Genomic DNA, 286,322 nt, shown 5'->3' with positions numbered 1-286,322 from the left:
TCCACTTAGCACCGAAGTGACCTTAGGCATCTTTTTAATTTCTCTGTCTCAGTTTCCACATCTGTAAAATGGGACTCATCATAGTACCCTTCTCATGCGGTTACTGTGAAGATTAAATGAAGCAACATATAAAGGGCTTAGAACAGTGACTGGCACAGAGTGAGCACACAATACACATTAGCTGTTATTATTTGCCATGTCTATTCTTATCAGCGGTACTTTGCTAGCATAAGAGAACTAGGTGGCTGGGCATAGTGACTCACACCTGTAATCCCAGCACTTTGGGAGACCAAGGTGGGCAGATCACCTAAGGTCAGGAGTTTGAGACCAGCCTGGCCAACATGGTGAAACGCCGTCTCTACTAAAAATACAAAAATTAGCCAGGCATGGTGGTGTGTGCCTATAATCCCAGCTACTCAGGAGGCTAAGGCAGGAGAATCACTTGAGCCTGGGAGGCGGAGATTGTGGTGGGCCAAGATCGCACCACTGCACTCCAGCCTGGGCGATGGAGTGAGACTCTGTCTCAAAAAAAAAAAAAAGAGAGAACCAGGAAGTCAGAGGGGTCTGTGCTCCCCCAGCTGCTCCACTTCCTGACTGACACTACCCAATGCCAGAGTAGCAGGCTTCTCTTCACTGAGAACTGAAGCCACGAGAAATTACCAAATGAATTCTGAGGCATTCAGATTTTTCTTGCTCTATTGCCCAGGCTGGAATGCAATGATGTGATCTCGGCTCACTGCAGCCCTGACCTCCCAGGCTCAAGCAACCCTCCCACCTCACCCCACTAAATAGCTGGGATAACAGGCACACACCACCACACCCAGCTAATTTTTGTGTACTTTGTAGAGACAAGATTTCACCATGTTGCCCAAGCTGGACTCAAACTCCTGAGCTTAAGAGATCCACCCACCTCGGGCTCCCAAAGTGCAGGGATTACAGGCGTGAGCCACTGTGCCTGGCCTATTCACCATCCATTGGTCTTCCTGAGATGTCCTATCCAAAATCTCTGGCCAGGCACAATAGCTCATGCCTGTAATTCCAGCACTTTGGGAGGCCGAGGAAGGAGGATCGCTTGAGCACAAGAGTTTGAGACTAGCCTGGGCAACATAGGGAGATCTCATCTCCACAAAACATTAAAAAAATTAGATGGGCATGGTGGTGCATGCCTGTAGTCCCAGTTACTTAGGAGGCTGAGGTGGGAGAATCACCTGAGCCTGGGAGATCGAGACTGTGGTGAGCTGTGATCATGCCACTACATTCCAGCCTGGGCGACAGAGCAAGACTCTGTCTCAAAAAAAAAAAAAAAAAAAAAAAAAAGAATTCAACTCAGCAAAAAGCCCAAAGTTGAAAAAATATTTCAGACAAATACAAATAAATAGAAAGCTACAGTTGGAGTAATAAAATCAGACAAAGCTGAAAAAAAAGGTAAAAAAAAAAAAAAATTATAAAATCTGGCCAGGTGTGGTGGCTCATGCCTGTAATCCTAGCACTCTGGGAGGCTGAGGTGAAAGGATCACTTGAGGCCAGGAGATGGAGACCAACCTGGGCTAAAGTGAGACCCTATCTCTAATTTAGAAAAAAAAAAAATCCCTCTGCAGAAATGCCTTGCCTGGTTTCTATTTTCCTGACCAAACCCTGACCAATACAGCACTCAATAAATACTTGTTGGGCCGGGTGCAGTGGCTCATGCTTGTAATCCCAGCACTTTGGGAGGCCGAGGCAGGCAGATCACCTGAGGCCAGGAGTTCGAGACCAGCCTGGCCATCATGGTGAAACCCATTTCTACTAAAAATACAAAAAAAATTAGCTGGGCATGGTAGCTCACACCTGTAATACCAGCTACTTGGGAGGCTGAGGCACAAGAATCGCTTGAACCTGAGAGGTGGAGGTTGCAGTGAGCCAAGATCACACCACTGCACTCCAGCCTGGGCGACAGAGTGAGACTCTGTCTCAAATAAATAAATAAATACTTGTCACGTGAATAAATTCAGCCATCACTCAAGGCATTACTGAGTAATTAATGTGACTGCCACTAGCATAGGCTCTTATTATCCTCAACAGCTTTTCAGAAGAGTTCCCATTTTAGAGGAGCGCAGACTGAGGTCACACAGTCCAATGTAAGATATCTACTCTAGGAGTGCTCTGCTAGGTGCTAACGATGCAAAGTCTAATAAGACTCAGACCCTGCCCTCAAATACCCTCATCTACATGGAAAATCAACAGCAGCAGCTCCTTCTTGCTGGTCCTCTCTGGGCTGGTCCCCTCTGACTACCACAAGCCACCAGCATTATCTCAGCATCCCACTAACTTAACTTTTTCTCAATGCAATAAATTCCCTAGAGAAGCTTGTTCTATCCTCCCAGGCTAGGGCAAATCCCCTCGCAGCCCCTCAGAACATCACGTGCATGCCTTGTGGTGGGATCTTCCCACTGGTCTGGACTCTCTTTACATAAAGAGACTACCTGACAGGGGATGTCTGTGGCTGGATTCTATGGTGAGTCTGAGTTAGTGTGATTTCTAGTGCAGGTAGGTTGTTTCTGTCATAACCATATCCTCTAGCACTGGTGTCTTGGAAGGTTCTATGAACTCAGTGCATTTCAAGTAGATGGCCTATAAGTTAGAGCTCATTGGCAGGGAATTAGTATGGTACATTGATTGTATTATGGCACCAATGCTTTGCCCCTCCCTGTACCCATGCCTTTGCAGTGTGACTTTGCAGTGTGACCTCCCATCAAGAGGTGGCATCTATTTCCCTACCTGCGCTATCTAAGCTGGACTTGTGATCTGCTTTGGCCAGTAGAAGTGATTCTGTGTTACTTACAAGCCTAAACCTCAAAAGGCCTTGGGCATTTCTGTCTGCATTTTTGCACCTCCACCATGGCCATGAGAACCTAGTGGAGGATGAGAGTCATGCAGAACAGAGCTGAGTCATGCCACTTGTCCCAGCCCAGGCCATCCTAGAGCAGCTGACAGCCAGCCAACGTTCAGACATGTGAGTGAGCCCAGCCAAGACCCGCAGTTGTCTAGCTGACCGCTGTAAACACGTGAACAATAAACACTTTTGCTATATGCCACTGATGCCTGATGGATATTTCTTACCCAGCAATAGCTAACTGATACACCTAGCTTATTAAAAACTTTAAGAGACCTCATGCAGATAATTTTTTTGAATCTTTTTTCTTTTTTTTGCCCGAAAAGGTAGGCATTCTCTGACTGTTCTGAGCATCACCTGCAGGCAGCTTATATTTCTGCTACAACCTGTACTGCATTCCACCTTCTCATGGCTTGCATCTTACATCTGTGGGTGTGATGCTTTGATTAAAGTCCGTCTCCCCCGTGATGTGGTATACCCCATGAAGGCCAGGACCGGGTCTGGTTTTCATGGTATCCCCAGCACAGTGCCTGGCACACAGCTGGTGCTCAGGATGGGTCCGGGTTGGCCATGATGTCCATAACCAGTGTCCTCTTCCACCCTGCCCCCTCTGCTCACCTCCAGGGGTGGGTAGGGCTGCATCCCCAGCGCCTGGATCTCCACCGTTCCACTCCCAGCCAGGGGCGCGGCAGCACTGTACACCTCCACCACGCCATTCCCACCAGGGTTGGGACGCCCAGGGGGGCCCAGGCTCTGGGATGGAGGTGGTGGGGGCTGAGGTGGTGGTGGTGGGGGCAGTGGTGGAGGAGGTGGAGGAGGGGGTGGAGGCTGGGTGAGGTAGCTGGGCACAGAATGCATGTTCAGGCTGCTCTGAAATCAGAAAAGAAAAAGTGTTACAGCCTCCTGATACCAGTTGTCTTATTTATCGGGAAGGAAGGACATTTGATTTAGCCAGCCAGGTGGAAAGAACAGCTACTTACCAGGCAGCTCAGGAGAGGGGCTAAGAGAGGTTGGAGAAACAAAGTCATGGGAGAATTCGAAGGAAGCCTCAGCTTGGTGCTGCTATCCCTTTTCCCTATGAAAGTAGGCAAAAATGGCCGGGCGCAGTGGCTCACGCCTGTAATCTCAGCACTTTGGGAGGCTGAGGCGGGCGGATCATGAGGTCAGGAGATCGAGACCATCTCGGCTAACGGTGAAACCCCGTCTCTACTAAAAATACAAAAAATTAGCCGGGCGTGGTGGCGGGCGCCTGTAGTCCCAGCTACTCGGGAGGCTGAGGCAGGAGAATGGTGTGAACCTGGGAGACAGAGCTGGCAGTGAGTGGAGATCGCACCACTGCACTTTAGCCTGGGCGACAGAGCAAGACTCCATCTCAAAAAAAAAAAAAAAAAAAAAGTAGGCAAAAATCACCTCATTCATGCAGAAAAGAGTTAATACAGCAGCCTGTTGCTATCTTAAGAAGGGCTTCCCTTTCCAACTTGGACCCAGCAGAATGGCTCCCACAAAGAAGGGCGGCGAGAAGAAAAAGAGTCTTTCTGCCATCAACAAAGTGGTGACCCGAGAATACACCATCAACATTCACTAGTGCATCCATGGAGTGGGCTCCAAGAAGCGTGCTCCTCAGGCACTCGGAAACTTGCCATGAAGGAGATGGGAACTCCAGATGAGTGCATTGATACCAGGCTCAACAAAGCTGTATGAGCCAAAGGAATAAAGAATGTCCCATACTGCATCCGTGTGTGGTTGTCCAGAAAACGTAATGAGGATGAAGATTCACCAAATAAGCTCTATACTTTGGTTACCTATGTACCTGTTACCACTTTCAAAAATCTACAGACAGTCAATGTGGATGAGAACTAATTGCTGATCATCAAATACCTCAAATAAAGTTATAAAATTGAAAAAAAAAAAAAGGCGGGGGAGCTTGCTTGCAGCACTAGCTCGTGACTGGGATCTGAGAACCTGGTTTCTGGGACATCTCCTTTGTTGATAAGGCTTGTTTTGCCCACCTGGGGCACTGTTCTATTGCACCAGCTTACATAGACTGTTTGGACAAAATATGTGATTCATGGTGAACACTTCCTTCTCTTCTGGGACTCTGGAATTTTGGTCATGGTGGCTGGTCACCTACATGACCAATCCCTAACAGAAATCCTGGCCTTGGGCTTGGCGCAGTGGCTAATGCCTGTAATCTCAGCACTTTGGGAGGCTGAGGCAGGTGGAGTCCAGGAGTTCGAGACCAGCCTGGGCAACATGGCGAAACCCCATCTCTACTAAACATACAAAAACATTAGCCAGGCATAGTGGTGCATACCTGTAGTCCCAGCTACTTGGGAGGCTGAGGTGGGAGAATCACCTGAGCCCAGGGAGGTGGAGGTTGCAGTGAGCTGAAATTGTACCACTGCACTCCAGCCAGGGCAGTTGAAGTGAGACCCTGTCTCAGAAAAAAAAAAACAAAAACCCTGGCTTTGGAGTCTGAAGTGTGTTTCCCTGGGTAGAAACATGGCACACATGTTGCTAGACTTCACTGCTGCAGGAAGAAGTGTGTTTTGTGCAACCTCTTCCCTCCTCCCCAAGACAGAGAACTCTGGATTCCTCCAGATTCCACCTGATGTGTCTTTTTCCCTTGCTGATCTTGCTGTGTGTTCCTTTGCTGTAATAAATCACAGCCATGAGTACAACCACCTCTGAGTCCCGTGAGTCTTTCGAGAGAATCATGAATGTGTGGGTAGTCGTGAAATACAGCCAGTAACTTCTAGAAATTTATGCTACAAAAAAAATCAAGCAGGTGGGCAAAGACGTCTGTATATGGATGGTGACTCCAGCCATTTTCATAACAGCAAAAAACAGCAATGACCTACATGTCTATACATAGAAACTTGGCTAAACAGAAGATGGCCTATCCATATGGTGGAATCCTTTGCAGTTGTTAAAATGATGGTACTGCTGGGTGCAGTGGCTCACACCTGTAATTCCAGCACTTTGGGAGGCAGAGGGAGGAGGATCGCTTGAGCCCAGGAGTTCAAGACCAGCCTGGGTAACATAGCGAGACTCTGTCTCTAAAAAAAAATATTTTTAGGCCAGGCACAGGGGCTCACTCCTGTAATCCCAGCATTTTGGGAGGCCAAGGTGGGCAGATCACCTGAGGTCAGGAGTTCAAGACCAACCTGGCCAACATGGCAAAACCTCGTCTCTACTAAAAGTACAAAAAATTAGCCAGACATGGTGGCGGGCGCCTGTAATCCCAGCTACTCAGGAGGCTGAGACAGGAGAATCGCTTGAACCCAGGATGCAGAGGTTGCAGTGAGCCAAGATGGTGCCACTGTACTCCAGCCTAGGCGACAAGAACGAGACTCCACCTCAAAAAAGAAAAAATTTTTTTTTTAAATTAGCCAAGTTATGTTGGCACCATGTATGTAGTCCCAGCTCCTCAGGAGGCTGAGCAGGGAGGATTGCTTGAGCCCTGGAGTTTGAGGTTACAGTGAGCTATGATCCTACCACTGTACTCCAGCCTGAGTGACCTGAGCGAGACACTGTCTCAAAAATAAAAACATGATACTGATCAGCATTTCATAAAGGACACGGGGTCCTCTTCTTCATTGTATTCCTTGGGTTCCACAGTAAAATGTGTTTGTGAAAAAAAAAGTCTCGGTTGAGAAAATCAAAAGGATTTCTACATGGCAGGAAGAATCCAGGGACACAGCAAGGAGAAGTAAAACACCTCCACCTCAGGCTCCTTTGGCCACAGATCCTTTTTGTATTGAAAAATCCTGGCCAGGTGCAGTAGCTCATATCTATAATCCCAGCACTTTGGGAGGCCAACACTGGAGGATCCCTTGAGCCAAGGAGTTCAAGATCAGCCTGGACAACAAAGGGAGATCGTCATCTCTACAAATTTTTTTTTTTAAATCCCAGGGAGCTACTGTGCATTTTCCATTTTTCTAATGGACATGGGACACTTGTTAAGAATAAAAACAAGGCCAGGTGCGGTGGCTCACACCTGTAATCCCAGCACTTTGGGCCAAGGAAGGTGGATCACCTGAGGTCATGAGTTTGAGACCAGCCTGACCAACACAGTGAAACCCCATCTCTACTAAAAATACAAAAATCAGCTGGGCGTGGTGGTGCACACCTGTAATCCCAGCTACTCAGGAGGTTGAGGCAGGAGAATTGCTTGAACCTGGGAGGTGGAAGTTGCAGGGAGCCAAGATCGTACCACTGTACTTCAGCCTGGGCAACAGAGCAAGACTCTGTCTCAAAAAAAAAAAAAAAAAAAAAGAACAAAAACAAAAGTCAGGCTGGGTGCAGTGGCTCATGCCTTTAATCCTGTAATCCCAGCACTTTGGGAGGCCAAGGTGGGAGGATCACCTGAGGTCAGGAGTTTGAGACCAGCCTGGCCAACATGGTGAAACCCCGTCTCCAATAAAAATACAAAAATTGGCTGGGCACAGTGGCTCACGCCTGTAATCCTAGCACTTTGGGAGGCCGAGGTGGGGGGCTCACCTGAGGTCAGGAGTTCGTGATCAGCCTGACCAACACGGAGAAAACCTTTCTCTACTAAAAATACAAAAAAAAATTCGCTGGCTGTGGTGCCACATGCCTGTAATCCCAGCTACTCAGGAGGCTGAGGCAGAAGAATCACTTGAACCCAGGAGGCAGAGGTTGCAGTGAGCCAAGATCGTGCCACTGCACTCCAGCCTGGGCAACAAAGTGAGACTCCATCTCAAAAAAAAAAGTCAAAATAGCTGCACTGTACTGACAAAGCCCCACATGTTCTGGGTCCCCATCTAGACATAGCAGCTTCCCCATCTATAGCAGAGCTGGACAAGGGAAAGCTGATAGCCTCCCTCAGCATCAGGGAGAGCTGGGGCCAGGCCCCCTTTATTCTACAAGATTCTGAATCTGCAAGAGTTAATGTATAGGTCTGGAATCAAGACCCTGTGAGAAGCCCACACCTTCTTACCTGCACAGGTGGGGGGCCCTGGGGCATGGGCTGGTCCAGGGATGTGAAGGCTGACATGGCAGACATGAGCACATCATCGCTCACCAAGATGTTCCCCTGCACCAGGGTCTGGATCAGTGGGGACGGGGGCACTGTGATGTATGTGGAGATCTGGACAGTGGGAGAGAGAGAATGAGTGAGAGAGAGAGAGGGAGAGACAGAGTGTGTGTGTGCGCATGTGTACGTGTGTGCATGTGTGGACATGTCAGGCTCTGTAAGTAAGCCGAGGGCATGGCACAAAAGACCCAGGTTCTGGAATCCCACAGACCTGGATTCCATTTCTACCTCTGCTGCTCCCTGCTGTGTGACCCTGGGCAAGTCACTCTACCTCTCTGTGCCTCCATTTAATCATCTACCGAATGAGGAGGATAAGACTGGGCACAGTGGCTCACAACTGTAATCCCAGCATTTTGGGAGGCTGAGGCAGGTGAATCACTTGAACCCAGGAGTTCAAGACCAGCCTGGGCAACATGGTGAAACCCTGTCTCTACAAGAAAAATACAAAAATTAGGTGTGGTTTTGCATGCAGCTGGTGTGGTTTTAGAGACTCTGTCTCTAAAAACAAACAAACAAAAACGGGAAAGAAAGAAAAAACAAATGAGGAGAATAACTCATATCTCTCTGCAAAGTACATACCCTATGACTCAGTAATAATACTTCCTTGTATCAGCCAGGCATGGTGGCTCACGCCTGTAATCCCAGCACTTTGGGAGGCTGAGGCAGGCAGATCACGAGGTCAAGAGATCGAGACCATCCTGGCCAACATGGTGAAACCCCATCTCTACTAAAAATACAAAAAGTAGCTAGGCGTGATGGTGCGCACCTGTAGTCCCAGCTACTCAGGAGGCTGAGGCAGGAGAACCGCTTGAACCTGGGAGATGGAGGTTGCAGTGAGCTGAGATTGCGCCACTGCACTCCAGCCTGGCAACAGAGTGAGACTCCATCTCAAGAGAAAAAAAAAACTTCCTTGTATCTATGCTAGAGAAACACTGAACACATGCCCACATGAAGTCCACAAGTATCTTAGGTCAAGAAGAATATCTGGTGTGGCACAGTGGCTCGTGCCTGTAATTCCAGCACTTTGGGAGGCCAAGGCAGGCGGATCACTTGAGGTCAGGAGTTCGAGACCAGCCTAGCCAACACAGTGAAACCCCATCTCCACTAAAAATACAAAAATTAGCCGGGCGTGGTGGCGGGTGTCTGTAGTCCCAACTACTCGGGAGGCTGAGGCAGAAGAATCACTTGAACCTGGCAGATGGAGGTTGCAGTGAGCTGAGACCAGCCTGAGTGACAGAGTAAGACTTTGTCTCAAAAAAAAAAAAAAAAAAAAAAGGTAAGAGGGGGTGAGGGGAATATTTTCTACTAGCAAAACTCACAGTCAAGCAGTGAGAAAAATGACTATGTTTTATGCCAGAAGATGCCTGTTTCAGTCTATATGTCCTATGGGTCTGGGGTGAATGCTTTCATTGTGATGGCAGAAATGATACCTATACAATGAATGAAGATAATGTTCTAAAGGGATAAGGAAAGAAAAGGAAGCCAGTTGAAAATCTGACCCCTTGACCTGGCATCCTGAGATATGCCCAGCCTCCTTTATGAGGGATCCTTTAGTCTCTCTATGAGCTCCCTATCCAGGGTGTCTTTGCTCCAGAACCATGTTTTCGGCTGAGGACTCTGGAAGCTTCCTCAGATGCCTCCAGCCTGGTCCTCTGCTCTGGCCTCTAGACTTCAAAATCTACATTGTCTACTTCGTCACTGCCTCCGTTTAAAGGTTGGCAGGCATCTCAACTTCAACGTGCCCAGTTGAACTCCTGACATCTCCCCAAAACCTTCTCCTCACAGCCTCCTCCCTTCAGTTAGTGGCAACTCTAAATCAGGAGTCCCCCGTGACCCTTCTTGATCTCACACTCCTCACCCAATCAATTCACAAGTTCTATCAGCAACATCTTCAAAGTATTTCTAAAATCTCACACTTTCTCACCACCTCCACTGCCAACATGTTGGTCAAGCTACCCACATCCACTGCCTGGATTTGCACCACAGCCCCTCAGTGGGTCTCCTGGCCTTCTCTCTCGCCCTCCCTCAAAACCTATTCTCTGTCCAGCAGCCAGAGTGACCTGATTAAAGTCACTATGTCCCTCCTTTGCTTGACAGCCTCCAATGGCTCTCATCTCATTCTCAGTAAAAGCCCCAGTGGCCGGGTGCGGTGGCTCACACCTGTTATCCCGGCACTTTGGGAGGCCGAGGCAGGGAGATCACAAGGTCAGGAGATCAAGAATATCTTGGCCAACATGGTGAAACCCCATCTCTACTAAAAATACAAAAATCAGCCAGGCGTGGTGGTGCACGCCTGTAGTCCCAGCTACTCTGGAGGCTGAGGCAGGAGAATCGCTTGAACCCAGGAGGCGGAGGTTGCAGTGAGCCGAGATCGTGCCACTGCACTGCATCCTGGGCAACAAGAGTGAAACTCCGTCTCAAAAAAAAAAAAAAAAAAAAAAAAAAAAAAAAAAAAAAGGCTGGGCACAGTGGCTCACGCCTGTAATCCCAGCACTTTGGGAGGTCGAGGCAGGCGGATCACAAGATCAGGAGATTGAGACCATCCTGGCTAACATGATGAAACCCCGTCTCTATTAAAAATACAAAAATTAGCCTGGTGTGGTGGTGGGCGCCTGTAGCCCAAGCTACTTGGGAGGCTGAGGCAGGAGAATGGTGTGAACCTGGGAGGCGGAGCTTGCGGTGAGCCGAGATGGCGCCACTGCACTCCAGCCTGGGTGACAGAGCAAGACTCCGTCTCAAAAAAAAAAAAAAAAAAGCCCCAGACCCTACACGATCTGCCAAGACCCTCCTGCTGCCTCTCCTAGCACCTCCCACCTTCCTACTTACTCACTCAATCCCAGCCACTCTCACCTCCTTGTAGTTCCTGGAACAAACCCAGCACACTCCTGCCTCAAGGCCTCTGCATCTGCTCATCCCTGCACCTGGCTCCCGCTTCCTTCCCCAAACCAGCCGCATAACTCATTCCCACACCTCCTTAGGTCTATCTGGTATGTTCTTCCTATTTATTTAAGTAACTGCAGAAATTATATACTGCTATTGTTTTAGATTTTAAAAATAATAATATATTATCTACTTACTATTCTACAATTTAATTTTTCATACAAAACTTTTTACCTGCTATATAGTATTCTTCCTGGTCACCTCTTCACAGAGCCCTTCCCCAGGCACCATAGACAATATGGCAAAACCTCCCATCCCCGTCTGGCATCCCCTATCTCTCGGCATTTAACATGCTGAAAACAGTACATGTGCACCATGCATTTTACCCTACTCCACAAGGGCAGGGACTTGGTCTGTCTTATCCACTGCTATAGCCCCAGTGCCCAGCACAGCACCTGAGAATGATAGGCCCTCAAAAAAGACATGTTGAATGAATGAATGAACAAATACCTGGCGATTGGCAGGAGTTGGGGCCTGCTGGACTGCTGTGGGTGCTGCCGAAGGTGTGTAGATGCTGTTGGTGGCCAGTGAGACTGTGGCCAGGGCAGGGGCATTCCCCTGGCACTGTTCCCGCTTGTGGGTCATAAACGCTGGCAGCGAGTTGAATTGCTTCTTACACTTCCCGCAGAGAAATACATCCTCGTCATCTGGGGTCATACCCGCAGGGTAGTGGGAAGAGGCCACAGACGAAGGTAAAGTAATGAAAAAAAAGCAAGACTATGTCAAGGGGCATCACAGTATGAGACAGGAGAACTGCGGCTGACCACAAGCAGCAATCTGGGAGGCATGCCGCGAATTGACATGCAGGTGTCAGCCATCAACTGTGTGCTTCCTGGGAGTTTTCGAAACCACACAGGTAGCCAGGCACAGTGGCTCATGCCTGTAATCCCAGCACTTTGCGAGGTCTTGGAGGGTGGATCACCTGAGGTCAGGAGTTCAAGACCAGCCTGGACAACATGGCGAAACCCCATCTCCACTAAAAATACAAAACTTAGCTGGGCGTGGTGGCGGGCGCCTGTAGTCCCAGCTACTCGGGAGGCTGAGGCAGGAGAATTGCTTGAACCCGGGAGGCAGAGGTTGCAGTGAGCCCAGATCGTGCCACTGCACTCCAGCCTAGGCAACAGAGAGAGACTCCATCTCAAAAAAAAGAAAAAAAAACACACAGGTTCCTGCAGGGATAGCCATATGCAGCCAGGTACCAATTAATTAGAAATCAAAAAACAGTAAAGTATGTTCACTACAAAGTTGAGAACTCCAGAATGTTTATCCTGTCTGAATTTATTCATCAGTCCCCAAATGAGCCACCTGATCATACTCCATGTCTTTGCATCCACTGTTCGCCCTGCCAGGCTGCCTCTCTGAGGACAACTTGTTCTGCAAGGCTCAGCTTGACTGTCACCTCTTCTGAGAAGTCTTTTATTCTTTTTCTTTCCTTTTCTTTTTTTCTTTTTTTTTTTTTTTTGAGAGAGAGTTTCACTCTTGTTGCCCAGGCTGGGGTGCAGTGGCGCAATCTCAGCTCTCTGCAACCTCCGCCTCCCATATTCATGCAATTCTCCTGCCTCAGCCACCTCAGTAGCTGGGATTACAGGCATGCGCCACCACGCCCGGCTAATTTTTGTATTTTTAGTAGAGACAGGGTTTCACCACGTTGGCCAGGCTGGTCTCGAACTTCCTGACCTCAAGTGATCCACTCATCTCAGCCTCCCAAAGTGCTGAGATTACAGGCATGAGCCACTGCACCGACCTCTCCAGGAAGTCTTTCTAAAGCCAGCGGCTATAGTTCCTTCCTCTGGCACACCCTGTCATATAACAGTTTTTCTTATCAACACCAGACTGTGAGTTCCCTAAGGGAAGGACATGTGTCTTATTTATCACCATAACTACAATATCTCCTGGACACAGAGGAGGCTCTCAATGGATGTTTGTTGAATGAATGAAAAACTAAATGAATGATTAACTACAGTGAACACCATCCATTGCTGAGGGCCTACCACAGCTATGCACTCACTGTGTCAAGCACCCAACATGTGGTAGCAGAAATGTCTAATTGTTATTCAATTCTAATTGTATCCTTTTTTATTTATTTATTTTTTTAAGAGATGGGTTGCCAGGCGAGGTGGCTCACACCTGTAATCCTAGCACTTTGGGAAGCCAAGGTGAGTGGATCACTTGAGATCAGGAATTCATGACCAGCCTGGCCAATATGGTGAAACCCCAGCTCTACTAAAAATACAAAATTAGCTGGGCATGGTGGCGCATGCCTGTAATCTCAGCTACTCAGGAGGCTAAGGCAGGAGAATCGCTTAAACCCAGGAGGTGGAGGTTGCAGTGAGCCAAGATCACGCCACTGCACTCCAGCCTGGGCAACAGAGCAAGACTCTGTCTCAAAAAAAAAAAAAAAAAAAAAATTGGGCAGGGCGCGGTGGCTCACGCCTGTAATCCCAGCACTTTGTGAGGCCAAGGCAGGCAGATCACCTCAGGTCACGAATCCGAGACCAGCCTGGCCAACATGGCGAAACCCCGTCTCTACCAAAAATACAAAAATTAGCCGGGTGTGGTGGCAGGTGCCTGTAGTCCCAGCTACTCAGGAGGCTGAAGCAGGAGAATCATTTGAACCCAGGAGACGGAGGTAGCAGTAAGCCAAGATCACACCATTGCACTCCAGCCTGGGCAACATGAGCAAAACTCCGTCTCAAAAAAAAAAAAAAAAAAAAAAGAGAGACAGGGTCCTGTTGCGTTGCCCAGGCTGCAGCACAGTGGCTATTCACAGGCATGATCACAGTGCACACCACTCTCAACTTGTATCCTTCTTATACAATAATACAAATTTCAGTGGTAAACATGGCTTCATAGTTAAATAATATATTTCCCAGGCTTCTCTGCAGCTAGGAATGTCATGTGACAGAATTCTCACCAATGGGACAACAATAGAACTGTACCGTATCTGCAACTTCCCCATAAAAGGAAAAGGAAAGGGCATGGACAGGGCACTGTGGCTCATGCCTGCAATCCCAGCACATTGGGAGGCTGAGGCGGGAGGATCACTTGAGCTCAGGAGTTCAAGACCAGCCTGGGCAGCACAGAGAGACCCTGTCTCTATTTTTTTTTTTTTTTAATTAAAGAGAAGTTTTTTGGCCAGGTATGGCAGTTCACACCTGTAATCTCTGCACTTTGGGAGGCTGAAGTGGGTGGATCACCTGAGGTCAGGAGTTCGAGACCAGCCGGGCCAACGTGATGAAATCCTGTCTGTACTTTGCCAGGCGGGGTGGCTCACGCCTGCAATCCCAGCACTTTGGGAGGCCGAGGTGGGTGATCACGAGGTCAGGGGGTTTGAGACCAGCCTGACCAACGTGGTGAAGCCCCATCTCTACTAAAAATACAAAAATTAGCTGGGCGTGGTGGCAGGCACCTGTAATCCCAGCTACTCAGGAGGCTGAGGCAGGAGGATTGCTTGAACCTGGGAGGCGGAGGTTGCAGTGAGCCGAGATCGTGCCACTGCACTCCAGCCTGGGTGACAGAGCGAGACTCCATCTCAAAAACAAAACAAAACAAAAGGAAGGGGTATGACTTCCACTTCCCTCTTTCTTCCCTTCATGTTGGCTGGAATGTGCCAATCAAAGTGGAAGCTAGAGCAGCCATCCTGGGCTGCAGCTTGAGGGCAGTAGAGCCACAGGAAAGAAGAAGTCTGAGTCTCACCATGCCCACCCCAAATGCCCAAATGCCCACCAGGACTTTGCGTAACACAGAAACAAACTTTAATCTTGTAGAAACCATGGTAAACTTCAACAGCTAGAACCAAATCCCAAGAACGCTCATAAGATTCCTATGAGGCAGAACAATTGTCCCCATTTTACAGGTGTAGGAATTGAACCACAGAGAAATTAACTCACTTGCCCAGGGTCACAGAGCTAAGAACTATAAGAACAATAATTCAAACCCAGCTATTTATCTCCCTGTCCCTAGTGTGAGTCCCAAGTACGCAAAAATGTTTGTGGAATGAATAAATGAACACAGTCTCACATAGAAACTTCCAAAAGAAGGTCCTTACAGGCCAGGTGCGGTGGCTCATGCAGGTAATCCCAGTACTTTAGGAGGCGGAGGTGAGCAGATCACCTTAGGTCAGGTGTTGAGATCAGCCTGGCCAACATGGTGAAACCCCATCTCTATTAAAAATACAAAAAATTAGCCAGGTGTGGTGGCGCACGCCTGTAATCCCAGCTACGCGGGAGGCTGAGGTATGAGAATTGCTTGAACCTAGGAGGTGGAGGTTGCAGTGAGCCAAGATCGTGCCCTGCACTCCAGCCTGGAGGACAGAGTAACACTCCATCTCAAAAAGAAAAAAAAAAAAAGAAGACCCTTACAGTCCTGGCCAGTAAACAGAAGCAATTCATGCTCAGCCTATTCTTTCCACAGAAGGGAGGCTGAATAATCACTTCCAGGGCAAAGGCACAGGCATTGTTGTCAGGCATTGGGGCCCTTAGCCATTCCCTGCATCATGATCCCATCTCCCCACATTTACTAAGCAATTGAGTGTAGTGTCCTCAGAGCTATGCAGAGAAAGCCATGAGCCCAAAGATCCAGGCTGGGAGGTGGGGGAGAGGGTTCAGACACCAGAGCATGTCCTGGGGACCACAGCAAGCATTTCACTCCCACAGCCCAGCACGAGCTCCACCTACTCTTTGCGGGGAGCCATTCACTCTCCCACCGGTGAACCTGAGCAGATACTCACCCAACGGCTGGATAGCAGGGGGCGCGTTGACACTCTGGCCTGTCGGATCAGGGACTGCTCCTTGGCCATCCAATAATGACTGGACAGCCAGAACGGTCTGATTGTCCATTCCTGAAAAAAGAAATGCAGCCTCTTTGGAAGGCAGGCCCAGCATCATGCTCTGACATCACCCTTACAAGCCAAACCCACGGCAAAACCCCTGTGGCGGCTGGGTACGGTGGCTCACACCTGTAATCCCAGCACCATGGGAGGCTAAGGCGGGAGGTCGCTTGAGTCCAGGAGTTTAAGACCATTCCAGGCAGTAACATAGTGAGACTCCACCTCTACAAAAAAATACAAAATTTAGGTAGGCTTGGTGGTGCATGCCTGTGGTCCCAGCTATTAGGGAGGCTGAGGCGAGAGGACTGCTTGAGCCTGGATGGTCAAGGGTACAGTGAGCCATGATCATGTCACCTCACTCCACTGTACTTGCTCTTGACAGAGCAAGACCCTGTCTCAAGCAAGACAAAACCCCATGGCAAGGATGGCCGGCTATGCCGCAATATACATTCTCTTCTATTTCCATTGTGAGAGAGCCCAAGATTTTGGGCTGGAAAGATGGCCCCCAAATAAAGGTTACACTTCCCAGGCTCTCTTACAGTTAGGGAATGGCTAAGTTCTGGCCAAAGGAATGTAAATGTGCTATGTGGCAGCTTCTGGAAAGTTTTCTTAAAACTGCCTGATATGTGACCCTCTTCTTTGTCCCATCCTCCTTTCCACTTTCCAGAATAAGAATATGGTGGTAGCAACTCAATCCACCATCCTGGATCATAAGGATAACCTTAGGATCGTAGGTTAAAAAGCTGGATGGAGCCAGGCGCGGTGGCTCACGCCTGTAATCCCAACACTCTGGGAGGCCAAGGCAGGCAGATCACCTGAGGTCAGGAGTTTGAGACCATCCTGGCCAACATGGTGAGACCCTGTCTCTACTAAAAATACAAAATTAGCTGGGCGTGGTGGTGTGTGCCTGTAATCCCAACTACTTGGGAGACTGAGGCAGGAGAATCGCTTGGACCCAGGAGGCAGAGGTTGCAGTGAGCCGAGATCGTGCCACTGCACTCCAGCCTGGGCAACAAGAGCGAAACTCTGTCTCAAAAAACAAAAGCTGGATAAATCCTGGGCCTCTGAGAACCTTGTAGAACACAGCCATCCTCCTATTCTAGACTGCCTTCCTCTGGACTTTCATGTGAAAGAAATAACCTTCCAGCCTGTTGAAGCCGCTGCGACGTGGGGCCTGTCTTACTCATGGCTGACTCTAATCCTAAGTGACAAAGTCCCTCCAGAAATCACGTTAGCCAGTCTTCCTCATGCACACCCCGCAAACCCCACAAATCTGTGTGCATGCAGGTGTCCTTGCCTTCCTTATTTCTCAATGTGTATCTGTCTTTTTTGTTCTGCAATAAACAATAGACTCTGAATTGGTGGCTGGGGGATCAAGAAACTGACTTCTTCCATGTTTTCCAATCAGTTATCACAGTTGAAGTTCACAGTAGTACACTGTCTGGCCATGTCACTAGCCAGATGACAGGCCTCCTCACATCTCAGTGGCCACCAAGGCACAATGCGCCGCTCCCAAAAGACCCAGATGGTGCCTCCTCTCTATGACCCCACAGCCGATGCTCTGCCTCCAACCTCTCAGCTCTTACCAGGATGTCTGCCCCAGCTTCTAACTGCAATGCAAATTGAAACCATCAGACCAGCTATCTCTGGCTGGGCCTGGTGGCTCATGCCTGTAATTCCAGCACTTTGGGAGGCAGGGGCGGGTGAATCACGACCTTAGGAATTCAAGACTAGCCTGGCCAAGATGGTGAAACCCCATTTCTACTAAAAATACAAAAATTAGCTGGGCATGGTGGTGGGTGCCCGTAATCCCAGCTACTAGGGAGGCTGAGGCAGAGAACTGCTTGAACCCGGGAGGCGGAGGCTGCAGTGAGCTGAGATAGCACCACTGCACTTCAGCTGGGTGACAGAGTGAGACTCCGTCTCAAAAACAAATAAAATAAAATAAAAAATTGAAACCATCAGCTCCTGCAGCCAAACTGAATCCATGCTTTCCCTTGTCACAATGCAGGCTGTGTCCCTCCTAACGCCGCCAGCGCAGCCCTCCCCTCCATCTCCTCCATCTCCTCCTGTTCTTCAGAAGCCACTCTCCACCAACTCTCACCACACTGTGCCTGGGAGCCATCCACAGCTATACATGATCAGTCTCTCCAGAGTGCCCTCCTGCAAACTCATGTTTCCATCTCTCCTCCCTTCAACAGCAAGTATCCCATGAGGGTCACCTACACCCTCTATCTCTTCTACCACCTTCCAGTTCTCCTCCCCAACTCTAGTGGGACTTAAGCCCTCCACCACCTGGAACCACCTTCGAAAAAGTTGCAAAGTGAGAAAATCATGACAGTGAAAGACACCTGACCTAACGAACCCCCATCTTGCCTTTAACCTCCAAACTGCCCTTAGTAATCCCTGGGCTTGGGCCAAGATAACTATGGGAGAAATTTAGTTTACAGTTTAAATGATAATAGCCCTTCCCCAAAACTAACCCTCTTTTGTAAAGCTAATGAAAGACCATGAGGTTAGGAGGATAAGAGGAGCCTAAATTCTGGTAAGGTGTAGACATAAATATTACCAGCCATTATTCCAGAGATCACAAGATTTGCAACTTCCCCAATTACTCCTGCAGATAATATTATTATCATTATTATTATTTTGAGATAGGATCTCCCTATGTTGCCCAGGACGGTCTCAAACTCTTGCGCTCAAGGGATCCTCCCACCTTGGCCTCCCAAAGTGCTGGGAATACAGGCATGAGCCACCATGCCTGGCCAACTTTTTTTTTTTTTTTTTTTGTGACGGAGTTTCACTCTTGTTGCCTAGGCTGGAATGCAATGGCGCAATCGTGGCTCACTGCAACCTGTCTCCCGGGTTCAAGCGACTCTCCTGCCTCAGCCTCCCGAGTAGCTGGGATTACAGGCATACGCCCCCATGCCTGGCTAATTTTGTATTTTTAGTAATGACAGGGTTTCTCCATGTTGGTCAGGCTGGTCTCGAACTCCTGACCTCAAGTGATCCACCTGCCTTGGCCTCCCAAAGTGCTGGGATTATAGGCGTGAGCCACCTCGCCTGGCCCCAACATCATTATTATAGAACCTAAGATTGGCCTTTTGAGATATCTTTTCACATTTTTGCATTTCTGACAACCAATGGCTCCACCCAGACCCACCAATGAGTCCTGCAGCCCCACCCAGAAGCAGACTCTGCATGTAGGAGGACCATTTTCCATAACCCTATGATTGCACTCCCAACCAATCAGCGGCACCCATTCCCTTGTCCCCCAAACTATCCTTGAAAAAACCTAGTGTCTGGCCAGGCATGGTGGCTCACGCCTGTAATCCCAGCATTTTGGGAGGCTGAGGTGGGCAGATCATGAGGTGAGGAGATCGAGACCATCCTGGCTAACATGGTGAAACCCCATCTCTACTAAAAATATAAAAAATTAGCTGGGCATGGTGGCAGGTCCCTGTAGTCCCAGCTACTCAGAAGGCTGAGGCAGGAGAATGGCGTGAACCCAGGAGGCGGAGGTTGCAGTGAGCTGCGATTGCGCCATTGCACTCCAGCCTGGGCAACAGAGCAAGACTACATCTCAAAAAATAAAAATAATAATAATAATAATAATAATAAACCTAGTCTCTGAATTTTCTAGGAGGCTGATTTGAGTAATAACACAATTCCAGTCTCCTGTTCAGCTGGCTCTGTGTGAATTTAACTTTTTCTCTATCGCATTTCCCCTGTCTTGATAAATTGGCTGTATCTGGGCAGCAGGCAAAATGAACCCATTGGATGGTTACAGTTCCACCAAAACACTTTCCCCATCATCACCAAAGACCATCTGGCAGCACCTGCCACTCCCTGAAACACTCTGTTCTTGGCTCCAGGGCACAGCCTCCCTGGGTCTTCTCTACCTTTCTGTGCCTCCTTTACTCTCTTCTCCTGGCCACCCCCTAAGTGTTTCCATTTTGAGGAAACACTTTGTCCTTTGTTCCTTTGTCTGGACTCTGTCTCCTCTGCCTCTCATGCTGTCCCTGGGCAGTCTCACTCACTCCAGTCTACTTCCTTCCAATATCTGGAGTTTCAAGCCTGGGGTTCAAGCTCTCCTGAACAAGCTTCAGTGAATCTTCTACCATTTTATGCAAAATTGTGAGTGTTTTAGCATTTGTGTGCAAATCTGTATACAAATGTTCATAGCACTTTTAGGTATAATAGTAAAAAATTTAGCCTGGGCAACATGGTGAAACCCCGTCCCTACTAAAAATAGAAAAAATTAGCCAGGTGTGGAGGCATGCACCTGTAGTCCCAGCTACTCGGGAGGCTGAGGCAGGAGAATTGCTTGAACTTTGGATGTGGAGGTTGCAGTGAGCCAAGATCATGCCACTGCACTCCAGCCTGGGCAACAGTGAACACTTTGAGATGGAATCTCCCCATGTTGCCCAGGTGAAAACCTGGTGGTCTTTCAACAGCTTTACAAAGGCAGTTTAGTTTTGGGGAAGGGCTATTATCATTTAAACTGTAAATTAAATTTCTGCCGAAGTTAGCTTGGCCCAAGCCCAGGGATGACTAAGGGCAGTTTGGAGGTTAAAGGCAAGGTGGGGATTGGTTAGGTCAGGCATCTTTCTCTGTCATCATTTTCTCACTGTTACAATTTTTGCAGAGGCAGTTTCAGAATGGTGGGGGGCTTAAGCCCCACTAGAGTGGGGGAGGAAGGCCAGAAGGTAGTAGAGGGTGTAGGAAATGGTTCAGAAGAACATCTGAACTGTTTCCAGTTTTTACTTTTTTTTTTGAGACACGGTCTAAAAAAAAATAGTAAAAACTGGAAACAGTTCATATGTTCTTCAGTGAGTGAATGGTTAAATGGTGGAATAGCCATACTATGGAATACTACTAAGCAATAAAAAGGAACAAACTATTGCTATACACAACAACTTGGATGAATCGCTAGGGAATTATGATGGGTGAAAAAAGCCCATCTCAATGGTATACACTTTATGATTTCATTTATATAGCATTCTTGAAATCACAAAATTTTACAAATGGAGACAGATCAGTGGTTGCCAGGCATCAAGGATGGTGGGAGAAGGGGAGGATTTAGGGTGTGGCTATAAAAGGGCAACTCCTTGGAGTGATGCCCCTGTTCTGTATGTTGACTGGTGGTAACACACTGTAGTTTTGCAAAATGTTACACCAGGGGAAATGGGGTCAAGGACACGTGGGATCTCTCTTTATTATTTCCCACAACTGCATGTGAATCTACAGAAAAAGTGATTTCAAAATAAAAAAATGTAAACAAATGCAGGGTGGGTACATCCTAACACTTTGGGAAGTCAAAGCAGGAGGATTGCTTGATGCTAGGAGTTCAAGGTCAACCTGGGCAACATAGCAAGACCTCATCTCTAGAAAATTTAAAAAACTGGCTGGGTGTCCTGGCATGCACCTATAGCTACCTGGGAGGCTGAGGTGGGAGGATCACTTGAGCCCAGGAGTTTGAGGCTGCAGTGAGCTATGAATGCACTACTGCACTCCACCTTTGGAGATAGAGTGAGATCCTGTCTCTACAAATAAAAATAAAAAAGGCTGGCTGGACACAGTGCCTCATGCCTGTAATCCCATCACTTTGGAGGCTGAGGCGGGTGGATCACTTGAGGTCAAGAGTTCGAGAGCAGCCTGGCCAACATGGTGAAACCCCGTCTCTACTAAAAATACAAAATTAGTCAGGCATGGTGGTAAGTGCCTGTAATCCCAGCTACTCGAGAGGCTGAGGCAGGAGAATCGCTTGAACCCGGGAGGCAGAGGTCGCAGTGAGCCAAGATCGCACCACTCCAGTCCAGCTTGGGTGACAGAGTGAGACTGTCACAAAAAAATAAAAAATTAAGTTAAATTAAATTAAAAAGGCAGCCTGGGCCAGGCTCAGTGGCTCATGCCTGTAATCCCAGCACTTTGGGAGGCAGAGATGGGTGGATCACTTGAGGTCAGGAGTTTGAGACCAGCCTGGCCAAACTGGTGAAACCCCCTTCTCTATTAAAAATACAAAAATTAGCCAGACGTGGTGGCATGCGCCTGTAGTCTCAGCTATTTGGGAGGCTGAGGTACAAGAATCACTTGAACCCAGGAGGTGGAGGCTGCATTGAGCCAAGATTGCACTGCTGCACTTCAGCCTGGGAGACAGTGTGAGACCCTGTCTCAAAAACAAAAAAAGGCAGCCTGTGTAAAACTGAACTCGAATTAAATGTCATTCTCCACCCCAAAGTTTGTTCTTCCAGTAATCCTCATCAAGAACAGGGCACCAAGGCACCCTCTGGGGCGGCACCCCTTGGGTCTTCCCTCAACCCACTGCTCCCCCTCCCCACTCCCCATTTCTGGTTCTTCAGCAAGTCTAGCCTATTCTGCCTCCCCAATACATCTCAAATAAACTTTCTTTCCATCCCCACAGTTGTTTCCCAGCCCAGTTCTCTGCTGTACAACCTCAGCAGCCTCCACCCCGAGCCCCTACTGCCACTCTGGCCCCCTCCAGTCTGTTCCAGAGCAGCTAGGGTGAACTTTATAAAACATACATCACATTGTGCTGCTCCCCTGCTGAAAACCTTTTGTTAGCTCCACACTGATCCCAAGATAAAGTTCAGCTGCTCCATCAAACCCCATCTCTAGCAGCTCACCCACACCGAGCTTCTGTGAATCCCAGGAGACCTTTCTCCCCAGGGCTTTGAAAATGCAGTTCCCGCTGCCTGGGCCATTCTCATGCTCTCCTCCCCTAGATCTCCAAAGTCCTGCTGCCTTTCTTCACCCAACATGCATCCCACTGTCCTAGGAACTGATTTCTCTTTAACTGTCTTCATTACTCAATACACAAACACATTCTTGCAGTAAAAATTCAAACAATGAGGAAGTCCAAACAGCCTAAAGAGAAAGTAAGCCTCACCCCATTCTACTGGCCTCTGGGAGGGAACTACCACTGACCTTGGCCTTCCTGATCCACCACCTCCTGCTTATGTTATTCACAGTAGGAATGGCCAGCTGAGGTCATCTTATTCTACATGACCTTTTCCATAATTCTATAATTTCTATAATTGCTTGTTTTATAATTTCTCTCCTCCACCAGACTGCAGGGCAGAGACTACAGGGAGGGTCTGGCTCAGTCAGTCTTCTGAATCGGAACCCCACTAGATGGAGACAGGGCTACCCCGTCCCCCATTTCCTGGTGCGAATTGTGATCCTTCAAGAAGTGAAGGGAGTCCTGGAGCAGTCGCTCACGCCTGTAATCCCAGCACTTTGGGAGGCTGAGGTGGGCATATCACTTGAGGCCAGGAGTTCAAGACCAATCTGGCCAACATGGTGAAACTCCGTCTCTATTAAAAATACAAAAAAAATGGCCAGGTGCGGTGGCTCACGCCTGTAATCCCAGCACTTTGGGAGGCCGAGGCGGGCGGATCACGAGGTCACGAGATCGAGACCATCCTCACTAACACGGCGAAACCCCGTCTCTACTAAAAATACAAAAAAAAATTAGCCGGGCGTGGTGGCGGATGCCTGTAGTCCCAGCTGCTCGCGAGGCTGAGGCAGAAGAATGGCGTTAACCCCGGGAGGCGGAGGTTGCAGTGAGCCGAGATCGCTCCGCTGCACTCCAGCCTGGGCAACAGAGCAAGACTCTGTCTCAAAAAAAAAAAAAAAGGGAAATTAGCCGGGTGTGGTGGTGCACGCCTGTAGTCCCAGCTACTCAGGAGGCGGAAGCACGAGAATCGCTCAAACCTGGGAGGGGGAGGTTGCAGTGAGCCGAGATCGCGCCACTGCACTCCAGCCTGGGCGACAGAGTGAGACTCCGTCTAAAAAAGTGCAGGGAGTGGCTGAGATCTCCTAGGAAGCTGCAGGACTCAAAGCTTCAGCTTCATCCCGCCAGTCCAGTACTTCGAGTTTGCACCCTATCTGTATACTCATCTCATCCCACTCCTCCAAGACCATTCTTGGTCTGTATTTCCCACAATATCTATTTTGCGCCATGGCCCGGAGTCGCTAAGGCTGCCCTTCCTCCCCGACGCCCAGCAGATGCACACATGGAGGTGCTCAGTGTTTGCTGTCTCCAGAGCCCACAGTTTTGAGCCTGAGCACCAACCCCATCCCAGGTTCTTGCAGAGCACGGAACAGTCCGTCGGCACCCAGCGTTTGCTGGCCTGGGTCTGGGAGCACCGCGTCCCGGCCGGGCACACCGCGCCAGCACCCACGGTGTCAGTTTAATTCGTAAAACTGCACTGGCCACGGTGCACACTACAGACGCCAGGTGTTTGCTGGCTTGGGTCCCTAAGCTCTGAGTACAGGCTGTGCACACAGGTGGCGCCTCTGCTGCTGTGGTCTGATTTTGAGACTACGTCCTAGCACGAGGCATACAGTCCGCTCCGCAGAAGTTCTTCGTGGTCAGGCCGCCGAGGCCCTCCTGCCCGCAGCTGCGACCGCACCCCCGTCCCGGTCCCCGCGCGCCGCCGAGCCGCCTCCCTGGCCGCGGCTGTTCCAGACCGCCCCGCCGTCGCCTCCCGCGCGGTTCCCCGCAGGGAGCCCCTCCCGCGCCCGCCCGAGGCCGCACAGGCTGGCGCTGTTCCGTGCCCGAGCCCCCTCCCCGCCGGCCCGGCTCTCGCCGGCTGTTCCGGCCCCGGAGCTCCCCCGCCGGGCCTCGGATCCCGCGCTGTTCCCGCCCGCGCCCCCCCGCCCCGCGGCTGTTCCGGCCCCGGCGCCCTCCGCCCCGCGGCCGCCGCGCGCCCTAGGCCGGGCGCTGCGAGGGCGCGGCGGGAGGGGGCGCAGCGCGGAACAGCCGCCTCCCCCGGCCCCGCCGCCGCTCACCCTCCAGGGCCTCAAAGATCGCCTGCGCCATCTTGGAGCCGCCGCCGTCGCCGCCACGGGAGCCGAAGCCCGGCTACGCGAGCATTGTGGGAGCCGCGGCGGCTGAGTTGGGGCCGCCAGGGGGCGCCCAGGAGCCGCCGCCGAGCCCCCAGCCCTGGAAACCCAACCTAGGCTCGCGGGACCCCAGCATCCCTGGGCTGCCCTGGCTCCACTCGATAACCCAGTCACCGGGCCACCGAGTGTGGACCCCGCCTCACTTGAACGTCCAAGTCTACACCGACCTTATATCCGCCGCACACGCGGAACTTCCCACCCCTATTATCTAAATCCACATCCCCATCTCGCCGGACCGTACCCCCCAACTCTGACACGGAATCCCCCATTCCCACAGCACGTGAGTCCTCCAGGTCTGCAGCACGAACCCCATTTCCGCTGAGCACAGTATACCCCGACTCTGCAACAAACCATGACCCCTATCCCACCTCACCCAGACCACCCAACTGTCACAGGGATCTCCAAACTGTGCAACATAGATTCCCATCCCTCATCCCCTATTAGAGACTTCCCGCCCCTACTACCCCGCTCAACTCTGCCTGTTGGGAGCCTGCCTCAGCCTCCAGAGTAGCGGGGACTACCGGCACACGCCACCATGTCCTGCTAATTTTTATTTTTATTTTTTGTAGAGATCAGGGTCTCACTATTTTGTCCAGGCTGGTGTCAACTTCTGGCCTCCAGCGATCCTCACGTCTCGGCCTCCCAAAGCACTGGGATTACAGGCGTGGGTCTCCGTGCTGGGGATCCCATTATCTCTTAAGTAACTCCATCTCTTCACCCTCCATCCCTGCTTGTCCAGACCCCATTTCTGTCACATAAACCCCCAACACCCACCCCAGCCACTCCTAGCCCAGCCTCCGAGGGGTCCTATCCAGGTCGCACAGAATGAGAGGTGCTCCTCACTGGGACTTCTCCCCGACATACAGACCCCTCTCATCTTCATTCATCCTCCATCAACTGCTTAGTAACGGCCTTATATGCACCAAGTCCCGTAATAGCTCTAGAGACACGGTGGTCCTTTCCCATGGAGTTAGAGGTGGGAAAAAAGACCAACATCAGGCCGGGCGCGGTGGCTCACGCCTGTAATCCCAGCACTTTGGGAGGCCGAGGCAGGTGGATCACGAGGTCAGGAGTTCAAGACCATCCTGGCCAAACTAGTGAAACCCCGTCTCTACTAAAATTATAAAAATTATCTGGGCATGGTGGCACGTGCCTGTAATCCCAGCTACTTGGGAGGCTGAGGCAGGAGAATTGCTTGAACCAGGGAGTCAGAGGTTGCAGTGAGCCGAGATCGTACCACAGACTCCAGCCTGGCAACACAGCAAGAGTCTGTCTCAAAAAAAAAAAAAAAGACCGACATTAAATCTTAAAGGCTATTTAATTACAATGTGTATGCCGGCCACAGTGGTTCACACCTGTAATCCCAGCACTTTGGAAGGCTGAGGCTGGAGGATCACTTGCATCCAGGAGTTTGAGACCTGTCTGGGCAACATAGTGAGACCCCGTCTCAACAACAACAACAAAAGTCGCTGGGCATGGTGGTTTGCACTTGAGTACCAGCTACTCAGGAGGCTGAGGCAGGAGAATTGCTTAAGCCTAGGAAGTAGAGGCTGCAGTGGGCTATGATCCCACCACTGCACTCAAGCCTAGGCAACAGAGTGAGACCCTTTCTCAATAATCATAATGTGTGATAGTGGTTTCAGAGTACCCTTGGGCAACAAGCAAGAGTTTAGGGAGTGTATAGAGGGGAGGGGGAAACCAAGGAAGGGGCTATCGTTAAAGAAAAAATTAGGCCGGGCACAGTGGCTCACGCCTGTAATCCCAGCACTTTGGGAGGCCAAGGCGGGCAGATCACCTGAAATCAGGAGTTCGAGACCAGCCTGACCAACCCCGTCTCTACTTAAAAAAAAAAAATACAAACTTAGGTGGGCATGATGGCACATGCCTGTAATCCCAGCTACTCAGGAGGCTGAGGCAGGAGAATCGCTTGAACCCGGGAGGCGAAGGTTGCGGTGAGCCGAGATCACGCCACTGCACTCCAGCCTGGGCAACAAGAGCAAAACTCCATCTCAAATTTAAAAAAAAAAAAAAAGAAAAAAGTATTTACCTGGGTGTGGTGGCTCCTCAGTAATCCCACCACTTTGGGAGGCTGAGGTGGCAGGAGGATCGCTTGAGCCCAGAAGTTGGAGACCAGCCCAGGTAACATAGTCAGACCCGCATCTCCACAAATGATTTTTAAAAATATTAGCCAGGTGTGTGGCACGTGCCTATAATCCCAGCTACTAGGGATGCTGAGGTGAGAGGATTTCTTGAGCCTGGGAAGTCAAAGCTGCAGTGAGCCGTGATCATGTCACTGCATGCCAGCCCGGGTGACAGAATGAGACCCTGTCTCAAAAAAAAAAAAGAAAAAAAATTGTTCAATGATCTTTGCTAAAACACAAACACAATAAGGAAGACTTTATTCAGAACTACTGTGATAGGTACCACTACAAAGGGGCCTTGCAGTGGGGGAGAGAGACTGGGCTCAACTCTAAATACAGCATAGGGGAATTTATAGCCGAGGAACATCATGGAGGCTGGGGGTAGGGAGGTCAGTTGATAGAAAATTACCAAGAGGAAACATCGGGGGTAAGGGGAATTCTGGCTAAACCGACCTAACAGGATTCTCGCTGAAGATGGACGAGGGTAATCAACATCACCTAGGAGATGGTGACAGATGAGGAACCTGATCAGATATCTAGGATGATTAGATATTAAGGATGGGGGTTCCTGCTAAACTGACTTAAAGCATTCTTTGTGAAAACTAGATTTTACAAGGAAGTGCACACGTGGGCCTAGCAGAAGATTCCAAAGTCTGACCAAGCAGTTAGAGCAAGCAAAGAATCTTTGTCACCATCAATCATGAATCTCTCCCATGATCATGGCCACATCCTCATACAACGGGACCACCATGGATTGGACTCTAAATGTTCTCATTGGTTTTACTAAAATATCTATTTTAGCCTCAGCTAAATAAATAACAAACATCATAATTTTCATTTTCTTGTATTCACTATGTAGCTCCTACAATTAAAAGTTATTTGTTTGCAGCTGGGCATGGTGGCTCACTGCTCTAAGCCTAGCACTTTGAGAGGCCAAGGCAGGAGGACTGCATGAGCCCAGGAGTTTGAGACCTCTGAACTACAATTTTTTAAAATTGTTTTTTCAAAGTTCCTCTCCCCTTGGGGAACCCTGCTAGCCACTGTTCCTGACAAGTTGTCTCTGTGGAGACAAAAGTGATTCCATCTTGGATGCTAATCCCCCCATGTTGACTTCTTATTAACCCCAGTCCCGTGAATGCCTCCTGATTCCTACTTTATTTACTGTCGCTAGTCAGCCTGATGTTATTGCACAAATTATAAGCTATATGCCGCCCTGATGTTATTGCATAAATTATAAGCTATGAAACATACAGCATTCTTGTCTGCTCTGGAAGTTTCCTTTAATTGTCTTGCAGAGAGCACTTAAAACTCTTTCCCTGTGAAATATAAGCCCTAAGTCTGGGGGTAACAGAGGGAGAGATCTCTCTGTCTTGCTGCCGCCCAAGCCCATGCTGCTTTTAAGGTCCCCCATTAAAACACCCTTTACTGACAAACTGAATTTGTCTGCCTCATTCCTTGGTTTTTTGGCTCCATTGGCATTTGGGGACCACTTTGTATATATGGCCCTTTCACAGAATAGCCTCACAGACTCTCTGCCTATTCACCCCCTCAAGGCCCATTTCTGCCAGTGAACTCCCTGTACTTCGCTGAACACTACCCCTGTGCACACCACTGCTACCCCGTTACCTCCATTTCCCTTCCCATTCCTTCCTGCACAGTGAGCCCTGAGCAAATGTTCCCCACAGAAAACCCACCCTGCCAGGGGCAGTGGCTCAAGCCTGTCATCCCAGCATTTAGGGAGGCAGAGGCTGGAGGATCGCTTGAGCCTAGGAGTTCAAGACCAGCTGGGGCAACATAGTGAGACCCCATTCTCCACAAAAAGGAGAAAAAAAAAAAGAGAAAATCCACTCTTCTCCAAGACACCACACCCTACCTCCCTTCCTGGGAATCTTGAAGGGCACACCCCAAGCTGTAAGTGCCCCCTTCCATTGCCTCGCTGGCAGGGTAAAGTCAGGGTTCCTTCCTCCCTGTCTCTAACATGCTCACTGATCCAATGGCCTCAGATTCTCCCCTCTCCCCTGCAAGTTTCTCAGTATAACTATTCTTTGTTTGTCTGCATCACCAAAGCCTGCAAAGTATACCTATTGTTTTTGTTTTATTTATTTATTTATTTATTTATTATTTTTTGTTTTTTGAGACAGAGTCATGTTGTGCTGCCCAGGCTGGAATGCAGTGGCCAATCTCTGCTCATTGCAACCTCCACCTCCCGGGTTCAAGAGATTCTCATGCCTCAGCCTCTTGAGTAGCTTGGACTACAGGCACCTGCCACCATGCCCGGCTAATTTTTGTATTTTTTGCAGGCACAGTGTTTCACCATGTTGGCCAGGCTGGCCTCAAACTCCTGAGCTCAGGCAATTGCCCGCTTCAGCTTCCCAAAGTGCTGGGATTACAGGCGTGAGCCACCATGCCTGGCCTGTTTTAGTTTTATTATTCAAATAAGAAATGAATACGTTCACATTTATTTGATTACTTTCAAAATATTTGTTGAGCACCTACTGTGTGCTAGACACAGTTCTAGATGCTGGGGATGCAGGCATGAACCAAAAGACAAAAATCCTTGCCTTCATGGAGTCTTAGTCTAGCTAGGTGAGATGGGCTGTAAACAAGGGGAAAAAAAAGAGAGAGAAAGAGAGAAATTTTCTATGACTTTAAATACTTTTTTTCTGGAAGGAGGGGAAGCTACTTTTAGACAGAATGGTCAGGGGGAGTCTGTCTGAGGAAGTAGACCTGAGAAATGAGCTGGAGTCAGCAGTGTGAAAAAACAGAAAGGCAGAGAGACCAACAAGTGCAAAGGCCCTGAGGCCAAAATGAAAAGAGGCCAAGAACTGAAAAGGGGCAGCCAAGGGTAATAAGCGATGTATGGGTAGAGGGAGATGAGGATGGAGAGATGGACTGGGCCACAGGAGGGTGGAGGTTTTATTCTGAGGGTGATGAGAGGCACTGGACAGTAAAAGATTCACCAACACAAGCCTTGGCAGCTTCCCATATATTTCCTTTTTTTTTTTTTTTTTTTTTGAGACGGAGTCTTGCTCTGTTGCCCAGGCTGGAGTGCAGTGGCACGATCTCGGGTCACTGCAAGCTCCGCCTCTCGGGTTCACACCATTCTCCTCCCTCAGCCTCCCAAGTAGCTGGGACTATAGGCACCCGCCACCATGCCTGGCTAATTTTTTATATTTTTAGTGGAGACAGGGTTTCACTATGTGAGTCAGGATGGTCTCAATCTCCTGACCTTGTGATCCACCCACTTCGGCCTCCCAAAGTGCTGGGATTACAGGTGTGAGCCACTGCACCCGGCCAGCTTCCCATATATTTCCATACCACCAGGTGCATATGCAGAGTAGATTTTCATCTATGCTGTTGCATAGATGCATATTGCATATGCTGTTCTTTCCTGGTGAAACGCCTAGAACAATAGGAGCTTGGCCAGGCGCCGTGGCTCACACCTGTAATCCCAGCACTTTGGGAGGCCCAGGTGGGCAGATCACCTGAGGTCAGGAGTTCAAGACCAGACAAGACTCTTGTCTCAAACCATGTCTCTACTAAAAATACAAAAATTAGCCAGCCATGATGGCGCATGCCTGTAATCCCAGTTACTTGGGAGGCTGGGGCAGGAGAATCACTTGAACCCAAGAGGCAGAGGTTGCAGCAAGCTGAGATATGAGCTACATATGCCTGTAGTATACCTGTTGTCTCAGCTACTTGTAGCCGAGATCTGGGCTACAGAGCAAGACTTCATCTCAAAAAAGAACCCTCCCACCACCCCCACACACACAAATTGGACCCCAGGGCTTGGCACAGAGGCAACTTGGGAAATGCTTGACTGAAGGCTTCACCGATGGAACAACTGAATGAGTTTCAGGGAGGTAAAGCCCCGCCTCTGGCAGCCTCCCCAGTCAGGCTGCCCCCGCTCCAAACTTTCCATCCCTTACTGGCATCTCTTCATCCACCAAACACTTATCAGTCACATGTCCAGTTCCCTTGGGGCTACCTGGTTGGCACCGAACAGAATCCAATCACAGCTTAGAGGCTCCTGGGGTAGGTAATGTAATAATTCCAGGCAAGGGGTCAAGCAGGGAGGAGGGAGAGTGGGAAATGTCCAGTGTCCCACTTCACAGTGAGTGCTCCAGCCACCCCAGAAAAATTAACTTCTGTATGGGGAGGGAAGAATCTCATGCTTAAATCAGACTCCCAGCTACAATGGGAAGAATGTGCCGACACACAAGGCAATGCTTGGTCCTGACATCTTGTTAGGTTGGTTGGTGTTGGTGGTAAGCAGCAAAGCATGTGGCTGTTATGGATTGAATTGTGTCTTCCCCACAAAATTCATATGTTGATGTGCTGGCCCCTAGTACCTCAGAATGTAACTGTAACCTGAGTCTTTAAAGAGCTAATTAAGGGGCCGGGTGCGATGGCTCACGCTTGTAATCCCAGCACTTTGGGAGGCTGAGGTGGGCCTTGGAGTTTGGCAAGGTCAGGAGTTCGAGACCAGCCAGGACAACACAGTGAAACCCCATCTCTACTAAAAATACAAAAAAAAAAAAAATTAGCTGGGCATGGTGGCGGGCACCTGTAATCCCAGCTACTAGGGAGGCTGAGGCAGGAGAATCACTTGAACCTGGGAGGCGGAGGTTGCAGTGAGCTGAGATTGCACCACTGCACTCCCGCCTGGGCGACAGAGCAAGACTCTTGTCTCAAAAAAAAAAAAAAAAAAAGGTTAGGGCCAGGCACGGTGGCTTTAAGAGGTCCAGGTGGGAGGATCGCTTGAGGTCAGGAGTTCAAGACCAGCCTGATCAACATGGTGAAACCTCATTTCTACTAAAAATACAAAAATTAGCTGGGCTTGGTGGTGGGTGCCTGTAATCCCAGCTACTCAGGAGGCTAAGGCAGCAGAATGGCATGAACCTGGGAGGCGGAGGTTGCAGTGAGCCAAGATCACGTCACACTGCACTCCAGCCTGCGTGACAGAGCAAGATTCTGTCACACAAAAAAAAAAAAAAAGAAAGAAAAAAGAAAGAAAAGAAAGCTCTCAGGACACAATCCCTGGCACATAGGCAGTACTCAGTACCATACTCTCTGTAAGTGCTTACTGGGCAAAGGTGAACAAACAGGCCCTACCCTGAGGAACTCAGAGTTATGTAAAATTAAAAAGGTCACCAGATAATAAGCGTCCCCATTATTGCAACTCTTTATCCTTAGCACCCTGCAGGGCCCCTTGAGGGCAGAAACTTATTCATCTATGTGAGAAAGGACTTAGCAAAAGAGAGCACCCAGGAAGAACTTGCCAAACCAAATAGTTTCAAAACACCTTCTGATGCCGGGCCATGTGTCAGGACTTAGTGACTGACTCCTCATGGGAGCAGTAGAAGTAGATTTCTAGAAGTTCTGTCTGGTTCCTTTTCAAATCTGCCATGAAATAAATAGTTTTTTGCTCCCAATATTGATTTTTTTAAGTTTTAAATTTTGTGAGCACAATTTTTTTTTTTTTGAGGTGGAGTCTTGCTCTGTCGCCCAGGCTGGAGTGCGGTGGTGCAATCTTGGCTCACTGCAACCTCCGTCTCCTGAGTTCAAGTGATTCTCATGCCTCAGCCTCCCGAGTAGCTGGGACTACAGGTGCCCGCCACCATGCCGGGCTAATTTTTGCTTTTTCTTTTTTTTCTTTTTGAGACGGAGTCTTGCTCTGTTGGCAGGCTGGAGTGCAGTGGCATGATCTCGGCTCACTGCAACCTCTGCCTCCCAGGTTCAAGCGATTCTCCTGCCTCAGCCTCCTGTGTAGCTGGGACTACAGGCGCGCGCCACCATGCCCAGCTAATTTTTGTATTTTTAGTAGAGACGAGGTTTCACCATGTTGGCCACGCTGGTCTTGAACTCCCGACCTCAGGTGATCCACCTGCCTCAGCCTCCCAAAGTGCTGGGATTACAGGCGCGAGCCACTGCGCCCGGCCTGTATTTCCTTTTTGCCAAGGGTTTGGAGAGCCCATCTACTCGGTTATCATCTCAAACCAGGTTCCCAGTTCATAGCTTGAGCTTTCTTGATCTATTATATCAGGCTCTACTCCCTGGGTTACAAAAAAACTCATCAATGATCACAACTTCCTAAGGAAGAGCTTTAAAAAAAAGTTCCTCTTTCCTTCTCCTTCAGCTGTTCTGCTTAGCACCAAGGCAGCCTTTTCTGTAGTTCCTTGGGGCTGGTGGTGTGGGTTGTGCAGCGGATTCATTTCACGTTAGACTTGAGGGCGACACCCTTTGGGGCTCAGCTTAATGTGAGGAGATCTGCTATATGGCTCCCCACCTGGGGAGGCCCTGGATTTTCACTTGTGCCCCTCTTGCCCTGTGTGGTTGACAAGCTGAAACTTGCAGGTTTAATACTGGTAAACGCCCTCATGTCATAAGTAGCCTTGGTGCTCCAATATCCCAATCTTCCTGTTAAGCATCTGGTTACCAGCTTTCACTCCATAATTGGCCTGAGCATTCCTCATACTTTTTTTTTTTTTTTAAAGATGGACTTTCGGGCCGGGCGTGGTGGCTCACGCCTATAATCCCAGCACTTTGGGAGGCCGAAGCGGGCGGATCACGAGGTCAGGAGATCGAGATCATCCTGGCTAACATGGTGAAACCCCGTCTCTACTAAAAATACAAAAAATTAGCCCGGCGTGGTGGTGGGCGCCTGTAGTCCCAGCTACTCGGGAGGCTGAGGCAGGAGAATGGCGTGAACCCGGGAGGTGGATCTTGCAGTGAGCCGAGATCGCACCACTGCATTCCAGCCTGGGCGACAGAGCAAGACTCCGTCTCAAAAAAAAAAAAAGATGGACTTTCGCTCTGGTTGCCCAGGCTGGAGTGCAGTGGCGCGATCTCGGCTTATTGCAACCTCTGCTTCCCGGGTTCAAGCGATTCTCCTGCCTCAGCCTCCTGAGTAGCTGGGATTACAGGCACATGCCACCACGCCCGGCTAATTTTGTATTTTTGGTAGAGACAGGATTTCTCTGTGTTGGTCAGGCTGGTCTCGAACTCCGACCCCAGGTGACCCACCCGCCTCACCCTCCCAAAGTGCTGGGATTAAAAGCATGAGCCACCGTGCCCGGCCACATTCCTCATACTTTTAAGCACTTCAGTTTGATACAGGGTCTCAGTCACCCAGGCTGGAGTGCAGTGGAGTGATCACCACTCACTGCAGCGTTGACCTCCGCAGGCTCAGGTGATCCTCCCATACCTGTAGTTGGGACTACAGGTGTGTGCCACCAGGCCTGGCTAATTTTTTTATTTTTAGTAGAGATAGGTTTTCGCCATGTTGCCCAGGCTTGTCTCGAACTCCTGGGCTCAAGAGATCCACCCACCTTGGCTTCCCAAAGTGCCGGGATTACAGGCGTGAGCTACCTACCGCACCTGGCAGAGCTTCAGTGTATTTTTGTTTTTGTTTTTGTTTGTTTTTTAACTTTTTAGAGACGGGGTTTCACCATATTGGTCAGGGGTGGTCTCGAACTCCTGGCTTCAAGTGATCCACCCGCCTTAGCCTCCCAAAGTGCTGGCATTACAGGCATGAGCCACTACGCCCAGCCAAGGAACTTCAGTGTTTTTAAGAGGATATTTTAATATATTATCTAACACAGTCATTATCTTCAGAGGAAGGATGAACTGAATAAAGTAGCCTACCATCACAAAAGAAAAATCCCAGAAAACCCAGTTTCAGTGACAAAATAGGCCCAGCACAACTCCCTCCTTCATTGACCTCTGAAATTGTCCCCTGACACCGAGCAAATAACATCACCGGTAAATACCATATGGCCCAAGTAACAGGGGACACCCTCACAAGTCACAGCCACCACTCAATGTGTAGCTGTTATTCAGTGACGACTCCACATAGTGACATCATATGTTAATGACACCCATCAATGCTCTGGGAGATGACAACCCAAAACTATGTGTTGCTTCAACAAGCAAGTGTTGAGTACCCACCATGTGCCCAGTATTGGGGTTACAGGAGAAAACAAGACAAATAAGATTTCTTCTTTCATAGAATTTACAGTTTGGTAAGGGCAATGGACAATGAACACATAGTAAACAAGTCTAAAGTGTCAAAAGTTCTATGAAAAAAAAGAAAAAACACATAAGAACCAGGGTGGCCGGGCACGATGGCTCACATCTGTAATTCCAGCACTTTGGGAGGCCAAGGCGGGTGGATCACAAGGTCGGGAGTTTGGACTAGCCTGGCCAATATGGTGAAACCCCGTCTTTACTAAAAATACAAAAATTAGCTGGCCGTGGTGGCATGCACCTGTAGTCCTAGCTCCTCAGGAGGCTGAGGCAGAAGAATCCCTTGAACCTGGGAGGCAGAAGTTGATGTGAGCTGAGATCACACTACTGCGCTCCAGCCTGGGCGATAGATCCAAGACTCAGTCTAAAAAAAAAAAAAAAAAAAAAGAGCCAGGGTAATGAGTCAGAGTGGACAGTGCTACTTCAAATTGGATGTCTCAGAAAGTCTCTCTGATGAGGTGGCATTTGAGCTGAAACCTGAAGGATGAGAAGAAGCCGGTCATGGGAAGAGCCCAGGATGGCGAATACCAAGCAGGGAACCAGCAAGTGCAAAGTCCCTGAGGTAGAAGGGTTCTTGGCCCAAGGAACATAAAGGAGGCCATTTGGCTGGGAAGCAGTGAGGTGGCAAGTGCTGGAACGTGGGGTCAGAGGGAGAGGCAGGGACCAGATCACAGGAGGTCTTCTCTCCTGGGCCTTGGGGAGGAGTTTGGATTCTAAGAATAAGTGGACGCCGGCTAGGTTCACGCTTGTAATCCCAGCACTTTGGAAGGCCGAGGCAGGTGGATCACCTGAGGTCAGGAAAGCAGCCTGGCCAACATGGTGAGACCCCGTCTCTACTAAAAATACAAAAAATTAGCCGGGCATGGTGGCAGGTGCCTGTAGTCCCAGCTACTCAGGAGGCTGAGGCAGAAGAACTGCTTGAACCCTGGGGGGTGGAGGTTGCAGTGAGCCGAGATCGCGCCACTGCACTCCAGCCTGGGTGACAGAGCGAGGCTGTATCTCAAAACATACATACATACATGGAAGCCATTGAGGGGCCATGTGACTGACACTCTGAGAAGATCGCTATGGTAAAGGATATCCCAGTCACAACTGTCTCGCGTAAAGATGGGGCCCTGCTCCTCCCTGAATCATCACCTGTCGCCCATCCCATCTCTAAGCAGGGCCACTCCTCATTCCGGAGCCCTCCTTCCAAGTACACGCCTCCTTCCAAACCCACTCGTGAACCCAACATGGCCCAAGGGAAAGTGCCTTCTGATTGGACAAATCGAGTGTGTGACCTTGGGCGGAGCCCACTGTGATTGGCTACAAGCTTTCCTTTCTCTTCCAGTCAGACAACTATTTCGATGAGTGCTATTGTCCCATGAGACAAGTACGCTCTCTGATTGGTCTTCCTCGCATGAGTGACGCAGAAACAGCGTATAGACGCCACGAGTCGGCGGCGCTACCGAGGGGCTGTGGGCGCGCAGCTGGAACCCCCGGCTGTTAGTGCGCTTCCAGCTCCTCACCCCGACCCTGCGCGCAGCCTGCACTATGGCAGCCCCGCCGCAGCTGAGGGCTCTGCTGGTAGTCGTCAACGCACTGCTGCGCAAGCGCCGCTACCACGCTGCGTTGGCCGTGCTTAAGGGCTTCCGGAACGGGGCTGTGTGAGTGGGGCTGTCGGGTCGGGCTGGGGCTGATGGATGTCCTGGCTGGGGTCAGAGGCGCGAGTTCGAAGTCCGATGCCGCGGTGCTGTTTGCCCTGGAGCAGTCCTCGTGTGTCTCTAAGTCTCGGAGGTCACCGTCTGTGCAGTGGGAGCTGGATTTTGGGTTGCGCGCCTTCCCAATTCTGAACTGGGGCTCCCACTGCACATTTTCTGGGTCTTCCAACCTTTGCAGCCTGGCCCTCTTGCTTTGACTCCTCCCATGCCAGCTCCTGTATCCCCTCATTTGGGTGCAGTTCACGTCGCCTCTCTGTGTGCCTTTGGGCCTGACTGGCCTCAACGGCCCCATCTGCACAATGGGGAACTGGACTCTGGCCTCTAGCTGGCAGGCGGATGCCTCCTGTCTATTCTGTCCCCATGAAGCTTGCCCATGGGCTTGCATCCTGCTTCTCACTCCTCACCTGTAGGACTCCAGCGCTAAGTCCCATTTGGCTCAGGGGGCTCCTGGGACGTGACAATGAATGTAAAAGAAGCTGCAACTATCCTGGCATCTTACCTGCAAGAGAGGTCTTGGGGTCATTGCCCTGGCTGGTGCCTAGAGGGGAGCTCAGTCTCCTTTAAACCTAGTGCATAACAGCCACCCTTTATTGAGGGCCTATAGTGCCAGAACCGGGGACAAAGCAGAGAACAAACCAGAGAAAGTGGTTTGTGTCCCCCAGAATTAGCATCCTAGTGGCAACGTGGATGGTGGGAAGGATGTGGATGCCTTGGCTTGAACCCTGGCCCCACCTACCCGTGTGATCTAGAGGAAGTCATTTAGCCTCTCTAAGCCTCAATATCTGTAAAATGGGTATGGTACTAGTACTTATACTATCAGGATTGAGTCAATATGTGTGAAATGCTTAGCACAGGCTGGCCACGGTGGCTCACATCTGTAATCCTAGCACTTTGGGAGGCCGAGGCGGGCGGATTATCTGAGGTCAGGAGTTCAAGACTAGCCTGGCCAACATGGCAAAACCCCATTTCTACCAAAAATACAAAAATTAGCCGGGTGTAGTGTCACGTGCTTGTAGTCCCAGCTACACGGGAGGCTGAGGCAGGAGAACTGCTTGAACCCAGGAGGTGGAGGTTGCAGTGAGCTGAGATTGCGCCACTGCACTCCAGCCTGGGTGACAGAGTGAAACTCCATCTCAAAAGGAAAAAAAAAAAAAAAAAGTAAGTTTCATGAGGCCATAACTTTATCTATTTTGTTCCTTGGTATATATTACTAGCACCTGGCATTTAGTAGTTTCTGAAATATTTATTGAATGAATGAATAAGTGTACAAGATCAGAATTGCCATCGTCCCCATTTTCCAGATGAAAAGGCTGTAGCTCAGAGGTAGACCCATTTCTCATGGCCACAGCACTTGGTCACGGTTGGAGCCAGGATTCAAACCCAAGGATGCCTGGCACCAGTGCCAGGCTCTTGGCTCCCATGGACACTCAAGAGTCAGGTAGAACTGGTTCCCACTGGGTCTGGCCAGGTTATATCAGCTATTCCTTGATGTGCCCTGAGATAACATCAGTAACCCTTTTGCCAAGTTTTTTTTTATTTGTTTTGAGATGGAGTGTCGCTCTGTCGCCCAGGCTGGAGTGCAGTGGCGGAATCTTGGCTCACTGCAAGCTCCACCTCCCAGGTTCACACCATTCTCCTGCCTCAGCCTCCCGAGTAGCTGGGACTACAGGCGCCCGCCACCATGCCTGGCTAATTTTTTTGTATTTTTAGTAGAGACAGGGTTTCACCGTGTTAGCCAGGATGGTCTCGATCTCCTGACCTCGTGATCCACCTGTCTCGGCCTCCCAGTGTGCTGGGATTACAGGCGTGAGCCACCGTGCCCGGCCCTTTTTTTATTTCTTTTTTTTTTTTTGAGACGGAGTCTTGCTCTGTTGCCCAGGCTGGAGTGCAGTGGCATGATCTCGGCTCACTGCAAGCTCCACCTTTCGGGTTCAAGCCATTCTCCTGCCTCAACCTCCCGAGTAGCTGGGACTACAGGTGCCCGCCACCACACCCGGCTAATTTTTTTTTTGTATTTTTTAGTAGAGACGGGGTTTCACCGTGTTAGCCAGGATGGTCTCGATCTCCTGACCTCATGATCCACTTGTCCAGGCTGGAGTGCAGTGGTGTGACCTCGGCTCACTGTGACCTCTGCCTCCCGGGTTCAAGCAATGCTCCTGCTTCAGCCTCCCAAGTAGCTGAGACTACAGGTACATGCCATCATGCCCGGCTAATTTTTTGTATTTTTAGTAAAGACGGGTTTCACCATGCTGGCCAGACTGGTCTCGAATTCCTGATCTCATGACCACCTCCCTGGGCCTTCCAAAATTCTGGGATTACAGGTGTAAGCCACCAGGCCCCGTGCCCCCACACATCTTTTTAAAAAGTTTTATGTTGAAATAATTTTAGATTTATAATTTCCTCATTTTACACAATTATTGCTGTGCTGCACACACATCTGTACACCTTGCCCTAATAAATTGTACCTCCATATCAGTGTGCATAAAGCTGCCTCATTCTATTTTTTTTTTTTTTTTTGAGATGGAGTCTTGCTCTGTTGCCCAGGCTGGAGTGCAGTGGCACTATCTCGGCTCACTGCAACCTCCGCCTCCTGGATTCAAGTGATTCTCCTGCTTCAGCCTCCCGAGTAGCTGGGATTACAGGCATGCGCCACCACGTCCAGCTAATTTTTGTATTTTTAGTAGAGACGGGGTTTTGCTATATTGGCCAGGCTGGTCTTGAACTCCCGACCTCAGGTGATCCACCCGCCCCGGCCTCCCAAAGTGCTGGGATTACAGGCGTGAAGCACCACACCTGGCCTTTTTTTTTTATTTTTTAAAATTTAAAGATAGGGTCTTGCTCCGTCGCCCAGGCTGGAGTGCAGTGGTGTGATCATAGCTCACTGTAGCCTTGAACTCCTGGGTTCCAGGAATCCTCACACCTCAGCCTCCCGAGTAGCTAGGACTACAGGTGCACAACACCATACCCAGCTAATTTTTCATACTTTTTGTAAAGACGGGGTATCACTACATTGCCCAGGCTGGTCTCAAGCTCCTGGGCTCAAGCGATCCACCCGCCTCAGCCTCCCAAAGTGCTGGGATTACAGGCGTGAGTCACTGCACTTGGCCAAATTTTTTATTTTTTGTAGAGATTTTTTTATTTTTTGTAGAGATGGGGTCTCACCATGTTGCCCAGGCTGGTCTTGAACTCCTGGCCTTAAGCAGTCCTCTTACCTTGGCCTCCCAGAGTGCTAGGATTACAGGCATGAGCCACCGCACCCAGCCTTGGACACAGGTTTGATTCCAGTCTTTTGTTTTTTCAAACAAGCCTGCAGTGAACATTCATGTATATTTGGGGAGACAATAGTATGTGGCTCATGATTGTCTCAAGGAGGCTGTCAGGATTTTTAGACCTTGTAGCCTGGTAAGACCAGGGTCGGGTACCTGGAGAACTTAGTCAGGGATAGGGATAGGGGTGGAGGTGTCCAATAAAGAAAAATAAGAAAAGAAGAGACACTAATATTGATTGAGCTAGGAACTTTTACATGTGCGTAACTGCCAAAAGGCATTCTGTAAAATGGAGAATACCTTTTGTTGATGGGAAAAGGGAGGTTCAGAGAGGTTAACTGATTTATCCAAGTTCACACAGCAAAACATGGCAGGGCTTTGGCACCAAATACCACTGTCTTTCTACTATTCATCTGAGTATAGTTAATATACTAACATCATTCCTAGATCCCTAAATGAGGAGGGGAAAGGAGGGGTGGGGGAAGAGTTTTGAATCTTAAAAAGAGGCAATTATGTGGGGGGAGGGGGGAGGAATAGCATTAGGAGATATACCTAATGCTAAATGACGAGTTAATGGGTGCAGCACACCAGCATGGCACATGTATACGTATGTAACTAACCTGCACATTGTGCACATGTACTCTAAAACTTAAAGTATAATAAAAAAGAAGGCAATTATGTAACAATTATGTAACATTTAAAATATTTAATAATTTTAAAAGCAATACTTAATCATAGATAATTCTGGAAGTCTAGGAAAGTTTAAAAAGCAAGCAAAAATAAATTATATATATTATATAGTCCTCCAGTGAAGTGGGCATTGCTAATAACAGTGGCATATTTCCTTCCAGTTTTTATTTTATTTTATTTTTGTTTTTGAGACAGAGTCTTAGTCTGCTGCCCAGGCAGGAGTACAATGGCGTGATCTTAACTCGCTGCAGCCTCTGCCTCCCGGGTTCAAGAGATTCTCCTGCCTCAGCCTCCCGAGTAGCTGGGATTACAGGTGCCTGCCACCACACCCAGCTAATTTTTGTAGTATTTTTAGTAGAGACAGGGTTTCACCAGGTTGGTCTCAAACTTCTGACCTCAAATGATCTGCCCACTTCAGCCTCCCAAAGTGCCAGCCTTTTTATAAATGCATTTTTACAAAGTTGAGGTCCTTCTTTGTATAATAGTTAGAAAGAGGCACATTTTGAATAGGTACAGTGTTACCTAACAGCTGTTTTAGGGAATTTGTTAACTTTAAGTTGAGCTAAGCTGAAGATAGAACCTTCTAGAAATGACATTGTCATGGGTAAGGGCTGTTCTGGCATCGGTCAGTCAACAGTTATTTATCAAGCACATGTTATATGTCAGGTACCATGTGGGGTGCTAGGGACTATGCAGATGACAAGCCAGACACATTCCCTGTCTTCACAGAGCCCACAGTCTAGCACAGGAAAGAGATCATTATAATAGAATAAATACTTAATAACCGAGTCATTAAATTGGGAAGATGAAGTGCTGGAGAGAAGTTTTGGGATCTGTGGCAATGAAAAATTGCTCAAACCTAGGCTGGAGCATCAGGAGGCCTTTGCAGAGGGCCCAGCTGAGACCGGAAGGCTGAGGGAAGGTGGCTGGGGAGGAGCACGCCAGGTAGTAGGAACCCCCAGGCCAAAGCCAGGAGCAGAGAAGAACCTGATGTGTCAGATGCAGTCCAGGAAGGACAGTGTGGCTGGAGCAGCAGAGGAGGGCCCTGGGGTGAGGTAGGAGCAGTGAGCAGGGGCCAAGGCTGTAGCACTTTCAAGGCTGCAGGGAAGAGCTTGGAATTTGTTCTGTGAGTAGTGGAAAGATGTTAGAGGATTTTAAGCTGGGAGTGATGTGATGAGATTGATGTTTTTAAAAGATGAGACTGGCTAGGACGGGCAGGATGGCTCACGCCTGTAATCCCAGCACTTTGGGAGGCCAAGGCGGGCGGATCACTTGAGGTCAGGAGTTCGAGACCAGCCTGACCAACAGGGAGAAACCCCGTCTCTACTAAAAATACAAAGTTAGCCAGGCATGGTGGCACATGCCTGTAATTCCAGCTACTCGGGAGGCTGAGGCAGGAGAATCGCTTGAACCCGGGAGGCGGAGGTTGCAGTGAGCCGAGATCATGCCATTGCACTCCAGGCTGGGCAACAAGAACAAAACTTTGTCTCAAAAAAAAAAAAAAAGAGAGACTGGCTGCAGTGAGAACGTCAGGATGGAGCAGAGGGAGCAATTCCACAAAGCCAGTTGAGCAAGGATGGTGGACCTTTTACATGTGCCATCTCCTTCCATCAAAATTATGGGGCCCGGCACAGTAGCTCACGCTTGTAATCCCAGTACTTTGGGAGGCCAAGGCGGGCAGATCACCTGAGCTCAGGAGTTTGAGACCAGCCTGGCCAACATGGAGAAACCTTGTCTCATACTAAAAATACAAAAATTAGCCAGGCGTGGTGGCACGTGCCTATAATCCCAGCTACTTGGGAGGCTGAAGCAGGAGAATTGCTTGAACCCGGGAGGTGGAGGTTGCAGTAAGCCAAGATCATACCACTGCACTCCAAGCCTGAGCTACAGAGAGAGACTCTGTCTCAGAAAAGAAAAAAATTACAACTAGCCTTCTGAGGTTTAACATCCCTTTTTGAGGTGGGTGGATCACCTGAGATCAGGAGTTCCAGACCAGCCTGGGCAACATGGTGAAACTCCATCTCTACTAAAAATACAAAAATTAGCCTGGCATGGTGGCTGGCGCCTGTAATCCCAGCTACTTGGGAGGCTGAGACAGGAGAATTGCTTGAACCCGGGAGGCCAAGGCTGCAGTGAACCAAGATTGCGCCACTGTACTCCAGCCTGGGCGACGGAGTGAGACTCCATCTCAAAAAACAAACAAAAAACATCCCTTTTTATGCTGAGCGTGATGGCACACACCTGTAGTCTCAGCTACTCAGGGAGCTGAGGCTGGAGAATCGCTGGAGCCCTGGAGTTCAGGGCTGCAGTGAGCTATGATCGTACCACTGCACACCAGCCTGGGAGACAAAGTGAGGCTCTGTCGCTAAATAATTAAAAATAAACATCCCTTTTTATGGTGTGGAAACTGAGGCTGAGAGAAGTTAAAGGACATGCCTGAGACCATACTACCAGGAAGTATCAGAGCCCGGATTTGCATCCAGCATGATTTCCCCTCCCAAAGCGGTGTTAGAATTTGGGATGGGGGGAGAGAACAAGGGGTCAAAAGGACAGCCCAAAAAGAAAGTGCAACACAGTGACATTATAGTAACTGTTTTCTTCTGTTTCTACAGCTATGGAGCCAAAATCCGGGCCCCTCACGCGCTGGTCATGACTTTTCTCTTCCGGAATGGCAGGTACACATCCCTCAGACTGGGAGAGAATGTGGTCAGCCCTCAGTGCCAGGACAGTCGTAATAGCTTCCTAGCTGGGTCTACCCTGTCCCCCCATCACGCCTCCTAAAGTCCAACTCCTTTTTTGTTGTGTTTTGTTGTTGTTGTTGTTGTTGAGATGGAGTCTCTCTCTGTTGCCCAGGTCAGAGTGCAGTGATGATCTTGGTTCACTGCAACCTCCGCCTCTGGGGTTCAAGCGATTCTCCTGCTTCAGTCTCCTGAGTAGCTGAGACTATAGGCACCCGCCACCACACCTGGCTAATTTTTGTATTTTTAGTAGAGATGGAGTTTCACTATATTGGCCAGGCTGGTCTTGAACTCCTAACTTCAGGTGATCAGCCGCCTGGGCCTCCCACAGTGCTGGGATTACAGGTGTGAGTCACCGTGCCTGGCCCTAAAGTCCAACTGTGATCCCATTATCCCTGCTTGAAAACTCCCTGTGCCCTCCAAGGAAGCCCAGGTTCCAGGCCTGGCCTTCAGGGCCTTCTGCAGTCTGGCCTCAGCTGACCCCCCGTTGTGTCCACCCTGGGGTGCCTTTGGCACACAGAACTCGCTGCCATTCTGTACACATGCCATATGTAGCTCCACCTGCACACATCTGCTCACGCAGCACTCCCGCCAGGAGTGCCTTTGGCTCGCACTCCACCTTTACTTCCCTCCTGGCAATCCAGACCAGTTCTCTGAGGATCACTTCCTCCTCAAAGCTCCCTGATCTCTCGTCTCTTGCTGAAGCATCTTCACCTTCCTCTCATCTCCCGCAGCTCTTCCCTCAAGGCACTTCTCAGAAAACGGGTTGCGGTCTAGTGTTTAATGCATATAGGCTCATGTGGAACATACAGGAATCATGCACTGGCAGCCTCCAGGCCAAATCCAACTTGCAAGATGTGCTCATTTTGTATTTTTATCTTATTTTTTTTTTCTGTTTATTTTGTTTTTGTTGTCCTCCAAGTCATTTTTTGAAAAACTGAACTTGTGTTCATTCAGCAGATATTTATTGAGCATCTGCTATGTGCCAGACACTGTTCTAGGTACTGGGGATACAGCAGTGAACAAAATGGACAGTGACTCCTGCTGATATTCTAGCAGGGGGGTGGCAGAAAATAAACATAGTAAGGAGAGTCTGTGGTATGTTAGAAGGTGCTATGGTTATGGAAAAGTGCAATTAGAGCAGGGAAAAAGGGAAAGGGCATCAGAAGTGCTGAGGGGACAGGTTGCAGAATTAAATAAGGAAGGCCTCTATGAGAAAGTGACATTGGAGTAAAGACTTGAAGGAGACAGAGTTATCCAGGTGGATATGAAGGGAAAGAGTGAGTGTTCCAGGCCACGGGCATAGCCAGTGCAAAGACCTTGAGATAGGATCCTGCTTGATAAGTGTGAGGAGGCTGGAGCAGAGGGGCTGAAGGGGAGAGAGGACAGAGAGGCGGGTCACAGCTTGACCTGGGTTGGTCCTCTCCAGCTTTGGGTCATAGAAAGGAATTTGGCTTTTCCTTTAAGTGCAATGGGAAATTGTTGTAAGATTTTGAGCAGGGCTGCACCATTATTTGACTTATGTGTTAACAGCATGAGAGTTAAGAATTTGCTGCTAGGCCAGGCGCAGTGGCTCACGCCTATAATCCCAACATTTTGGGAGGCCGAGGTGGTACACTTGAGGTCAGGAGTTCGAGACTGGCCTGGCCAACATGGCAAAACCCTGTCTCTACTAAAAAATACAAAGATTAGGTTGGGCACAGCGGCTCATGCCTGTAATCCCAGCACTTTGGGAAGCCAAGGCAGGCAGATCACGAGGTCAGGAGATCAAGACCATCCTGGCCAACATGGTGAAACCCCATCTCTACTAAAAATACAAAAATTAACTGGGCGTGGCGGCGCACACCTGTGGTCCCAGCTACTCGGGAGGCCGAGGCAGGAGAATTGCTCGAACCTGAGAGGCAGAGATTGCAGTGAGCCGAGATCACGCTACTGCGCTCTAGCCTGGGCCACACAGAGCGAGACTCCGTCTCAAAATAAATAAATAAATGAACAAACAAAGATAAGTCGGATGTGATGTTGCACACCTGTAGTCCCAGCTACTCGGGGGGCTGAGGCAGGAGAATCGCTCAAACCCAGGAGGAAGAGTTTGCAGTGAGCCCAGATCATGCCACTGGACTCCAGCCTGGGCAACAGAGCTAGACTCCATCTCAGAGAAAAAAAAAAAATTGCTGCCAGGTTAAGAACAGATTGGTGTGGGGGGAGGGGAGCAGGGCCACCCAAGGGCAGAAGCAGGTTCCCTCCAGGAGGCTGTGGCAGTGATGCAAGTGAGCGAATGTTGGGTTTGGACCTCAGTGGTGCTGGTGCAGGTGAGAAGAGTGGTCAGTCTCTAGACACATTTTGAAGGCAGGGTTAGTGCCAACACTTAAAAACTGGTAGATTCCACATGGAAATCCAGGTTTCCTGCCTTAGAACTGGCAACACTGGGGCCTGTGTTTGCGTGGGGTGAGAGACAGCTGCTCCCGGCTGTCCCCAGTCACCTGGAAGATTTCCCCGTGGACCCTCTCACTCATTCAGGGTCTTCGTCTAGCCTTAAGAGCACCTGAGTTTGCCATTCCTGAATTGGGAGGAGTATACTCTGTTCCTTCTCTGTGTTATCCTTCCTGCCCCCTAGTGATTTTTTTTTTTTTTTTTTTTTTTAATATTTAGAGACAGGGTCTCTGTCACCCAGACTGGAGTGCTGTGGCACAATCACAGTTCACTGCAGACTCAAGCAAACTTCCTTCTTCAGCCTCCCGAGTAGCAGGAACCACATGCGTGTGCCACCACACCTGGCTCATTTTTTCTATTTTTTATAGAAACGAGGTCTCATTATGTTGCCCAGGCTGGTCTGGAACTCCTGGGCTCAAGGGATCTGCCCGTGTTGATCTCTCGAAGTGCTGGGATGACAGGTGTGAACCACTGTGTCTGGCCTCCTAGTAATTTTTTCTTTGTTTAAGGTAGAGTCTCTCCCTGCCGTCCAGGCTGGAATGCAGTGGCGCCATCTCAGCTCAGCCTCCCAAAGTGTTGGGGTTATAGGCGTGAGCCACTGCACCTGGCCTCCAGTGATTTTTAAGAGAAAAAGAATAGCCTCCTCTATTTAAATGTTCACTTCTCAGGATAAAGACCAAACTCAGCATGGCCCCACTGTCTCTGCCCTGCACCCTCCCCACAAACTCTCTGGTTCTCTGCTCATGGCCACGGCGGCTTCTCTCTGCTCCTTTCCTCATACTCCCTGACCCTCCTCCGGGCCTGGCACGTGCTGAGCCCTCTGCCTGGGATGCAGCTCCCCTCCCCTCTTGACCTTCTCATCAGGAAGATCCCAGCGCCATCTCTTGTCAAGGTCAAAGTTCTTTTTGTGATTATTTATTTAACATTTTCCTCTCCCAGTAGATCATAAGCCCCTGAGGGCAGCGAGCAGATCTGTTTCTTCTCAGAATCGTATCCCCAGATCCAGCACATGGCAGACACTCACTCCTTCACATGTTTACTCAAAAAAACATTTATTAAGCACCTACTATGTGCCAGGCCCTGCACATGAACAAGCCAGATCCAGACACCACCCTCCTATAGCTGCTACTGTGGTGGGGGAAGATAATAAACAAGCACATAAATGTCGGTTGGTGACCATAGCTAGGAAGGAAAAGAAAATTAGGGTCAGGACAGGATGTGGTGGGTATTCTGTTCTGTAGGGTGATCAGGGAGGGTCTCCTTGGGGAGGTGGCACTGAGTCAAGGCCTGAATCAAGGGAGAGAACATGAAGGGTAGAGGCCGGTGACTGAGCATTACTCCGAGCTCCTTGGCTGGTTGTTAGGCATGCCCAGTGCGTAAAGGCCCTTGGGGCTGCTGAGCCTGCACTCATGGCAGGGGCACCTGTGTTTGTGCAGCCTCCAGGAGAAGCTGTGGGCCATACTGCAGGCCACGTATATCCACTCCTGGAACCTGGCACGGTTTGTGTTCACCTACAAGGGTCTCCGTGCCCTGCAGTCCTGCATACAAGGCAAGACCTACCCAGCACACGCATTCCTGGCGGCCTTCCTCGGGGGTATCCTGGTGTTTGGAGAAAACAATAACATCAACAGCCAGGTAAAGATCCTTCCGAGATGGGGGTAGTGAGGGGGGCGTGGTTCAGCACAGAGGTGGGGGTGACAGAAGGGGGCGTGGTTCAGTACAGAGGTGGGGGTGATGGAAGGGGGCGTGGTTCAGTACAGAGATGGGGTGACGGAAGGGGGCGTGGTTCAGTGTAGAGGTGCGGGTGGGAGAAGAGGGCTTGTTTCAGTATAGAGGTAGGAGGGGGGGAAGAGGCATGATTCAGTGTAGAGGTAGGAGTGGGGGAAGAGGTGTGGTTCTGTATAGAGGTAGGAGTGGGGGAAGGGGCGTAGTTCAGGGTAGGGGTGGGGGAAGGGGCATGGTTCAGTGTCGAGGTAGGGGTGGGGGAACGGGCGTGGTTCAGTGTAGAGGTAGGAGCGGGAGAAGGGGTGTAGTTCAGTGTAGAGTTATGAGTGGGGGGAAGGAACGTGGTTTAGTGTAGAGGTGGGGGTGGGGGAAGGGGCGTGGTTCAGTGTCGAGGTAGGGGTGGGGGAAGGGGCGTGGTTCAGTGTAGAGGTGGGGGTGGGAGAAGGGGTGTAGTTCAGTGTAGAGTTATGAGTGGGGGGAAGGAACGTGGTTTAGTGTAGAGGTGGGGGTGGGGAAGGGGCGTGGTTCAGTGTCGAGGTAGGGGTGGGGGAAGGGGCGTGGTTCAGTGTAGAGGTGGGGGTGGGAGAAGGGGTGTAGTTCAGTGTAGAGTTATGAGTGGGGGGAAGGAACGTGGTTTAGTGTAGAGGTGGGGGTGGGGAAGGGGCGTGGTTCAGTGTCGAGGTAGGGGTGGGGGAAGGGGCGTGGTTCAGTGTAGAGGTGGGGGTGGGAGAAGGGGTGTAGTTCAGTGTAGAGTTATGAGTGGGGGGAAGGAACGTGGTTTAGTGTAGAGGTGGGGGTGGGGGAAGGGGCGTGGTTCAGTGTCGAGGTAGGGGTGGGGGAAGGGGCGTGGTTCAGTGTAGAGTTATGAGTGGGGGAAAGGGCGTGGTTCAATGTAGAGGTAGGAGTGGGGGAAAGGGCGTGGTTCTGGATAGAGGTGGGAGTGGGAGAAAGGGCGTGGTTCATTGTAGAGGTGGGGGTGGGGGAAGGGGCGTGGTTCTGTATAGAGATAGCGGTAGGGGAAGGGGCGTGGTTCAGTATGGAGGTAGAGGTGGGGGAATGGGCGTGGTTCTATATAGAGGTAGGAGTCGGGGAAGGGGCATGGTTCAGTGTAGAGGTGGGAGTGAGGGAAGGGGTGTAGTTCTGTATAGGGGTAGGAGTGGGGAAAGGGCGTGGTTCTGGATAGAGGTGGGAGTGGGGGAAGGGCGTGGTTCTGGATAGAGGTGGGAGTGGGGGAAAGGGCGTGGTTCTGGATAGAGGTGGGAGTGGGGGAAGGGCGTGGGTCTGTATAGGGGTAGGAGTGGGGAAAGGGCGTGGTTCTGTATAGGGGTCAGGAGTGGGGAAAGGGCGTGGTTCTGGATAGAGGTGGGAGTGGGGGAAAGGGCGTGGTTCTGGATAGAGGTGGGAGTGGGAGAAGGGCGTGGTTCTGTATAGGGGTAGGAGTGGGGAAAGGGCGTGGTTCTGTATAGGGGTCAGGAGTGGGGAAAGGGCGTGGTTCTGGATAGAGGTGGGAGTGGGGGAAAGGGCGTGGTTCTGGATAGAGGTGGGAGTGGGGGAAGGGGTGTGGTTCAGTGTAGAGTTATGAGTGGGGAGAGGGGTGTGGTTCATTGTAGAGTTATGAGTGGGAAGAAGGGCATGGTTCAGTGTAGAGGTAGGGGTGGGGGAAGGGGCGTGGTTCAGCGTAGAGTTATGAGTGGGAGAAGGGCGTGGTTCTGTATAGAGGTAGGAGTGGGAGAAAGGGCGTGGTTCAGTGTAGAGTTAGGAGTGGGGGAAAGAGCGTGGTTCAGTGTGGAGGTGGGAGTTGGGGAAGGGGCCTGGTTCCGTGTAGAGGTGGGGGTGGGGGAAGGGGACGTGGTTCAGTGTAAAGGTATGGGTGGGTGAAGGGGCGTGGTTCAGTGTAGAGGTGGGGGCGGGAGAAGGCGTGGTTTAGTGTAGAGGTGGGGGTAGGGAGGGGGCGTGGTTTATTGTTGAGGTAGAGGTGGGGGAGGGGCGTGGTTCTGTATAGAGGTGGGGCTAGGGGAGGGGGCCCTGGTTCTGTATAGAGGTTGGGGTGGAGATGATGAAGATGATAAGCTGTTGGCTCTTTTGCATGTCTGAGTTCTGTGACTCACCAGTCCCTCTGTGACCTTGGGAAGGTCACTTTCCTCTCAGTTTTTCCATCTGTAATTTCATGGTTCCCAAAAATCAATGCATGTACTGCTCTCTGGGGCAAAGATTGTTTTTAAAAACCACTCTGTAGTGAAATGAGGGGAAAAAATGACCCTGAAGTAAGGTTTTCATAAAACTTAATACACTCTAAAAACTCTCTCATTCTGTGACTTGTCCTTTTTCTTGGTTAAAATTCGCTTTTGTTATGAAATGATGAATAAGAGACTAAAAGCTAGTCGTTGGGTTTTTGTTCTGTTTTGTTTTGTTTTTGTTGAGACAGAGTCTTGCTCTGTTGCCCAGGCTGGAGTGCAGTGGCACGATCTAGGTTCATTGCAACAACCTCCACTTCCCAGGTTCACGCATTTCTCCTATCTCAGCCTCCCGAGTAGCTGGGACTACAAGCGCCTGCCACCATACCAGTAATTTTTGTATTTTTAGTAGAGATGGGGTTTCACCATATTAGTCAGGCTGGGTCTGAAACTCCTGACCTCAGATGATGCACCCCCGACCTTGGTCTCCCAAAGTGCAGCGTGAGCCACTGCACCTGGCGGAATGCTAGTTGTTTTTTAATGTTCTTTGGCAACCTGAAAAGTTGGCAGCCTCTCTCTACTTGCCTCCCTCAAATTTCTTAAATATTTTTAAATTGTAAAAATAATTTTTAGGCCAGGCATGGTGGCTCATGCCAGTAATCCCATCTCCATTAAAAATGCAAAAAAATTAGGCATGGTGGCGCACACCTGTAGTCTCAGCTGCTTGGGAGGCTGAGGCAGGAGAATCGCTTGAACCAGGGAGGCAGAGGTTGCAGTGAGCCAAGATCGTGCCACTGCACTCCAGCCAGGGTGACAGAGCAAGACTCTGTCTCAAAAAAAAAAGAAAAAAAAAAATTTACCATTTTTTAGCCATAATTTTTATTGGCTGTCACATATAATCCCAGCACTTTGGTAGGCTGAGGAGGATTGCTTGAGGCCAGGAGTTTGAGACAGCCGGGGCAACAGACCAAGACCCTATCTCTAAAAATTTTCTTTTTTTTTTCAAACTACATCCAAAGTAAACTGAAGACAAGAAGCAATAAAAATAAGTGCAGAAATCGGGCCAGCGCTGTGGCTCCCACAGCCTCAAGCAATCCTCCTCAGCCTACCAAAGTGCTGGGATTATATGTGACAGCCAATAAAAATTATGGCTAAAAAATGGTAAAATTTTTTTTTTCTTTTTTTTTGAGACAGAGTCTTGCTCTGTCACCCCGGCTGGAGTGCAGTGGCACGATCTTGGCTCACTGCAACCTCTGCCTCCCTGGTTCAAGCGATTCTCCTGCCTCAGCCTCCCAAGCAGCTGAGACTACAGACAAAGTGCTGTAATCCTAGCACTTTGGGAGGCCAAGGTGGGCAGATCATCTGAGGTCAGGAGTTCAGGACCATCCTGGCCAACACGGTGAAACCCTGTCTCTACTAAAAATATAAAAATTAGCTGGGCGTGGTGGGCACCACCTGTAATCCCAGCTACTCCGGAGGCTGAGGCAGGAGAATCGCTTGAACCCAGGAGGTGGAGGTTGCAGTGAGCCGAGATCCAGTAAGCCCACTCTAGCCTGGGCGACAGAGCCAGATTCTGTCTCAGAGAAAAAAGAAAAAATTAGTACAGAAATCAATGAAATTGCAAACAGGAAATCAATAGAGAAAAGGACCTAAACCAAAAGTTGATTCTTTGAAGAGATAATTAAAATAAATAAACCCCTAGCCAGGCTCTCTAAGGAAAAAAGAGAAATGAAACAAATTATTAATATCAAAAACAAAACAGGGACATCACTATTGATCACCAGTAATTCCCATCATTCCCTCTTTGCAGATCAACATGTACCTGTTGTCACGCGTCCTGTTTGCCCTGAGCCGCCTGGCTGTAGAGAAGGGCTACATCCCTGAACCCAGGTGGGACCCGTTCCCGCTGCTCACTGCGGTGGTGTGGGGGCTGGTGCTGTGGCTCTTTGAGTATCACCGATCCACCCTGCAGCCCTCGCTGCAGTCCTCCATGACCTACCTCTATGAGGACAGCAATGTATGGCACGACATCTCAGACTTCCTCATCTATAACAAGAGCCGCCCCTCCAATTAATGCAGCCCTGAGGTGTCTGGCTGTGGCTCAAGATTTGGCCCCGTGCAGACCCTCCCAAAGGATACTGCCTTCTCAAGATCATAGGCCTCAGACTCCAGCTGGTGTTATCCCAGAGTTCCGTTTGCTGAAGTAAAAACACTGATTTTAAAATCCCAGTGGGTACCTTTGTATGGTGGCACAAGTGGCCGAATCAGGCTGAGGAATCTAGGGCTTGGTTCCAGCTGTGCAGCTGACTTCTGTGAGACTGGGGCCAGCCACACCACTCTCTAGGCCTCAGGGGTCATGGAGCTCAGAGGAGGGCCCTGAAGTCTCTTTCCTGCGGGTATGTTCATTCTTCAACTGTTCCTATGTCACAGAGGGCTCCTTTCTGGTGGGCAGTGGGTTGTAAATACTTTTTAAAAAACACTAAGTTCCTCATCTCAGATGCTGTTCTATTGGAGAAGTTCTAGAGTCCCACTGTCCAATAGAAACATGTGAGCCATGTATGTAATTAAAATATTTCTAGTAGCCACATTACAAAAAAGAAGGCTGGGCACTGTGGCTCACTCCTGTAATCTCAGAACTTTGGGAGGCTGAGGCAAGTGGATCACTTGAGCTCAGGAGCTTGAGACCAGCCTGGGCAACATGCTGAAACCCAGTTTCTACAAAAAATACAAAAAATTAGCCAGGTTCCATCACCTGTGGTTCCAGCTGAGGTGGGAGGATCACTTGAGCTTGTGAGGTCATGGCTACAGTGAGCAAAGATCACGCCACTGCACTCCAGCCTAGGCAACAGTGAGACCCTATCTCACAAAAAAAAAAAAAAAAGGTGAGATTAATCTTAACTATATATTTTAACACAAATTTGTAAAAGTTATTTCAGCATATAATTAACATCATTAGATATTTTGTACTCTTTTTTTGTATTAAGTATTCAAAATTGGGTGTATATTTTGCCACCCACATTTTTAGGACCCAGTAGCCACATGTGGCTAGTGGCTGCTGTGACGGGCAACACAGATATAGAACACTTGTATCCTCACAGAAGATTCTAGTGGACAGTGCAGATCTAGAGCTAGAGGGGACATGGGTTTGAGTCCCCACTCCCGCACTGTGTAACCTTGGGGAAGGTTCTGGACCTCTCAGAGCCTCAATTTATCATAAAATGAGGATAATCATAATGCCCTGGTCCTCACTGGACTTAATCAACTACCACTGATGCGCTACTAATTACTTTCATTTAGTGCATTCATACTCCCACTTGGGTGTTTTCCACATATTATTATTATTTTTTTTTTTTTAAGTAGCGACAGAGTCTCGCTCTGTCACTAGGGCTAGTCTCGACCTCCTAGCCTCAAGCAGTCTTCCTGCCTCCGTCTCCCAAAGTGCTATGATTACAAGCATGATCCACTGCCCCTAGCCCGCACATATTATTTTTAAACCATACAGTGGCCTTGCAAATGTGTGTTTTGGTCCCCATTTTACAGATGTAGAAACTGAGGGTCAGGCCAGGTGCGGTGGCTCACGCCTGTAATCCCAGCACTTTGGGAGGCTGAGGCAGGCAGATCACCTGAGATCAGGAGTTCTTGACCAGCCTGGCCAACATGGTGAAACCCCATCTCTACTAAAAATACAAAAATTAGCCAGGCATGGTGGCACGTCCCTGTAATCCCAGCTACTCGGGAGGCTGAGGCAGGAGAATCGCTTGAACCTGGGAGGCAGAGGCTGCAGTGAGCTGAGATCGCACCACTGCACTCCAGCCTGGGCCACAGAGCGAGACTGTGTCTAAAAAAAAAAATAAAAAAAGAAAGAAAAGGAAAGAAACTGAGAATCAGAGAGGAGAGTAACTTGCCCAAGGTAATACAACTAGTATAACAGCCAAATCAAGATTTGAACTCAGATTCGTCTGATTTCAAAGCCCACGTTTTTTCCAGTGCCTTGTTTCAAATTTAGAAACCTAAGCCATGCTATGCAAATGTTAGCTAGCTCATTATAGGATATGGGCCAGAAAGGGGTACAAATTCAAATGCCCACAGGGGCCTACAATGACATAGTACTATGCGATGAGGGGTGATGGGGACATGGGGAACTGGAGACTTGTGTGCCAGTCTGATTTTTTCTTTTTTTTTTTTTTTGAGACGGAGTCTTGCTCTGTCTCCCAGGCTGGAGTGCAGTGGCACGATCTTGGCTCACTGCAAGCTCTGCCTCCCAAGTTTACTTACGCCATTCTCCTGCCTCAGCCTCCGGAGTAGCTGGGCCTACAGGTGCCTGCCACCACACCTGGCTAATTTTTTGTATTTTTAGTAGAGACGGGTTTTCACCGTGTTAGCCAGGATGGTCTCAATCTCCTGACCTCGTGATCCACCCACCTTGGCCTCCCAAAATGCTGGGATTGCAGGTGTGAGCCACCATGCCTGGCCAAGTCTGATTTCTTCAAAACCACGATCCTGGACCAGGCACGGTGTCTCGCACCTGTAATCCCAGCACTTTGGGAGGCCGAGGCGGGTGGATCACCTGAGGTCAGGAGTTCGAGACCAGCCTGGCCAACATGGCGAAATCCTGTCTCTACTAAAAATACAAAAATTAGCTGGACATGATGGCGGGCACCTGTAATCCCAGCTACTCGGGAGGCTGAGGTGGGAGAATCTCTTGAACCTGGGGGGCTACTGTGAGCCAAGATCGTTCCATTGCACTTCAGCCTGGGTGACAGAGTAAGACTCTGTCTCAAAAAAAAAAAAAAAACAACACAATCCTGAACAAATCAAACAAGTCTCCAGGAAAATTTAGTCCGTGGGCTACCGATTTGAGACCATTGGTCTGGTAGATATACTTTCATTAATATACTTACTCCATCAGTCTCTTTCTATATTTTAGAAGTTACTAGTAGAAATGTACACAGGAGTCACTGGAGACCTTATTAAAATGCAGCTTCTGATTCAGTGAGCTGGGGTGGGGCCTGAGAGTCTGCATTTCTCCCAGGCTCCCCGGTGCTGCCAGTGATGCTGCTCTGAGTAACAAGGGGGTGGGGAATGATATGGAGCCGTCCATTATTATCCCATCTGACAAATGAGTCACAGAGCCCTTAGGTAATTGGGATCAGTGGGATCAGTCTGATTCTGTAAGCTGTGTTTTCAGCCACAACATTTACTGCAAACTTGGAGTAGGTAATTATGAAGCTCCTTTACCTTGTTGTGGAGGTTGAATGAGCTCTAGAGCAAGGGGTCCGCAACCCCAGTACCAGTCCATGGCCTGTTCGGAACCGGGCCTCACAGCAGGAGTTGAAAGGTGGGCGAGCTAGCGAAGCTTCATCTGTATTTACAGCCACTCCCCACTGCTCACATTACCACCTGAGCTCTGCCTTCTGTCAGATCAGTGGTGGCATTATCTAAAGGGTTTGCTCATAGGAATGCAAACCCTTTTGTGAACTGCGCACATGAGGGATCTAGGTTGCATGCTCCTTATGAGAATCTAATGCCTGATGATCTGTCACTGTCTCCTGTCACTCCTGGATGGGACTATCTAGTTGCTGGAAAACAAACTCAGGGCTCCCACTGATTCTACATTATGGTGAGTTGTATAATTATTTCATTATATATTACAAGGTAATAATAATAGAAATAAAATCCACAGTAAATGCAATGCGCTTGAATCATCCTGAAACCATGTCCCTTCCCCAGCAGTCCATGGAAAAATTGTCTTCCCCCAAACTGGTCCCTGGTGCCAAAAAGGTTGGAGACTGCTGCTCTAGGGGTTGGGGAGGGCAGAGGGCTTGGGCCATCACCAGGCAGGTTTTATAGCAGATGGTGGGGGTGCCCTGCCTATAGCTCCTCTAACTGACGACCCTCGTGCACACTAGCCAGCTTTGCCAGTGGCCGCCCCTCTGTCTTTCTGCCCGAGGACTCTAGCTTGTCACTGGTGCCTCCTTTGCCAGCCTCTCGCAGGCCTGAAGGGCTGGGGAATGAACACATCCTTGGAGCAACCTTCAACCAATGACTGATAAATACCCCCACTCCCACAGCCCGCATCCCTCACCCCTCGGGTGGGATAACTCAGAGGTGCGTGCTCCACACTGACTCCCAGGGCCACTCAGCAGGGCTGAGCCTCAAACACCCTCCCCGTCTCCCTTCCTCATGCCCCTATCAGTGCTTCCTGGGACCACTTCCCATATGAACCACTTGCACTCAAATACTTGTCTTAGAGTCTGCTATTGGGGGAACCCAAACTAAAATTGGCCTCTGTACAGCAGGTTGAGAGGCAATATAGCATGGTGGTCAGGGACATAGGCTTTGGAGCCAGAGTGCCTGGGCTCAAGTCCTGGCCCCACAGTTTCCTTGGGCAAGTGACTGAGCCATTCTGTGCCTCTATTTCCTCATTGATAAAGTAGGCATTGTCATAGCACACACCTCATCGAGTGGTGTGGAGGGTTAAAGAATATGACACAGTTAAAGTGAGTCCTCAATAAATGCTGTTATTTCTAAGAGCATCCAAATGTAGAGGAAGTGTGCCCCTGAGGACTGAGCACACCCTGCTTTTAGCCTGTCCTTCCCCCAGCTGAAGGTGAAACCTTGGCCACCTGCCCTCCTGAAGTCCCCCCACTGCTGCTGGGGGTTGGCCAGCTCCGCTACCGACTGTCTCTGCTCTCTAAGAATAGGTTTCCCTCACAGATGGCATCTCTCTGGATGCTGCTAGAGCATCTGGTGCCTCCAACTGCACACTCCAGGGAGGAAGGCGGTGTGGTCTGTGCCGGGAAGCAGGGCTCTGCCTTCCAGCAGATCTGAGAGGAGTCCCATTTGGCTCCTTCCTAGCTGCCCTCCATTCTCTAAGACCTGTAAAACAGGGATGGCCAGAGGGCTCTTGTTGCATAGTAAGTGCTATGCTTCCTAAATGCTAGTTCCTGAAATAGAATGGTTTAACCTCTACTTACTAAACACCTGCTACAATCCTGTTAATTCTTTGACATGTAAGACTAAAATAAATAAATATATATATATGTATATATATATATTTTGAGACGGAGTCTCACACTGTCGCCCAGGCTGGAGTGCAGTGGCGCGATCTCGGCTTATGGCAAGCTCCTCCTCCCAGGTTCACACCATTCTCCTGCCTTAGCCTCCCGAGTAGCTGGGACTACAGGCGCCTGCCACCATGCTCGGCTAATTTTTTGTGTTTTTTTTAGTAGCGATGGGGTTTCACCATGGTAGCCAGGATGGTCTCGAACTCCTGACCTCATGATCCGCCCACCTCGGCCTCCCAAAGTGCTGGGATTACAGGCGTGAGCCACCATGCCCGGCCTAAAAAAATATTTTTAAATCAATACTACACATAGTACAAAACTCAAAGTTATAAAAAGTCGATAACCAGCATAGTGGCTCACGCTATAATCCTAACACTTTGGGACCCTGAAGCAGGCTCATTGCTAGAGCCCAGGAGTTCAAGACCAGCCTGGGAAACATAGGGAGACCCTGTCTCTATAGAAATTACAGTTAGCCTGGTGTGGTGGCATGTACACCGTGCACACCATGGGGAGGCTGAGGTGGGAGGATCACCTGAACCCGGGAGGTGAGCTGTGATCATGCCACTGCACTCCAGTCTGGGTGACAGAGTGAGACCCTTTCCCCGCCCCCTGCAAAAAAAGGGCTGGGCACGGTGGCTCTCACCTGTAATCCCAGCACTTTGGGAGGCCAAGGCAGGCGGATCACTTGAGGTCAGGAGTTCAAGACCAGCCTGGCCAACATGGTGAAACCCTGTCTCTACTAAAAATACAAAGATTAGCTAGGTATGGTGGTACGCGCCTGTAATCCCAGCTACTTGGGAGGCTGAGGTGGGAGGATCGCTTGAACCTAGGAGGCGGAGGTTGCAGTGAGCCAAGACCACACCCCTGCACTCCAGCCTGGGTGACAGAGCGAGACTTTGTCTGAAAAAAAAAAAAAAAAGTGTGTAACAGGGAAAAGTCAGGTTCCTTCCTACACCTGTGCTGCATCCCTAGGCCCTTCCTTTGCTGGGGCACCCACTGTTAGTACTTTCTCATACAGCCTTCCTGGAATATTCTATGCACAGCCACCTATTTTTGTCTTAAAAGAAACCTTTACGTTGCAATGTCATCTCAACTCTTTGGCATTTCTTCCTTGTCCTCTGTGTGTTTGGAGATCTCTTTGATCAATAATCCGATATAAAAGTGAGTCCTTTCTTTGAGCCTGTTTTCCCCCTACACCCCTGACAGCTTCCCCTCCCAAATATCTTGGGCAGATCCTTGCCGTGATCAGTGTGAAGATGATGGCCCCAGGTGTCCTGAGCCTTACAGTAGATGACGCCAAGCATTCAGGCCCACGGAACTCCAAGTAAAAGGGGAAGGACAAAACTCAAGTTAATTTGGGCCTCTTCTGCTGCTCTGCTCCCAAATTAGAGATGCTAAGTGAACCCATGTGAGCGCGGTGACTCACAGGCCCAGACGCCAAGAAGCTGCCTTGTTTGATGCTCGCCACTGCAGCCTTCCATACTGAGGCTCCAGAAGGGATTCTAGTGACAGTGTTTCCTTCCACATTGTTCACTTTTACCTCCCCATGAGTGCATTTGGGGTGTATAAGAATCAGACTTTGAACCTGGCTCTCTCCTAAACCAGAACACCATGCTGTACTCAACCTCTCAAAACGAAGCCCACGTCACCACAATTTGTGACTTCAGATGGGTTGCTTTCTATGACAAATTTGAGGATCTTTATAAAAAGAAATTTTTTTCCTCCGCTTGTCTCATTCCGGATTCACAGGGGGAGAGTTTGTCTTAGTTCACCTTTAAGGGCATTTGGGGTGAGCAAGTTTTGATTTTCAGCAGAGGGTGTCCTGTAGAGTGGGACCCACTCTCGTGCCGCCCAGATAGAAGACAGAGGGAGATGATGATCATGTAATCCTTCAGATAAAAAATAAAAATGAAATTAATTAAAAAATAAAGAAGACAGAGGGAGAGCTGAGCTCTCTTCTGAGTGTTGTTCTGAGAAAGGGCTTCTGAACGGAGGGGCCCTGTTTTCTGTGCTGGGACTCTGTGCTCAAAGCTGCTGCAGATGTCATAATTTAATAAACAAGACAGAAGCCAGGTGGAATGGAAGTGTGGGTCCTAGTGTCTGCGACAGAAACCTCATTCTCATTGCTTTTCTGGCCTCTCCCTCCAGCTTCTCCTCATGGGCTGGATGTCAGCTGGGAGAAGGATCAGGGCCAGACCACATCAGCTCCTTTAGAACACTCCTTTTTATTTTTATTTATTTATTTATTTTTGAGATGGAGTCTTACTCTGTTGCCAGGCTGGAGTGGAGTGGTGCGATTGAGGCTCACTGCAACCTTCGCCTCCCGGGTTCAAGCGATTCTCCTGCCTCAGCCTCCCAACTAGCTGGGACTACAGGCGTGTGCCACCACGCCCAGCTAATTTTTGTATTTTTGGTAGAGACAGGGTTTCACCATGTTGGCCAGGCTGGTCTTGATTTATTGACCTCTTGATTCGCTGCCTCAGCCTCCCAAAGTGCTGGGATTACAGGCATGAGCCACCGTGCCCAGCCATGTTCTTTCTTTAACACATTAAATAACAAGATCTGGCCAGGCACAGTAGCTCACGCCTGTAATCCCAGCACTTTGGGAGGCTGAGGCAGGTAGATCACCTGAGGTCAGGAGTTCGAGACCAGACTGGCCAACATAGTGAAACCCCATCTCTACTAAAAATACAAAAATTAGCTGGGCGTGGTGGCACATGCCTGTAGTCTCAGCTACTTGGGAGGCTGAGGCAGGAGAATTGCTTGAATCTGGGAGGTGGAGGTTGCAGTGAGACAAGATCGCGAAATTGCACTCCAGCCTGGGGACAAGAGCGAGACTTCGTCTCAAAATAAATAAATAAATAAAATAAAAAGATCTAGCATCAGGTTCAAAATGGCCATGATTTCAAAGGTAGGATAAGCACGAGCATATCTCAGGGTACCCGCAGCACTGGGAGGGGAGATGGAAACAGCTGTGATTTCTATTGGGGACAAAGTCCCATGTGCTGCCAACAGTCCTCTGGTTTGTTGCCTACATTCAAAATGGAACAAAATGTTCCATTTCAGTTAGAGGCTAGTGAAAATAAAAATGTAAATTTTTTTTCTAAGTTCAGGGAACTTGGGGTCCATGGGTCCCAGATTCTGACTCCCTGCGCAAGAGTAGCCTTCCCCAGCCGGGCGCGGTGGCTCACGCCTGTAATCCCAGCACTTTGGGAGGCCGAGGCGGGCGGATCACCTGAGGTTGGGAGTTCGAGATCAGCCTGACCAACATGGAGAAACCCCATCTCTACTAAAAATACAAAATTAGCCCGGTGTGGTGGCACATGCCTGTAATCGCAGCTACTAGGGAGGCTGAGGCAGGAGAATCGTTTGAACTTGGGAGGCGGAGGTTGCGGTGAGCTGAGATCGCACCACTGTACTCCAGCCTGGGCAACAAGAGCGAAACTCTGTCTCAAAAAAAAAAAAGAGTAGCCTTCCCCACCTGACCACATAGCAACTGGCATTGTGTCTTTTTTTTTTTGGTTTTTTTTTTTTTTTTTTTTTTTTTTTGAGGAATCTCATTCTCTTTCCCAGGCTGGAGTGCAGTGGTGTGATCTCAGCTCAGTGCAAACTTTGTCTCCCACATTCAAGTGATCCTCCTGCCTCAGCCTCCTGTGTAGCTGGGATTACAGGCAAGTGCCACCATGCTCAGCTAATTTTTGTATTTGTAGTACAGATGGGTTTTCACCATGTTGGCCAGACTGGTCTTGAACTCCCGGCCTCAAGTGATCCACCCGCCTCGGCCTCCCAAAGTGCTGGGATTACAGACATGAGCCACCGCGCCCAGCCGCAGCTGGCATGGTTTACCAAGCCCTGAGCACAGGAATCATACAAATACTAGCTAATGTTGGCTGAGTTCTTAGAAAGTGCCAGGTGATGGTGGAGGCCAGGATTCAGTGACAAAAGAAGGCAGTTCCCATGTGGGGCTCATAGCCTAAGGAGGGAAGACTGACCAATGATGACCACATTCCAGAACTTTGGAGGGTGGGGGGTGCCATGAAGTCATACAGGGCAGTGTGACAGAGGGGGCTTGGGAGGAGAGAATGGGAGGCTGTTTTCTGGGGAAGGCCTCTCTGAGGAGGTGATGTTTGCTCTGAGCCCTGAATACCAAGGAGGGAGCTCTGCAAGGCTGGAGGAAGAGCGTTCCAATCAAGAGTTCTGCAAGTGCACAGGCTCTGAGGAGGGAGCAGCCCAAGGCATTCCAAGGCTGGGAAGGGGCCAGCCTGGCTGACTGAGTGCAGGGGTGGGGCTCACTGGAGATGAAGCCAAGAGGCCAGCTGGATCCACCAGGCAGGCTTCATGGGCCAGGGCAAGGGGTCTGGGTTTTCTTCTAAGTGTGGCGGGCAGCCTGTGGCAGGTATAGACTGGGGAGTGACGTGATGTGGGTTATGTTGGGGGAAGATCCTTCTAGTTCATATATAGAACAGAGTGTGGGGGCCAGGCCGGCGTCATACATCCCAGTGAGGAAGCCACGTGGTGGTCCTGGAGGGAGACCAGGGTGGGCGACGACAGAGGTAGAGAAGAGTGGGCACATCTGGGGTGCACTTTGGAGAGAGACACAGTGGCCCAGGGCTTTGGAGGGGGTGAGGGAGGGGGTGTAGTGAAGGACGCCCATGTTTCCCCTCCTAGGCCTTGCCTCCCAGCTAAGAAACAGACCCTGACCTTCCTTCCCCCGCACCCCACCTCCTCAGCCCCCGCGGTGCCCTCCATGGCCCCTCGGGGGCCTACCTCCTGCCCACTGGCCCCTGGCATCCCCGGCTTCCCAGCTGGCCCAATTGTTGTTACTCCCCAGGGAGTCATGGGAACACACTCCCCCTGCCCCCACCACCCTCCTCTTCCCAGCCAGGGCAAGGCCCTAACAATGTCCCTCAGCCAGCCAGTGGCCTGGACACAATACCCCTGTTTCGGTTCGCTGCCAGCTCCAGGAGGCCTGCTGGGTTTCCTGGCCTGTGTGGCATATATATAACTCTGGCTTCCAGCGGGGAGTTTTTTGCTTGTTTGTTTGTTTTTTAAAAAAAGAATCTCTGGCTCCTCCTCTTTGAATATCTTAATATATTATAAAAAGTCTTTCTCTTCCCATCCTGAGCCCTCCCCATACGCCTCCCTGACTGCATTTGCCATGTGCCTGTCAAGCCGGGGACCAAAGGCGGGTCAGCAGGTGTCAGTGAGAAAATGACAAAAAGAAAGAAAAGCTGATCACTCCACCATGACCAGCCTCGAATGTGCTGGGGATGCTGAAGGTCATGAGGGCAACCTGAGGGCCTGTGACGTGGCGGGCCCTGAGCCTGGCACTTTTTGTACACCACAGCTTGTCACTTCTAAGATGCCATCCAATATGAGATAGCCATTTTGAGCCCCTAAGAAAAATAGTTACTGACTACAAATGGATAGTCCACTGATCCTAGGATGCACCTCAATTTCAGAGAGGTTAAAATATGAAAGAAAAGGTGTCAGAATCAATGGAATATGGTATTATTTCATTTTACACGCTTCGTTGCCCTCCAAACGTTTTTTTTTTTTTCTTCCTTGTGGCTAATAGAATGTGGGAGGCAGTGCAGGAATTGCTTCATGAAAATTCTGCTATTCTGCAGCCTAACAAGTTTTTCATTTTTTTCTTTTTTTTTTTTTTTTTGAGACAGTCTCGTTCTGTCACCCAGGCTGGAGTGCGGTGGCGCGATCTCAGCTCACTGCAACCTCCACTTCCTGGGTTCAAGCAACTCTCCTGCTTCAGCCTCCCAAGTAGCTGGGATTACAAGTGTGTGCCACCACACCCAGCTACTTATTTTATTGTTTTGTTTTTTTATGAGACGGAGTTTTGCTCTGTTGCCCAGGCTGGAGTGCAATTGGCGTGATCTTGGCTCACTGCAACTTCCTCTTCCCAGGCTCAAGCGATTCTCCTGCCTCAGCCTCCTGAGTAGCTGGGATTACAGGCGTCTGCCACCACGCCCGGCTAATTTTTGTACTTTTAGTAGAGACGGGGTTTCGCCATGTTGGCCAGGCTAGTCTCGAACTCCTGACCTCAGGTGATCTGCCCGCCTTGGCCTCCCAAAGTGCTGGGATTACAGGCGTGAGCCATTGCGCCCAGCAAGAAGCATTTCTTCAGAGGAAAAATCGAGAGGGGAATGTAGGCAAGCCGCTTCAGGGAGTCATTCTGCACTCTTCACAACAGCCGACATTCATTGAACTCTCCCTATGTGCCAGGCATGTTAATAACTCAATGTCCCAACAACTCCATCAGGTAAACACTATGATTATTATCATCACCATTTTACAGATGAAAAAACTGAGCCCCTTGACTGTAAAGGCCTCCTGCTCCCTCCTTCACTGTGGCCCTGGTCAGGGGAGGCACAGTCATATGTCCGGTTTCACCCCACTCCTTGGAAAAGCATGACCCCTCCTGAGAGGCTTGGGTGACGCAGAGAAAGGAAGTTGCCGTGGGTGAGGCTTGGAAAGAAGGGAGGTCCCCAGAGCGTGCACTCAGGGAGTGACCAGGGCTGGGGGGAGACTTGAGAATCGACTGAGACCTATGCAGTTACCTTGGACCTCAGACCCTCTGGCCCGAACCCACAGAACTTATGGGCCGACTGATGGTGAAGGACTTGGCCAAGGCCACACAGCCAGGCTGTTGGCTGGCACCAAACCCCCTGTCTGCTGTTTGATCACAAATATCTGCCTTTTTTTTTTTTTTTTTTGAGATGGAGTCTCACTCTGTCACCCAGGCTGGAGTGCAATGGCTTGATCTTGGCTCACTACAACCTCCACTTCCCCGGTTTAAGTGATTCTCCTGCCTCAGCCTCCCAAGTTGCTGGGATTACAGTCACCTGCCACCACACCCAGCTAATTTTTGTATTTTTAATAGAAATGGGGTTTCACCATGTTGGTCAGGCTGCTTTCGAACTCCTGACCTCAGGTGATCCACCCACCTCGGCTTCCCAAAGTGCTGGAATTACAGGCGTGAGCCACCACGCCCAGCCACAAATATCCACTTTTCCCTCTCTTCTATGTCCATGTTTTTGTTGTTGTTGTTTGTTTGTTTGTTTGTTTTTAGATGGAGTTTCACTCTTGTCGCCCAGACTGGAGTGCAATGGTATAGTCTTGGCTCACTGCAACCTCTGCCTCCCAGGTTCAAGCAATTCTCCTGCCTCAGCCTCCTGTGTAGCTGGGATTACAGGTGTCCGCCATCATGCCTGGCTAATTTTTGTATTTTTAGTAGAGACAGGGTTTCACCATGTTGGCCAGGCTGGTCTCGAACTCCTGACCTCAGATGATCCACCTGCCTTGGCCTCCCAAAGTACTGGAATTACAGGCATGGGCCACCACACCTGGCCTGTCCATATGTTATCTTTGGTTACTTGCAAGGCAGAGAAGCTGTGCTGGTACCAGTCAGTTCCTTGGCGGTAATAAGACTAACAGTAGCTCACATTTTTTGGGTGCTCACTCTGTGCCAGGCACTGTACATGGGGGGTGGCTGTTCATCCCTGGAATGGCAGGGCAAGAACTGAGTGAGGCATGCCAGGGAAGGACTCTGGTAGCCTGGAGGGTAAGGCCCTAGCTAGCTGGGGGACAACAACTGTTTAGCACCGTGATGGCCTGGCCAGTATAGCCAGATACTGCTGTTTGAAAAGAAAGCCAGAGGCCGAGCGCAGTGGCTCACGCCTGTAATCCCAGCACTTTGGGAGGCCGAGGTGGGTGGATCATCTGAGGTCAGGAGTTCCAGACCAGCCTGGCCAACATGGTGAAACCCCGTCTCTACTAAAAATACAAAAATTAGCCTGGTGTGGTGGCACACGCCTGTAATCCCAGCTACTTGGGAGGCTGAAGCAGGAGAATTGCCAGAACCTGGGAGACGGAGGTTGCAGTGAGCTGAGATCACGCCACGGCACTTCAGCCTGGGTGACAGAGAGACTCCCATTTCAAAAGAAAACAAAAAAGAGGCCAGGCACGGTGGCTCACACCTATAATCCCAGCACTTTGGGAGCCCGAGGCGGGCGGATGACCTGAGGTCAGGAGTTCGAGAGCAGGCTGACCAACATGGAGAAACCCCGTCTTTACTAAAAATACAAAATTAGCCAGGCTTGGTGGCATGCGCCTATAATCCCAGCTACTGGGGAGGCTGAGGCAGGAGAATTGCTTGAACCCGGGAGGCGGAGGTTGTGGTGAGCCGAGATCACACCACTGCACTCCAGCCTGGGCAACAATAGCGAAACTCCGTCTCAAAAAAAAAAAAAAAAAGAAAAGAGAAAAGCCAGACATTTTTATTTTTATGTGGTATTTTCCAATTTCCTCAAATCTTAAAACAAATTCATAATTTAAGAAAAATCTTCTATGGGCAAATTGAGTTATATCTGGGGGCCAGTTTGCAAACTCTGCTTGTTTTGTTTTCTTAAACTTTGACACGCATCCTGTAAAGAAGCTGTTATCTGTTATTCTGCAGATGAGGCAAGCGAAGCTCTTCAAGAGGGTGAATCACTTCTCCAAGATCACAGAGGCAGGAAGCCACAGGGTTGGGGGCCACCTGACTCCAAAGGCTTGTTTCTATGTTAGACCGCCTTTTGGATGGGCAAGAGGTCTGTTCAGATACAGCCAGAACTGGCACAGTGACAGAATATCTCCAGGGACAGTAAACTGTCAGTCAGGGTAGCATCGAGGGATTGTTGCAGATGCAAAACCCCCCACCTCCCTCTGCCAGAACTCAACAATGGACATCTCTGTGCCCTTCATAAAATTCAGTCATCACAGAATCTTTTCTCCCAATTATGCATTCCTTGTCATGATTGGATATTCATGTTTGGTGACTTTTTGTTTTTTTGTAAGCTAAGAATGTATGCTTAGGGGAGGTGCTGTTTGTGGAATAAATAGGTTTAAATTATTTGTGTCACTTGTCAAACTTCTTAATAAGCATACTGTGCAGTGACAGAGAAATAATTCCTAACTTTCCCACTGGACTGTGAGTTCCAGGGGTCTGTTTTACTTATAACTGTGTCCCCAGCACCTAGCACAATGTCTGACACATAATAGGTGCTCAGTAAATATCTGTGGATTGAATAAAGTGAATTGACTTGTCCAAGGTCATGTTGATCAAGATTTCTGATTACACCCACCTGATTTAGAAGCCCATGCTGTCACCTCTACACCACTCTACTTCTTGGAAAGAACCAAGGGAAAGAGGTCTCCAGGCACAGGATTGTGGACCCAAGAAACTGCATCCCCTCGAACTCCTCTAGTTTGGTTGGTGAAGGTGGTGATGGAAATAAGCACCTATGAACCAAGCCACTATCCATCATAATACCCTTTGGAAACTACACGTTATAATCTTGACAGCGCTGAGCCTGGCTTTTGGGGTATTTACAGAGGGTGGCAAGGGCAGGTCCTGGGTTTTGCAGTGGGACAAGTGAAGTTCTCATCTCAGTTCTGCTGTGTGACCTTGAGCTATGAGTGCCACTCTCTGAGCCTCCTCCTTCCTGCACCATGTGGATAAACAAGCTTACTTACGGGATTATGGGGTTGAAAGGAGATCATCAATGGAAGTGGCTGCCCAGTGACTGTGGATTTTTTGGAAACTGTTTTTTGAAAACTGTTGACATTGAGAACAGCCTTATCGGGAGCTGCCAGGCTTAGGGCCAAGGGGCCTCATCTATCAGGCTTTTCTGCTTTCAAGTAGGTATTAATAGGTACAGAAGGCCCTTATCTCTTCCTCGGTTTCATGCTAGGAATGCTGGTCTTCACTCCTTTCTACTTCAGCAGGACCTGAGGGATTGTGGGAAGGAGGGCGCCTACTTCTACCTGGATGTGTACTTGAATACTCTGGGGCGGGCAGGACTTTGGAAAACCCCCAACCTCAGCCTCACCAAGCCTGAAAAATAAGCTTTTCATTTACTTGGTAAACTCAGGCCCTTTGGGCCTCAAATTTCCTCATCATAAAATGGAGCAATAATAATAGACATCTCTCCTTGCCAGCCATCACAGTTAAACCAGCACAATGCTTGGTATATAACAGGTGCTTAATAAGTGTTTGTTGAATGACTTGGGTTTGAGAGGGCTTTACACAAATGAATGTTAGTGTTACTGGGACCCTGTGGGAAGGTGCAGGGAAAGGACACTCTTTCCATCTGGAATGGGAATGTGCTGGTTTCTCTTGCCCTCTGCCAGCGCCTGGGTTGGTTGTTTAGAATGGGACCTACCCCTCAGCTTCTTTATGGAGAGAGGATGGGGAAGGGGCACAGGCAGACCTCAGGGCTGGGAATGCAGTGTAGGCCGAATTTGGTCACTGGTTGGCTTCACAGTTACTTTCTCCTGAAAGGGCCTCAGTTTTCCTATCCACACAGCAAGAGGCTTATGTGGTCTCTGTGGTCCCTTCTAGCTATGATACATTCTAGGATTTGCAATGAGTAATTTCAGAAATTACTCATTGGAGGGGAAAACAACTCCTGATTTCCTAAACCACCTCATAGTTTGTAAAACACTTTCCAATTCCTTATGCTTTTCATTCTCCTGGCAACCCTGGAAGGGGCCAGGGCAAGGTCTGTGTGCCTACTTGAAACTAAGGGTGAGAAGCATCCTCAGGAGCTGTGATTTGAGGCTGCACCACTCATTTTGATTATACTGGTACACCAGTTTGCTTTCAAATGTGAGTATGCATAAAAATAACCTGGAAGCTTCGTGAGGTGGCAGACACCTGGAGTACCAGCTATGCTGGAGGCTGAGGTGGGAGGATCTCTTAAGCCCAGGGGTTTGAGACTACCCTGGGCAACATAGTGAGACCTCGTCTATATAAAATAAATAGGAAAAAAAATAAGATACTGGCTTTTCTAATTCCCTAAGTGTCAAAAAAAAAAAAAAAAAAAAAGGAAAGAAAAAAGAAAAAGAATAACAAATATCACCTGGAAAGGGGACATGTCATTGTTAAAATGCAGATTCCTGGGCACCTAGAGATTTTAACTTGGCAGGGCCAGGGTGGGCCCAAAATTAGCAAGTGACCACGTGGCTCTGAAGCCAGTGGCCTAAGGACCACTCTTGGAGAACCGTGGTCTCCTTGTCACAGTCTAGGCAGCCTCTGGCTTAGCCTCTGTTTCTTTCATAACCTTTCTCAGCGCCTGCTCTGGGCCAGACCAGTGTTGGGAGGAGTCGCTGCTGAGCTCCTAGATTGGCAGGGGAGGCAGATGGAGAAAAGGAGTGTGTGTGGTCAGCATTGGAATAGAGGCAGCAGTGGGCAATAGAGGAAGTGAGTAAATCCTGGGGAGGGCTCCCTAGAAGTGATGTGTTTTCTTTTTTTGTTTTAGAGACAGGATCTCGCTCTGTCGCCCAGGCTAGTGTGCAGTGGCATGATCATAGCTTACTGCAGCCTCGACTTCTCAGGCTCAAGCAATCCTCCCACCTCAGCCTCCCAAGTAGCTGGGACTACGGGCACACGCCACCATGCCTGGCTAATTTTTGTATTTTTTGTAGAGACGGGTCTTCACCATGTTGATCAGGCTGGTCTCAAACTCCTGGGCTCATGCGATCCACCCCGCCAGCTGATTACAGGGATTCCAGGGGTGAGCCAGCGCGCCCAGACGCCGCTTCATCGTATTATAAACGTCTGTTACCTTTCTGTTCCCCTGTCTACTGGACTGTGAGCTCCTTAGGGCCACGAATTAAGGATGGGGCACAGAGCAAGCTCTCCAAACGTTTGTTGAATGAGTGAGGGAATGAATGAGTTCAAGCAGATGCTATACGTTGGCTGTTGGAGATTTTGGCTAAAATGGGACTTGCAGGAAAGCCCGACGTCCCCCTCGCCATTTCCAGGCACCGCTCTTCAGCTTGGGCTCTGGGTGAGCGGGATAGGGCTGGGTGCAGGATTAGGATAATGTCATGGGTGAGGCAAGTTGAGGATGGAAGAGGTGGCTGATGGCTGGGCTGTGGAACTGATGATCCCGAAAAGAAGAGGGCACAGTCTCTGGAAATCTGAGGCTGTTGGGGGCTACAGGTTGAGGGTCACGTGCAGAAGAGAGGCTCTGTTCTGAACCTGCACTATAGAAAGGTCAGTGGGATGCGGGAGCGTCGGGGCGGGGCGGGGCGGGGCCTGTGTTCCCGTGTCCCCACGCCTCCAGCAGGGGACGCCCGGACTGGGGGCGGGGAGTCAGACCGCGCCTGGCACCATCCGGACAAAGCCTGCGCGCGCCCCGCCCCGCCATTGGCCGCACCGCCCCGCGCCGCCGCCCCATCCCGCCCCTCGCCGCTGGGTCCGGCGCGTTAAAGCCAATAGGAACCGCCGCCGTTGTTCCCGTCACGGCCCGGGCAGCCAATTGTGGCGGCGCTCGGCGGCTCGTGGCTCTTTCGCGGCAAAAAGGATTTGGCGCGTAAAAGTGGCCGGGACTTTGCAGGCAGCGGCGGCCGGGGGCGGAGCGGGATCGAGCCCTCGCCGGGGCCTGCCGCCATGGGCCCGCGCCGCCGCCGCCGCTTGTCACCCGGGCCGCGCGGGCCGTGAGCGTCATGGCCTTGGCCGGGGCCCCTGCGGGCGGCCCATGCGCGCCGGCGCTGGAGGCCCTGCTCGGGGCCGGCGCGCTGCGGCTGCTCGACTCCTCGCAGATCGTCATCATCTCCGCCGCGCAGGACGCCAGCGCCCCGCCGGCTCCCACCGGCCCCGCGGCGCCCGCCGCCGGCCCCTGCGACCCTGACCTGCTGCTCTTCGCCACACCGCAGGCGCCCCGGCCCACACCCAGTGCGCCGCGCCCCGCGCTCGGCCGCCCGCCGGTACGGACCCCAGGGACGCCGCGCCGACAGCGCCGCCAATGCCCCCCGCGCAGACCCGGGAGGGCGCCGTGTTTAGCCTGGAGGCGGCAGGGGGCGGGGGAGGGGTTGACTGAGGCTCCCAGGCTGGGCGGTGCAGAGCCGGGGTTGGGCCTCCGGGCCCCGCCCTGGGGTGCGGGGTGACCTCGGGCCGGTCCCTGTTTGCTCCTCTGTGCTCTGGGCCTCAGCTTCCTCACCGGAGCCTCCCCAGCGTCGGACTCAGTGATAATAGTAGCCCACGTGTATTCAACTGGCGTTTACTGCATGCCAGGCCTTTGGGCGACTTCAAGCTAGCTAAACTCACAACCCCGCTGTGAGCTGTGTTGTCACTGTGCCCATCTGACGGAGGAGGAACTGAGGCCCAGAGAGGGAAAGTGACTTGCCCCTGGTCACACGGTTGCAGGTGGTGGGGCTGGGATTTGAACTGAGGCCTGCTGGCTTCAGCTCAGAATTTGCATCTCGGTAGTGAGCACAGCTGCTAGGGGAAGTGAAGGCGGGGCGGAGGAAAGTCCTGGGGCCTAACCGTTGGTGAGCCATTGAGGAGACCCTCCTTCCTGCCTCGATGCTGACTGCCAGGTGCAGGCCTAGCCGGCCAGGCCTCTGGGGACAGCCCTCCTGGCTGGGAGGCCTTCTCTGCAGGGGCGGGGCAGCTGGACCAGCTGCTGATCCCCTCCCTCTGCCTGTCCTTCCATCTGCCACCCTCCACCCTCCCAGGCCCTGGTTGCCATGGAACCTCATTAATCAGGCAGGCCGACCCCTGAGTCTCTGTAGAAGGACTAGGTGGGCTGGGCCTCTGGGAGCTGGAGAGGAGGCCCCCAGTGCCAGGAGAGAAAATCTCAGGGAGATCCTTTAATAAAGCCCTCCCTGATCGCTGAGCTCAAGACGAATTCAGACTGGGGGGCCCAGAAGAGGCGGCTGAATTCCAGTGGGAGAAGGGATTGGAGGCGTAGAAGCCTGGAGCTGGGACCTGTGGGGCGCAGGGCAGGGTGTGGAGACCAGTTTGACTGGTGCAGCCTATGGGTGAAGGTGGGGTCTGGCCAGGCAGGTTAGGGTCTCAGCAGGGAGCTTGGAGCAAGTGGGAGGGGTGAGGCAGGACTCAGGACAAGGACGTAGAAGCTGCCTAACTGCTGATGGGGGTGTGGGTGGCAGCTGGTCCCTGAGGCATCCTGAAGAGGCTCCCCAACCCTCTTGGCCCCTTGCCCAGTGCTGCTTTCCGGAATCACCACAATACTAATAATAATAACAATAGCAGCCACCATTGTTTTGAGGATGTCTTGTGTGCCAGGCTCTGTGCCAAGCGCTTTACCTAATTAACTCATTTAACCCCATCAGCAGCAGTCCCTTTTTACAGATTGGGAAGCTGAGGCCTAGAGATGTTAGAATCTTCCCATGTCATTCTGCTCTTGAATGGGGAGACCAGTCTGCGTTTCCTCTGATGTTGACCTCTGGGATGCCTTGCTTCCTGGGGATGCTGATACAAGTTGAAGAAAGGGCAGGAATGGCTTTTAGGGGCCGTTGCTCTTAATGAGTGGGTGGGAGGGGGTTGTACCAGGGGTGGGCCAGGTGGCCTGTCTCCTGTACTCCAGGGGCCTGTTCCTGTGGGTACCACGTGGGACCTGGGCAAGCATCTTCCATTCAGCTGTGTGACAAACATTATAGAAGGCTCAGGTCTGCAGAAACCTAACAGAACCTGAGGGTCTTGTCCTCAAAGAACTGAACAGGATTATGGGTTGGTTCTAGGATCAAAGGGAGGGACAGGGGCAAAGAAAAATGCCCTCCACTCCACCTGTCAGGGGCAGGCTCATTGGCCTGGGCATTCCATTCATTCAACAGTTGTTGAGTTAGTGAATGCCCAGGAGGCACTAGGCCCAGAGACAAGGAGCCCCAGCCCCCAGTGTACTTAAGGGCCAGGAGGCTGGCACCATTCTGGAACTGAAGTCCAGAAAGTCCACAGGTTCGGCTTTTGGCCTCTCTGCACTGGCATTTGTCTGGCACAGTCCTTGAAATAAGCTACAGGCTTAGCTTCTATACCAGCAGGCATTCTGCATACAAGGCTCTGTGCAATTCAGCCATTCCTCTTGGCCCTGCCTGTCCACTTCCACAAACTCAAGTATTATAACTATAATACATGTTTACTGTAGAAAACTTTTTTTTTTTTTTTTTGGAGACAGGGTCTCATTCTGTTACCCAGGCTGGAGTGCAGTGGCGTGATTGCGGCTCACTGCAACCTCTGCCTCCCAGGTTCAAGCTATTCTGTGCCTCAGCCTCCCGAGTAGCTGGGATTACAGGCGTGTACCACCATGCCCAGCCAATTTTTGTATTTTTAGTAGAGAGAGGGTCTTGCCATGTTGCCCAGGCTGGTCTTGAACTCCTGAGTTCAGGCAATCTGACTGTCTCAGCCTCTCAAAGTGCTGGGATTACAGGTGTGAGTCACCATGCCCAGCTGAAAACTTAACTCTTTTTTTTTTTTTTTGGAGATGAAGTCTCGCACTGTCACCTAGGCTGGAGTGCAGTGGCGCCATCTCGGCTCCCCGCAACCTCCGCCTCCTGGGTTGAAGCGATTCTAATGCCTCAGCCTCCCGAGTAGCTGGGACTACAGGCGTGCATCACCATACCCGGCTAATTTTTGTATTTTTGGTAGAGATGGGGTTTCACCATATTGGTCAGGCTGGTCTTGAACTCTTGACCTCAAGTGATCTGCCCGCCTCGGCCTTCCAAAGTGCCAGGATTACAGGCGTGAGCCACTGCGCCTGGCCAAAAACTTAACTCTTAAGAAACTAGAAAGTTGATGGCAGGATCCCAGCCCTATTCATTTTTTCCTTTTTTTCCCTAAGGCTATTTTTGTTTGTGGTGGTTGTGACAGTTTTTGTTTTTTAAAGTTTTAAAAATTGTAGTTTTTCCTGTATCATTCACACTGTTCAGATATGGCACTGGTCTCCCACAGTCCTCCCAGAGGCTGCCCCGAAATGTATTCTACAATAATAGAAACTGAACCAGAGAAAAGTTTCATGAGCTTTTTAATCCAAAAGGGATCATATAAATATATCGCCCCGTGACAGTGTTTTGCTTGTCTGTATGTGTGAGGAGATTCTTGTCAACCTGCCTCGGTCCTTGATAGCTGCGTGGTGTTCAAGGGGCTAAACAAACCACAGCTTTCATGACCCGCTTCATGGATGGGTGTTCGAGTCATCCAGATTTTTTCAGCAGTGAATGTCTTCACCCCTGCGTTTCGGGGCCCCTCTGCCAGTGTTTATCTAGGGAGAAGTGGTTTATCTAGGGAGAAGTGGCATCCACTCAAGCCTTTGTTTTAGGGCGTGGCACTGACCTGCCTCCAGGGGTGGACAAGGGCGGGGATCCCAGGGAGAAGGCAAGGGGTGCAGATGGCAGGAGCATGCTAGGGTTTGGGCCCCGGGGCGAGTATGGAGGGGGATACATTCTGGCTGGGCTCTGGGCAGGTGGGGCATGTGGTGGGTATGAGTGTAGGCTCTGTACCAGCCCGCTAGAGTGCAAGTCCTGGGTCCACCTCTCACTGTGTGGCCTCTCTCAGGTGGAGGCCATCATAGCACCTGCCAAAAGGTGGCCGGAGGGTTGCAGGGGAAGCAGTTGAGTACGCAGTGCTTAGAGCACAGTAGCTTTTCTTTCCCCTGGGTGCCTTCAAAAGTCAGTGAATGTGCACAAGAGGGAGTGGTTCATCAGCATGCAGGGGTTCATTCAGCAAACATTTGTTGATGCCAGGCTCCATGGCAGGCACTATGGATTCTCAGGTGATTCAGACACCTCTGAGGGTGAGACAGATAAATCTGCAGAAATGTGTAGGGAGAGACAGAATGTGGCAAAAGGTCGGGTTTGAGGCAGTTCAGAGGGAGAAGAGGTGACATCTCCTAGCTGATGGTGAAGGTTTCTGCCCACAGAGGTAGAGGGAGCAGGCGCGAAGTGGGGAGGGTGGGAGGGATGCAAGGGCAGTCTAGATTTCTGGGAAAACGTGACTCGGGTTCCTCTAGAGAAGCAGTGGCAGATGAGAGTACGAAGGCAATGGGGAGCTGGAGGAAGGCCTTAAGCAGGGGCGGCAGCATGGTAAGGTTTGTAGGAGGATTGGCTGCAGCAGAGGCAGGGAGACCAGTGTGGAGTCTGCTCAGCAGCCCATGGGGGAGGTGGTGATCACCGTGGTGATGAGGAGTTCTTGGCAGCTGCATGTGAGGAGGGTGACAGGTGGGTCTGAATACAACTCTAGCTCAGGAAACCCTGTGGATGGTAGAGGGGAAGATCAGTCTGGTTTTGGTCCGGGTGCTTTTGAGCAGCCTGTGAGACCTACAGGACAGTCCCGATCCTGGAGTGTCTGAACTAAGCCAGAGTGCTTAGAGCTTGGGTTCTTCCTCAGACCGTCTTGGGTACAAATCCTGACTCTACCACTTCCTGGGCCTCCCTGGGCTTCAGTTGCCTTATCTGGAAAATGGGGCCATTTTTATATAGCCAGTCCATTGAATGGAATGAACTAATGGATGCAAGGAACTTGATGAGCACCAGCTGCTACCATGCGTATAGATTAGTCAAAAACCAGAGAGAAGGTGATTTAGCCAAGGGACCTATGTAATCAGTGGCTTAGCTGGGCATGGTGGCTGACTAGTCCCAGCACGACTACAGTGAAGGCTGAGGTGGGAGAATTGCTTGAGCCCAGGAGTTTGAGACCAGTCTGGGCAACATAGGGAGACCCCATCTCTACGAGAAATAGAAAAGTTAGCTGGTCTTGGCGGCGTGCTCCTGTGGTCCCAGCTGTTTGGAAGGCTGAGGTGGGAGGATTGCTTGAGCCCAGGAAGTCTAGGCTGCAGAGAGTTGTGATCATACCACTGCACTCCAGCATAGGCAACAGAGCGATACCCTGTCTAAAAAAGAAAAAAAAATAGTGCCTTAAAACAACAAACATTTATTATATAGTTTTTGTGGGTCAGGAATTCAGGGAAGACTTATCCAGCTCTGGCTTGGGGTCTCTGGAGATTCAGCCAGTGTTTGGGTTCTGGCTGCTAACAGAAGTTGTGACTAAGTGTTGCTGTTGGGAGGAGGCCATGGTTTCTTGCCCATCATTTAGGGCTACTTGAGTGCCCATATGACATGGCAGAGTAAGTGGCCCAATACAGAGCAAGGAGGAAGCTCCAGCGCCTCTGACCCAGTCTCAAAAGTGACAGGCCATCCCTTCCACCACATTCCATTCATTCATCCCCAGAAGCAAGTTACCAGATCTGGCTCATAAGGGGAGGAGAATTAGGCTTCATCTTTTGAAGGAGAAGGATCAAAAAGTTAGCGGATGTGTTTTAAATCCACCGCTAGACCCCAGAGAAGTGGTGAAAATTGAATGTCCTGTGTGGTAGGACTGTGACTCTCAGGCTGTGTCCCCTCTGATCTCCCTCAGTCACACACTCAGGCATCCTGCTAGAGAAACTGAGGCGAGGGTAGCCCAGAGGCACCCAGCCTTAAGCCAGGTCTCTTCTGGCCTCACTCCTGGTTACTGGGCATCCTCCCGTTTTCGCCACAGGTGAAGCGGAGGCTGGACCTGGAAACTGACCATCAGTACCTGGCCGAGAGCAGTGGGCCGGCTCGGGGCAGAGGCCGCCATCCAGGAAAAGGTACCTATGGAGCTTGGGCTGGGCAGGCCCCCTGTGACCAGGCCCAGGTTAGGGGTCTGAACAGACAAACATGCTTGCAAGCTAACGTCTGGCTTGTCAGGCTTGAGCCAGGCCTCTGAGGACCCTGATGGGCAGTTGGAGTGGCCACCTGGCTTGGTTTCTCCAGGCCCTGAGGGGTGAGGAGTTCCCCAGCCAGAAGAAGAATGCTGTGGTTGGCCTCGCCAAGGGGAAGGAGCTGGCTGTCCCCCAGCCCCCATCATCCTGCTGCCCTGCACTGCCAGAGTGGCAGGCCTGGCTGGAGGTGGGGGTGGATGCTGAAGGGCCCTGTCTTACCTGACCACACCCCCGCAGGTGTGAAATCCCCGGGGGAGAAGTCACGCTATGAGACCTCACTGAATCTGACCACCAAGCGCTTCCTGGAGCTGCTGAGCCGCTCGGCTGACGGTGTCGTCGACCTGAACTGGGCTGCCGAGGTGCTGAAAGTGCAGAAGCGGCGCATCTATGACATCACCAACGTCCTCGAGGGCATCCAGCTCATTGCCAAGAAGTCCAAGAACCACATCCAGTGGCTGTAGGTACCGGCCACACAGGAGGGCAGGCACACCTGCCCATGCCAGCCTGGAGGAGCTGGTAGTAATACCCACTGTGGCTGCCTGCATCCCCATCTTATAGCTGGGGAAACAGGCTCAGAGAGGAGAGGTAGCTTCCCTGAGATGATAGATGGTAAAAAGCACACAAATCTTACATATCCACCTCAGTTGCAGCTTTCCTTTTTTCTTTTTTAGATGGAGTTTCACTCTGTCACCCAGGCTGGAGTGCAGTGGTGCGATCTCAGCTCACTGCAACTTCCACCTCCCAGGTTCAGGTGCTTCTCCTGCCTCAGCCTCCTGAATAGCTGGGGATACAGGCACCTGCCACCATGCCCAGCTACTTTTTGTATTTGTAGTAGAAACGGGGTTTCACCATGTTGGCCAGTCTGGTCTCGAACTCCTGATCTCAGGTGATCTGCCTGCCTCAGCCTCCCAAAGTGCTGGGATTACAGGCGTGAGCCACTGCGCCCAGCGCAGCTTTAAATATTTATTCATCTGGGTTGCCACCATTCAGATCAAGATAAGAGCATTTTCAACACCCCAGAGGGTTCTCTTGTGCCCCTTTCCAGTCATTGCCAACCCCTCACACCGCCAGGTCACCACTATCCTGACTTCTCATGCCCTCGGTGAGATCTGTCTGGCATAGATATATTATTCTTGTTTTATTTTCCCCCTCTCGCCTTCGCCCCAGTCATCCTGCTACTACCCTTTCTTTGATACACCTGCCGTTTCATTTTTTGGTAGATCGTTCGATTCTGCATCTTTTGTGGTTTTTTGGGTGGAGGGGGGTGGTTTGAGACAGGGTGTTGCTCTGTCGCCTAGGCTGGAGTATAGAGGCACAAATACAGCTCACTGCAGCCTCAACCTCCTGGGCTCAAGCGCCGTACCTGTAGCTAGGACTACAAGTACATGCCACCATGTCTGGCTAATTTCTTTGATTTTGTGTAGAGGTGGGGTCTCACTGTGTTGCCCAGGCTGGTCTCAAACTCCTGAGGCTCAAGCAATCCTCTGGCCTCAGCCTCCCAAAGTGCTGGGATTATAGGTATAAGCCACCAAGCCCAGCCTTTCTTTTCTTTTTTTTTTTTTTTTTCATTTGACAGCATGTCTTGGAAGTGTGTGTGTGTGTGTAATATTTCGTGGCATGTCAGTCCCATCATTTGTTTATCCCGCCCTGGTTAAGGGACATGTAGGTGTTTATATTTGGGCCAGACTTCAAGCCCATGACACTCTGATTTGGAGCCCAGCTGAGGAGCCAGACCCAGAGAGAAGCAAGGGCTCGCCTGGGCCTCACAGAACAGAGGCAACAGCAGACTCTGTCCTGAGGCCCAGGGCTCCTGGCCAGAAGGGCCAATCACTGTTAACCCTACCCTCCCTGGTGCCTCCCCACAGGGGCAGCCACACCACAGTGGGCGTTGGCGGGCGGCTTGAGGGGTTGACCCAGGACCTCCGGCAGCTGCAGGAGAGCGAGCAGCAGCTGGACCACCTGATGAATATCTGTACTACACAGCTGCGCCTGCTCTCCGAGGACACTGACAGCCAGCGATATCCTTGCATTGGCCATAGGGTGTGGAAGGCAGGCTTAGCAGGCAGGGGCTCCACCCAAGTGGGGCTAGAGAGGCTTGGATTTAGGAAAGGGCTCTGATTTTGGTTGCAAATCCTGGCTCAGCATTTTCTCACTGTTGTGACACTGGATAAATTGCTTAACCTCTCGGCCTCAGTTTTATCTATAAAAGGGGAATAATAATATCCAATTCTGAAATTGTACAGATTAAAAAAGAAAAGTGGCTAGGTGTGGTGGCTCACGCCTGTAATCCTAGTGCTTCAAGAGGCTGAGGTGGGAGGATCACTTGAGCCCAGGAGTTTGAGGCTGCAGTGAGCTCTGATTGAGCCACATCACTCCAGCCTGGGTGACATAGCGAGACCCTGCCTCTAAAAAATAAATAAATTCCCAGCACCAGGCCTGGAGTTGTGTTGAACATTTTACGTGGAATCGTTCCCGGTAGCCATTATCATTACCTTGGGATTCAATGGGTAGAGTGATTCCATTATACAGATGTGGAACTTGAAACTCAGGAGTGAGGTAGGTTTTAAGAGGGTAGGAGGTTGGAGGACAGGAGTGACTAGGCAGGTGTGAGCCCTGCCTTGTGAGCTGTTGGAGTGAGTGACCCCCTAGAAGTCAAAGGTCATGTGGTCCTTGACTCTGCCAACCCTGGCCTACGTGACGTGTCAGGACCTTCGTAGCATTGCAGACCCTGCAGAGCAGATGGTTATGGTGATCAAAGCCCCTCCTGAGACCCAGCTCCAAGCCGTGGACTCTTCGGAGGTGAGATCTGGGAACTCTGGGCCCAACTGGGCTGGGCTGAGCTGTGCTGGTGGTCACCTGGGCCTCAGTTTACCCTGCCTGCTGCTTCCACCCAGACCTTTCAGATCTCCCTTAAGAGCAAACAAGGCCCCATCGATGTTTTCCTGTGCCCTGAGGAGACCGTAGGTGGGATCAGCCCTGGGAAGACCCCGTCCCAGGAGGCCACTTCTGAGGAGGAGAACAGGGCCACTGACTCTGCCACCATAGTGTCACCACCACCATCATCTCCCCCCTCATCCCTCACCACAGATCCCAGCCAGTCTCTACTCAGCCTGGAGCAAGGTGGGTGAAGGGTAGGTGGGTGGGGTGGGGCAGGGCCCCTCTTCTGGGGGGTGGGCAGGCACGACAGCCCCTGCCTTCCTCCCTGCTGGGGCATCCCCGGCCTGTGATGTTCCCCGTCTCCCCAGAACCGCTGTTGTCCCGGATGGGCAGCCTGCGGGCTCCCGTGGACGAGGACCGCCTGTCCCCGCTGGTGGCGGCCGACTCGCTCCTGGAGCATGTGCGGGAGGACTTCTCCGGCCTCCTCCCTGAGGAGTTCATCAGCCTTTCCCCACCCCACGAGGCCCTCGACTACCACTTCGGCCTCGAGGAGGGCGAGGGCATCAGAGACCTCTTCGACTGTGACTTTGGGGACCTCACCCCCCTGGATTTCTGACAGGGCTTGGAGGGACCAGGGTTTCCAGAGATGCTCACCTTGTCTCTGCAGCCCTGGAGCCCCCTGTCCCTGGCCGTCCTCCCAGCCTGTTTGGAAACATTTAATTTATACCCCTCTCTCCTGTCTCCAGAAGCTTCTAGCTCTGGGGTCTGGCTACCGCTAGGAGGCTGAGCAAGCCAGGAAGGGAAGGAGTCTGTGTGGTGTGTATGTGCATGCAGCCTACACCCACACGTGTGTACCGGGGGTGAATGTGTGTGAGCATGTGTGTGTGCATGTACCGGGGAATGAAGGTGAACATACACCTCTGTGTGTGCACTGCAGACACGCCCCAGTGTGTCCACATGTGTGTGCATGAGTCCATGTGTGCGCGTGGGGGGCTCTAACTGCACTTTCGGCCCTTTTGCTCTGGGGGTCCCACAAGGCCCAGGGCAGTGCCTGCTCCCAGAATCTGGTGCTCTGACTAGGCCAGGTGGGGAGGCTTTGGCTGGCTGGGCGTGTAGGACGGTGAGAGCACTTCTGTCTTAAAGGTTTTTTCTGATTGAAGCTTTAATGGAGCGTTATTTATTTATCGAGGCCTCTTTGGCGAGCCTGGGGAATCAGCAAAGGGGAGGAGGGGTGTGGGGTTGATACCCCAACTCCCTCTACCCTTGAGCAAGGGCAGGGGTCCCTGAGCTGTTCTTCTGCCCCATACTGAAGGAACTGAGGCCTGGGTGATTTATTTATTGGGAAAGTGAGGGAGGGAGACAGACTGACTGACAGCCATGGGTGGTCGGATGGTGGGGTGGGCCCTCTCCAGGGGGCCAGTTCAGGGCCCCAGCTGCCCCCCAGGATGGATATGAGATGGGAGAGGTGAGTGGGGGACCTTTACCGATGTGGGCAGGAGGGGTGGTGAAGGCCTCCCCCAGCCCAGACCCTGTGGTCCCTCCTGCAGTGTCTGAAGCGCTTGCCTCCCCACTGCTCTGCCCCACCCTCCAATCTGCACTTTGATTTGCTTCCTAACAGCTCTGTTCCCTCCTGCTTTGGTTTTAATAAATATTTTGATGACGTTTGGGCCGGGTTTTGGGACTCTGTTGGGAACATTTCGGGGCGGGAGAGGCCAAGGTTGCTGGGGAAATGCCCATTCTCCACTTCCCTTCTCCCTGTCTGTGCCTGATTTGATTTGAGCCTCATAACTCGAAGAAAGGTCAGCTTCATCGCTATTTTGGTCCTAACTCAAAAGCAGATCCAGTAAAGGTTTTTGTTGTAGAAAGCCAAGAATGCTATTCAGTGCGCCCAAAGTGCAGAGTAATGAGTGGCCTCTCCTTTCCCCAGCCCTAGAGGCCACTCTGCTCAGTTTGCTGTCTTCCTTCCAGACGTTTCTGGACATTAGTAAACATGTAACAAATACAGTGGACTGGTTCTGTGTCAAGTATTTAACAGTTCTGGGGACACGGGTGTTACCTGCCTTCATGGTGCTCTCAGGGTCTGAAAGAGGAGATCTGCATAAATGAGAAAATCAGGAAAGGCTTTCTGGAATGGGTGGTGCTTAAGCTGAGCGCTGTAAAATAAGTAGGAGTTAATCAGAGGAAGAAAACACCAAGCAGCGGACACGATGGGCAAAGGCCTTGGGCAGGAGGGAGCGGGACAGAGGACCGGAGAGAAAGCAGTGTGGCTGCGGTCCTGAGGTGAGGGTCAAGAGTGGTGCTTCTGGAGTGGGGCGTTCAGTCTTAAGCTTTATTCAGGGGCGAAGGAGTCACTGGAGACCGAAGTGACACCTCTTTCGCATCTTAAAAGCTCCCCCTGGCTGCTGTGTGGAGAACGGGTTGAAGGGAGGGCACTCTGCGCTGAGTGCCAGAGAGGGCGGGCGTCGGGATGCCTGGGAGTCGGCCACACGGATCTGTGGGCTTCCTCTGCGCTAGCCCCCGTTGCAAGCACTTGACATTGAATGAGTCCCAACGATCCCATAGGGTGTCTACCAGTACCATTTTTGCAGATGAGGATACAGACGCCCCAAAAGGTGAAGTCCTGGTGGGTTTTACCCACTCGTGTCACCCTGACTTTTCGGCACTGGTTTGGTCATCCTGTCCCTCTGGGTAGGCGCGCAGCCCTAGGTTCTGCTCCCGACAGGCCGTCGCGGGATCGGAGCCCTCGGGCGCCTCCCCCTCCGCTGTGGCTGCGGAAGCGCGGAAGCCCGCGGCGCTGGAGTTGGACCTTGAGGCGAGGGAACCCGGCGTCCGCGGGGGCGGGGAGGGGGCGGGGCCTGAGCCCGCGCGTCGGCGCCGGCGCCAAGGGGCGGCCTCTAGCCACACCGAGTCAGCGGCGGCGTCCAGGGTCGGCAGCTACCGCAGCAGAGCCCCAGCGAGCGGGCGGCGGCGCCATGGCGTGCGCGGGGCTGCTCACCGTGTGCCTGCTCCGGCCGCCCGCGCCCCAGCCCCAGCCCCAGACCCCGCGGCACCCCCAGCTCGCGCCGGACCCGGGGCCCGCCGGACACACGCTCTTCCAGGACGTAAGTGGGCGCGAGCTCTGGTCGCGGTGTCTCCCTGCCCGAGTCTCTGTTAGTCTCACCCTCCGGGGTTGTTCGGGCCCCGCCGCTGTTTCTGGGTCTCTGCCCCTCTCTCTGGCCCTGCTGTCTGTTTCCTCTTGACCTTTCTGCCTTTGTGTCACCTGTTCTGTCTCTCCATGTCTCCAGTGTCACTGCCCCTGCTGCCTCCCACCCCTCAGCCCACCCCATTTGTGTGTCTGGTGTTGGCGGGGGGCTGTCGACAATCACAGCAGCGGTCACCCCACTCTGTGGCAGCTCCAGGCTGGGCTGACTGGGGAAGGGGAGCCTGGAAGCACAAGGGCCTCTCACTCCTGACTCTTAGTGCCGCCCCTAGAGTCCTTCAGGCCCCAACTCCAGGGCAGCAGAGTCCTACAGTTGGTAAGGGCTGCTCAGAGTCACCCTCCCATGGGACCACGGGTGGCCCTGCGGCCCCCATGGGCACCAGCCACGGCCCTGAGCCCTTTCTCCACCGTTCACCGCTGTGCTTGGCTCTGTCCTGGCCCCCTCATGCCCCAACTCCAGAGGGAGGCAAAGCTGTCTCCCGCCCCCTCCCCACTGCCCCTAGTGACTCAGCACCTTGACCACAGCCCTGGCTGGAAGGGACCTGACCTTCCCTCTTCCCAAGTAGGAAAACCAAGGCCTGAGGGGATATGTCTCAGGTTAGTCATGGAGGCAGGGATACAATAGGGTGACCCCAGGTGTCCCCATTCCCAGCTTAGCACCCCTGCCCACTCCCAAGATCTCCATCTACCCCACCTGGGCCTCCCTGGCTTGCTGTGTGCCCCTCAGCCAGTGGCAGACCTTCTCTGAGTTAGTCTAGAGGTTAGAGTCTTTCCTGAGCCCCGCTGACCCTGAGAAAACAGGACCCTGGAGGGGGTTGGCGTTCAGGACCTGGAGTTCATGGGGGCTCTCGGCCCAGGCTTGGCCCACCCCTGCTTGCCAGGCCTGCCAGTCTCCCCTTTGCTGGGCTGCTTTGGGTGACCTGGGAGCAGGTCACTGAGAGAGACGGGGACCTGTCTTGACTCTGCTCCTCTCTGCCTCTGTTGCTCTTCATCTCCACTTCATAAATGAAATCTGCCGAACTTGCCTTCTGCCACCCCCACTCCCCCTTGGACGTGTGTGTGTACACACACGCCTGCCGAAGTTCCTCACATTCAGCCCCATAGGAAGCCCCAGTCCGGAAAGAGTTAACCCCAGCTGCTCCTGATCTATTTGCTAGTGGGTAACTCAGGCACCTGCAGAGACAGAGTAACCACTGCCTGCTGTTGGTCTTCAACAGCACGCAAGGAAACAGCTCAGAGAGGGCAGCTGGGGTAGACCATGGCCACACAGCAGAGCTCGGGGCTCAGGTCTAGGACGGCTGTGCAAGATTCCTGGGCTGCAACCCGGCCCATCTCCTCAACCTTTCTCAAGCTGGAACTGTGCCAGGGGCTGATGTATCAGATAGAACTTGGGCTGCACTCTGGGTGTGGGAGGTGGGGACGCAGGGAACTGGTCAGGAGCACCCCCCACGAGGCCAGGCCCTGCAGGAGAAGTGAGTGGAGGTGGCACCCGCTGCGTGCTCTTCCTGTGCCCCGCTTGCAGGAAAAGCTCCTGCAGGGCTGAGCTGGGCAGGTGGTTTGGGACCAGGCTGGGCAGGAGGAAAGGCGAGGCAGGGGGTAGGCCGGCCAGCTGGGACCCTGTCGGGTTGAGTGGGGGCCTCTGGCTTCCCGGGTGGCACTCACAGTTCTATGTCCCTTTGTCCTCTAGGTTTTCCACAGAGCAGACAAGAATGGTGAGTGTAGCTTCCCCTGGGTCCCACGGTGGGGCAGAGTGGGAGGCATCCAGGAGACCCAGGGAGAGTTGGGAGGTTGGGTGGGAAGTCAAGAGTTGAGACAAATCTTAGGGGCCCAAAACAGGAGAATCAATCAAGGCACTTCCTAGAGGAAGTGCTGTTCTCAGCCAAGTTTGGCAGGATGGAGAGTGGAGAGAATGTGGTTTGGCCACGGACTGGAGATAGGGGCTGATTTTCACACAGCATCCTGGCATGGTGATGGGCACTTCCTGTACGTGGCCCTCTGTTGTCCTCACAGCCACCAGCTAGATTGGAATTCACCCTATTTCATAAAGGAGCAGAGGCCCAGAGAGGTGAAGCAAGTTGCCTAAGGTCACACAGCCTTTAATTGATAGGCTCGAACTTGGGTCTTTGCAGCATTTAGTCCCAGGCTCCTTGTGTGAGGCACTTGGAAGAGTGAGGTAATGGAGATGAGGCCTTTTTGGAGATTTTACTCAGGTTTTTAGAGGGCTCAGTAACTTGTCATGTGACCAACCATCTGGACCAGGGAGGTCTTGGAGGACACAACTGAACCCACGCCTTGGGCAAGGATAAAGCTGGGTCCAGTGTCAAAGGAGTCGGCTCCTCCTGCCTTGGGTCCTGGGCAGTCTCAGACCCTGTTCTGGGAGAACCTTGGAAGCTAAAGCAGGAGCCCTAGGGGACCCATCCAGCAACAGGCTGCTCCCCCTAGGTGACTTGGAGCGGCCCACTGTGCCCTGTGTGGCTGGTGGAGGGTCTGAGCTTCGCAGTCAGTCTGGGGCTCCTTTCATCTGGGTCTTCACGCCCTCTTGTGTTTCATCCTCCTAGAGACGGGGTCCTGTCCCCATTCTTTGCCCCTTCTCCTCGGGTCTCTTCAAATTGACGGGGATTGTTTGTCCCAACCCATTGATCAGGACACATGCTCTCACTTGGATCAGGGAGTTCTGTCTGGGGAGGTTCAGATCCTCCCCCGGGTCAGCTCCCCGCACCCATCTGCTCATAGACTTCACACATCATTCAGGCCAAATCCCATGTCTTTGTCCCACATAAGTGCTCCCAGCCTCTGCTCACATGCCCCTGTGATGGGGAGCTCATTCCCTTCTGAGCCAGCCTGCTGCTGCCTACAGAGGCTCCAACTAGTAGGAGGATTCCATCTGCCTCCCCGTGGCTTCTTTGTGAAGGTCCTGGGTCCAGAGAATGGAGGTTCCTTGTGTCCTGCAGCGAGGCTGGTCCCCAAGTCCTTCCAGGTGACGTCTAGGCCCTGCCACACTGTGGCTGTGTCCCAGCCTGTTGCTTGTTTTTTCACTTGGCGAACATTTACTGAGTTCTTACCCAATGCTATGTACACACTGCCCTGTCCCTTTGGTGCCTGCAAAGTAGGTTTTGTTGCCTTCATTGGACACCTTTGAGGACCCCAGTCCTTTTGTCCCCAACAGTCAGGCCCCCCACTGAGCTCAGAATCCCATCTCACCTGGCTAGATGGTTGTCAGATGCTATGAGGCCTTTGGGACCCTGGACCTGGTGGCAGGGGTGCAGTCAGGGTCAGGGATACCTCCTCTGCTCCCTGTCCTCCCCCTGCCACCAGATGATGGGAAGCTCTCATTTGAGGAATTCCAGAATTACTTTGCCGATGGGGTTCTCAGCCCGGGGGAGCTGCAGGAACTGTTCAGCGGCATTGATGGGCATCTCACCGAGTGAGTATGACAGGGGACCGTGGGTAGATGCGAGGCCAGGTTGTCTTTACCCCACTGTGTCCCCTGCTGCCTTGGTTCCTTTTGTAGGATGAGAAAGAGGGGGCAGGGAGAAAGGTACCAGGGCTCAGTTCCAACTTTACCCGCCTGCCTACCCCCTCTCCAGCTACAGCTTTGCCCACTACACTGCTTCCAGCTGGGACCCCAAAATAGCCAAGTCTGAGTCACCACCCATGGCTCAGCTCCCCATTCCCGCTTCCCACAGGGACCAGAGGATGCCTGGGGACAGCTGGGCCCCGCCTGCTTCCACCCGAGAATGCAGTGCACGAACACGCAACTATCTACCCCTTGTGTGCTCCCACATCTACGCGTCTTGGCAGGAGTTGCACGCTCCTTCCCGTGCCTGCTCCCAGGGGTGCAAACGCACGAACCGCTGTTACTCCCTCTACTTCCCTTCTCCCTCTTCCTGAGGGTCAGTCTCAGGCTCCTGAGACTTGGGCTGGAACCTTCGTCTGCAGTGCTCCCCCTCCCCTCCTGGCCAGACTCCCTAGCCAGTTCCTTGTCCTTCAGGGCCTCACTTAGGCAGCTCTTCCTCTAGGAAACCCTCCCTAACCTACCAACTAAATACCCCATGCCGCCCCTGGACTTCCCTGCACCTGGCTTCCCCTTCGCAGCTCTGACCACTTCTCACTGGCCTGTGTCCACATCCATCTTCCCCTGGCCTGAGATCCTCTTGGCAGCCAAGAATGGGTCTGAATCTTTGCCCTTAGAGTGATTGGTGGGGGCAGTAGAACCCATTCTCTAACCCTGCAAGGATTCTGTCCACAGGAGCAACTTAATCTGGGGTGGAGCAGAAGTGGCCTTGTTAGGCTGAGCTGGGAGTTGGTGGGGTGGGATGTGGGGCATTGGCCCCATTAGTCCCAGTTTACCAGGCCCAGGTCTGAAGGGCGCCTTCTCTTTTCCCTGCAGCAATTTAGAAACGGAAAAACTGTGTGGTGAGTAGGCCCATGGGAGCTCTTGTCTCCTGGGGCCGCTGGGCCCCAGAGTAGGTATGGCAAGGGACTGTTGCTGGTCTCCTGATGGGACAGGTTGGGCTGGGCTCAAGATGTAAGGCCTGCTTGGCTGCTGAGGAATTCCAGGGGGCCAGAATCCTAGGGTGGGTAGATGGGTGGGGGTCCAGGAACCCTTGAGCACCTCTTCTGCCTGCAGACTACTTCTCAGAGCACCTGGGTGTCTACCGGCCGGTACTGGCTGCATTGGAATCGCTGAACCGTGCAGTGCTCGCTGCCATGGATGCCACCAAGCTGGTGAGTAGAGTGGCGGATGGTGGGGGATCCACTGTGAGGCACGGGCATCTGCTGTGCTGTGGGATCCTCCGCAGTCTTGACTCAGGGTTATAGAGCTAGGGGCTTGGGTTCAAATCCTGGCTCCCACTTTGTAGCTGTGCCCCTTGACCTCTCTGGGCCTGTTTCCTCATCTGTAAACCATCATAACAATAGAGCCGCCCTTCATACATCACTGTGACGAGTGAGAACGAAGGCAGGGATTTTTGTCTGTTTTGTTCTGTTTCCAGCACCCAGAATAATGTCTGGCACACACTAGGTGCTTCATACTAGGGGCTGCTGTTGCTTTAGTTGCGGGCCTGTCGCAACTGTGGTGGGATATCATTCAGTGCTGGGCTAGGCATGGAAGGCTGTGCTCACAGGTTCACAGGGCAGGGCCTGGCCCGAGGACATATGTGAGTAGGCAGGCACGTGAACACCCATGCATTTGTGTGCATATGTGGACACGTGTATGCACAAGCTCGAACAGAGCTGATAGCCAGGGCTTGAGGCCCTTGAGTGGTGACTTTCAAAAAATAAGCCGCCCTTCCCTTTGTGTGTTCAAGAAATATCTCCACCTCCCTTTGCTCCATAGCTCTTGTAAGGGGAGGGAGCAGTGAGCAGCCCCGGGATTGTGCCTGGCCCCACTTTTTACAGAAGGGGAAACTGAGGCACTCATCGTCAACAATGACCTGAGCACACGGCTAGGCACAGGGCTTCTCTTCCTGGTGACTTTCACATGAGATTTAGTAGCTTTTCAAGGGATCGCCCCTTGGGGCCTGGCATCGGATGTGTGTCCAAATGGTACATGACGAGGGTTTGGAGGAACTCCCATATCTGTGGCACGGACACAAGTGGGGCATCACCTTTATTGCTATAAAGTAAGAGCCCTGGGGGTAGGCAGCTGGACTGGCATTCTCTGAACTGGCAGTGGTTGGGGAGATTCAAACTGCAGTTCAAAATGAGGGTCCCATGGGTCCCAAATACCTCCTCCTGGCCCAGAAAGGGTATGGGGGTGACCCATCCAGTCAGCTCCAACCTCCAGAAGGACCCTGCCAGCTCCAAACACTTGACTCTTTAGATAGAGAGCTGTCCCCCACCGCAGTGCCACCCCCCAAGTCCAGCCTGACTCAGTTGAACACATCGTACAGCAGCCTGGAGCCACACTCCTGGTACATGGCCCGAGTTATCCAGCGGCGCTGGAAGGAGTGCAGGGAGGCCACCATAGAGCCGCCGGTCCACACAGCCATGCCACGCCCATGCTTGGCCACCAGGTGGGGCCGCAGGGCCGCGTAGCCGTGCCGCCTGCACTGCGCCTCCAGCTCCTTGTCCAGGCGCTCGGCGAAGCCAGGAAACAGCGTGGAGCCGCCGGCTAGCACCACGGTGTCTGCCAGCCGTGTCCGCAGCGTTTTGGGCATCTTCTGCAGCGCCCGGAAGGCCAGCGCGGGCAGCCCCTGCTCAGCCTGGCCCAGCAGGCCCGGCTGGAAGATGGGTTCGGGGCAGCGGAAGCGCTCACTGCTGAGGCAGACGCAGCACCCGTTACCCATGCTGAAACTGGCCGGATGGTGGCGGGCGGGGTTGCGGAGGTCGCCCTCGAAGTCCAGGGACACGTAGCAGCTGCGCTTCTTAAGATGTGTGATGGACTTGCGGGGCAGGGCCTGCTGCAAGAGGTCAGGGTTCGCCGCCATCAGCAGATCCCGCAGGTAGCGCGACAGGGTGCTGCCTGCCACGTTCAGCCGGAAGGTGGCCTGGTGCCACGAGTGACCCGCGTAGATGGGCGTGGCGTGGCACACGCCCGCGCCCGCCTCCACGGCGAGCCCGCTGAACGCGCCGGTGGAGCAGAGCGCCAGCAACGCGGTGCTAGCCATGTGGCACGCGGGCACTGCCAGGGTCTCGAACAGCAGCTCCGCCACCCTCTCGCGGCCCGCGGGCGGCGCCGACGGCGAGTCGCTCACCAGCACGGGCCACTGCTCTGGGCACACCCGCAGGCCGCCCACCAGCAGGCGCTCCCACAGCCCTTCCAGCGCCTCCCAGTCCGCCACCACGCCGTGCTTGATGGGGTGCGCCCGCGCCACGCCGCCCGCCAGCTCGCAGCCCGGCGCGCCGGGCAGCACCGGCCGGTCCCAGCTGGGCACCAGGCTAGAGCTCTTCAGCACTATGCGCGGCTGGTTCTCGCCCGCGAAGCCCGCCTTGGTGAAGCCCGAGCCCTGGTCCACCACCACCGCGATGCGGCCCAGGGAGGGCGGCCGGTGCACGCGGCGGCTCCCCGACGCCGACGCCACCTTCGGGCTCGGCCCAGCCGCGGGGCTGAAGGCTCCGCTCCTCCGCGCCACTCGGCTTAGTCGGCCCGAGACCTCCCGGCCTCTGTCCTAGGGAGTAGTCCCCTTCAGCCCTTGGCTCTGCCTCCGGGGCCTAAGTTCTTCCTCTTCTGGACCACATCACCACCCTTCTCAGCTCTTGGCTCCGCCTTCTTGTCTGAAAGCCCCGCCTCTTCTGTCCGGGCCGTCCGCCTCCTTTTCAGCTCTTGGCTAGTTCCTAGGCCTGAGGCCCGGCCCCTAGTTCAGGCTTCAGTCTCCGCTCTGGCTGGATTCTAGCCGCATCTCACCCTCTTGGTCTCCCTCCGGCACCGGGCTTCAGGCTCCACGCTCTCAGGACTCGCCTCTGCTTTGCTGTTCTGCCCTGTCAGCCCTTGCTGAGATGGCTGATGAGATGGCTAGGACTGATCCTTTTAGATCCTAAGAAGCCCCCAGGAGGAGCAGAACTTTGAGGGCGAAGGGGCCTTGTGGTAAGGCCATTTGGACATATATCCCCCTTGAGGACCCAGGCAGCCTCCTGGCACCTCTCACCTGGGCTTGACGGAAGTTCCTGGTTGAGGGGGGAGGGGCTGGTCAGAAGGCAGAAAACTTGGATTGGGGTCATTGTGACCTCACTCCCCAGCAGCTGCACTTCGCAGCCCCCTACCTTGTGACAACTCCCTGGACCCATCCTCTCTCCTGGACAGAGCCAAGGGCAGTGATTTTGGCATCCAGGGGTCTGGCTTCAGCAGCCCAGCACAGTCTGATTCCTTTCCCAAACCACTTAGAATTATCTGATGTACTCTGGCCAGATGTGTGGCCCCCTACCCTCCCAGTGCTGAAGAAAAAGCTTTTTAATCACAGATCTACAGCTTCCCTGGAGCCCCCGAGAGGCTCTGGCCCTACCTTTATGGGCTTCCACGGATGGATTCACGTGGGCCTGAGTTTGAGACTCAGTTCTTTTTATTATTATTATTATTATTGAGACGGAGTCTCGGTCACCCAGGCTGGGAGTGCAGCGTTGCAATCTCAGCTCAGTGCAACCTCTGCCTTCCGAGTTCAAGTGATTCTCCTGCCTCAGCCTCCTGAGTAGCTGGGACTACAGGCGTGTACCACCATACCCGGCTAATTTTTGTATTTTTAGTAGAGACAGGGTTTCGCCACGTTGGCCAGGCTGGTCTTGAACTCCTGACCTCAGGTGATCCACCCGCCTCGGACTCCCAAAGTGCTAGGATTACAGGTGTGAGCCACCGCACCCAGCAAGACTCAGTTCTGAAACTGACTCACTGTGCAGTCCTAAGCAAGTCTTGATCTTTCTCTGGGTTCGGTTTTCTCCTCCAAAAGGTAGTAATAATCCCCCCACACGGGAAAGAGGCCACTTCTTGTCTCTGCAAAGCCTCATCTTCAGGACCAGTTTGGTTGCAGGTGGAAGACTCAGGTGAATGTAGGCCAAAATAAGGACTTTATTACAAGGATCTTACATGTTATGGGTATCAAGAGCAAGGGTGAAATCAGGTTTCAGGAACAGAATCTGACTGCGGGGCTGTGGGGAACCCAGGATGTGCACTGCATTGTGTTGTTTTGTTTGTTTTTTGAGATGGAGTCTCGCTCTGTTGCCGAGGCTGGAGTGCAGTGGCGCGATCTCAGCTCACTGCAACCTCTGCCTCCTGGGTTCAATTCTCCTGCCTTAGTCTCCCGAGTAGCTAGGACTACAGGCGCCCGCCACCATGCCTGGCTAGTTTTTTGTATTTTTAGTAGAGACGGGGTTTCACCGTGTTAGCCAGGATGGTCTCGATCTCCTGACCTCGTGATCCGCCTGCCTCAGCCTCCCAAAGTGCTGGGTTTACAGGCGTGAGCCACTGCACTTGGCCTGCATTGTGTTTTTATTCTGAAGGTTGGCTTAGCCTGTGCATGTTCAAGTAGAGAACATGGTCCCTTACAGCTCCTGAATCACAATCCTAGGGGGAGGGGCTGACAGGACCAGCTTGGGCCAATCACTGTATGGGCAGGAGGTGCAGCCCCATGGAAGAACATGGTTACCCTGATTGTAACCATGTGGACGGTAGGGAAGAGTCAGTTCTCACAATTAGCAGGAGTGATGTTATAGGTCTTGCAGCCTCCAGCCTGGTGCAGGCAAGGTGGAGGAGATGTTCATCCTGGTGACAGTGACAAAAGTGCATCTTCAGCAGAAGCTGGGCTGGTGGCTCTAGTGAGCTGGGACTTCAGTCCTGCTGCATCTGCCCCCAAAAGAAGGCATCCTGAGGTTGGTCACCAGTGTGGCAGGAAGGCGGGCTGCAGGTTCGGCAGGCCAGGGGTGGCATTGGGTGTGGAGCTGGATTTGGGACCCGGGAGAGTGAGGAGAAGCAGCAGCAGGATCCCGCCCTCAGAAAGTGTGGCAGGGCTTCTTCTAAGTGATTTGGGGAGTGAGACTGAGGCTGTGGGCTTTTTCCCTGTTGGTAATGGAGACCTATTGAAAGCTTATGAGCAGGGGAGTGAGCTGTTCTAGACAGGTAAGTGGTTTGGAAGAAGTCTTTGTCACGTGGGGAAGGAGATGGGATAGGGTAGGTTGGGAGACAGAGGTGCCTTGGGGAAGACTGGGGGGCCTGAGTGCTTTGGGGTTACCAAGCACAATGTGTAGGAGTGAGGGGCCAGAGGCCCAGGGCTTCCAGCTTCTCCTGGGTGCGTCCACAGGCAGAATCCACGTCTCAGGCCTTGCCCCAGCTGACTGCCGTCCTGGCTGTTCTTACCCAGGATGGTGCCTGTTGGCCTGGAACCCTCCCTCATGCCTAAGAGGGATTTCTGGATGCCGGGGGGATGTCAGGCTTTGCCGGAAGCAGGTCCCTCTCACTAGCATGGCCAAGCCTGGGTTTGCCCAAGCCCACCTCCCTTGAGCCTGCAGACTGGGCAGGAGGTGACCTGGGTTTGGAGTGTTGGGGGAAGGAGACTGCCTCCCGCCACTGTAGCAAGGTTTGGGGTTCTGTTCTGACCCTTGGCACAAGGAAGGAGAAAGCAAAAGACAGCCCTGGCTCCAGACCGTGGCGATGGCTCTGCCTTCATTACGCCCCGTTCACCCCTGTGCGGCTCCTAGGCTGAGCTTTGCCCACCCCGACTCCGCGACCAGACGCCTCCAACAGGGCTCGCAGGCGCCAGGGTTGCCACGCACTCTTTATTGGGCGGGGTCCGGGCCAAGCGTTTAAAGCCGCGGGCGAGGGCAGCGGCGCCGTTTGCGCGGCTGCTCTTCGGCCGGGCCGGCTTCGCGGGGATCTTTCCCCGGGGACCGGAAGCGCGAGAGCAGCCGCGGCCAGCTCAGCACTGCCCTGGCCCCGCCCCTTACACCGGCCCCGCCCTCTTCCGGCCGCCTCGCCTCTCGCCGCAGTAGCAGCAGCAGTACCGGCATCTTCGGCTCGCGCTCGCTACCTTCGCCCGCTCCGCGCAACGTGGGTGCCGCCGGGGAGCCCAGCCCGGCGCCCGACGCGTAGTCAATCCGTCGCCCAGCATTGGCCTGCGGCTGCCGCTCGTCCAGGGAGAGAATCAGCACGATCCTGGTCTGGGGGGTGGAATAGGGGCGTGAGGCGGGAGAGCGCGCTAGGGCCGAGCCCACGACCCGGGGCCGCCCCGCGCTCCTCTTGGGACCCTCGTCCACCCGGGTCCTGTCATCCTCCCATGCACAGGGCTAGAGGGGACCCCTGTCCAATTCAGGCCGCGGGGAAGCCCGACCTTCCCTGCGTGGCGCCCCGGACTCCGCCTCCCTTCTGGAAACCCTCATCCATCCCAAGCTGACTTCCTGAGACCAGTTCCGTCTAAGTTTATGAGATCCCTTCCAGGCCCTATGTCAGGGGCTCTCAGCACCTTCCACCCCCGCCTGGTCCAGGGCCTCTGCTTGTTTGAGAGGGAGACAGGGAAGTTCTGAGCCTAGGAGCTGAAGAGAGGGCACTAGGGAATTCCCCGTCTCTAGCTCCAGTAGTACCAACTAGAACTGATTCTCCGTGTTGGGATCTCCACCCATTCGTCCAGGGTTGGGAGAGAATTCCACTCATGCTCACCCCCCTGGGCTCTCAAGTCTCATCCACTTTCTGGTTCTGGAATCTCTGCCCTCCCTTCTGGGCTTTTTTTTTTTTTTAAGACTGAGTCAAACAGGGTCTTGCTGTGTCCCACAGGCTGGGGTGCAGTGGTCCTGTCAACGGCTCACTGCATCCTTGACCTCCTGGGCTCACGTAGTCCACCTCAGTCTTCTGAGTAGCGGGGACTGCGGGCATTCACCACCACAACCAGCTAATTTTTTATTTTTGTAGAGATGGGGCCTCCCTATGTTGCCCAGGCTGATCTCAAACTCTTGGGCTAAAGTGATCCACGCACCTTGGCCTCCCAACGTGTTGGGATTACAGGCGTGAGCCACCTTGAAAGGACCCCCATCCACACCCATATGGGCTCCTGGGATCCTCATCCTTGGGAGAGATTTTCAAATTCCTCCCTCACCCCCTAGGACTGCTGCACACAAGGCCTAGACTCCCAGCATCCCTTCCCACCCACGTGTCCAGCTTTCTCTGACCCCCATCTGCCTCCCCAGCTCTGCTCCCCATCCCCCGTACTCACAGCTGGCTTCTTCCGAGTGAGGTGGTTGAGGAACGGTTTCCACCAGGCCTTGTCCATGTCAGCCGGCCTCTCCTTGCGGGCCTGCTCGGGTGCTTTGGTCCTTTTGTGGGAACTATAGTTTCCCATGGCAGGGCTGGTCACCACTGGGGACGATGGCCCACACTCCGTCTGCTCTGCCCTCTGGGCCCTGGCAACATTGTGACCTCACGGGCTGACCTCACCAATTGCAGTCTCTGAGCACTGCCTTCCAGGGCCCACAGGTGAATCTGGGCTCCACTCAGTCACTTCTAGCCTTGGTTTCTCAGCTGTAAAACTGGGCTAATGATCATAAATGAGGCAATGCATGTAAGGTGCTTAGTGGCGAATAGAGGGAGATTTCTGTGGTTTGGGTATGAATTTTGGCCCTGCCACTAACTTGCTATGTGACCTAAGCTCAGGTTATCAACCTCTCTGGACCTGTTTTCTCATTTGCAAAATGGGGTCAATTATGGTTCCTGTAAATTGTTACAAAGGTTAAATGAGGCCTGGCACGGTGGCTAATGCCTGTAGTCTCAATACTTTGGGAGGCCGAGGCGGGTGGATCACCTGAGGTCAGGAATTCGAGTCCAGCCTGGGCAACATAGTGAAACCCCATCTCTACTAAAAATACAAACATTAGCCAGGTGTGGTGGCACAGGCCTGTAAACCTAGCTACTCAAGAGGCTGAGGCAGAATTGCTTGAAGCTGGGAGGCAGAGGTTGCAGTGAGCCAAGATCATGCCGCTTCACTCCAACCTGGGTGATACAGTGAGACTCTGTCTCAGAAAAACAAAAGACTAAATGAAATTCTTCTTGCAGTAGTGCCTGGCTCTGAGTGGGTGCTTCTGTCTGTTCTCTGGTTGAAAGCAACAGAAACTAATCATCTCAAATACCCAAAAAGGAATTTTTTGGAAAGATTTCATGGAGATAGAAACCCTGGCCTGTCTGAGAATGAAAAGACCCAGCTTCTTCTCTGTCCCTGTCTCCTAGCTCATAAGCCTGGCCCAGGAGGTCCCATCTGATGGCTGAGCTGAGGCAGGTCATGGCAGGAGATGAAGTCTCTGATGGATGAGGCTTCTGGAGTCTCCTCGGAGAGGGCAGGCATCTGGACTACAGCTCCCCAGGACTCCCACGCTGGCACGTGTGTGTGGTAGGAAAGGCAATTCTCAGGACATCTGTGACTCCTGGGTGTACAAGTGGGCAGGCCCTTTATTGTATTACACTTGACGATAGATGGCTGGCAGGTCTGGCATCGAGAGCTTACGTGCCAGACCCTGGGCTGAGTCCTATGCAGGAATTAACTCCTGGGAGGTTCTTGCAGCTCCATGTGCTGAGTTTCATCTTTCCTGTTTGATGGATGAGAAAATGGAAGCTCCAGGAACTGAAGGTAGTTGAGGAGCCTCAGAATCCCATGCTGGGCCATGCAGGGCCCAGCATGTGGGCAGCCTCCCTGCCTCTCTGCCACCCTGAGAGGGGCTGGGAGGAGGCTGGCAGTGTCGGTTGGGGTCATTGCCGGCGTGTGTGTCTGAGTGAGTGAGGATGGCTACCCGATTGTCTTTTATCAGCAGCTCCTAGTAAAAAGCACCCAGTGTTGTGTGCATGAGTGAATGAATGAATGAGTGAATACGTAGATTGTGAGTCTGGGGCCACCCCACGCCATCATTTTGCCTCGTGTCAACATTGGCCCTTGGATACCTCGTGACAGCCCCCACCCAGCCTAGCTGTGCCTGGGACTCACTGGCTATGACAATGCTGAAGGTGGTAGCCCCGTCAGGGAAGGGGCCGTGAGGTCCAGAGAGGCCAGGCACATCGGTGGGCAGATGCCTCCTGTGAGTTGGCCTCACACCTCTGGGGAGGGAGGCCAGGCCCGGACAAGGAGGGATCCAGACCCTCCCTGCCCATCAGGTCTCAGTACCCTCCTGCCTGTGCCAGGTTTGCGTGCCCCTGCTCTTGGTGGTGCCACCGCTGCTCTGATGGGCAAGAGGCAGGGGACCCACTCAAGAGATCAGAGCCCAGGCTGGGAGATGCTAACCGTCCCTCCTTGGCCCACAGGAATACGAGAGGGCCTCCAAAGTGGACCAGTTTGTGACGCGCTTCCTGCTGCGGGAGACGGTGAGCCAGCTGCAAGCCCTGCAGAGCTCGCTGGAGGGGGCGTCAGATACCCTGGAGGCCCAGGCCTGTGGCTGGCGGTATGTAAGGGCGCTGTCAACCTGTGGGGCTAGTGCACAAGCGCCCACTGTACCCCCATTCCAAATCCCCACAGTCCCAGCATCCTGGAGCCTGCATTTTTGGGCGGGGAAGCCATGGCAGGGTAGCCATGGCGGGGTGAAATGAGACTGGCTTTGGGGCTAGGCCTCGGAGTCCCAGGAGGCTTATCTTCCCCACCCAGGCTTGTCCCTTCCTGGGGCCCCAGTCCTTGGCCCTGTGAGCCTCACTTCCTCTAGGTCAGATGCAGAGAGCGTGGAGGCGCAGAGCAGGCCCTGCGGCAGCCGGCGGGCAGGACGCCGGGCCCTGAGGAGTGTCAGCCGGTCATCCACTTGGTCCCCCGGCTCTTCTGACACAGGTGCACCCGGGGTGGGGTGGGAGGCCTGGCCGAGGCAGGCACCACATCCCCCCTTCCCCCAGGGCCCGCTCCTTCACTGCCCCTCACTTCATTCTGAGAACCTGCCGGGCCTGAGAGGCCCCTGCCTGACCTTGCACGGGCCCCACCCACAGGGCGCAGCTCAGAGGCCGAGATGCAGTGGCGGCTCCAGGTGAACCGCCTCCAGGAGCTCATTGACCAGCTCGAGTGCAAGGTGAGGGCCATGGGGCCAGGGCCCCACAAGGGAGGACCCTCCTGGTATCTGCCAGAGCCAGGCCCATGCTGGAGGCCCGGCCCACACTCTGTGCCCTCACAGGCCCCCCGGCTGGAACCCCTGCATGAAGAGGACCTGGCCAAGGGGCCTGACTTGGTGAGCCCAGGAGAGGGGCAAGCGGCTGGATGGCCGTGTCTGGGGGTGCTCATGAATTGGGGATTCATGGGGCCAGCTGCCCAACCACCTCTGCAGTGCGCATGTGCCCCGCCCCCAGGCCTGGCAGGCAGGTGCCGGGTTCTGAGAACCTGCAGGAACCACCGCCCTTCTCTGGGCTTTGGTTCCCCGTCAGCATTTCTGAAAGCCAGGTCTGGGGCAGTGTGGATGGAAGCTGGAGGGTGGAAGGAAGTGGTGGCATACTGCAGGAGGAGGGACAGTGGCTGGATCAAGCAGCACCCTTGGAGACAGGGAGAGGAGGATGGAGACAGGGAGGCTGAGGGGCAGGTTGGTGGCAGGAACCCAGCTAAAGGGTAGGTTGGATCTGGCACTAGTCAAGAAGGCTGGGGCCAGGTGTGGTGGCTCACGCCTGTAATTCCAGCACCTTGGGAGGCCGAGGTGGGAGGATCACTTGAGCCTGGGAGGTAGGAGCTGCAGTGAGCTATGATCCCACACACCACTGCACTCCAGCCTGGGTGAGAGCAAGACCCTGTCTTAAAAAACAAACAAACAAACAAACAGCTGGGAACCTCCTGGAGGCCACAGCCAGTCCCTCCCCTGTGCCCGGCCCAGCACCAGCTGACCGGCTGCCTCTCCCACCAGCACATCCTCGTGGCCCAGAGGCAGGTCCAGGTGGCAGAGGAAGGCCTGCAGGACTTCCACCGAGCCCTGCGCTGCTACGTGGACTTCACAGGGGCCCAGAGCCATTGTCTGCAGTGAGTCCCCAGCTGGCAGGTGGGATGGCTGGTGGGGAGGGGGTGAGCAGAGAGGGGTGCTGGGTCTGGCCATCCTGGGTGGGTCAGGGCTCCCATGAGACACCCCAGGCCGGGGAGGCAGAGGTGGTGGCAGCCCTGGCCTGGCCTGCCCATCTCTTTGGCCCTACAGTGTGTCCGCCCAGAAGATGCCAGACGGTGCCTCCTTCGCCCTGTATGAGTTCTGGCAGGATGAGGCCTCCTGGAGAAGGTATGAGTGCCAGTCTGGCCGCTTACACCATGGAATGTGGCCCTGGAGTGAGTCAGGCCAGGGTTCTAATCCTGCTGTCCCGCTTACTGGCTCTGTGACCTCAGATGAGTGACCCCACCTGCCCGAGCCCCCAAGTCCTTTCCAAAATGGAAGTGATAACAGTTCCAACTCCTATGGGCTAAAGGAGGTGACTGGGAAGAGCTGAATACAGCACAGGGACACAGGAGGCACTCAGTGAATACACACTTGTCACCATGTATGTGACAATGCCTATGCCGAGCACCGTGTGCAGTGCCCTTCATTCCACCCACACAGCGTCCCCGTGTCACAGGGGAGAGGACTGAGGCTCCAGAGGCAGTGTGAGAAGGGCCGGGGTCTGCTTCTGGCAGCAGGATGGGGCGGGAGTGGGGAGACCAAGGTCACGGTAGCCTGGGTCTCTCCACAGGCACCAGCAGTCGCCCGGCAGCAAGGCCTTCCAGCGCGTCCTCATCGACCACCTGCGGGCCCCGGACACCCTCACCACTGTGTTCTTCCCAGGTATACGGCGGACCCCCACTCACTGTGGCCCTGGACGGGCAGTGGGCTCCTGAGGGCTCCTGACCCCACACCTCTGACCCCCAGCCTCCTGGTGGATAATGAATAACAACTGAGCCAGACCTGCACACGCCGAGGGCCCCGGGACCCTGCCTGCCTCCCTCTGGAGCCTTCTGGACTGGCCAGCCCAGCGCAAAGACCAGGGCTTGTCTCCTCCTGGACCTGGGCCTGGTGGAAGGGCTCTCAGCCCAGGGATCAGGAACTGGGCTGCTTGCTTTCTATTTATTATTGATTTATTTATCCCTGTATTTTATTGTTTGTCACTTCAGCCTCCAAGCTACTTTGGCTTCTGCCTGGCTCAGGAGACCTGGATTCTGGTCCCTGCTGTCCCTGCCTGGCTGAGCGACCCAGGGCAGGTCCCGTCCCTGTCTGGGTGGGCCTCGGGCCATCTGGCCGCCTAGCGAGGGTCCTGCTTTCTTCCTGCTGTCTTGGGACCAGGCTTCTGCTCCTCCTCAGCCAGCGGCAGAAGCAGGGCTGATGCTCAGGGACCCCCCAACCCCTCAAACCTTGCCCCCGAGGCTGGGCCTGACCTGGGTGCCCCTGTCGTCCTCCCAGGCCACTAGGCTCTGACTCTTCCAGCACCCATGGATGTGCCAGAGGCCTCTGGGTTGGTTTGCATGTCATTTGCATATCATTTGCATGCCCTCACCCCACCCATTCTCAGGGCAATATGGGAAGCCCCAAGGTGACCTGGCCAAGTAGCAACAATTTGGGTCCAGGGTCACCTATTGCCCCCAGAGGCCTCTGAGCCCCAGGCTGGGACCCCAGCACAGAGGCAATAAAGGCAGTGGTCCCTTCCAGTGTTGCCTCCTGTCTCTCGCAGGTCTGGGCTGTGGGGCCGGTGTGCCTCCCAGGCCAGAAGCTCCAGGCAGGGCACCTCTCTTGGGAAGCCCCCGGGTTCCCACCTTGTGCCCTCACGCTCGCAGAGTGGATGCTCACAAGAGCTGACGCAAGTTTTCCCACTTGAGGGTCCCCGGCCTTGACACACCCTGGTGCTGGGTCCTGCCTGAGGGAGGGGGTGACATGTCTCTGCAGGTTTTATAGGGATTCTAGCTTCACCCACACAGAGCCTCCTCTGGGCCCAGATCGCTCGACTACGCTCCTGTGGGAAGACCTGTCCTTCTCACCAAGCTGGACTTGCCACCCCACATAGAGTGGTTCCAGTTGGACAATGGCTGAGTCAGTCCCACTAGCCCCTGGGGGTGTCCTCCTGCCCCCCTCCATTACTGGGGACATGGAGGGAAGGTGACCAAGAGGGACATCTAAGCAGCTGCTCTGAAGAGGAGGCCCCTGGCACCGCAGGAGCACAGGATGGCATTTGACCTGGCCTGGAGTGTTGGCGTCAGTTTTCCAGACAGAGGAGATGGCACATGGGCCCTGAGGAGAAGCAGGGCTTGCCTGGTTGGACCAAGGGTGACCCAGTAGCGGGGCTGAGCTGGGGGTGCCGGGGGGAGAGGGCTGGGCGAGGCTGGGCCTCTGAGGTGCCACATCCCAAGGAGGCCATGGGAGGCTTTAAGTCAGGGTGAGGGGGTGGCCGGTGGGTGGAGTGTCCTTTCCATGTTCCTGAACGCCCTGGTGTTGCCAGGTCCTTACTGGGCTGGGGCCTGGCTAGAAGGCAACTAAGATGGCACCAGCTCAGGGTGGGCATCCCATCTGGGACTCCAGGCAGGGTCTTCCCTGCGGTTTCTCCTTGGCGGCCCCTGTGGGAGACAGTTTCTTCCACCAGCCTGGCTCCCTGGGCCACCTGCACAGAGGTCCCTGGTGGCACCCTGGCCAGTCCAGTGCCAGGCTGTCCTCCCGCCACCCCGCTACCCAGATCCCTGGGAGCTCCTAGAAAGTGCTGCCACCATCTGAACCACATGGGGCTCTGAGCAGGCTTGAGGCTTATTCGGGTGTAGCTGTGTGTGCCTGTAATTCCAGCTACTTGGGAGGCTGAAGCAGGAGAATCGCTTGAGCCCAGGAGGCGGAGGTTGCAGTGAGCCAAGGACTACAGGCGCACACTACCACGCCCAGCTAATTTTTGTAGAGATGTGGGTTTCGCCATGTTGCCCAGGCTGGGCAGTGTGTCTAGTTAGAGAAGACAGCTGAGGAGGACGTTGCCCCGCTTTCCGTCCTGTGTTGTAAAGGCTTCTTTTGTCCTCCACAAAAACTGTAGCAACAAATCCTCAAAACTAAAAAAACTTCCCACTGCCATCTTTATTTATTATTGTTATTTTTTGAGACGGAGTTGCTCTGTCGCCCAGTCTGGAGTGCAGTGGTGTGATCTTGGCTCACTGCAACCTCTGCCTCCTGAATTCAAGCGATTCTCCTGCCTCAGCCTCCCCAGTAGCTGGAATTACAGGCACACACAACTACATCTGGCTAATTTTTTTGTATTTTTAGTAGAGGGGGGGTTTCACCATGTTGGCCAGGCTGGTCTTGAACTGCTGCCCCCAAGTGATCTGCACACCTTGGCCTCCCAAAGTGCCGGGATTACAGGCATGAGCCACCATGCCCAGCCCACTGCCATCTTTAAACATGCCCAAGCCCTCAGGCTGATTTATCTGTGGTGGGCGTCTCCTCAGTTTTTGTGCTCTGGGCACCCTGCCTGCCTCCCCATGCAGTGCAGTTCTGAAGGTGGACACCTCTTTATTGTGATTTTTAATAAGAAAGGCTGTGTCCTCCCTCCCTCCTGAAGGCTGGAGCTGCAGAGGAGGGCACGCAGGTGCGGATGTCCAGCAGGGTCAGGGGGCCTCTTAGGACGGTGTTTGGTTTGAGCTGTGGAAGTAGAGCAGAGGTCTCTGGGCAGGTGCGAGGGCAGAAGGGATCCTTGGAGTGTGAGGGCTGGGGCGAGCTGAGGAGGCCGGGTGCATGGGAGTGGAATGTTGTCTTGCAGGTGACAGGGAGACAGGAGGGTCCCAGACAGGGAGTGGGTGAGGGTGGAGCTGAACGCAGACATGGCTGGAGCTGCAGCCACAGAACAGACATCTGAGCTGGGCTGGGGCTGTGGGGACCTGGAGGAAGCCCTCAAGCCTCTGCCTCATCTGTCGATCTCACAACCCCACCTCATCTGTAGCCTGCCATCCCCACCATTGTGCCTCGCCCCAGCCCCCAAGTCAGGGCCACTGTCCTCTCTGGCGTGGAAGACTGCAGCAACTTCTTTACCTGGCTCCCACCCCCTCCATTCCCTGTAAAGACACAGCCAGAGGCGGCTTTCGAAATGTTGCCATTTTGAAAAACGCACCTCTCTGGCCAAGACCCTTCAATGGCACCCACTGCCTTCAGCATCAAGGTCATAATTTCATGTCCTGGCAGCCAAGGCCCTTTCCAGCTGAGCTGGGCCATTTACAACCCCAGTCACCCTGTCTGTGGCTTTTGTCCCAAGCCACCCATGTCCGCCACAGAAACGCTTCCACTGTAAGGAGCAGGTGAGTGCCATTGTGCTGGGGCACCTTTCCCAATCCTGCACTGGGCGCCTGCTTTGTGGCAGGTGCTGGGGATGATCAAATGTCCTGGGCTGGTGACAGCACTCGGTCAAGGGCAGGCAGAGCCCTGAAGTCAGGAGAGCTCTGGGCTCATTGGCCAGCTGCAGCCCCCACCCTTCCACCCGCTCCCTGCACCTGCCCTCTCCCCTTCCTCACACCTGCACCTGTGACTCACCTGTACATATTCAAACCTGTCCCAGGGATTGGCCCAGTGCCAGGCCAGGCTGGAGATAGCAACAGTCTAGACGGTGGCCAATCCTAACAAGTCCCCTTAACACAGCCTCTGATGGGCCGAAAGGGACTGAGAATTAGGTGGTCTTCAAAAAATTATTCTTGAAACATACTACTTGAGCAGGACACCAGGCTCCACATAGAGTGCTGGACACAAAGATCAATCCTCAAAGAAACCACAGATTGGTGGCGAGAGAAACAGGTTATAGCAGCAACCAGTTTACAGGGGTGCCTCGGGTGCCAGGCCGTGTGCTAGGGGCTATACCCATGTTGTTGATTGCATTTTACCCTCGCAACACCCCAGAGGTATAGGCATCGTTAGCATCCCCAGCTTACGGAGGAAAAAGCTCAGTGAATAAGTGCCTTGCTCCAAGTCACGCAGGAGGGATCCACTCCCTGGCACCAACAGCTGCTAGCCATTGGGAGTAAACAGCGCTGGGAGAGGACACCCTCCGGTAGCAGAAACCAGCCCCAGCTGGAGGAGGTAGAGGCCGCTACACCAAAAGAAGGAACAATGCCAGGCATCGGGGCCTGCAAAATGGCGGACGGGGCAGCAAGGACCAGCCCAGTGCGAGGGGCCGGGTAAGCCAGCCCTCAGAAGGTGGGGAGACTGATCCCCGATCACTTCTGGAACTCTCTAGGAGGAACTTAGCGAATATTAACTCATGGGGTGGAAAGGCAGCCTGAGAAAACGCTGATGCGAAGGGTAAAGAAAAGCTGCTGGTGTGTACTCTGGAAAGAAATCTGGCTCAGGGATGGTGGCAACCCAGGGGGAAAGTCCAGCTCTGTCCACAAGAGGGCTCCTGGCAGCAGGCAATGAAGCCCACCTGAGGAGTGGAGTGGGGACTGTCGCTGGTTCCCCCAAGCCTCTTGGGAGGAAGGCTAAGAAGGAGACATGCCTAATCGTGATCCTGACCCTGAAATACCAGCAGTCAGAAACAAGCGGAGATGGGCAAGAGACATGTTTGCTTCCCAAGATCCTATCCCCACCTCAGGATAGTCCCCTTTCTGCTGAGAAACACCAGTTAGCAGGCTCTTGGATGCTGCCCTTGGTAACACATGAAAAGTCTTTCCCTTCCTAACCTTCCAGAGGGACAGGTCTTTCACAGTTCCCCATTATTTGTCTTTTTTTTTTTTTTTTTTTTTCCGAGATGGAGTCTCGCTCTGTCACCCAGGCTGGAGTGCAGTGGCATGATCTCGGCTCACTGCAACTTCTGCCTCCTGGGTTCAAGTGATTCTCCTGCCTCAGTTTCCTGAGTAGCTGGGACTACAGGTGCCCGGCACCACGCCAGGCTAATTTTTTGTATTTTTAGTAGAGATGGGGTTTCACCATGTTAGCCAGGATGGTCTCCATCTCCTGACCTCGTGATCCACCTGCCTCAGCTTCCCAAAGTGCTGGGATTACAGGCATGAGCCACCGCGCCCGGCCTCTTTGATCTCTTTCTGACAAAGGTAACGCACCACTAATTTTTTCTTTTTCAGGTTGATGTAATCTATTGGTGAATAACGCATTATTTCAATGATTGTCATTTCCAGAATTCTATTTTCAAATCTGCCTAGTCATTTTCAGACTCTCTTTGCTCACTGTTTTTCAGTGCCATCTTCAGAGGTTTCATATTTTGTATTCTGTATCTGGTGTGCTTTTTGTTTTTTTTTTGAGATGGAGTCTCTCTGTCGCCCAGGCTGGAGTGCAGTGGCGTGATCTCGGCTCACTGCAACCTCTGCCTCCCAGATTCAAGCGATTCTCCTGCCTCAGCCTCCTGAGTAGCTGGGATTACAAGCGCCTGCCACCACGCTTGGCTAATTTTTGTATTTTTAGTAAAGACGGTTTCACCATGTTGGTCAGGCTGGTCTCAAACTCCGGACTTCGTGATCTGCCCTCCTTGGCCTCCCAAAGTGCTGGGATTACAGGCGTGAACTGCTGTGCCCGGCCTGTATCTGGTGATTGTAATATCTGAAGTCTCAGGGGTTAAATCAGTTATTGTTCCTGTTGACTTTGCTAACAATGGTTCATTTTCTTGAAGGTTCAGTAGTGTTTCCGGACAGCTTATAATTGGTTGACACACAATATTGACCCTGAAGGTCCTTAATTATCTTAATTTCTCAGCACTAGGGTTCCCTGACCTTCCTTCAGTATATATCTGACATGTAAAGCTAAGTTTTTCATTTTTGAGACGGGGGTCTCACTGTGTTGCCCAGGTTGGTCTCAAACTCCTGGGCTCAAGTGATCTCAGCCTCCAAAAGTGCTGGGATTACAAGTGTGAGCCGCCACGCCCGGCCCAGTTTTTCTTTCTTTTTCTCAAGCAGGGACAGAGCTGTTTCCAATTCAGTTTCCATTGCAGATGGGCAGATTTTCCCTGCCGCCTTTTCACGGTGCCAAAGGTGCTGAGCTACCTGCCTTCATGGAAAGGCCCCGGTTTTGTTTCCGTACTTTGTATATGCTCAAAACCAAGCCTCACATTGCGCCTAGAGGCAGTCTCCCTCCAACTCTTGAGTTCTTGGAATGTCCTATCTGTGACCTCAGCAATGCAGTTAAAGTACATTCATTATAATTTATCTGGCATCTGGGTCTTTTGTGGTCACGAAAAGATTTTCAGCCTGCCATTTCTATGGCACATTCCCTTTCCACCAACATAGTGCTCTTGTGGAGGGCTGACAGTCCCATGACTGAGATCTTGTCATTGTTCTAGGTGGGCAGATTGCAGTGCAGCCCAGAAAGGTTTGCAGTTGGCACCACCTGCCCCAAAGATCATACAGCCAACCCCTAGGCCACAGGCTAGCCCTTCTCCCCGTCTCCAGATCTAGTAACCAGTCCCTCTCCCCTTGCATTCTAGGGGATTGTGAAGCTACTGGTGCCAACGAGCCTCTTGGGCAAGGCTGTTCAGGAGAGGCGGGTCTCAGGGAGAGAGCACAGATGGGTATTTGAGTGACAGAAGTGAGGCCTCAGCTCACCAGCTGGTAAACCGGACTGGCAGCCTGAAATTCCACACATAGGTGTGCCTGCACCAGCCTTAGGGCCACGGAAAGTACCACCCAGGGGCTGCTGGAGGCACCGCAAGCTGTTGGGCTTTTAGGGAGAGTAGTTTGTACAGATTTCAAGGATCCAAGAAATGTTCAGTATCAAAAACCCCCACTTTGGAAAATTATCCTAGCGAAATAAATAATGCAAAGGAAGAGTATGCATAGAAGACGTATGCCATACTGGAAAACGCGAAAGCGATCCAATTGCCCAACAGAAGGTGAAGAGTTAAAAAAAATTACGGCCTCAATTAAATGATGCAACCATTAAGCAAATAAATTGGAAGGCAACAGTAAAATTACCTGTGACTTAACATCAGTGTCATAAGGACATAAGTGAATATTTGACAAGTCCAGGTATGTTAACATTTGTGTTAAAATTTTACAAGAAAATACATAAGTTACTAGAAAATATATCCACAAGTCCACCACCCTGTTCAGGCAGGACAGATGGTCAGATTCTCTGTGGTTCATTTTTCCTTATTACAAGATAATTTGGCCGGGTGCAGTGGCTCATGCTTGTACAAATCCCAGGACATTGGCGGGGGCGAGGCAGGCAGATCGCTTGAGCCCAGGAGTTTGAGACCAGCCTGGGCAACATGGTGAAACCTCGTCTCTACAGAAAATACAAAAAAATCAGCCAGGCATGGTAGCCCATGCCTGTAGTTCCAGTTACTTAGGAGGCTGAGGTGAGAGGATTGCCTGAGTCTGGGAGGTGGAGGCTGCACTGAGCTGTAATCGTGCCACTGCATTCCAGCCTGGGCAACAGAGACCCTGCCCCCTCCCCACAAAACAAAACAAAACAAAACACCCCTTAAGAGAAAAGAAATAACAGGGAGTGTCTGGAAGCTGTTGTTGGCCCTTGACCGCAGGCCCACTGGTGGGCTCCAGCAGCCAGCCTGGTTGGGCCTGGTCCCCACAGGGCACTGACCAGTTGGTGCAGCTGGCTTTCCAGAGAGGACAGTTGCAGGCACATGGGGTGCAGACACCCCCTGCTTCATGCCCTTGGACGCTCTTCAGGCCACTAGTAGAATCAGTTGAGGCCCCTCTCTCCCTCTTCCTCAAGGATTTGGGAATTAGGGTGAGGGGACAACTCCTAGTATAGGGACCACCTTTCCTCCCGGTCCCATTCCAGCTTGAGGCAGAAAAGGAATATAGCCTTTTTATTGACTACTTTAAGTAGAACAAACTAAATACATATTTAACAGTTTTGGTTCATTTATACAGTACATTAAATAAGTTATGCACAGAGTTAGGTAACAAAAGTTCCTATCAGAGTAAAATGACAAAGCACAGAAAAACCAGACTCTAACGCATTCTGTGGGTGGTTTCACATTCATCATCCCCCTTTAAAAACCACACGTGGAGGCTTGGTTTTCTATTTATTTACATTATTGGCTTTCTTTTGTGAGTGGAGCCTTTGTAGCCTCGTCAGGAAGTTGGAAAGCCACGTTAAGGGGTCTGAAGGCCTCTCGGCGCAGCAGCCCTTTCAATCATTCGCCTAATGCTTATTGCTGCTTCTCTGCCGACTCCAAGGTAGGGATGGGGCTGTCCCCAACAGACACCAGTGCACATGCCCTATTTGGTATAAGCATCACTGAGTGTACACTGGGCAGCCGTAGGCTCGACCAGATGGGGTCTGTGAGGGAAGCTCCACCTCGGGGGCTGTGGAGGGGGAGGAGGGGACGCAAGGCCCGCCCCTCAGGCCTCCTAACCTTCTCCTGGCTCACAATGGAAAAGGTCACCTGCACCATCATCTTTGGAAATGAGCACGTCGATGCCCGAGGAAAGAGGCAGGTAGTCAACGTTTTGGTTTCACAAGAACTACAGACACTCCAGAGTTGGAAGGGCCCTGTGGAGCCGCTGGCACAGCCCCCACCGCAGTCTGGGCAGGGCTGCTCTCGACAGCTGGCCATCTGGCCCGTGCTGGAACAGTCCATGCTCCGCTGGCTATTCTTCCGTTTGGTTCAGACATGCTACCACCCAGTTTTCTGCAAACAGCTTTAAAAAAGAAAAAAATCTAAGGAAGTTGGTTTGGTCTACTGACCTGGGAGCCTGGAAACCTTGTTTCTAGTTCAGTTCTGAAGAAAGCCTCCAAGAAGTGTTCTATTTTCAGTGATTTATTCAATTCTACAGTTTCCAGGACAGATGGCCATCCGGTCATTCTGTTTTCATTTTGAAGAGCTCACTACCGTACAATTCCAGCTGTGCTGAACCTTCAAACACACTTGTTGCGATATCCTCTAGAACTACCCACAATGATGTCTATACCCTTCGCAAGCAGGTGACAAGCCGAGGCTTACTAACTCTGGGACAGGGCTGTACAAAGTAAAGCATGGATTTTCTGTCTGGAAGCTGAAATGTCAAGTTGACACCAAGCAGTGATGAACTCCTGGTGACCTTCTGGCCCAAATGGGCAAAGGAAATCCACGCTGCAGAGAGCGGGCAGCACCTGAGGCCAGGTGTGGACTTGTGGTGGGAAGATGTGTCCTGTTTCCAGACAGACATTTCTAACCCAGCACTGCCCTAGAAATAATCTACCCAATCGGTGACCCCACGGTCACCCAACCGTGGCTGAGCGCATCTGCTAGAGCACCAGCCCTGGAGCTGCAGGGCCCCCAGTGGGGAGTGCCCCCACCTCCCGAGGTGGACTGCCTAGGCCTAGGCTTAAACAACTTCTTGAGTCACCTTCCCCACTGGATGGAGTCAGGCACGGTGCAGGCAAGTGGGAACAAAAAGGACAAGCAAAGACGTGAAACCCAGCCCTCAAGAAACTCTGGGGACATCTGGCATCTTTGGTCTTCTCTGGTCCCTGCAATCATTCCTCACTTGGCTGACCATAATGTCCCACAACTCATCAGTGTTCCTTGGCGGGTGGTGCTGAGCACTGGTCTCACCCTAGACATGTCTGGCTGATGGCCAGTCACATGCTGCATCTGCTTTTTGGTTTCTAGGTTTCTGAAGTGCCTGCGCTTGACTGATAGCTTCTGTACCACCATGCCAGCCCCTCTTTGCCTTTTATGTCACTGCAAATATTAACTGTCGAGGTCAGTCCTCTAAGCAGCCTGAATTTCCACTCCCCACCTGGTAGCTGAGGTGCTGTCAGCAGAGGCTGGGCACTACGCAAGGAACCTGGATTCGCTCCTGCGCCTCTAGCGGCCCACCCCGCCCCAATGGTGCTCCTCCTCCTGACCAGAGTTGGAGAATTTCAGAAAGGGATTCTTGAAATGTGAATAGAAGGCCCTGGGCAGAGGCCCTCGTGACTTCTGTGTGAAACTGACCAGAATTAACACAGCAAAAGGTTGGCAAACTGAGCTTCAGTGTGGAACACTGCCCAGGTTTGCAGATCAGCCTCTGGGCAGCACATGAGCAGGGTGGAAAAGCATTACAAAGATTCAGAAAATGAAACTGTCACAGGAACCACAGCCCACAAAAGGCTCTGCACACCAAACCTAAGCCTTAGCCACAGAAATGGGCATCTAGCCCTAATAAATATTATTTTGTTGGTTTTGGCTCCTTATTCCAACCTGTAAAAGCATGAGCTACCCTGGCTAGTTTTATGGCCACTGGAGATACAGTGGCTCATGCCTGTAATCCTGGCACTTTGGGAGGCCGAGGTGGGCGGATCACCTGAGGTCGGGAGTTTGAGACCAGCCTGACCAACATGGAGAAACCCCGTCTCTACTAAAAATACAAAATTAGCTGGGCGTGGTGGCAGGTGCCTGTAATCCCAGCTACTCGGAAGGCTGAGGCAGGAGAATCGCTTGAACCTGGGAGGCAGAGGTTGCGGTGAGCCGAGATTGCGCCATTGCACTCCAGCCTGGGAGATGAGAGAGAAACTCCCATCTCAAAACAAACAAACAAAATAACAACAAAAAAAACCTGCTTAAGGTGTTAATCCAACAAATCCATGAAAAACCAGTAAGCTGGCGTAATGGTTCTGTGACCTGTGAGACAGCCATGTCTCATGCAAATGTGGCCCTGTCTGGGGTACTGACTCCATCCCCCTTAGTCAGAGTTCCCCACCAAGGACTGTGGCTTAAGGAGGCAGATGGGGGTGGGGGATACCCATGTATCAGGCTGACTGGAAAACTGTGGGGCTTATGTGTTCCACAGCAAAGGAACATGATTCTCTGCTGTTGTTTCACTGGTCACACCTTGCTTTAGGCAATGGAAATCTAGGCATTTTAAAGGTGTCGTGCACTAGGTTTCTTTGTAAGACTGAAAATGCTTGGTTAGAGTAAATTAGGGACTTGAAATTCTTTAATTTTGCCTTTTTTTTTTTTTTTTTGAGACGGAGTCTTGCTCTGTTGCCCAGGCTGGAGTGCAGTGGTGGAATCTCGGCTCACTGCAACCTCTGGCTCACAGGTTCAAGAGATTCTCCTGCCTCAGCCTCCTGAGTAGCTAGGATTACAGGTGTGTGCCACCACGCCCGACTAATTTTTCTATTTTTTTTTTTTTAGTAGAGACAGGGTTTCACCATGTTGGCCAGGTTGGTCTTGAATTCCTGACCTCAAAGTGATCTGCCTGCCTCGGTCTCTCAAAGTGCTGGGATTACAGGAGTGAACCACTGCGCCCAGCCAGGACTTGAAATTCTTAAAGTAAGATGTACCTGTATCCAAGGACAAGGCTACCTGTGTGGATCCCTTTTCCTTTATGGTACTGACAGCTTTTATTTTAGACTCTGGTCAGTGCACAGAAGGTGGAGATTTAAACTTGTGCTTCAAAGCCCAGCTGGAGCAGGGCCAATCAAACTTACTCCAACTGATTTCTGGGTGTGAGAGGATGCCAGAGGCTCAAAGATGGAGAGCAGGAGGGGTTGGGGTCCTCAGACTCCCATCAAAACCAAAAAGACAGGGTGGGCATGGTGGCTCACGCTTGTAATCCCTGCACTTTGGGAGGACAAGACAGGTCACCTGAGGTCAGGAGTTTGCGATCATCCTGGCCAACATGGTAAAACCCTGTCTCTACTAAAAACACAAAAATTAGCTGGGCGTAGTGGTGGGGGCCTGTAATCTCAGCTACTCGGGAGGCTGAGGCAGAAGAATTGCTTGAACCTGGAAGGCAGAGGTTGCAGTGAGTCAAGATCATACCACTGCACTCCAGCCTGGGCAACAGAGTGAGACTTTGTGTTAAAAAACCACAACAACAACAAAAAACCAAACCCAAAAAGACAGGGAAGAATGTGGGAGGCAGTTCCTAACATTCTGAAAGGGATATAGGTGATGTCCCATTTGAAAATGGGAAGCTAGGAAGAAAAATTGATCAGCTTTTCCCAAAATGGTTCTCACATTTCATAAAACCTTTCTGATGAGCTCAAGGAGGGACGCTATCAGATAACACAAGAGAAGGAAACAGAAGTTGTGTGCCTGATGATGAATCAACATAGTAGATATAATGACCTGTAACTATGAGGTCTGAAGAATTCTTTGAGGTCCAGGAGGGCTTTTCAGATGAGACCAGGCCTTGACAGTGGGGGCAAGTCCTACCAACCTGCCACAGCACGTCCAGCAGGACAACTGTGGCTCAGCAGGTGCCAAATGGAGCCCATGGGCAGAAGATGCCCACAGCGTTCCAGATGTGTGTGGTCTGAGAGATAAAAGGACACAGAACAAGATGACTGTGCAAATAGCCAAGTGGTGGCAGAAGTTCTGCATTTCCAAGAGATGATCCACTCAATAATTTGACGATACTAGTTGGGCCAACATGCTCAGAGAGAACAGACTATCCACAATTGAGCCTCATTCTCTCTCAGATCAATCCATGTGCTGGAAACTATTTTCTGCACAAGCAAAATCAAATGAGAAAAAAAACGGGTCCCAAACTAAAATAGCCAGCAAGGTTGGAAAATCTTGTCCAAAATCATCTGTGATGTGGGGGAAGTTTTATTTGTTTATGTTTTTGCTATTACTGGTGCTTTTATTCCAACAGTGACTTCTTTCCTATGGACTCTGAGATCTTAACAAGTCTGAACAGCAGGGTTGAGAAGAGTCCTGAATGCCGCCTGTTGCTTACCCAAGTCCCCGTGACGCCAATCAGTGTCATCTGCTGAGGGTGGAGATGGGGCCGAAGGAGCTATTCAGGGGTGAGGCAGGCCGCTCCCTGACCGAGGGGCCTCCTCCACAGCCTGCTGCCTGCTGCCTCCAGCCTGGCTGAGCACATTGGACAGTCTGCTGACTCAAGGAGATGGGGAGGGGAGCTGGTGGTCTACACTGAAAAGGGGCTGGCTAAGTCAGCTTCAGTGGAGAGAGGAACAAACCAGGAAAGCCATGGAGAAGGCAGCTCAGGCTGGCTGCCCATGTGCAGAGAATGGCACACCAGCTCCGCAGACAGCAAGTGCCTAGAGAGGCTGTAGGGCGTTATTATTCAGGCTTGGACTCTTCCTGCCTCCAATTCATTTCGTGCTGATGACCCGGCAGCTACATGCGTGGGTTCCAACAGCCAGTCCCTCAGCCCAAGCACTCTGTGGTGCTGAGCAGCCGTCAGGGTAAGCAGAGTCCGGGGCTCAGAGTCCGTTGGTGTCGATAGCTGTCACAGAAGCAGGTGTTGAGGAACGCGATGTGGTTGCCGAGGTCTTGTCGAGGGCTGGGCTGGGCACGCTGCAGTCGGCGGACCTGGCAGAGGAGCCCCTGCCTACAGGAAGCAGCGGCCGGCCCTGGCTGTGGGGGCTCTGGCCATGCAGGTTCTGACCACAGAGGCGGTGGTGCCGCTCCCAGTCCTTGTGCTGGCAGAAAGAGCCGCAATATCGTGCGATATTGCAGCCACTGCATGTCTCACTGGCTTTGCGGCCACAGTTCCAGCAGTTCTGCAAGACACAGGCATCAGTTAGTGGTTGCTGGGATTGAGGGGCAGGCTTGCCATTCATTCCTTGCACAGTAAAGCAAGGGGCTGCATGTAGAGAACCCCAGCTTTGGAACTACATACACCTGTGGTCAACTCCTCCCTCTACTGCTGTTTAACTATGAGAAATACACACTGCTTTCTGAGTTTCCTTCATCTGTAAAACAAGAAAACTACTTCCCTGCAAGATGACAGGAACAGTGAAATGATGAGATGTGTGTGTGAAAATACCTTACACAGCACCAGCCTAGGGCAGGTGGCCATCTCTCCTGCTTAAGCATAGACTCATCTTTTGACTCATTTTAACAGTCAGAAACCAAACCAAACTCTGTGCCAGGGTCTCCCCCAAGAGCCATCTATCCTAAGACCACATGTGTTAAGACGAACATTTATCCTACTCCTTTCTGCATGTGCCACCATGCCTGGCTAATTTTTGTAATTATACATCTATATATATAGAGAGAGAGATGTATAATTACAAAGAATATATGTATAATTACTATATATATATATATATGTATTAGAGATGAGGTTTTGCCATGTTGGCCAGGCTGGGCTTGAACTCCTGGGCTCAAGTGATCTGCCTGTCTCAGCCTCCCAAAGTGTCAGGATTATAAGCGCCCAGCTGATACTGTTTCCCTCATTAGAGAATAATCTTCATTGTTTTTACTGATAATCTGACTCAACCAAGCCTGCTGCTGCCGTTTTGTTTTTTCTTTTGGAGATAGGGTCTCGCTATGTTGCCTGGGCTGTATTTGACCTCCTAGGCTCCAGGGATCCTCCTACACTCCCACCTTAGCCTCCTGAGTAGCTGGGACTATAGGCATGTGCCACCATGCCTGGCTGATTCTTTAATTTTTTGTAGAGACAGAGTCTCCTTATATTGCCCAGGCTGGTCTTGAACTCCTGGCCTCAAAGGACCCTCCCACCTTGGCCTCCTAAAGAGCTGGAATTACAGGCATGGGCCACTGTGCCTGTTCCCTAATACCTATCAGACCAATAGGATAGGAGCTGCTGTACTCATTGAACAGAGATGGAGACTGACTCCTTTAAGGGTATATTGCCAGTGTGAGAGGGAACTCAGACTAGAAGTCAGGGCTCCTAACCTCCAGTCCTGGCCTCCTTCCTCCCCCATACCAAACCACCTTTCACAAGATGAACAAGAAACTCCAGGGATACCTGCTAAATTTCAACAAGAATATTCTAGCTGAATATTCTTGATGGACGAGAATCAGCTGTTTTGGTCCAATGCAAACTCATCCAAAGGAGAGGCCCTCCATCCCTTCCCTGCTTTTGAAAGTGATTTTGCAGGGATAGGTCCAGGTGTGCACCTCACCTGGAGGCTACTTTGTGGCTTATTTAAAATTACAATTCCTTAAAAGCACAATTCTCAAAATGGAGAGCTAGGATTTAAACCTACGCAGTCCAGATCCAGGATCTATGCTCTAAGCCAAAAGCTATACTCTTTCTTTGGAGACAGACATAGTTAAAGATAAACACAAGATAAAAGTAGATAAATAAGGACAAATACAGAGACTGATATGGATGGCTATACATACACAGTTAAACATACAGAACAGAAACAGATATATCACTCTCAAAAACAATTCTCTTTTATTTCCCCCTCATCTTGCCATCGTCATCACCTTTTTCCTTTTTTTTTTTTTTTTTTTTAAAGAGATGGGTCTTGTTCTCCCACCCAGGCTGGAATGCAGTGTTAGATCATGGTCAGGCTTGCACCTCCTGGGCTCAAGCGATCCTCCTGCCCCAGCCTCCAAAGTAGCTGGACTGCAGATGCGTGACACCATGCCTGGCTAATTTTTAAATTTTTTTTTGGCAGAAATGGGGTCTCGCCATCTAGCCAAGGCTGGTCTTGAACTCCTGAGCTCAAGGGTTCATACTACCTTGGCCTCCCAAAGTGCTGAGATTACAGGCATCGGCCACTGCGCCCAGCCGCAAAAACCATTCTAAAGAAAAAGGAGGAGGAGACGCTGGGTGTGGTGGCTCACGCCTGTAATCCCAGCTCTTAGGGAGGCAGAGGCGAGAGTATAGCTTGAGCCCAGGAGTTCAAGACCTGCCTGGGCAATATAGCGAGACCCTGTTACACACACACACACACACACACACACACACACACGAACGACAAAGGAGGAGGAGAGAACAAAAAGGGAGGGGGATTAAAGAAACTATTTTCTCACAATCCATAGTATCTGTATTGAAGAGCTATAATAAGGAATTTCACCACATCCTCTGTGATAGCCACGTGGTATTTAGGCATTTTCATTTGCACATTGCCATGTGTGACAGTACAATACTGAAATGGACCATTTAAATGACAAGAAAATGACATTTCTATTGTTTATTAAAAAAAAAAAAAAGCCCATCTGTAACCCCAGCACTTTGGGAGGCCAAGGTGGGTGGATCACTTGAGGCTAGGAGTTCGAGATTAGCCTGGCCAACATGGCGAAAGGCCATCTCTATTAAAAATATGAAAATTAGCCAGGCATGGTGGCGCACACCTGTAGTTCAAGCTACTTGGGAGGCTGAGGTGGGAAAATCGCTTGAACCCGGAGGTAGAGGTTGCAGTGAGCCGAGACCGCACCATTGCACTCCAGCCTCGGTGACAAAGTGAGTGCTGAACTTCAAGAGAATGTCCCAAAGACAGCTGATCTCCCATCCAGTAGATGAGATCTACCTACTTACAGAAAGAAACTGGTTTCTTGTTTTAAAGCTGAAAAATGACTGAAATGAAATTTACAGACAAACTGCATTAAATTCAAAAGGGCTGTTCTCATGTTGTCACAGGTTCTTTACTTTTTCAGTTTGTTGATTTTTCTCTTCACTGTAGTACCCAAGCGTCCTGTATAGAACCATCACCAAGTCCTGGGCCCTGGGTCCTGGGCAATCAGGCAGATAGACCCAACATGTTACTTCAGTCCACAAACCAGCTATCCTATTTGTAAAAAGCCTAGGTGCTGGTCAGGAGATCGAGACCATCCTGGCTAACACGGTGAAACCCCGTCTCTACTAAAAATACAAAAAATTAGCCGGGTGTGGTGGCGGGCGCCTGTAGTCCCAGCTACTTGGGAGGCTGAGGCAGGAGAATGGCGTGAACCCAGGAGGTGGAGCTTGCAGTGAGCCGAGATTGCACCACTGCACTCCAGCCTGGGCAACAGAGCGAGACTCCGTCTCCAAAAAAAAAAAGCCTAGGTGCTATAGGACCCTGCACTTTCTTACTCCTGTATCCTGACTTCAGCACCAAGGGGGTATATTAGTTGCATTCCCTGAGCCACAGTCTCCTCATTTGCAAATTAGGGCCATTGTGAGACTCAAAAAGAAAATATACAACTTTGCTGGATGTCTGGCACACAGTAAGCCCACTCCGTCAATGCTGGTCATCATCATCATCGTGCAATCACACAAACTCTGTCTTTAGGGTGAATTCTCAAAATTTAAACCAATACGCTGAGCCTCTCTCTCTCTCTCTATATATAAATATGTGTATGTATGTAAAAATACAATGTAATAATTCACTATCTTGGCATGTAAAAGAGTCTTAGCATGAGAATCAAAACTCTTCTGGCACTGGATAAAGATCATCCTCATTGAGCTCCGGAGTGGACTGCCTATGTCTTCCTGCCCAGCGTATGAGAGGAAGGCAGTGGGCACGGTCACTCCAGCCGCTCACCCCGGCCCCCAGGGCACAGAGCTCTGACCTCCGTGGACTCCTCTTGCTCGTTGATGACGAGGAAAGCGTCCTCTGCGGCCTGCCGCTTGACGTCTGCTATGGTTTGCTCCATTCGTGCTCTCTCTGTTGCAATCACTTCAAAGGCTTTCTGCTCTGCCTCAGCGACGGCCTTCTGTACTTCTGACATGGCCTGAATTTTCACCTTATTCACAGCTTCTTCTAGAAGAAAGTGACAGTAAAATCAACTGGCCGAGAAATCTTTTCCCTCCCATCCCACGGCAATTCTAAGTAAGGAGAGAGCTGACACAAAATGATCTTTTCTAAAACTCCACAGGGAGGAACACATGATCTTCACACTCATGTGTCCATCCATGCAGGTGCTGGCTGGGTACGGAGATGGAGGTGGGCACCGAGCTAGGGCTGTGGACGCAAGTGACTAGACACAGGCCACACTCTCCTGACTGCTTGTGACCAAGTAGGAAAGTGTTTCGGGTGCCATCGTGTATGTCATCGTAAGAGACTAGAGTTCCAAGGAGAAAAGTGATCAGCTCTTCAGTGTGCAAGGGAGAATCAAGACATGTGTTTTCCTTGAGATGGTAGATGGAAATGAGATTTTGCAAAAAGTCTTGCATGCCAAACTAAGAAATTTGACCTTCTTTTTATTTTTTGAGACAGGGCCTTGCTCTGCTGCCCAGGCTGGAGTGCACTGGCGCGATCACAGCACACTGCAGCCTTGACCTCTCTGAACCATGATCCTCCCACCTCAGCCTTCTGAGTAGCTAGGACTACAGGCGTGTCCCACCGTACTCAGCTAATTTTTAAATTTTTTTTATAGAGATGATGTCTCACTATGTTGCTGAGGCGTGTCTCGAACTCCTGCGCTCAAGTGATGCTCCTACTTCAGCCTCCCAAAGCGTTGGTGTTAAAGTGTTATAGGGGTGAGGCACCACCCCCGGCTTGAACTTATTTTCTTTTTTTTTTTGAGACGGAGTCTCGCTCTGTTGCCCAGGCTGGAGTGCAGTGGTGTAATCTCTGCTCACTGCAAGCTCCGCCTCCTGGGTTCACGCCATTCTCCTGCCTCAGCCTCCCAAGTAGCTGGGACTACAGGTGCCCGCCACCACGCCTGGCTAATTTTTTGTATTTTTAATAGAGACAGGGTTTCACCGTGTTAGCCAGGATGGTCTTGATCTCTTGACCTCGTGATCCGCCCGCCTTGGCCTCCCAAAGTGCTGGGATTACAGGCATGAGCCACCGTGCCCAGCCGGCTTGACTTTATTTTCAAAGGAAACTCCATAAAGGATTCTCTGCAAGGGGAAGATTAAAGACAGAGATAGCAACCGGGAGGCTGGTGCAATGATTGAACTGATAGAAGAGGCTGAATTTAGGCAGGAGTAAGTGGCACTGAGGAAGGGATGAGGCAGAAAAAGCTTGGGAGCACCGAAGGGCCTGGAAGTGGAGGTGAAAGAGAAGAATGGTAGAGCTAGGCAATGAAATGGACAGTCCACACAAAGCTAGTGTGGAGGCAAGTGAGAAGGCGGAGGTGCCTCTGGGGCATCCAGGTGTAAATGGCCAGGAGGCAATTAAATAAATAAGACTAGGTGGAGAAACATGGGCTAAAGACATAGATTTGGGCAGACTGCCAAAAGCCCTGGGTTTTTAAACCCTGTCCACTTACCATCATCCTACCTGGTTCCTGATCACTTCCTCCCATCACCAATGCCCTGCTTGATTTCCCTAATGTAGACACCGCAAAATAACACAGTCCATGTGTTTGAGCCTCAGCCCAATGAGAATGTGAATGTGAAGTTCCAAAATACGTAGCTCCCTACATAAGTCCACAGGACCAGACAATCCAGAAGACTAAGGACACTCCCTCATGGTTTACCTCTTGCACATGGCACAGGCTCACAGAGTTCTCGGCTGCCATGAAACAACTTTCCATCTTATGGCTCTGGCCTTAAGAAAAGAAAATCTTCACCCCAGAGGCCAAGAACCTTTCATAAGTCTCTTATCAGATGCCTCTTATTGAGCTAGTGTAACAATGCTCTCAGGTACATTTTATCTCCTCAGCTTAAGCATGAATTAGTAATCATCTCGGTTTGGCTAGCTATCTTACTGGAGGTCGTCTAAGGTCACAGATGGCACTGTAGCAGAGCAAGGACTCAAATCTAGCTGGCCCAACACCAAAGTTGGGCTCTTAACCACAGTTAACCAAAGGTATCTCTCAAATAATCAAACTCACTAGTTTAAAAGAGATCTTGTGGCTGGGCACATTACAGGCTCATGCCTGTAATCCTAATCCTAGCACTTTGGGAGGCCAAGGCGGGCGGATCACCTGAAGTCAGGAGTTCGAAACCAGCCTGGCCAATATGGTGAAACCCCATCTCTACTAAAAATACAAAAATTAGCCAGGCATGGTTGGGGGTGCCTGTAATCCCAGGTACTTGGAAGGCTAAGGCAGAAGAGTTGCTTGAACCTGGGAGGTGGAGGTTGCAGTGAGCTGAGATTATGCCACTGCACTCCAGCCTGAGCAACAGAGCAAGACTCCATCTCAAAAAATAAAAAAAGGCCAGGTGCGGTGGCTCACGCCTGTAATCCCAGCACTTTGGGAGGCCAAGGCGGGCAGATCACCCGAGGTCAGGAGTTCGAGACCAGCCTGACCAACATGGAGAAACCCCGTCTCTACTAAAAATACAAAATTAGCAGGGCGTGGTGGTGCCTGCCTGTAATCCCAGCTACTCGGGAGGCTGAGGCAGGAGAATTGCTTGAACCTGGGAGGCAGAGGTTGCGGTGGGCTGACATCATGCCATTGCACTCCAGCCTGGGCAACAAGAGTGAAACGCCATCTCAAAAAAAAAAAAAAAAAAAAAAAAAAAAAAAGCTCTTGTACATAGTAATTGTTCTCTCACCTTAAGATTATCTTCATTTCCCAAAATTCTATTCCACTTTCTGTTAACATAATATATATTTTCCCATTTTCAACTGCAAGGATTTTTACAAGTTAATGTAGTTTTCCAAATTGTTTTTAATAGTGAAATAATACTTTGTTGTACAGTGGCACAGGGGCTCAGTGCAGCCTTCACTTCCCATGGTCAAGTGATCCTTCCCCCTCAGCACCCCAAGTAGCTGGGTCTGCCCACCTTGGCCTCCCAAAGTGCTGGGATTACAGGTGTGAGCCACCCGACCCCGCCCATACTGTTGCTTCTTTAATAATTTGTATTTAAGTCTGGACCCTTTGCTTTTGAAAGGGAACATTCAAAGGCATGAAAGTGAGGAATGAGGCTGGGCGCGGTGGCTCACGCCTGTAATCCCAGCACTCTGGGAGGCCGAGGCGGGTAGATCACCTGTGGTCGGGAGTTCAAGACCAGCCTGACCAACATGGAGAAACCCCATCTCTACTACAAATACAAAATTAGCCAGGCGTGGTGGTGCATGCCTGTAATCCCAGCTACTTGGGAGGCTGAGGCAGGAGAATAGCTTGAACCGGGGAGGTGGAAGTTGCAGTGAGCCGAGATCGCACCATTGCACTGGGCAACAAGCGCAAAACTCCATCTCAAAAAAAAAAAAGGAAAAGTGAGGAATGATTCCAAGAATCTGCAGGTACTCACTTAATTTCTTATATAAGCCTCTGATCAATTATTGAGTGTCATCAACAAGGTCTTTTAAAATTGTCAATAACGGAAGGTTAAAGACAAGGGGTTAATTTATCAGATATGCTTTATCTTACATTATCCTGACTACTAGTAAGGAAAAATATTTTGCAATATGTTTATTTGTATTTCTCACAGCATAATGTGTTCATATCTTTTGTTTATTTGTTTACTACTGTCTAGATGCTCTTAAAAGAGTCTTTATGAATGTAGGTATTACATTTTTATAGAAATAAATTTTATCTTAGTAAGAAATCCAAAAGTTGTATTGGACTTAAAAAATGAAACTGGGATGGTGAGGCAAGAAGAGAAAGAGTGCCAATATTTGGATAAGGCTGACATTAGTGATGTGAGGTTCATCCTCGAACTTACAAAATTGGCAGTCCCCACCCTCCTTTATTCTTGTAAAAAAGGAGGCCTACCAAGAACAGTCTTCACTATGGTAGGCACAGAGAAAGCACAGGGGGATTACAGAGCTGTGCCCAGAGCAGAATTTGGGCACAAATGTGGCAGCAGTGTGAACACAGTATATTGTAGACACCAGTGAAGAGATCAGGCAAAATGAACTCTGTTGCAAGCCCAGAAACAGGACATGTCAACAGGTACTTATTGTCTCAGCGTGACCCAGTGGAAGAGTGTGAAAGGGACTGGAGGGAGCTATTCCAAACTCCTGACCTGCAAATTAACAAGACAGGTATCAGGAGACATGTAGGACAAGCCAGAGCGGGAGAGGCAGGAGCCTAGAGCTCTATGAGGAGCAAGTTATTATACAACCAAAGGACCCAGTTACCAACCATTCGCCCAGTTATCTGTTCTCTGCTCCCACAAATTAGTGAGTATGTATGACCTACGAGCAGTCAGACACATACCTGTTTTTTTCCAAAACTCCACAGGTACGTATCCTGTACCTGGCCTGCTGTTGAACTCTCTCTGAGAATCTGCAGAAGAGACATAAAAAGCATAGGGTCAGAAGCTGTCTATGATCAGCAGTTTTATTTTTGATCAGATTTCTCATTCACCACTTAGACTCAAACATATATTTCATTTAGTATAAAAAAATTCTCATATAAGGGCTAAAAACCAGATTATAAAATAGTACAGTAAATATTTAGTTTTAAAACACACCCCCCCATCAAATGAACAAATTAACAGTATTTCAAAGTAGTGAGATTAAAAGTGATCTTCACTTTCTTCTTTTTACTTACCTATTATGTCCTAATTTTTTCCCCTATAAACATGGGTTTTTAAGGTACAGTACCCCCTAAAATATAAACGTATAAACACAAATGCACACAGATTTTTTTTTTTTTTTTTTTTTTTTCTGAGACGAAGTCTCACTCTGCCACCCAGGCTGGAGTGCAGTGGTGCGATCTTGGCTCACTGCAACCTCTGCCTCCCGGGTTCAAGTGATTCTCCTACCTCAGCCTCCTGAGTGGTAGCTGGGAGTACAGGTGTGCGCCACCCTGCCTGGCTATTCTTTTTGTATTTTTAGTAGAGATGGGGTTTCACCATGTTGGCCAGGGTGGTCTCTTTCAAAATTTCTACGTGTTTCAAAAATTTCAGAATAAAACATTAGGAAACATTATCTTTAAATACGTACACAGAATATTCTACAAGAATACATTAATTGTTAACCATTGAGCCTATGGAAAAATGTAGGGGGAGGAAAGGCAGCATTTTTACAAATTACTTTTTTGTGTGTGACAGGGTCTTGTTCTGTCACCCAGGCTAGAGTGCAGTGATGCAGCTGATCATTAGCTCACTGCAGCCTCGAACTCCTGGGCTCAGGTCATCCTGCCTCAGCCTCTCGAGTAGCTAGGACTTTAGGCATGTACCACCATGACCACCTAATTTCCCTTCTAAATTTTTTGCACAGATAGGGTTTAACCATCTCAGGGTTTCCAGACAGGTCTTGGATTCCTGGCCTCAAGCAATTTTCCTGTCTCAGTCTCCCAAAGAGCTAGGATTACAGTTGTAAGCCACTGTGCCAGGCTGCTACGTAATTACTTCCAATTCAATCTCAAATTTTCCTCCTGTTGTATAAATCTTTTATAAATTTCATTTTCTTAAGGAAATCTCTAGCAAGGTTCTGGGCTGTTCCAGCGTGGACTGGGTGCTTTCTAGGCCTGCTTTGCCACTAATGCTTGGGGCTCTCCTTCACCAGCCTAGGGATTCCTTTTCTTCCTTTCTTGTGTTGGATCCTCTTTCAGGAATTCAGTGTCTCCCATTTTCTGGTTTACTTTCACGTATTGAGGCATATCCTACAGTAGATACCGTGGAGAAAGGGTAGGCAGGAGGCGCATTTTTTGAAAAATTGTAGGTTACTAATCTAACACTTAATGTTTTGGTTAAGTATAGAATTCTAAATTAAAATAATTTTCCTTCAGAATTGTCTTCTAACTTTCAATGATGCTAAATGACTACATCTATTTATTTTCCTGTGTTGTCTACTTGGTAGACTGATTCAACCTGGAACTGTCTTGCAGGTCTTGGTAATTTTTTGGAATTATTTCAATAACTATTCCATCCTCTCTACTTGTTCTGCTCATTCTTTTTGAAATTCATGATTTGGATATATGAGTTGGGTAGATTTCTAATGTTCTTCTCTTTTTCTCACCAGAGAGATTAACAATGCTACATTACTGGTAGTTTTCTTTTCCCTGAAGAGCTATTATTAATTCCCATTTCTGTTTATTTCAGTCTCCAATATTAGAGGCTTACCTCTAGAGAGTGGTCACCCTTAATTGTGCGCACACATGTCACTAAAAAAGTTGCCTGGAAGCCCTGTGACACTGAATGAGGTCCATCTGCTGTGGACTTAACTAGAGGCAGTTTTCCCAAACTTGCCTGCTTATTGAACTCATTAAACATATATATTCAGATTCTTTTTTTTTTTTTTTGGAGACAGGGTCTTGCTCTATTGCCCAGGTGGAGTGCATTGGCACGAACTCAGCTCACCGCAAGTTCTGCCTCCTGGGCTCGCCATCCTCCTACCTCAGCCTCCCAAGTAGCTGGACTATAGGCACATACCACCACAATCAGCTAATTTTCATATTTTTTGTAGAGACAGGGTTTCACCATGTTGCCCAGGCTGGTCTTGAACTCCTGAGTTTAAGCGATTTGCCAGCCTCTGCCTCTCAAAGTGCTGGGATTACTGGCGTCAGCCACCACAGGTGGACTATATTCAGATTTTTGAGTCTCAGAATCATAACATCCAGAAGGGCCCGGAATGTGAACTTGACTGTCATTCTGAGGAAAAACTGATGGCTGATTAAGTATTTTTTTTTCTTTGTTTAAAAATCTGGCCAGATGCAGTGGCTCATGTGTGTAATCTCAGCACTTTGGGAGGCCAAGGTGGGTGGATCACGAGGTCAGGAGTTCGAGACCGACCTGACCAACATGGTGAAACCCCGTCTTTACTAAAAATACAAAAATTAGCTGGGCATGGTGGCACGCACCTGTAATCCCAACTACTTGGGAGGCTGAGGCAGGAGAATCACTTGAAGCCAAAAGGCGGAGGTTGCAGTGAGCCGAGATAGCACCACTGTACTCCAGCCTAGGTGACAGAGCGAGACTCCGTCTCAAACAAAAACAAACAAAAAAATTTTACTTGCAAAATTAGATGGCTGACCAGTTCATAAAATATTAACATACAATATAATAAAAATATTAATATACAATTTAACATCATAAGCCTGAGTTCAGGAAACAGAACAGTACCAGCAACCCCAAATCCCTAAAAGGTAAGTCATGGCAAGCCATAATAGTATTTAAATAATGCTAGCCAGACTGACAATCCTGTCCCAAGAATAGACATAGCTAGAACTCACTAACTCTGCACCCTCCACCCACACAGCCAGAGGAAACCATTCTCCTGATCTCTGCGATAAGCATTTTCTTCTTTTCTTTATGGTTTTTGCACTTATTTATGCATCCTTAATAACATCTAAATACATTGCTTGCTGTCTGAACAAAGTCTATTTGTGAAAACATTGTGAATCATACATTTTCAGGTAGGGAAACCTACATTGCATTAATTTAAATGGGAAAAGTAATAATGCCATCTAAAGCCTCTAGTCAATTTCTCTCCAAGTCACCAAACCACTTTACTTAAATAAGTATCCACACCATGGATTTCTGCATAACCCAACACTTTTATTTATTTATTTATTTTATTTATTTATTTATTTATTTATTTATTTTTTTGCAACAGGGTCTCACTCTGTTGCCCAGGCTGGAGTACAGTGTGTGATCTCGGCTTACCGCAACCTCTGCCTCCCAGGTTTGAGTGATTCTCGTGCCTCAGCCTCCCAAGTAGGTGGGAGTACAGGCATATGCTACCATGCCTGGCTAACTTTTTTATGTTTTTAGTAGAGACAGGGTTTTGACATGTTGGCCAGGCTGGTCTCGAACTCCTAGCTTCACGTGATTCACCTGGTTCAGCCTCCCAAAGTGCTGGGATTACAGGCGTGAGACACTGCACCCAGCTAACCCAAGACTTTAAAAACACTAATTACTCGGCCAGGCATGGTAGCTTATGTCTGTAATCCCAGCACTTTGGGAGGCCAAGGCGGGAAGATTACTTGAGGCTGGGAGTTCGAGACCAGCCTGGCCAACATGGGGAAACCTCATCTCTACTAAAAATACAAAAATTAGCTGGCTGTGGTAGGGCACACCTGTAATCTCAGCTACTCGGGAGGCTAAGGCAGGAGAATTGCTCGTACCTGGGGAGCAGTGAGGCAAGATCGTGCCACTGCATTCCAGCCTGGGGTGACAGACAAGACTCCATCTCAAACAAAAACACTAATTACTTAGTTAAAAGTCATTGGTGAGGCCGGGCGCGGTGGCTCCCGCTTGTAACCCCAGCACTTTGGGAGGATGAGGCAGGTGGATCACAAGGTTAGGAATTGGAGACCAGCTGTCTCTACTAAAAAAAAAAAAAAAAATCAGCTGGGTGTGGTGGAAGGAGCTTGTAATCCCAGCTACTCAGGAAGCTGAGGCAGGAGAATCCCTTGAATCCAGGAGGCAGAGGTTGCAGTGAGCCGAGATCATGCCACTGCACTCCAGCCTGGGCAACAGAGCTAGACTATGTTAAAAAAAAAAAAAAAAAAAAAAAAGTCATTGGTGAAATTCTTTGAAATGTCTAAGAATACTGCCCAATATAGGACAATGCTACTCAAAGTGTGATTATTGATATAAAATATGCCAGAATGTAAAACAACTATGTGTCTAAGAACTCATTTCAGGCCGGGCATGGTGGCTTATGTCTATAATCCCAGCACTTTGGGAGGCCAAGGTGGGTGGATCATACAAGGTCAGGAGTTCGAGACCAGCCTGGCCAACATGGTGAAACCCCATCTCTACTAAAAATACAAAACGTAGCCAGGCGTGGTGGCAGGTGCCTGTAATCCCAGCTACTCAGGAGGCTGAGGCAAGAGAATGGCTTGAACCCAGGAGGTTGCAATGAGCCAAGAACGTGCCACTGCATTCCAGCCTGGGCAACACAGCAAGACTCCATTTCAAAACAAGCAAAAACAAACAAACAAAAAAAAAGAACTCATTTCACAGTAAGACTTTCTTGATGAAGCCAACTGTGCCCAAGCTCCTCATGTAATCAGACCAGTGGCACTTTTTGGAGTCATTTTGGTTCACATTTTGCATAGTACATTTATTTAGGATATGAATTATACTGTCATTCTATACTAAGATGGACAAGTAATAAACATGGAAATAAACATGAGATAAACATATAAATGACACTAAAATATACTATTTAAATCAGGTTGATAGTGCTCTCAGAAATCAAACCTAGAGTGACAATATAACTTATCATCCAGATTGCCTTCATTATTGAGAATGAGGGAAATGCTAGTAGTAACTACTATAAGAGGATACAGGCATAAACTGGACTGTCTCAGGCAAATCAGAAAACATGCTCCCCAGAGCTAATCCTTGATGCAAAAGGTGAGAAAGGTGAGTAGTGGTCATGCATAGCCATGTTTAAATGACTTCAGCAAGACCTGAATGACTCCAGAAAGAGCTGTATCTTGGCTCAGCAACCACTGGCTCACGACTGCAGCTCCCTCTGTACTCTATGCTTCTCGCCTGCACACATGTGGCCTCACTGATGAATGAGGTATGGCTTGGGTGTAAACTTTAGCTAAGTCTCCAAAAGTCTTTCTCCCTGTCCGAAAGTCGCACAGGGATCTGCAAATGTTCAGAAAGTGAGGGAGACCAGAAGATTAGCTTTGTCTGTTTTTGGAGTTTTTTGTTTGTTTTTTTGGATGGAGTCTCACTCTGTCGCCCAGGCGCAATCTCGGCTCACTGCAAGCTCCGCCTCCTGGGTTCACGCCATTCTCCTGCCTCAGCCTCCCAAGTAGCTGGGACTACAGGCGCCCGCCACCACGCCTGGCTAATTTTTTGTATTTTTAGTAGAGACAGGGTTTCACCGTGTTAGCCAGGATGGTCTTGATCTCCTGACCCTGTCATCTGCCCACCTTACGGGCGTGAGCCACCACGCCCGGCCTGTTTTTGGAGTTTTTACGAAAGGAATCATACTATAAACTCTACGTATGTGTTGACACCTTGTGTGCTAGATATTCCACCTAATGGTGGTAATTCCATGGTTGGCTCCAGAGCTGCTGCTGTGGGTGGGGTGGGGAAAGGTGAGCCTTTAGCTCCCACTGTCTGTACATACTGTATTAATTCTGGCTTTGCCTCAAGTTTTCCTTACAGTCTTTTAGAGACTAATAGCTGCCTTCAATGGAACATGCTAGGTCTGTCATAAGAGACTTGTTCTCCGTGGTGAACATTTGGGAACTCAGAGTGTGTGGGAAGAGTCTGATCACAGATGGCCTGTCACTCAGCTATGCCTTTGGATAGGGCACCTTCTCAGTTACTGGGTGAATGTGCTGGAACATTTTGAGGGGAATAACTGAGGCTTGCTGGATGTACTCTGGATTGCTGCTGCTTCAGACTCTGAAAGGCAAGGGGAAACAACCCAGCGTGGTACGGTAAAACCTTTTGTAGGAGGCCACCAGGCCATGGTGGATTGAGTGGTATTTTCCTGAATGGTGGGCTGGGGACAGGAGGAGGGAAGGTAAGGTAAACACTTTCAGGGCTACTGTGAGAAATAAAAGTGATGACACAAGAGTGCCTAGTACACACATCCAGCCAGGCTGAATTTGACAACCAAACACTCTTTGACCAACACCTAGCACACATATATGTAAAGAGTTAAAGACAGAACAAAATCACAAATATTCTCATTCTCCACGAACAAGAATTAACATTTTTTGAACACGCCAGGTACCAGGCTGGGCACAGTGGCTCAGGCCTGTAATCCTGGTGGTTTGGGAGGGTGAGGCAGGAGGACTGCTTGAGGCCAGGAGTCCAAGGCCAGCCTGGGCAACACAGCAAGACCCTGTCTATCCAAAACAAAACACCCCCTTCCTGCGCCACCCACCAAAACATGCCAGGGGCTTCATATATTTTCTCATTTACTTTTCATAATCACCTGAGTCTCCCTAAATCCACAATTGAGTATCACCTTTCTTTAAAGTAGAAAAAGCCTTCTGTGACATATTGATGGGCTCTAAAGGCTGACATTTATTCTGGGTTCCCTGTAGACTCTCCCCTTACCATTGCTGAGAGAATCTGCACTCCCAGGGCTGTGTTGCCTGGAGACCAACTCGGTCCCCGTTTTCCTCAGCTCTGTGTTTTCATTGTACCGTCTTTTCCAGTAGTTGAGTTCTTCACGATCTGATTCCTGACAGCGCCGCAGAACTGCCATGGAGCGCCTTGTTTTCTCTACCATTTCCATAATGCAATTCAGCGCCTGAGTCAGAGAGGGGGCCAGGCAGAGATGAGATAAGAACATTCAAACAACCAACACTGTAAATCAGGCCAACACAATATGAGGAATTCAGGTTCCTTAAAGTACAGATTTAGGAATATCAAGTTTACATTTAAAACCCTTTATTGCTGTCTGTTTCTCCATCAGCTAGGAAGGACATTGGTGTTGAGGATGACCTACCTAACGAGGACAATAACTACCAGGGCTTCCAGTGTTTGGACAAAACCTCAGATGCACGGCCTTCCGGCCAACAGTCTACGATTTCATGTTGCGGCAGCATTTGTTGTATTCCTAGGGTCTGCAGCACTCTGTAAATTTGCTGTGGCTGAACCATAAGATAAGGCATACACAGATTTCTAACAGAAATTATGAATTTTGATGAGATGAGGAAGGCTGCTATCTTTCAGAGTGCAAAATAATTTTGGAGTATAAACAATTTTTGGGGGTTGAATTACCTAGAAGTTTGTTACTGACCTGTGTTCTAAAACTATGAAACATGAATATGTGGGCTAAAAAACAATCTCTTTACTACAGAAGGAGCAGAACTGAAAAAAATAAAAAGAAAGTTTCTTTTGATAAAAATTTAACAAATACAAATGAATTCCGTCTTGCTATGTTGCCCAGACTAGACTTGAAGTCTTGGCTCCTGGGCTTAAGAGATCCTCCTGCCTTAGCTTCCCGAGTAGCTGGGACTACAGGCATGTGCCACTGCGGCTGGCTACAAACCTTTGTTTTTAACCATTATACTACATGACTTTATTTGGTTTTTGACCTGAAGTGATCACCCCATCACAAAGATTAGGGAGTGACTCTGTAATTCCTTAGCTGAGGGAGTAGTAGCTAAATCAGCTTTTATTAAAAGCAAAGGATGTCATGACTGTGGTTATGTTCACTTCAAGCATACATGTTCCATTAATTATTGGTAGCATTAAGTAGGCTGAGTGCGGTGGCTCACACCTGTAATCCCAGCACTCTGAGAGGCTGAGGTGGGGAGATCACTTGAGGTCAGGGGTTTCAGACCAGCCTGGCCAACATGGCGAAACCCTGTCTCTACGAAAAAAAACAAAAATTAGCCAGGCACGGTGGCGTACACCTGTAATCCCAGCTACTCCGAAGACTGAGGCAGGAGAATTGCTTGAACCCGGGAAGCAGAAGTTGCAGTGAACTGAGATCGCACCACTGCACTCCATCCTGGGCGACAAAGCGAGACTCCTGTTTCAAAAAAATGTAATAAAGAGTTAGGGACATTACGCACTAAAAGATTCTTACATGGTCAAGATGTTTCCATTCATCAGCCCATTCCCTTTCTGTCAAACGATGATCTACCAATTCATCTTGATAGCCTCCATTTAGACCTATTAGAAATTACAGATTAAATTCAAAGATAGCAGGAAAAACACAATAGAAGCAAATTCTACCAAGTAAATACACACATATTCATAATAACTTTGATCACACTACTAAGGCAATGATTCACAATGGGGTGGGGGACCCACAAAATTATAATATAACCAACAAAGGATCACTATTCAGATTATATAAAAAAACTCCAACAAATCAGTTGTAAAACACGAAATAGCCCTAAAGAAAAAGAGGTAAAAGAAATAAACAGGTATGTCATACATAGCATTTCACATCTAACATACTGGAAAAAATTAAAATGTCAGATAATACTAAGTGTTGGCAAGGATGTGGTGCAATGCGAATAATTAACCACAAAACCAGAGTGTGTACTGGTACAACCACTGGGAAACAGCTTAATATCATCAGTAACTTAAAAAATTTTTTTTGGTGGGGAGATAGTTTTGATATATACTGAAATTTCCAGGAATGGAACAACTGTGTGAATTAAGGGTATACCAATAAGAATTGTCTACTATTTTAAACTTAAGTCACATACAGTAACAGTGCTTAGTCTTTGAGTCATTAACACAACACCCCTTTTACCAGTCTGAATTTATAGACGTAATATTCATAGTGACTATGTATTAGTGTGAGAATCTGTTTATTTCAGTATATATTGAGTTCCTCATGATTTGTACAATCTGTCAAAAAATGTAGTAATAAAAGCCAAGTGCGGTGGGGCGGACCTATAGTCCCAGCCACTCACAAGGCTGATGCAGGCAGATCACTTGAACCCAGGGGTCCAGCTTGGGCAATATTGTGAGACCCCATACCTAGTTTTTAGCATACTTCTTTCTCAAGTCAAACTGGCAAAAAATGTGCAGAAGAAACCGTTAGCAAGCCAGTTTTTCCCCTCACTGTGCTATTTCCAATCAAAGCAAGCCAGTTTTTTTTTTTTTTTCCCCCTTGACGGAGTCTCACTCTGTCGCCCAGGCTGGAGTGCAGCAGCGTGATCTCGGCTCACTGCAATCCCCACCTCCCGGGTTCACACCCTTCTCCTGCCTCAGCCTCCCAAGTAGCTGGGACTACAGGTGCCCATAACCACGCCCGGCTAATTTTTTGTATTTTTAGTAGAGACGGGGTTTTACCATGTTAGCCAGGATGGTCTCGATCTCCTGACCTCATGATTCGCCCACCTAGGCCTCCCAAAGTGCTGGGATTACAGGCATGAACCACCACGCCAGACCCCATGCAAGCAGTTTTTAATAGATAAAAGAGAGGCATAGGAGTAACAGGGGTTGAGCACTAGGATAGGTATCATAACATACTGCCAGTATATCTAAACCTTGGGCATAAGACAATTGGGGTCTGAATTTTGTCTCTGCCAATTATTAGCTATGTGATTTTGGCCATAGCTCCTTCATCTGTAAAAAGGGGATAACAATTGCCTGGGACTCCTGTGAGGATAAAATGAGACAACGTATGTACAACACAATCTAAGTGGTAGCTACGACTCAGTAAATGTTGGCTCTGAGAACACCATGGCTGCTACAGCCTTCCCTATTCAGCTACTATCCCACTACGTGATGCCAGGGGCCTCACTGTGGCCAAGCGTCTGAAAGATGCTAGTGAGCCTAAGTAAGAGGAAGTGAGGGCAAATGTGTTGAAATTTTTTACTCAACAAGGTATACATGGAAATTTAGGGAAACCCTGGAAGCTGATAGCCCTTTCGTTCTCTGCTCAGCAGTTATACTCCAAAAAACCTTATGCTGAAAACGTGTAAGAGTACATGACAAAACGCTCTGTCCAAAAGTAGAAGAGGTTTGTTAAGGTTTCTTTTCTGTTTCTTCCTAAATTTAAAGGTTTCTGAGCACCTATATACCAGGCATTCCAAATGGAACAACAACCTAGCACAGAGGGTGGCGTTACCTCCATTTAGAAATTACTCTTCTGAGGCTCAGAGAGCCCAAGCAACTTGCCTGAGATCACACAGCTAGTTAGGATGCAGAGCCAAGATTTCGATATGCCTCACCTCCTGACCTAAATGTCCATGCACTTTCTCCTCCAAGGTGAAGTCTTGCATCTTTCCTGCTTAATTTTAAAAATGTTTTTTATTGTGTTGAGGCAGGGTCTCACTATGTTGCCCAGGAGGGGAGTGCAGTGGCACCATCATGGCTCATTGCAGTCTTGACCTCTTGGGCTCAAGCAGTCCTCCTGCCTCATTTTTTTGTTTTTTGTTTTTGTTTTTGTTTTTTTTTGGAGACGGAGTCTTGCTCTGTTGCCCAGGCTGGAGTGCAGGGGCATGATCTCGGCTCACTGCAAGCTCCGCCTTCTGGGTTCACGTCATTCTCCTGCCTCAGCCTCCTGAGTAGCTGTGACTACAGGCGCCCACCACCACGCCCAGCTAATTTTTTGTATTTTTAGTACAGACAGGGTTTCACCGTGTTAGCCAGAATGGTCTCGATCTCCTGACCTCGTGATCCACCCGCCTCAGCCTCCCAAAGTGCTGGGATTACAGGCGTGAGCCACCACGCCCAGCCCCTCCTGCCTCATTTTTAATTTTTGTTGTTGTTGTTGTAGAGATGAGGTCTCCCTATGTTGCCCATGCTGGTATCAAACTTCTGGCCTCAAGTGATCCTCCTGCCTTGGCCTTCCAAAATGCGGGGATTATAGGCATGAGCCACTGAGCTTGGTCTAATTTTAAAAACTTTTATTCTGGAATAAACTCAGATTTACAGAAGAGCTGCAAAAGGAGCACAAAGAATTCTCACATATCTTCAAACAGAGTTCTCAAATGTTAATATTTTACCTCCTTTGCTTTTTCATTCTCTTCTTCTGAACCATTTGAGAATAGGCAATACCCCTTTATTCTTTTTTAGCAGGTCTCACTCTGTCACCCAGGCTGAATGCAGTGGCAAGATCATGGCTCAATGTAGCTTTGACTTCCTGGACTCAAGTGATCCTCCCTCCTCAGCCTCCCTAGTAGCTGGGACCACAGGCGCATGCCACCAAGCCTGGCTAGTTTTTAAAATTTTTTGTAGAGATGGGATCTCACTATGTTGCCCAGACTGGCTTCAAGTGATCCTTCCGCCTCAGCCTCTCTAATAGCTGGGATTACAGACACCAGTCACCACACCTAGCTGTACTTCTATCATATCATAGCAACAAGGTATCAAATGAGATTAATATCAAATAAGATCAACTATGATTCTAATAGTCTATGTATAATATTGTTTTATCCAATCAGTGGGAAAAAGCAATCATGATATTATTTGACTTTATCATTGAGTTGGAAAGAAATCCAAGAATCCAGTCTGAATTTACCATGCTGCTTCGGTTGCTTACCAAGACTGTGGTGTCTATCACGAACTTCTCGATGCTCTAGCATCTTGCTGGGTTCCCGATACAGGTGAGAAGTTGCAATATCCTCTAAGGTGTAGTGCTGCAGAGGCGGCGGGGTAGGATGGAATTGGCCCCCTGGATTCATGAGGGGCACAGTGAGAGCAGGACTGTGCCGAGGAGCAGGGCTGATGGTACATACTCTCTTGGTAGGAGGCTCAGGAGCAATTGTATCTCTATCAAAACTATTCTCTTCTCTCCTGCAGAAGAAGCAGAAGTGCATATTTGATCCTGTCAACAAGTGTTCATGCAGACCTTTCCCGAGAACCTACTATATATTAGGTATTTTGCTACATGCTGGCATAAACAGGAAGCCTCTAAGGAAACGTATGACATGAGGCATGAGCTGAACTGTCTTCAAGGGCCAGGCACCTCATGTAAATTGCTGACTTATACCAGCATGAAAAAAGAGGTCAAATCCATCCATAACCAGACAGAAACATTAACCCTCATAAAGCAAAGGAGAGACTAAGGAGATGACAGCGTTTTTCTGAGTTACGGGTTCAACCATACTTAGGAAAGTATTAAGGTCAAATTTATTACTGTGGAGGTGAGTTACTGGAAAGAAACTACATGGGAGGAAAAAGGCTCATATAACAAATTCAATTGCGTCTTTTTTTTTTTTTTTTAAGCCAGTCAAATTAACAGTGGGTCCAATTGTGTAGTGGCAGGGTTTTCAGTCACTCAGATTCAACTGTAATAAATTTTCTTTTCTTTTTTTTTTTTTTACTTTAAAAAAAATGTCATTAAAGCCTATCCACTATTGTTAATATTGCCTTCTTTGATAACCCATAGAATATTTTGATAGCCACTCATAGGGAGTTTTCTAAAATAAATTCATATTAATTTTAATCTCAGTAAAGGTGAGTCACTGGCAAATATTAATAATTAATTGCTATACTTTTTCAAAACTTCTCATATCAGAAAAAAATGCGTTTGACATAAAAGGCATTTGGCAGATTGCATTTCTTCCTTTTTTTTTCTTTTTTCTTTTTTTTTTTCAATTCTTTCTACAAACAGCATCCAAGAAAAGGCAGAACTGTACTCCTGAGGCTTCTGGAACAGTCGACCCATAAATTCTCTAGAGTAGAGTTTCTTACCGGGTGTGCAGGCCATCTGAAGAGTTTCTGAAAAATACTCATGTCTGGAAGCTACTCCCATAGATTTTAGATGTATTATGCAGCTAGGTATTGGAATAAAGCAAAAATAACCACAGAAAGTCTGAGACATTGGGCTGGGCATGGTGGCTCACATCCATATAATCCCAGCACTTTGGGAGGTCGAGGTGGGCAGATCTCTTGAGCTCACAAGTTTGAGACCAGCCTGGGCAACATGGTAAAACCTCATCTCTCCAAAAATAAACAAACATTAGCTGGTCATGGTGGCACGTGCCTGTAATCCAGATACTCAGGAGGCTGAGGTGGGAGGATCGCTTGAGCCCAGGAGATGGAGGCTGCAGGGAGCAAAGATTGCGCCACTGCGCTCCAGTCTGGGCGACAGAGCCAGACCTCGTCTCAAAAAAAGTTTGAGACATTACAACCACGGCAATCAAATTCTCTTTCTTTTATAAGCAAAGGGGAGGGCTAATGTGGTTCCAGGAAAGCAAGGACAGCAAAGCTCATCTGCTTACCTCTCGGGACTGGGCCTCTTCCCATTTCCGTGTACCTCCATGAGCAACTCTGACGAGTCAGCAGGCGATGCAATGCTTGTGTTGAGCAGAAGGTGTTCGTGCTGAGCCAGGTACTGGGATGGGGTCTGCTTGGCCGCCCGAGCGCAGTGCAGCAGTTCTCGCTGCAGCAGGGGCAGGTTGGCCTTGAAAGCAAGAGGCAGTTTTTCCAGTGTTGGGCCCTACACAAGAGGGCTCAGCACCTCAAAGGGCTTTCACAAAGCAGATGATACAAGATAAAAGCCTTTCTCTCCTTGGCAGTCTGATTTTCATATGCTTCTTCTGTGAGTCAATGATATCTCTTATACTTCACTTGAATTACTGGTTCAATTGTCTCTTGCCCCAACCAGATGTAAATCTGCTTAAGGAAGAGACTGTACCTTATTTACCTTTGCAGCCTAGTATACGGTCAAAGCTCAATAAAGGGTTGTTGAACATAATAATTTTAAAACATATGCTTCTGAAGACTTTAGTCAGTGAGGGAATTACTACTGCCTATGTGGGAGTCATTCCAAGCCCTGGTTTCTCTCTTCTGGACCCCAACTCATCTCTGATAGCACTACTCAACCTTCCTTCCAGTTCTGTATAAAAGCTGCCACGGAATTCTGGAAACTGTGATTATTCTGAAACATGGGAATTTGAAAAGGAGCACTGGGAGTGATGTAAAATGTAAAAAGATAATTCATTAAGTAGATATTTTTCTGTCTCTCATATTTAGAAAATCTGCAATAGGAACAAATCACATTTTAAAACCCTATACATCTTTTAAAGCTCAGAACTTGATTTCCTTCATATACAGAATTTACTTTTCCCATTTTTATCAAAAAAACCATAAAGTAGAAATTTTATTTTTCTCACCAAATTTAAAAGCAATGCAGTCTGAGCTCATAAGCAAAGGCTTAATCCCAAGGGACAGATGAGCAAGTGAAAGGAGAGTTTTAATACATACAAGTAGCCATCCCTTCACTGAGGGTTAATTTAGCAGGCACCATAATTAGTGACTGTTTTAAAGCAGAAATAAATTGACAAAACCCCAAATGCTAGCCAAAAAGCTGCCATAACAACCTACCTCATGCTGTTTTCCAAAATAACAGAGTTAAGAATAGGGAATTTGACTATATAAAACTCTTTTAAAGTCTGTTCTATAACCTCAATCTTGTTGCAACTGTAAAAACTTAATTGAAAAAAATACCATGTCAGATCTTTACACTGCTGACATGTGTCCCATGATGAATAAAAAACATGCTAATTATTTCCTATTAACACAAATTTCACAAATCTTTCTTGATTCTAGAGTCTTGGGGAAATAATTGTCTACCAGCTCTGACATACATAAAGGAGACCAAGATAGAACCAGCACAGCTGTTTCAGGGCTCAAAAAGGCACCACAGGCTGCTTAGAGCGGGCGAGGCTTCAATGCCATTAGAACTGAGCCATGATACAGGCTGTGCACCTTAGACCGATGCATTTTCCTGTGTATCTGCTGTGCTCCAATAGAAGGTTTTAAAAAAGTGGTATTAGTACCTTAGTAAGATAACCCGTCTGTATGATGCTGTTACATTTTCTTAGGAAATGAAAATAAGGTAAAAGAAAGTAAAAGGGGCATATTTATTTGACCGGACAGTAAATATTTTAGGCTTTGTTAAGAGGCAAAATTAGACGCTGGGCACGGTGGCTCACACCTGTAATCCCAGCACTTTGGGAGGCCAAGGAGGGTGGATCACAAGGTCAGGAGTTTGAGACCAGCCTGGCCAATATGGTCTCTACTATTAATAGTCTCTACTATAAATACAAAAATTAAATTAGCTGGGTGTGGTGGCGCGTGCCTGTAGTCCCAGCTACACTGGAGGCTGAGGCAGAAGAATCACTTGAACTTGGGAGGCGGAGGTTGTAGAGCCGAGATCGCGCCACTGCACTCCAGCCTGGGCGACAGAGTGAGATTTTGTCTCCCCAGCAAAAAAAAAAAAAAAAGGAGGTAAAATTAAAGGTATTATAGAGATACTCATAAAAGAAAGAAAACAGATTTCCATAAATATTGACAAAATTCAAAATACAGTAACAATTGAATACAGTTTTTCTGTGAAATGATTCTAATCAAATCAACACCAGAGAAAACCAAATCCAGGTGCACAGATAGAATAACTATCTTGTATTCTGTAAAAATGTCAAGATCACAAAGAGCTGAGTAACTGTGCCAGATTAAAGTGGACTAAAGAGATGTGACAACAAAATTCAATGGGTGATCCTGAGTCAGATCCAGAACTATGCTCCCTCCCAAGTTTTTCTTTGTTGTAAAAGACATTAGTGGGACATATGGTGAAATATGAATAAGGTCTATAGATAACAGTGTTGTATGAATGTTACTTTCCTGATTTGATACCTGTATTTAAGTATTTAGATGTATAATGTCTGCAGCTTACTTTTCTTTTTTGAGACAGAGTCTTGTTCTGTCACCCAGGCTGGAGTGCAGTGGCACTTGGCTCACTGCAACCTGCACCTCCCAGGTTCAAGCAATTCTCCTGCCTCAGACTTGCGAGTAGCTGGGACTACAGGCATGTGCTAATTTTTTCTATTTTTAGTAAAGACAGGTTTTCACCATGTTAGTCAGGCTGGTCTCTAACTCCTGACCTCAAGTAATCTGTCTGCCTCGGCCTCCCAACGTGCATGGATTACAGGCGTGAGCCATCACACCCGGCCTTGCGGCTTACTCGTAAATATTTCTTTTTTTATTCTTTATTTTATTTTTGAGAATGTCTCACTCTGTCACCCAGGCTGGGGTACAGTGGCACAATGTCAGCTCACTGCATCCTCTGCCTCCCAGGTTGAAGTGATTCTCCTGCCTCAGCCTCCCAACTAGCTGGGACTACAAGCGCCTGGCTATTTTTTTTTCTATTTTTTTTTTGGCAGAGACAGGGGTTTTGCCATGTTGGCCAGTCTGGTCTTGAACTCCTGAGCTCATGCAATCCACCTGCCTTGGCCTCCCAAAGTGCTGGGATTATAGGTGTGAGCTACCATGCCTGGCCAAAAGCTGTTTAAAAGATTTTATTCCATGTAAATATAACATATATAACATGGCCTCATTTATCATGTAAGCATGATAATGCAGAACAATCTCTCCAAAAGTTATGCTCCAGAGAACATTATTGCAGAAGACATCTTTAGAAACTAGACTATCTGGGGTTCGGGGAGACACAAACACTGTCTTCCCACATCCTCTCCTGACCTTAGAGTAAGTCTAAACTGCAAAGACCTTGCCTTTTGTCTGACAGCCTCTTCTCAGATAACACTCTTCACACTCTGACTATACCCAAAAGATTAGTGACCAGTTATTTCTTCTGCTAAGAGCTCAGCCTCCCTTCCACTCTCACACTTTCAGCCCAAGCACCTCCTATTCTCTCCTATGCTAGTTACTTGTGTGTTAGCAGCAGTGTCTGCACACAGACCACAACTTAAGGCTTTTGCAATTCTCATCTCATTAAACCTGACGTTTATCTGTTAACTGCACTCAGACCTCTCCACCAGCCCAAAATAAAGATCTAAAAACGTGGCAAGCGGCTCTGATTTAAATCACGTAACAGGGATTAGCAGAATTTTAGGAAATATTCAAGATAAATTATATTCAGTAATTATCAAATTACCTTAAGAAATGGAATCACAAAAGGACGAAGGGGAAAGTTTGTGGCTTCTTGGAGCTTACAGTGGAATTCCTCAATTGTCACTGTTGAGTTCTGAAAAGATAAATAACCTTGTTCAACTTCCAAAACTGGACTTCCAAAACTTATAGTGCCAAACTCTTTTATTTTTTTTTTTTTTATGTTATTTATTTATTTATTTGAGATGGAGTCTTGCTCTGTTGTCCAGGCCAGAGTGCAGTGGCGCGGTCTCGGCTCACTGTAAACTCCACCTCCTGTGATCTCCTGACGGTGAACTCCTGACTTTGTGATCCACCCGCCTCGGTCTCCTAAAGTGGTGGGATTACAAGGGAGAGCCACCGTGCCCGGTCTTTTTATTTTGTTTTTTAAATGTTTACTAGAGACGCAGTCTCGCTATGTTGTCCATGCTGGTCCTGAACTCCTGAGGTCAAGCTATCTTCCTGCCTCAGCCTCCCAAAGTGTTGGGATTACAGGGGTGAGCCACCGTGCTCAGCTGCTAAAGTCTTTTAAATCATAAGAAAAAGGATAAACTGCAGGAACATTATCAGGAACTCAGACGCCTGGCAAAGGTAAACCACACTGGTTTCTTATGACAGAAACCCTCTTTGATTCCCTTCACCACCACCAAATTCTCCCCTTTGCCCAGCAGCCTAGGCTGCAGAATAGGGCACTGCCTTTCTCACTACCCATGAAGAGAGGCACTCAGGTCCCTGACATTGAGGGGTTCATTCCAAGTCACTTCAGGAACAGGGAATCAAGCTTACAATGTTTCCTGTTACAGAGATAATGACTTGGCCTAGGATGTCAACTCTAAGACATTTTGGACTCAGTAACCCAGTGTCACATTTTTTCAAAAGTTCATTTCTTTTTCAAGTTCTGCCCCCTACCTCCTGGCATAACTTCCCCCAAATCTTCAAAATAAATTTAAAAAAACCACCAGAAGCAAAAGAAAAAAGAATAGTTGCCTTCTACCTTCAAGTGGCCTGTATGCATTATGCATATCAGAATAACTCCCAACAGGCAAACCCCCACTGATAAGTTATCACTGTTCTCTAAAACAGTGGACGTCCTCTGTGTTTTCCCAATAGTCTAGGCCTCAAATTAGGAATGAGACTCAGCAACTCTGCTAAGGGGAATGAACAAATAAAAATATTTTCTTCAAAGTTCACACAATATTTGTATTTCAATTCCCGATAATACTGTATGATAACAAATTAAAACAAACAAAACGAAATGTGGGGATTATTCTGAATCCCTGCTTGCTCCCCTGAAAGAGCTATAACATTTCTAGAAATTTACTTTTAGAAACTTTGTAAGTGTTCAAAAACACAGTATGTAACATGCAACTTACCCCCACGCTACCACAATATATTTTCTTAACAAAAAAAAAAAAGGAAAATATATAGATCTACCAACAGGAAACTACATTAAAATTACAAGAGTCATGTATCAGAATGCTTATGCAGGGAGGGGGTAGAGCAGATTTGTATGCATTAAGGCAGAAAAGGTATCTACAATACTGTTAAGTGAAAAACCAGAAACAGAACATTATATTTTCTAAGAATCCACTTACAAAAATAACACACATGCATATTATATCATATATTTAATGCCTGGAAGAATAATCACAATAACAGTTATTTCTGAGTATGCAATTATGTTGCATTTTCCAAATATATCATATTTATTATTCAGTAAACATTAAGATATTTTCCTTCAGGGAAAAGGGGTATGTCCAATTTAAACATATTAAAGGAAAATGTTTGAACATTTTCCCACATTTCATACCAAAAAAATTCTTTTAAAGTTAACTGTGTATCTGTTTTAAGTATATGACATTTGCACAATACAGCAAGAGACCTGTAATTCTGGTAATCAGGAATAAAAACTAAGTGTAAGAGAATGATACTCTTTTATACCTACTGCAAGGGAAGCAATCAGGTCTTGAAAAGCAAACACAAATAGATTAAATGTATGGAAGGGCTACATGAATGATTTTAATTATACTTGTGGGTAGACAAGGGGAAAGGATAGATTGTGTGACACAGGGAAATGGTGAGTTAGGCCAGAGAAATGGACTCAGGGTTACATACATAGTAGATATAGGGCAGTCCTGTATGAGAGGGATAAACACCTTCCTCTTTCAGCTACTTTATAAAACCTTATTTTATATTAAGAGCATAATTGTTTGTTTCTTCCCCTCAAAGATCTCATAGTCTAGTGGGAAAAGAGGCAACTAAGCTATTCATTACAGTATGATGGAGGTACACATGTACAGGACACTACTGACTCACAGAGAAGACATATTTGCTTAAAAATTTTTTTTTTTCAGAGATAGGGTCTAGCTCTGTCACTTAGGCTGGAGTGCAGTAGCATGATTATAGCTCACTGCAACCTTGAACTCCTGACCTCGTGATCCGCCCACCTTGGCCTCCCAAAGTGCTGGGATTACAGACAGGCGTGAGCCACCGTGCCTGGCCATGCCCAGCTAATTTAAATTTTTTTTTTTTTTTTGTAGAGGAAGGAGTCATGCTACATTCCCCAGGGTGGTCTTAAGCTCCTGGCCTCAAGTCGGCCTGGGCTTTCCAAATTCTGGGATTATGGGTGTTACCCACACCTGGCCAGAGAAGATATATTTGAATCAAACTTAGGGGGACAAGGAGTTCTATATAGCAGTGTTGTCCTTGAGGAAACTGAAATGCAGCTTTGGGAAAGATGTGTCAGAGCAGAGAGAAAAACGTTGAGAGTTAAGATGTTGGGGGAATCTGGTCTCTGGATTTCAAGGGCAACACTTATACTCCAATGTGGCCTCTATTCAGCTTTCTCCAATGCTTAGATCTTTTTTTTTTTTTTTTTTTTTTGAGACACAGTCTTGTTTTGTCACCCATGCTAGAGTGCAGTGGTGTGATCCCAGCTCACTGCAACCTCAGCCTCCCAGGTTCAAGTGATTCTTGTGCCTCAGCCTTCCAAGTAGCTGGGATTACAGGTGTGCACTGCCACTCCTGGCTAATTTTTGTATTTTTAGTAGAGATGGGATTTCGCCACATTGACGAGGCTGATCTCGAACACTTGACCTCAAGTGATCCTTCCAACTTGGCCTCCCAAAGGGTTACAATCTCAAAACTAGGAAACTAACATTGGTACAACATACTTATAGTTCTATACCATTTTGCCATATGTGTATTTTCATGTAACCACCACTGACCAAAATACAGAAATATAGAAACCTTGTCTATCTTTATCCTCCTGGTTTATAATAAAAATTGGCAATTATTTCCTCTACATATAGTGACAACCACATCAGGCAAAGTAATTTTTGCTGCCAACAAGAAACATAATTTAGAAAACTCAGGAGAAGGAAAATTAGTTAGCTAGTTACCTATGTATATATATATGTATGTATGTATGTAGGTATCTATCTATCTATATCTATCTATCTACAGAGTATTGCTGTCATCTATCTATCTATCTATCTATCTGTCTATCTATCTCTATCTACAGAGTATTGCTCTGTCACCCAGGCAGGAGTGCAGTGGTGTGATCATGGCTCACGGCAGCCTTGAACTCCTGGGCTTAAGTGATCCTCCTGCCTCAACTTCCTAAGTAGCTGGGACTATAGGCATACTCCACTGTGCCAGCTAAGGAAAGTTTATTTACTTACCTATATTTTTACCCTTAAACTCAACATTTTCTGCATAACCTGGTCTGGGATATATCAGAAAAACACAAAACCTAGGGAACTCACTGCTTATGTAGCCCCTTGGGTCCCATGAGTGAATCTGCTGTCTTCTCTCTACCTTGAAGAGTCTCTCTCTTTTTTTTTAAAGTGATGGGGTCTTGCTCTGTCCCCCAGGCTCACAATCCACCTGCCTCAGCTGGGACTAAGTCGCTGGGACTACAGACACACTCCACCACACCTGGTGAAGAGTCTAATTATATTTGTTTTATAGGTAAAGTCCACGGCTTTTTGCTATTTATTGGGGGTAATAGGGAGAAGTTTGTCTTTCTACCTTGCCTCTGAACCAGAATGAGACTTGATTTTTAATGACAACAGATAAATTGTACTTTACTCAGGGTTTTACAGACCTTTCAGTTAGCTTCAATGGGGGAGGGGGTACTTAATGTTGAACTGATTATCTTGGTGTATATTGTTTATGTTTATTATTTTCTTAGGATGAATGGTACTAGAAACATTGCCAAACTATCCTCCAGAAAGTACATTCTCCAAATAATAAGAAGTAAGTGAAGCACAAAACATTTACCATTACCTTGAAGTGCAAAATGCCCATGCCTGCTTGCTGGTATAGTTAGGGGCTCTCAGTACCTTACTTCTTATACACCACGGACACAGAATGCAGACGGATAACTCCAGCTACTAAATTATGCGGCCTTTATTTTTAGAGATGGGGGTCTGTCTATGTTACCCAGGCTGGCCTCAAACTCCTGGGCCCAAGTGATCCTCCTGCCTCAGCCTCCTGAGTAGCTGTGACTACAGGTACACTCCACACATATGAAACCACAATTCCACTGCTGCGTGCGATGCTTCCACACGTGTAAAAGAATGTTCATAGGAACATTATTTGTAATGGCTCTGTACAAAAAAGAGTTAACATAGTAGGCCTAAAACTGCTAGCCTTAGAAAGATCTGCTTGTAAGGTTGGGCCATTGGCTGGCATCTAGGACCCTGGATGGCAAACAGTTTCCTACATTGATATAAAACTTTTCTTAACTGAAGAGGTGGCAGCAACCCACGTGTCCATTAGGGAATTAACAGATCAATAAAATGTGATATAGACATGAAATATTACTTAGCCTTAAAAAGTAGGAAAGTCTGACATGCTATAACATGGATAAACCCTAAGGACATTAAGCTAAGTGAAATAGGCTAGTCACAAAAAGACAAATACCGTATGATTCTACCTGGATGAGGGACCTAGAGTAGTTAAATCCATAGGGACAGAAAGTAGAATAGTAATTGCCAGGGTCTAGGGAGAGGGGGGAATGGGGTATTATTGTTTAATTGGTGCAATTTTGCAAGATGAAAAGAGTTTTGGGGATGGATGGTGATGATGGTTGCATGATAATATGAATATACTTATTGTCACTAAACTGTAAACCTAAAAATAGTTAATATAGTAAATTTCATCACAATTCAAAAAAAGCAATTGTATAAATTCCTTAACCCTGTGGTGCTCATAGGCTCTAAATACACAATGGCAAACAGGGACACATGGTGAACAGGTCAAACAGTATGAATGTACTTAAGACCACTGAGCTGTGTACTTAAAAGAGGGTAAAATGGTATATTCTATAATGTATATTTTACTGTGGAAAAAAAAGGTAACCCAAATGTGGCCTTTTAAAAGATAATTGGACACACCTACACATACTTTTCATAACTAAAAAAAGATTCAAATTTTTTACAAATGTTTTTTTTTTTTGAGACGGCGTCTTGCTCTGTTGCCCAGGCTGGAGTGCAGTGGCACAATCTTGGCTCACTGCAAGCTCCACCTCCTGGGTTCATTTTCCTGCCTCAGCCTCTCTGCTGAGTAGCTGGGACTACAGGCGCCCGACACCACGCCCAGTTAATTTTTTGTATTTTTAGTAGAGATGGGGTTTCACCGTGTGAGCCAGGATGATCTTGATCTCCTGACCTCGTGATCCACCCGCTGCAAATGAATTTTTGACATTTTTACTTTTAGTCTTGAAATTATTTTTAAGAATAGATAATACTTAAAGTAATTTGCTGCTGGAATCATCATAACATTTTGATGTCTGCTTTGTTTCCAATTATGTTCAAGCTCATTTTGACATTTAACTCCAATAACCTTACTCTGGATCCAGTAAGATTTTTCTGTAGTAGTCTAAAATTTGAGGAATAAACATGTTTAAAATAAAAAAGAACTAAACTTCTCCTAACTGATAACGGTGACCGTGTGTAGAGTGGTTCTGCGAACAGTATGGTTCATGCTAAACACGGGTTTTCCTTCTAAGAGGGTAAAATTTGGCAGGTGCTAGGCAACGACTGACTATGTGACCAGGCCCCAACAAAAACCTTGGCATTGAGTCTGTAATAGGCTTCCCTTGACAGAAACACTGCATATATGTTGCTGTTATTTTTGTTGCTAAGGAAAGGGAGCTCTGTGTTACCATTCAGGAGAGGCAGAGAGCATAAGGAAACCTGCAGATGGGTTCCTCCAGACTGTGTCTCTCTCACTATGTCTCCTTACTATGCCTCTGTAATAGATCTTAGCTGTGAGCACAACTGTATGTCAAGTCCTGTGACTCCTTCTGGCAAATCTCCAAACATGGGGGTGATGCTGGAGACCCCAAAACTGCCCCAAATTACAAATGACTTAAATGTCAGATAGCCCAAAGGCATAAATTGTGGTATATTCCTACAATATGACACTATATAGCAATGAAAATAACCTACAGTCATATGTAACAAGGACTAAACCTCACAAACGATGAAAAAGTCATATATTGCATTTTGCCTTGTATGAAAGTTGTTCCTTTCATAATAGACTGAGAAATTTTTTAAATTTATGTTTTGAGATAGGGTCTCACTCTGTCACCTAGGCTGGAAGTGCAGTGGTGCAAACACAGCTTTCCTGGGCCCAAGGAATCCTCCCACCTCAGTCTACTGAGTAGCTAGGACCACAGGCATGTGCCACCACACTCAGCTAACTTTTAAAAAATCATTTTGTAGAGACAGTCTCACTATGTATCCAGGCTGGTCTTGAACTCCTGCATCCAAGCAATCTTCCCACCTTGGCTTCCCAAATTACAGGCGTGAGCCATCACACCCGGCCTTAGACTGAGAAATTTTTTAAGGCAATAATTCTTAAACTGTTTGGTCTCAGAATTCCTCTAATTTATATGGACTACATTTATTGACATTACCATATCAGAAATTAAAGCTGAGAATTTAATTAAAATAAAAAATAACTATATTGGTTCAGACTGAGGTGTGATTTTTAAAACCTGTATTTTCCAAAATAAATGCAGTAAGAAGAGTAGCACTGTTTTATCATTTTGCAAGTCTCTTTAATATCTAGCATAATAGAAAGTCTCTTTAATATCTGGCATAATAGAAGCCAGTTGTATTCTATCTACTTTTGCATTTAGTCTACTGCTATATTATGAAAATAGTTTTCACCTTCTGGATCTCCAGAAAGGATCCTGGAGAATCTTCAGGGTCCCTAGATTTACACTTGGAGAGCTGCAGCTTCAATTAGTGCTGTGATTCATCTTTTTATCCCATATAAAGGGGTTAACATACACAAAGGAGCACAGAATGCTTTTATTGGAGGTAAATTCAATTAGAAATATTGGGAACTGGCAGTACTTCCCTTACAAACACTGAGAATAAAACCCCACCTAGTTGTCGATGTCAGAAAATCACTCCTTTATGCCACAGGTTCACCACGTGCAGTATAGAAAGAAAGAAAAATTATGTGTACCTTGCAAATTCTTAAGCAAGTTTATATGCATGAGGAGCTGAACAATGCAATCCCTTTGATACTATTTATTTTGATAGTATTTATTTAGGCCATGTAACTTGTAATTTTAGAAATCATTGTTTTGAAAATTAAACTTGCTACTTCTCTACTCTCCTTGGTTTGGAAACAATGCACTAAGCACTGAATATATTAAATTACAAAACCTTGCATTAACTTGGTTGGACACCAGTGGGCCTGTTGAGACCAGTTTTAAGAAAAATCCAAAGTTGCTTATTGGAATGAAATCAACCCCTTAAATAACAAGTAAACATTATCGATTGTTTCTCTGATAAGCACTGATATAAAATCTACAATTAAACATCATGCTTGTAATCCCAGCACTTTGGGAAGGCAAGACAGGCAGACTGCTTGAGGCTAGGAGTTTGAGACCAGCCAGAACAAGATAGGGAGATCCCATCTCTACAAAAATAAAAAAATTAGCTGGGCATGGCGGCATGCACATGTAGTCTCAACTACTCAGGAGGCTGTGGCAAGAGAACTGCTTAAACCTGGAAGGTCAAGACTGAAGTGAGCTGTGTTCACACCATCGTACTCCAGGCTGGGTGACAGAGTAAGACCCTGTCTCAAAAAAAAGAAAGAAGAAAAGAAAAGAAAAGAAAAGAAACCTACATTTAAACAGTTTTATACAAGTTATTCAATAACTAGTCTAGTCTAGTCTGTAGCATTTGCCATATTACTATGGGTTTGAAAATGAGCAGAAATATCTAGAACTTCTCTGCTCACTTTGGACCTGAGCCATATAATCAGGGAGCTGAGAACAACAGTGAGGCTGTACTTACCACCAGTGCAAGAACAAGAGTCCGCACCTTCTCCCCAATCTCAGGGGAGATGTCATTGCCAAACTGTTGCAGAGTGGTAAGAAAGCGTTTCAACTTGCTGAGTTGTCGAGCACCACAAGTGGCTGGCAATTGCTGATTTGTGAGTGCAGATGATGTGGAGGAGGCAGGACCATTGCTGAATCTCTGTGGCGGTGATGGGGCACCATTCAGGGTAGGAGGAGAATGGTTGATTCCATTGCTTACTAAAAGAAAGCCAAAATGAAAGACTCAGGTTACGTGCAAAACAAGGGGACCTTTGTTCATTTTTTCTTGTTTGTGTTTTCGTTTGTTCATTTGAATTTTGTAAAGCACATGTTATAAAGGTATGCAAAACTGGTTCTGTCTTCAGTGAGACTGCTGTCAGATAAAAATGGTAACAGAGTAACACTAGAGTGTTAAAAAGAAAGCAGAGTGCTCCCAGAGCAGTAAGAAGGGAAATCTAACTCTACAGGTGCCATGGGCAGGGGTGGGTAATTTTAAGAAAGACTTCCTGCAACACGTAGTGCTTGAGATGGGTCTGGGCCAACAGATCTTTCCAGTGATGGGATACTCATGCCCATCTTTTACATTGCATCTCCTTCCCAATTTCAAGGTCCCCAAAACACTAGGCAGTCAATCAGAAGGTAGCATGTGAGCAAGACATCAGAAAAAAGAGTTATGATAATATGAGGGATATTTTTTAGGCCTACTGATTTAATGACTTATTCCTACAATAAGGTACCTATTTCTTTGGCCATCCAGAATACTCATGTCCATTAGAGCCAGTTACTCTCTGCCTTAACAGTGCTAGATTAATACTGCCAAGTCCTTGGTCATTCAATAAAGCATCTTCCTGATTCCATTCAGGACACTCCCATCCTACACTTTTGCTCAAATTATAATACATGTGATTAATTACAGTTGTCCTATTTAGTTCTTAATAGTCATTTCTTGAAAATTTTAATTTCGAAAACAACCCTAGAGCTATGGTTTTGTTTTTTTGAGGCAGGGTCTCATTCTGTCACCCAAGCTGGAGTGCAGCAGCACCATCTTGGCCCATTGCAGCCTCGACCTCCTGGTGCAGCCTCGACCTCCTGGACTCAGGTGTCCTCCCACCTCAGCCTCCTGAGTAGCTGGGACTACAGGCACATGCCACCATGCACAGCTAATTTCTTTTTTTTAAATTTTTTGTAGATAAGGGAGTCTCACTATATTGCCCAGCGTGGTCTCAAACTCCTGGGCTCAAGTGATCCTCCTGCCTTGGCCTCCCAAAGGCTGGGATTACAAGCTTGAGCCACCGTGCCTGGCATTGAGCTACGTTCTTGTTGGCATCAAGTAAAAATCTAAATTATCTAGTACCTAAGTATCATTCTGTTTTCACTTAATCATATCCAGCCTTAAAAAACTAAAAAAGTGAAACTTTATCTAAAAACATAAGAAACAATTTAACACATAAGCAATGTTTAAAGAGCCAATCATTTAATCTTTACCTAGCTTAAAAAAAGACATTTAATCATATTTTGCCAAAAACAAACTTATTAATCATAAAAAATCTTCTACTTCCCTTCTACTTCCTCTAAGCCAGTCACAGTCAGTTAACTGTGACACTCTTCTTACACTGAACCTTATTGAAATTTGACCTGGCAAGCTCTTCTTCATCCTATACAGTTCAGGTATCATCTCTGTTAAGGAGCATTCTTTGACACATGCTGCTGCTGCTCCACTTGAAGGTAACCTTAGTGGATTCATTACATCTCTGTGCTGTCTATGTGCATGCTTCCACAATTATACTTTTTTTTTTTAGAGACAGAGTCTTGCTCTGTTGCCCAGGCTGGAGTGCAGTGGTTTGATCTCAGCTCACTGCAACCTGAGTTGAGCGATTCTCCTTCCTCAGCCTCCCGAGTAGCTGGGATTACAGGCACGTGCCACCACACCCAGCTAATTTTTTGTATTTTTAGTAGAGACAGGGTTTCACCATGTTGACCAGGCTGGTCTCGAACTCCTGACCTCAAGTGATCTGTCCTCCTCAGCCTCCCAAAGTGTTAGGATTATAGGTGTGAGCCACTGCGCCTGGCCTATGCTTATTTCTATATTTGTGTTGCCTTAATAGATGTTCACTTATTAATAATACAATACACAATACATCTGTGCATACTTTAATTAAGTTTCACAAGTTGTGTATACAGTGTATATTTTTGCTTTGTTCAGCAAAGGGCAAGTGTTTAGGAAAATGCTGCTGAATGATTCACTGCATAAAAGACTAACGGGCTGAGAAAAGGGGTGAGTTTTCTTGTGTCTTCCACTAAAGGAAATTAGTAAAGCTAATGAAAGGAAAGTTGAACACCCAACCTCAGCAATCCAGAAAATTAGCTGCAATAGTCTGCCATTTCTTTGTTTTCACAGAAAGGTCAATTGCCACTGGAAAGTTGCTCCCTTTTGAAGGAACCAATAAAAATAACACATTATCATGCTTTTAGCTACTCTGATGTATAGAAAGGCTTTTTCCTAGTCTCTTTAGTAAAAAATGTATGATCACATTTTCTGAAATGAAACACAGCCACCGCCAAGCAGCCAAATATGGAAGTAAAAAGGGCTGAATTTGTATATACATATACCTATTGGTGTATCTTGAAATCTGATTGATGGCTGAGGTTTAAATCTGTTTCTTTTCAAGATAGTATATATGTCTAGGGCTGTTCAACTTTGAGATAGAAATTCGAATTTAAGAAAGGGGATATCATACTTCTTTTCATTCACTCTGGCTCAAACTGAATGCTCCAGTTACCAGCTACTCAATTTCAAATGTTTTGGAAAATAAAACTTCCAATTAAAGCTGTACATCTTACATTCTCTTCTCTTGCCTTTCAAAATAATAAACACACAAAACAAAAAATTTTGAGCAAGAACAGTGTGCAAGCTTGTGTAATGGCATTTAAATGAAACAATACATACAGCATCTAGCTCAGTGCTCTGACACTTTTTGGGCATTCCAAAAATAGCAGTACATTTTGGTTTACAGGCAAAAGATCTGCAGAGTGTCAAAGTGAACTGGGGGCGGCAGCATGTGCATGGAAAGGTAGAACTCAAATGAAGATCAAGGTATTTGTGTGCATGTATGTATACTAGTTTATTTGGGGTTCTTTTGGTGATTATAGATATATATGGGAACAATTAAGATATATATGGGAACAAGGTAGAACTCAAATGAAGATCAAGACACTTGTGTGCATGTATGTATACTAGTTTATTTGGGGTTCTTTTGGTGATTATAGATATATAGGACTGAAATTGTTGAGTTACAGGGCACATGGAAATTCAGCATTAGTGCAAACTGCCAATTTCCAAAAGATGTACTAAATTACACTCCAACCAGCATTGTATGAGTGTTCAAGCTGCTCCATACATGCTCATCAAAACTTGGTATCATTTTGAACATCCTGGTGGGTGTATAATGGTACTGTATTGGGTGTTAGTTTGCATTTCCTTGATGGTTAGTGAAGTCGAATATATTGTTACATATATTATTAGCTAACATAATGGTTATGGACTGAATTCTGCCCGAGCCTTGGCCAAATTCATACATTGAAGTCTTACCCCCTTGTACCTCAGAATATGACTATATTTGGAGATATTTTAAAGAGTTCATTAAGGTTAAAAGAGGTATTACGAGTAGTCCCTAATCCAATATGATTATTATCCTTAAAGGCAGGAGAAGAGACACCAGGGACGCACACAAATGGAGGAAAGACCATGTGAGGATATGGCAAGAAGGCAACCATCTACAAGGCCCAGGTAAAACCAAACCTGCCAATACCTGATCTTTACATTCTTGCCTCCAGAACTGTGAAAAAGTGAATAAAAATAAGTTGTTTAAACCATCCAGCCTGTGGTATTTCATTATGGCAGCCCTAGTAAACTAATACAACAATATTCTCTTTTGTAAAAAGTCTTACCATGACAGCACTGGAACATTTTTAGAATTAATTCTATAATTTTAGAAAACTTACTTGGAATCCCATAAGGCAATATAATAATTTAAATTCATTATTGTTAGAGTCAAAGAAATAAAAATAGTTACCAGCCAAAGAATATGAAAACAAAATATTTAAACAACTAAATATCCAAATAAGCTAAGTATTATTCTCAGAGGGTATAAGTAATTTATAAAAGAAACAACCAGAAATATATATCTGTGTCTATATTTTCAATAGCACTTTGAAAACACTGAACAATATATGTGGAAGGCTTCATGCAAGTCAGTCACTTAGATCCAAATGTCACTCTGAACTACAAACATAAGTAACTAAGAGGTCTCACATGCAGTAGGAGTGAAGGACACTGGCCTCGGTCCTCCAGGATTTATTGGTGGGAGGGGTGGCATGGTGGCAGGTGAGGATCTGGACTGTATCTTCACTTCCACAGGCGATCCAGGCATTGCTGGCACCCTTTTCTCAGGACCAACTGCAGAGAATCAGAGAAATGGAGGTTAGGGTTTTCTAAAAGTTTGCAAAAACAGACAACAATTTGAAATACCAACATACTTCCCTAGAGGACTGCTTGGTATAAAAGGCTGAATAGTGACCCCCTAAAAGATATGTCCATGTCCCAACATCTGGAACTGTGAATGTTACCTGATTTGGCAAAAGGGTCTTTGAAGATATCATTAAGTTAAAAATCCTGAGAGGATGAGATCATCCTAGATTGTCTGGGTGGGCTCTAAATCCAATCTGAATGGTGTCCTTAAAGAAGGGATGAGACATAGACAGAGGGACATACACAGAGGGAAGCCGATGTGAGGACAGTCACGCCAAGTGGCGACAGAGGCAGGGACTAGAGTGACACATCTATACACCGAGGAGTGCCAAGGAGTGCCAGCAAGCAGCAAGCCAGGAGGGAGAAGGGGACCTCTGAAACCCCGGGAAGGAATCAACCTTGCTGATACCTCAATTTTGGGCCTCTGGCTTTCTGAACTGAGAGAGAATAAATTTCTATTGTCTTAAGCCACTCAGTTTGTGGTACTTTGTTACTTCAACCCTAGGAACTAAAATGAGGAAACAAGGTCAAGAGGTGACGTGAACTGAAAGTTAGCAGTCTCTAGATAGTGGCTGAGAAAGGAAGAAACCAGGTTACAAATATAGCTTACCTCAAATGCATTTTTTTTAACTTCTCCTTATAAATGAATCAAATTATTAGGGGGAAAAAAGCTAACATGGGAACTATCTAGACTTAGGCCTCAACTGCATGACATGAAAAGAAAATCAATCAGTTGTATACAAATCAATATTAATAGGCTGGGCATGGTGGCTCATGCCTGTAATCCTAGCACTTTGGGAGGCTGAGGCGGGTGGATCACCTAAGGTCAGGAGTTTGAGATCAGCCTGGCCAACATGGTGAAACCCTGTCTCTACTAAAAATATAAAAATTAGCTGGGTGTGGTGGTGTAGTCCTAGTTACTCAGGAGGCTGAGGCAGGAGAATCGCTTGAACCTGGGAGGCGGAGGTTGCAGTGAGCCAAGATCATGCCACTGCACTCTAGCCTGGGTGACAGAGCAAGACTCTGTCTTAAAAAAAAAAAAAAATCACCATTAATAATGATGTACTAAATTATACATATACTATCAACTACATCAAGCAGGAAAAAAGAGGGAGTCAACCTCTCTGACCTCAAACATGTAAATGTCATTCATGCTATATATTGTTCAAAAAGATGAAAAGTAGAGCTGATTCTACATGAAGCAGAGGCTACTTCATCTATGGGAACAATTAATAACAGGCAGCTGTTTGATAATACTAAATGGCAACAAAATTCCAGAAAGATAAATTAGATAAACTTCATGATGCTGCAATTAGGTAGGTCTGAGCTAACAGACCTACCTGCTTGGTATCAGACTTGATACCAACAAGTAATATTCTAATATATCTAACAAGTTATTTTTCCCTATCAAAGAGAACTTGTTACATACTTAGTTAATAATACGACCAGGGTTACCATAATCACCTTTAAATTGAGCTATGTTCCTCACAGTAATTCTAAGCTTTTCACTTAAGTACCGGGCATTCATTCTCCAATAACCGTTGAATTCAAATTAAAGTGTAAAAAATGGGGAGCAAAGGCTCCAATAAGAAGGTTAAGTCCAATTTTTCTTTCTGTGAGAGCACAGCTATAAAGACAATACATACAAGAGTGTTCACGATCCTGGCAACAAGGTACATTTTTGTGCATTGATGGAACACAATGGTATTTGGAGAAAAGTATATCCAAATACCATTTTTATGCTTCAGTTTGCAGTGGCCACACTTGGGAAAGGGATATAATAAAGTCAATCAAGAAATCAATGCCCCCAAGTTACAAATCCCCTGACAAAAATGTGCAGTTCTCAGAACCATGTGGGCAACACTCTGCCAGCCCTTCCCATCTCTGCTCAGGACATTTTCTTTGTGAAATTGATGGTCGTCCTGTCTGATTAGTGGACTAATGAGCTGTTGCGCTTGCCTTTTCTTCCTGACAGTATTTTCTCAATGCCCTTCAGAGAACAGTTGACACATTTCCAGCTCTTCCATCTGGGGCCCAGCTTTCTGGAAGGGTAGGGGAGAAGGAAAGGAAGGAACTGACAGTTGTCTCGCACTGTAATGTGTTGTGTACAGTGTGCAACAACCTAGAGGGAGCTTTTCTTCAGACCACCTGGCTCTATAGCAAGGGTGCCAAAGACTTGAGGAAGGCTTAGCAGTGAGATGAGTTTTAACAGTCAGCACTTGGCAGAATAAAAAAGTTAGAGCAGCCCAACTGCAGAACGCTGAACTCTGGGCTCTTACCAACCAAAAGCTTTGATAGTAGGCCAAACTCAGCCGCTAGAGAACTGTTTACAGATTGATACTTTTCATTTCACCACCCAAAACCTGCAACACTAGTGTTTTCTTCATGTTTCAAGTGAATGAAGCAGAAAAAGCACAGGTATGAAGACTGAGAGATTCGGTGTGAATTCTCATTCTGTTACAATGCAAGTGAATTTCACCAATTCATTTCACCTTTCTAGGCCTCATTTTCAACATATGTAAAATGAGTGACAGTAAGACCTACCTGTCAGGAAACATGTAATAATTAAAGATGATGCCTAAATCACTGCAAGGCATAAAGAAGGTGCTTAATAAACAGGAATGATGATTAGAAGACAGAAATCCTGGTGTCAAATTCTGGACATACTATTAACTAGGTATGTGACCTTGACCAAGTTAATATTAACATCTGTTTTCTGTGGAAAATAGGTACACTATCAACAATTTACCCATGGAACCTCAGAGATAATGTATGGAATGATCCAAGAATTAATAGCTGCAAAATCACCAAGCACAATGTAAAGTGGTATTTTTGTTGGAAGCTGGGTGGCATGAATGCCCCTCAGGGAGTGAGATCTATCCAAGTGGTTTACAAGGTGACAAATTCAGCAGTTGCTCAGATGATGGGAAAGGGTATGTTCCAAAGTAGGCATTTTAACCCTCTGCTTGGGGTCACAGGATTATAGTAAGTCCCTGTAGGAAGAAGGCTATGACATGCCTTTATGTCATCCTAGTTATGGTGACTTCCTTTTTGAATTTTTATGAAAATGATAGTTATGTGCTATATTCTAGCTGGATCCCATTAAAGAATCAACCATATATTGAACTCTCTTCAATCTTGGAGAACCTTAAATAGAGTTGAAGAAGAAGAAATTCTTTTCCCTCAATTGTGGCTTGAGTCCATAAACACCATTGCTTAGCATATCAAACAGCCATAAAGATTTAGTCCCAGGAAGTCAAAATAACCCTTGGTTTTGTCATAAGGGTCCAACTCAATTTTAAGTTCAAAGTAACTGACAATTTAGTCACCCTATGAGTTTGTGTTTTGATTATTCTGAATATATTTGTATATATGTATTAAAAATAAATGCATGTGTGCATATATATGTGTGTATATATTAAAAAATAAAACCCAGATATGACTGCATGTATTTCCAAAATGACTTATGGTTCAACACCTAAACCATGGGAAGCCAAAGAACTTGATGAGTCAAAATGGAAAAGTATGTCTGAATAATTTCTTCACCGTGTGCAATTTGCTAAGGATATCCTGAAAACAGAAAACAGATGAAAGAATAAAGTAATAAACAGTTCTCTGTGTGACAGCAGTGATATTTTTTCCTACATAGGAATTTAAAGAATCAAAGATGAAACTAAAGAGTAGAACTATTCTGTAGCTCCACCGGAAAGTAACACTGAACACCCAGCAGTCTTCCTCTTATCTGCAGTTTCAGTTTCCACGGTTTCAGTTACCTACAGTCAACCAAGGTCCAAAAATATTAAATGGAAAATTTGAGAAATAAACAATTCATAAGTTTTAAATTGAGCACCGTACTGAATAGTGTGATGAAATTTCACACCATCCCACCTGGGATGTGAATCATCCCTTTCTCCGGAGTATACACTACCCGACCATAAGTCACTTAGTAGCCATCTTGGTTACCATCAGATGAACTGTCATGGTTTTGCAGTGCTTGTGGTCAAGTAACCCTGATATTAGTTAATAATGGCCCCAAAGTAAAAGAGGAGTGATGCTGGCAATTTGGATACACCAAAGTGAAGCTGTAAAGTACTAAGTGAAAAGGCGGAAGTTCTTGACTTCGTAAGGAAAGAAAAAATTCCTATGCTGAGGTTGCTGACATCTACTGTAAGAAGGAAAAAGACGTTTGTGCTCGTTTTGCTGTTGCATCTCATAGGCTCAGTTACAGTCCAAAAGGAATGTATGTAGGGTTCAATACTTCCCATGGTTTCAGGCATCCACCGGAGGTCTTGGAACGTATTCCATGTGGGTAAGGGGGAACAACTGTATTACTGACATCCCAGAAACGTGCTACTTGAGAAGAATCTTCCATGATAAACTGCCCACAATCAAGGGCATTTACAAATCATTATAAATTGCTTTTGAGTTTGTTTTTTTTTTTTTTTTAATTAGAGACTGGCAAAGAGCAGAGGTGTAAATATGAGATAAGAAAATAATGAGGTTATCTGAAGGGAAAGGCTACTCCCAAGTAATTGGAAAGAAGAAAAATTTAGGTCTCAAGGAGAAAGCATGTTGAGGCAAAAGGTGAGCCTGATGTCAAGAATGCTCCATCACTCACTAGTTGTGTGATAGTGGTTTTCTTGATCTGTCCCTGGGGATAATTCAACACAGGGTTATATGAAGGGTACCATAATGGACATAACAATGGTAGGTATACAGCAGGTACTCTCACGTTTTACTTGAATCATATTTTAAACTATATTAGAATTATGGTTGGGCACGATGGCACATGCCTGTAATCCAAACCACCTTGACACAGAAGAATTGCTAGACATGAGGATGAGCCCAGAGTTTGAGAACAGGCTGGGCAACACAGGGAGACCTCATCTCTCCAAAAACAACAAAAAAATTAGCTGGATGTGGTGGCGCATGCCTGTGGTCCCAGCTACTCATGAGGCTGGGGTGGGAGGATCACCTGTGTCCAGGAGGTCGAGGCTGCAGTGAGCTGTGATCACACCACTGTGCTTCAGCCTGAGTGACAGGGTGAGACCCTGTCTCAAAATATATATATATATATATATATATTAGAATAACAGTTTACCGAGTTTGAGATGTTATGTATGCTGTGTGGGGTAGAAGATTTGGTCAAGTGTTCCTGTTTATCATGACTGAGAAAATGTGCAGAATATAGATCTTTCTATATTAGATCTATCTATAAAGATCCATATAGAGATCTTTCCTATAATGACAGGAACACTGATCATTCCAAAGAAGCTGGCCAAGGAAGCCATTAAATCCATTGCTTTATAAAAAAATCAGACTCCAGGCTGAGCGTGGTGGCTCACGCCTGTAATCCCAGCGCTTTGGGAGGCTGAGGCGGGCAGATCACCTGAGGCCAGGAGTTCAAGATCAGCCTGGCCAACAGGGTGAAACCCTGTCTCTACTAAAAATACAAAAATGAGTTGGGCGTGGTGGCACACACCTGTAATCCCAGCTACTCAGGAGGCTGAGGCAGGAGAACCACTTGAACACGAGAGGCAGAGGTTGCAATGAGCTGAGACCACGCCACTGCACTCCAGTCTGGGCGACAGAGCGAGACTCTGTCTAAAAACAAACAAACAGACAAACAAAAAAAAAACACAAAACAACAACAACAAACCCACAAAAAACAAAAATCAGACTCTCAGGCTGGGCATGGTGGCTCCTGCCTGTAATCCCAAGACTTTGGGAGACTGAGGTGGGCGGATGAGACTAACAGAAAGGAGCGGGGAAGCTTATCATTTTAGGCCATGAAGTTCTGACATGGTTTGTTATGCAGGAACAGACAACTAATCTATATCACATACAAATTATAATGTTCCTTTTTTTTGGTTCTATTATTGTGTTTTATAATATCACAATATGTCCTGGAATTCTTAATTCACAATTTTAAAAAACAGTATGATAATACACTTTGAAGAGGTACCATAGTTCATTTAAACAATCCCTTGTCAATGAACAATTGGATTATTTCCAATAATTTGGTCCTGAATTTTGAGGATCCAGATCCCAATCTACTTGACTGTCCTGGATTTGCCAGGCTTTAGGGAAGTTCAGAGATGAAGGTAGGGAGGGACCTCACTTATGGGAAAGACAGACATACAGTACTGGGAAAATAAAGAAATAGAAACATTACCATGTATGACGGCCAGGCAAGTCTTAACATACTGTTAAGGTGTTTGCTGGAAAGGCTACATGGGCTCTCCAGGTAGCACATGGGATATAGTTTGAATAGTGCCCCAAAAGGTGGTATCACAGCTGAAGGAAAAATCAGGGAAAAGATTTCCTGGACCATAGCCTCTCTTCAATCACTGCCAAGGATAGGTAAATGCTCTGAATGTGTAATTGTCATATGGTAAGAATTTCCAGGCTGGGTGCAGTGGCTCATATCTGTAATCCCAGCACGTTGGGAGGCCAACGCAGGCGGATCACCTGAGGTCAGGATTTCAAGACGAGCCTGGCCAACATGGTGGCCAGGGCATGTTGTAAATTATGAAATGAAAAATTAGCTGGGTATGGTGGCGGGCGTCTGTAATCCCAGCTACTCAGGAGGCTCAGGCAGAAGAACTGCTTGAACCCATGAGGTGGAGGTTGCAGTTAGTTGAGATGGTGCCACTGCACTCCAGCCTGGACAACAGCAAGACTCCATCATCAAAAAAAAAAAAAAAAAATTCCAAAAGTGATAATTCTAACTTGCTAAAGATGGAGGAAGAAACATCAAAATTACTGTTACATTTATAGCCTTATAAAGTTGGCTAAACTGATTATGGACATAGTACATGCTTAAGGATGAGCATTTACCATCTTTGTAACTCTGCCACAAATCTGACAACACATCCAACTTCCTAATAACACGCAGGCTTCATATGCAGAGATGGCCAGGAACAACTGTTTATAATGACAAACAATTTATCATTCAACAAAAATGGAGACATGAGGACTCAAAGAAAAGAAATTACCACAGGCTAGGCAAAATGCTCATGCCTGTAATCCCAGCACTTTGGGAGGTTGAGGTGGGTGGATCACCCGAGGTCAGGAGTTCAAGACCAGCCTGGACAACATGGTGAAACCCCGTTTTTACTAAAAATACAAAAAATTAGCCAGGCATGGTGGTGGGCACCTGTAAACCCAGCTACTCAGGAGGCTGTGGCTGGCAGAAGAATCACTTGAACCTGGGAGGTGGAGGTTGTGGTGAGCCAAGATCATGCCATTCATTGCACTCCAGCCTGGGCAACAGAGTAAGGCTCTGTCTCCAAAAAGAAAAAAAAAAAAAGGAAATTACCAGAAAGTATTTTATAAGGACTTTTGAAGATAGAGCACAATTAAAACAAAATTAATACTTTAATATGTACTAACACTGATAGAAAAAATAAATTTTTTATATTCCATGTTTATACATATACTGGAAAATTAATTTATCATTATTATAGCTCAGGAATCAGGAAAATTTTCCTGCCAAAGGCAAGGCAAGACAGTAAATATTTTTTTGCTCTGTTGTAACACACTATAGACAATACACAAATAAATGGGCTTGGCTGTGTTCTAATCAATCTTTATTCACAAAAATGGACAGCAGGCCACAGTTTTTGTTTTTTTTTTTTTTTTTGAGATGGAGTCTCACTGTCGCCCAGGCTGGACTGCAGTGGCGCCATCTCTGTTCACTGCAACCTCCGCCTCCTGGGTTCAAGCAATTCTCCTGCCTCAGCTTCCCAAGTAGCTGGGACTACAGGAACATGCCACTGAGCCCAGCTAATTTTTTTGTATTTTAGTAGAGACGGAGTTTCACCCTGCTGCCCAGGCTGGTCTTGAACTCCTGAGCTCAGGGAATCCACCCGCCTCGGCCTCCCAAAGTGATAGGATTACAGGCGTGAGCCACCATGTCTGGCCGACAGTAGGCCACAGTTTACTGACTTCTGCTATAACTGATTAAAAAGCTGGAAAACCAGCCTGGGCAATGAAGTGAGATTGTTGTGGGAAGTCAGGGACCCCAAACGGAGGCACCGGCTGAAGCCATGGCAGAAGAAGGTGGATTGTGAAGATTTCATGGACATTTATTAGTTCCCCAAATTAATACTTTTATTTCTTATGCCTGTCTTTACTGCAATCTCTAAACATAAATTGTAAAGATTTCATGGACACTTATCACTTCCCCAATCAATACCCTTGTGATTTCCTATGCCTGTCTTTACTTTAATCTCTTAATCCTGTCAGCTGAGGAGGATGTATATCGCCTCAGGACTCTGTAATAATTGCATTAAATGCACAGATTGTACAGCATGTGTGTTTGAGCAATATGAAATGTGGGCACCTTGAAAAAAGAGCAGGATAACAGCAATTGTTCAGGGAATAAGACAGATAACCTTAAACCCTGACCGCTGGTGAGCTGGGTGGAACAGAGCCATACTTCTCTCCTTTCAAAAGCAAATGGGAGAAATATCGCTGAATTCTTTTTCTCAGCACGGAACATCCCTGGGAAAGAGAATATGTGCCTGGAGGTATCGGCTTATAAACAGCCCCCCCAGGTGCACCCGGTCGAGACTACAGGGGTGAAATAGATCCCAGTCTCCCATAGCGCTCCCAGGCTTATTAGGAAGAGGAAATTCCCGCCTAATAAATTTTGGTCAAACCGGTTTATCTCAAAACACTGTCTCCTGATAAGATGTTATCAATGACAATGGTGCCCGAAACTTCATTAGCAATTTTAATTTCACCCCGTCCTGTGGTCCTGTGATCTCACCCTGCCTCCACTTGCTTTGCGATATTCTATTACCTTGTAAAAGTACTTGATGTCTGTGACCCACACCTATTCGCACACTCCCTCCCCTTTTGAAACTCCCTAATAAAAACTTGCTGGTTTTTGCGGCTTGTGGGGTATCATGGAACTTACCGACATGTGATGTCTCCCCTGGATGCCCAACTTTAAAATTTCTCTTTTGTATTCTGTCCCTTTATTTCTCAAGCTGGCCGACGCTTAAGGAAAATAGAAAAGAACCTAAGTGAATATCAGGGCAGATTCCCCGATATGAGACTCTGTCTTTTCAAAAAATAAAAGAATTAGCTGGGCACAGTGGCATGCACCTGTGGTCCCAGCTACTTGGGAGCCCATGTACCTACCAAAGAACTACAAAAGGAAGTCGCAGTGAGCCGAGATCGTGCCATTGCACTCCACTAACCAGGGGTGGGGTAGGGAGTGGTTTCAGGATGAAACTGTTCCACCTCAGATCATCAGGCACTAGATTCTCATAAGGAATGCACAACCTAAATCCCTTGCATGTCCAGTTAACAACAGGGATTGCACTCCTAATGAGAATCTAATGCCATGGCTGATCTGGCAGGAGGCAGAGGTCAGGTGGTAATGTGCTGGCTCACCACTTGCTGTGCCACACGGTTCCTAACAGGTCACAGATCCATACCGGTATGCAGCCTGGGGGTTGGAGACCCCTGTCTTAACATAACCCCCGGTTAGTGGAATGAAGTTAAATAAGGAATTTGAGTAATTTTTCCTAAATTGAATCTTAGAATTTACTCATCTATTTATTCAAAATTATTTGAGTAACTACTAAGTCTCCTACTACTGAGGTGACAGCAGTAAATAAATCAAAAATAAATACAAAATAGAGGTCAAAAGGCCAGGTACAGTGGCTCACATCTCTAATCCCAGCACTTTGTGAGGCTGAGGGTGGGAGGATGGATTGAGTCCAGAGTTTGAGACCAGCCTGGACAAGATGGCAAGACCCCGACTCCACAAAATTAAAATTAAAAAAAAGTTAGCCAGGTGTGAGAGTGCTTGCCTATAATTCCAGCTGCTTTGGAGGCTCAGACAGGAGGATTCCTTCAGCCCCAGAGTTTCAGGCTGCAGTGAGCTGTGATTGTGCCACTGCACTGTAGCCTGGTTGACAGAGTGAGACTGAAAAAAAGAAAGAAACAAAAAAAAACAGAGGTCAAGAAACAATTTTGAGGTTTTTAGCCTAAGCAACTGGAAGGATGAAGTTACCATTTACTGAGAAGGAGGAACTGGTAAAGGAAAATGGGGGAAGAGCAACTGAAGATCAGGATTACCTTTAAAATGCTCAGTAGATATTCTAATACAAATGCTGGATAAGCAGCTGGATACAAAAGTGTGGAGCTGAGGCCTGGAGGGGGGAAGTCTGAGGTTGTGACGAAATATTTTCAATTAATGGCACATAGATTCTACGGAAAGCCTGAGAACAGGTATCTTAGAGGAAGTGGGTACAGATCTCCAGGTATTTCAATTCTTAGAGATCATGAAAGACAAGAAACTAAAAAAGGAGACTGAAAAAGAAAAGCCAAGGAAATAAGGGGAAAAACCAGAAGCCAAGTAAGCAGCATAATCTACCGGGCTATAAGCACTGTGAATTTCAAGACTAAATGTACAAAGAACATAGGAATACATGCTAGCTGTTTAGGTTATTATAATGATTAGACCAATGATTAATAAAATGCCTTTTTAAACCTACTTATTTGAAAACTTGCTTTCATCAAAATATCATTAAGAATACAGGTACAATAAAGGTGAGAACAAGTATATTATGTGTAACAAAGGATATATTAACATTTAAGAGACTGCACACAGATCTTGCCCCAGAACTTAACTGAGACAGATACAGTGGCTATAGCACTTTAAGCCAGGAAAGAGTTAATATAAAATTTTCATTACTCCCTCAATTTAAGACCATCTCTTAGCTGAAGCAGAATATACAGTAAATATAAAAAGCTGTATGCAGCAAAAGATGAGATGAAAAGGTCAGTCTGGCAAAACAGCCGAATTCCAGACCAGCTAGAGATTTATATTCTTGAATAGTCAAAGGTAGGCTATTGTGGAAGAAAGGAAACTGGGCATGAAACTGTGACTGTGAATCCTGATTTTTCTGCCAATTTATCAGCTACTGTGGAACCCTGGACAAGTCATGCCAGAGCCTTGGTTTCTTCATCTGTAAAACAGAGGAAGGGAGGTGTTAAAAGGCAAATAAAGTAACAGATTAAAAAGTGCTGTAGGCCAGGCATGGTGGTTCACGTCTGTAATCTCAGCACTTTGGGAGGCTGAGGCAGGTGGATCAAGTAAGCTCAGGAGTACGAGACCAGCCTGGCCAACATGGCAAAACCTGATCTCTACAAAACATACAAAAATTTAGCTGGGAGTGGTGGCGTACACCTATAGTCCCAGCTCCTTGGGAGGATTGCCTGAGCCTGGGAGGCAGAGATTGTAGTGAGCCGAGATTGTGCCACTGCACTCCAGCCTGGGTGACAGAGCAAGGCCCGCTCTCAAAAAAAATAAATTAAAAAAAAAATGAAAATTAAAAAACAAGTACTGTATAAGATTTTTAAGCCAGGCGCAGTGGCTCATGCCTGTAATCCCAGCACTTTGGGAGGCTGAGGTGGGCGGATCACAAGGTCAAGAGATCGAGACCATCCTGGCCAATGTGGTGAAACCCTGTCTCTACTAAAAATACAAAAATTAGCTGGGTGTGGTGGTGTGCGCCTGCAGTCCCAGCTACTCAGGAGGCTGAGACTGGAGAATCACATGAACCCGGGGGCAGAGGTTGCAGTGAGCCGGGATTGGGCCACTGCACTCCAGCCTGGGCGACAAAGTGAGACTCCGACTCAAAAAAAAAAAACATTTTTCAAGTATAAGATATTATTAGACAGCTATCTACCAGAAATGCATTAAGAATCATTACACCACTACGTGCTGAGGATCTCTTCCAATGCTAATTATTTCAACATTTAAAGATATATTGTAATTGCCAACTCTGTTGATAACCTTAATGCAAGTTAAAAACAATAGCAACACAGCTGACCTGAAAATGTAAATAGGAAAAAGTGAAATATGGATTGTTGCTTCCCAGCTCCAGCAAATATTTATTTAGAACAATATAGTTATCTACTCCAACTGCACACCATCTGTTTCAGGTCTCCAACAACTTAGTATTTCTCACATGAACAGAAAAGACTTAAATTAAATTTGATTAGCATCTTGACTTTGTATGGAAGCCACCCCTACCACAATCAAAATCGACTGAATCCCAACCACTTAAAGGTGTGTCACATTACTGCCCAGGCCACACATATGCAGCCAAAGTCAGAGAACTCAGAGAATCTGAGACTGATACAGAATCAGCTAACTTTAGTCTTCGTGGCCAAATATAACCCTCACGTTTTTTTTCTGGAGACAGGGAAAAATGCTATCAATTTCTCACATAGCTAGTTAATGGCTTTCCTACGATTCAAAAAGCCAAGTCTCTTGGGTTCCAGCATTTGATACATCTGTACTAAATATCTCTGGAACACAGAACCTTCTAGAGGAAATGTAGCAGTAGGCCAGGAGAGGTGGCTCACACCTGTAATCCCAGCACTTTGGGAGGCCGAGGCAGGAGGATCACGAGGTCAAGAGACCGAGACCATTCCGGCTAACACAGTGAAACCCTGTTTCTACTAAAAACATAAAAATTAGCCAGGTGTGGTGGCAGGCGCCTGTAGTCCCAGCTACTCGGGAGGCTGAGGCAGGAGAATTGCTCCAACCCAGGAGGCAGAGGTTGCAGTGAGTCGAGGTCATGCCATGCACTCCAGCCTGGGCAACAGAGTGAGACTCTGTTTCAAAAAAAAGAGAAAAGAAAGAAATATAGCAGTAAATCCTGACAGTCCAGCTCTTAAATATGTCACAGTATGTCATGTCTCCCATCTCTACTGCTAGAATTTAGCCACTGTCATCTCTCACCCGGACTGCTTCATCTGCCTCCTAACTATTCTTTCTGCTTCTGCTTTTAACCCCTTCAGTCCATTCATCATGTAGTATCCAAAGTGCTGATTTAAAAGCCTAAAACAGATCTTCTCACAGAACTGAACTCTTCTAATGGCTTCCTATTGCTCTTACAATAAAACATAAACTCTTTACCTTGGCTTGAATGCCATGATCTACTCAGCAGTTCTCAAAATATGGTCCTGGGACCATTGGGGGCCCTGGAGACCCTTTGGGATATGTGTGGGCAGAAGGGGAAAGGTCAAAACAGTTTTCATAATCGTAGTAAGAAGAGGTCATTTATCCTTTTTTACTCTTTCATGAGTGAATGGTAGCTTTTTACAGAGATTACATGATCAATGCAGAAGCAGATATAAAAATCTAGCTATCTTGTATTAAAAACCAGTCAGAAGGCTGGGCGCAGTGGCTCACACCTGTAATCCCAGCACTTTGGGAGGCAGAGGCAGGCAGATCACCTGATGTCAGGAGTTCGAGACCAGCCTGGCCAACATGGCAAAACCCCGTCTCGAGTGAAAATACGAAAATTAGCCAGGCGTGGTGGCAGGTGCCTATAATCCCAGCTACTCGGGAGGCTGACACTGGAGAATCACTTGAACCCAGGAGGCGAAGGTTGCAGTGAGCTGAGACCTTTTTTTTTTTTTTTGAGACGGAATCTCACTCTATCGCCCAGGTTGGGGTGCAGTGGCACAATCTCGGCTCACTGCAACCTTTGCCTCCTGGGTTCAAGCGATTCTCCTGCCTCAGCCTCCTGAGTAGCTGGGATTACAGGCGCATGCCACCAAGCTCAGCTAATTTTTGCATTTTTAGTAGTGATGGGGTTTCACTTTGTTGGCCAGGCTGGTCTCCAACTCCTGGCCTCAAGTGATCTGCCTGCCTTGGCCTCCCAAACTATTAGGATTACAGGCATGAGCCAGGTTGCCTGGCCATAATTTTTCAATGTGAAAGAAAAACAGCTCTGTGTGTATGGGGGAGGATGGATCTAGATAAATATAGCATCTTTACAATGGAAAAGCCTAGGTAGAGTTAATATAAACAAAATAATGTCTCCATTAGTCTACAATTTTAAAATGTAGATATTCAGCTTCTTTATAGAGGTTAATGGAGTCATGATATATAAGACATTATTCTGTCTTCCTTATATGCACGACAACACATTAATAGTTCATATATTTTTGAGGGTTTTTTTTTTAAGTGGCAGCGACCCATTCACATAACTCCATCTTCATACTTAGTCTCCCTAGTGTCAAGTAATGTTGCATGAATTTTCTATTTTTTTTCGAAGACACTAGGTCCGGCTTTGTTACCCAGGCTGACCTCAAATTCTTGGGCTCAAGTGATCCTCAGCCTCCCAAGTAACTCGGACTACAGGGATGTGCTACAATGCCTGGCGATGTTCCATGAAATTTTAGGACTAACTGAATAGTCTGTGACCTAGAATTAGAGTAAATGTAACCTTTTTACAACTGTGCTTTTATAATATCATGCATTAACAGAACTACATAGCATAATTATATACATATAATTTTTACATAATTATATATATATATATATATATATATATATATATATATATATATATAAATTTTTTTTTGAGACAGAGTTTTGTTCTTGTCGCCTAGGCTGGAGTGCAGTGGCATGATCTTGGCTCACTGCAACCTCCACCTCCCAGGTTCCAGCAATTCTCCTGCCTCAGCCTCCAGAGTAGCTGGGATTACAGACGCGTGCCACAATGCCTGGCTAATTTTTGTATTTTTAGTAGAGACGGGGTTTCACCATGCTGGTCACGTTGGTCTCAAACTCCTGACGTCACGTGATCCGCCCACCTCAGCCTCCCAAAGTGCTGGGATAACAGGCATGAGCCACTGGGCCTGGCCTATGTCATTTTTTTCATGTTCATCAACTAACACTTGTTATCAATCCACTACTCTTGTTTGCTGTGCCCTAGGCATGGTGACAGACAATGAAAACAGAAGCAACAGGTTGGACCAAGTGTGTTGGGGAAGATTTAAATATATCTAGAGATTTTGGAGGGTTTTTGGAAATGGAGACAGCATGAACACAGAATGACCATGACTTACAGGAGACCCCCCCGCCACAACTGGGATGTAGAATTGTTCATGTGAATGGACTTGGGAGAGTATCAGATTTTAGCAACCTGAAGACTACAAAAACCAGTCTGAGGAGCAAAAGAGTGCAGAGAATGTCTCTGTCTCAAAGAAAACTATTAAACTTTAATGTGCTATTAACTTTTGCATTTTAATTATATTCTATTAAGTAAAAATAAGTTTGTCCAATGAAATGGTATATGTGCCCAGTCCCGTCTTTCAAGTAGTAAGGTAACCACAAAGCTAATTGTGACTTCAAAACATTCTTTTTAATTACATTGCCATCCTCAGTTAACTTGGATGTGATAAATATTTTTCTTTTCTTTTTGTACATATTTATTCATCATTTTTTTTCTTTTTTTTGAGATTTACTCTGTTGCTCAGGCTGGAGTGCAGTGGTGGGATCTTGGCTCACTTCAACCTCAGCCTCCCAGGTTCAAGGAATTCTCATGTCTCAGCCTCCCCAGTAGCTGGGACTACAGGCATGCGTCAACTTTTTTCTATTTTTAGTAGAAATGGGTTTTCAGCATGTTGGCCAGGCTGGTCTCAAACTCCTGGCCTCAAGTGATCCACCTGTCTTGGGCTCCCAAAGCACTGGAATTATAGGTGTGAGCCACCATGCCCAGCTATTCATCAGTACTTTTTTTTTTTTTTTTTTTGAGAGGGAGTTTCACTCTTGTTGCCCAGGCTGGAGTGCAATGGTGTGATCTCGGCTCACTGCAACTTCTGTCTCCCGGGTTCAAGTGATTCTCCTGCCTCAGCCTCCCAAGTAGCTGGAATTAATAGGTGCCTGCCACCACGCCCGGCAAATTTTTATTTTCTTTTTAGTAGAGATGGGGTTTCACCATGTTGGCCAGGCTGGTCTCAAACTTCTGGTCTCAAGTGATCTGCCTGCCTCGGCCTCCCAAAGTGCTCGGATTAGAAGCATGAGCCACTGCACCTGCCCTCATCAATCTTTAAAAGAGCCTGCGTTCCACCTGGCTCCATGTACCTTAATATTTGAAAAACTGAGTTTTTATATTCCCCCAGCGTAAAGAAAGGGCCAGTCAGCCCATCAGCTTTTGTTTTGAGATGGAGAACCACAAAAATCAAAACTGCATGCTCAGGAGTAGCACGAAGCAAAGATCTAGCTTTCTTCCATTATGGGAAGCCACAGGACAATATCCATGACTGGCTGACACCTAGGTTCTGTGAAGGAACTTCTAGTACCCAGGGCTTTACCTTGCTGCAGAGATGGAGTATGCCACTGCCAGATAAATGAGAAGATCTTGGCACTCACCATCAGTTGGTAAGAGTTCTTCTGGGGTCCTACCACTCTCAAATATTTGAAAAAAACAATCTTATTGTGCCCAATCAAAGAACAAGTATATTCCTGTGGCATGCGCATAGCCTTTGGGGGGCCAAGAAAAAAAACAAAGCTAGATGTGTTTAACTCAGTCTGGTTTCTAAGAGTTTCCACTAATCAAGCCCTCTGGGCCAACAGGCACTTAAAAAAAATTACCTTAGGGTTTGATGGTTTCTTTTAACTATTTTCTGGAAGCTTTTTATGCACAGGGAAAAGGGATTGCAGATTTTTTTTTTTTTTTTTTTTGTAAAAAAAGATGAGACAGCATCGTCCAAGCTGGAAGAGCAGTCACATAACCTAGGCTCACTGCAGCCTGAACCTCCTGGGTTCAAGAGATCCTCCCACCTCAGCCTCCCAAGTAGCTGGAACTATAGGTGCATGCCAACATGTCCAGCTAATTTTTGTATTTTTTTTCTTTTAGAGATAGGGTCTCACTAGCTGGTCTCAAACTCCTGGCCTCAAGTGATCCTGCCACCTTGGCCTCACAAAGCACTGAGATTACTGGCATGAGCCACCGCGCCAGACCCCAAGGTTCAAACAGTACTAAGGAAAGGAATGTAAACAAGCACATTAATAATTTTATAATGATTACATATTGAAATTTCTTAGTATATTAAACATATTATCAAAGGGAATGTTACCTGTTTCTTTTTTTAAAAATGAGGTTACAAGAATATTTAAAATTACATATGTGGCCTCTATTTGTTGCTTACATTATATTTCAATTGAAAGCTCTGATGTGGGTATGTGGATTCAGACAGATCAGGATTGAAATTGAGGCTCTGTTAGCTCTCTGATAATGGGGATATTTCCTCCTCAAAGTCTGTTTCCTTGTTTACAGCAATCATTCAATATTGTCCAGCTGCCAGAGTTGCTGTTTACAATCAAATGAAATAAAAAGAGAACAACCTATAGTACAGACCCATGACAAAGAAACGAATTCATCTTTACTCGTTTCCAGAGAAATCTGGACAACTATGATCTCACACTGTTCAGGCTGAGAAATTAAGAATTGAGTTTGGGTTTATTCTTACTTTTTTGAAAGTAAACAAAATAAAGGTAATTCTCTTAACTGATCATTTTGGGGGCCTAAATCATTGAGGACTATTAAGATGCATATACAAATGGAGTATGCATTGGGGATATGGGACTATCAAACATCTCCACAACAGATAAAGACAAAGGGAGATGTCCCCTCAGCAACTGGCTGCTCTTTGTGCCTGGCTGGGCTTCTAGTGTTTGATTTCCAACCCTGAAGCTCCATGCCAGAGGCATTCATTTGTGCATCTCCCACAGCTCCAACTGTCCTCTGCTGTTCTTCACCACTTTTATGTTGCAGCTCTAGTTTAAGCCACATGTTTTGCATGTATAACCTTGAAGTTTCTACTTACCACAAACTTGCTTTTTACTTGTTTTTATTAGAAATAGGTCTTCAGCTTAATCAAATGCATATTTTTTTTTAGGGGAAGGGATGTATTTATGGAAATGGGTTTTTTTTTTTTCCTCCTTTTAGCTTCTTGTATTTATTTTTATTTTTTTTGAGGGGAAGTCTCGCTCTGTCCTCCAGGCTGGAGTGCAGTGGCGCGATCTCGGCTCACTGCAACCTCTGTCTCCTGGATTCAAGTGATTCTACTGCCTCAGAGAGTAACTGGCATTACAGGCACTTGCCACTATGCCTGGCTAATTTTTGCATTTTTACTAGAGACGGGGTTTCATCATGTTGGTCAAGATGGTCTCGAACTCTTGACCTCAAGTGATACACCTGGCTCAGCCTCCCAAAGTGCTGGGATTACAGGCGTGAGCCACCACGCCCAGCCCTTTTCAGCTTCTTAATGTTGAACTATCCTTGCCATTGTGTGATCAACCTTACTTGGTTAGGGTGTACTGCTCTTAAATATAGTGTTGTTCTTTACAGTAATCTAAGGAATAAAGGAAAATATAATGTAGCATAAATCTTTCAAACAGGCCAAAAATAAAGGTAAAAGAAAGAAATACATATCACGAGCTGAATGGCCATGGTACTTTTGTGGTTAACATATATATTACATTAATATATGTTACATTAACATATATATTTGTTCATTATTCATTTGTTGATCTATATATATTTATATATATATTCGTTCATTTGCACCTAAGTTTCTATTCTATTTATAAAAAATAATTTAAAATGTTCACTTTTTCTTCTGCAAGTTCATCATTTTAATTAACACTTCAACAAAGTTAAAACAAAGACTAACAATACTTTAAAATAGCTACGTACCATACGCAAAAAATAATAATAAAGGGGTCAAGAGGAAACTTTTGTGTTGATGGCTTCACAGGGGTGTACTTATTCCCAAATGCATGGAGTTGTATATGTTAAATATGTACAGCTTTTTAACATGTCAATCATACCTCAGTAATGTTGTTTAAGAAAAATCAACAAAAAATAATAGTTCTTTCAGTCTACAGTTCTACATTAAGTTGGAGGTTTTGATCTTCCCTTTCAATGGGAGGATTCAATGATTCATTCTAAATTCTTGACTTCATCACTATCAAAATTTTCTAATGCAATTTCAACTACATGAATGAAACAAATGGTCCAGATGTGAACATCTGACTCTCATTTTCCTTGGGACAGAAATCATGAGTTGAGATTAATGGCTTTAAATGCCAAAACAGCCCAGACATAACAAGTTAAAAGGAAATACATGTGAAATAATTCAATTTTTGTCTTGGAAGCATACAACCTCTTTTCCACATAGGTCCAGTTAAGAAAATATAATTAAAACTGGGTATGGGGCTGGGCGCAGTGGCTCATGCCTGTAATCCCAGCACTTTGGGAGGCTGAGGCAGGCGGATCACGAGGTCAGGAGATCGAGACCATCCTGGTCAACATGGTGAGACCCTGTCTCTACTAAAAGTACAAAAATTGGCTGGACGCAGTGGCTCACGCCTGTAATCCCAGCACTTTGGGAGGCTGAGACGGGCGGATCACGAGGTCAGAAGATCAAGACCATCCTGGCTAAAACAGTGAAAGCCTGTCTCTACCAAAAACACGAAAAATTAGCCGGGCGTTGTGGCAGGCGCCTGTAGTCCCAGCTACTCGGGAGGCTGAGGCAGGAGAATCACTTGAACCCAGGAGGCAGAGGTTGCAGTGAGCCAAGATCGTGCCAATGCACTCCAGCCTGGTGACAGAGCAAGACTCCAACTCAAAAACAAAAAACAAAAAACAAAGAAAAAACAAACCTGGGTGCAGTGGCTCACGCCTGTAATCCCAGCACTTTGGGAGGCCAAGGCAGGAGGATTGCTTGAGCTCAGGAGTTTGAGAACCGCCTGGACAACACAGGGAGACCTCGTCTCTAAAAAAGATGCCATCAAATTCACCAGGCATGGTGGGGGGTGCCTGTAGTCCCAGCTACTCGGGAAGTTTAGGTTGCAGAATCACTGGAGCCTGGGTGGTTGGGGCTGCAGTGAGCCGTGATCACACTATTGCAGTCCAGCCTGGGTGACAGAGTAAGACCCTGTCTCAAAAATAAAATAAAATAAAATAAAATAAATAGTGAAGTTCAGAATTAGGTAGAAACAATTCCATGAATCTCTCCAATATACTTTGAGAAAGCTATCACTCAAGTTCATAGCTTCCAAACTATGACAATTCTGAATTTCTGTGCTTTAATTATGAACCTTCAAGGAAAAGAGAAATTAAGGGTCAAAATACATACCTCTGTGGAATTACAGGACTTTTCCCTAATTCAGAGCCTTCTATCTATACTTTCCAAACATGTCACCTTGGCCCTTTATGCTTTAACCAATAAGTATTTTTGATTATATAGACTCTCTTGACTTTGAAGCAATCTTAAATTTTTTATCTATTTTGAACTCACAGCCAATGCAAAAATCTGCTATAGAATATAAATGGTTAACATATATCCAGGTTCTGCTTAAAACCTCACAGAAAGATAGAATGAGATCAAGAGCATTGTTTTGGCAATAATATCAACAGGAACCTCAGTTTTCCTATGTCTATAACCGAGATAACAACGATAATAGGCCGGGCGCGGTGGCTCACCCCTGTAATCCCAGCACTTTGGGAGGCTGAGGCGAGCGGATCATGAGGTCAGGAGTTAAGACCAGCCTGAACAACACGGTGAAACCCCGTCCCTACTAAAAATACAAAAATTAGCTAGGCATGGTGGCACACGCCTGTAGTCCCAGCTACTCAGGAGGCTGAGGCACAAGAATCACTTGAACCTGGGAGGCAGAGGTTGCAGTGGGCTGATATCGTGCCACTGCACTCCAGCCTGAGTAACAGAGGAAGACTCCATCTCAAAAAACAAAACAAACAAAAAAACAAACCAAAAAACCCAGTGATAATAATGATAATAATCACAATGTTGATCAGATCACATCAGCACTGGCAGTCCTTTTGCATACTGTAAATTACCATAACACATTAATTATCTACCTTTTTAGAGACAGATATATGCAAAGAAGGTAGAAGAATAAAACCTAGAATTCAGCAACAAACATGAGAAATAATCACTATTTTTCTTCTACAGTTAAGCTTTGCTTCAAAAGTTAACTTTCAATTTACCATGGGTAAGGTTTTAATATAAATTTCCCCACATTTCCTCAACCATCACTCTGCCACAGTTCTAGATTGCTCTGCCAAAGCATAACAAAATGGGATGGTGAATTTTGAGAGAAAATAATTATGTATTTCCAGTTAAGACTATAAGGCTTTCTAGATTATCTATATGCTTGTTCACTTCCATTAGTTCCAGTACCCAATTACTAATGTACTAGGTACAAAAAGCACAGAAATAAATGTATTTCAAAGTACCAACATTCAATTAGTGAGGTTAAAAAATAATTTCTCTGCTAGAAAAATGTTCATAATGTTTGACTGTGTGACCTCACTCCTGGAAATCTGTCCTTAAGAAAATAACTCAAGGGAAAAAGCTATTTATACCACAGGGGAATGGTTAATTAAATGGTGGAACGGCATGTCAATGTGAACTGTGAAGGCATTAAAAATTGTAATTAGGAAGGATCATTCATTCAACACTTGGTGAAATGCATATAATACAACGCTGTATGGGGGGACCTTCCTATATACATGTAGTATGATTACAATTATTTATTAAAAAAAGACACACGCTCACGGTATTCAAAGAACATGACAATGGAATTGATGACACGATGGGGTAAGAGGTAAATACCAATTTCCTTGAGTCATTTTGAAACATTGCTTATAAAATATTTTCATTTGCTTTTTGACTGAATTTGCTTTTCTCCATAAGAATTATTAGACACCTACTGGAATGCCATGCATTCCTAACATGTTAGTCTTTCTTCACACACAGGCAGCATGATCTAGCTATAGGGACCTCATTTTCAAAACCAAAATTTTGACAGGTAGTTTGGGTTGAGGGAACAATGGGACAGGGTATTTAAAATACCCTGCAAGCATGACAGAAAAAAAAAACAAGGTTTGAGGTCAGAAGCCCTAAACCCCAGTCCTTCTCCATCTGAGCAGCAGAGATGAATGGAAACATGCTCTCAAATTAGACCAAATGCCCTGGGTTACAATCCCAGCAACTTGGTAATATGATAAAAGGCATCTAAGTTACCCTGTCAAAATCCCACTGGTAGTTTAAAGGATATCATGTTTTGGTATATAGTAAATGCTTAAACACACCAAAACAGTGGCTCAAGCTCTATAAAATAAGCAATTAAGTCTGCCTCTGTCTCCAACCTGTTCTGTAATCAGGAAATGATGCTAGTAATCCTGTTCTAAACTGCACACCATTTTACAAAATATATTATTGTTGTAATTGTCATCATGACCATCATCATCTATATTATTATTGTTATTACTTCTACTAAGAAGCCAGCTAAAGAAACTGACTAGAGTTTACCTGATGGGCTGAGGGAAAAATCTTAAACTCTTAAAAATGTCACTTAAGGCTGGGCGCAGTGGCTCACGCCTGTAATCTCAGCACTTTGGGAGGCCGAGACGGGCAGTTCACGAGGTCAGGAGATCGAGACCACCCTGGCTAACACATGGTGAAATCTCGTCTCAACTAAAAATACCAAAAAAATTAGCCAGGCACCTGTAGTCCCAGCTACTCGGGAGGCTGAGGTAGGAGAATGGCGTGAACCCAGGAGGTGGAGCTTGCAGTGAGCCAAGATCGCATCACTGCATTCCAGCCTGGGCAACAGAGCGAGACTCTGTCTCCCAAAAAAAAAAAAAAAAAGTCACTTAATCTGGCCGGCATGGTGGCTCACGCCTGTAATACCAGCACTTTGGGAGGCCGAGGCAAGTGGATCATCTGAGGTCAGGAGTTCAAGACCAGCCTGGACAACATGGCAAAACCTCATCTCTACTAAAAATACAAAAAGTTAGCTGAGTGTAGTGGCAGGCACCTGTAGTCCCAGCTACTCAGGAGGCTGAGGCAGGAGAATCACTTGAACCCGGGAGGCGGAGGTCTCAGTGAGCCAAGATCATACCACTGCACTCAAGCCTAGGGAACAAAGCAAGACTCTGCCTCAAAAAAAATAAATAAATAAATAAACAAATAAAGATCACTTAAACCAAATGACAACGGTGAAGGTATGCAATCAAGAAGGAAAAATACACAGCAAGTTCACAGTGTGGTATGGTTGGTATGAGAAGGGGTAAGGAAAGTACTTACAGGATTTTGAGACATTTGGTCTCCCAGAGGACAGTCAAGTACTGAGGATGAATGCATAATATAACAGCACACCCTGTAGACAGCATCTGTCTAATGAAATGGTTACTAAATGCAGTGCTGGTAGACTTGGGTCACCATCTAAATCCAAACAAGTTGACTTAAGAACTTAAATATATCCAATTCAACAAATAATTCATTTTCAATTATATGTAATTATCCCTTTTTGGAAACAAGATAATTTTTAAAAATTTTACTAAATTATTTAATTTAAAGAGAAAAAAGGCCCCAAAACTTCATCATACATTATATTCAAATTACTGGTTCATAAAAATCACTTCATCTCCCCAAATAAGGTTAATAATTAGTCAAAGAACTTTAAACTATAAAGTCATATACTCAGTCTACCCAGATAAAGAAAATGAAACCCAGGCAAGGTTATGGCTTGGGACTTGGCCTTCGACCCTGGGGAAAGGTCAATTATCATGTACCTACAACAACTTTGTAGTAATGACTACTAAAACAACTGATTTTTCAGTTGATTTTTCAAATCAATACAATAGTGTTCTTGTACAAAGGATAGTTAGATGGTAACACAATCTAATGGAAACAATGGCATGTGGTATTAATAAAAACAATGCACATTCTGGGTCTACTTCTCCACTGAAATAATGACAGATAAATATACAGCAACACAGAAAAGGTCTTGATATAATGTAAAAGGAAAGAGCCGGATATAATGTATACTCACGAAAATAAAACGGAAAGAGTATGCACATGTATAAGAAAAAACTAGAAGGGAATATGGGGAAAGTAAGAAGTTAGCTTTAATAAAAGGTAGTGCTGTCTTTCCTCTTTTTTTTTTTTTAGACTGTCTTGCTCTGTCATCCAGGCTGGAGTGCAGTGGTGCAATCTTCCTTCACTGCAACATCCACCTCCTGGGTTCAAGTGATTCTCCTGCCTCAGGCTCCTGAGTAGCTGGGATTACACGCGTGTGCTACCACACCTGGCTAATGTTTGTATTTTTAGTAGAGATGGGGTTTTGCCATGTTAGCCAGGCTAGTCTCGAACTCCTGACCTCAAGTGATCCGCCTGCCTTGGCTTCCCAAAATGCTGGGATTACAGGCGTGAGTCACCGCACCCGCCATAGTAGAGATGGGGTTTTGCCATGTTGGCTAAGCTGGTCTTGAACTCCTGGCCTCAAGTGATCTTCCTGCCTCGGCCTCCCAAAGTGCTGGGATTACAGGTGTAAGCCACCGCGCCCGGCCTGTGCTGTCACTCCTAATGCAAGAAGTTACCTTGCTGATTCATTTTTTTTTTTGAGATAGAGTTTTGCTCTTGTTGCCCAGGCTGGAGTGCAATGGCGCGATCTCAGCTCTGCCTCTCAGGTTCAAGTGATTATTCTGCCTCAGCCTCCCAAGTAGCTGGGATTACAGGAATGTGCCACCACACCCAGCTAATTTTGTATTTTTAGTAGAGATGGGGTTTCACCATGTTGGCCAGGCTGGTCTTGCCTGACCTCAGACGATCCACCCACCTCAGCCTTCCAAAGTGCTGAGATTATAGGCGTGAGCCACCGCGCCTGGCCGCTAACATGACCCAAGCACTGTACTAAGTGTTTGGGACACAAACATGAAGCTGATATTCCAACCTTCAAGGAGTTCATGATGTAGCTGGGTGATAAGGGTTCAAGGAAGGTACACCTCAAGTAGACTGGGACAAAAAAGGGAAGATTTAGCTGACTCTTATAAGTACAATCAAATCACAGATGATTATTACATCATCTCAGATTCTGTTTGGGGTCATGTCCACCATTGAAAATCAGCTGAAAACTAAGATTCCTTTCCACTAATGAAGAGTTTATCCACACACACTTATGTTTCTGCCAGCAGTGCCCACATACAGGTCCCAACTTAGCTCCAGAGACTTCAGTCAGCCCATCTTCCTATTATAACATACCTCTTAGTTCACTGACTTGCAAATTCTAAGGCTAACTTTTCATTCTGGGTTTGAGAATAGGGAACAGATGGCCTACACAGCATAGAATCTCTCACAAGAACTAATTTTTACCAATCACATGTGGTTAAAATCCAGATTTATACCTACAGATTAGTGAGCAACAGAAACCCTTATAATGACATGACAATTATTCAGTGTGACAGCTGTTGATACCACTGCCAAATGTGAGTTTTAAAACATAGGCTAACACCTCTGGTTCCCCAGGATTCAAACAAAACAAAACAACAACAAAGATGACAAACACACACACACACACACACACACACACACACACACACAAAGAACAAAAAACAAAAAACCTTGAGTTACAGTACAAATCACAGGTATGAAACAACTTGTTTCAAAGAATAGTTTAAAAGATGAGTAATCTTTAGAAATTAGGTTAACAGAGAAAATGACAGACATGGCTGGGCCTGGTGGCTCATGCCTGTAATTCCAGCACTTTGGGAGGCTAAGGCAGGTGGATCACGAGATCATGAGTTTGAGACCCACCTGACCAACATGGTGAAACCCCATCTCTACTAAAAATACAAAAATTAGCCAGGTGTGGTGGTGTGCGCCTGTAATCCCAGCAGGAGGCTGAGGCAGGAGAATCACTTGAACACGGGAGGTGGAGGTTTCAGTGCACCGAGATCACGCCACTGCACTCCAGCCTGGGCGACAGAGCGAAACTCTGTCTCACGACAGGAAAGAAAGAAGGAAAGATGGAGGGACGGGATGGATGGACGGGACGGGGAGGGGAGGGCAGGGGAGGGGAAGGGAGGGCAGACATATATACTCATTCCAATATTCATGCTATGGCTTCAGGAAACATTTTCATTCAAAAACAAACAGCGATGTTATCTGTATACTGCACATACATCCTACCCAAATGGAGTCTGCCTTTTTTTAAAAAAAAAAAAAAAAAAAAAAAAAAGACAGGGGCTCATTCCATTACCCAGGCTGGAATACAGTGGCATGATCTCTACTCACTGCAGCCTCAACCTCTTGGGCTCAGGGTGATTCTCCCACTTTGGCCTCCTAGGTAGCTTGGGACTACAGGCACATACCACCACGCCCGGCTAATTTTTTGTGTATTTTGTAGAGACAGGGTATTGCCACACTGTACAGGCTGGTCTCGAACTGCTGGGCCCAAGTGATCCGCCCACCTGGGCCTCCCAAAGTGCTGGAATTATAGGCATGAACCACCGTGCCTGGCCCCCATCAAATTGTGATGCCGCTATCAGCTGCTGTGTAATGAAGGATATAAAAAAATTTCTGTTCACATCACAAGGCCTGAAATGCATCATTTGTCTATTTTTGTTTCAGAACAGGCCAATTTCGGCCTCTTAGGTTGTAAGCCTCTTGAGAGTTGGGGCCAATGTTCGTCTTGATCACCACCATATTCCAAGTGCCAAGTCCAGTGGCCAGAACACAGTACATAGTACATACTGGCTTTATTTAGTAAGTTTATTAAGTAAAACCAACTACTGGATATTTCTTACTGAGTTACACAGAATGCCCATGTTTTGATAATAATAGGCTACCAAAGTTAAAATACAGTTAGGACTTAAAATTTAAAAATTTACACGCCTAAAATGTATATTCCCAATTTTGTAAAAGTTTTTAAAATTCAGGAATATCTCTGCATTAGATTAAAAAAAGAAAAAAGAGGCCAGGAACGGTGGCTCACGCCCATAATCCCAGCACTTAGGGAGGCCGAGGTGGGTGGATCACCTGAGGTCAGGAGTTCGAGACTAGCCTGACCAACATGGAGAAACCCCGTCTCTACTAAAAAAATACAAAATTAGTCAGACATGGTGGTGCATGCCTGTAATCCCAGCTATGCAGGAAGCTGAGGCAGGAGAATTGCTTGAACATGGGAGGCAGAGGTTGCGGTGAGCCGAGACCGTGCCATTGCACTCCAGCCTGGGCAACAAGAAACTCTGTCTCAAAAAAAAAAAAAAAAAAAAGAGAGAGAGAGAGACACCAAGATGTACCAAGATGTCTGTATAATACGTTCAGGATACCAAAGAGCTAAAGCAATCTCAAAAAAGAAGGCCAGGGTTGGAGGACGAACTACCAAACATAAAGTGATTTTCAATAAAGGTGTCAACTCAACTCAATGGGGAAAGAAAAGTCTATTTAGCAAATATTGCTAGAACTGGATGTCCAAATAGATACAAATTAACCTCAATCCTCTCTCACTCCATACAAAAAAAAAAAAAAAAAAAAAGAAGATTCGTGATGGGTTGTAAACTAATACCCCGGATCATAAAATTTCTACAAAAAGAATAGGAGAATATCCTTATGACCTGGTGGTAAGCAAAAAAGCACAAACCATAAAATTTTTAAGACTGCTAAGTTAGACTTCATGAAAATTAAAGTTTTCTGCTCATCAAAAGACACCATTAAAAAAATGAACAGGCTGGGTGCAGTGGCTTACGTATGTATTCCCAATGCTTTGGGAGGCTGAGATGGGAGGACTGCTTGAGCCCAGAAGTTTGAGACCAGCCTGAGCAATACAGTGAGACCCTATCACTAAATTTAAAAAAAAATTGAATAAAAATAAAAAAATTAAAAACATGAATAGACCAGGCATGGTGGTTTATGTCTGTAATCACAGCACTCCAGCCTGGGCGACAGAAAGAGACTTTCTCAAAAAAACAAACAAACAAACAAACAAACAAAAAAGGCACTCATTGGGTTGAACATTTAGTATCTGTGCATGTTTATTATATATTTTTAAAATCATTGCAAAAGGATTCCACCACCCATTCCACTGCTCCCCTCTAAGAATAGATCCTACATGTACATGTTATGGCATCTTCTTAACATGTAGACATCACTCAGGCTATTTCTGTACACCAGGTCTTTGTACAATAGCTTATGAAAGGGTCTTTTTAAAGACTGTGTAGAGCCAGTTTATGCCATCCTTCAGATTTCCTGCAGTATTTCATCCTGAAGGCTGAGTTTGATAATCGGACCAGCACTCTTGCATCCTGACTGACCAGCATTCACTTCTAATCAATAACAGATGTGGGAATGGTGCCAGAGTGGGCCTTATGCCAAAGTAACAATTTCTCTCCTATTCAAGAGAAAATACCCTTCTTAAGCTCCCAAGTCATCCAAACAGAGAGAATGACATCTGGAAATACACTGCCATGTCATGTGGTTGGCCCCTTTGGATGACAGCTGTATGCACCACAAGCAGAGGGCTGTTGTGCTAGCTTTGTGGGACATCTCAGAGTATGGCAATTCTACAACCTTACGACAGGGAGAAAGTGCTAAAAGCTCTAAGAGAAAAATAGTAGCAAATGGGTGCAAACATAAGTTTACTTAAGAAAATTCCCTTCATTATGGTTCTTTCTACAAATCAACTGAAATCATTTTCTCATTTCCATATTAAACTTTAAGCCAAAATTCTCTATTTGCTCACAGCCTTAACTTCTCAACTCCTTACCATTTTGGGGGGATCTATTTTTAAAAACCAAGGAGACTAATACTCAATGTAAATTAATTCAATCATATATAAATTGCCCTAGAAAAAATTTTAGAGGTGGAAAAATTTTAATTAGGTGTACCAATACTAAAGTAGTCAGCTGTAAAGGAAAAAATAAATATGAATATTAACAATTGATATTTTGATGTTATTTGTGACCAACTGACCACAAAGGAAAGCTGATTTAAAAGCCTTTCTTCAGATGCCCAGGAACACCATACACACCTTCTCAATCCACACTTATAAAGAAGCAAGTTTCATATTTACCCAAGATTTGAGTAGGACAAGACTTTCTTGCTGGGAAGGATAAATACAAGTCAGGAAATAACTATAATAGTAATAGCTACCATTATTCTCTATCTTCATATATTCATTTAGAAATAAAATATTTATTACACGCAAAGAATGGTGCTAAAATATTTTCTTATTTAAATGACACTAAGACAATAGAAGGTGCCATCCCCACTACCACTTTATTTAACCAGAAGCTAAGGCTCAGAGAAGTCAAAAATTATGTCCCAAGTCATAAGGCTAAGAAATGGCAGCTCTGCTGAGCTCCAGAGACCATACTATGGCAAAATAAATAATGCAAAAAGAATTAATTATTGTAGAACTCAATGAAGTTTGCACATTGTGACCAAGAATTTAATAAGACACACTGATTACAGTTCAAAGAGACTTCACATTCTACTATACAGTTCCTGTCTTTCTTCACAAATATATGAACGTAAATACACAGTCTACAGCTGAAGCACACCCTGGACAAGTTAGAAAATTGAAGCACAGAAACTGTTATGTAGGAGCCCATTGAAGTCCCCAACTGACAATCAGACAGGCTTCTGAAAAAAAGCCCCACTGTCAAATACATGGGCTTAAGGAGTGGCAATGGGGTGCCTTAAGGAGTAAGAACAAATAAGCCACGATTTCAAAGATGTTGGCTCCACACCAAGATCACCCTTCTCTTCTTGGTATACCTCCTCAAAATCAACAATCCAGAAAGTTTTTATCCATCAATATTTTTAAAAATCCAGGTATATTAGAAAAATGGATAAATACTTAGTATAGGCACAAGTCTAAAATGGTCAACAGCCATCACTGCTTACTGAAATGATTATTTAACAATGACACTCTGAAAGGTAACCAGGTACTCTACTGTGTTTTCCAAATAGACTGAAAGATGGAGGCAGAACAAAATCAGCTAGAAAAACAATTTCTTTGGCAAACATTTCAGTGACACAATCAGCACCCACTCAATTCATCTATTATGGAGTGCTCCATCTTTTTTTGGCATTGAACTAAAATTGGGACAGGGAAGATGGACTAAATATGGCAATAAATAAACAGAGAAAAGTAGCAGCTATAAGATCTCATAGACCACTCCACTCAGTACAGAATAAAACTCCCAGAGATGGAGCACACTTATACACTTGGAACGGTTTAACTCATATTCTTCCAAACTCTGTGATTCTTCACAAGTGTGAGCAGAAATACGGATGTGCTGTAGCAAAAATGTACAGCTGCAGCCTGCAGATGTCGAGCTGTTAGCTCTGTGATCAGCAGCCATGCGGTCTGCCTTGCCGGCGCCCTCCTGGTGGCTGCCTCAGTCAGCACTCTGGGCTGTGCCCAGAAAATTGGGGGAGGTTATTCCTGTTGGGCAGCACCCTTTGCAATCAAGAGATAAAAAAAGACCTTCTTATCTGGAAAATGAAATGCTGATATGATGGTGATGTCTCAGTTTTCTCCTCTATAAAAACAAAAACACTCCCAGCTGGCTTTTATTTCCTATCCCTGAGGGGCTGTTATTTGGATAAAAAGCTTTGAAAATTAAAAGCACCATGCAAATATAAGGCTATAGTATAGTGGAGACTGAATCCAAACAACATAAATGGAAGGTAGATGGGCACTTTGGCAGGGCAAGTATCCATGTCTGCCATCAGAGCAAACTCCTAAGTTCCAGTATCTACTTTTATATTAAGATGAGACCTCTGCTAGACATTAAGCAGGCAGAAAGCCTATAAAACAGGTTGTGCTCTCCACCTGCAATGCCCTGCTTTCCCTGTCTCTGGCACTTTAGAAACTCCTACTTTAAGGTCTAACTCCACGTCCTCCCTGATAGACTCAAGCGCATCTTGACAGAAATAAATCCTCCCACATTTGGACTCTTACAGCTTCTTATAAACACCTCTTAGGCCGGGCGCAGTGGCTCGCGCCTGTAATCCCAGCACTTTGGGAGGCCGAGAGTTATAAAGAATGATTATGAGTTTACTGAGATACTGATTTCCTCAGCCTGGGACAGCCAATCAGAACTTAACACTTTCTATGTATGCTACGATGTGAAAAGAGGTTGGGAAGCATTATATAAATGTGAAGATTTAATCTTTTAAAATATTAAACTAATTTTAAACAGCAGGGTAAAGCACTTCACAAATTGTGACATTAATTAAGGCATCAAGAAAAAACATGATGACTAGAAATAATTGCTTCACCTACTGTTGACTAGAAAATAAGTGTTTCAGAACACTGGCATCAGATAAAACAGCATATCCTGAAAGAAAAATAACACAGCTACCTCGCATAGCAGTCAGTCTGCGCAAACAACCATATGGTTTGCTAATTTAATCAACAATCCCCAAATTTACTTTTTCATCCTGCAGACAAAATGAAAATTAAGTTGCTAGAAATATTTTAGAAATTATTTTGCCACTTCAAATCTTTAATACAATACATACAGTACCCAAAGCTTACTCATCCAGGCTCCCTTTGAAAGCACAAAAACGCTTTATCAGCCACATTTTTTAAAAGCACAAAAAACATTGATCAGTTTAATCTGTATTTTAAGGCCAATCATTCTTCACACCACACAACCAAAATTCAAACCCTTTGCCATTCTCCATTCCACCTACAAGAGACAAAGCTTAGACCTTCCCCATCTCTTGACTAGATTGATCATACTCAACTCAAAATACCCCCATGAAATTCTTCTTTTGCCAAGAAGCCTCCATCTCAAAATGCCAATGAAGTCACGCTTCCCTGCTTAAAAAGAAAACAACTTTTTATAAGAGTTTTTGTTTGTTTGTTTGTTTAAGACGGAGTTTCACTCTTGTTTCCCAGGCTGGAGTGCAATGGCACGATCTCGGCTCACCGCAACCTCTGCCTCCCGGGTTCAAGCCATTCTCCTGCCTCAGCCTCCCGAGTAGCTGGGATTACAGGCATGCGCCACCACGCCCGGCTAATTTTGTATTTTTAGTAGAGACGGGTTTTCTCCATGTTGGTCAGGCTGGTCTGGAACTCCCAACCTCAGGTGATCCACCCGCCTTGGCCTCCCAAAGTGCTGGGATTACAGGCGTGAGCCACTGCGCCTGGCCTTTAAAGCAAATTGTTTCTAGGGAAGAGTATATTTCTGTTATTAAATTAGTCATCTATTAGAAATGAATCTTTCACACATACCTTTCCATTGCCTTGCTAGGACCTGTATTTCTTTCAAGCTTATTCCAGATTCTTTAGCCATTCACCTGGTGATCTGCTTATGTTCCAAAAGATGAATGCAACATCACAGGTACAGTCAGGATTGTGCTCCACAAAAACTACCATCCTAAATCTTCATCATAATATCTAGACAGGAACTGGTATGGTGGCTCTTACCTGTAATCCCAGCACTTTGGGCAGCCAACATGGGAAGATGGCTTTAGCCCAGGAGTTTGAGACCCACCTGGGCAACATGGCAAAACCCCACCTCTACAAAAAAAAAAAAATAAGAAAAATTAGCCAGGTATGGTGGCAAACGTCTCTAGTCCTAGCTACTCGGAAGGCTGAGATGGGACAACTACCTGAGCCCATGAAGTCAAGGCTGCAGTGAGCCATGATGGCACTACTGCACTCCAGCCTGGGTGAAGAGTTACGACCCTGTCTCAAAATAATAATAATAGGGCTGGGTGTGGTGGCTCAAGCCTGTAATCCTAGCACTTTGGGAGGCCAAGGTGGGCGGATCACGAGGTCAGGAGTTCGAGGCCAGACTGGTCAATATGGTAAAACCCTGTCTCTATTAAAAATATAAAAATTAGCCAGGCATGGTAGTGCACGCCTGTAGTCCCAGCTACTTGGGAGACTGAGGCAGTAGAATTGCTTGAACCCAGGAGGCAGACGTTGCAGTGAGCTAAGATCATGCCACTGCACTTCAGCCTGGGCGACAGAGCGAGACTCCATCTCAAAAGAAAAAAAAAAAAAAAAGAAGAAGAAGAAGTAGTACTCAAAATCTGAGAAACAATGTGTCACATACAGTACTGAACACTTACATCCATCATCTCTTTGCATTCTTAAAATAATCACCTTTCAGTGAGGACCCTCCTTGACTACCCTCCTCAAACTAACCTGGATCTCCTTAAACCCTTTCCCTTTCTCCTTAGCGCTTTCATTTTTTGTAACATTAAAAAACATCTTAAATATACATAAACATACATTTTAGGCTACATATATATTACTTATTACATCTTTACTGCCTATCTCTTCTACTAGAATTTAATCTCCACGAGGGCAGGGGCTTTGCTTTACTCACTGATGTAACTCCAATACCTAGAAAAATGCCTGGCACACAGTAGGCACCTAAATATTTAAATGAATGGATGAATAACAAGGAAGACAGATTTGACAATTATTTGAAAACACCCCTCCCCCTCTCAACATTCAATCTATCAACAAGTTCAGAAAACTCAACTTCCTCTAAAATATACCAAATCATCTGTCCTCTACTATATTCACTGCCATAAAGCTGGGCCAAACTTGTCATTTTTCATTTCTGGTCTTGCTGCTTCCAGCCATGCCCTATAAAATTCTTTCTCCATATGACAGGAAGAATGATCTTTATAAAATGTAAAACAGATCACATTACTGCCCCAACTATTCAATGGTTACCCATCACTCAGAATGAAATCCAAATTCATTGGATTACAAAGCTTTATGCTGGCTTTAAAAGCTCTACATGAACTTCTGTCTCCTCTCTCGCTACCCTCTTCTCTTCATCCACTACATTATATCTACATTGGCCATTTTTCTATTCTTTGAACATATTGAGTTCATTCCCATCATTGAGCCTTTGCACTGGAATATTCTTATCACTGACATCTATCGAGCTACTTCATTATTGTTATTCAGCACACAGCTCAATTTACTTCTTCAGAGAGTCCTAAATTAACACTTTATTTCATATACATATTTTTTTGTTAATGGGCTCAGTACTTTCTTTTATTTGAATTTAGAAACTTTTTATTTTGAAATAATTTCAATCTTGCAAGACTATTCAAATAATTCTGTTAATATCATTTAGCTAAATTCACCAATTAATTCATCCATTTATAAAAATCACTTTCTTTTTCTCTATCTACCTATATTTTTATCTAAACCACTTGAGAGCAAGCTGGAAACATTACACTCCCTTATGCTTAAATATTTCAGTGTGTAATTGCTGAGTTCGGATGTTTACTTATAAGCACCATATAATTACCAAAATTATTAACATTAATACCCTACCACCATCTTTACAGATATTATTCTAAAATTTATGAGGGATTTCCTCATATAAACGAGGTTGGCAGATCACCTGAAGTCAGGAGTTCAAGACCAGCCTGGCCAACACGGCGAAACCCTGTCTCTACTAACAATGCAAAAATTAGCCAGGCCCGTGGTGGTAGGCACCTGTAGTCCCAGCAACTCTGGAGGCTGAGGCAGCAGAATCGTTTGAACCTGGGAGGTGGAAGTTATGGTGAGCCGGGATCGTGCCACTGCACTCCAGCCTGGGCAACAGAGCGAGACTCCATCTCAAAAAACAAACAAACAAACAAACAAAACACAAGAAAAGAAATCACCACTCCCAAGTGCTAATGGAAAATAACGGTCAACCTTTACACTCTAACCATATTTAACTATCATTCAAGTAAAGGTGAAATAAAGATATCTTCAGATCAGCAAAAAGAGTGTACTACTTACAGATTCTCCAAGAATTATTAACAGATACACTTGGCAGGAAGGAATTATTAACCTAGAAGGAAAATTGTGATAAATATGCAATGTGACCAGATAATTCAATAAATATATTGATAAATCTAAATTAATAGCTTTAAAAATAATGGTAACTATTATTTTGGCTGGGAGTGTAACACACAAAATGGAAACAAAATCCTAGACAGTGGTAATATACTGAAAAAGTTACTCAATTTGAAGTGTTCTAAGACTTCTGTACTTAAAGAAAAAAATGGATATGTGAATTGACATTTTAGATTTTATGTCAAGTACACACTAAAATTTTAAAAGTAATCATCAAAATAAGGAAAATGAAACATCTATCTTTAAACTCACCCACTATTTTCACTTATTCAATTAAGAGTATCTATTGATTTGTGCGTACAAAATGTGAGAAAATAGAATAAAGTAGTTCATTAAAATGAAACAAACCAAAAAAGTTGAAGAGCCTTAAACATTTTTACTGAAGTGTTTGAGACTGACTCCAAAAAACAACATAATTCCCAAGACAAATCACCAATTCTCTGTCCCCAATCCAGACCCACTTTAAAAGATTTGTTGTTAGAGATGGTTCCCTTGGATGGAAAGGCAGTGAAACACTTTAATTCATTCTCCAAGATAAAGATGGAAATTAACATTTGTAGAAGGTCAGTCACACACACACCAAGTCTGTTGTCCTCCCCTACTTTAGACATGAAGAACAGAGCCAGGACTGGGGAAAGGTAAGTGAGAAGCCCGGGGCCCAGACAAAGCACTTGTGGTTATTTGCCATGCTTCTCTACTCAGGGAGACAGAAGCACAGTTTGCTTGTGGAAACCTCAGTTCACATTCACGGTGCAAGAAAACTTACTTCCAGTTTCATTGTGGCATTAGCCTTAGGAATGAGAGAGGACAACTTAATAAAATTAAAAGAGATGAAAAGAAAATGAGTGTCACATTAGACTGCAAACTCCTTTTACTATTCAACTTTGTTTCTCAGTATGTACAATGACTGAACGAAACAATCAGTAAGGCCACAGAAGGAAAACCCCATTCTTCCTAAGTACCAGAAAGAAGGGTTAACAGCACATGTACACACCTCAAGACAATAATATCTATAGCAATACTGATCAACATTCCCAACATGTACTAGCTCCAAACTTCAAATCAAAGTACACTTAATTTGGAGTCAGAGAAGGCTCTGTTTCAAATCTCAACTCTTCCCCTTTACTGAGTTCTCTACCTTTCAATTTCTCCACTGCTTAAAACGAAGGAGCAGATTAAAAAGCTCTGAAAAAACTCTTCAAATATTACAACTCCTAACCTATTCTAAATATAATCACATTGCTCTACCTGGAGGCTCGCCTTCATAGGAGCTGTCAGGTAAAATGTTGGCTACCAGGGGCTTTTCAAATTCTAGTATCTTTTTTTGTTTATTTGTTTGTTTTTGAGATGGAGTCTCACTCTTGTCACCCAGGCTGGAGTGCAGTGGCACGATCTCGGCTCCCAGCAAACTCTGCCTCCTGGGTTCAAGCGATTCTCCTGCCTCAGCCTCCCCAGTAGCTGGGATTACAGGCATGCGCCACCACACCTGGCTAGTTTTTTTGTATTTTTAGTAAAGATGGGGCTTCACCATTTTGGCTAGGCTAGTCTCCAACTCCTGACTTCAGGTGATCCGCCCACTTTGGCCTCCCAAACTGCTGGGATTACAGGTCTGGCCATGTCGCCCAGGCTTGTCTTGAATGACTGGGCTCAAATAATCCTCTTGCCTCAGCCTTCTGAGTACCTGAGACGAGGTACTCACACCATAGGGCCTGGCTCTAGTACCTTTTTAAACTCCAAAATAAATAGAATATAAAGAAAGAAAGCCAAAAAGACATTTCTTCCAACAGAAATGGCCCTATGTTCCTTATGATAAAAGCTCTATGCAGCTAAGTTTAAAACACTGAAATCATCACTTTAAATTGTCCGAATTATTAAATAATTTAATTTAAAATGCTGTAAACTCAAGATTTTACTTTAAAACTGGGTTACACTGCTAAACTCTCAACAGGCAAAAGTCAATGACCTCCCCTTTGATTCCTGGGCTATTGACTTGTAAAGGCTACCAGAATACCCTTCACTGATGGGGTAGTGACTTTGTCAAGGTCACAATACAATTCATCAGGAGTCAATAACAACTTTGGATTGTCCTTGAAATTCTATCTAGAGTTTGAAGCTGAGAACTTATTACCTGTTTGAGATTACAATCTTGATTTAGAACAATAACCAAAGTGGAACACTTAAGTTTATTTACTGATGAAGGAAGAAAGAAGTCTAAAACATCGACCTTCTCATTGTGGTATTTATTCTAATGAGTTAACTAGAATAATTATTTGTGTAAACACAGGAACAAACAACAAAATAATGCAAAATTAAAGCATTTAACAATGACTGCATGTTGTTTTCTCCCACAAAACATATTATCCTTTTAAACTAGGCCCCTTTCCTAACATACTGCCCACTGGATTAAATTTAACAAACCAAAAAGCAAGTGATGAAAATTTTTGTGTGCCCTACCCCCACCCTAGGGGCCTACTGGGCCACGATTTGCTTGAATATTATGGGTGTGGCATGAAATATTAAAGCAGTGACTAAAATTTTCCATAAAATCCCATCCAAAGTCTAAAAGCTTTACTACTCAGAAACAGATTCATTTCCAGACATTTAAAAGATTTACTATTCCACTTATGACACTCTGGTGTTTCTACATTTAATATTTAGGGAGGAGGTGATGGGGGTGGGGAAAAGGGTGTAATTAGTTTTGCTTGTAAAACGTTCATCACAGTTGTAGCGCCAACTGAGCTATACAGCCTACTGGGGGTCTAATAGATTTCAGGGTATTATAGTTTGAGTAATAGAGGTTGGGGTTGTGGTGGAAATCAATAAATGGCTACTACTTCTTTGCATAGACCCATATGGAAGTAATCAAGCGCAAGGGTGGCAGCTGGGGCCAATAACAGTCACCTGCAGTTGAGGGACATGGGGGTTTCAGATGGGTTTTTAATGCTAATTTCCTACAGAAACAATGAGCTAGAAAGAGCAGAGTAACAGACGAGGCCGGATGAAGAGAGACCAGCCAGAACAATGGCTGCACCTGGTGCTGGGAGCAGAGGGACAGAGCCGGCACGCGCCCGCCGGCAGCAGAGGACACATCTGTCACCCTCAAAGCAGCCCATCCCCCAGCTCTTCCAGCAGGGTAAGTGGTGCAAGGTCCCTAAACGTTAACAGCTTGCCACACAGCAACAGGTTTGAGTTTTTAAAGACTGCCACATTCTCTACATGCACCCTTCTCCCATGACTAAGAATTAGTTAGCGAAGTGGGTTACCTGTCAGTCTCAAGAGAGACAGTAAAAATATCCAAGACACCCATTTTAAGTAAATCTTTTAGTTATTGTGACTTCAATGTTTTTGGGGGACTGGGAAAAATCACATGGAAAGAGAAATCTTATTGAGTGCTGATGCAGGAAGTATCATGCTAATTTCTTTCTAATTAAATCCTTAGAACTAATTTTTATTCCCATTTTACAGTTGAGAAAACTGAGGCTTAGAGGTGAAGGTTAAATCAGCTTATGGTTACACAGCCTAATGTCAAAACCCACACACAATCTTTCACCATCTTCTCTCCATCTGTCCAAACTACCACAATCAAATGAAAATACAATAGTCCCCACCTTGTCTGCAGGAGATGCGTTCCAAGACCCCCAGTGGATGCCTGAAACCCCAGACAGTACCAAACCCTATATATACTATGTTTTCTCCTATACATACATACCTGTGATAAAGTTTAATTTACAGGCTGGGCGTGGTGGCTCACGCCTGTAATCCCAGCACTTTGGGAGGCCGAAGTGGGTAGATCACCTGAGGTCAGGCGTTCGAAACCAGCCTGGCCAACATGGTGAAACCCCATCTCTACTAAAAACACAAAAAATTAGCTGAGTGTGGTGGCACATGCCTATAATCCCAGCTACTTGGGAGGCTGAGACAGGAGAATTGCTTGAACCTGAGTGGCAGAGGTTGCAGTGAGCCGAGATCATGCCACTGCACTCCAGCCTGGGCAACAAGAGTGAAACTCCGTCTCAAATTAAAAAAAAAAAAAAAAAAAAAGTTTAATTTACAAAGTAGGCACAGTAAGAGATTAACAAGAATAAAACATTATAACAATTATAACAATATACTGTAATAAAAGTTATGTGAATGTGGTCTCTCTCTTAGAATGTCTTAGCGTACTGTACCACAGGTAACTGAAACCCTGGAAAGCAAAACTTCGACTAAGGGGAGACTACTCTACATACTCCATTTACTGCAGAGCTCCAGCTATGACAGACAACTGCAGATAATATGTATACATATACAGAACTGCATCCCACCTTGCCAGGCATCTCTAACAAACTGCTGAGGATTGAACGATAACAGGATTTCCACGAGCTGTTGCTTTAAACAAAACACAAAGAGTTGCTTTTTCAGGTTTTGGCATGCTTTAGGAAAATTAAATCCATATGCATTTTAAATTTCCCAGTATCAATCTGTGTCATCATATAGTTCTCAAAAGTCAAATGCTGTTTGGAAAGCCCATCAGCCAGTGAAAATACAACCACCAGTTATAATACATTGTTTTTCTGCAAGATAAAACCACTAATTCCTTTATTTACTGACTTGAACTTGGAGGGAAAATTAAACAATCCACAGAGCCCATCATGGTAGAAACCTTTTAAATCACAGCTTCCTGGTATATAAATCACACATATAAAAGATGGCTACGCATGCATAAAGGTAAGTATCTCAGAAGTAAACAACTGATCTTGGATTTGGAAAGACAGCAACAGCTAGACATACTTCAAAACATGGTAGAAATGAATACTATGTAATTATGCATTTAATAAACTTTAATTTAAGGCTCTAGAAGAAAGGGAACCTTTCCATCCTGCCACTATGCTCCTTCCAAACATGAGAAGTCCAAATCCTTCCTGTCCTTCTAAATTCTGATCAAATGCTACCTCCTTTAGGAAGGTTCTCTGATTCCCACAGTTGGTGCTAATTTTCAGGACTTACAACTTTTGTACTTTTTTTTTTTTTTGAGACTGAGTCTTGCTCTGTCGCCCAAGCTGGAGTACAGTGGCATGATCTCGGCTCACTGCAACTTCCGCCTCCCAGGTTCAATTGATTCTCCTGCCTCAGCCTCCCGAGTAGCTGGGATTACAGGCACATGTCACCACGCCCGGCTAATTTTTGTATTTTTAGTAGAGATGGGGTTTCGCCACGTTGGCCAGGCTGGTCTCGAACTCCTGACTTCAAGTAATCCACTCACTTCGGTCTCCCAAAGTGCTGGGATTGCAGGTGTGACCTACTGGTGCCCAGCCACTTTTTGTATATTTTATCTCCTCTATGAGATTTCACCTTTTAAAAAAAATCCCTTACCATATTATCACATACAACAGGCAATTCAAAATAACATTCGTAAAATGGGTGTCCTGGAAACTCAACATAATTCTAGTCTAAGCTCAGCCAGCAACCAGGAGGATATTGAACTCTGGGCTGGGGAGACTATTTGCCATCCCTCAACTTTCCTATTTTATCTATAAAATAATGTGTTTGACTAGATTATCCTAAGGATCCTTTCCAATCCTAATATTGTCCATAGGTCATCTCTGGGGACTTATGAGCACTGAGTAGCCTTAGAATAACTATCAATGAACTGACCCAACCAATCTTTCAGATCCAACTGAATTTTTCCAGTTGTGTATTAAATACATTCGTTCACTCAAATGTATTTTTTGATGTTCCCACAAAGCCACTTAAATGTCATTATCCTCATCTCCAATTTATTGACATTATTGCATTATGTGCCTCCAGTCCAACAAGGACCCTTGCTATGAAAATATGCTTGGGACATTACTGGAAGCCAATTTAGGAGAATTTCCTCATAGTAGTAAGATTCTCATGATGCTTTCATAATCTTCAGAAAGAACCATGATTTTCTCCAGTATTCAACTCAAATGTATCTTGGTTATAACCTCAGTAGCAAGCAATACTCTCCTGAACTGTCTGGTCCTAGCAAGACTTTTAATCACCCAACTTTATTTACAGTGAGTGAATCTTCACATCCTAAAATGCATATTTTTTCTTATTTATTATGTTTATTGAAACTCTAGCATCCAAAGTATTCCTAGCATGGACATAGTCATATGAAATCCCCTTTTCAGGCCCTCTATAGTAGGCCCTATCCTACAGAAAAGCATTATCCTGCAGAAAAGCATTAAGTCCTTTTCTCCCCACTCATGTCTCCTAGGCTACAATGGAAAGTGTTTTCTCACTGAAGGAATACCATGTGAATTCAGTATAAACACTATATCCTCTCAAGTATTCAGAAAAGTCCCAAAGATGCTTGCTGAACAATGCACCTATCAAAAAGAGATGTCCCCAAATTTCTACAAAATCATTTTAGTCAATTTGGTATAAAAGAAAACGTGGAGCCAGGTGCAGTGGCTCACACCTATAATCCCAGCACTTTGGGAGGCCAAGGCGGGCAGATCACGAGGTCAGGAGATCGAGACCATCCTGGCTAACATGGTGAAACCCCGTCTCTAATAAAAATACAAAAAATTAGCCGGGTGTGGTGGCGGGTGCCTGTAGTCCCAGCTACTCGGGAGGCTGAGGCAGGAGAATAGCATGAACCCGGGAGGTGGAGCTTGCAGTGAGTCGAGATCGCACCGCTGCACTCTAGCCTGGGTAACAGAGCGAGACTCCGTCTCAAAAAAAAAAACTTGGGAAAAGTTCCATTTTAAAAGTCTCCTTCAAGTCAGTGTGGTGGCTCACGCCTGTAATCCCACCACTTTGGGAGGTCGAGGTGGCCCTATTGCTTGAGGCCAGGAGTTTGAGATAAGCCTGGGCAACATGGCAAAACCCCACCTGTATAAAAAATACCAAAATTAGCTGGGCGTGGTGGTGCATGCCTGTGGTCCCAGCTACTCAGGAGGCCGGGGTGGGAGGATCACTGAAGTCCGGAAGAGTGAAGGCTGCAGTGAGCCATGATCATGCTTCTGCATGCCAGCCTGATCAACACAGTTTGAGACCCTGTCCCAAAAAAAAGAGAGAAAAGAAAAAAAGAGGGCCAGGCGCGGTGGCTCACTCCTTTAATCCCAGCACTTTGGGAGGCTGAGGCAGGCAGATCACAAGTTCAGGAGTTCAAGACCAGCCTGACCAACATGGTGAAACCCATCTCTACTAAAAATACAAAAATTAGCCGGGCATGGTGGCACGCCTGTACTCCCAGCTACTCAGGAGGCTGACGCAGAATAGCTTGAACCCGGGAGGTGGAGGATGCAGAGAGCCGAGACCATGCCACTGCACTCCACCTGCGCGAAAGAGTGAGACTCCATCTCGGAAAAAAAAAAAAAGAAAGAAAAAGAAAAAAGTCCCCCCCACCTCAAGAAATCTGACTATAAAATTGAAGGAAGAAATTGAAGAGTACTATACTGTCCACTTAATTACCCAATTAATATAAATAAAAGCTGAAGAACTTTAAGGAACAAAAATAGTTTTTAAAGTTTCTATTTGAGAAATGGTACAATTTTTGCATGACTTGTAATACACGGGGGAAAAACAATTTTCCAGCGGGAGGTCGCGGAGCGGGGGGAACAATTTCAACAGTGTCGTCACAAAGCAGTACAATTCAGTACCTCACTCCTGCTTGTTGACTTTTTCAAAGTTCTTCTGTTCTGGTATAGTTTGGCAAACATAGCATAGAACATTTAGAATAGATGCAGACAATCTGAGAGACGAGTACAGCAAGAGGAAGGGCGCCCTGAAAACTAGAACTACAGGCCAGACTCATTCTTGCCCAGGAGCTGAAGTTAAAAATGCAAGGGGTTTAGGAACCTATCGCAGCAAAAAAAGTGAACGTCTAGAACTCTTGAAACTAACTTGTATGCTTTCTATGTGCCAGACAAATTTCCCCAATAACAACATCAGTCAGGAATTACACAAAATAGAGATTCAAAGAGAATAGTGGCTTGCTTGAGATTACAGAACTAGTAAATAATGGCTACACAGTTTGTGTAAGTCCCAAACTCATGTTCTTTCCATAGAACATGGAAAGGAAGCCTAGATTCGAAGGCCTCAAAAACATGAATACAATGTATGGAAACAGTAAAAAGTGGCCAGGTACAGTGGCTCATGCCTGCAATCCCAACACTTTGGGAAGCTGAGGCAGAAGGATCACTTGAGCCTAGAAGTTTAAGAGACTAGTCTGGGCAACACAGTAAGACCCATCTCTATTTCTTATATATAAGAAATAGCAAAAATCTAAAATAGGCATCACAAACTAACAAGGACTACAGAACACAGTATGTAGTTATATGCACATGAATTTACTGCATCGCAAAACTACCCCAAACTCACAATTCAAGTCAGATTCATTGATGTTATTTATTTTATATGTAGCAAGAAAACAGAAGAAAACAGCATAGGAGCAAAATGTAAATGAAAAACTGTTAGATATATCTAAAATGAAGAGATGCTGTTAGTTTTGCTTCAATCTCTTTTAGTTGTAATTTGCCTGCATATACCGAAATAAAATCTGACAATAGAAAAGAGTGTTTTATGAGCCATCTTTTTAATATGGCCCATTTGTATTATGCATACTAAAGGGGAAAAAAATCCCTCTAAATATCACAGAACAATCCAACGTGGAAAACCTTACAGATATATTTGTGGGACTACTTTTCTAGCTGTAGAATTCATATATTACATCTAATTATTAAGTAAACCTTGCATTCAAAAAAGCATGACATTCAAATATAAAGTTGGCAACAGAAAAATAGAAACATAAACAAAATGAAGCATTAAAACAAAACTGAGTAGAAAGGCTGAACTCTTGTATCAAATATCAAGAAACATTCATATCGTCGTAATTTGAAAGAAGTAAAAAGCTTTGAAAGGCAGAGAATTGTACACTTTAACCCCCAAAACTATATTAAAATGTACTTACCCCAAATGCCCAGATTATAAACAATCCAGATTCTTAAATACACCAAATTTATTTGAAATAGATATTCCAAAGCTCCTCTTTTTCTCCTCCTAATCTTCAAAGCTTAATCGGAGACCAGCCTTCCTCCTCCTTTCATTAGCTGGACATGTGTCAGCTCTCTCACATCTGCGATTTCTCACTGACTAGAGCTGCCTGTCCCATTCCAGGGAAACACAGATGGATCCCAGATGGGAAGGTCCTGCCAAACAGACCAGCTCTTCACCTTGCCAGAATCCCCAGATACAGTCAGTCTCTCTCTTTTTCTCCCTCCCTCCTGCTTCCTCTCTCTCCACTACCCTTCCAACCCTCCCTGTTACCGGGGCTCTTTGCCAGCTGATGTCACTAAGTACACACCTCCCAGTGGCTCCTGGCCAATCTGACATTAACTTGTTAAATACGTGTAATTTGTTTATGGCTGACAATAACAGCAAAGATATTGTGCAAAACCTATCTGTGCAAATCCCTAGTGGAATAACATGTAGAGACACACACAGACACACAGACTCACATTTTTGGGAACATTCAAATGTTTAGCAATTACCATTTAAAGTCCTATATACTGTCTGGTTTCTGCTATTGTTTAATAGCTTCTGTTTTTTGAGCCAGTTTTTAAATCCTAATATAACAAATTCCTTTTTAAAATCAATTATTAAAAATCTGTTTTGAACACGTAATTGGATGAAAAATATAAAGTTGCAAATTAATTTGGGGAATATAAACAGAAATGTATGTAAATGATTCATACAAGCTGCCTCTCAGATCCAGACTTGGTAGCACTGCAAAACTGGCACGTGATTAAAATAAGACAATGCAGGCAACATGGTTCTGATGCTGTAAAGATTATAAATGGAAGATGGGGACACAAAGCAAAATTGTTTTAAAACAGAGCAAATATAAATGTCAGAAATAACATAATATTTAACATTAAAATAACTGCTAATATAAGTGTCAACAATGAGTAGCCAAAATAAAAAATATTTTAAGAATAATAACAATGAAAATCCAGAGAGATGACAGAAACCCATAAGGTCAGAGTTTAATCCTTTATACCTCAAAGAGCTAGCATATAATAGCTGCTCAGTCAATTTCTGCTAAATAGAAATCGAAGGTTGACAACTGATACCATACTATAGTTACACAAAATGGTACCACTGGGGCAAATTGAGTGAAGGGTCCAACGGACCTCCCTGTACATTTTTCATTATAACTTCCTGTGAATCTACGTTTTAAAATAAAAAGTTAAAAGACTGTGGGTGGTGGTAGCTGGGTGCAGTGGCTCACATCTGTAATCCCAACACTTTGGGAGGCCAAGGCGGTCAGGTCGCTTGAGCTCAGGCGTTTGAGATCAGCCTGGGCAACACAGTGAGACCCCATCTTTAAAAAATAAAAGAAAAAGAAAGGCCAGGCACTGTGGCTCACACCAGTAATCCCAGCACTTTTGGAGGCCAAGGCAGGCAGATCACAAGCTCAAGAGATCAAGACCATCCTGGCCAACATGGTGAAACCCCGTCTCTACTAAAAATACAAAAATTAGCTGGGTGTGTTGGTACGCACCTGTAATCCCAGCTACTCGGGAGGCTGAGGCAGGAGAATCGCTTGAACCCGGGAGGCGGAGGTTGCAGTGAGCTGAGATCATGCCACTGCGCTCCAGCCTGGTGACAGAGCGAGACTCTGTCTCAAAAAAATAAAAAGCAAAAGCAAAAAAAGATGGCTGGGGGAAGGCGGGGGTCTTGGCTTCTTCCTGGGTCACGTTACATGACACATATCCTATACTAAAATCTACATGAATACAGATTTGGCATGAAAGATCCCCTGCATATATATATAGTCAAACAGGTGTGGTTATAATTCTCTAACCCTTAACCTTCTATCATACTTGGGATATATCTGCAATCTGTAAACAATATTTCTGTCATGGCAATTTTTGACAAATAGGAAGGAAGGCTATTTCTGTCAAGGGCAACTTAATTACTAGGTTTTAGGGCTTCATTTCATACCAGTGATGGTGGTAATAAGAGTAACAGCAGCAGGTTCAGTGTTTGTCATATGTACTCACTAAGTGTCAGAGACTATTCTAATTCCCTGCATTGCTACAAAGGTCCTATATTAAAGGGCCTATAAGGTAGGTATTATTGTCTCAGAGTTATAGCTAAGGAAAGTAATGTTCAAACAAGTTAATGCCACATAGCTAGTGTCAGCATCAGGTTGTCTGAATTCACAGCTAGAGCACTACACCCCACTGTTGACAAGAAAATGAATCCAAAGATGCTGCTGGCTGTCTTGGATCACTTGTTCTCAAGGAAGCCAGCTACCATGTTGTGAAGACACTCAAGCAGTCCTAAGAGCCTTCCACATGGGGAGAGACTGAGATATCTTGACAATAGCTGGTATCAAATTGCCCACAATGTAAGTAAGCCATCTTGACAGCAGACACCAAGCCACTACCATCGAACTAAGGCACCTCAGAATTATGACCCATACAAACCATGTGAGATGATAAATACTGTTATTTAAAAAGGAAAACAAGGTGGGTCTTTCACTTCTAGCACCCAGATTATGGATCCTAAATAGCATTTTCCAATAAAAGGAAGCAGAGCTCTTCAGGAAAATAGTCAACTCCAGGTATAGGGCAGAAAATGTACAAAACTTGTCATAACAGAAAGCAATCACGCTATCAATCACTTCTGGAGTTATGTCCCAAGGACTTAGAGAATGTGAAGAGGCTCCCACTAACAAAGATGGGGTAATTTGAGGAGCAATAAAAAATGACCACAATTGGCCGGGCGCAGTGGCTCACGCCTGTAATCCCAGCACTTTGGGAGGCCGAGGTGGGCAGATCACAAGGTCAGGAGATTGAGACCATCCTGGCCAACATGGTGAAACCCCGTCTCTACTAAAAAATACAAAAATTAGCTGGGTATGGTGGTGGGCGCCTGTAATCCAAGCTACTCGGGAGGCTGAGCCAGGAGAATGGCTTGAACCCAGGAGGCGGAGGTTACAGTGAGCCAAGATCGTGCCACTGCACTCCAGGCTGGTGACAGAGGAAGACCCTGTCTCAAAAAAAACAAAAAAACAAAACCACAATTGGGCCAGGAGCGGTGGATCACACCTGTAATCCCAGCACCTTGGGAGGCCGAAGTGGGCAGATCGCCTCAGGTCAGGAGTTTCAGACCAGCCTGGCCAACATAATGAAACTCTCTCTCTACTAAAAATACAAAAATTAGCCAGGCGTGCTGGCACACGCCTGTAGTTTCAGCTACTCAGGAGTCTGAGGCAGGAGAATAGCTTGAACCAAGGAGGCAGAGGTTGGAGCCAAGATTGCACCATTGTACTCCAGCCTGGGTGACAGAGTGACACTCCATCTCAAAAAAAAAAAAAAGAAAGAAAGGAAAAAAAGAAGCTGCAATTGATTGAAACACAACAAAATGTTTAAATCATGAGTTCATAATAATATCTATTAAAAAAACTAATTGATTACTTACCTTTCAGAGAATACTAGAGAACCAAACTCATTCTAAAATCTGGTCAATCAAGCATTTCATCTGTCTTTCCTATATGAACTGTATATCTAGTTAAACAAATAGTTGGAGAAAAGTGTTGGGTTCAATGTTCACTATTTCGATGATAGGCTAACTAGGAGCACAAACCTCACTACTATGCAATACATCCATGTAACAAAGCTGCACATGTACCCGAATCTAAAATAAAAGATTCAAGAACCGCGCCCCCCCAAAATAGTTGGCAAAAAATTGATCTCTATTGAAATAATCCAACTAATAAATGACGAAATAATATACCTGGAATATCATCATTTTGCAAATCCCTAATGAAAAAATCAATCTAATGATCATCAATTGCTACTACTATAAAACGAGAGACACCTGGAAATTAATATGCCTCCTAATGAATCATGCTTTACCAAAAAAAAAAGTAAAACAATATGATTGAGCAAATTTATAAAACATTGAGGGGACACAGGAACATGTTAATGGCAAGATGATGATGTAATTAGCAAAGTCTAGAATGTGGAAAACTTTATAGTCCAAGCAATCCAGATTCTTAGGAAAAAAAAGGGAGATGGAGGGAGTTAGGAGCAGAAAAAAGAGAAATAAGGGCCTAGCGCGGCAGCTCAACCCTATAGTCCCAGCGCCTTGGGAGATTGAGGAGGATGTCTCACTTCAGGCCAGGAGTTTTGAGACCAGCCTGGCCAACATGGTGAAACCTCATCTCTACTAAAACCACAAAAATTAGCTGGGCAAGATGGCGCACTCCTGTAATCCCAGCTACTCTGGTGGCTAAGGCAGGAGAATCGCTTGAATTTGGGAGGCAGAGGTTGCAGTGAGCCATGATCGCACCACTGCACTCCAGCCTGAGCGACAGAGTGAGACAGAGTCTCAAAAAAAAAGAGAGAGCGCCCAGGCGCGGTGGCTCACACCTGTAATCCCAGCACTTTGGAAGGCCGAGACGAGTGGATCACGAGGTCAAGAACTCAAGACCAGCCTGGCCAACATGGTGAAACCCCGTCTCTACTGAAAATACAAAACTTAGCCAGTCTAGTGGCTGGTACCTGAAATCCCAGCTACTTGGGAGGCTGAGGCAGAAGAATCACTTGAACCCAGTAGGCGGAGGTTGCAGTGAGCCGAGATTGCGCCACTGCACTTCAGCTTGGGCGACAGAGCAAGATTTTGTCTCAAAACAGAAAAAAAAAGAGAGAGAGAGAGAGAAATAAAAGACCTAAATGTGGCTGGTCACAGTGGTTCATGCCTGTAATCCCAACACTTTGAGAGGCCAAGGTGGAAGGATCACTTGAGGCCAGGAATTTGAGACCAGCTTGGGCAACATACCAGGATCCCATTTCTACAAAAAATTACAAAATTAGCCAGGCGTGTTGGGGCATGCCTGCAGTCCTAGCTAACTGAGAGGCTGAGGTGGGAATATTGCTTGACACCAGGAGTTTGAGGCTGCAGTGAACTATGATCCCACCACTGCACTTCAGCCTGGGTGACAGAGTGAGACCCTGTCTCTCAAAAAATATATAGACATAGAAATACACATGCAAACACACTTTCATACATATACTTCCTAGCTGTTTGCTGAGAGGTTCTAGAAGCAATGACCCCTTGTATAAATGAACACCCAGATCTTGATTTCTAAACTACATTTTCTACTAAAACCAAGGATCCTTGGAGAAATAGCTGATCTCTGGTAGGGCAGGGAAAGTAAAAGATAAGCACACGGCTGGGCGCAGTCGCTCACGCCTGTAATCCCAGCACTTTGGGAGGTCAAGGCAGGCGGATCACAAGGTCAGCAGTTCGAGACCAGCCTGGCCAACATGGTGGAAAACCATCTCTACTAAATATACAAAAATTAGCCAGGCGTGGTGGCAGGCGCCTGTAATCCGAGCTACTCCGGAGGCTGAGGCAGGAGAATCGCTTGAACCCAGGAGGCGGAGGTTGCAGTGAGCCAAGACCATGCCATTGCACTCCAGCCTGGGCAACAGAGTGAGGCTCTGTCTCAAAAAAAAAAAAAAAAAAAAAAAGATAAGCATGCAACACCTTGGGCAAGAAAGTAAGAGACTGCTCAAAAATGACAGGGGTATGTCAAAAGAACACTAAAGCCAGTTAGAAGGGACTACCACTGGAATTGTGCAACAATTTAAGCATCAAAATAAATAATAATAGTAATGGATTAGAGCATAATCCATAGCTAATTTTTTTAATCAATCAACAAGGAAGAAAGGAAAGCATTCCTTCATTAGAATGCCAATATGTAAATGCAGAAACAATGATGGAATTAGAAAATTACCACTAGTAGGGTGCAGTTGCTCACGCTTATAATGTCAGCACTCTGGGAGGTCAAGGTGGAAGAATCACTTGAGAACAGGAGTTCAAAATCTGCTTGGGCAACATAGTGAGACCTTGTCTCTACAAAAAAAAATTAAAAATTAAAAAAAAGAAAATCACCACTAGATGCTGAGATTACTAGTGAATAGAAAATGAATGAAAAACAGGACAACTTCATCATCTCTAAATATACCCAACAAATTACTTATTAATCACAAAGAGGAAAGTAGTAATTTTTGCAGTGGAGTAACCTGGCAGACATGACCTTAATACAATGATTAACCAATCACTAATATTGAGACACACTGATCATGTGCCTCCTTAAATGAAGCATTAAGGAGAATACATCCCTTCTATAGTATTCCAGCCCGAAATTCGTAACATTAATGTAATCATAAGGTAACGGCAACAAAACCCAAACTAAGCACAAAACAACTGGTCTGTATTCAAAATTGGAATGGTCAAGAAAAGAAAAGTACCAGGAGGGGAGAAGATGAGGCAGGCAGGCTGAGGAACTGTTTTAGAATAAGAAAAATTAAAGAGCCGCAGTGGCTCACATTTGTAATCCCAAAACTTTGGGAGGCCAAGGAAGGTGGCTTACTTAAGGTAAGGAGTTCGAGACCAGCCGGAGCAACATAGTGAGACTCCATCTCTACAAAAAGTAAAAAAATTAGCCAGGCATGACGGCATGTGCCTATAGTCCCAAGTATTCAGGAGGCTGAGGTTGGGGGATTGCCTGAGCCCAGGAGGTCAAGGCTGCAGTGAGCCATTATTGTACCACTGCACTCTAGCCTGGGCACCAGAATGAGACCCTGTCTCTAAGAAAGAAGAAAAGGAAAGAGGAAAGGGGAAAGGCAAGGAAGAAAGAGACATGCCAGTTAAATTCAGTGTGTGATGACAGACTGAACTGGATTGAGGTACAAGAGCTATAAAAGACATTGAAATAATTTATAAAACCTGAATATAGTCTGTGAATTAGGTTAATAGTATGGTATCATTATTATATTTTCTAATTTTGATAATTGTACTGTGGTTATGTAAGAGAATGCCTTTGATTTCAGGAAATATGCATTTAAGTATTTAGGGATAAAAGGGCATATTTCCACTTTCAGAGTGGTTCAGGAAAAAAATTGTACCTCCAAAATACACACAATGATAAAGCAATTGGAGTAAAATGTAAACAACTTATAGAAAGTTGCAAGAACTCCTAAGTATTTTACTGTATCAAAAACAAAACAAAACAAAACAAAAAACAGAAAACAAGTCCCATCCATGACAAAAAAGTGTGAAGACACTCTTGTGGGTATTAAGTGAACATGTGTGTCAGTCCATGATCTAATGATCACATTCATGACGGTCTCTTCTTTGGTTTCTTACTCTGATGATGACAACTATATGCCATTTTAATGTTTTTTTTTAATTGGGCAGCCATTAGGCTGAGACAGCTGGCTCCAGTGCCTAGTAAGCAAACTGAAGCCCAATGTAAACATAAAATGAAACTTAACCAATCAAAAACAAACCTCTAACTAGGGACTTTCCACTGGCTCATATCCAAATAAGGCAAATGCCTAGCTGCAGCCAATCAAGTAATTCCTTTACTTTGCTACAGTGTTCAGCCTATAAAAGCCTGCTTCTAAAGCAGAGCTCTCTGAACTTCTTCCAGTTTTGAATGCTGCCTGAATCCTTTAACACTCACCTAAATTCTGCTAAACTTCTGTCTAAAGTTTTTATTTAAACAATTCTGAACATTTTTAAGTTGTTATTTTTCCTTATGTAATATTCATTTTATACCTATAATGGGTTACTGCTTAAAGATAAACATAAAAAACTCTGACATTCAATCTAAATTAATAGAAAACAGAAAAATAATTCTACAAATACACTTGAGATGCAGACATCTGAGTTTGATTCATCAGATCAAATCTCTCATCTAGCACATAAAAATGATTCTAGACTTTCAAACAACGTTAAAAAAGAAAAACAGCCAGGCGCAGTGGCTCACACCTGTAACCCCAGCAATTTGGGAGGCTGAGATCACTCCACTGCACTCCAACCTGGACAACAAAAGCGAAACTCCATCTCAAAAAAAAAAAGAAAAAGAAAAAGGAAAGAAAAGAAAAAGGAAAAATAGGCCGGGTGCAGTGGCTCACCCCCGTAACCCCAGCAATTTGGGAGGCCGAGGTGGGCAGATCACTTGAGGTCAGGAGTTCAAGAACAGCCCGGACAACATGGTAAAACCCCGTCTCTACTAAAAATACAAAACCTAGCCAGGCCAGGTGGCACAAGCCTGTAATCCCACTCAGGAGACTGAGGCAGGAGAATCACTTGAACCCAGGAGGCGGAGGTTGCAGTGAGCTGAGATCATGCCTCTGCACTCCAGCTTGGGTGACAGAGCAACACTGTCTGAAAAAAAAAAAAGAAAAAGAAAAAAATAAGAAAAATAAACACTGGTGCTTATAGTGAATTTGCTTTTCATTGTAATAACTCCTTACTTGCACAGAAGTTCTGCAAACAGCAACCTGGAATATTTCTTAATCTGTCGCTTAAGAACAAAATAATATTATATGGTATTTCAAGCATCAGGTTGCAAAAATAGTCTTTTTTGAAAATGAAACGCATTTTAAAATTTCAATCTACGTTTTAATCTATCCCAAAACCAAACCAATCTTTTTATTTTAAAATCAATATCAGGAATCATGTTTTACTTAAATACAAATGTAAAGTTAACAAAAGTATATGCCTACTAGTAAACTGGAGAAACTAAAAATATATAATTAATATATTTAAAATTGTATTTTACATTACTTTAAGATCAGACTTTTTAAAAATCACCTCTTTAACATCTACCATACAAAAACAAAATCATTTTTCAAAAAACCCTAAGAGGGGATTTGCAAGATTGCATAACAGGGGCTTTCAAGTCCAACAAAATCAGGGGATGACGATTTATAGTAGAAGTCAGCAAACTTATAGCCTGCTTAGCGTTTTAGTAAACAAAGTTTCACTGGAAAAGGACCATGCCCATTCCTTTACATATTATCTATCTATGGCTGCTTTCCTGCTGCAATAGCAGGGTTGGGACAGAGATTGTGTGGCCCACAAAGCCAAAAATGGTCACTATATGACCCTTTACAAAAAACTAAACTCTGGCTGGGCATGGTGGCTCACGCCTGTAATCCCAGCACTTTGGGAGGCTGAGGCTGGTAGATTACTTGAGGTCAGGAGTTCGAGACCAGCCTGACCAATATGGTGAAACCATGTCTCTACTAAAAATACACACAAAAAATCAGCCGGGCGTAGTGGCGTGCACCTGTAATCCCAGCTACTCGGGAGGCTGAGACAGGAGAATTGCTTGAACCCGGGAGGTGGAGGCTGCAGTGAGCCAAGATTGCGCCATTGCACTCCCGCCTGGGTAACAGAGTGAAACTTCCTCTAAAACAAAAAACATAAACTAAACTCTGATTTATAGCAACAACGTAGCTTTACAAAAAAAAGTTCTAATAAACACCTACTGAGGTTACACTAAGTGCAGGAGACACAGTAAAGAAAAATAGTCTGCTCTCAGGGAGTTTACAGTCTATTGAGAAAAGTAATGTAATTATCATACAAACAAACATAATAATATATACTAAGTGCTATAAAGAAAAAAACCACAACTATGAGCTTCACAGCAGGGACTAGAGTAAGGGGTCTGCTATACAGACATAATCTCTGATGAAATGAAATTTGACAGAGGAGAAGTAGATCAGGTTAAAAAGGGGGATGGGGTGGAGATGAAGAATATTGAGAAGTATTTCAGGCAGAGGGAACAGAATAATATAGGAAACCTGAGATGGCAAAAGGTATGACTAGCAGAAAGAAGCAGGAGGAAGTCAGCATGTATGGACAGCATTAAACCTGCAGAAGGACGATGAAGTGGAGTGACAAGCAAGGGGACATTTCACACATTTGCTGGGGTGCAGGGGACAGCATGAGCCCATTTGTCTCACTTCCTAAATGTTAGATAATCTTGCAAACTCCCGTGACAACAAAGGCTATCTTATTCACTATTCTGTCTTATTCACCTTCACATCCACACGGCTTGACAGTGTTTAACAATGCTCAAAAAAATGTTTAGAATTTGAAATGTACAACTGATCAGAAAATAGTGTCTTCCTTTTTTTTTACAGCAAACATTTCAAGAGACACTGGTTTCCCCTTACAATTCAGCAGAAAGAGCCTGGAGTAGCTGTTTCACTGATTCAATTACTAAGCCAATTATCTAAATCCCTAAAACTCTCATCTGTCAAAATCAGAAGACAGGACCAGGTGTCACCCGAGGTCCTCTGAAGCTTTGTTTCTTTCTATTTAGCACATGTTTAAACAGCTCAAGATCCAATTATTCTTCCATGTAGTCTCATTGTTGAGTCACATAACCTGAAAATAAAACAGGTTTGGGGCTCTCCACAAACAAGATATTCTAATTTTCCAATTCATATGACAATGTGTAGATTCCAGTTTTATTAGTTATCAAAGACTTCATAAATGGTTGTGTATTTGCTTTACACACTGAGCATTACAAAGCTTGGAAAAAATTTTGTCAACTTAAAAAAAAAAAAAAACCAAGGAAGCAATCAAACTCAAAAGTGATCTTGAAAACCAAAAACTGAACAACAGTTCTGATGTTTGAGTCATCAGCCCTTATGGGACACAAGTCAGGGTACAGCAGCTGTGGACCATCATTTAAAATCAAGAATTTTACGTAAGCAGAAAAAAAAGGGCAGGGAGGGCAAGAAGAGAAAAAGGAAAAAAAAATCAAGAATTAAACTTAATAGTGATAGAAGATTTTTAAAAGTTGATGGAACAGGCCAGGAGAAATGACTCACACCTGTAATCCCAGCACTTTGGGAAGCCAAGGTGGGAGGATTTCTTGAGGTCAGAAGTTGAAGACCAGCCTGGCCAATATGGTGAAACCCCATCTCTACTAAAAATACAAAAATTAGCTGGGCGTGGTGACATGCGCCTGTAATCCCAGCTACGATGGGAGACTGCGGCACGAGAATAGCTTTAACCCAGAGGTGGAGGTTGCAATGAGCTGAGATCACACCACTGCACTCCAGACTGGGCAACAGAGAGAGAATCAATCAACAACAACAAAACATTGATGGAACAAAAGCACAGAGCTGGGTGCGGTGGCTCACACCTGTAATCCCAGCACTTTGGGAGGCCAAGGCGGGCAGATCACCTGAGATCAGGAGTTCGAGACCAGCCTGACTAACATGGAGAAACCCCGTCTCTACTAAAAATACAAAATTAGCTGGGCGTGGTGGTGAATGCCTGTAATTCCAGCTACTCGGGAGGCTGAGGCAGGAGAATCGCTTGAACCCAGGAGGCTGAGGTTGCAGTGAGCCGAGATTACGCCATTGTACTCCAGCCTGGGCAACAACAGTGCAACTCCGTCTCAAAAAAAAAAAAAAAAAGCACAGAAAATAAATGGAAGTCAAAAATTTCACTTGCTGGAATAAACCAACAGTTAATTGTATATTTTAAGTAAGGGATACACAGTTATTCTACTCAAATGAGACCACCAACTGATTTCCTTCTTTCACTATGAACACTTCCGTCGAATGAGCTCTTCACCTGGAAAACTATCCATACTTAAAGACTTATGGCTTCCCTTTAGGAGCAATGATTCCTGAAACAGCATTGACAACTCTCCACCCCAACCCATGTAGCTTCCAACTCATGTAGCTTGACAGCAGATAAGACCACATTAAGGCCAACTGTGGTGGCTCACGCCTGTAATCCCAGCACTTTGGGAAGCTGAGAGGGGACGGATCACCTGAGGTCAGGAGTTGGATGGAGACCAGCCTGGGCAACGTGGTGATTAAAAATACAAAAATTAGCCAGGTGTGGTGGTACGAACCTGTAATCCCAGCTACTAGGGAAGCTGAGGCAGGAGAATTGCTTGAACCCGGGGGCTGAGGTTGCAGTGAGCTAACAGCGCACCACTTCATTCCAGCCTGGGCGAAAACAGCGAAACTCCATCTCTACATAAATAAATAAATAAATAAATAAATAAATAAATAACCACATTAGTACTTCAGACTTTGAGTTATTTGTTGACCAAATGTACCCATTACTGTTCTCTGAGGACAGGTGGTGTGTCTTGATTAACATATTTAATGCTTATTTGTTGGGTAAATAAATTAAAATATGTTGTTTGTTTAAAAAATAAATGTAACAGGATCAAACCACGAAGCATTAGCTTAGAAAGAATCTAAGCCAATCCCTCCATTTAATTAAAATAGGGGGAGGGGAGTTAAAGTCTGAAAGGGTGAATTAAATTTCTATTAAATGTGATGTATTCAAATCAAATTATGCTGTCTTCAAGAATTTTTTAATGGGAGGATTTTGACAAAAAATTAATAATTTCAAGATAATACAATTATTATTAGCTTGTATTATTAGCTATTGTATTGTATTATTAGCAATACAATAATTGCTAATAAGTATTAAAAATTATTGCCCCCAAACATCGTGGCCATTTTCACTATCCTGTCCCATCCAAAATAAGGTATCATTCATACTTGGGGTATACACCTATTTGCAAAGACAATGTAGAACATTATTACATTTGTTCTATTAAATGTTCTATTAAATGTTCTATTAAATGTTCTATTTTGAGAGCTATTAAAATCTATAGCTCTCAAAATCTTCTGGAAGGCTTTATGTGGAAAAAACTGTCCAAATCCTATAAGACAGGTATTTATTGAACCCTATTTTATAAACTTAAAACAAAGAAGGATGCTGTCTTTGATGTGCCTGAAACCCTAACATGAACCCCAACTGCCAGTGTTCTATCTCCCTCTTGGCCTCAATCTCTCAGGACACCTGATTTAAAAAAAAAAAAAAAAAGCAGCAGCCATCTATTATACATAAATGCCATCTGCAAACATGTGCTGTACTTGGACTACTCCTTTGCAGCAGGGGAAAAAACCTGTTGTCCCTCTGCCCCTGCCAACATTTTAAATAAGTTTTATTGAGGTATAATATACAGACCACAAAATTTGCCTATTTTCAGTGTACAAGTCAATGATTTTTAGTAAATTTGGAGTTGTACGATTATCACAATTCCATTTTAGAACATTTTCATCACCCCCAAAAGATCCCTCATGTCCCTTTACAGCCCCAGACAACCACTACTAATCTTGCTTTCACTGTCCCTATAAATTTGCTATTCCTGGACATTTCACATAAATGAAAGGATATGTCATCTTTTGTGGCTTCTTTAATTTAGCAAAATATTTCTGAGCTTCATGCTGTACCATGTATCAAGATTCATTCCTTTTTACTGCTGAGTAGTATTCTACTGATGAATACACATTATGCTTATCTATTCACCAATTGATGGGCATTTGGATTGTTTCCAATTTTTGGCTATTTAGTAATGCTGCTGGAAACAATCTACACAAGTTCAAAATGGTTGATTTTTTTTTTATAAATTTGTCCAGTTTTATCTGCTTTATGGAGGGAGGATTTCCCAAGCACCTTAATCCAACATTCCAGAAATTCTGCCCTAACCAAATAGTTTTAAAAAAGTTTTCGATTATTCTGACATGCTCTCATTGGTAGGTTTGTCATCTAATATTAATATCATGTTTAGAAAGATTTTCCCTGTCCCAGATTATAAGAATATGCACCTATATGTTCTTCTAGAACTCTTGTGGTTTCACTTTTATATAGCTCATTCTTAAGTACAATGAATGAATATGGATGGATGGATGGATGGACGGACGGACAGGGTCTTGCTCTATCATCCAGGATGGGGCTGAAGTGCAAAGGAGGGAATCATAGCTCACTGCAACCTCAAACTTATGGGCTCAAGTGATCTTCCTGCTTCAGCCTCCTGAGTAGCGGCAACTCCAGAAGAATGCCACCATGTCTGGCTTTTTTTCGGGGGAAGGGTAGACACAGGGTTTCACTGTGTTGTCCACACTGGTCTTGAACTCCTGGCCTCAATCTCCCCATTTTGGCCTCCCAAAGTGCTGGGATTACAGATGTGAGCCACTATACCCAGCCCAGAATTTATTTTGATATATGCAGAAAATCTGAGGTTGAAAAGCCTAAAATATGAGTTTTATTAAGATAACTATACTTATTGCTGAACCCACAGGAAACTAAGTCCAAAGACTACACAACTAATTAAGAAATCAGGCCAGGCACGATGGCTCATGCTTGTAATCCCAGCACTTTGGGAGGCGGAGGCAAGCAGATCACCTGAGGTCAGGAGTTCGAGACCAGCCTGGCCAACATGGTGAAACCCCATCTCTACTAAAATTACAAAAATTAGCCAGGTGCGGTGGTGGGAACCTGTAATTCTAGCTACTTGGGAGGCTGAGGGAGGAGAATCACTTGAACCTGGGAGGCAGAGGTTGCAGTGAGCCGACTGCGTGACTGCAATCCAGCCTGGGTGACAGAGTAGACTCCATCTCAAAAAAAAAAAAAAAAAAAAAATCAAAACTCCCAGTACTCAAAATAAAAGGAAACCTACAGGTGAATACTAAAAATTAATGAGAGGCCCAGCAATTATAAGACAAGCAGAATAATCCAGAGATCCTGCCTTCTTTGTATAATTTCCAACTTTATATACTGGAATTATTTCTTCTTCCTACACCTCAGGCCAGGTATCGTCCAGTGGCTCATGCCTGTAATTCCAGCACTTAAGAGGCAGAGGTGGAAGGATCGCTTGACCCCAGGAGTTCAAAACCTGCAATACAGTAAGACCCCATTCTCCACAAAAACAAAACAAAACAAAACAAAAACAAGTGTAACTGCCTTACCCCTCAGTAAAGTATTTCTGGTTTTATAAATAAAAATTAGTAATGAAATAATGTTCACTTCACAGAGAGGTTTTTACATCTAGCTTTGTTGACATGCCTTCATTCAAAATACTGGGAGTGCCTATACAGATTTTTATAATATACACCTAATTTTCTGCCAAGCAGACTTTTAATTTTACTTACACACACACACACACACACACACACACACTTTTTTGAGACAGGGTCTCGCTCTGTTGCCCAGGCTGGAGTGCAGGGGTGCAATCATAGCTCACTACAGTCTTGACTTTCTCACCTCAAGTGATCCTCCCACCTCAGCCTTCTGAGTAGCAGGACTACAGGTGCATGTCAACATGCCTGGTTAATTTTTTGTAGTTTTTTGTAGAGATGGGGTCTCAAACTCCTAGACTCAAGCTATCCACCTGCCTAAGCCTCCCAAAGTGCTGGGATTACAGGCATGAGCAACAGTACTGGCCATTTTATTATGTTTTTATTTTTAAATTTTTTATTTCTCAGAGATGTGTTACCCAGGCTGGAGTGCTGTGACCCAATCATAGTTCATTGCAGCCTTGAACTCCTGGGTCCAAGTCATCCTCCTGACTCAGCTTCAAAGGTATAGCTGGGATTACAGGCATAATCTTCCATGCCTGGCCCCAAGCAGACTTTATTTCCAGTCTTTTTTATTTTTTTCTTTTTGAGACGGAGTCTCGCCCTGTTGCCCAGGCTGGAGTGCAACTGCACAATCTTGGCTCACTGCAGCCTCTGCCTCCTGGGTTCAAGCAATTCTCCTGCCTCAGCCTCCCCAGTAGCTAAGATTACAGGCACGCGCTACTACACCAGGCTATTATTTTCTAACTTTAGTAGAGACGGGGTTTCACCATGTTGGCCAGGCTGTCCTTGAACTCCTGACCTCATGATTTGCCTGCCTCAGCCTCCCAAAGTGCTGGCATTACAGGTGTGAGCTACTGGGCCCAGCCTTTATTTCCAGTCTTTCAACAAAAGATATATGGGACATAAAAAAAATTAAACAATTCAGTACTTCAAGTACAGTCAACATCTCTGTTGGAAACACAAGATATTAAGGTTAATAATGGGTCTTCCACTTTTCTAAAACGACTGACTATACGATCTACAGACAAATGTGTATCATTAATATATCCTGTTGGAAAATCCTATAAATTCTTCAATTAATTATAATTATTACTCTGCATTTTAACAGAAAATTTTACTTTTACCATATTCCCTGAAAACTCCCTTAATAAGGCCTGATATTTCACACTTTTTTTTTTTTTTTTTTTTGGAGATGAAGTTTCGCTCGTCACCCAGGCTGGAATGCAATGGCGTGATCTCAGCTCAGCGCAACCTTCACCTCCTGGATTCAAGCAATTCTCCTGCCTCAGCCTCCTGAGTAGCTGGGACTACAGATGTGCACCCCATGCCTGGCTAATTTTTGTATTTTTAGTAGAGTTGGGGTTTCACCATGTTTGTCAGGCTGGTCTCGAACTCCTGACCTCAGATGATTCACTCGCCTTGGTCTCCCAAAGTGCTGGGATTACAGGCATGAGCCACTGAGCCTGGCATGGTATTTCACACTTTTAACAAACTCTGGCTCCGAAATGAAACTAAACAGAGAGGTAATGTGGAGTTATTTTTCTTTTCTTTTGCTGATACAAATGGTAAACTCAATTGCAAAGAAAACACCCAGGCCAGGCACAGTGGCTCATGCCTGTAATCCCAACACTTTAGGAGGCTGAGGCAGGTGGATCACATGAGCCCAGGAGCTCAAGACCAGCCTGGGAAACAGAGGGAGACCTCTATAAAAAAAATACAAAAAATAAATCTCTACAAAAAATAAAAATTGTATCCACTACAAAAAATTTAAAAAAAAAAAATTAGCCAGGTATGGTGGCAGGTGCCTGTGGAACACATGACTGCGGAGTACTTGGGAGGCTAAGGTGGGAGGATTGCTCGAGCCAAGCAGGTCAAGGTTGCAGTGAGCCGTGATCCTGGCTGCTACTACACTCCAAGAAAAAAAAAATTAAGTATATCCAGATAGGCCATGCTGAGCTAAATTAATTTTTCAGACCAAAAAAAAAGAAGAAATTCAAAATTTACACCAAATAAACAAAAAGAAAATTTACACCAACTGAAAATGTCCTTTTCTTTAGTCTTTACAGTGTGGCTGCTAAGGCCTGGTTTTATAAGCTTCATTATTTATCCTATATAAAAACAATTACAAAAATGTTTATTCTATTATTAAATTAATTGCAAATCTTCAGGAAAAAGTAAAGAAAAAAATGTCAGTTACTAACAGATAAATTAGCAGTTTATATACAAATAAGCACCTCTTCCCTCAGATAAACAAATTTAAGAGGCAGATAATTCAGCATTATTATCATCAACTACTATTAAGTGTCTACCACATGGTAGGCTTGCACAGAAAGATACAGGCCTTGTAGGACATTTAACAAAACATCCTACTACAGTAATGCTTTCATTATTTAAACTGGCACATGACAGATTATGTTAACAGCTTTATTTATTGACTAAGTCTAATCATATTTCCTCAGTTGGCATCAATATAATATCTACTATTTACGTTTGCTTCAACACTGGATATTTGTTCAAAAGTCTTCCATATTTGATTTTCTACCACAGAATTTTAAATGAACAGAAATGAAATTCTGTGTTTTTCTATAGTAGACTGCAAAAAGATAAGAAAAAGTCTGGGTATGTTGGCTCACGCCTGTAATCCCAGCATTTTGGGAGGCCAAGAGGGGACAGATAACCTGATGTCAGGAGTTAGAGACCAGCCTGGCCAACATGGCAAAACCCCATCTCTAGTGAAATACAAAAAATTAGCCAGGCATGGCAGCATGTGCCTGTAATCCCAGCTACTCAGGAGGCTGAGGCAGCAGGATCCCTTGAACCCGGAGGCAGAGGTTGCAGTGAGGCGAGATTGTGCCACTGCACTCCAGCCTAGACAACAGAGCAAAACGAACGAACGAACGAACGAACGAACGAAAGAGAGAAAGAAAGAAAGAAAGAGAGAAAGAGAGAAAGAAAGAAAGAGAAAGAAAGAAAGAGAAAGAAAGAAAGAAAGAGAAAGAAAGAAAGTAAGTCTTAATGAGAGCTCAAAATCATTTCATTTGGGAATCCTACTAACAATCCCACTAATAACTTGCATTTTATTTCAAGGAAATTTAAGATCCAAAATGATCTAGTGGCATTTTTCAAAAACTGATCAAGCAATCACCTTTCCTGGCACACAGCTTTTCTATTTAATGTTTTATAGTTTTCAGTTGATTCAAAACATACCCCAAGATCACATTCTTTTTAAGAAACACTGCTTCCTAAAGTTTAAATGCTTATTATTTCACAAAGGTTTTGAATTACACATACAAAAAATGTGAAAAACATGGTTAACGTCATTTGGAGTAAAGAAACCACAAACTGGAAGCTTCATGAGAGTCGGGACTGCCTGTCTACCTTGCTTACTATTCTATTCTATTCTATTCACTCATGCATGCAACAAATATTTATTGTGCATCTATCAGATGCCTGACCATGTTTGAGGCAATGGAGATACATCAATAAACCAAATAGGCCGGGCACAGTGGCTCATGCCTGTAATCCCAGCACTTTGAGAGGCTGAGGTGGGGGGATCATGAGGTCAGGAGTTCATGACCAGCCTGCCCAATATGGTGAAACCCCATCTCTACTAAAACTACAAAAATTAGCCAGGCGTGGCAGCAGGTGCCTGTAATCCCAGCTACTCAGGAGGCTGAGGCAGGGAACTGCTTGAACCCAGGAGGTGGAGGTTAGTGAGCCGAGATCGTGCCACTACACTCCAACCTGGGTGACAGAGTGAGACTCCATCTCAAAAAAATAAAAAACAAATAAATAAATAAAAATAAAAATAAATCAAATAGACAAGATTCCCTGTCTTCTCTGAAACTAGCAAGAGGAGACAAATAACAAACAAAATTAATAAATACTATGTACAGTATATCAGAAGGTAATAAGCTGGTAAAGTGGGATGGGGCAGTTTTAAATAAGGTAGCCTGGTTGACCTTGCAGAGAAGGGAAGAAATGAGCCGCAGGACAGGTGACAAAAGAATTGCCTAGGTAAAGGTCCTGAGGCAAGACTAGGCCTACAGTCTTCAAGGAACTGCAAGAAGTTAGTGTGGCTGAAGCTGAAAAGTAGTAGGGTATGAGTTGAGAGGTCGAGCAGTGGGCAGGGAGAGGGAAGCAGATCACAGGCAGCTTCCAGCCACTAGAAAAACTTTGGTCTCACTTTCAGTAAAATGGGAGTCATTAACAGGGTTCTGAGCAGAGAATTGACATGACCTGACTAAACTGCATCACTCTGGCTGCTATGTTCAAAACAGATGGTAGGGCAAGAATGGAAACAGGGGAAGCAACTCCAATAATCCAGGCCAGAGATGCTAGTGGTATGGACAAGAATGGAAGGGGTAAAGGTAAGATGTTACTTGGATTCTGGATTCTGGATATAGTCTCAAGGTATAACAAACAGGATTGCACTCTAGCCTGGGAGACAAAGTGAGACTCCGCCTCAAAATAAATACATAAATTAATTAATTTAATTTAATTATCAGTGCTTTGAAGTATGGTTATCATAACGTTGCCTGTCTTCTACTTGGCAACAATGAAACACCTCCAAATGCTGCACAAAGCAGAGCAGTGGTCAGGAGACTGGCACCTCAGCACACACTCACTTTACCTTTCTGAGCTTCCGTTTTTTTCAACTGTAAAATGAATCTTTGTATGTTCTTCCCTCTAAGAACGCTCTTTTTCTCTGACTGAAATCTAAAACACCTTCAAGTTCAGCTCCTGTTGCCTTCTCCTTGGAGGCTTTCCAGGTTCTCTAGTCCGTGTTCATCTCCCCCACTTCTTTGAACTCTAATAACTATTTACTTTTATTGATGCAGACCATTCATTTGGTCCTATGTTGCGAACTGCCTTGAATGTTAACTATTTTACGTGTTTGTCTTCAGCACTCCATTGCACCAGAAAATCTTTAAGTATCTACTTATTCTGGTTTTCCCTACAATATCTAATACAAAAGTGTATCACCATAAAATAATAATTTTTCGCCGGGCACGATGGCTCACACCTGTAATCCTAGCACTTTTGGAGGCCGAGGCAGGCAGATCACAAGGTCAGGAGTTAAGACCAGCCTGACCAACATGGTGAAACCCTGCTCTACTACAAACACAAAAGTTAGCCGGGCATGGTGGCATGCGCCTGTAATCCCAGCTACTCAGGGGGCTGAGGCAGAACTGCTTGAACCCAGGAGGCAGAGGTTGCAGCGATCCAATATCATGCCACTGCACTCCAGCCTGGGCGACAGGGCAAGACTCTGTCTCAAAAGATAATAATAATAAAAATTTGTCTTACTAATACTTAATACAAATTAAGTATTAGTAAGAAATAGCCGGGCATGGTGGTTCAGGCCCGTAATCCCAGCACTTTGGGAGGCCAGGCAGGCAGATTGTTTGAGTCCAGGAGACCAGCCTGAACAACATGGGGGGACCCTGTCTCTGCCAAAACTACACAAAATTAGTCAGGTGTGGCCGCATATGCCTGTAGTCCCAGCTTCCCGGGAGGTTGAGGTGGGAGGACCACTTGAGCCTGGGAGGAGGAGGTTGCAATGAGTCAAGAGCGTGCCACCACACTCCAGCCTCGGTGGCAGAGCAAGACCCTGTTCCTGAACCCCCCAAAAAAAGACTTAGTAAGAAAGACCTCTTCTGTTAGTTCCTACAAAGACTGAAGATAGCAATTTCTGTAGAGTTTATTTTAATAAGACATATAAGTTTAAAGGCAAAACAACAACTCAAATGCATATGTCCACAATATATATACATTGATAATTGAGAGAGTATTCAGAAGCTTTAAAATTAAAATCATCCTAAAATGGAAGAGGCTTAATGAAAAAAATAATAATAATAAAAAATTAAAAACTAAAATCAAAGGGCATCTTAAACTGAGGGTACAAAAAGTTCACGTAAACACAAAAACCTGTAAAATACTAGGTAGCCAGGAACAAAATAAATCTAGTTCCTGACAGGTGTTAAGACTGGTTCTTCTAGCAGACTTACCAATGATTATTGGTTTTAACTGATCACTGACTTAACCACTCAGGCAACAGAAGAGCAAAACGAGGTACTAGCCTAGATGCTGTAAACCACATGTTCCTCTAGCCCACATACTTAAGCTCATCTGAGGAACTTGTTAAAATGTAGGTTCCCAGGCCTAAATCAGAACCAAGTAATCAGAATGGGGGGTCCAGGAATCCAAACTTTAATAAGTTCTTCAGGTGACTCCTCTATACACTAAAGTTTGAGAAAATTGCTAGGTGTAGTGGCTCATGCCTATAATCCCAGCACTTTCGGAGGCTGAGGCGGGAGAATCACTTCAGTCCAGGAGATGGAGGCTGCAGTGAGCTATGATGATGCCACTGCACTCCAGCCTGGGTGACAGAGTAAGACCCTGTCTCAAATTAAAAAAAAAAACAAAAAACCTGTAGCACTAAGACAAAGTCGCTGCTTTCAGTAATATAGTAGGGGATAAATGTATGCATAACACAGGATATAATAAAAAGTAACAAGTAAAAAGTACCAAAAATTATAGAAAAAGTCTCTTCCAGCTAGGCAAAGAAAAATAAAGGCTTCATGGAAAAGTTAGGAGAATTTTGAGTTCAGATGATTTGGGAAAATGTACCTGTAACTGACAAAGAAAGAACTAAAAACAAACAAACAAACAAACAAACAAAACCAGGAATGTAACTGTGGTAAGGCATCAGCCTAGGCTAAAATGTGTAGGTCATAAGTGTCTACCACAATCAAGCCACTGCCTGAGTAACAGAGCAGGAGCAAGAACTCATCTTAAGCACTAGAAAGGCCTAGACCTAATGGAAAAATAGAGCCCGCTTCTCTGTCCTTACTCAGTTATGCGACTCATCAATTTCAAATCCCTTCCATACACCCATATACAATTTAAGAAAGATGACCTGCTGGTCTCCAACCAATGGAGATGGGCGGGTATATGGATTTCCATTCACATTCCCTGCTAAAATCATGAGTCTAACTTTGGCTTAACCTGCTTCTAATCACTTGACCTCTAAACAAACTGCTTCTAATCACTTGACCCTTGACCTCTGAACTACATGACAACCACCTTTCAGTGCCCTCAATGCTAGATCTAGTTCCTGACTTCAATCCATCACCTAAATGCAAAATATCAGCAATGGAAGAGACATCTAATCAAAGTTTCCATGGTACTATGGGGAAAGTGAGGTGCCAGCTGACTGGTTCCAGAACCCAGATTTCCTGGCTGCCTGCAAATTACTTTCTAGTGTCCCACAGTGCATCTTAAACTTTACCTCTCAAGGAATGTTCAAATTACTTTATTAACTTATTAGAGCCAAATTCATTAAGCTAGTGCCTTCTACTTGCACAACTCTAGGGTTACCTTTCACATTATATTCTATGTGAATAGCATCACTGTAGAGCACAACTCCAGAATACAATTAGAATGGTGATTCTGGAGTTATAGGCTATGCCAGTTAGGGTTCCAACAAGTACCCTAGATATCAGATTTATTAACATACTTTATATACGCAGTACTAAGGAAGCGTCCAACAGCTTAGAATGATTACTACGACTTTTACTATGGCTTTTTAACACAACGAATAAAAGTATCCTTGCATCATCTTCTGGTTTCCATTCCCTTTACTTTAAAATGTTAACTAGCCCAATAAATCATTCTCTAGTCAGCATGATGTTACCATATAACTTCTTAACGAAATCTGAAAAGTCTTAAGCTGTTTTTGAAAAAGCATGTTATAAGGGCTGCTTTGCATATTAATCAGGTTTATCATTTTTAGCTGACGTTTCAGTCAATAAATGTGGTACCATAAGATTACTATATTTTCACTGTACAGTTTCCATGTTTAGATATACAAACACTTACCATTGTTAAAACTGCCTACAGCATTCAGTACAGTAACATGCTGTTAGCTACTATTACAGGTTTACATATATCCTAGGTGTGTAGTAGGCTACATTATGTAGGTTTGTATAAGTATACTCTATAATGTTTGCACATCACCTAATGATGCATTTCTCAGAACATATTTCTGTTGTTAAAAGACATAAGACTATACATGTAAACCTAAAGGAAATATTGAATGTTCTACCATATTCAATGTTAAAACAATGTGATTTTTAAAAAGCATTTAATAAATGGTTTAGTTACCAAACTCCCATTCTGTTTCACAAGCGACCCTCCTTGTTTGATGGCCAAAATTAAAAAGTTAATTACTATTCTCTTAAAGCTACTTTTAATCAAACAAAAACATTTCTGCCACTTCCACTGCAGCATGTAAAATTCAACTTACTTCATCCCTAAAACCTAAATCTGACCAAAAAACAAACAGGCCAGACATGGTGGCTCACACCAATAATCCCAGCACTTAGGGAGGCCTTTGGGAAACCAGCCCAGGCAATATAGCAAGACTGCATCTCTACAATAAATAAAAATTAAAAAAAAAAAAATTATCCAGGCATGGTGGTAAGCACCTATAACCCCAGCTACTCAGGATGCTGAGGTGGGAGGATTGCTTGAGCCTAGGAGTTTGAGGCTGCAGTAAGCTGTGATCATGCCATTGTATTCCAGCCTAAGTGACAGACAAAGACTGTCCGCTACTAAAAAAAAAAAAACAAAAAAAACCTTACTTGGCTATCACCCTACAAAGTATTTTGATGCACTGCTTCCAGATTAACTATACAATCAGCCAATTATTTTAGGGACCTATAATACATCTATGGCAGGCATTTTGAGGAAAACAAATATTTTCCAAAGATATACTCCCAGTCCCTAAGTTTAGTAAGATATCAACTCAACAGGGATGTAAACAATGATAGGAAATGAGTAATAAAGATGGGCTTCATTGACCTTGAAACATGAGGAAGATGCAGAGGGCCTGAAAAGAGACTGGAGAACAGCATAAGCAACAGGGCAGAAATAGGATATGCAAACAAGCATTCATTCCTTCACTTGGTGCTCACACTAGTGCCAGACTAAATATTTACAGACTAACCACACTGTGTTGCAGGCACATGGCTATGATTTCTATGTTCTCTCTTTCAATTCACATGACATATTGTAAAGATCTTCTTGTGTTACTCTCTTCCTACAGATGAGCAAACAGGCCTAACAGTTAAAAAACTTGCCCAAGATTATACAGACACTAAGCAGCAAAATGGGAATTTAAACCAAATTTCCGAACCTCAACTCTGATGCTCTCTCCCCAACTATTATTTTAAGTGGGACCTAGGCTAGAATAAGTTGCAATGGTAAACAGAAATGCCAATTATTAACAGGAAGAAATATTTGATCCCAATGTAGAGGAATAAATAAGTTGGAACTTCATATAATTGGTAGCTAGGAATTATGATATGGCCCTGAACAAAATGAAATCAGTGTTTTCTGAAGACAACATAGACTGAGAGAATACCTCATAGAAAGCCATTAACTAATTTAAAAAAAAAAAAACAACAATATGATAACCTCTAAGACCAAGAAGATAACAAAAGAAAATTGAAAAGGACAGAATCTCTGAAGCAGTGACAACACAGAAAATACTAAGTAAATAAGCAAAATAAGTGATAATTGGAAAGAAGTAAAATTGTCCTTATTTGCAAATGATGTACAGAAAATCCAACGGAGGCCGGGGATGGTGGCTCATGCCTGTAATCCCAGCACTTTGGGAGGCCGAGGTGGGTGGATTACCTGAGGTCAGTTCAACACTAGCCTAGGCAACATGGTAAAACCTTGTCTCTACTAAAAATACAATTAGCCGGGCCTGGTGGCAGGCACCTGCAATCCCAGCTACTCAGGAGGCTGAGGCAGTAGAATCGCTTGAACCCAGGATGCAGAAGTTGCAGTGAGCCGAGATTGGGCCATCTCAAAAAAAAAAAGGAAAAAGAAAAAAGAAAATCCAATGCAACTTCCCCAAAAAGCTATTAAAATAAGTGAATTTAGCCAAGTTGCAGGATACAAGATCGATACATAAAAATCAACTTCATGTCTATAGAGTAGCAATGACCAAATACTGAAATTTTGAGAAAATTAAAACAGTATCAAAAATTGTGAAATATTAAGAGAAAAATTTGACAAAAGACATAAAACCTGTACCGGAAAAACACAAAAATACTACTGAGAAACATTAATTAAAATAAAATCACTAATTTAATTTGTTAATTTGTATCTCTCCTAAACTGTTAAGATGTCAGCTCTTCCCCCAAACAGATTCAATGTAGTCCCAATCAAAATCCCAACGTGCTGTTTTTTTTTTTTTTTTTTTTAAGAAACTGAGAAGCTAATTCTAGAAATTATTTGGAAATGCAAAGAACCTAGATTACCTAAAACAACTTTGAAAACGAATATAGCTAGAGGACTAACACTACCTCACTTCAAGTTATAGTAAAAGAGTGTGGTACAGGCATAAAGATAAGGTAAACGTATCAATGGAACAGAGTCCAGAAACAGACCCACAGATATATAAACAACTGATTTTTGACAAAGGTACAAGGACAATCCAGTAGAGAAATGATAGTCCTTTCAACAACTGGTACTAAAACAGCTGGATATTCATATGCAAAAAACTGAACTTGGATCCTTAATATCTCATACCACGTATTAAAATATTAGATCTACATGTAAATCTAAAAATTACAGAAATTCCAGAAAAAAAGCATACAAGAAAATCTTTGTGAACTCGGGTTAGGCAAAGATTCCTTAGACACAATAAAAGCTACAAAAGCTAAAAAGATACAAAAAATCTTTTTAACTCTATTCTTTGAAAGAAACTGTTAAGAAAATAGACAAGTAATACACTGGGAGAAAATATTTGCAAAGCATATACCTGATTTTAAAAAAACCTCAACAGGCTGGGGGCAATGGATCATGCCTATAATCTCAGCACTTTGGGAGGCCGAGGTGGACGGATCACTTGAGGCCAGGAGTTCAAGACCAGCCTGGCCAACATGGTGAAACCTCATCTCTACTAAAAATACAAAAATTAGCCGGGCGTGGTGGCGCGTGCCTGTAGTCCCAGCTACTCAGAAAGTTGAGGATCACTTGAACCCAGGACGTGGAGGCTGCAGCAAGCCGGGATCACGCAACTGTACTCCAGCCTGGGCAACAGAGTGAGACTGTCTCAAACAAACAAACAAACAAACACCTCAACAGCAAGAAAATAAACAATGTAATTTTTTTAAATGGGTAAAAGATTTAAACAGACATTTCACCAAAGAAGATATATAGATGGTAAGTACTTGAAAATATTTTAGAAAAAGTTTGGCAATTTCTTAAATAGTTAAAACATATGATGCAACCACACCATTCCTATGTATTTACAAAGGAAAAAGAGTCTGGGCACAGTGGTTTAACACCTGTAATCCCAACACTTTGTTTAGGAGGCCAAGGCAGGAGTATCACTAGAGCCCAGGAGTTCAAGACCAGCCTGGGCTCGAAACCCATCTCTATTTGTTGTTGCTGTTGTTGTTGTTTCTGAGATGGAGTCTCGCTCTGTCGCCCAGTCTGGAGTGCAGTGGCGTGATCTCGGCTCACTCCAACCTCAGCTTAATGCAACCTCCACCTCCAGGGTTCAAGCGGTTCTCCGGCCTCACCCTCCTGAGTAGCTGGAATTACAGGCACACACCACCACGCAAGGCTAACTGTTGTATTTTTAGTAGAGATGGAGTTTCACCATGTTGGCCAAGCTGGTCTTGAACTCCTAACATTCAGGTGATCCGCCCACCTCAGCCTCACAAAGTGCTGGGATTACAGGTATAAGCCACCACACCCGGTTCCCATCTGTGTTTTTTTTAAAAAAAGAAAAGACAAAAGCAAGCATATGTCCATATAAACATTTATATATGAATGTTCAAAGAAGCTTTATTTGTAATAGCCAAAGACTGGAAACAACTCAAACATCTATCCACAGGCAAATAAACAAATGTGATATATCCATACAACAGAATACTACTCAACAATAAAATGGAATAAACTACTGATACATACATCTTAAAATAATTATGCTGGATGAAAGAAACCAGACCAAAAAAGGAAGAAAGGATGGAAGGAAAGGAATGCATATTGTATGATTTCATCTATATAAAACATATATACATAAAATTCTATAAAATGCACACTAATCTATAGTGACTGAAAGCAGATCAGCGTTTGCTTGGAGACAAGCAAGGGCAGGGGGAGCATGGGAGGGAGAGATTACCAATGGGCACAAGGATACTTTATGGAGTGAATGATAACGTTGACTATCTTGATTGCAGTGATCATTTCACAGGTATACCTGCCAAACCTGAGCAAACTGTACACTTTACATATGTGTAGTTTATTGTAAGTCAATTAAGCCTCATTTTTTTTTAGTGAAAGAATAAAACAAAAGTATATGTAAGGAGGGAAAAGTGATAAAAGTTTAAGAAGAAAATGCAGGAAGAAGCACTGTTTGTTCAGGAAGGGGAGTGTAGTTCTCTGAGGATTCCACGCAGTTTGGAACAGCTGTGTATGAGATGACAGTGAAATAAGCCAAACGGACATCATCTGTAGGCAGAGAGAAACACAGTTCCAAAACACAGAGAGGAATCACTCCTTGAGAAACAGCAGAAGATAGCACAAGGCAGAAGACAGTGCCAGGCAGCACAATAGCTCAGTTATCTATAATACCATGCCATATACAAAATATACTATTTTGTGGAACATTCCCCTAGGCCTGTCATCTTTTTAAACTGCAAGTCAGAGTACTCCCCTGGCTTATTTTACCGATAAATACAACTGAAACACAAGATGCAGACAAGATACATCCTCTCACAGTGTTAAATGAGACATTCAAACTTGGTTTTGGTTGCTCTGAAATGTTAAAAGGATCTAACACACCTTGTATAATTCACCTTGATAGTGAACATTCAAAGAGACACACAGTTTAGCAGAAAATATCTGAAATTGACTTATATGTCTCAGTTGCTTAAAGGAAAAAGGAAAACCACACTCGAAATATACCTTGTTATAAATGCAACATAAATGTCAAACTCTAAATAGCCGGGTGAAAAAGAGCTGGTAGATCGGGTATGCCGCTATCTCAGATCATTCCCTACCCCTTGCCCAACGTTTCTGCTGTAAACTCAAACGTCAACTTCTCAATAATGCCTTCCTAAGTCCCCTCTTCATTGTGCACCTTTGACAGAATTACACTTTTCTGCTCTCAAAACCATACTTGAACAATAACAGTTATTTCCTTAATCTGTTAGAGGTTAAGTACTGTCATACTCATCACTAGCCTAAACACAGTGTTCTGTGCACACTAGGTGCTAAAAATAGGGAAAAGAGGTGTTTGACGGGATAAGGCCAAAGGTGACAAGGCCCAGAGAGGTCTGGAAACCAAACCTAAGCCTCACCAGAGTTCTGGTTTCCCTTCATTAAGTCTGGTAACTGCAGCTTATTGGGGCTGGGGGGATAGGTTCATGGGAGGTCACTACATTACTCCATCTACTTTGTGTATGTTCAAAATTCCCCACAATAAATTGTTAAAAAATAAAGAGTAGGTGAAGATATGATTAAACCCTTCTTGTTCTTACTTTCCTACCTTTGAACTTTTCTTTTTCCTTTTAACTTGATCTTTGCCAGCTTTCCCTCCTTTGTTGTCAACGGGTCCACTGGGTCATTAGCCAGTTAACAAATGGTGGTTTGGAGGATAAAAGACAGACCCTTTGCACAGGCAATGGAATTCCAAATGCTAGACTCCTGGCTCCACAATGTCTGATTCAGAAAAACTGCTGGGAGCTATTAGTTTAGCTCGCCCACCCAGGCATATTAAGACTCTTCGAGTTCCTTTTACACCACTCCCATATGCCTCTCATTTATGCCTACACAGTTTTGTGATTGTGTGCTTTTGTTTAGCACAGGAAGAGATCAGGCCCAGTGTGACCACAGAAATTATTAGGAAAGTCCAAGGATAAGGACTCCAGAAAGAAAGTAGTTTCAAATGTGAAACTGCAACAGATCTGAACTGTTTTTTCTAGTGGGGCAATAATCCAACAAAAATGCATTTCAAAATCCTAAACACAGATGAAGAGGAGATACAGTAACAGTGTGAGTAGGATTCCGGCCTAAATGACAGCATTTGCCATTTTGTAAGCACCCTGTGCTTTCCCCGCTCTGAGCTTTAGTTAACGCTCCCCTTTATACCTGAAACTCTGGTCTAGATCAATCTGCTTACAGTTTCCTTCATGCTTCCACCTTGGACTGAAAAAGCATATATTTCCTGAGCACTGCACGCTGACACTGACACTGTACTGCACCCTGCATTTAGTCCTTAAACCCTTGCTCTCAATTCGTCCCTCCTACTGCAACTAGACGCCTTATTTATTTGTTTGTTTATTTATTTATTTAGAGATGGAGTCTTGCTCTGTTGCCCAGGCTGGAGTGCAATGGCATGATCTCGGCTCACTGCAACCTCCGCCTCCTAGGTTCAAGCGATTCTCCTGCCTCAGCCTGGATTACAGGAGCTGCGATTACAGGCGCCTGCCACCACACCCAGCTAATTTTTGTATTTTAGTAGAGATGGGGTTTCACTATGTAGGTGAAGCTGATCTCAAACTCCTGACCTCAAATGATCCGCCCGCCTCGGCCTCCCAAAGTGCTGGGATTACAGGTGTGAGCCACCGCGCCCGGCACCATCTTTATTTTCATGGAACACGCACTGCACTTTGTTCATGTGCTTTTACAGCACTTCCTACAAGTGGATCAAGAATGGGCATGTGGCCCGGCGCAGTGGCTCACGCCTGTAATCCCAGCACTTTGGGAGGTGGAGGTGGGTGGATCACTTAAGGTGATCCGAGACCAGCCTGGCCAACATGGTGAAACCCCGTCTTTACAAAAAATACAAAAATTAGCTGGTGTGGTTGCGCATGGCTGTAATCCCAGCTACCTGGGGGGCTGAAGCAGGAGAATTGCATGAACCCGGGAGGCAGAGGTTGCAGTGAGCTGAGATTGTGCCACTGCACTCCAGCCTGGGCAACAGAGTGAGACTCTGTTTCAAAAAAAAACAAACAATGGGCATCAGACCTAAAAGCTGGTTCAATCAGGCTATTTTGCTGGACTCCTACATGGAATGCCAAGCATTGCCTCTCATGCTCTTGTTATGACAGTGAGGTATAAGGACATGTAGCTTTAGTCATTTTGCCACCAGAGGTGAAGCCAGCCTTAAGGAAATTCAGAGATTGAACAAGATTCAAAAGAGAAACAAAGAGGCTGGGTGTGATAGCTCGTGCCTGTAATCCCAGCACTTTCAGAGGCCATGGCAGGAGGATCACCTGAGTCCAAAAGTTTGAGACCAGCCTGGACAACACAGGGAGATCCGATCTCTATTAAAAAATAAAATAAAATAGGCCGGGCGAGGTGGCTCATGCCTGTAATCCCAGCACTTTGGAAGGCCGAGGCAGGTGGATCACCTGAGGTCAGGACTTTGAGACCAGCCTGGCCAACATGGTGAAACACCGTGGCCACTAAAAATACAAAAAATTATCCAGGTGTGATGGCGCACACCTATAATCCCACCTACTTGGGAGGCTGAGGCAGGAGAATCGCTTGAACCCAGGAGGGGGAGGTTGTAGTGAGCCCAGATTGCACCACTGCACTCCAGCCTGTGTAACAAGAGCAAAACTCCATCTCATAAAAAATATATATATACATACATATCTGCTTTCTTCTTTCTTGATACAAGACACTAGAAGTAATCTTATGCCTAGTTTTTTTGTTTGTTTTTTTAAAGACAGGGTCTCAAGCAATCCTCCCATCTCAGCCTCCTGAGGTGTGGCACGTCACCATGCCCAGCTAACGTTTTGTATTTTTTGTAAAGACAACGAGGTTTCGCTATGTTGCCCAGGCTGGTCTCAAACTCCTGGGCTCAAGAGATTCACCTGCCTCAACCTTGGCCTCCCAAAGTGCTGGGATTACAAGCGTGAGCTACCATGCCTGGCTTGTCTTTTTTGTAACTTACAAAGAGAACAAAGTAAAGGAAAGAGGGATGGAAAGAGCTCCTGCGCTAATTAAACCAGAGTTGAAAGAGGCTTGATGGAAGGTTACCAAAGGAGAACATGAATCTGTGAGAAAATGTTGTAAGGTAAAAATAACTGGCCGCCAGGCGCGGTGGCTCACGCCTGTAATCCTAGCACTTTGGGAGGCCGAGGCGGGTGGATCACGAGGTCAGGAGATCAAGATCATCCTGGCTAACACGGTGAAATCCCATCTCTACTAAAAATACAAAAAATTAGCCAGGCGTGGTGGCAGGCGCCTGTAGTCCCAACTACTCGGGAGGCTGAGGTAGGAGAATGGCGTGAACCCAGAAGGCGGAGCTTGCAGTGAACCGAGACTGCACCACTGCACTCCAGCCTGGGTGACAGAGCAAGACTCCGTCTCAAAAAAATAAAAACAAAAAAATAAAAAATAACTGGTCCATGCGTAGTGCAAACTCCCAAAAGGAAAAGAAAAAGGTTAAACACTTCCTCACACCAGCCAATTGGTGGCACCATGAGCCCAGAACTTGGTATTGGCTGGAACAGATGGATTAAGTTGGTTCTTGGGCAAATTAGCCTTCATTCTCAACCAAGAGTTGACATTTTAGGCCGGGTGCAGTGGCTTACGCCTGTAATCCCAACACTTTGGGAGGCCAAAGTGGGCAGACTGCTTGAGCCCAGGAGTTCAAGACCAGCCTGGACAACATGGTGAGATCCCGTCGCTACACCACACACACACACACACACACACACACACACACACACACAGAGTGGACATTTAAGGCAGATTAACATAGTTACATATATAACTGGCAAAAAGGTACAGAGCAGCTTAAAAGGGCACATAAGTCATATCCCTGATTCCACATGCAAGGGCTGGGAACAAGAATATAACGAGACTTGAGTCAAAGGCTGATAATAAAGCCCTCATCTGGAATCCTCTGATTCAAAAAAGAGAGAAAAATAGCCCACCAAACAATCAAGCCAGTGAAAAGGTCTGGATTTCAGTCATGATCTGCTCTTCTTTAGGTCACGTTGAAGGCAATTCTTCGACTGATTCAGACAACATTTTCCACATGCAACCTTTACTGATCACTTCCTTTATTCTACTCATATGTCCTCATCTTCATCTGTCTTTCTGTCTTGCTTAGTTACCTGAATTCACAGGCCTTACCTCTCTTACTAAGTATGAAGTTTCTTAAGACATGGGAAACTTGTCTTATACATATCACAGTCTCCAGATCTGAGAGAAATAAACTTTGAAGAATCAGAAAACAAACCCTTGAGCCAGGTATAGAGGCGAGAGCCTGTAAAGCCAGTTACTGGGGAGGCTGAGGTGGGAGGACTGCTTGAACCCAAGAGTTTGAGACCAGCCTGGACAACAGAGTGAGGCCTTGTCTCTACAAAAAGAAAAGAAAAACCAACACTTCAGCCAGGTATAGTGGCATGAGCCTGCAATCCCAACTGTTCAGCTGACTGAGGTGGGCAGACTGCTTGAGCCCAGAAGTTGGAGACCAGCCTTGACAACACAGCAAGACTCCATCTCAAAATAATAATAATACAGCAAAGAAAAAAGAGAAAATAAAACAAACAAAATATATACAAATCAGGCCGGGAGTGGAGGCTGACACCTCTAATCCTAGCATTTTGGGAGGCCGAGACAGGCAGATCACCTGAGGTCAGGCATTCGAGACTAAACTGGTTAACAAGGCAAAACCCTGTCTCTATTAAAAATACAAAAAAAAAGGAAAAGAAAAAACAATAACACTTAGGGACAGGCGAGGTGGCTCACTCCTGTAATCCCAGCATTTTGGGAGCCTGAGACATGCAGATCTTCTGAGGTCAGGAGTCTGAGACCAGCCTGGCCAACATGGCGAAACCCTGTCTATACTAAAAATACAAAAATCAGTTGGACGTGGTGGCGCGCATCTGTGATATCAGCTACTTGGGAGGCTGAGGCAGGAGAACTGCTTGAACCCGGAAGACAGTGGTTGCAGCGGGCCAAGATCATGCCACTGCACTCCAACCTGGGCAACAGAACAAGAATCCATCTCAAAAAAAAAAAAAAAAAAATCAGTCGGGCCTGGTGGCACAGCCCTGTAATCCCAGCTACTCAGGAGGCTCAGGCAGGAGAATCGCTTGAACCTGGGAGGCAGAGGTTGCAGTGAGCCGGGACCACACCACTGCACTCCAGCCTGGGTGATGTAGTGTGACTCTATCTCAAAAAACAAACAAACAAAAATACACACACAAAATTAAGTGATTTGTGATTTTAAAAAAACTGTAATTAAGAGATTAAGAAGAACAATACTTTTTAAAAAGACTTCTGGGTTTACAAAACTTTACCAAATGGCTATTTCAACATAGTCTTGTATTGTCTTTATAATGCAGCTGAGGATTGGAACAAAAGTCACTTACTGCCAATTCATCCTATAAACTTAGGAAACACTGGAATGATCACAAACCCAGATAACGACAGGTGTAGAGATCTGCTTAGACCATCATTCAAATGCACCCGAGTATGTTTGTGACTCTTACCCTAAATATTGCAATGCAAGCCAGGTGAGTAAGAGATAGAAGTAGGAGAACTTTCTGAGGCTTCCAACCACACAAACTGCTAACTTCCTCTCAGAGTTGTCTTCATAGAACACATGGAAATATAGCTTAAGATATATATATGCTTCCCTTATTGTAATAAATCTAAATTTTTTTTTTAATTTGGCCTTGCTGAACAAGGTTGGAGTACCCACAATAACCTGTCAGTATCCTATAAAAAGCTAACTTATCATACTGAATTTGGGTGTTTGACAAACTTTTAGTTTTGCCATAAAATAAACGTGTTCATTGCTGGGTGCAGTGAGAGAAATGAAAACATGTGTCCACATAAAAACCAGTAAACAAATGTTCATAGCGGCTTTATTTATAATAGCCAAAAAGTGAAAACAGGTCACAAATCCATCAACTGATGAATGAATAAACAAAATGTGGTATAATAGATTATTTTTATTGCCACAAACGTTGAACTAGCAAATCCTGAACCTTTGCTCCTAGAGGAAAACACACGGTTAGGTTCCTGTGAGCCTCTAAGTCACATTTTTGTCAATAGATCATGAGTACACACCTTCTTTTCTATGTGTTTCTGATGAAAGACGCCTTATTTATTTACTTATTTTAAATTTCAATAGCCTTAGGGATACAGTAGTTTTGGGTTACACAGATGAATTATATAGTGTTAACACCTTACTTAAAATATATGTAAGGCCAGGCGCGGTGGCTCATGCCTGTAATCCCAGCACTTTGGGAGGCCAAGGCGGGAGGATTCATTAACACGTCAAACAGCCTGAACAAAGCTTATTTAATATATTTTCCTCTAAAGTACAGCATAGCTTTCTAGCTCTTGGAAACAGGAGACAGCACTTCAGCATTATACTTGAAGGCCAATCACCAATAAAAATCACCAATAAAAAACACAAAGGCAAATCCATAGACAGAAAGTAGATTACGTGGCCAGGTGCAGTGGCTCACACCTGTAATTCCAACACTTTGGAAGGCCAAGGCAGAAGGATCACTTGAGCTCAGGAGTTTGAGTCCAGCCTGGGCAACAAAGTGAGACTTCATCTCTACAAATAATTTAAAAACTGGTCACAGGCATGGCGGCATGTGCCAGTAGTTCCAGCTACTTGGGAGGCTGTAGTGGGAGAACTGCTTGAGCCCAGGTGGTCGAGGATGCGATGAGCTGTGACTGTACCACTGCGCTCCAATCTGGGTGACAAAGTCAGACTCCGTCTCAAGGGAAAAATAAAAAAGTAGATTAGGGACTGGGGAAAGGGAAAATAGTAATTGTTAATGGGTATGGGGTTTCTTTTCGGAGTGATATAAATATTCACTGCACTCTGTGCAGTGATGGTTACAAAACCTTGTCAACATACTAAAAACTATTAAATTGTATACCTTAAAGAAGTAGGGTAGGGCCAGGTGCGGTGACTCACGCCTGTAATCCCAGCACTTTGAGAGGCCAAGGCAGGAAGATCACCTGAGGTCGGGAGTTCGAGACCAGCCTGACCAACATGGAGAAATCCCGTCTCTACTAAAAATACAAAATTAGCCGGGCATGGTGGCACATGCCTGGTAATCCCAGCTACTCGGGAGGCTGAGGCATGAGAATCACTTGAACCCAGGAGGCGGAGGTTGTGGTGAGCCGAGACTGCGCTGTTGCACTCCAGCCTGGGCAACAAGAGCCAAACTCCGTCTCAAAAAAAAAACGGAAGTAGGGTATGTGAATTTTATCTCAACAAAGCCATTTACAAAAAAAGCGGCCAGGTGCGGTGGCTCACGCCTGTAATCCCAGCACTCTGAGAGGCCGCCTGTAATCCCAGCACTCTGAGAGGCCAAGGCAGGTGGATCACTTGAGGTCAGGAGTTCAAGACCAGCCTGGACAACATGGTGAAATCTCTTCTCTACTAAAAAATACAAAAATTAGCCAGGCGTGGTGCCACACACCTGTAAGCCCAGCTACTTGGGAGGCTGAGGCAGGAGAATTGCTTGAACCCAGGAGGCAAGGGTTGCAGTGAGCCGAGATCGTGCCACTGTACTCCATGCTTGGGTGACACAGCGAGGCCCCATCTCAAAAAAAAAAAAAGCTATTTGTCACATTTTCCAACATATATAGCAGTCATACATATACACATTTTCTTTTCAAATTAACCAAAAAAATATACCTTACCATACTATTACCTGAGTGCAACGCAACCAGCTCATTTCTAGCATAGCAAGCATAAAGTTAACTCCCCTCTACATGTATACCTTTCTCCTATTAAGATTGATCCTGGTTTGTCTTCTTATGTATGTAAGTGAGCATCTGGATTTTTTTTTTAAATCCTAAAAATAAATTGCAACAGAATTATTTTATTTGAAAATAACAACAACGTTTGCAAGTTCATGGCATGCCCATCTAGGCAAGTTCCAAGAAAAACAACTACAAAGCGGGAGAAATGTCATAAATCACTCAAGAACCCACAGTCTGAAAGCCCCTTCATTATTCCAAAACCATACCCATCTGGTATGCAACAAAGTGTGGAAACCACTTCTCTGTTCAAACTCTGATTCTGGAATCCACAGAATCCAAAAATCATAATAATATCAAAAAGAGAACAAAAGACTGAACTTTTAATTCTTTCTTTCCTGCCTAGCCAGAAATCTCTGCCCACGTGACTTGTGACAGGTAACAATCAGTGTTGATTTTCTTAAGATCTTACTTGAGATTTATTACGAAACATTCCTAGTTAAATGTCAACTATGTGCCAGGCACTGAGTTAAGGTAATTCTTTTAATAATAATAATTTTAAAACCTGTACATATTTTTGTCCTGAAAACTGAAGTCTAAAAAACCAGAAAACAAAAAAAGAGGGAAAAAAAAAACCCAAAACACTTAAGTCTGCTCTAAAACCTACCTACGACAAGTGATAACTAAAACTAAAAAAAAAGCACAACACACTGGCCGGGCATGGTGGCTCATGCCTATAATCTCAGCACTTTGGGAGGCCAAGGCGGGCGGATCACCTCAGGTCAGGAGTTCGAGACCAGTCTGACCAACATGGAGAAACCCCGTCTCTGCTAAAAATACAAAATTAGCCGGGAGTGGTGGCGCATGCCTGTAATCCCAGCTACTCGGGACACTGAGGCAGGAGAATTGCTTGAACCTGGGAGGCGGAGGTTGCGGTGAGGATCATGCCACTGCACTCCAGTCTGGGCGACAAGGGTGAAATTCCATCTCTGGGAAAAAAAGAAAACAAAACAAAAAACACAACACATAGGGAATAAATTAGCTCTTAAACTGAAAGACTCTCCAATCTTAGCTTATTTTTCTTCGAAGTATTTATCCCCACCTGGGGTTTTAGTACACATTTGTTTGCTTATTGGATCACTAGACTGTGATCCCTATGGAGTAAAACCTCTCTCATCTAGATAAGAACCCCATTTTTTAAAATGCTTTTGAAAAATAAGAATGATCTTTATTATTTAATTAAGATAGACTTTGTAATTAAATTATAATTCAGGGAGGCTGCAAACATATATGGGAGGCTGAGGCAGGAGAATTGCTTGAACCCAGGAGGCAGAGGTTGCAGTGAGCCGAGATCGCACCACTGCACTCCAGCCTGGGCAACACAGCAAGACTGTCTCAAAATATAAAAAAAAAAAAAAAAAAAAAAAAAAAAGCCTATGATTTACCCCAATATGTCTCAAATTTTAATGTTCATATGAATCACCTGGGAAATCTTACTAAAATGCAAATTCAGTAGGTCTGGACCAGAGCCCAGATTCTGCATTTTTAACAAGCTCCCAGGTGGCAATGCTGCTGCTGCTCATACCCAGAATCTACAATGCATATCTATATTCCCCATGGCTAAGGTAAATTTGCCCCTTCCTGTCCGGTTCTAAAGGGAGAAGTATAAAACTAGCCAACTTCTACAAAACAATCCTTAAAGGCTTGTCAAACCTCTATATTTTCTCTTCATCAGACACAAGTTTTTGAACCTTTCCATTGGATTTTCTTTTTTTAGGGATCTTTTAAATCCTCTCAAAAGCTGCTCTCATATCTCTCTTAAGCTGAAGTTAAACCTTAAGTATGAGAGGCAAAACTACTAGCTCTCTTCACGCATCTCAATGGTATAATTGTTTCTAAAATAACACTGTAATACAGGTTCTATTTATTTACTTATTTATTAGTTTTGTGAGACAGGGTCTCACTCAGTTGCCTAGGCTGCAGTACAGTGGTGCAATCATGCCTCACTGCAGCCTTGAACTCCTGGGCTCAAATGATCCTCCCACCTCAGCCTCACAAGTAGGTTGGGACTACAGGCACATATCACCAAGCCCGGCTAAATTTTTATTTTTTTAATTTTTTTTTTTTTTAACAAACAGGGTCTTGCTATGTTGACCAGGATGGTCTCAAATTCCTGGCCTCAAACAATCCTCCCACCTCGGCCTCCCAAAGCGCTGAGAGTACAGGCATGAGTCACCGTGGCTGGCCCAGGTTCATTTTTACTTGGTAGTACCAGATGAGCTGAGATCATGTACACTAGTGGTTGCTCCCTACATTAAATTGGCTTACTTATCTATGCTGCTGTTTCTCTGTTAACTATCACTAAATTTGATCCACTGGCTTTCACTACTTGTTTCTGAAGAATTTTTGAGAAGGTTATTTTGAATTTTAACCCAATTCTCCAAGGAACCAGGCCCTGGTACTGAGGAATAACTTATTTTCTGTAGCTCTTGGTTTTCTCACCTGTGAAGTAATTAAGGATGAGGGTCATGAATGCGCTCTAGTCTTCCTTCCAAGAGTCTATGACTCTGGAGTCTCTATTTCCATTCCATTCTTCAGTGCATGGAACCTGTGACCTCTATTTTGTTCTGTGTTGCCTAACTAAAGGCTCTTTTTGCTTACTTCCCAGATCTTCCCTGCCATAAACCATATATATACATACTACTATTTATAAGTAGCCTTACAAGGAACTCTCTCAGAGAAGTTAATGAGCTGGAAATATCTTCAAGTAACTAAAAACAAAAATAAAACCTAAACTAAAAAAAAAAAACCCTTAAATTATCTTTCTCAATGCCACCCAAGAAACACACACACACACACGCAGCCCAAATTTACATCTTTTTTTGTTCAATTTTGCTGTTATTATCCAGACCGAAGACAACACCTGTGCCAAGGTAAATGCTATGCTTAGGTATATATGACTGGAGAGAGCTGAAAAGCAATCAGTTAGCTCTTCTCCTTAGTCTCACCAGCTGTATTTTCCTGATGACACAGAATCTGTCCACCTGCTCCCACAGATGGTACAGCTGCAGTTAAAGTAAAACACCTGGACTCCATGCAGTTTATTAGAACAATGTTAGCTGTAGATCAGGCAAGCCCAGTTCAGCATTTCCATCTTATCACCCAGATTAAAACCAACACCATTTTAAACTATAGGATGCTAAAATATGCCTTTTATCCCCAAAACACAAATACAACAATTTTGTTATAATAATAATGTCAGAGAGTTATTATTATAACGAGATAAATGTCAGGAAGAAATTTAAAAAGAATTGATTAGAGGGTAACAATCCTAGATTACAAATTTGGTTGTCATTAACCACTTCCTCAACTACTGAATTTACAACATTTATAGACGATAACACTAGCAAAACAAGCTCATTACTCCCTAGCCATCACAGCTTCATAAGCATGGTAGTGTCAATACAAGCAAATGTACTAAATGAATGGATAGTGCTAAATAAACAGAATATGAGAAATAAGAATTTCTTCCTAGTTGTATACTTTATAATTAAGAAATGTTTTCTTCTCCCCCTAGAGCCTTAAATTGACTTAACCTATACTTAAATCCTCCGAGAAATGTCTCCTCATTAAGAAAGACTCATCAATATTGGTAAACTATCTGGGATGGCAGGTGAAAATTGTGTGTGTGTGTGTGTGTGTGTGTGTGATGGCAGGTGAAAGTGTGTGTGTGTGTGTGTGATGGCAGGTGAAAGTGTGTGTGTGTGTGTGATGGCAGGTGAAAGTGTGTGTGTGTGTGATGGCAGGTGAAAGGGTGTGTGTGTGTGTGTGATGGCAGGTGAAAATGTGTGTGTGTGTAAAGTGAAAACAGTGATTATTTCCTGAACAAATAAACAAAAACACTCATGAGTAATAAATGATTTTATGCCATAGTCCACGAGTTAGTTTGAATGTTGAAAAGTTATTTAGGATATTTCTTTTTTTTATTTTTGAGATACAGTCTTGCTTTGTCACCAAGGCTGGAGTGCAGTGGCATGATCTCAGCTCACTGCAAACTCTGCCTCCCAGGTCCAAGCAATTCTCTGGCTCAGCCTCCCCAGTAGCTTGGAATACAGATGCCTGCCACCACGCCCAGCTAATTTTTGTATTTTTAGTAGAGACTGGGTTTCACTATGTTGGCCAGGCTGGTTTCGAACTCCTGACCTCCAGTGATCCACCTGCCTTGGCCTCCCAAAGTGCTGGGATTACAGGTGTGAACCACCAAACCCGGCCTACTTAGGATAGTTCAATAGCTTATCAAAAAAGTAGTGTATGTTAGAAATTAGAGTCTGCCCCAGGACTGCAGTAATATACAGATATGAGAGCTTGGTTACCAAGACAATATAGCATTATGAGGTACATAAAACAAGGCAATCAAATGAAAGATATATTCCTCAAGTTTAACATAAAATCAGACATCTGCCTCTCCTCCCTACCTCAGTGAGCGTTAACTAATCTCTTTCCTTAATACTTTCTCGGTTATCTCCGTTTATCACTTTTATCACAAATTGTGCTATATCAAAATAGTTTTTCCTCCTCATAACTCTTTAGCCAACTAGATTTTTTTTTTTTTTTTTTTTTTGAGACGGAATTTTGCTCTGTTGCCCAGGCTCCAATGCAATGGCGTGATCTCGGCTCACCACAACTTCTGCCTCCCAGGTTCAAGCGATTCTCCTGCCTCAGCCTCCCGAGTAGCTGGGATTACAGGCACAAGCCACCATGCCCAGCTAATTTTTTATTTTTAGTAGAGATGAGGTTTCTTCCACGTTGGTCAGGCTGGTCTCGAACTCCCGACCTCAGGTGATCTGCCCGCCTCAGCCTCCCAAAGTACTGGTATTACAGGCGTGAGCCACCGCGCCTGGCTCAGCCAACTAGATTTAGATGATCTTTGTCAGGTTTAGACACCCTCTGAAACACCAATGCTCCTCAAAGGAGTCTTCAGGTTACCTCTAAGAGAATTATTTAGGAACCCTGCTGCTGAAAATGAAGATTCCTGGACCCCACCCCAGACCTTCCAGGATTTAAATATCCAGGGGGTGAACCTACATTTCACAAGCGTCCAGATGATTAGAATACACACCAAGGTGTATACCATACACAGAGTTGTCCCTGAGTATCCACAGTAGGTTGGTGCAAGGAATCCATGTGGGTACCAAAATCCGCCAATGCTCAAGTCTCTTACATAAAATGGTATAATATTTGCATATAACTTGCCCATACCTCTAATACTCTTTATTTAAATAATTTATTTATTTTCTGAGACAGAGTCTCGCCTTATTGCCCAGACTGGAGTGCAGTTGAGTAATCTTGACTCATTGCAACCACCACCTCCCGGGTTCAAGCGATTCTCCCGCCTCAGCCTCCTGAATAGCTGGAATTACAGGCGTATGCCACCGCACTGGGCTAATTTTTGCATTTTTAGTAGAAATGGGGTTTCACCTTGTTGGCCAGGCTGGTCTCGAACTCCTGATCTCAGGTGATCTGCCCATCTTGGCCTCCCAAAGTTCTGGGATTACAAGCATGAACCATGGTGCCCAGCCACAATCTGTATATTTTTTTTCCTGAATAGTTTCGATCCACGGTTGGCTGAATTCATGGATGCAAAACCCACAGAAACAGAGTGCCAAATATTATGTTTCTTTCCTTAATCATTATTTAACAGAAACCTACATTTACCAGTTGAATTCACCTTCATTATTTGAAAACTGAGACCGCCCGTCTCTACTAAAACTACAAAACTTAGCTGGGCATGGTGCTGTGAGCCTGTAGTCCCAGCTACTTGGGAGGCTGAGGGAGGAGAATCGCTTGAACCCGGGAGACGGAGGTTGCAGTGAGCCAAGATCTCTCCAGTGCATTCCAGCCTGGGCAACAGAGCCAGACTCCATCTCGAAAAAAAGAAAGAAAGAAAAAAAGAAAACTAAGACACAGATAAATTGACCTTTTTTTTTTTTTTTTTTTTTGGAGAAGGAGTTTCGCTCTTGTTGCACAAGCTGGACTGCAATGGCGCGATATCAGCTCACCACAACCTCTGCCTCTCGGGTTCAAGAGATTCTCCTGCCTCAGCCTCCCAAGTAGCTGGGATTACAGGCATGCGCCACCATGCCCACCTAATTTTTTTTTTTGTATTTTTAGTAGAGGGAGTTTCTCCATGTTCGTCAGGCTGGTCTCAAACTCCCGACCTCAGGTGATCCACTCGCCTCGGCTTACCAAAGTGCGGGGATTACAGGAGTGAGCCACCGTGCCTGGCCTGACAAATTCATTTTCTGTTTGGTTTGGTCTGCTCTGTCTCCAACAAGAGCCTACTTCATTATCTCCCCAACATATCCACCTAGTCCACAGACTGGCTTAGAGCAGGCCTTTGACAATATTTAATTTTATCCCACAATGGCATTTCAATTCCTTTGTCTTTCTGAGAAAAATACTAACAGCATGGGAATTTGGTGCATGGATTATTAACAGTAAGACATTAAAATCAAAATGTAGGCGGGATGCGTTGACTCACGCCTGTAATCCCAGCACTTCGGGAGGCCAAGGCAGGTAGATCATGAGGTCAGGAGATCGAGACCATTCTGGCTAACACAGTGAAACCCAGTCTCTACTAAGAATACAAAAAGTTAGCTAGGCATGGTTGCACACGCCTGTAGTCCCAGCTACTTGGGAGGCTGAGGCAGGAGAATCGCTTGAACCTGGAAGGTGAAGGTTGCAGTGAGCCGAGATTGCACCACTGCACTCCAGCCTGGGTGACAGAGTGAGACTCTGTCTCAAAAAAAATAAAAGCAAAATGTAAGCCGGGCACAGTGGCTCACGCCTGTAATCCTAGCACTTTAGGAGGCCAAGGCGGGTGGATCACAAGGTCAGGAGTCTGAGAACAACCTGGCCCACACAGTGAAACCCCATCTCTACTAGAAATACAAAAAATTAGCCAGGTATGGTGGCACACACCTGTAGAACAAGCTACTCGGGAGGCTGAGGCAGGAGAATTGCTTGAAACCGGGAGGCGGAGGTTGCAAGCAAGACTCCGTCTTAAAAAAAAAAAAAAAAAGGCAAAATATAGCAGCCTAGCCAACATGGAGAAACCTCATCTCTACTAAAAATGCAAAACAGCTGTGCATGGTGGCATTCACCTATAGTCCCAGCTACTCAAGAGGCTGAGGCACAAGAATCACTTGAGTCCAGAAGCCAGAGATTGCAGTGAGCCAAGATCACACCACTGCACTTTAGCCTGGACAACAGAGCGAGACTCTGTCTCAAAAAAACAAACAAACAAAAAAAACCGGTCCTACGAATTAGTTTACAATAGTGGAAATAATCACCAAAATACCTTGATGGCAATAATGAGCTGAAAATTGGCAAGGCTTCTACGGATTTAGGCCTGCAGAGCTTGATCTACCTGAAGCTTTTCTTCCTGTATGTCATCAATAACAGAAAGGACTTAGTTTCATTTCCATCACAGCTCTGTCTAGTTACAGAACTGAACTTCACAGGTTCATTAATTCCTTTTTCCACTTTCAGGCAGATAAACATCATCTCCTATAACCACAGGTAATTGGTAGATCTGCAAGAACTAACTGCTCCAAAATGGATGACTTTCCACTTTCTGAGAAAGGGAAAAGGATGTGAATGGTGCTTGGCAACATCATGAAGCAGTCAATCACATATCTGCTTTTTTTTACAGAGCATTTAGAAAGTTCTCTGAAAGGTGTGATCTCACTACTAAAGGCATCTCACTACCAACACTGAGCAAATCAATATCGAATGTTGCTGTTGTCCATAAAATCTGTTCCAAGGCACTTAAAACAACAGAAGAGATAAATGTCTTCACTACTGTTTAAAGCAAAGATCTTCTAGAATAGTTTTGTGTCCTTCCCATCTGACTGGAAATTATAAAAACTGCAAAGTATTATGTACAGTATCATTCCATTTAGAAAAAACACTGCATGAGTATTACAGATGTGTATAAAGGTATACCAAAAAGCCTGAAAATATACACAAACTTTCAGTGATGAGGTGAAAGAGTATTTTTACTTTTTACTATATTTGCTAGGCATTTTTAAAGAATGTCTTGGCCAGGCATGGTGGTTCACGCCTGTAATCCCAGCACAGGGTTTCACCATGTTGCTCGGGCTGGTCTCGAACTCTGGACCTCGTGATCTGCCCGCCTCGGCCTCCCGAAGTCTGGGATTATAGGCGTGAGCCACTGCACCTGGCTTTAGTTTTTTATTTTTATATTTTGAGATGGAGTCTCACTCTGTCGCTCAGGCAGGAGTGCAGTGGCGCACTCTCAGCTCACCACAACCTCCGCCTCCCAGGTTCAAGCGATTCTCCTGCCCCAGTCTCCTGAGTAGCTGGGATTACAGGCATGTACCATCATACCCAGCTAATTTTTGTATTTTTAGTAGAGACAGGGTTTCACCATGTTGGTCAGGCTGGTCTCAAACTCCTCACCTCGTGATCCACCCGCCTCGGCCTCCCAAAGTGCTGGGATTACAGGCGTAAGCCACTGCGCCCAGTTTTAGTTTTTTATTTTTATATTTTAAGATGGAGTCTCACTCTGTTGCTCAGGCTGGAGTGCAGTGGCGTGCTCTCAGCTCACTGCAAACTCCACCTGCTAGGTTCAAGGGATTCTCCTGCCTCAGCCTCCTGAGTAGCTGGAATTACAGGCATGCACCACCACATCCAGCTAATTTTTGTATTTTTAGTAGAGATGGGGTTTCACTATGTTGGCCAGACTGGTCTCGAACTCCTGATCTCAGGTGATCTGCCCGCCTCGGCCTCCCAAAGTGCTGGGACTACAAGTGTGAGCCACCGTGCCCGTCTGACACTGTAGTTTTTAAATTGTTGTTCATTTTTTGAATTTATTTTTACATTTTTGAGGCCTGGTCTTGCTCTGTCTCTCAGGCTGCAGTGCAGTGACATGATCACAGGTCACTCCAGCCTCAACCTCCTGGGCTTAGCCTCCTCCTGCCTCAGCCTCCTGAGTAACTGGGATTATAGGTGTGCTACCGGCTAATTTTTCTTATGTTTTGTAGAGATGCATTCTTGCTATTTTGCTCAGGATGGTCTCAAACTATCCTCCTGTTTTGTCCTCCCAAAGGGCTGGGATTACAGGTATGAGCCTTCTCGACACTGTAATTTTTGAAAGGTATTTTTAGGAAAGTAGTTATAAGACATTCCCTTTTTTTTTTTTTGAGATGGAGTCTCCCTCTTGTGGCCCGGGATGGAGTGTAATGGCACAATCTCGGCTCACTGCAACCTCTGCCTCCTGAATTCAAGTGATTCTCTTGTCTCAGCCTCCCAATTAGCTGGGATTACAGGTATATGCCACCATGCCCGACTAATTTTGTATTTTTAGTACAGACAGGGTTTCACCATGTTTGTCAGGCTGGCCTCAAACTTGAGGTCTCTGACCCACCCGCCTCAGCCTCGCTGGATGACAGAATGAGACTCCATCTCAAAATAAAAAAATAAAAATAAAAAACTATAGTGTCAATGCAGAACACCACAGAATAAATAATAGGTAGATATTATAGCATAAATAACATTATCCTTCATTGAGCAGGATACCACTATTTGGCCAAGGACACATGTTTTCCGTCACCCAGACTGGCACGCTTTTTTTTTTTTTTTTTTTTTTTTGAGATGGAGTCTTGCTTTGTCACCCAGGCTGGAGTGCAGTGACATGATCTCGGCTCACTGCAACCTCCACCTCCAGGTTTCAAGCAATTCTCCTGCCTCAGCCTCCCAAGTAGCTGGGACTACAGGCGCCCGCCACCATACCCTGCGAATTTTTCTATTTTCAGTAGAGACAGGATTTCACCATGTTGGCTAGGCTAGTCTCAAACTCCTGACCTCAGGTGATCCACCCGCCTCGGCCTCCCAAAGTGCTGTGATTACAGGTGTGAGCCACCAAGCCCGGCCAACAGTAACTTCTTAATTCACATTCCTACCTCCTCCCTTGATTCACTAGGTGTTTTCTCTAAAAGCAATCTCTTAGACTGGGTGCAGTGGCTCACGCCTGTAATCCCAGCACTTTGGGAGGTCAAGGCAGGCGGATCACAAGGTTAGGAGTTCAAGACCAGCCTGGCCAACACAGTGAAACCCCATCTCTAATAAAAATTAAAAAATCAGCCGGGTGTGATGGCAGGCACCAGTAGTCCCAGCTACTCGGGAGGCCGAGACAGGAGAATCACTTGAACCTAGGAGGCGGAGGTTGCAGTGAGCAAGACCCAGCCATTGCTCTCCAGCCTGTACAACAGAGCAAGACTTTGTCTTTAAAAAAAATAATAATAAAATAAATAAATAAATAAAAGCAATATCTTTAAAAGGTAAAGGGGATAATGTCACCCTCTTGCTCAAAACTGATTTCATTCAGAAAATCCAAAATCCTTACCATGACCCCAAATGCTCTGTGTGCTCTGGCCCCCATCTACCTCCCTGACATCAGCTTTTCGCTCCATCCCCTGCTCCAGCCATGCTAGCCTCCTTGGTGCTCTGTAAACATATCAAGCATGTTCCTACCTCAGGGCCTCAACACCCGCTATTCCCTTTGCCTGGACTGCTCCTCTCCAGACATGGTGAAACCCCATCTCTACTAAAAATACAAAAATTAGCTCAGTGTGGTAGCACACACCTGTCATCCCAGCTACTGGGGAGGCAAAGGCAGGAGAATCGTTTGAACCAGAGAGGTGGAGGTTGTAGTGAGCCAAGATCGCACCACTGCACTCCAGCCTGGGTGACAGAGAAAGACTCTGTCTCAAAAAAAAAAAAAAAAAAGGCAGGGCACGGTGGCTCACGCCTGTAATCTTAGCACTTTGGGAGGCCGAAGCAGGCGGATCACCTGAGGTCAGGAGTTTGAGACCCGCCTGACCAACATGGTAAAATCCTGTCTCTACTAAAAACACAAAAAAAGTAGCCAGGCATGGTGGCCAGTGCCTGCAATCCCAGCTACTTGGGAGGCTGAGGTGGGAGAATTGCTGGAACCCAGGAGGCAGAGGCTGCAGTGAGCCGAGATCGCACCACTGCACTCCAGCCTGGGCAAAAGACCCCCTCTCAAAACAACAACAACAACAAAAAAAAACACAAAACAAAAAACAGCAAGTACTTATCGACACCTAAATATATTAAACAGGTGCAACATTCCTTTTTTTTTTTTTTTCGCTGGGACAGAGTCTTGCTCTGTCACCCAGCCTGTAGCGCAGTGGCGCAATCTTGGCTCACTGCAATCTCTTCCTCCCGGGTTCAAGCGATTGTCCTGCCTCAGCCTCCCAAGTAGCTGGGATTACAGGCGCCCACCACCATGCGCCGGCTAATCTGGCCAGGCGCGGTGGCTCACGCCTGTAATCCCAGCACTTTGGGAGGCCAAGGCAGGCGGATCACAAGGTCAAGAGTTCGTGACCTGCCTGGCCAACATGGTGAAACCCCGTCTCTACTAAAAAATACAAAAATTAGCCAGGCGTGATGGTGGGTGCCTGTAATCCCAGCTGTAATTGGGAGGCTGAGGCAGGAGAATCGCTTGAATCTGAGAGGTGAAGGTTGCAGTGAGCTGAGACCGTGCCACTGCACTCCAGCCTGGGAGACAGAGAGACAGAGTGAGGCTCTATCTCAAAAAAAAAAAAAAAAACATTACGGTCTATGAAAGCAGCACTGTTTTCTTCATGACTGTATGCCCTCTACCTATCTCACAAAGCAGAGACTCTTCAAAAAGGTTAAATACTAACAACAACAAGTTGTTAGTCTGGAGAGAATGTGTAATAAATGGAACTCTCACAGACTGCTGATGCAAGCATTGGCTGATAGAACAACTCTGGAAAACTTTTTGACAGTAGCAGCATCTACTAAAGCTGAACATATGCACACTGTGTGTCCCTCCAATCCCATTCCTAGGCATACATCCAACAAAAAGACATACATACGTGGCTGGGTGCGGTGGCTCATGCCTGTAATCCCAGCACTTTGGGAGGCCAAGGTGGGTGGATCACAAGGTCAGGAGATCGAGACCAGCCTGGCTAATGCGGTGAAACCCTATCTCTACTAAAAATACAAAAAATTAGCTGGGCGTGGTGGCAGGCGCCTGTAGTCCCAACTACTGGGAAGCTGAGGCAGGAGAAAGGCTTGAACCCGGGAGGCGGAGCTTGCAGTCAGCCCAAGATCGCGCGCCACTGCACTCCAGCTTGGGCAACACAGTTGGGACTACGTCTCCAGAAAAAAAAAAAAGACATACATACGTACACCCACACACACAGAAGAATGTTCCTTGCAGCGTTATTCCTAATAGTCAAAAACTAGAAACAATCAGAATATACCTCAACAGCAGAATGGACCGACTGTGGTATACTATTGTGGCAAAACTCTAGACAGAAATTTGAGAATGGACTATTATTACTAACACAAGAACATGTATCATTACTGTTGAGCAAAAGAAGCCAGATACAGAAGAATGCACATTATATGACTCTTTATATAAAGTTCAAAAAGAATAAAGCAAAACTAATGAACGGTGATAGAGGTCAGGATAGTGGTTACCCCTCGGAGAAGGAGGGACAGTGACTGGCAAGTAAGGAGGTAGGCTTCTGAAGTGGTTGCTGTTAATGTTTTCTTTTACTCTCTTTTTTTGTTGAGAGGGAGTCTCGCTCTGTCGCCCAGGCTGGAGTGCAGTAGCCCGATCTTGGTTCACCGCAACATTTGCCTCCCAGGTTCAAGCGGTTCTCCTGCCTCAGGCTTCCAAGAGGCTGGAATTAACAGGTGCACACCACCGTGCCCGGCTAATTTTTGTTTTTTGAAGACGGAGTCTCGCTCTGTCGCTGGGCTGGAGTGCAGTGGCGTAGATCTCAGCTCACTGTAACCTGCCCCTCCCGGGTTCAAGCGATTCTCCTGCCTCAGCCTCCCACATAGCTGGGACTAGAGGCGCACGCCACCACGCCCAGCTAATCTTTGTATTTTTAGTAGAGACAGGGTTTCACATGTTGGCCTGGCTGATCTCAACCTCCTGACCTCAAGTGATCTGCCTGCCTTGGCCTTCCAAAGTGCTGGGATTACAGGTGTAAGCCACTGTGCCCAGCCTTCTTTTTTTTGAGACGGGGTCTTGCTCTGTAGCCCAAGTTGGGGTGCAGTGGCATGATCACGGCTCACTGCATCCTCAGAACTCCTGGGCTCAAGTGATCTTCCTGCCTCAGCCTCCTGAGTAGCTGGGACTACAGGCATGCACCACCATGCCCTAATGTTTTATTTCTTGATCTACATAGTAGCTACACAGATATGATCACTTTGTGAAAATTCACTGAGCTGTACATTTATGATTTATGCATTTTGTCTGTTTAATAAAAAGTTTATGGCCTGGCATGATGGCTACACCTGTAATCCTTTTGGAAGACAGCCTTTTTTCTGTTACTTTTCTCTTTATATAAACCATTTTTTTAAGAGTTTTGCTCAAACAGCATGGTACTGGTACCAAAACAGATATATAGACTAATGGAACAGAACAGAGGCCTCAGAAATAACACCACACATCTACAACCATCTGATCTTTGACAAACCCGACAAAAACAAGAAATGCAGAAAGGATTCCCTATTTAATAGATGGTGCTGGGAAAACCGGCTAGGCATATGTAGAAAGCTGAAACTGGATCCCTTCCTTACACCTTACACAAAAATTAATTCAAGATGGACTAACTACTTAAATGTTAGACCTAAAACCATAAAAACCTTAGAAGAAAACCTAGGCAATACCATTCAGGACATAGGTATGGGCAAGGACTTCATGACTAAAACACCAAAAGCAATGGCAACAAAAGCCAAAATTGACAAATGGGATCTAATTAAACTAAAGAGCTTCTGCAGAGCAAAAGAAACTACCAGAGTGAACAGGCAACCTACAGAATGGGAGAAAATTTTTGCGATCTACCCATCTGACAAAGGGCTAATATCCAGAATCTACAAAGAACTTAAACAAATTTACAAGAAAAAAACAAACAACCCCAACAAAAAGTGGGCAAAGGATATGAACAGACACTTCTCAAAAGAAGACATTTATGCAGCCAACAGACACATGAAAAAATGCTCATCATCACTGGTCATCAGAGAAATGCAAATCAAAACCACAATGAGATACCATCTCACACCAGTTAGAATAGCGATCATTAAAAAGTCAGGAAACAACAGATGCTGGAGAGGATGCAGAGAAATAGGAATGCTTTTACACTGTTGGTGGGAGTGTAAACTAGTTCAACCACTGTGGAAGACACTGTGGCGATTCCTCAAGGATCTAGAACTAGAAATACCATTTGACCCAGCGATCCCATTACTGGGCATATACCCAAAGGATCATAAATCATGCTACTATAAAGACATATGCACAAGTATGTTTATTGTGGCACTATTCACAATAGCAAAGACTTGGAACCAACCCAAATGTCTATCAATGATAGACTAGATTAAGAAAATGTGGCTGGGTGCGGTGGCTCATGCCTGTAATCCCAGCACTTCGGAGGCCGAGGCGGGCGGATCACGAAGTCAGGAGATTGAGACCATCCTGGCTAACACGTGAAACCCCGTCTCTACTAAAAATACAACAAAAATTAGCCAGGCATGGTGGAGGGCACCTGTAGTCCCAGCTACTAGGGAGGCTGAGGCAGGAGAATGGCATGAACCCGGGAGGCGGAGCTTGCAGTGAGCAGAGATAGCGCCACCGCTCTCCAGTCTGGGCGACAGAGCGAGACTCTGTCTCCAAAAAAAAAAAAAAGAAAAAGAAAAAGTGGCACATATATACCATGGAATACTATGCAGCCATAAAAAACGATGAGTTCATGCCCTTTGCAGGGACATGGACGCAGCTGGAAACCATCATTCTGAGCAAACTATCACAAGGACAGAAAACCAAACACCGCATGTTCTCACTCACAGGTGGGAATTGAACAATGAGAACACTTGGACACAGGACGGGCAACATCACACCCCGAGGCCTATGGTGGGGTGGGGGGCAGGGGGCAGGATAGCATTAGGAGAAATACCTAATGTAAATGACGAGTTAATGGGTGCAGCAAACCAACATGGCACATGTATACCTATGTAACAAAACTGCACATTGTGCACATGTACCCTAGAACTTGTATTAAAAAAAAAAAAAAAAAGAGTTTTACTCTATCTCCCAGGCTGGACTGCAGTGGTGTGATCTCAGTTCACAGCAAGCTCCACCTCCCGGGTTCAAGAGATTCTCTTGCCCCAGCCTCCCAAGTAGCTGGGATTACAGGAGCCCACCACCATGCTCAGCTAATTTTTGTATTTTTGGTAGAGACGAGGTTTCATCACATTGGGCCAGGCTGATCTCAAACTCCTGACCTCAAATGATCCACCCACCTTGGCCTCCCAAATTGCTGGGATTACAGGTGTGAGCCACCGTGCCCAGCCAGGACCTTTTTAAATAAGGAAAAATTTAGACATCTGTTACCAACAGATTATTTCCCCAAAGGTTTCCTTTTAAAAACATCATTATTTAGGATAAGTTTAATAAAATCTGAAGCCTTGTTTTCCCCCTTAATCTTGGGATCTGAATCAGTCTGTCATGTTCTTGTTTTTATTTTTTGAGAGAGAGTCTCACTGTGTTGCCTAGGCTGGAGTACAGTGGTGCAATCTTGACTCACTGCAACCTCCACCTCCAGAGTTCAAGTGATTCTCCTACCTCAGCCTCCCAAGTAGCTAGGACTACAGGCGTGCGCCACCACGCCCAGCTAATTTTTGTAATTTTAGTAAATAAGGGATTTCACCATGCTGGCCAGGCTGGTCTCGAACTCCTGACATCAGGTGATCTGCCCACCTCGGCCTTCCAAAGTGCTGGGATTACAGGTGTGAGCCACCGCACTCAGCCAAGTCTGACATACTGTAATATTTAATTGGCATGAATTATCTGCTTGTTTTCCCTATAACTGTGAAGAGGGTTCACATGTAAACGACTGATCTGGCAAATGAATAAATGTACAAAGAAATCCTTTCTTTAAAACAAGTAAGTTTGTGCTCCACACATGGCCAAACTCTCATACAATAAATTAACTCTTCAGCAGCCTCCAAGCTAAAAAGCTGAAATCAAACCAATTAAGTTAAGCCCTAATGGGATCCCAATTTCCTACTTCTGATAGCAGAAGTTTAAATAAACCTCTCTTGTCTTATAAATGCAGCCATAAAAAAGAACAAGATCACGTCCTTTGCAGCAGGGACATGGATGGAGCTGGAGGCCATTATCCTTAGCAAACTAACATGGGAAAAGAAAAGCAAATACCACGTGTTTTCACTTACAAGTGGGAGCTAAATGATGAGAATACATAGACATATAAGAGGGGAACAAAACACACTGGAGCCTATGGGAAGGTGGAGGGTGGGAGGAGGGAGAGGATCAGGAAAAATAACTAACAGGTACTAGGCTAATACCTGGGTGAGGAAATAATCTGTACAACAAACCCCCATGACACAAATTTACCTATGTAACAAATCTGCACATGTAGCCCGCAACTTAAAAGCTAAAAAACAAACAAACAAAAAAATACAAGCATAAAAACAAAGGCAGGTGGGGTGCAATAGCTCACACCTGTTGTCCCAGCACTTTGGCAGGCCGGGGTGGGCAGATCACTTGAGCCCAGGAGTTCGACACCAGCCTGAGCAACATGGCGAAACTCCACCTCTACCAAAAACACAAAAATTAGCCAGGTGTGGTGGCGCATGCCTGTAATCCCAGCTACTTGGGAGGCTAAGGCAGGAGAATCACTTGAACCCAGGAGGCGGAGGTTGCAATGGGCTGAGATTACACCACTGCACTCTAGCCTGGGCGACAGAGTGAGAGGCTATCAAACAAACAAAAACAACACAAAGGCAAAGGGACCTGGCCCCTGTCTGCTTCCTACTCTCATCTCCTGCTACTCTTTACCCAGCACTTCACACTTCAATAATACATAACTACTTTCAGTCCCCCTCACACTCATAAACCTGACCCAGACTCAACTTCACCCATCTCCTACCCATTCTTCACTTGGGTCATGCTTTGCTGGTAGGAGTATAAAAGCTGATATACCTCTCCAGAGGGTATTCTGCCAACATCTATCAAAATTACACAAATAGGCAAACCCCTTAACCCCAGCAGTTCTACTTCTAGGAATTTATTCTACAGATCTATGAAAAGACAATTTCTACAAGGTTATGCAGCATTGTTTGCAACAGCAAAGGACTGAAAGGTAAATGTCCATCAGCAGTAGGGGGGAAAAAAGTATGGTGCAGTCATATAATGAAATACAATGCAAAATGAGGAAGTTATTTACCTACTGACATTATATGGCCTACAGGAATGTATCGAAAGGGTCCAGAAAAAAAATGGTAATGCTAGCTGCTTCCAGGAAGGGGAAAAGACTGGCTGGTGCAATGGTGAGAGAAATTTCAATAAATATTCTTTGTTCGTTTCAAATGTTAAATTAGGTAAATACATAGCCAGTCCAAAAATTATTTTTTTAAGTTGTAAGGAAAAACAGATTGGCTCAAAACAGATATCATTTTCTCTAAGAAGCCTTTTTTGAAACACACCCACACATGCATACTTACACATTAGGTCAGATGCCCATCTTTGGTAGGATGTTACTTGCCATTGACACTGCTTAGCATTTGGTACTGAAGATATCAATCTATCTCCCTTACTGGACTACATAGTCCTCCAGGACCTCAGAACTCTTTATATCCCCCAGGATCTGATACAAGGAATTCAATAAACGTTTGTCAAAGTAAATATCTGAAATCAAGAATATCCTAGAAAATCAATAACTTTTAGTCACTGTAATGAGAATTCATTATAGTCCACCTTCTAGTATAATTAGCTGTTTGTCCTTCTAATAGAATACAAATATCAGTCCCTTAAATAAATGACATATTTAAGGGTCTGATTTAACTAATTTAACTAACAGGGTAACACCAAGAAACTGAACTGGCAAGTAAGCTAAAATAATTTACAAAAAAGGGACATTCACATAATCAGAAATTGATTTTAGTATTCCAAATGGCTACTTACTAGTTACAGTTTTTATGGACATTCTCCTCATTGAACACACCATTCCTCAGAGTCCAACACCCACAAAATTAGCATGAACTATTTAGAGACCTACAGAAAACTCATAGCTAGCCAAGTGTTGCTGTCCACAGCTGCAGCTAAGTGCTCAGTGGCTCTGAGGCATGGATGGCATCCCATCTCCTTCCTCAGAAATTCCCTGCCTCCATTGATTGAACCAGAATCCTTGTTTCACTACTTCCCAACAGAACTCTCACTCGATGGCATCAATTACAAGAGGAAAAGATGGTTAATCACTATCTAAACTTAAAACATCTGTTTAAAAGTTTTTATTACAAGAGCTATCCACAAACTGTTAGGGCACAGAAGGAAAACTAGAAAATCACTGAGGACTGGGACTGAATCTTACCTACCTTGGCAGCCCCATGGCACTTAGCGCAATCCCTGCATCTAACAGCTCCATAATACAGTTGTTAATGGTTTCACTTAGTGTAGGAAGGGGATTTTTATTTTACCTGTATTAATTTTTTTCAACGTATTCATGTATTCATAAAACAAAGTAAATATGAAAAAAGAGGGGACCTGTGTCCCTGTGTGTATTGTAGTAGTACTGGCCATTTTGCTATTCAGCTCCTGTATTAAATTGCTTCTCTTTTTTATATTAATTTATATTATTATGACTTATTATTATCTTGTAGAGACAGGGTCTGTGTTGGCCCAGTGTGGTCTCAAACTCCTGGACTCAAGCAATTTTCCCACCGTGGCCTCTCAAAATGCTGGGATTATATAGGCTTGAGCCACCACACCCAGCCCCTTCTATTTCTTTTTTTTTTTTTTTTTGAGACAGTCTTACTCTGTCCCCTAGGTTGGAGTGCAGTGGCACGATTTCAGCTCACTGCAACTTCCACCTTCTGGGTTCAAGCAATTCTCCTGCCTCAGCCTCCCTGGTAGCTAGGATTACAGGCGTGCGCCACCAGTCTGGCTAATTTTCATACTTATAGGAGAGACGGGGTTTCCCCATGCTGGCCAGGCTGGTCTTGAACTCCTGATCTCAAGTGATCCATGCGCCTCAGCCTCCCAAAGTGTTGGGATTACAAGCCTAAGCCACCACACCTGACCCCTTCCATTTCTTTTTTTTTGAAACAAGAGTTTCACTCTTGTTGCCCAGGCTGGAGTGCAATGGTACGATCTCGGCTCACTGCAACCTCCGCCTCCCAGGTTCAAGTAATTCTCCTGCCTCAGCCTCCTGAGTAGCTGGGATTACAGGCATGCACCACCTCGCCTGGCTAATTTTGTATTTTTAGCAGAGATGGAGGTTTCTCCATGTTGAGGCTGGTCTCGAACTCCTGACCTCCAGTGATTCGCCCGCCTCAGCCTCCCAAAGTGCTGGGATTACAGGCGTGAGCCACTGCACCTGGCCGACCCCTTCTATTTCTATTCAACCATTTTTTTCTGCAAACTTGTTCCCATAAACAACTATGGAAACCACTACAAATGGAGAGTACTATAAAATTAATCATGAGGTAACATACAGTGTTCAAAACATCCTTTAACAGTCCCTCAACTGATTCTCACCTTTTCAGGTAGACAGGTGAAAAGATGAAATTAACTCAAAATCCAAATATGAATTGTTCAAGACTGCAGTGCTTATGAATTTGAGGTAAAAGAAAGGACTGGGATGACACCCATATCTTCCTCTATTACACCTCTACTTAAAAGAGAGACAGAATGTCCCCTCACAGCTCCAAATCCAAAAAGCCACACTCTCACATTCTAGCCGTGTGACAGTGAGTAAATCACCTGATTACCGGAATCAATCTCCTCATACAAGTTAAGAGGATGAAGACACTTCTACCTACCTTACTTAATTGCTATAAAAATTAGATATGTGAAAATTGTTCTGATACACAAATGGTAGTTACCATTATTTCTGTGAATGATGTGTAAAAAAGAACTGCACTAACCCCAAAAGAATATAAATAGCAAGGAACCCTACATTCTAAAACAAGTAACAGAGAGTATTCCTTTCATTGTAGAAATGAGATGACCAAAATTGATTTCACCCAGATATAGTGCTTCCTTAACAATTAATTCTAAAACAAAACAAAACAAAAATACCAACAAGCAAGTGAAACTGTCATACATTACTGGTGGAAAGGCAAAATGGTATGGTATAGCCATTTTGGAAAACACTTTGGCAGTTTCTAAAAAAGTTAAGTATAGGCCGGGCGTGGTGGCTCACACCTTTAATTCCAGCACTTTCAGAGGCCAAGGTGGGTGGATCACCTGAGGTCAGGATTTCCAGACAGTCTGGCCAACATGGTGAAAACCCATCTCTACTAAAAATACAAAAATTAGCCAAGCGTGGCGGTGCACACCTGTAATCCCAGCTACTCGGTAGGCTGAGGCAGGAGAATTTGCTTAAACTCAGGAGGCGGAGGTTGCCGTGAGCCATGCCACTGCATTCCAGCCTAAGTGACAGAGCAAGATTCCGTCTTAAAAAACAAAACAAACAAAAAAAAAGTTAAATATGAAATTACCATAGAACCCAGCAATCCCATGCCTAGGTATTTATCCAAGACAGATAAAAACACATGTCCACATGCAGAACCGTATATGAATATTTAAAGCTTTATTCATAATCATCAAAATGGGAAACAATTCAAATGTCCATCAGCTGGTGAACATAACATATGTTACTCAACAATAAAAAGGAACAACCTATAGATACATGACACAATGTGGATGAATCTCAGAAGCATTATGGTAAGTGAAACACATCAGACACAAAGGTTACATACCGTATGATTCCATGTATATGACATTATAGAAAAGAAAAAGTAGAGAAACAAGCAAACAAAAACCCTCATAAAACTATGAGTGACAAAAACCAGTATAAACTAGTAGCTTCCAAGAGCTAGATGAAAAGAAAGGGGTGTGAGAAAACTTACAGGAAGAATGAAAATTATCTCTATCTGGATTGATGATTACAACTGCATACTAATAACACAAAACTAATAGAACTATGCCATGAAAAAGAGCAAGTTTTTTTCTCTACCCACTGACAAAAAAAAAAGTAAATTTGATTGTATATAAATTACATCTCGGCCACGCACAGTGGCATATGCCTGAATCCCAGTACTTTGCGAGATCGAGGCAGGAGATTTGCTTGGGCCAGGAGTTCAAGACCAGCCTGGGCAACATAGTAAGACCCTGTCACGAACAAAAAATTTAAAAATAATTTCAAGTTATTCTGAGACTCTGCCAAGACAGAAGCACCAAGAAAAAAAGATAAATAAATAAACCATACAAAATGAGTATTTTTCACTGTATCTAGTTTTATACAATAAATTTTTTCCTAAAAATACACACAAAATGGCCAGGTGCGGTGACTCACGCCTGTAATCCCAGCACTTTGGGAGGCCGAGAAGGGCGGATCATGAGGTCAGGAGTTCAAGACCAGCCTGGTCAATATGGTGAAACCCCATCTCTACTAAAAACACAAAAATTAGCCAGACATGGTGGCATGTGCCTGAAGTCCCAGCTACTCAGGAGGCTGAGGCAGGAGAATGGCTTAAACCCAGGAGGTGGATGTTGCAGTGAGCCGAGATCAAGCTACTGCACTCCAGCCTTGGTGACAGAGCAATACTCCATCTCAAAAAAAAAAAAAAAAGGTTACAAATTACTTTCTTCCTAAATGAACTTTGTGGTATTTAACTGGAATTAAAGGTATTAGTAAGAATTCATGGTTTTTATTACAGATAGTTACAGTAGAAATAATTTGCCAGGTGGGGGGCTCACACCTGTAATCCCAGCACTTTGGGAGGCTGAGGCGGGCAGATCACGAGGTCAGGAGTTCGAGACCAGCCTGGTCAACATGGTGAAACCCCGTCTCTACTAAAAATACAAAAATTAGCTGGGACTGATGGCAGGCGCCTGTAATCCCAGCTAGTCGGGAGGCTGAGGCAGGAGAATCACTTGAACCCCAGGAGGCAGAGGTTGCAGTGAGCTGAGATTGCGCCACTGCATTCCAGCCTGGGTGACAGGGCGAGACTCCATCTCAAAAAAAAAAAAAAGAAAGAAATTTAGATACATATTTTTTGATATGTGTATATGTATGTGTGTGTATATATTTCCTAGCTCTGTCCATTAAGAGGTTCTAAAAAACAATATTCCAATAGGAATGAGCACACACGGCACCCAAATCTTTTTTTTTTTTGAGACGAAGTCTCGCTCTCTCACCCAGGCTGGAGTGCAGTGGCGCAATCTCGGCTCACTGCAAGCTCTGCCTCCCGGGTTCACGCCATTCTCCTGCCTCAGCCTCCCGAGTAGCTGGGACTACAGGCACCCGCCACCAAGCCCAGCTAATTTTTTGTATTTTTTAGTACAGATGGGGTTTCACTGTGTTAGCCAGGATGGTCTTGATCTCCTGACCTCGTGATCCGCCCGCCTTGGCCTCCCAAAGTGCTGGGATTACAGGTGTGAGCCACCGCGCCCGGCCTCCAAATCTTGATTTCTAAATAATTTTCTCCACTGAAAGGAATTAGGAGAGAAACAGTTTGGAGAAATGGCCAATTCCAAGAAGAGGGCAAGAAGAGCAGAAACTAGGCCGGGTCTCTACTAAAAATACAAAAAATTAGCCGGGTGTGTTGATGGGCGCCTGTGGTCCCAGCTACTCGGAAGGCTAAGGCAGGAGAATGGCGTGAACCCGAGAGGCGGAGCTTGCAGTGAGCCGAGATCGCGCCACTGCACTCCAGCCTGGGCGACAGAGCGAGACTCCATCACAAAAAAATAAATAAATAAAATAAAAAATGAAGAGCAGAAACTAAGCCTACAACACCTTTTTTGTGTGTCAAAAAAGCAGTTAAAAAATGTGGTAACGTGTCAAAATGACACAAAAGCCAGCTTGAAGGGGATCTCCCTGGCCAAATCTGGAACAATGTGAACACAACAAATAACAACAGTAACAGATTATTAAAATAAGAATCCATAAATCCATATTAATATATATATAAAGATAAGAAAATGCTCTGCATAAGAATATTAATAAGCAAGGAAGGACTGACAGAAACAACAACAAAAATTAGCTGACGCTTGTCTATAATCCCAGCTAGTGCCACATAAGGTGGCTCGCGCCTGTGATCCCAGTACTTTCGGAGCTTGAGGTGGGAGAATAACTTGAGCCCAGGAGTTTGAGATCAGCCTGGGCAACAAAGTGAGACCTCATCTCTACAAAATAAAAAATTAAATAAAATGTTATAATTAGGCCAGGCACAGTGGCTCACGCCTGTAATCCCAGCACCTTGTGAGGCTGACGCAGGAGAATCACCTGAGGTCAGGAGATCCAGACCATCCAGGCCAACATGGTGAAACCCCGTCTCTACTAAAAATACAAAAATTAGCTGGGTGTGGTGGCATGTGCCTGTAATCCCAGGTACTCAGGAGGCTGCAGCAGGAGAATCACTTGAACCAGGGAGCTGGAGGTTGCAGTGAGCCGAGATCGCACCACTGCACTCCAGCCTGGTGACAAAGTGAGACTCCCTCTCAAAAAAAAAAAAGGAAGGCTAAGAATATAGTTTCAACTACTTAGCCAGACCAACTTATCAAGGGAAAATTAATGGGGAGCTGAATTTAAGCAATTGGCTGGGGAATGCAGGAGCTAAAACCATCACCTCTCCTGGCACTTCTCCCTCACCATTCTGCATTTCCCTAATCTCAGCTACTTCTACCTTTAGTCCCAGACATAAAGTTAGTGTAGCTCTAGGGATATAAGGCCAAAATGAATAAATCTGTGTTGTTTAAATGTCTGTTCTCATGTGGCTTCGAAAAATTAAAAGCAGGCACGACCTCTGCATGGAGGTGGCTAAATTAACAAAGAAATAAGGGAAACATTTGTAAGAGGTCAAAATAGTGTATCAAGGGAGCTGTGCTATGCCTGATATTAACATTTCACTGGAGCTGCTACAGAGGTCACATATTTGTCACCATCAGCTAATTCGACTGAAAGGTCTAGCCAACTCCAAAGCTATAAATTCAGACAGAAAGATACCAAGCTCTGGGTTATTCTGAATTTATACTTTGATTTCTGCATTTAATTACAACACAAAATAGAAGGGTAAAATCAAATCTTAAAGAGCCACATTGCAAAGTAAAGCTTCATTGCATAGTCTATATACTATATTTGATGATCCATATTTGACAGCTCCTCATAGAGCCATGCAAAATTAGCATGGACATTTCTTGGGCTTTTGATGTTCACTGCCATCATCTGCTTCACTGCTAAGATCAGGAAACATATGGGATGAATTGTTAAAGACTGCTGAGAGTTTCTGTTGCCTTTTTATTTTTTTAATTCATCTCTAAGGCCAACTTAGGATACCCCTGAACAAGGTCTCATATAGCTATCTTTAAATCATACTCCAATTATTTGGACTTTTTTTAATTTTTTTATTTTTATTTATTTTTTTGAGACAGAGTCTTGCTCTGTCGCCCAGGCTGGAGTGTAGCGGCACGATCTTGGCTCACTACAACCTCTGCCTCCCAGGTTCAAGTGATTCTCCTACCTCAGCCTCCCAAGTAGCTGGGATTATAGGCATGCGCCACCATGGCTGACTAATTTTGTATTTTTATTAGAGACGGGGTTTCTCCATGTTGGTCAGGCTGGTCTCGAGCTCCCAACCTCAGCTGATCCACTAGCCTCAGCTTCCCAAAGTGCTTGAATTACAGACGTGAGCCACCGCGCCCAGCCTGGACTTTTTTTTTAAACAAGAAGAGTTGTTAGGGAAAGAAAGTTGAAGGAAGATTATGGGAAATCAATTATCTTCAGGAAGCTCTGGGCTCCTCTAGAACACATGTCTAAAAACCCCTAGTCTAGCAAAAAGAAGCCATGTGATAGAGGGTTAAAAAAAGTGGGTTTTTGGCTGGGCACGGTGGCTCATGCCTGTAATCCCAGCACTTTGGGAGGCAGAGGAGGGTAGATCACAAGTCAGGAGTTCAAGACCAGCCTGGCCAAGATGGTGAAACCCCATCTTTACTAAAAATACAAAAATTAGTCGGGTGTGGTGACGGGCGCCTGTAGTCCCAGTTGCTCGTGAGGCTGAGGCACAGAACTGCTTGAACCTCGGTGGTGGAGGTTGCAGAGAGTCAAGACCCCACTACTGCACTCAGCCTGAGCGACAGAGACTGTCTCAAAAAAAAAAAAAAAAAAAAAAATTGGGTGTTTGGACATTCAATGTATAATGAATGAACTTGACACCAAGATTAAACTACTTAGGAAGAGTGAATCTACTACTTATTAACTGTGTGACCTTGGACAATTAAATTCTCTAACTCTTATTTCTTTTTCTCTTTTTTTTCAACTAGACTTAAAGTCATACTTGGTTGACATATCTGCTTATTGACTCATTTCAAAAGTTCAAGTTATGGTACCCCAACTCCTAAAATTTCAGATAGCCTCAAGGGGCCAGAGACAGAAACCAGAGCAAAAAGCTACTTAACCAGCCTTAATAAAATCCAGAAACAGGGTCTGTCACATGTACAAACACTAGCTCATGTTGCACATGTAAACTATTAGTACAGCATTATGAGATCCCCTCCTTGGTAATCTTACCAAAGCCTAAACAATAACCAGAGTGATTCTTCTTCATTAGCCTCCAAACTTTCAGGGATTTGAAGTAAATCTTTAAAAAAGAATGGTCACTTTCTATGAGATTCAAAACAATACTCTAAAACTAAGGAATGAGAACAAAATTGGCAGGTGAGAAACCTTACTTCCCCACCTCTTCCTATTTTCATTACCCCGAACTTAGTGAATTAACTCATCTTGATCCCAGGGCTGCACTCATTCATTAAGCACTATCATTTAAACCATTCTTCCTGCCTAAAAGTCTGGATTCACATAACCTATACAACATTTAACACTTGAGAACAAGCTTAAAGTCAATCTCTCTGCTTATTATTTTTTTTCTTTTTAGACGGAGTTTCACTCTTTCGCCTAGGCTGGAATGAACTGGCGTGATCTCAGCTCACTGCAACCTTCCGCCCCCTGGGTTCAAGCAATTCTCCTGCCTCAGCCTCCTGAGTAGCTGAGATGATAGGCACCCGCCACCACACCTGGCTAATTTTTGTATTTTTAGAAGAGACGGGGTTTTGCCATGTTGGCCAGGCTGGTCTCGAACTCCTGAGCTCAGGTGATCCGCCCGCCTTGGCCTCCCAAAGTGCTGGGGTTACAGGTGTGAGCCACTGTGCCTGGCCATTATTATTTTTATTATTTTGAGACAGGGTCTCTCTCTGTCACCCAGGCTGGAGTGCAGTGGCACTATCACTGCAGCTTCCAACACCTGGGCTCAAGCGATCCTCCTACCTCAGCCTTCCAAGTAACTGGGACTACAGCTGAGTGGCACCACCATCACGCCCAACCTATCTGCTGATTTTTTGATTCTGTATATAAGAAAACTAGGTCAGGCTGGGCGCGGTGGCTCACGCCTATAATCCCAGCACTTTGGGAGGCCGAGACGGGCGGATCACCTGAGGTCAGGAGTTCGAGACCAGCCTGGCCAACATGATGAAACCCCATCTCCACTAAAAATACAAAAATTAGCCAGGCATGGTGGCACATGCCTGTAAACCCAGCGACTTGGGAAGCTGAAGCAGGAGAATGGCTTGACCCTGGGAGGCAGAGGTTGCAGTGAGCCGAGACTGCGCCACTGCACTCCAGCCTGGGCAACAAAAGGGAAACTCCATCTCAAAACAAAAAAAGAAAGAAAGAAAGAAAATTAACTGGGCCAGGCACAGTGGCTCATGCCTGTAATGCCAGCACGTTGGGAGGCCAAGGCAGGTGGATCACTTGAGCTTAGGAGTTCTAGACCAGCCTGGGCAACATGAAGAAACCCTGTCTCTACCAAAAATACAAAAGTTGGTCTCATAACTTGGTTTCAAAATTAACAAACAAAAATTTTAAAAATACAGTAAGATAAAAAGAAAACTAACTGGTTCCAAACTAGGATAAACTTACTCAAAAGTCAAAGAAGGGCTGGACTCAATGGCTCACGTCTGCAATCCTAGCATTTTGGGAGTCCAAGGCAGGAGAATCATTGGAACCCAGTAATTAGAGACCAGCATGGGAAACATAGCAACATCCTGTCTCTATAAAAAAAAATAAAAATAAGCTGGATGTGGTGGCTCACGCCTGTAATCCCAGCACTTTGGGAGGCCAAGGCGGGCAGATCACGAGGTCAAGTGATTGAGACCAGCCTGGCCAACATGGTGAAACCCCATCTCTACTAAAAATACAAAAATTAGCTGGGCGTGGTGGTGTGCGCCTGTAGTCCCTGCTACTCGGGAGGCTGAGGCAGGAGAATCGCTGGAACCCAGGAGGCAGAGACTGTAGTGAGCCCAGATCACACTACTGCACTCCAGCCTAGTGACAGAGTGAGACCCCTTCTCAAAAAAAAAAAAAAGTATACAAGCTTCAAACACAGTCATGGTCCCAGCAGGAAACATGGCATACTCCAGTAAGGTTAATTCAAGGAGGGTTTAACAATGGAACTAGAAAGAAATACGTGAGCAGGGTACAAAATAGGCACAAGGGATAGCTGTAATACCCTGCGACTAATGAAAGCATCTCTAGATCTCTAGGCCCAATGACCAAAGGGAACAAAAACTTTCCAAACCTACATGGAGGGTGTCACATAGAAAGGATCACATTCTTTTTTTTTTTTTTTTTTTTGGAGACAGGGTTTCGCTCTTGTCACCCAGGCTGGAGTGCAATGGCATGATCTCTGCTCACCATAACCTCCGCCTCCCGGGTTCAAGCAATTCTCCTGCCTCAGCCTCCTGAGTAGCTGGAACTACAGACATGCATCACCATGCCCAGCTAATTTTGTATTTTTAGTAGAGACGTGGTTTCTCCATTTTGGTCAGGCTGGTCTCAAACTCCCGACCTCAGGTAATCTGCCTGCCTCAGCCTCCCAAAGTGCTGGGATTACAGGCATGAGCCACCGCACCCGGCCAAGAGGACCACATTTAGAGGAGAAGTGACCTTCAATCAAGGGACAGAATCAGCTAAGGGCAACACCCACGAGGCGGGAGTAGGAAAATAAATTTCATAACCTCAAAGGGGAAAGAAGCTCATTGATGTAGTCCATATAGGTAAGTCAGCTTCCCAGGGCACAGGATAGGGTGAAAAAGGATGGAAAGTAGACCTAGAAGAGCAAAAGGTACCTATTCAACGTCAGATGAGCCTTTCTGATGCACTTTCCGATCTCTTCTGTAATCCCAATGGATAAGTGCCAGATAAGGAAAGGGATACTGAAGATGATCATTCTCACCCCTTTTAAATAGTAATGCACAGGTCCTATCTACTACAAAACATTTGTAACCAAGTTTTTCACTAGTAAATATGGTCATTTACCATTCCACTTTTAACTGTTTAGACTTCCTTGAAGGTCCAATGATTATATACCTTTCTCGACACTAATGAACTTCCCACTTACCTTGCTAGGCAAAATAAAATTACAAAAATGCAAACATTGTCATAACCCTCAAGGAGTTTATAATTTAGAAGCTTATATTCTTAGATAACTAAGAAGGCAGAATGAGGTACGTGCCACACAGAGAAGGAAAGGGCTGTGGTGGTGTGAAAAGTTCTGGAACAGGCTTCTTTGCCATCTGGCCCCTGCCAGGAACAACTCCAGCCAGAATTCACTATTAACAAGGTATATAAGCTTCAATCAGGTTCCCTGTAGGTCCAGATCTGATGAACTACTCACCAACCCCTCAACTACCTTCAGCCAGTAGACTTCAGCCTTCCTTCTCCTGGGAAAAGCCTCCCTTCTCCTTTAAAGCCTGGTTTAATGTCACCCCTTTAGCTAGACCTTACCTGGACTCTCAAGGAATAATTAGTTATGCCTCCTCTGCCTTCCCAAAAGCCTTATGCTTAAAGCACTTAAAGCACTTTATCATTACCTGTTGACCTGTGCACCGCCCCTCCTAGACTGAGACCTTAAGTCAGATGGTACACCCTCAGCCACTAACCACCACCAGAACAGAATGTGTCAAGCATGGTTTTAAGTACTTTACATATATTAACATATGTTAACCATCATAATAAACCTGCAAATGCGGTAGAAATTTTATCTCCATTTTTCAGATGAGGAAAATGAACTGCACAAGAAGGTTAAGTAATGAGCCTAAAGTCTCAAAACTTGTTAGGATTGGTTACCAGGATTTTAACCTCAGCACAACTCCAGAATTAAATTTCAAAAGTTTAGAATTTAAATCTTAACCATTACGTTTTATTTCTTTTCTTTTCTTTTTTTTTTTTTTTTTGAGACAGAGTCTCGCTGTGTCGCCCAGGCTGGAGTGCAGTGGCACGATCTCAGCACACTGCAACCTCCGCAGTTTCTTTCAAGCAATTCTCCTGCCTCAGCCTCCCAAGTAGCTGGGACTACAGGAACCTGCCACCACACCCACCTGATATTTTTTGTATGTTTTTTAGTAGGGACAGGGTTTCACAATGTTGGCCAGGCTGGTCTTGAACTCCTGACCTCGTGATCCGCCCACCTCAGCCTCCCAAAGTGCTGGGATTACAGGGATAAGCCACTGTGCCCGGCCCTTTTTTTTTTTTTTTTTTTTTTTTGAGATAGAGTTTCCCTCTTGTTGCCCAGGCTGGAGTGCAATGGTGGGATCTCAGCTCACGGCCACCTCTGCCTCCTGGCTTCAAGCAATTCTCCTGCCTCAGCTGGTACTACAGACCCCCGCCACCACAGCCAGCTTCTTTTTGTATTTTTAGTAGAGATGAGGTTTCACCATATTAGCCAGGCTGGTCTCAAAACTCCTGACCTCAGATGATCCGCCCACCTCGACCTTCCAAATGGTGGGATTACAGGCGTGAGCCACCATACCCAGCCACTACATTTTACTTCTACCGAATAAACTAGATTTTCATCAGAGCAATAGATCTAATGGATTGAGAAGGTACTACTACAAGATCAATGATCTCCACCCCAGGAGGTATTGTTAAAATTCACCACTGGGTGTGGAAAGAATGTTGGAACTGCTACTTCCATTTATTTTAGCTTATCCTTCTGTAAAATGTCTATTTTTGTATGTTATAAAACATACCTAGGACGGACATGGTGGCTTGTGCCTGTAATCCCAACACTTTGGGAGGCTGAGACGGGCGGATCACCTGAGGTCAGGAGTTTAAGACCAGCCTGACCAACATGGAGAAACCCCATCTCCACTAAAAATACAAAATTAGCTGGACGTGGTGGTGCATGCCTGTAATCCCAGCTACTTGGGAGGCTGAGGCAGGAGAATCGCTTGAACCTGGGAGGCAGAGGTTGTGGTGAGCCAAGATCACCATTGCACTCCAGCCTGGGCAACAAGAGCAAAACTCCATCTCAAAACAAAACAAAACAAAAAAATATACCTAATACAGTGGCCGGGCGCAGTGGCTCACGCCTGTAATCCCAGCACTTTGGGAGGCCGAGGCGGCCAGATCACGAAGTCAGGAGATCGAGACCATCCTGGCTAACACGGTGAAATCCCGTCTCTACTAAAAATACAAAAAATTAGCCAGGCGTGGCAGCGAGTGCCTGTAGTCCCAGCTACTCAGGAGGCTGAGGCAGGAGAATGGCGTGAACCCAGGAGGTGGAGCTTGCAGTGAGCCAAGATCGTGCCACTGCACTCCAGCCTGGGCAACAGAGCGAGACTCCGTCTCAAAAAAAAAAAAAAAAAAAAAAATATATATATATATATATGCGCCTAATACACAGTATAGTCACACTATAATTGTCATTTAAAACAAACATTCAGGCCGGGTGCAGCAGCTCACGCCTGCAATCCTAACATTTTGGGATACCAAGGCAGGTGGATCACTTTAGGTCAGGAGTTCGAGACCAGCCTGACCAACATGGTGAAACCCTATCACTACTGAAAACACAAAATTACCAGGGGTGGTGCCACACACCTGAAATCCCAGTACTTGGGAGGCTGAGGCAGGACAATCACTTGAATTCAGGAGATGGACGATGCAGTGAGCCGAGATGGCACCACTGCACTCCAGCTGGGGCAACAAGAGCAAAACTTCGTCTCAAAAAAATATATAAAAAAACAAAAAATAAAACATTCATGGAATGTGTGTGCATACTCAACCCTATTTACTGATGGAATGAACACTAAAAACATTTTAGGTGGCCAGGTATGGTGGCTCATGCCTCTACTCCCAACACCGGGAAGCTGAGGCAGGAGGATCGCTTCAGCCCAGCAGTTCAAGACCAGCCTGAGCAACACAGTGAAACCCCATGTCCAGAAAACTTTTTTTTTTTTTTGAGACAGAGTCTCACTCTGTCACCCAGGCTGGAGTGCAGTGGCGCGGTCTCGGCTCACTGCAAACTCTGCCTCCCGGGTTCACACCATTCTCCTGCCTCAGCCTCCTGAGTAGCTGGGACTACAGGCGCCCGCCACCACGCCCAGCTAACTTTTTTGTATTTTTAGTAGAGACGGGGTTTCACCGTGTTAGCCAGGATGGTCTTGATCTCCTGACCTCGTGATCTGGCCGCCTCGGCCTCCCAAAGTGCTGGGATTACAGGCGTGAGCCAAAGCGCCCGGCCATCTACAAAACTTTTTAAACAATTAGCCAGACATGGCAATACATGCCTGTAGTCACAGCTACTAGGGAGGTTGAGGTGGGAGGCTAACTACAGCCCCAGAGATAAGAGGCTGCAGAAGCTATGCTCACTGGGCAACAGAGCAAGACCCCACCTCAATGGGGTCACAAACAAACAAACATGTGAGGCCACAGTTCTAGACTACTTCCCGAAGGATTCTGGCTCAGGGGTTGAAGCACCAATTTTAAGACTGAACTCCTATATTCTCTTTCCCAGCATGCCAGTTAAAAACTTCAATCAAGACCGGGTGCAATGACTCATGCCTGTAATCCCAGCATTTTGGGAGGCCGAGGCGGGCAGATCACCTGAGGTCAGGCGTTCGAGACCAGCCTGGCCAATGTAGTGAAACCCCATCTCTACTAAAAATACAAAAATTAGCCGGACGTGGTGGCACGCACCTGTTAATACCAGCTACTTGGGAAGCTGAGGCAGGAGAACTGCTTGAACCCAGGAGGCGGAGGTTGCAGTGAGCTGAGATCACGCCATTGCACTCCAGCCTGAGCAACAAGAGCGAAACTCCATCTCAAAAAAAAAAAAAAAAACAAAAAACACTTCAATCAAGGGTGGGTGCAGAGGCTCACACTTGTAATCCCAGAACTTTGGGAGGCTGAGGCAGGCAGATCACTTGAGGTCAGGAGCCTAGCCAAAACATGGTGAAACCCCATCTCTACAAAAAATACAAAAAAAAATTAGCCAGGCATGGTGGTGAGCACCTGTAATCCCAGCTCCTCAGGAGGTTGAGTACTACACCAAGTGCACTGTCTGGAAATGTAATTCAGAATTCTCTTAGAAACACAAAAAAAGGCCAGGCAAAGTGGCTCATGACTTTAATCCCAGCAATTTGGATGGCTGAGGAAGGAGGATTACTCAAACCCAGGACTTCCAGACTAGCATGGGCAACAAAGCAAGACCCCATCTCTATAAAAAATAAAAAAATTAGCTGGGTGTGGTGGCGCCCGCAGTCCCAGCTACTCAAGAGGCTGAGGCAGGAGAATCGCTTGAACCCAGGAGGTTTAGGCTGCTGTGGGCCATGATGACGCCACTGCACTCCAGCCTAGGTGAGAGAGAGAGACTGTCTCAAAAAAAGGAAAAAAGAAAACAAAAATGTAGTTACATAACAGACGCAAAAGTTGTACTTTTGGGCATATTTTAAACTAAATACTACACAAAAGAAATTTGGAAACAATCTTTTTTTTTTAAGTGAAAGCAAGTTTATTATGGAAGTAAAGAAACAAAGGAAGTCTACTTCAAAGGCAGAAGAGCCCCCCAATTTTTTCAAATAAAAAGTCCTTTCTGGCCAGGCTCAGTGACTCACGCTTGTAATCCCAGCACTTTGGGAGGCAGAGGTGGGTGAATTACCTGAGGTCAGGGGTTCGAGACCAGCCTAACCAATATGGTGAAACCCTGTCTCTACTAAAAATATAAAAATTAAGGCCGGGCACGGTGGCTCATGCCTCTAATCCCAGCACTTTGAGAGGCTGAGGCAGATGGATCACCTGAGGTCAGGAGTTCGCGACCAGCCTGGCCAACATAGTAAAACCGTCTCTACTAAAAATGCAAAAAATTAGTCAGGTGTGGTGGCAGGCGCCTGTAATGCCAGCTACTCTGGAGGCTGAGGCAGGAGAATCGCTTGAACCTGGGGCGGGGGGGAGGTTGCAGTGAGCCGAGATTGTACTATTGCACTCCAGCCTGGGCAACAAGAACAAAACTCCGTCTCAAAAAAATAAATAAATAAAATAAAATAAAAAAATTGGCCAAGCGTCGTGGCATACGCCTGTAGTCCCAGCTACTCGGGAGGCTGAGACAGGAGAACAGCTTGAACCCAAGAGGCAGAGGTTGCAGTGAGCCAAGATCACACCCCTGCACTCCAATCTGGGCGACAGAGCAAGATTCCATCTTAAAAAAAAAAAAAAAAAAAAAAGAGTCTTTCATTTTACAGAGATGCTGTACCTTTGCAAGCCTAAAAGAGTTAATCACTATCTGCCTCTTTAGTTGGAAATTTCATGAGGAATGGATCAAACCATCAAAAGCAGTAACTGCAAGCTGGGTGTTATCTACTTTTTCTATTTTCAATCCAACATTTAATGGGTGCAAAAAAAAAGAAGCGTAAAGCCTCCCTTTCACGTATTTAAGGACATCAGCTCTGAGACTAGTACTCAGAGTACCTTCTGTTACTCAGTTTCACCCTCTGCAAAATGGGCATCCTCAAATAATGTCTTACTTAGGATGTCACCAAGATTAAACAATTAAAAAAACATGCAAAACCTGTTTATCTGTTTCCTCATTCACTATGTCTCTCCCTCTCCTAACTAAACTCAAAACCCCAGTTCGGTCTATCTTGTTTATTGTTGTATTCCCAGGGCCTGGAATGGTATTTTTAAACTTACTATATGATTTAATAAATATTAAGTGAATAGAATGCAAAATGTCTGGTGCTCAAAAAAATGTTGGCTATTATAATTACAATAATGAAAAACAATTAAAATTTTATTGTTCTTATTCAGAGAAGCCACCCTTCCCCCAAGGATCTCACACATCAAGGAGGAACACTAGATAAATGTTGGAATGGCTAAATGGAAGTAAGAATAACAATTAGATCATGAAGCAGGATCAACAGACAATAAAACAAAATCTTAAATACACGGCTAGAGCCTAATTTCGGACTTTTCCGAGTGCGGTGCACACTGGATCGGATTAATAAAGGACGATTACAATAATGACAGTTTTCACAATTGTGTGTGTGCCAGGGTCGGTGTCAAGCGTTTTACTGGCCTCACGAAACCCAAGAATCCTGGGGGAGGGAGGGAACCCGCTCCACATCCCCATTTTGCAGATGGGGGAACTGAGGCACCGGGAAAGCCAAGGTCACTACCTAAATGGGGAAGCCTGGAATGTGAACCTAGGTAGCCAACTCCTGAGCCTGCGCTCAAACAGGCCCTCCGAGGGGCCATTCTCATCTCTTCCAACCCTTAACATCGGGCGGGTGTAGTACTTCCCCAGGAGCCGGACTTCGTGGCCCCAGCGCCGGGAGAACAAAATGATTCTCGCCCACCGGCAAGTCCCATGGACGCCGACCCGGCCTAAGCTCCGAGGCCGCGGGCCCCACAATTTCCCTCACACCGTGAGCCCCGAGCTCTTCGGGCGGCGCAGGAAGCGACGGGGTGGCCTCAGGAGCCCGGGAAGGCCCGCCCCGCTGCGTGACCTTGGATCCGCCGCCCCGCTTCGGGCCTCAGTTTCCACTCCCGGCCTCGCGCCCGGGGCACTCGGAATCACCGCGCCTGTGGAGCCGCAGGCCCTCACACGCCCCCCTCGGCCGCCCGCATTCACGCCCCACTTACGCTGGAAGGCGGCCGCTCCAGGGACGCCTACCATCGCCGAGCGCCGCCGCCGCGCGCCGCCAGCCTCTACCCGCGACACGGGTCCCTCGCAGGCGCCGCCCGCCTCGACCCGCGGCCCGGGTCCTTCGCAGGCGTCGCCGCGAGATCTGCAGCCGCCGAGCTAACCAGACACCACCACCGCTGCTGCTGCTGCTGCTGTCGCCGTCGCCGTCGCCGCCGCCGCCGCCGTTAGGCCGCGCGCCGCCCCGCCCCCGGCTGGCCCCGCCCCTCCCCGCCCGCCGGGCACGCCCCCGCCGCGCGCTCTCGCCGCCAGGCCAACGCACGCGGAAGCCCGGCCCCAAGACCAGCTCCCATTAAGCACCGCCCCCTAACCTGACCCGCCCCTTCCGCGGGAACCGACCGCCGAATCCTGGCGCAGCCTGCTTCTCAGACCTGCCCCCTCGGCGTCACGCGCGCCGGTCACGCGCACGGCCCACTTTCTAGCTCCAGGCTTCCCGGTGTAGCCAGGGCAGTGGCCCAGGCTCGGGGGCGGAGTCCTAGGGGGAGGGATTACAATGAGTGGCAACGTCTCACCTGAGTTCTCCAGGTACAGGCCTGATGGCTTTTGCGCATGCCTTTGAGCGAGTCCCCTCGATCAAAGTGTTTTTGGACTGAAGTATTCTAAATGCCTAAAATTTCATCATCGTAATATTAATAACTGTCGGCCGGGCGTGGTGGCCCACGCTTGTAATCCTAGTACTTTGGGAGGCCAAAGGAGAGTCACTTGAACTCAGGAGTTTGAGACTAGCGTCTCTATTAAAAATAAAAATAAAAAATAGGCCGGGCACGGTGGCTCAGGCCTATAATTCTAACACTTTGTGAGGCCGAGCAGGGTGGATTACCTGAGGTCAGAACTTCGAGACTAGCCTGGCCAATGTGGCGAAACGCTGTCTCTACCAAAAATACAAAAATTGGGGCCGGGCGCGGTGGCTCAAGCCTGTAAGCCTAGCACTTTGGGAGGCCCAGGCAGGAGGATCACGAGGTCAGGAGTTTGAAGACCAGTCTGGCTGATAAGGTGAAACCCTATCTGTACTAAAAAAATAAATAAATAAAAATACAAAAATTAGCCTGGTGCGGTGGCGCGTGCCTTTAGTCCCAGCTACTCGGGAGGCTGGGGCAGGAAAATCACTTGAATCCGGGAGGGGGAGGTTGCAGTGAGCCGAGATCGGAGCCATTGCACTCCAGCCTGAGCAACAAGAGCAAAACTCCGTATCAAAAACACAAAACAAGGCCAGGAGCTGTGGCTCACCCCTGTAATCCCAGCACTTTGGGACGCCGAAGCTGGCAGATCACAGCTCAGGATTTGGAGACCAGCCTGACCAACGTGGTGAAACCCCGTCTCTACTAAAAGTACAAAAATTAGCCGGTCCTGGTTTCACAAGCCTGTAATCCCAGCTAATCAGGAGGCTGAGACAGGAGAATTGCTTGAACCCCGGAGGCGGAGGTTGCACCGAGCCAAGATCACGACACTGCACTCCTGCCTGGGTGACAGAGCGAGACTCCCTCTCAAAAAACAAAACAAAACAAAACAAAAAAATTAGCTGGGCGCGGTGGCGGGTGTCCATAATCCCAGCTACTCGGGAGGCTGAGGCAGGAGAATCGCTTGAACCTCGGAGACAGAGGTTGCAGTGAACCGAAATCGAGCCACTGCACTCTAGCCTGGGCAACAGAGGGAAGCTCCGTTGAAAAAAAAAAGAAAACAAGAAAAAAAAATAATAAAGACTCTCGTTTCTCAGTATTATTTCAGATGTCTCACACCAAGAATATAGAATGCATTTGTATTTTACTTGTGTATTGAAAACAAATTTTAAAAGACAGAATGTAGGCCGGCCGGGTACAGTGGTTTACGCCTATAATCCCGGTACTTTGGGAGGCCAAGGCAGGTGGATCGCTTGAATCCAGGAGTTCAAGACTAGCCTGGGTAACACGGGGAAACCGTGCCTGTACAAAAAATACAAACATTAGCCAGACATGGTGGTGCACACACACTTGTAGTCTCAGCTACACAGAAGGCTGAGGTGGGAGGATCATATGAGCCAGGGAGTCAGAGGTTTCAGTTACTCCAGATCAGACCGATGTACTCTTCCTGATCTAACAGATCAGGCGTGAGTAACAGACTGAGACCCTGTCTCAAAAAAAGAAAAAAAAAATGTAGAAATAAGAACATATGTGTATATACCAGCTGGGTATAGTGGTTCACACCTGTAATCCTAGCACTTTGGGAGGCTTAAGTGGGCAGATCACAAAAGGTCAGGAGTTCGAGACCAGCCTGGCCAACATGGTGAAAACCTGTCTCTACTAAAAATACAAAAGTTAGCCAGGAGTGGTGGCGTGTGCCTGTAGTCTCAGCTACTCAGGAGGCTGAGGCAGGAGGATGGCTTGAACCTGGGAGGTGGTGGTTGCAGTGAGCCAAGATCATGCCACTGCACTCCAGCCTGGGCCACAAAGCAAGACTCTGTCTCAAAACAAAACAAAAAAAAGAAAAGAAAATAACATATGTGGCCAGGCATGGTGGCTCATGCCTGTAATCCCAGCACTTTGGGAGACTGAGGCAGACAGATCACCTGAGGTTGGGAGTTCGAGACCAGCCAGACCAACATGGAGGAACCCTGTCTCTAGTAAAAATACACAATTTGCTGGGCACATGCCTGTAATACCAGCTACTCAGGAGGCTGAGGCAGGAGAATCACTTAAACCCGGGAGGCAGAGGTTGTGGTGAGCTGAGGTTGCGCCATTGCACTCCAGCCTGGGCAACAAGAGCAAAACTTCATCTCAAAAAAAAGAAAAGAACATGCGTGTATATATATACTCTTTAAAGTGCCATGAGTACTGATGAAGAAAGCCCTCCCTAGAACGTTTTTGGAAAACACAATAGAAGGCCCCAATGTACTCAGAGAGTCCCAGGAAGGGTCTCTAAACCACAACTAAAAGGCTACGAGGAATTCAGATGGGGTAAACAGCCCAGCTGAAATTTCACTTCCTTTGTGAAAATCTCTCCAATGCTCCTATCAAAAAATAATTTTCAAGACTGGGCAATAAAGTGAGACCTCCTTTCTACAAAAAATAAAAAAAATAGCAAGGCATGGTGGTGCACGCCTGTAGTCCCAGCTACTCAGGAGGCTGAGGCAGGAGAATTGGCTTGAGCCCAGGAGATCAAGGCTGCAGTGAGCTGTGATCCGACCACTGCACTCCAGCATGGGTGACAGAGCAAGACCGTGCCTCAAAAAAAGAGTGATAATAATTTGGCCGGATGCGGTGGCTCATGCCTGCAATCTGAGCACTTTGGAAGGCTGAGGCGGGTGGATCACTTGAGGTCAGGAGTTTGAGACCAGCCTGGCCAACATGGTGAAACCCCATCTCTACTAAAAATACAAAAATTAGCTCGCATTGTGGTGGGCGCCTGTAATCCCAGCTACTCGGGAGGCTGAGGCAGGAGAATCGCTTGAACCGGGAGACTGAGGTTGTGGTAAGTGGAGATCATGCCACTGCACTCCAGTCTAGCGACAGAGTGAGACTCTGTCTCAAAAATAATTATTATTGACTGGGTGCAGTGGCTCACGCCTGTAATCCCAGCACTTTGGGAGGCCGAGGCTGGCAGATCACGAGGTCAGGAGATCGAGACCATCCTGGCTAACATGGTGAAACCCTGTCTCTACTAAAAATACAAAAAATTAGCCGGGCATGGTGGCGGGTGCCTGTAGTCCCAGCTTCTCGGGAGGCTGAGGCAGGAGAATGGCATGAACCCGGGAAGCAGAGCTTGCAGTGAGCCAAGATCGCGACACTGCCCTCCAGCCTAGGAGACAGCGAGACTCCATCTCAAAAAACAAAAAAGTTATTATTATTTTTCAAACAGTTTAAAAAAACACAAGGTTCTTATACAAAATAGAATAAACACATATCAATGATTTTACTTACCTTAATAGTTAAGAAGGGAAGCAATGAGATGAAAAGACAGGTTCAAAGGAGAATTTGAGGAAGGGGATTTACATAATCAGTCTGTAAAATCATGTACTTTCTCTTAATGGTATATATCCCATTTGCCATTTTGCATTTACTTCCCTCATTCTTGCATCGCTGTCTATCTGCTTCTACGAACCTCAAATTTCATAAAATTTTTTTTGTTGTTGTTTGTTCATTATTGTATCTCCAGTGTCTGCAACAGAGTTGGTACCCCATAAATATCTGTTAAATACTGTTTTTTTTGGCCAGGCCCAGTGGCTCACGCCTGTAATCCCAGCACTTTAGGAGGCCGAGGTGGATGGATCACCTGAGGTCAGGAGTTCAAGACCAGCCAAAAATTAGCCAGGCATGGTGGTGTGTGCCTATAATTCCAGCACTTTGGGAGGCCAAGGCGGATGGATCACCTGAGGTCAGGAGTTCAAGACCAGTCTGGCAAACATGACAAAACCCTGTCTGTACTAAAAAATACAAAAATTAGCCGGGCGTGGTGGCAAACTCCTGTACTCCCAGCTACTCAGGAAGCTGAGGCAGGGAAAATTACATGAACCCAGGAGGCAGAGATTACAGTGAGCTGAGATCATGCCACTGAACTCCAGACTGGGCAACAGAGTGAGAACTTGCCTCAAAAAAAAAAAAAAAAAACTTGGAGTGCAGTGCAGTGATCACAGCTCAGTGCAGCCTCAAATTCCTGGCCTCAAGCAATCCTCCCAACCTTAGCCTCCTGAATAGCTGGGACTATAGGCAAGTGCCACCACGGTTGCTAATTTTTTTTTTTTTTTTTTTGAGACGGAGTCTCGCTGTGTCGGCTAGGCTGGAGTACAATGGAGCTATCTCGGCTCACTGCAACCTCCGCTTCCTTGAAACTTGAACTCCTGGGTTCAGTAAATTCTCCTGCCTCAGCCTCCCGAGTAGCTGGGATTACAGACGCCTGCCACCACACCAGCTAATTGTTGTATTTTTAGTAGAAATGGGTTTCACTATGTTGGCCAGGCTGGTCTCAAACTCCTGACCTCAGGTGATCCTCCCCCCTCAGCCTCCCAAAGTGCTGGGATTATAGGCATGAGCCACTGCGCCCCACCAGCTATTATTTTTTCTTTTTTTTGAGACATAGTTTCACTCTTGTTGCCCAGGCTAAAGTGCAGTGGCATGATCTTGGCTCGCTGCAACCTTTGCCTCCTGGGTTCAAGCGATTCTCCTGCCTCAGCCTCCTGAGTAGCTGGGATTGCAGGCAGCACTGCCACCATGCCTGGCTAATTTTCATATTTTTAGTAGAGACGGGGTTTCACCATGGTGTGCCAGGCAGGTCTCAAACTCCTGACCTCAAGTGGTCTGCCCACCTCGACCTCCCAAAGTGCTGGGATTACAGGTGTGAGCCACTGCACCTGGCCTAATTTTATATTTTTAGTAGAGACGGGGTTTTGCCACGTTGGCCAGGGTGGTTTCAAACCCCTGACCTCAGGTGATCCGCCCGCCTTGGCCTCCCAAAGTGCTGGGATTAGGCCAGGTGTGGTGGCTCACATCTGTAATCCCAGCACTTTGAGAGGCCGAGGTGGGCGGATCACGAGGTCAGGAGATCGAGACCATCCTGGCTAACACGGTGAAACCCCATCTCTACTAAAAATACAAAAAAAAAAATCAGCCGGGTGTGGTGGCAGGCACCTGTAGTCCCAGCTACTCGGGAGGCTGAGGCAGGAGAATGGTGTGAACCCGGGAGGCGGAGCTTGCAGTGAGCCGAGATCGCGCCACTGCACTCCAGCCTGGGCGACAGAGCGAGACTCCGTCTCAGAAAAAACAACAACAACAACAACAAAAAAACCAAAGTGCTGGGATTACAGTCGTGAACCATGGCACCCACCCCGACCGGCTAATTATTAGTAGTAGTAGTAGTAGTAGTAGAGGTGGTGTCTCTTTGTGTTGCCCAGGCTGGTCTTAAACTCCTAGAGCTCAAGCAATCCTCCAGCCTGGGCCTCTCAAAGTGCTAGAATTGTAAGCATGCGCTACCACACCCAACCTTCAAACTTTTTAAGATTCAAGTAAAAGAGACCGGGCCCAGTGGCTCACGCCTGTAATCCCAGCACTTTGGGAGGCTGAGGCAGGCTGATCATGAGGTCAGGAGTTTGGGACCAGCCTGGCCAGCATGACGAAACCTCGTCTCTACTAAAAATACAAAAATTAGCCAGGCGTGGTGGCACGCACCTGTAATCCCAGCTACTCAGGAGGCTGAAGAATGAGAATCGTGCCGGGCGCAGTGGCTCACGCCTGTAATCCCAGCACTTTGGGAGGCTGAGGCGGGCGGATCACCTGAGGTCAGGAGTTTGAGACCAGCCTGACCAACATGGAGAAACCCCGTCTCTACTAAAAATACAAAATTAGCCGGACGTGGTGACTCATGTCTGTAATTCCAGCTACTCAGGAGGCTGAGGCAGGAGAATCGCTTGAACCTGGGAGTTGGAGGTTGCGGTGAGCCGAGATCGCGCCACTGCACTCCAGCCTGGGCAACAACAGCAAAATTCCATCTGGAAAAAAAAAAAAAGAACGAGAATCTCTTTAACCCGGGAGGCAGAGGTTGCAGTGAGCTGAGATTGTGCACTCCAGCCTGGGTGACAGAGTGAGACTCCATTTCAAAAAAAAAAAAGAACTATTATGAACAATTTTATGCCCTCAAGTTTGACATTTTAGATAAAATCAATAATTTCCTTGAAAGATACAAACTACTGGCCGGGCACGGTGGCTCACACCTGTAATCCCAGCACTTTGGGAGGCCAAGGCGGGCAGATCATGAGGTCAGGAGATCGAGACCATCCTGGCTAACACAGTGAAACCCCGTCTCTACTAAAAATACAAAAAAAATTAGCCAGGCGTGGTGGCGGGTGCCTGTAGTCCCAGCTACTCGGGAGGCTGAGGCAGGAGAATGGCATGAACCCGGGAGGCGGAGCTTGCAGTAAGCCGAGATCGCGCCACTGCACTCCAGCCTGGACGACAGACCGAGACTCCGTCTCAAAAAAAAAAAAAAAAAGAAAGATACCAACTACTAAAGCTCACTGAATAAGTTGATCATCTGAATATCCTATATATATTAAGAATATTAGGCCAGGTGTGGTGGTTCACACCTGTAATCCCAGCACTTTGGGAGGCCAAGGTGGGAGGATTCCTTAAACCTAGGAATTCAAGATCAGACTGGGCCACATAATGAGACTGTTTCTACAAAAACTAAATTTTAAATGTTAGAAGGCATGCTGGCACAAGACCATGGTCCTAGCTACTTAGTAGGTTGAGGTAGAAAGATCACTTGAACCTGAGAGGTCAAGGCTGCAGTGAGCTGAGATCACATCACTGCACTCCAGCCTAGGCAACAGAGCAAGACTCTGTCTCAAAAAAAAATTACATTTATGGTTAGGCCAAGCATGGCAGCTCACACCTGTAATCCCAGCATTTTGGGAGGCCTAGGCAGGTGGATTACTTGAGCCCAGGAGTTCAAGACCAGGCTAGGTAACATGGCAAGACTCCAGCTCTACAAAAAATGCAAACATTTGCCATTCATAGTGCTGCATCTCTGTAGTCCCAGCTACTTGGGAGGCTGAAGTGGTAGGATCACGAAGTCAGGAGATTGAGACCATCCTGGCCAACATGGTGAAACCGCGTCTCTACTAAAAACACAAAAATTGGCCGGGCATGATGGCTTACACCTGTAATCTCAGCACTTTGGGAGGTCGAGACAGGCAGATAATCTGAGGTCAGGAGTTGGAGACCAGCCTGGCCAACATAGTGAAACCCTGTCTCTACTAAAGATACAAAAAAAATCAGCTGGACATGGTGGCAGTCGCCTGTAATCCCAGCTATTCGGGAGGCTGAGGTAGGAGAATCACTTGAACCCAGAGGCAGAGGTTGCAGTGAGCCGAGATCGTTCCATCGCACTCCAGCCTGGGGGACAAGAGTGAGACTTTGTCTCAAAAAAAAAAAAAAAAATTAGCTGGGTGTGGTAGTGCGAGCCTGTAGTCCCAGCTACTCAGGAGGCTGAGGCAGGAGAATCCCTTGAACCTGAGAGGTGGAGGTTGCGGTGAGCCAAGATCGAGCCATTGCACTCCAGCCTGGGCAACAAGAGTTAAACTCCATCTCAAGAAAAAAAAAAAAGAAAGAAAGAAAATATTAGGAAATGGAATCTAACAATATATAAAAAGGATAATACATTATGAACAAATTAGGATTACCCAGGGAACACAAGGCTGGTTCAAAAACTTTTTTTTTTTTTTTGAGATGGAGTCTCGCTCTGTCGACCAGGCTGGAGTGTGGAGTACAGTGGTGTGATCTTGGCCCACTGCAACTTCTGCCTCCCAGGTTCAAGCGATTCTCATACCTCAGCCTCCAAGTAGCTGGGATTACAGGTGTGCACCATGATGCCCAGCATTTTTTTTTTTTTTTAGTAGAGACAGTGTTTCATCATGTTGGCCAGGCTGGTCTCAAACTCCCGACCTCAAGTGATCTGCCCGCCATGGCCTCCCAAAGTGCTGGGATTACAGGCATGAGCCACCATGCCTGGCCACTTTTTTGGGGGGGATGGAGTCCCTCTGTCGCCCAGGTTGGAGTGCAGTGGCACAATCTTGCTTCACTGCAACCTCCCCCTCCTTGGTTCAAGCAACTCTCCTGCCTCTGCCTGGGCCTCCTGAGTACCTGGGACTACAGGCACATGCCACTACGCACGGCTAATTTTTTGTATTTTTAGTAGAGACAGAGTTTCACCATGTTGGCCAGGCTGGTCTCGAACTCAAGTGATCTGCCCGCCTCGGCCTCCCAAAGTGCTGGGATTATAGGCATGAGCCACCACACTCGGTCTCATTCTACCGTTTCTGAAGATAAAACTTTGTTGCTAAGGGCCTGGACAAGGCCTGGTTTCAAAGATAAGAGATTTCTCAAGTTCTGTGTGGTTTCAAATATAGAGACAATAAATTAGTCAACACAAGTCACCAACCTTTTCTATTTATTTGTTATTCTTGCATAGTTCATGGTGGAATGTGTTTATGTTTTGGGGTGGGGGATAGGCCTTTGGGGAGCACATCAGAGCCATAAACCATTAACATTTACAAGTCAAGGGACAGGGCTAGGTGCCTTATAAACTGAATTTGACTTCAACCTTGCAATAACTCAATTTTCCAGCGCCAGGGAAGTTAAGAGATATTATAAGGTCAGCCTGAGTCTGAAGGTTACTCAGGTGATAGAATTTAATTCTGACATTCTTTTCACAGCCTTCTGGAAGCCTTGTAGATTTAGATAGACCTAAGGAAATTGCTTGAGGCTCTGGCTCTTTCTTGTCCAAGTCCACTGACTGTTTTTCTTTAACTAGTGACGAGCAGGATAAAGATGGGTGTTAGGGAGAAGTGTGTGCTGCCTGCCATCTGCCCTGGCCATGCCCGTTCCACTAATGAAGGATAAACACAAGGCCAGGCCAGATGACAGTCAGCGAGGGGAAGCGACTTAGAGGTGTTGGTCCTTCTTGGGTAAACAGGAGCCTGAAATACCCATGGCACTTTAAAAAAATATCTTTGTGTGCCAGAAAAATATTTGACAGGGCTGGGGCTTTTCTTTTCTTTTTTTTTTTTGAGACACAGTTTCACTCTTGTTGCCCAGGCTGGAGTGCAATGCACGGCAATCTCCGCCTCCCAGGCTCAAGCGATTTCCCTGCCTCACCCTCCCGAGTAGCTGGGATTACAGGCATGCGCCACCACACCTAGCTAATTTTGTATTTTTAGTAGAGACAGGGTTTTTCCATGTTGGCCAGGCTGGTCTCAAACTCTGGGCCTCAGGTGATCCACCCGCCTTGGCCTCCCAAAGTGCTGGGATTACAGGTGTGAGCCACTAGGCCCAGCAGCTGGGGCTTTTCTAATAAGCAAGGCTTTTTCTCCCAAGAAGGCTGAAGAGCCCAAAACTCCCAGAGGGAGAGATGAACTAGTTCCTCGGCTACTGGTTATATGATTAAAATTTATTATTGTTTATGCTTATGAGAGGAATGTGAGCATAGTCACAGTGAAGAATTTGTACACTACATTAGAAGATTGTGACAAAAATGAATAACAGTGAATTCTTTTTTTCCTTACCTCTAATCTCATGACAGATTATTTTAATTCTTAACATTGAGAAATAGGCCAGGGGGGCGGTGGCTCATGCCTGAATCTTAGCACTTTGTGAGGCCAAGGTGGGAGGATCCCGTGAGGCCAGGAGTTCAAGACCAGCCTGGGCAACATAGTAAAACCACATTGAGCTGCAGTGAGCAGTGATTGTGCCACTACACTTCAGCCCGGACAATAGAGCAAGACTCTGTCTCAAAAAATAAAAAGAAAAAAGAAAGAAATTGTCACTATTTTACTGTATAGTATTCCCAACGTTTTTCTATTCATGGACCTATTTACAAAATTGAGATCATACTATTAGCACATTTTTGCACCCTGCCTTTTATTTTTTTAATATTTTATTTATTTATTTATTTATCTTGAGACAGACTCTTACTCTGTTGCCCAGGCTGGAGAGCAACAGCATGATCTTGGCTCACTGCAACCTCCACCTCCCCGGTTCAAGTGATTCTTCTGCCTCAGCCTCCTGAGCAGCCTGGGATTATAGGCACGTGCCAGCACACCCAGCTAATTTTTGTATTTTTAGTAGAGATGAGGGTTTCACCATATTGGCCTGGCTGGTCTCAAACTCCTGACCTCAAGTGATCTACTTGCCTCGGCCTCCCAGAGTGTTGGGATTACAGCCGCGAGCCACTGCCCCCGGCCTGCATCCTGCCTTTTAAAAAACTATTCTAGGCCTGGTGCTGTGGCTCGCACCTGTAAGCCCAGTACTTTCGGAGGCCGAGGTAGGCATATCACTTGAGATCAGGAGTTGAGACCAGACTAGCCAACATGGTGAAACCTCGTCTCTACTAAAAATACAAAAATTAGCCGGGCGTGCTGGCATGCACCTGTAGTCCCAGCTACTCAGGAGACTGAGGCAGAAGAGTCACTTGAACCCGGGAGGTGGGTGTTGCAGTGAGCCAAGTCTGTGCCACTGCACTCCAGCCCGGGTGACAGAGCAGACTCTGTCTCAAAAGAAAAAGAAAAAAACGCCGACCACGGTGGCTCATGCCCGTAATCCCAGCACTTTAGGAGGCCAAGGCAGGCAGATCACTTGGGGTCAGGAGCTTGAGACTAGCCTGGCCAATGCAGTGAAACCCTGTCTCCACTCAAAATACACAATTAGCCAGGTGTGGCGGCACACGCTTGTTATCCCAGCTACTTGGGAGGCTGAGGCGGGAGGATTGCTTGAACTCAGGTGGCCGAGGTTACAGTGAGCTGAGATCGGGCTACTGCACTCCAGACTGGCGACAGAGCGAGACTCCATCTCAAATAAATAAATAAATAAATAAATAAATAAATAAATAAATAAAGTTAAACAAACGATACCTCCAAGACTCTTTAATGTCCTTAAAATAAAATTCAAACTGCCCACCATGATCTACAAAGTCCTACATTGTTTGACCTCAGCCTATCACTTCCCTCACCTCTTCTTTTTTTTTTTTTTTTTTTTTGAGACAGAGTTCCACTCTTGTCACCCAGGCTGGAGTGCAATGGGGCACCGTCTCAACTCACTGCAACCTCCGCCTCCCGGGTTCAAATGATTCTCCTTCCTCAGCCTCCAGAGTAGCTGGGATTACAGGCGCCCACCACCACGCCTAGCTAAATTTTGTATTTTTAGTAGAGGCAAAGTTTCACCATGTTGGCCGGGCTGGTCTCAAACTCCTAGCCTCAGGTGACCCACCCGCCTTGGCCTCCCAAAGTACTGGGATTACAAGCATGAGCTACTGAGCCTGGCCCCATCACCTCTTCTTTACCTTCCACACCAGCAGAGTTTTTGATTCCCTCCATCCCACCCCTTGTCCCATTTGTTCAGGCTGGAGGGACAGAGAGACCTCTAGGCAGAGTGGGCAGGGCTGCACGCTGCAATCTTGGAGACCAGGGAAGGGATGTTTAAGCCTGAGGCCAAGGAAGGCATATACACGGTTTCACGAGTGCCCTGGAGGACTGTGATTTGCTTTTTAAATTTTTCCTCTAAACCAATGGCCCTAGACAGGCTAAAAGAGAGAAATCCAGAGATTTGAAGCCTTCTTTGAGAATGTTAAAGACTTACCTGTTCAGAGCTGCCCACCCTTAGAGCAGAAGGTCCCAGATCTCATGCTGATGCATGTGAATCCCTAGGGGCCCTCAGAATTTGGTCTCAAACAGCAACCTGGCTATCAAGTCTGATTGTCTGTGGGGGAGTGGTACAAAAGACACACTTTGAATAGGTCTGTTACTAGGCCGCGGTAAATCATAGTCTCTATGTGGCATTTCCCCATCTGTGAGAACAGCACCTGCCTTAGGGGCTGTGGGTAGTGGGTGAGAAAACCATATTAGGTGCTGTGCATAGCACCAAGCACAGAGCTTGTGCATCCTTCCCTCCATCACCAAACACATACCATGTGCCAAACACTGTCCTGAGCACCAGGGCTACAACTGTGCACAAGACAGACCAAATTCCCATCCCACGGAGGAGGCATTCTGTGAGGGGACAGTGACCATGAACTGGCAATGAGCATAGTCAGTATATGCTATGCTAGGTACTCCAAGGAAAAACAAGGCAGGAGAAAGGCAAGAGGGGCAACCCAAATTTTTTTTTTTTTTTGAGACAGAGTCTTGCTCTGTCGCCCGGGCTGGAGTGCAGTGGTGCAATTTCGACTGACTGCAACCTTGGCCTCCCGGGTTCAAGGGATTCTCCTGCCTCAGCCTCCCGAGTAGCTGGGATTACAGGCATGCGCCACCACATCCGGCTAACTTTGTATTTTTAGTAGAGACAGGGTTTTGCCATGTTGGCCAGGCTGGTCTCGAACTCCTGACCCCAAGTGATCCGCCCGCCTTGGCCTCCCAAAGTGCTGGGATTACAGCTGTGAGCCACCGCACCCAGCCAAGTGCTATTTTATATAGGGAAGCAGAGAGAGTGTTCTCTAAGGTGTTAATTAAACTCCGAAACCTGGAGAAGGTAAGAGAGCCACCAGGCTGAGTGAGGGTAGCAGGAACAGAGGCCCGGAGGCAGAAAGACGGCTGCACAGAAAGGACATCAGGATACAGCAGAGACTGAGAAAGGGGACTGTGGCCAGATAACATGGGGCCTGGTAGGCCATAGTAAGAAATCTGACTTTATTTTTTATTTCTAATTTAATTTAATGTATTTATTTGAGACTGGGTCTCACTCTGTCACTCAGGCTGGAATGCAGTGGCACGATCATGGCTAACTGCAGCTTTGACCTCCTGGGCTCAAGTGACCCTCCCATCTCAACCTCCTGAGTAGCTGAGACCACAGACACACCTGGCTAATTTTAATTTTTTTTTTTTTTTTTTTTTTTGAGACAGAGTCTTGCTCTGTTGCCCAGACTGGAGTGCAGTGGTGTGATCTCAGCTCACCACAACCTCCACCTCCCGGGTTCAAGCGATTCTCCTGCCTCAGCCTCCCGAGTAGCTGGGACTACAGGCGCACGCCACCATGCCCAGCTAATTTTTGTATTTTTAGTAGAGACGGGGTTTCACTATGTTGGCCAGGCTGGTCTTGAACTCCTGTCCTCGTGATCCGCCTGCCTCAGCCTCTCAAAGTGCTGAGATTACAGGTGTGAGCCACCGCACCCGGCTAAAATTTTTTGTAGAGACAGGGTCTCTTTATGTTGCCCAGGCTGGTCTAGAACTCCTGGGCTCAAGCAACCCTTCTATCTTGGCTTCCCAAAGTTCTGGGTTTATAGGCTTGAGCCACTGTGCTCTGCCAGGAATTTGACTTTGTTTTCCACAAATTTCAGAGCCTCTAGATGGTTTTGAGCAAGGGAGTGACATGATCATCCCTCCAGAGAGAAGGGTATGCCAGGGGAAGTAACGGTGGAAAACCACTGGGTGATTCTGGAGGGAGACCGTGATGGCTTGGAACAAGGAAGTGGCAGTAGAGATGGTGAGTAGGGGTTAGATGTGTGTTCTATTTGAAGGTGGAGACGGTGGAGTTTGCTGATGGCTTGTTTGTGGGGTATGGAAAAGAGCAGGATGAAGGATGACTCCCAGGTTCTGGGCCTGAGCAGCTGAAAGGATGGAGCAGCCACACGCTGAGGTGGTGACAGCTGTGGGATGAACAAACACATGCCAAAGGCGAAAGCAGGAGTTCAGGTCTGGAGATGTTAACTTTGGGATGTCTACATGAGGGTGTAGATAGGATTGGGGTTTCTCCGCTCCTGCTTTTCTCTGCTGGTGATGTTGGGGCCACAGTGGATGTGGAATGTGTATAGGTTGAAATAATCTGAATGTGACTTATTCGCACCTTCCACAGCCTCCAGTGCAGATGAGCCTTGGCCTTTGTGAGGTTGCCAAGCCTTTCCTCCCCCTGCACTCTGGGCCTCCCATCTGGAGCACCTGCCCCAGGTGTCAGCTGTGCTGGAAACTGTTCATTCCAGGCCCGGACTTATTATGTGATCTTAAACTGCCTCTGGGAGGTAGTGGGGACAGGGCCCACAATTCCCCGGGGCTTCCCTCCCTCGTCCACCTCCGCAGGTGGAGGCTTCTGCTGGCGCCTGGGACAGAGTTGGGTGCAGTTGTTTGCTTTACAACACCAACAATTGAGCCTATCCCCTCAGTGCCCCAGGGCACAGCTCCACACCTGTTCTCCACCCTCCATCCCAGGTGCAGGCCCTGCAGAGAACAAAAGAACACCTTCGCACCAAGGTCATTGCAAGTACAAACTATGGAGGGTTAGGAACTATTTGCAGTTTCAGCCACCCACTGGGGGTTTTGGAATCTATGCCCAGAGGATATGGTGTCGGGGGGGGTGGGGCGGATTACCGTGCATCGATGGGCCTTGTCGGGGGTGAGGGGAAGAAAGGCTGCAGAGAAGAGAGCCCTATTCTAAAAAGGGAGAAAAACTCTGGAGAATTAGAGGGTTTGAATCAGCACTATCCCAGAGAACATTCTGCAGTGATCTGTGCAGCTCAGTATGATAGCCACTGCACGTGGCTGTCGAGCACTTCAAATTTGGTTGGTGCAACTGAGGAACTAAAGTACCAATTTTATTTAATTTTAATTAATTGAAATTTAAATAACCTAGTGGCCACCCAATGGACAGCACATGTTTCCTTTTATTTTATTTTATTTTATTTATTTCACTCTGTTGCTCAGGCGGGAGTGTAGTGACTTGATTTCGGCTCACCACAACCTCCACCTCCCGGGTTCAAGAGATTCTTCTGCCTCAGCCTGCCTTGTAGCTGGGACTACAGGCTCGCGCTACCATGCCCTGCTAATTTTTGTTTGTTTGATTTTCTGTTTTTTTTGAGACGGAGTTTCACTCTTGTTGCCCAGGTTGGAGTGCAATGGCATGATCTCAGCTCACTGCAAACTCTGCCTCCCAGATTCAAGCGATTCTCCTTCCTTAGCCTCCTGAGTAGCTGGAATTACAAGCGCCCACCACCACGTCCGGCTAATTTTTTGTGTTTTTAGTAGAGATGGGGTTTCACCATGTTAGCCAGCTGGTCTCGAACTCCTGACCTCGTGATCCGCCTGCCTCAGCCTCCCAAAGTGCTGGGATTATAGGTGTGAGCCACCACGACCAGCCAAATGTTTGTATTTTTAGTAGAGATGGGGTTTCACTATGTTGGCCAGGCTGATCTCGAACTCCTTACCCCATGATCTGCCCACCTCGGCCTCCCAAAGTGCTAGGATTACAGGCGTGAGCCACCTCGCCGGGCCAGCACAGGTTTTAACAGTTAACTCTGGAGGCTGTTTAGATAATAACAGCTGTTGTTTGTTGAACACCCACTTTATTCCAGGCACATCACACGCATCTCACTCCTCACAACCACTGTATAGGAAAGTGCTGCCTCCGTTTTACAGATGACGAACAGTGCGGTGAAGCCGCTGAGCAAAGTCCCAGAATAAGGAAGTGCTGAAGGCTGAAAGGGAACACCCAAAATCACATTTTATAACCCCACTCAAATAAATAAGCCCCAAGGGCCAGGCTGGCTTTGTGGCAGTCTAGCTCTATACAAATGAATGGGGTGTGCAAATTGCTAAAAGATGCAAATCAGCCTCCGATTTGGGGGACAAAAGCTCAGACCCTCTGGTCACACCCTGAGTCTTTCTGGGCTGTGGGCGGATGGGGGCAGAGGCTGAGTGACAGGGAGGGACCTGGGAGGAGGGAGTATTGGGGTGGGGGTGGGGCTGGCCAGCTGGTGTCGGAGACCCAGGACATCAGCTGGCTGGCGGGCTGGCAGGCTCAGACAATGGGCGGGGGGGCCTGGTTGGAACCCTCCTCCCTCTGTGCTTGGCCCTTTCTGCACCCTGGCCAGCTGCTGTGGGCACCTTCTCTGGTCTGAGCCAGGGATTGTGGGGAGGAAGAGATCATTGAGGGGGTTGAGGGGAGAGTGAAGGATGCTGGGGTGGACCGTCTGGAATGACCTAGGGTGGGAATGGGTTTGCAGAACAGGGGAGGTTAGGAAGGTCTCCTTGGTGCCAGACATTGCACAAGAGGATTTGCATACGTCCTTCCGTTTGCTCCTCTCAAAGTCCCCCTGGTAATAGTAATAATAATTATTACCAACAATAGCAATCTGGTAGCTCACGCTGAGCCCGCCTGGCTGGAGCTCAAGGCGTTATCTCAGTTAATCCTCACGACCGCCTTGGGAGCCAAGGACTTTTATTAGGTCCTTTACCAAACCAGGCGCTCCAGGCTCGGAGCAGTTAAGAGACTTGTCTAACATCTCAGGGGTGGGAAAAAAAGGGTCTCTCCTCCACCTGAGGCTCTCACCCTTACTTTAAACTGAACACTTAATCTCTGGGATTGGGAGACTATTCCCCAACCGATAAAGATACGTGAAATTCAAACTTTAGTGTAATTAGGAGTGTTTTGTTGAAACACAGCCACCCGTGTGGTGTCGTTATGTATTGTCTGTTTGCTCAAATTGTGCATGGCTGATTGCTGTGACAGCGTATAGAGGAGCCACAGGTCTCAGTGCCAGTATGGTGTATGGTTTAGTCTGTTTCTCTCTTTTTTTTTTGAGATACGGTCTCGCCCTGTCACCCAGGCTGGAGTGCAGTGGCACGATCTCGGCTCACCACAACCTCCGCCTCCCAGCTTCAAGCGATTCTCCACTTCAGCCTCCCGAGTAGCTGGGAATACAGGTGCACATCACCATGCTTGGCCCCACTTTTTTATTTTTGATAGAGATGGGGTTTCACTATGTTGGCCAGGCTGGTCTCAAGCTCCTGACCTCAGGTGATCCGCCCACATCAGCCTCCCAAAGTGCTGGGATTACAGGCTTGAACCACCGCCCACAACCTGTCTACCCCTTCTCTAATTGGCCTCTTACCCAGGAGCTGGCTCTGGAGGGGCAGTGGGAATCCAAACTCTCAGTTCCCCGAAGGTCCTCCTCCTTCTGGCCTCCCCTGATCCTTGGCAGCTCTTATGCCCAGCAGGTCTTTTTGCATCCTGCTTGCAAGAATATGATGTGGTATTTATGCATTCATTCTACACGTATGCACTGTGTGCCAGGCACTGATCTAGGCAGGAGGTACAAACTAGATATGGTCCTTGTCTGCAGACATCAATCAGTCATCCAGCACATCTCTAAATACAAACAGTAAAAGGCCACATGTGGTGCCTCATGCTTGTAATTCCTGCAGTTTGAGAGGCTGAGGTGTGAGGATTGCTTGAGCCCAAGAGTTTGAGACCAGCCTGGGCAACATAGTGGCACCCCGTCTCTACAAAAGGTAAAATTTAGCTGGGCATGGTGGTGAATGCCTGTGGTCCCAGCTACTCAAGAGACTGAAGTGGGAGGATCGCTTGGGCCCGGGAGGTGGAGGCTGTGGTGAAATGAGATTGCACCACTTCACTCCAGCCTGGGTGACAGAGAGAGATCTTGCCTCAAATAAATACATAATTAAATGCAAACAGTACAGAGTCCTGTGAACAGAGTGTGGGGAGCTTGAAGAGCATTTGACAGGGGAGCAAAGTTAACCTGGCTGTCAGGGAGAGCTTCCTGGAGCAGGTGATGGTAATATTCGAGATCTGAAAAATGAGTAGGTTCCACCAGGTGCTAGGACATCCCTTTCTGGACTTATCCGTCCGCATCATTTCAATTTCTTTCCCTGTCCTAGGAGTGTAGATCTCATCTCAGGTGAGACCTATTTTTTAGGGAGACAGGCACAGTGACTCCCCTCTCCACCCATGAATTGAAACATTGAATGGGGGTGGGGCATGCTAGAGAAGGCAGGTAGACAACTTAACAGTCACTACTTTTTTTTTTTTTTTTTTTTGAGACTGAGTCTTGCTCTGTTGACCAGGATGAAGTGTAGTGGTACAATCTCAGCTCACCGCAACCTCCGACTCCTAGGTTCAAGCAATTCTCATGCCTCAGCCTCCCATGTAGCTAGAATTACAGGTGCCTGCCACCCCACCTGGCTAATTTTTGTATTTTTAGTAGAGATTGGAGTTTTGCCATGTTGGCCAGGCTGGTCTTGAACTCTTGACCTCAGGTGATCCACCTGCCTCGGCCTCCCAAAGTGCTGGGAGTAGAGGTGTGAGCCACAGTGCCAGACCCAGTTTATATAATTATTTTTAAAATAGTGACTGCATGCCTGTAGTCCCAGCTACTCAGGAGGACGAGGTGGGAGGATCACCTGAGCCCAGGAGATGGAGGCTGCAATGAGCTATGGTTGTGCCACTGCACTCTAGCCTGGCTGACAGGGTGAGACCCTGTCTCAAAAAAAAAAGAAAAATTAAAAAATATCTGTCTTGTTAGAGCTTCTTACATTCTAGCAGAGGAGGAGTAAGTAATGTATGTGACATATTGTTAAGCGGTGATAAACAGCATGGAAAAAAACAAAGCAGGTGGCAGACAGACAATTTGCAATAAGGAGGTCAGGGAAGGCCTCCCTGGGAAAACGACAGTTTGAGCAGAGATCTGAGCAATTTATGTGGGTATCTGGGGAAGCCTGCGTTGCTGGAACATCAAGATGCCATGAAATTCAAATCAATAGCACTCTCAAGTCATGAAATTCTGAGTAATAGGATTCTATGGCCATGAAATGCTAATCAATATTTCTGTGGTGCCATAAAATTCTAATCAATAGAATTCTCTGGTTGTGAAATTCTAACTAATAGAACTCAGAAGCCTTGAAATTCTAATCTATCAGGAAACTTCTAGATGAAGGAAAGCTTCTGGGGTGCAAAAGTCTCAGTGATCAGTGGGGCGTGGTGGTGCATGCCTGCAGTCCCAGCTACTACGGAGGCTGAGGCAGGATGATCACTAGGAGTTTGAGGCTGCAATGAGCTATAACTGTGCCTGTGAGTAGCTGCTGCACTCCAGCCTGGACTACAGAGTAAGACCCAGTCTCTTTTTTTGTTTGTTTGTTTTTGAGAAGGAGTTTCGCTCTGTTGCTCAGGCTGGAGGGTGGTAGCACGATCTCAGCTTACTGCAACCTCTGCCTCCTGGGTTCAAGCAGTTCTCCTGTCTCAGCCTCCCGGGTAGTTGGGACTATAGGCACACATCACCATGCCTGGCTAATTTTTGTATTTTTAGTAGAGACAGGATTCACCATATTGGTCAAGCTGGTCTCGAACTCCTGACCTCGGGTGATCCACCCGCCTCGGCCTCCCGAAGTGCTGGGATTACAGGCATGAGCCACTGCGCCCGCCCGAGACCCAGTCTCTTAAAAAAAAAAAAAAAAATTAGCGAGCTGGGCATGGTGGCTCATGCCTATAATGACTCTGAAATGGAGACTAAGTCTTGCTGTGTTGACCAGGATGAAGTGCAGTGGTGCAATCTCGGCTCACCACAACTTCTGACTCCCAGGTTCAAGCAATTCTCATGCCTCAGCCTCCCACGTAGCTAGAATTACAGGCGCCTGCCACCACACCTGGCTAATTTTTGTATTTTTAGTAGAGATTGGGGTTTTGCCATGTTGGCCAGGCTGGTCTCGAACTCTTGACCTCAGGTGATCCACCCACCTCGGCCTCCCAAAGTGCTGGGATTAGAGGTGTGAGCCGGGCACATTGGCTCACGCCTGTAATCCCAGCACTTTGGGAGGCCGAGGCGGGCGGATCACGAGGTCAGGAGATCGAGACCATCCTGGCTAACATGGTGAAACCCTGTCTCTACTAAAAATATAAAAATCAGGCAGGCGTGGTGGTGGGCACCTATAGTCCCACCTACTTGGGAGGCTGAGGCAGGAGAATTGCTTGAACTCAGGAGGCGGAGCGTGCAGTGAGCGGAGATCGCACCACTGCACTCCAGCCTGGGCAACAGAGCAAGGCTCTGTCTCAGAAAAAAACCCATGAAAATAAAAAACAAAATTAGGGTTGAACGCAGTGGTTTACACCTGTAATCCCAGCACTTTGGGAGGCCGGGGCAGGGGGTGGGGGGCGCGGATCACAAGGTCAAGAGTTCGAGACCAGCCCGGCCAATATGGTGAAACCCCGTCTCTACTAAGAATACAAAAATTAGCCAGACGTGGAGGCGCATGCCTGTAATCCCAGTTATTCAGGGGCTGAGGCAGGAAAATCGCTTGAACCTGGGAGGTGGAAGTTGCAGTGAACCGAGATTGCGCCTAGGCTGTCACTCCAGCCTAGGTGACAGAGTGAGACCGTGTGTCAAAAAAATAAATAAATGAAAAGAAAATAATAATAATAGTAAAAGCTGCCACTGACTCTGCTCTGTGTCAGCCATGAAATCAAGCCTTCTACAATCTGCTTACTCAAGGATTGGCTCATGGATAGTGTTAGTCCTAAGGCTATTTTCCTGCCTCATGGGCTTAATTAGATGCCACTTACAAAGTTCTTGGGACTTTCGGCTTCCTCCCCCCAGGTTATCCTTTCTGATTACAGGTCCCCATCAAACTGTGGTGGTCCATGCTTCTTTGCTCCTGTTCATTTTCTTTCTTTCTTTTTTTTTTTTGAGAAAGAGTCTCGCTATGTTGCCCAGGCTTGAGTGCAGTGACATGATCACAGCTCACTGCATTCTCAGCCTCCTGGGCTCCAGTGACCCTCCCATCTCAACCTTCCAAGTAGTTGGGACTGCACACGTATTGCCGGCATGCCAGCTAATTTTTCGAAACATTTTTGTAGAGATGGAGTCTTGCTGTGTTGCCCAGGCTAGTCTTGAACTCCCAGGCTGGAGCAATCCTCAGCCTGCCAAAGTGCTGGAATTACAGGCATAAGCTACCACGCCTGGCTTCTTTGCTCCTGTTTTATTCCCTCTGCCTTTTCCTACTTTGTGCATCTGGGCAAACTGAGGCTCCAAGAGGATTTATCCTCTTGGGGGATAAATCTTTGGGAAGTCCTTTGGGGACTTCCCAAAGTACCCCAAGAAGCATCCGCTGGATAAGGTCTCCACTCTTCAGGCTCCGCCAGTTATCTGGCACCTGTGTGACCTTGGGCAAGTTCACTAACCTCTCTGAGCTTGATCTTCACTTCCTGGAAATGGAAAAAGATGACTCTTACCTCCCAGCATTCTTGAGAGCAGTGATTAACTGAGACAATGTGTACTTAGCACACTGATAAGCTCTCAAGGCCAGCTATTATTATTGTTCTCTGATTATTATTATTTAACTACAGTATAATCCTAATTATTCATACATATTCCAGCCCAGGGCTCTTTACCTTGCCTTAAAAAACTGTGCCCTGAGGCCTGATTTTAAGACCCAAACAGGCCCCCATTCTCCTCTCTGAGGACCTGGAGTCTGAGCTGATTACCGAAAGAAGTAATGAACTGGGGCAGGGGACAGGCACAATTATAGCTCACAGCAGCCTCCAACTCCTAGTGATCCTCCTGCCACAGCCTTCCAAGTAGCTGGGACTCCAGGCAGGCACCACCATTCCCCGCTGCTCTCTGAGATTTTTGCACCCCAGCAGCTTCCCTTCATCTGGAAGTTTTCCTGATTGATTAGAATTTCAAGGCTTCTGAGTTCTATTAGTCAGAATTTCACAGCCAGAGAATTTTACTGTTTGGAATGTTATAGCATCACAGATGCTGGGAGTCCGGGGGCTGGGGATCCCCATTGCTGCCTCCTGGTGTTGTGTGTGGCAGGGGACGCTTGGCTCTTTCTGGGTCCCAGCCAGGCTCCTGATGCCTCAATAAGACCCTATTTGGTTTGGAGCTGGCTGGTACTGGGAGGAGGCTTTGGGGACCCAAGGAACCAAGGTGAAGGTCACATAGCATCTGCAGACTGGGAAGGTACCACTGATGAAGCTCAGAAATGGTCTGGAAGTCATGGCCCTGAGGATCCCCCATGAGGCACCCAGGAACAGGACAGTTACGGTTCTGCAGCCAAACAGACTGACGCTATTACTGTGTGACTTTCAGCAAATCTCTTGACCCATTTGAGACTCTATTTCCACATCAGAGAGCCGAATGATGTGGGTTCAGGCCAGGCTCAGTGCCTCATGCCTGTAATGTCAGCACTTTGGGAGGCCAAGGCAGGTGGATTACTTGAGCCCAGAAGTTCGAGACCAGCCTGGGCAACATGGTGAAACCCCATCTGTACTAAAAATACAAAAATTAGCTGGGTGTGGTGGTGCACGACTGTAGTCCCAGCTACCTGGGAGGCTGAGGTAGGATGAGGAGCTGTGACTGTGCCACTGCACCCCAGCCTGGATGACAGCAAGACTGCCTCAAAAAAAACAAAAACAAAAACAAAAACCTGCTCACTAAGGTTGTGAGGATTCAGAGCTTAGCAAGGGGCCTGGTGCTTGGCAAGTGCTCATTAAATATAAGTTACTACTATCACTGAGTTACTTAAACTTCCTGATATGTCGGACCCTCTACTGAACTCTTGGGATCAGGATAAGGTTCCGTGAAAGGCAGTGAATTATAGAGGGTAAGAATTTCAGTGCTAAGGTCAGATCCTACTTCTGCCATATGTGGCTGGTGGGTGGCTCCCTGGACCCTCTGAGCCTCCTCCACTTCCTCTTCTGCACAATGGGGATATATATATATATATATATATATATATTTTTTTTTTTTTTTAATTTGACATGGAGTTTCGCTCTTGTTGCCCAGGCTGAAG

General features: G+C 46.4%; 7 protein-coding genes, 1 long non-coding RNA gene and 1 pseudogene across 30 annotated transcripts in view; 4 read left to right on the top strand and 5 right to left on the bottom strand.

Moving 5' to 3' along the window:
• The window catches only part of ZNF341 (zinc finger protein 341), a 60,144-nt gene extending 35,407 nt beyond the window's left edge, over positions 1 to 24,737 (bottom strand). For 2 of the 9 annotated variants that reach the window (XM_024239129.3, XM_024239130.3), the window contains exons 1-5: positions 24,517 to 24,737; positions 15,601 to 15,711; positions 11,322 to 11,518; positions 7,836 to 7,985; positions 3,491 to 3,742 (exon numbers count right to left, since the gene is read on the bottom strand). In XM_024239129.3, the coding sequence (XP_024094897.3) occupies positions 3,491 to 3,742; positions 7,836 to 7,985; positions 11,322 to 11,518; positions 15,601 to 15,711; positions 24,517 to 24,547 (741 nt within the window). In that variant the 5' untranslated portion in view covers positions 24,548 to 24,737. Of the gene's footprint in view, positions 1 to 3,490; positions 3,743 to 7,835; positions 7,986 to 11,321; positions 11,519 to 15,600; positions 15,712 to 15,828; positions 15,928 to 22,346; positions 23,123 to 24,516 lie in introns of those variants that run through there. The other 7 variants (XM_063720611.1, XM_063720612.1, XM_063720613.1 and 4 more) reach the window with 6 other exon arrangements.
• Positions 4,365 to 4,778, top strand: LOC112130357 (large ribosomal subunit protein eL31-like; annotated as a pseudogene).
• An 11,368-nt stretch (positions 24,738 to 36,105) lies between the features above and the next one.
• PXMP4 (peroxisomal membrane protein 4) lies at positions 36,106 to 68,637 on the top strand. Of its 2 annotated transcripts, none has more exons than XM_024238715.3 (4): positions 36,106 to 36,445; positions 43,068 to 43,130; positions 47,060 to 47,258; positions 51,333 to 54,325. In XM_024238715.3, exons 1-4 carry the CDS (start codon positions 36,333 to 36,335, stop codon positions 51,594 to 51,596), a joined length of 639 nt encoding a protein of 212 aa, XP_024094483.1. In that variant the 5' UTR covers positions 36,106 to 36,332; the 3' UTR covers positions 51,597 to 54,325. The 2 variants fall into 2 exon arrangements, with proteins under 2 accessions (XP_024094483.1, XP_024094484.1); XM_024238716.3 differs by lacking the exon at positions 51,333 to 54,325 and adding an exon at positions 65,063 to 68,637 and having other exon boundaries at positions 36,202 to 36,445.
• A 340-nt stretch (positions 68,638 to 68,977) lies between these two features.
• Positions 68,978 to 79,669, top strand: E2F1 (E2F transcription factor 1). Its single transcript, XM_024238713.3, has 7 exons — positions 68,978 to 69,360; positions 74,924 to 75,014; positions 75,366 to 75,585; positions 76,994 to 77,146; positions 77,813 to 77,927; positions 78,023 to 78,248; positions 78,374 to 79,669. The coding sequence occupies exons 1-7, from the start codon at positions 69,100 to 69,102 to the stop codon at positions 78,619 to 78,621; spliced, it is 1,314 nt and encodes a 437-aa protein (XP_024094481.1). The 5' UTR covers positions 68,978 to 69,099; the 3' UTR covers positions 78,622 to 79,669.
• Positions 79,670 to 80,878: 1,209 nt separating this feature from the next.
• NECAB3 (N-terminal EF-hand calcium binding protein 3) lies at positions 80,879 to 98,216 on the top strand. Of its 5 annotated transcripts, XM_002830213.5 has the most exons (13): positions 80,879 to 81,106; positions 82,892 to 82,916; positions 84,520 to 84,628; positions 85,595 to 85,620; positions 85,835 to 85,932; positions 94,904 to 95,040; positions 95,296 to 95,414; positions 95,567 to 95,646; positions 95,749 to 95,802; positions 96,463 to 96,575; positions 96,745 to 96,822; positions 97,268 to 97,359; positions 97,444 to 98,216. In XM_002830213.5, exons 1-13 carry the CDS (start codon positions 80,978 to 80,980, stop codon positions 97,470 to 97,472), a joined length of 1,089 nt encoding a protein of 362 aa, XP_002830259.2. In that variant the 5' UTR covers positions 80,879 to 80,977; the 3' UTR covers positions 97,473 to 98,216. The 5 variants fall into 5 exon arrangements, with proteins under 5 accessions (XP_002830259.2, XP_024094478.2, XP_054398132.1 ...); XM_024238710.2 differs by having other exon boundaries at positions 80,898 to 81,106; positions 95,567 to 95,802; XM_063720609.1 differs by lacking the exon at positions 97,268 to 97,359 and having other exon boundaries at positions 80,903 to 81,106; positions 97,360 to 98,216.
• On the bottom strand, positions 86,799 to 88,838 carry ACTL10 (actin like 10). Its single transcript, XM_009233500.3, has one exon. It carries the CDS (start codon positions 87,813 to 87,815, stop codon positions 87,078 to 87,080), a length of 738 nt encoding a protein of 245 aa, XP_009231775.3. The 5' UTR covers positions 87,816 to 88,838; the 3' UTR covers positions 86,799 to 87,077.
• C21H20orf144 (chromosome 21 C20orf144 homolog) lies at positions 91,388 to 94,949 on the bottom strand. The gene is made up of 2 exons (XM_024238712.3): positions 92,835 to 94,949; positions 91,388 to 91,788 (listed from the first exon to the last, which is right to left on the bottom strand). Exons 1-2 carry the CDS (start codon positions 92,958 to 92,960, stop codon positions 91,435 to 91,437), a joined length of 480 nt encoding a protein of 159 aa, XP_024094480.1. The 5' UTR covers positions 92,961 to 94,949; the 3' UTR covers positions 91,388 to 91,434.
• Positions 98,217 to 109,979: 11,763 nt separating the features above from the next.
• Positions 109,980 to 263,492, bottom strand: CBFA2T2 (CBFA2/RUNX1 partner transcriptional co-repressor 2). 10 transcript variants are annotated; one of them, XM_054542155.2, is made up of 12 exons: positions 204,334 to 204,445; positions 198,391 to 198,509; positions 148,865 to 149,008; positions 144,530 to 144,771; positions 136,210 to 136,299; positions 132,536 to 132,717; positions 130,852 to 131,105; positions 127,432 to 127,517; positions 125,949 to 126,144; positions 119,177 to 119,245; positions 114,686 to 114,876; positions 109,980 to 110,934 (listed from the first exon to the last, which is right to left on the bottom strand). In XM_054542155.2, the coding sequence occupies exons 3-12, from the start codon at positions 148,980 to 148,982 to the stop codon at positions 110,635 to 110,637; spliced, it is 1,728 nt and encodes a 575-aa protein (XP_054398130.1). In that variant the 5' UTR covers positions 148,983 to 149,008; positions 198,391 to 198,509; positions 204,334 to 204,445; the 3' UTR covers positions 109,980 to 110,634. The 10 variants fall into 10 exon arrangements, with proteins under 10 accessions (XP_054398130.1, XP_054398128.1, XP_024094667.1 ...); XM_054542153.2 differs by lacking the exons at positions 198,391 to 198,509; positions 204,334 to 204,445 and adding exons at positions 181,170 to 181,262; positions 183,507 to 183,559 and having other exon boundaries at positions 114,686 to 114,873; XM_024238899.3 differs by lacking the exons at positions 198,391 to 198,509; positions 204,334 to 204,445 and adding an exon at positions 263,236 to 263,492.
• Positions 263,493 to 278,426: 14,934 nt separating this feature from the next.
• Positions 278,427 to 285,184, bottom strand: LOC129052209 (uncharacterized). Its single transcript, XR_008517120.1, has 3 exons — positions 285,059 to 285,184; positions 280,628 to 280,746; positions 278,427 to 279,211 (listed from the first exon to the last, which is right to left on the bottom strand). It is a non-coding gene; the product is annotated as an uncharacterized LOC129052209 (long non-coding RNA).
• Positions 285,185 to 286,322: the final 1,138 nt, after the last annotated feature.

The sequence above is a fragment of the Pongo abelii genome, chromosome 21 (assembly GCF_028885655.2).
Source record: "Pongo abelii isolate AG06213 chromosome 21, NHGRI_mPonAbe1-v2.0_pri, whole genome shotgun sequence".
NCBI lineage: Eukaryota > Metazoa > Chordata > Mammalia > Primates > Hominidae > Pongo > Pongo abelii.
This window is presented reverse-complemented; position numbering and strand designations above follow the sequence as displayed.

What these genes read in the sequence shown, in the direction of transcription:
- PXMP4 (XM_024238715.3), top strand. Translation starts at nt 36,333, where the DNA reads ATGGCAGCCCCGCCGCAGCTGAGGGCTCTGCTGGTAGTCGTCAACGCA. An exon ending in GGCTTCCGGAACGGGGCTGT is followed by an intron (nt 36,446 to 43,067) that starts GTGAGTGGGGCT and finishes CTGTTTCTACAG; the next exon opens with CTATGGAGCCAAAATCCGGG. An exon ending in TTTCTCTTCCGGAATGGCAG is followed by an intron (nt 43,131 to 47,059) that starts GTACACATCCCT and finishes GTGTTTGTGCAG; the next exon opens with CCTCCAGGAGAAGCTGTGGG.
- NECAB3 (XM_024238710.2), top strand. Translation starts at nt 80,978, where the DNA reads ATGGCGTGCGCGGGGCTGCTCACCGTGTGCCTGCTCCGGCCGCCCGCG. An exon ending in CCCCGGCTCTTCTGACACAG is followed by an intron (nt 95,415 to 95,566) that starts GTGCACCCGGGG and finishes CCCCACCCACAG; the next exon opens with GGCGCAGCTCAGAGGCCGAG. An exon ending in GCCCAGAGCCATTGTCTGCA is followed by an intron (nt 96,576 to 96,744) that starts GTGAGTCCCCAG and finishes TTGGCCCTACAG; the next exon opens with TGTGTCCGCCCAGAAGATGC.
- C21H20orf144 (XM_024238712.3), bottom strand. Translation starts at nt 92,960, where the DNA reads ATGGGAAACTATAGTTCCCACAAAAGGACCAAAGCACCCGAGCAGGCC. An exon ending in TCACTCGGAAGAAGCCAGCT is followed by an intron (nt 91,789 to 92,834) that starts GTGAGTACGGGG and finishes TCCACCCCCCAG; the next exon opens with ACCAGGATCGTGCTGATTCT.
- ACTL10 (XM_009233500.3), bottom strand. Translation starts at nt 87,815, where the DNA reads ATGGCTAGCACCGCGTTGCTGGCGCTCTGCTCCACCGGCGCGTTCAGC.
- E2F1 (XM_024238713.3), top strand. Translation starts at nt 69,100, where the DNA reads ATGGCCTTGGCCGGGGCCCCTGCGGGCGGCCCATGCGCGCCGGCGCTG. An exon ending in CCGCGCTCGGCCGCCCGCCG is followed by an intron (nt 69,361 to 74,923) that starts GTACGGACCCCA and finishes TTTTCGCCACAG; the next exon opens with GTGAAGCGGAGGCTGGACCT. An exon ending in TCTACTCAGCCTGGAGCAAG is followed by an intron (nt 78,249 to 78,373) that starts GTGGGTGAAGGG and finishes CCGTCTCCCCAG; the next exon opens with AACCGCTGTTGTCCCGGATG.
- CBFA2T2 (XM_054542149.2), bottom strand. Translation starts at nt 204,424, where the DNA reads ATGAAGTGGTGCGCTGTTAGCTCACTGCAACCTCAGCCCCCGGGTTCA. An exon ending in CTCTTGTTCTTGCACTGGTG is followed by an intron (nt 136,300 to 144,529) that starts GTAAGTACAGCC and finishes TTATCTTTTCAG; the next exon opens with AACTCAACAGTGACAATTGA. An exon ending in AGCAAGAGGAGTCCACGGAG is followed by an intron (nt 110,935 to 114,685) that starts GTCAGAGCTCTG and finishes TGTGTCTTGCAG; the next exon opens with AACTGCTGGAACTGTGGCCG.